Source organism: Jaculus jaculus, chromosome 5, assembly GCF_020740685.1.
Source record: "Jaculus jaculus isolate mJacJac1 chromosome 5, mJacJac1.mat.Y.cur, whole genome shotgun sequence".
Classification (NCBI taxonomy): Eukaryota; Metazoa; Chordata; class Mammalia; order Rodentia; family Dipodidae; genus Jaculus; species Jaculus jaculus.
This window is the reverse complement of record NC_059106.1, coordinates 86,038,708-86,327,065: the sequence shown is the minus strand read 5'-3', so window position 1 is coordinate 86,327,065 and position 288,358 is coordinate 86,038,708. Positions and strand designations below refer to the sequence as shown.

Sequence of the window (288,358 nt, the reverse complement as noted above, 5' to 3'; positions counted from 1 at the left end):
CATCCTGATAAGCACTCTGCCACCCGACTACCATGAGAAACAGTGGATCGAGAGGTTAGCTTTGGGCTGAGGACATAGACCACATTCTATTCTAGTGCTTGACCAACATGCCTGACTCCCTAGGGTCAATCGCTGACACTGCAAGAAACAGAGGTGGTGGTACACACTTGCAATCCTAGCACTATGGAGGTGGAGACAAAAGGATCAGGAGTTCAAGGTCATTCTCAGCTATATAGAAACTTCAAAGCTCAAATCCAACCTGGGCTATAAAAGACTCTGTCCAAAAATAAAAGGGAAGGAAAGAAGGAAAAGAGTAGAAAAGGGATGAAGAGGAAAAGCCTAATTTCCAGGAGGGCATGGTAGCACAAATTTCAACACTGCAAAGAAGGAAACAGGAGGAGCAGGTTCAAGTCCTCCTCTGCTGTACAGAGTATGGAGGCCAGCTTGAGATATATGAGCACCTGTCTCAAAACAAGCAAAAAAAGGGGCTGGAGAGATGGCTTAGCGGTTAAGCGCTTGCCTGTGAAGCCTAAGGACCCCGGTTCGAGGCTCGGTTCCCCAGGTCCCACGTTAGCCAGATGCACACGGGGGCGCACGCGTCTGGAGTTCGTTTGCAGAGGCTGGAAGCCCTGGCGCGCCCATTCTCTCTCTCTCCCCCTCCATCTGTCTTTCTCTCTATGTCTGTCGCTCTCAAATAAATAAATTAAAAAAATGAACAAAAAAATAAAAAAAAAACAAGCAAAAAAAGGAAGGGAAGGAAGGAAGGAAAAGAAAAGAAAAAAGAAGTTAGCTTCATAGAATAGCCAACCACTGCCTTGCACAAACGTGAAGCTGAGGGAGCGGCGAGAGCTCTCAGTCAGGTCATGTAGCTGAGGCCATAGGATGGGGTCTACAGCCTGGTCTCCTGCTAGTCACTAAGGGAATTTACAGGAGCTGCATGCCTGACCAAACGGGGGCGCAGTTTGAAGCTCACATTGCACAATCCTTTCAAAAAGTATACCCCACAGTTCAAGAAAGTCGTGGGGACTGGCTGGAAAGAAGACTTGGTAGTTATAGGAACTTGCTTGTAGAGCCTGCCTGCCTGAGTTCAATTTCCCAGCCACCACCTGAAGTTGAATGGGCATCTGTTCACTGCAGCAAGAGACCCTTGTATGTACACGCACACAGAGAAAGAGAGAGAGAAGAAAATAATTTAAAATAAAATCTTGGGGAGGCAGGGAGTGAGGAATGCTTTGAATCCAGTGCCAGTGTTGTACTAAACAAGGAGTGTCACCTCAGGCAAGTCCCTTAATCTTCCCTAGCCTTCCCCAGGTGGTGGACAGTATCTGTGAGCTGGTGATGGGAAAAATGCTTTTGAAAGCTTAAAAGCTCTCTTGCAAGTATTATTATTATTATTAATTATTATTATTACTATCATCCTCATCATCTTTTATGGTTATTAATGACCTGTTACTTGCTAGGAATCTGTCATCTAAGAATTTCCTTAAGCCCTTCCTGGACCTGTTTATATTCCTAATCAGCAGCACCTCCCTGGCTTTTGATCCCCAGTCCAGTCCAAGGAGAGGCAGTGCTCAGGGACCCCAATATGTGTTGGTAAGGCCTTTCTCAGTTTCTGTTGTGGGCACCATCACGGCCTGAGAACTCACTGCAATATAGCATGGATCACCTCCCTTTAGACCCTCAGGTCTGGACTAGGGAGGAAGGTAGAGACTTTCCATTCTCTATACATCACCTCCAAGCATAGAAGACCTAGCTAGTTAGGGGCATAGAACCCCCCTCTTAACCACCTGTATTAGAGCTCAGAACAGGGCCAACTGTCCCCCAAGTGCACCCACGGTACATGGCCCAATTTATTCAAGCCCAGTGTGTTCACATGAGAAGAAAAGGAGCAGGAGCCATTGCTCACATGTATGGCACACGCCAAAAGCATGAATAGAATGCAATCCACGCAGTCAACCTTGAGACCTGCTCTGATCTGTGCTCTGCAGATTCTAAGTCCTGTTAGCACAGTGGGATTCCTGCCTTCAAGTTCACTGTCAGGTAAGTTGAGGTCAGAGCATAAAGCATCCTGCAAGATAATATTAGCTAAAGACCTGAATATAGAATTTGTGAAAAGCAGAAATGTAAGAAAGGACATAATTATCCCTTCTCAGCATCTGAAAAGTAGGAGCATTTGAGTGGGTGCTAACAGGTAGAGAGGAGTTTGGTAGACAGATAAGGTGGGAACAAAGGGGTAGAATTTCTAGAGTGCACTGAACATGAACTAACTGGACAGCCACATAAATGTTCAGTGAATAAAGATGCACAGGACCAAGGATAGAGGAGAGACTGCTACCTAGGGCCCACCAGCAGGTGAGAATAGCTGGGTGCCTGGTTCTGCCCATCTCAGACACTGACACACATCCCTATTTCCTGCTCTTCAGGAAAGAGCCTGCTGACAACTGAAAGTTTGGAGGCTCGGGAGAACTCAGTGATTCTCTCAGGCAAGGCCTTGGATTTCTGCTATGTGAAGGGTGGAGCAGGGTCTGAACATGGGTCTTTCTACCCTCAGGCCAGCTTGGCTAGTCATCAACTTCTCAGAACACCCGGCTGAAAAGGGCTTCTAAAGGTAGCCCACTTCTCTCCTTCAATCCTCATTTCATTTCAGGTTGAAGTAACCAGAAGAGATCCTCACCAGTCAGGAGTGAACCCCAGAACCTGGACCCTTTCCCCCAACCCTACTCATACAACAGGGTAAAGCAGCCCACCCAGGCCAGCTGGAGGAGGGTGCTAGACAAATTCACGGTGATTGTGACAGTAGCATTTGCTTGCAAATTATACTCTGTGAGCTAATTAGGAAGGGATTGGGGCCCTCAGTCTTAATTAATATCTAGTCCCTAACAACTTAATCCTGGGTGAAATCATAGAGGGGATCTCACCCGAATACTGAAATTCTTTCCTCCAACAAATCACCTATATAAATACATATATTTTAATAGCAGCAATTATAAAGTTCTTTGCCAACTTCTGGGGCTGTTTAACATTCCTGGATTCAGGCCACAGTTTTTTCCTCAGTCTCCTCCCTCGCCACAACCCAAGGCCTAATGAATAGTCACTTGGGCAGCTCTGCATGCCATGTAACCAATATCTCCTACCCAACCGGTCTTCACGGGGAGTTAATAAGCAGTCTGGGAGGACAGCCTGAGGAGGTCCACAAACCTAATCGTTAACTGTGGGGCCTAATCATCTGCTTCCCACCCAAAGTCCCCCACAGCTACACAGCCTGCTCCCCCAATAATGGATGGAAAATCGGTGATTTCCTGACAGTTAGCAACCAATTTTCCACCAATTAGCTGAGAGATGGTGGTCTCTGGAGGGAAGGGGATGGCTCTACCACAAGGAGCTGGCCTAGAAGAGAGAGCACTCTAGCAGCGCCAAGACCCAAGCCTGGCAGGAGGTAGGAGGGCTGTCATGGGATCTCCCTTACTTGCTCTTCTCCCAGGTATCCTTGGCCTACATCCCTGAGGAGTTTCTGAGGGTGAGGACTATGATGACTATAAAGGAACCTCTTCCAGCCTTTTCTCAGTGGCCTCCTTAATGGCAAAGCTATCTATCTATCTATCTATCTATCATCTATCTAGCACCCATCTATGTATTATCTATCTATCTATCTATCTATCTATCTATCTATCTATCTATCTATCTATCTATCTCTGTCTTTTACAGGGCCAGCCTGACAAGGACTGTCTCTGCTGGCTCTCTCCAGTGCCAGGATGGTCATTAAACTTCTCCAAGGCCATTAGTGTGGTGATGTAATTAGACCATAAGCTCTAGAATTGGACTGTTGCACCTTAAAAAGTCCTGAATGTATCTCTTTGTAGCTGTGTGTGATATCTTGTAGACAGTACCTAATTTCTTTGGGCCTCAGTTTCCTCATTTGCAAAATGGGGATAGTAACACCTTCTAGAGTAAATGTAAGCAAAGCATTTCATCCCTCATGAAGTAATGCTCAATAAGTAAGCACCATTATTGTCACAATGAAGGACATGGACAATGGTCAGTACTAATAAGAAATGTGTCGAGGAAAGGCCTTGATTGACTCAGTGCCATTTCATTTGACAATCCTGTGGTTTGCATGGTTGGCATGGTCATCTTCCATCTGGCCTCACATTCCTCCAGCTCATCCCTCACGCCATTGCCTAGAAATACTTTTTAAAATGCAGACTGAACATGGCCCTGCAGTGAGCCCCCATGTGGTTTTTGTCCTCAAGAAGAGCACAGACTCCCGACCCATGGCTCAGAAGTCCTGAGCCACACATTCCCTCTTGCCTCCCTGGGCTCAGTGCTCCCCATTCTTGGCCCTGTTTCTTAAAATTCTTAAACAGAACTACTCCTTAATGGCCACAGTACTTTAGTCTAAGATCTGTCTTTGTGGATGAATGTGAGGACTCCATGGGAACAAAAGAAAAAGATGTGCACATATTTGTGCATGGGACATGGCTCCCTGCTTGTTCTCTCCTGATGCTGGGTCACAGTTCAGTAGCCCAAGGAAGTAACAAAGTGTTTGAGTTGTGAGAAAGAAGAGCCATCCTCAACATCATGTGGCATTTTTTGGACTTGATTGTACCCTAAACATTCTCACAACTGGCCATTCTCATCTGGTGTTTGTAACTGAAGGAAACACAGTTCCTTTCCTCAAGGATCTCAGTCTATGGGGGAAAGTTAACAATGTTTCTGACTAGATCTTCACCCTTATAGGCCTTTCAATGGGGTCTCTTAGCTTAGTCTGGGGGGGGGAGCTAACAATGATGAGTTTCCAATTAGCACTTATTCTATGCCAGCCACTCTGTTAAGAAACTTTACATGGATTATCTAAGGGAATCATGTAATTTGGTCTTCAGAAGAGCTTTACGAGTAAGGTGAATGTATAATTACACAAACTGAGACCCTCCTGAAATTAATGGGACACTATTAATGGCTATACAGAAATAATATGCATAAACCAGAATCATGCCAGGCAAGCCAAGATGGATAGAGCCTTATCTAAATGATAAGTGCCTTTATTTTAAAGGTAAAGGTGATGAGGTATCGGGAAGTAAAGAATTCCTCTTGAATTTTTTCCATTCCTAACAGCAGAGCTTCAAACCAGGCTCTCTGACTCCAATTATATGAGCGAAACTGTTGTAATATGCAAGGTGAAACTATGAAAACAGAGAGAGGACTTCAGGCTGGAAGTTAAGGCCAGAAGAGCATGGTGGGCAAAGGGCAAAGAAGGTTGGTCAGGGAAGAAACTTGAGCTGAGGGCAGCTAGGAAGTCTTAGGAGAGATAAGGAAAGGATGCTGGAGGGATACAGGTGCCAGGAGATCCTGAACCTCGTGCTGCAGGAAACTTGGAGGCTTTGGCCCCATCTTCTTATGAAGGACACATGCTCACCCCACAGTCCCAGGAGTTTTAGACACTTAACTTTGCAAGACAGTCCTTTCCCAAAGCAGACTGGAAACACCTGCATCACAGGAATGAGGGTGCTGTGGAGATCTAGGAGCCCTCTCTGGATTTGGCTTATGGTCTGGTCACAGATAGTTGGTGGATCTGGGCTTGATCAGTGGCATCTCCTTTATACTTTTATACTCCTCACCCCCTAGTGCCTACATCTGCCAGGCCCTACTGCCAGTTCTTCTACCTTCACTCTGTCTGAGGTACGACATCATCATCATCTCCTCCTTTCTAGAACCCAGTGGGTGGGATACTGCTGCCCTAAGGTACTTCTAGTGGAGTTGGGTCCAGATACATTATGCGACAACTCAGAGAGGTCCTGGACTCCAACCATCTGACCACAGGCTCAAACTCTGGGCAGGTGGCATTGTAGCTGGGCCCCACACAGAAGGGGCACTGTGCTGTCAAGGACCACACTTTCTGGAGGAAGCTCTTATCAAACATTCAAGAGCTCCCATCCCCAGTGAGAGAAACCATCCATCAGGAATCCTCACATATAGCCCATAGGCCTCCATGTCTAGCCCTAGCTACCTCCCCAGTATGACTTTTCTGCAGGTCTTTGCAACCATCTCTATATAGTCACTTATTCATCAAGGCAGGGAGTGGCCATCTCACCCTTGATCCTGTGTTTGGTGCCAAGGGCCACTGCCCATTCTTTAGCATTGCTGTGCAACCTCAGCTGTCCCTCAAGACTCTGCTGTCTGAGGCACTTCATGACCCAGAATCATGGAGCCTTGTGGAGTCCCCAGACTACCCTCCTTCCTCTCTCCATTACCTGCCTCCAGCTGGAGCTCCTCCAGAAACAGGGCGGAGTGTGAGAGCGTACTGTGCCTATCTCTTCTCTCTTTCTTGTGGATGCCTGAGGAGGGCAGCCTTACAGCAAAGGTACCATAATCACCATCCATCCTGGTTCTTATATCCTGGCCCTATATCTTCCCTATGGAATCATCCATTCCTCTGCCCTTACCTGCTGTTAGCCCCTAGGACGGCAATGTATGTTGGGGGAAACCCCTTCCCAGGTTTAGAGGCATCCCCAGGTTGTGTGTGAGGCTTGTGAGCAGCACTCTGACTAGATCTTGGCCTTTATAGGCCTCTCAACAGGCCCTCTTGGTGCAGGACACACCTAATGCAGTTCTGGACATCATGCCCAACCCTAGCCAGCTCTATTTGAGAACTTACCCTCAACTCAAAGTCACATTTGCACCAGAGGCTAGTAGTCCTGCCTCTTGAAAGATATTTTTTTATTCCTCAAATGTGAAGTGGTCTAGGAAAATGAAGAGACAGGAATGAGGAATCGTAGGTGTTCTTCAAACTCTGGGAGATGTGTGGAAGTGGTCTGGTCACCTGTCGCACAGCCCATCACCTTAGTAGCTGCCGTTCATGCCAAAGGCTGGCGTAGATCCCATTGGGAGCCTTTCACCCACATTCCTTCCTTCCTTCCTGTCTTTTTCCATCTTAGCGTTCTCAGCTTCTCAGGGCCAGCCAGGAACCTCCCTTTCCATCTCCGTACAGAGGTGCCTGTGTGCAGAAACCCTACCTGCACAGTGGCTGCTCCCTTAACTGCTCACTGCAGGGTCTCCAACAGTGAAGCTCTGCAGAAGCTCACCTTCCAGAGAGCACGATCCTGGCCGCTTCCCAGCTACGGAGAGTGACTGACACTCATCAGAGTCTTACTTTAGGTGAACAGCACTGGTGGCCCAAAGAAAAGTAGTACCAACAGGGGCTGATGAGAGCAGACAGATTTGGCCTTAGGGACTAAGCACTTTGCAGAGATATCCTCTGAGGCCCGAATATATGACTTTCATTTTGTTTTATAGCCCAAGATTCTTTGAATCTAAGATTCCATGTTGCTTATTGTTATCTGAGTTCATAGCTCCATGATCTTGGGACTATTTTAACTTAGAGATTCAAAAGTGCCAGTGTTTTATTATTCTCTAACTCAGGAACCTGAGACACTTAGAACTGTAAAATTCGCCAAGACATGATCATCCCTGTGCATTTCTCAGCTTTCACGTGTTTATATCATATCATGTACTTCTTAGTGTAACCTGCAAGCTATGTGTTGTGATTGTACCTGTTTTTGGATGAAGACACTGAGGCACAGAACAGAGAAGTGGCTTTTGTGAACTCACACAAGTAGTGTCAAGCAGTCCCGTAGCCAAAGTTTCCAAGAGGGTAGAGGCACCTGGGTGACCCAAGCTATGTTGTCTTTAAATCTTTCTGAGATTTTCACTTAATCAAACACCCTGCTCTTGATTGAGGAACCTTGACTTTTCTTTCCTCTTGCCACCTTTCCTGGTCTTGTGCCCTCAAGTCTCAGGTCTTGAATTTCCTGGGCAAAGCCAGCCACATTCTTTGGGCTGGAGTCCAAGTTTATTTAAGAAGAGGAAAATATTATTATGGCAATTACAATAGCTTCACAAAACAGAGTGGCACGGTATCCATGCAGGACCACAAGAATGTTCCTCAATTTCAGAACTTCCTATTGGGAGCCTTTCAAGTCATGCCTGCAGCTGGAAGGCAAAGGGCAGGAGGGCAGGCAGGAGCAAGGCCTAGTAACCAGGTGGCATTGCCTCTTCCTTGGTCACCTTGCCCTCAGAGCCCACAGAGGTGACCAAAGGGACCCTTTCCTGACTCCTCATACTTTGCAGTCCTAAATAAGACAGTTGGCTCAGTTTCCTTTGTCAAAATTGGGGCTGTGAGTGACTAGAACATTTATGCTTCTGTACACCAAATGTATTTATTCATGAGTGGCAGAGGTCTAGGATTCATTGTCCCCCATTAGCACCCTCACCTTTAGTCACCTAGGAAGAAGTGCATTATTCAGACTCTCCCCAGACCCATGGTAGAGGTCTAGATGTGGATGCCTGATTGGGAGAGAGCAGAAAGAGTAAAAGGACTGCTTTCTTTATCTCTTAAGGCTATAAAGGAGAAAGCCCTGGTCGTCTGTATTCTTTTTAAGGAAGAAGGAAAAAAAAAACATTAAAGTAAAATTCCTGGGGCCAGGAACAGCCAGGAGTCTGTCTCACATCTCCTGCTGGGTAATTATCTGGCATTTAGCACCCCTCTTCTGAGCACGTGTAATTAGCGGGAAATGAGGATGTTGTCATCCTGCCTCCCCTCTCCTCTCTGCTGCAGAGGCCAGGAAGAGGCTTAGAAAAGGAGGAGGACCGCCAGCGGAATGGAGACTAGACATCAGAAGTGACTGAGCCCTAGGCAACCAACAGCAGGAGAGCAACACACGGACCTCCAGGAGACTTTCCACACCCCACCCTGCCACTGCCACTGCCACTGCCACTCCTCCTTGAGTTCCTGGAGCCTACGCACTGAGGCTGTGCCCCTTCCCAGAGGGGGCTCTACTGTCTGCCTGCAGTTAATCCGCTGTGTTCTCGGGTCTCACTGCCTTCACCCACACCATTCCACATTCTTCTTTCGCACCTGCCTCTGCTGGGCCCTGAAGACAGAGACAAGGCAGAGCCACCTGGAACTGCATGGGCTCCCGGGGAAGTGACAAGAAATCTAAATGGGAAACTATATAGTAAAGAGTGACAAGAGAAGGCTGGGGAATATGGTGCAGTTTGTAAGCATGAGGACCTGAGTTTAATCTGAAGTTACCACATAAAATATGAGGTGTGGTGGCACTTGCCCATAATCCAAACACTGGAGAGGCAGAGACAAGAAGATCCAGGGGACTCCCCAACCAGTCAGCCTAGCCTAATTGGTGAGCTCCAAGCCAGTGAGAGACTCTGTCTCAAAGGAAGTGCACAGAGTTCCTGACAAGAGCAGCTAATGTCCTCTGGGCTCCACATGCATGCACACACAAACATACACATACACCTGCACAGGTATGTGCACCCACACACATAAACATGCACACACACACACACACACAAAAGGCGACAGGAGATGAATAAAACAAGACTAGCTACTTAGTTGGAAAGAGCCTACTGAAAGCAAAAACTGAAAGGTGTAACGTGATCTTGACAATTAAGGAAGACTTCGTAGAGGAAGCCGTATTTAAATTGATCTGCTTCAAGGAGTCAGTATTGTCTAATAGGACACTGTCTGATTATCTGGCCAGTTTTCTTATCCTTCCATAGCACCCAGTCTATGTCTTTTCGAGGAAAATTTCCCTACAATCCTCAGCTGGGCTGGACCCTCTGGGTTCTCAAAGGCAACTAACTCCCTACCTCCCCAGCCCTGTTCATGGTGTTACAAGGCTCTGGTCAGGACCCTGTCTCTTGCACTAGCTCATGTGGTCCCTGAGATCAGGGGTCTGTGTTTTCTTGTCAGCATGCTGTGCGTTCCAGAAGGCCTGGGCAAGGTGCTGGGCAGGTTGCTAGAATGAATGAGGTGACCCCCAGGAAGCACTGGGTTGGCTCTTCAAGGTTGGAAGGTGAAGATCAGATCAGAAGGTCTATCAATGACAGGCTAGGGGAAGAAGGAAGCTACTCTGTAGGAAGCTATAAGCTTTTTCAGATCAATTCTGCTGCTGCTGTGTGGAGAAAGGTGAGCCAGGGGGAGATATCAGGAAAGGCACAGGTAAGCCTGGCAGAAAGACAAAAAGGGTAACCATGATCCTGGAAGAAAGTTAGGGTGGTCTAGACCAGTCACCATGACAATGGAGACAGATGGAGAGTTGGATGAGAGCTTCAAGGCCCCAACCACCCTGGTGGCAACGATGCTGGGTCACTGACCAGCTATTCCAGTTATTCATAGAAATCAATTTCGCTTCACAGAGGCTCAGATAAAACTCATGTTGTCAGCCAACAGTAATGGACGAGAAGCTTAGAGTAAGGAGATAAGAAAGGGCCCAGTGAGTGGGGTGTTGGGGTGGGGCATTGCAGGCGGGGGAGGTGCAAGAAGAGGTTATCAAAACATCCCTCCAAATAGCAGAGGCTGAGCGCCAGTCTGCTCAGCTACAATCTGCAGCTGAGGCACAAGCAGCCGGTCCCCAGGCCTACACTGTGAGACCCAGATGGAGCAGCCCTTGGGTCTTACTCACAGCATCAGGGAGAACCGGATACTTGCTGTCCTGACACTATACTAAGGTCTTTGCTTTCTGCAGGAGGCGAAGACACAAAGGGCAAGTCCATGGAGCAGGCAAAGTGCCCTCTGGGGCCCTTTCCAGCTCTTTCTGTGACTCTGCATGCATGAATCACTAGAGAGAGAATTTTTTGTGTTGCCTCAGGAAAAGAATGATACACTTTCAGCCCCCTGAGCCAAAGTTGTGGGAAACAAAACAATGCATGCATGGTGTCACCTGAGCAGGGTCAAAAGGCTGGGCCCCCACCACACCTGCTGGGAGGGATCAGAGCAGCTCTTCCTCATAAGACATCAGAGAATAGGGATGTAGGAGACGGGGCATGTCCAGGAGAAGGGAACAGTGCAAGGCACAGGGGTTGCCAGAGCATGAGAGAGCAGGAGAAGGAGGCTGGGGATGCCAGATCAGCTATGAAATGGGGGATCAGAGATGAGGCCCAGTGGCAACTCATTGCCGCATGTCAGGGAACCACCATGCAGGATCCCACCTTAGGTGATTCACGTGGATTAACCAGTGTCCTCTTCACTACCCCTCTCACATTATACGCTTCCCAAAGTCACAGCCTGAGAAGACGTAGTCAGCACTTGGCCCCAGGCACTCCGAACTTCAGCAGATCACTGCAGTGAGAAGATACACTTTGCACAGGCTGGCTCTGCACTGGCATCTGGGCAAGCACCCACCAGAGTGCAGTATTGCTCAGACCTCAGGTGCTCTCTGTCCCATTGTGTAAAGGAGAAGCTGAGGCTCTTAGAAGTTGCTTGTCTACAATTATATATCAGACAAGTGGCAGGACTAGCTGGTGAACCCACACCTTCCAGGTCATTACAGGGTCCTCCTTACTTAAAATGTCCATGCTGCGGCAGCCACAGGGGAGCCAGAATGAAGGGCAGCCTCGCCTCAGCCCACCCAGCGCAGGCAGCTTTTCCTCACAAGTGTGGGTAGAGGCAGCCAGAGGTTGGCCTGAGAGGCCCCATCTGCAGACACTCAGGGCTGGGAGAAGATAGTGCTTTTTATCTCTGCAGAGAGTTCAAGAGTTTATTCCCACCCAGGGCAATGGAGAGGTTGGTGCCCATTCTTGGAGGGTGTCCAGCGACAACAGATGTGGGGCACTTCCTCCCTTTACTCTCCTGCACGTGGTCCTCTCCACACCCTACTGTCACCAAAGGCCGCAGGAAACATCTTGGATGGAGCCCTCCCACACAGGCACTGGGACTAGTGGAAAATAACCAGCTCGAGCTTAGAGGTCTGACCAGCAAAACAACTTAGCTGGCAGGAATAGCACCGCTGCCCCAGCTCCGTCCTCTCTCGCCGTGTGGCTTCAGATGTGGTGCGTCACTTCTTCAAACCTGTTTAAGCAGTGTTCTGGCTCCTGCTTTGGAGAGTAGCTGTCAGGATTAAAACAAGAAAGCTCAGGCACTCAGTCTCAGCCCTGGGTCTGGCCTCCAGCTGGGACATGAAATGACCCTTGTTTGTTTACATGTATCACATGAATTTGACTCCAGTGAATGAAACAAACTCCACTGAAGCCCCCCCCCCTCAATAGAGCAACTGAGCTCACCCCCCTACACACACACACCCAGTACTCCCTGGTGCTCCCTACTCCCTGAAAAAGCAGTGTCCAACATTTGCCTCTCAGGAAGCCAGCCCTGGCCACCAGGCCCCAGGTGACTCATTGCCCCTGAACAAAGCAGGCCCTATCTTCACCCTCAAGTGCATCCTTCAAGGCCCAGATTGTCTTCTGCCTCCTCCCCAAAACCGCCTCCAGATCCCTAAGGGAGAATGAGTCACTTGCTCCACTGTGCTCCCGCAGCTCTGAGCTCAACCTGCTTCATATGGGCACTGATTCGTGTATCTGCCTCCCCGGCAGACCTTGAACTCCTGCAGGGCAGTGAGGGGCATCCCTCTTCTTTTCAAATGCCTGGGACAAACGAAAGTGTTTATTAGTTAGTGAATGAAGTAATCTAACAAAATATCCATGAATGGGAGCATCATATTCTAATGCTCACCTAGAACAAATGTCTTCTTTTAAAAATGCAGGGATCTGGGGACCAGGGTAGTACTGGGGCAGGGTGTCAGATGGACAGGACCAAAGACAGGTCCATGACAAGACGATGAGCTGCAGAGGGGCCTCAGAACGTGGGTCTTTATTGCAAGATAAAACCAAGAATGGCAGTTTTTTGGTCCCTAATATTTGTGTGTGTGTGTGTGTGTGTGTGTGTGTGTGTGTGTGTGTGTTTAGCCCTGGAGCTCATGGTGATCCTTTTACCTCAGTGCTGAAACTGCTGGCAAAAATCACCATATCCAGCAAGGTTACTTCTGCTTTACAGTTGGACAGTCCACGATTCCCCCATGGCTCTCCACTGCCCCTGGATGAAGGTCCAGTGTAGTATCCTGGCCTCCTAGTCTCCTTGTAATGTAGTCCTCACCAGTCTGGTGTCTTAGTCTGCACTCAGATCACACTACGCCACTCCAGAATCTAGAACAGGTCATTCCTCTCTGCTTCCAAGCCCCATCGACTGTTTTCTTCCCAGAACACATTGCCCTTTCTTTCACCTGGAGAAATCCAGTGCTCCTCAGGTATGTTTCCACTGAAAATGCTCCTTTGTCTTCCTTGTTCCCTCTCTTTTGTCCTGATATCCCCATGTGATGGCTTCCATTAACCTATCTTGTGGCTGCCTCTCTCCAGTGAGACTGAGATTTTACCATATTAGAGACTATTTATTCATCCTGAATCTTCAATGCTCACCACAGGGTATTAGATGAACCTGGATGAACAGAGGATGAAGTAAAAAGTAAAAGAAAGAAGGAATGAATGAATGAAATCAGGACAGAAACTCCTGGACACAAGCAGAGTTAGTATTGATCCCAAACCAAATGTAGACTCTATGCCAAGAAAATAGGCCTGAGTTAAAAAGAAGGTGTTGCAATCAGGTTCACATTGCTATCAGAAATCACTGACGAAGAGCAGCTTGCAGGATAAAAGGTTTATTTTGGCTTACAGACTCGTGGGGAAGCTCCATGATGGCAGGGAACACAATGGCATGAGCAGAGAGTGGACATCACCCTCTGGCCAATATAAGGTGAACAACAGCAACAGGAGAGTGTGCCAAACACTGGCAAGGGGAAACTGGCTATAACACCCATAAGCCCATCCCCAGCAATACACCACCTCCAGAAGGCATTAATTTCCAAAACTCTATCACCTGGGAACTTAGTATTCAGAACACCTAAGTTTATGGGGGACACCTGAATCAAACCACCACATTCTGCCCCTGACCCCCATAAACTGATAACCATCCATGACATAAAATGCAATGCATTCAGTCCAACTTTAAATAATTTTTTTTTATTATTTATTTGAGAGTGACAGACACAGAGAGAAAGACAGATAGAGGGAGAGAGAGAGAGAATGGGCGCGCCAGGGCCTCCAGCCTCTGCAAACGAACTCCAGACGCGTGCGCCCCCTTGTGCATCTGGCTAACGTGGGACCTGGGGAACTGAGCCTTGAACCGGGGTCCTTAGGCTTCACAGGCAAGCGCTTAACCACTAAGCCATCTCTCCAGCCCCATTCAGTCCAACTTTAAAAGTCCGCATTTTTAAAAAATCAATCCTAATGATGTTCAAACATTCTCATAATCCAAGGTCTTTTAACTGAGCCATCATACCAAAAAATCCCCCCCAAAACTCATAATGACACAGAATAAACATTCATACTGCAAAAGATGGCATTGGGCATAGCAAATAAATATTCAACAAATACAAGATTTAAGCAAGACAAACATCAAACTCTGTAACTCCAAGTCCAACAACTCTAGTCAGTGACAAATCTCCAAGTTCAATAATTCTAACCAGCAGCAAGTCTCTAGAGTTCCAATTCTGCCCGTCCAGCTAGGCTACTCACAGACCTGGAAAACTTCATATGGGGCTGGCAGCAGCTTAGCAGCCATCTCATGGTCCTGGTATCTCTACTGGTCTCATCAGGTCTCCATGCAGGCTCCATCAGGTCTCCATGCAGGCAATCCTGCTTCACACTGCCCATGGCCATTTCCAAAACACAAGACTGTGTTGCAAATTCAATGACTCTCTCTTTCCTGCCATTTCTTATACTCCACAATACCAGGTAGGGTGCCAATTCATTAATCCAGGGGGGAATAAAGCAGACATTGAAGAACAGGACACTCCTTGAGCATTCAGGCCCCTTTAAAAGACTACAATCTTTCTGTTGTCCCAATGCAGTTCAGCTGACCCAATCTCAATGGCTGTAATCTCTCATACCATTGCAGCTGAACAAGCAGAAGTTTTGGCCCAAAGAATTCTTTTGGTGCCATGTCCCTCTGCTCATATCAGTCTTGTTTCTATGCAAAGCAACCCTGTCTGTTAACTCTGATGAGAATAGTCCATCAAGCTGTATTTATAGCACTGCAAATCATCTCTTAGGCCAAGGTTTCAAATTCTTCCACATTCTTCTTGAAAATCAGCTCCAAAAGGCCAAAGCCACACAGTCAGGTGTCTAGCAGCAATGCCACTCTCAGTACCAACTTTACTGTTGTAGTCAGGTTTTCATTGCTGGTAGAAAACATCCAACAAAGAGCAGCTTGTGGGGAAAAAAAAGGTTTATTTTGGCTTTCAGATTTGAGGGGAAGCTCCAAGATGGCAAGAGGGGAAAATGATGGCATGAGCAGAGGGTGAACATCACCCCCTGGCCAACATAAGGTAGACAACAGGAACAGGATAGTGTGCTAAACACTGGTAAGGGGAAACTGGCTATAATACCCTAAGCCCACCCCCAACAATTCACTGCCTTAGGAAGCATTAATTCCCAAATCTCCATTATCTGGGAACCTAGCATTCAGAACAAATAAGTTTATGGGGAACACCTGAATCAAACCACAACATAAGGGCATGCACTGGAGAGGTGGTTTAGTGGTTAAGGTACTTGTCTGAGAAGCCTAAGGACCCAGGTTAGATTCCCCAGAACCAACATAAGCCAGATGCACATCATGGTGTATGCATCTTGAGTTTGTTTGCAGTGACTGGACTCCTTGGCATGCCCATTTTCTTCTTTCTCTCTCTCTCTGTCTCTCATATAAATAAATAAAAATAAAATATATTTTAAAGGAAGGACACATATTAAGACAAACAGCAAGCTGGGCATGGTGGCACACACCTTTGATCCCAGCACTCAGGAGGCAGAGGTAGGTGGATTCCTATGAGTTCGAGGCCACCCTGAGACTCCATAGTGAATTCCAGGTCAGCCTGGGCTACAGTGAGACCCTACCTCGAAAAAAAAAAAAAGATAAACAGCAGAGCAGAGCTGAGAAAATGATGCCAGAATATCTAGGTGTTCCATAGGACCCACAGAAACAATGTCCAATTTACTTACCTGAGCCATCCTTCTTTTGGAGGGCCAATGATCTTTGTTCTTTCTGGCAAGACTTTGAATTATGGAGGAAGTAGCTGAAAGAAGAAAACCCTTAGAAACTCCAACCAGCCCTTCAAGTCAGTCCTTGCTGTCCCTGCATGATTCATTTCTGCCAGCCTCACGAGGGCTGCACTTCGAGTTGGGCTCAAAGGACAGTCTAGAGTTTGCCAAATGGATGGTGAAACTGCTCACGCAAAGAACTTAGAGGAAGGGTGGCTTGTGAGGTATCAGAAGAGTCTCAAAGATGTAGAGCGAAGGGCCCAAGGGTGGCAGGAGTATGGTGATGATAAAAGACATGGAAGTACCAAGTCAGACTGCCCTATACCCTACTCTTATCCGTGGTGCAAATAGGGCAACTGAGTCACATAGCTGGGTAGGAACTTGATCAGGCCCACACTGAGAGCCAAGCACAGAGTTGGAGCCATAGACCTAGCTCTCCCGCCTCTGACTACACACCTCTCCAAGCCCCAAACTGAGTGAATGCGAGTATCCACATCTGTATACCAGGGGCTTCTGCTCAGCCTCCCCTTGCTGGCATTCCTCCTTGGGTCAGGGAGCTCGGGGCAATCTGGATAGCTTTCAGTAATAGAAGGATTCTCTACCCTGGGCCTGAACCTGCCTTACCACCCTCTATGAACTTACTTGGGAATCCCAGGGCTGGAATTCTCCTGGAAAGATCAATGTGTAAGGAAGAAAAACATTGTGTTGGAATTTTCCGGGACTAAAGAAGGCAAACCATCAGTTTTCCTCCTACAAGAGCAGCCATGGGTTCCAATAAGGAGGGGAGGGACTGGTGGACAGTCAGTGGACTGGATTTTTCAGAAGGTCCCAGGAGCTTAGAGTCGGTAGTGGTGGTGGGGTCTTTCCATGGAGCCACCTATGAAGTTGGCAGGATTTGTGATTCCATCTCAGTGACACCATCTAATCTTCAATAAAGTAGCAAATCCAAGAAAAATTTCCCCATGCATTAGATTTTCAAGGAAAAATGAGAAAAGAAACGTTTTGTGTCTGAGTGTGGTGGTTTGACGTGGCAAGGCAGGGCCGCAGCCCTTGTGAGCAGGGGCAGGGACACATGGCCAGCAACTGTGGAGCAGCTGGGCCATCTGCAGCTCAGAACAGGTCTTCCCAAATCTCTTCGGGGTGGGGAAGTCACCAAAGACAGAAGGACACCACACCAAGATTCGCCAGTTATTCATGTCCGCAGTCCTCCATGGGACTGCAACTTGGTAAATAGCAACTGTGTACATTAGGCTCTGGGGTTAATTTTGTGAACGGACTGGACTTCACATCTTGGATAGTCTCCTGCATATTTTTAGCTAAAATATTTTCAGTGGGTATTCTGACTCTCCAGGGATCTTATAAGTTGCTTGGGGTGTAGCTTATTTCTGCTTTACTCCCACCATCCCCACAAACCTGCTTCCTTCTACTCCATGATAAAAATACACACGTCACACTGAGTCTCTAGTGATCTGTAGAGAAAGGTATAATGACTAACTTGTCAGCCATCTTCACAACTTGGCCATTTAATTTAATCAGCTTAGCACACCTATGGCCAATTCTAATGTACTTTCAATCCATGCAGCTAAATCAGGTAGACCCAAACTGTGTCAATAGGCCCAACCCCATGGGCTGGAGAGATGGCTTAGTGGTTAAGGCTTTTGCCTGCAAAGCCAAAGGACCTCAGTTTGACTTCCCAGGACCCATGTAAACAAGATAAACAAAGGAGCACATGTGTCTGGAGTTTGTTTGGAGTGACTGGAGGCCCTGGAGTACCAATTCTCCCTCTGTCTCTGTCTCTCTCTCTCAAATAAATAAAAAATATTTTTAAAAAATAGGCCCAACCCCAGTTCATCAAGTCTATCCTTTTGCCTCTAGAGTTGGCTGTGACATATCAGTATGAGGGGAATAGTACAGGGTAGAAAAAAAAATCTTTGAGTCATGAATTTTCCGTGTGAATAGACTCTGCCACCAGCACACCCTGTGGTGAGCACGGGTGTTAGATTCCACCAGCAGCCATTTGAAAGGTAATCAAGACTTGAAGAAGTCAAGCACATGTTCAAGGTAATAAGATGGTGTGGAGGGGGTTTGGGATTTTAGCCAAAGACTGTGGGAGCTGGGAGGCTCCTTCTCCTTCAGCGTTTGGGGATGCAGACAGACAGCACCAGAGGTGTGCTGATTCATGAACTGAGGGCCGGCCCCAGCCTCCATACTGTCCCTGCCTAATGGATCAACTGGCTCTTCCCCCCGCCCCCCCAGAACCGCTGGCCAGCCACCAAGGAGAGGACAAGAGAGCTGGATGGAGGGTGGGAGTGACAGGAAGAGAGGCAGAGCAGAGGCAGATGAGAACTGCTCGGCATCCATCACCAGGATCAAGTTGCCCCGGGTTCTCGCCAGTCTGATCTGCTATGGGCTAAGTTTCTAGCTGAAAGTCTGTCCCCAGACAATCTGTCAGGCACTCCCTAAGTGAGCTGCTTCACAGGCTGCTCCAGCGTCAGGGTCTGCTGAAACGGGTTAGCATATAGCCAGGCTCTGACAGGGGGAAGAAAGAAGCAGCCTAAGGACAGACAGACCCACACCAGCACAGGAGGAATTAGCCATATCTGTTCTGCTTTTCAAGCCCACTCCTAGGGCTCTGAACCCTCACCCTAATTTCCTGAAGCTTCTCTCAAAATCTTGCTGGTGCTACTACGTGTATGGGATGTGACTGCTGATGGCGTTTCTCCCACCTCTGCCTCATCCATACCTCAGGCTGAGTCACAAGTTTCTCCCCTCACCTGCTGGTTAGGCATTTTGTGGCTGGACACGTGTAGCCACTATACATCCTGCCCTCACATATCCTGTTGGCTGTTGGTCCCAGAACACTAGGACCTGGCAGAAAGAATGGAGACCAGCAAGGGTGGGGTTACACCATGAAGGTCAAATCCAGAAAGAAAGGTCCCTGCTGCTCCAGGCCCTCTCCCTACTTTCTCCCAGGGACCAGAGTGGGGACTGATAGTGGTGTTATCATCATACTTCCATTTCAGTACACATTTAGCGACACCCACTCAGATGAGGTCTCTGCTCAACCGCTGGCCACAAGAAAGAATGAGGTAAGGCCTCAGCTCCAGAAAGGATTCTAGACCATGGGGACAACAGCTCAGCAAACAAGCCATCAGGACACAGAATAAGAATTGCTCTCAAGCTGGGCGTGGTGTGCACGCCTTTAATCCCAGCACTTGGGAGGCAGAGGTAGGAGAATTGCTGTGAGTTTGAGGCCACCCTGAGAATACATAGTGAATTTCAGGTCAGCCTGGGCTACAGAGAGACCCTACATCAAAAAATAAAAATAAAAGAATTTTTCTTGGTCTGAAGAGATGGCTTAGCAGTTAAGGCACTTGCCTGCAAAGCCAAAAGACCCAGGTTTGATTCCCTAGAACTCATGTAAGCCAGATGCACAAGGTGGTGCATGTGTTTGGAGTTCATTTGCAGTGGCTGAAGACCCTGGCATGCCCATTCTCTCTCTCTCTCCCCGTCTTTCTCTCTCTTGAAATAAATAAATAAATAAATTTTAAAAATAATAATTTTTCTTGAGAGACTGAGGAAACCCAAGGAAGAAGGAAGGCTGAAGGAAGAAGAAAATTAGCTTGTAAAAAGGAGCTAGGATCTCAACCTAGAGCTAATTCAGGTCACATCCTTCCACAGCTAACTAGACCTACAAGTCATGGTGAAAATATCACTGTTCATACTGGTGAGAGGGTTGTGAGAGCAGGTGCAAAGGGGGTACCTGTGGTGTCCAGGGTTAGCTCCATGGAGGAGGCAGTGCAGCTAACATGGGTAGCAGGACAGACCTACAGGCAGCAGGAGGGCATTTGACCATGAGGACAATGAGATAAAAATGTCTCAGTTCCATCGAGGTAACAATGCTCCTGAGAAAGCTGTCCCTGTCCCCACTTTCCAAGTAGATTGTGATTGTCTCTCTTTGCCATTGAACCACGAGCTGCTCATGAGGCCGGGGCCCATCTCACTAGCCACAGCATCCACAATGCCTACCACCCATAGCACTCAGCCGATACGCACAGAAATAATTAAAACTGGAAAGGAATGGGAGAAATAGCATAGGAAGAGAGGAAACAGGAGGAAATTGACTGAGAGCCACACTGTGCCGGGCTGCCTACGTGTATGATCCGGTTATTTCTCTGCACAGGCTCCCGTGTGTGTTTACAGATGTGGAAACGAGGACTTACAGAGGATCTGGGGCTTGCCAGAGATCAGACAGCAGGAAGGTGACAGCCCTAACAGCCCTGTGAGTCTGTGATTCCACATCCCATTTGTGGATGTACAAGGCCCCTTTCATCCTTCTGGGCTCCTTCCAATTGGCCTAGGGATATTTGGCCTGAGCCTCGGGACCCAGAGGGCAGCCCCTCCCCACCCACTGGGCTATCCTCAGCCCAGCTGTGCAAACAGACTCCGGCTGGGCTGCTCCGAGGAGGGACGATGGGAGGATGTGGCAGGTCTGGCAGGTCAGAGTGAGCTGAGCTTTCCTGAGAATAGCTTCTACCCCAAGGTGGTCTAGAATACATCCTTCTGTAGACTCAGGACAGGGACTGGGTATTTGTGAGCTTAGCCAGCTCTAAAACTAACTCTCCACCCGTATCCCTGCTCCAAGAAGACAGGGACATGCCTGATCAGATCTGCACTGACCTGACAACACAAACCTAGGGTCTCTCCCAGCAAGCTTCAGGTGTGTGGGTGACATTGGAGCTTACATCCTTCCCCACTACAGCACTATGCCTGGGCACCAGTGGCAGGAAAGAATGCCTGGGGACCTCATTGGCCCAACCACACTCTCTCAGTCTCCTCTACTCCCAAGTCACCTCTCTACACCACAAACTCCATCGCACCCTTCTCTCCCTCAGGGCCAAGTGCAAGACGAGGACCTCTGCAGCGCTTAGGGGATGCCCGTGAAAAGACCACCCTGCAAAGAGCAGCTGCAGAAGCCCACTGCCCCTCTCCCATCGTCAGAACTTCCCAGCATGGGGTCCCTTAGTTGAGTGATTTTTCTCCCCCTGAAGGACCAGATAATCCCCATGTAGGAGCAAATGGTCACAAAGGCTGCTGTGTTCACACTAACACAAACACAGGCTGACTACCCACCCAGCCAGCACCATGAGGCACACGCGCTCCACATCCGCACTTGGCCCCCAGACAAGCTGACAGAGTTTGGTACATACCACCCAGGGAGTGGAGGATCCACCCTGCCCAAGGGCTAACACTAGCGTAAAGGGAAGAACAACCCTGTCAGGGGAAGGCTCCCCTCCCCAGAGGCTGTCTAAAATCTTTCCACTTGGAGATCAGGCCCTGTGAGTCAGGGAAGCAGTGCGTGTTGGCAGAAGGGGACTTCCCAGATCAGGAAAACCCACCCTATCCCTCTTATGGGTGGAGTACCCAGAGACAGCCAGTCCATCTAATACAGATCCTGGAATTCCCAAGGAGGCCATCAAACACTTCACAGATATTTAGTGCTCATCCACTGTGTGCAAGACCCCTGGGGATGAAGTGGCGAAGGAATCAGAAAGCCTTGGCCTTGGCACTTCATTCCCCATGTCTGGTAAAGATTGCACAAGCATTCCGTGCATACCAACTGTGTGTTGGACCTGGTTGTGTGAGCTATTTTTTTTTTTGTTGTTTTTATTTTTATTTTTTTTTTTTTTGAGGTAGGGTCTCACTCTGGTCCAGGCTGACCTGGAATTAACTCTGTAGTCTCAGGGTGGCCTTGAACTCATGGCGATCCTCCTACCTCTGCCTCCCAAGTGCTGGGATTAAAGGCATGCACCACCACGCCCAGCATGTGTGAGCTATTTTATCTAGTTCAATTCTCTAATTTATAGATGCAAACACTGAGACCCAGAGATTATGCCATTTGTCCAAAGTGCACAACTACTATCTCCACTTGCTTCTTCATAGCAATCACTAACCCTAGGGCTGCTGTGTAGATAAATGAGTTTGTGCCAAGTTACTAAAATAGTACCTACCACAAAATAAGTAATCAATAGATGCTAGCTCATCCTGGATGTTCTTGTTATAACATCTGTTTGTAGGAAGAGAGAATTATTCAAATAATTCATTTTTCCCCTTACAATACCAACCTTGTGCATTATGTTGGATTCAAACATGAACAACCAATAGCTACTCGTGTCAGCTCTGTATCAGAGGCACTGGGAAGGGGGAGCAGCTCTGGTTCTGCTGTTCAAAGCCCTATCTGTACAGGGGGCATTCCAGTTTCATCTTCCCCCGCTCCCTTAAACACTTTCTTAGTCACCACAAACAACTACTTCACTATGCCCACCCATGGCCCTGCTGCCTCGGGAGTTTTATTGAGGCTTTAGGCTTTTAATCTCTACTTCGGGGACTCTGGAATTCCAGCAGGAGTACCCAGGGGTTCCTCACAGAGACAGAGCTGGCAATCCCTGTGATATCATAGGGATCAAATGACTTTTAAGTCAGAGATCTGGCATCAAATCCAAGCTCTGCCACTCTGACTATGTGACTTTGAATGAGTTTAACTTCTTAAGCCTAAGTATGTATGATAACCCACAGATGCTGTTAAATGAAAGTTTGCACAGATTGTACTATCCCATCAAGCTTTTAATGAACACAAAGAGATTATGTTAATAGATACTATTTTTATAATTTTAAATTTTCTTCCATAAATTTTCATAAATTTTATGCCTACTATATATTACTCATACTAAAATCTAAAACCTAAGAAGCATTCACTAACACCAGCTAAGATATGTGTTCATTTTGAATAATCATCTCAACGTGGTCCATGAAATGTTCAGAACATCTCCAACTCCTGGGACTTAACCTCTCAACCTTCTTTAAGACTTCAATCTTGCCATCACTCTCTCCATCTTTTAAGGCTTGCCCCAAGTTAAATGACAACTGTAATATCCCTGTCTATTGACTGTGAGTCACTTGGGGGATAGAGTCTATCTGACTCACTGTGTAATCTAAAGAAGCATATGAGAGGTCTTTGAGTGGACTGCCATCCAGTCTAGTCCTCTATCCATCCAATTGCCCAACCATCCACTTACTACATGTGAATTAAGAACTCTGTCCTGCACAGAGATTTTACTCCAAAGGTGAGAGCCTCTGCCTGGTTAGCCTCTCCTGGTATCCTTTCTAGTCATCTTTCTTTCCCTCAATCATTTCCAATTTCCAAGCATTTTTCACTCCCACCAGTTCAGGTGAAAGTAAGGGGTTGACACCTGAGAAAGAATAATATCCTGTGGTCCATAGCTGGAGGCCTTTAAGGATATCTGGACAGGCTATCAGTCTGTCCCTGTCCCACCCCAACCCCCTCCCTGAGCCTTTACCTTTCAAATCCCAGGGTTCCAAATTTAAACCTGCCAGATGAGGAAGCTAGATTGTCATGTACACATTTGATGTGAGGGAGAAGGGAGGATAGAGAGATCAGGATCATACTTTGTCTAAAAAACCCTGCTCACCTACAAGTCTTTTGCAGTATGGAGGGGTAGTTTAGGTAGTTTAGGGTAACTGGGCCCTGAGTGTAAAAAGAAGAAATGCCTTTAAGTCTGCCCTTGAAATCTCCACTTTATTAGAGATCAGAGAAGGATCTTTCTTCTCCTTATCTCTTGTCTAAAGGAGTTCCCTAGATGTGCTTTTCCATGAACAACCTAAGCCCTTCCCTGGGAGGAAATTCCCCTTTCCTAGAATTTAAATCTGATCTTAACATTGTGGTTGGTTAAGCTCAGCCCCCAAACTTGGTATCACAGCTGGCCTCTTTTGAGCCAGTCCCTAGCCCAGACCAGTCAGCCCTCACTCTGGCTCACTTTGGCCTCAAGGTAAAGCCCACCACAGTAAGGTTATAAATAGCCCCTTCCAAGAGGCCAAGCTTCTCTTGGTTGACTGTCTGTCCTGAACTTCCGGGTCCTGGTAAGTAGCCCTGACTCCTACTCCCACATAGGTTCAGTGGGAACTTATTATGGATATTAGAGACTCGATGAGAGGTCATGCTGATTCCAAGAACTCGTGGTGGCTCAAGCTGGGTCTTGTAGGCTCAGCAGGGGTTCATGATGGATTTTAGAGACTCAATGAGAGGTCATGATGAATACTGGAGACTGTTGAGAGCTCATGATGATATTGAAAGAGGAGAGGGCCCTTGACAAGGAGCCCCCACAGTAAGGACAAAATCTTTTAAAATAATTATTTATTTATTTATTTGAAAGCAGAGAGAGATGGAGAGAGGAGAGACATAGAAAGAGAGAGAGAGAATGGGTATGCTACGGCTTCCAGATGCTGCAAGAGAAGCCCAGATACAAGTGCCATTGTGTATGTGGCTTTATGTGGGTACTGGGGAAAAGAAACTGGTGGTTAGGCTTTGCAGGCAAGCATCTTAACCACTGACCTATCTCTCCCTAGGCTAAGAGAAGAGATAAGGCCAATAAATACGAGGAATAGAAAACAGGAACAGCTTTCCAAACTCTCAGTCCTCTGCCCGCTCCCACTCCAAACACATGTCCCCTCCTTCCCTACTTCCATTTACTCCCAGGCAGCTGAAAGCCGGGCTCTGTCTTCCTTTGAGCTGCTGGAGGCAAGGGTGGCCCTTGGATCACTGGATCACTTCCCAGCTCTGCATTCTTTATGCCTTGCCCACAACCTAGATGCAGCCCAGGAATATGTTGATAAATCATTGTAAATAAGTCAGCAATTGGTAAGTAAGCACTGAATACATAGTCACATGTGAATTGTTTATGACACGTGTGCATGCTAGCTGGGGCTGTGCCTGAGCTGCACATCCGAGAAGTAGGAGACAGGGTACTGTAGCCAGGTGACCCGGGTCTTAGCCCTGCTCTGACATTGACTGAGTTCATTTCAGGGTGACTTTGAGCCAGTGTTTTTTCATCTCTGGGCTCCAGTTATTCCCTTTAGGAGAACCATGGAAGACAACTCTGAGGCCTATGAGCCATAAAATCTTGCATAATGGCCAAGGAGAGCCCTTCTACATGTATTTGGTGAAGCTAATGTCTCTGTAGGGAACACTAGAGCAGACCACAATCTTATTTCTCCCAGAGCACCTCCATAACCCTCCCTGCCCATCACAGGCTATTTCTGAGTCCTGGGAACCAAAGGAGGAATGTGTCCAACTGTGAACTTGGCCAAGTTATGCCAAGTCACCTTTGCTATTTAAAACCTCTCCCTGCAGAACAGTCTGTTGGGGCTGGGAGAAGTAAATCCCTACTTACTTGGGCGCCCACTTTGCAGCAGTTCTAAATCCCCCAGGATTAAGAGACCTCCAGTACCAGCTTCCCCTTTCCTCTAAGTTCTCCCCTGAGGCCACTTTGGGAAGATTTGGAATGTCTACTTTCCCCTTGGTGGCCTGGCTATGTAAAGCACCTTCAGTCAGGACACTCAGCTGACTGTTCTTTTCTCAGAACTAATCTGTGTTGACAGCCCCTGGTCTTGTCATTTGTGGAAATGCCTGAGCTCTGTAGGAAAGCAGGCCCACATCATCCAAGGTGGTGGGTTGTAATACAGAAGGAGCTAGGGATGAGAGCAGCCAAGGCTGGAGCTAACTGAGGATGGAGCATGTTGGTCAAGGTTTTATATTTTTGATTTTGATTTTATTTGAGAGGGAAGCAGACAGACAGAAAGAGTATGGGTGTACCACCTGCCACCGCAAAGGAACGCTAGATATGTTAGCCACTTTGTGACTCTGGATTTACATGGCATTGGGGAATCAAACCTCATGCATGAGGCTTTGCAAGCAAGCACCTTTAACCACTAAGCCATCTCCTAGTCTGGGTCAAATTTGCCAACCTGGAAGACACCATCAGTATTGCTTTGCCACAAACTCCAGCAGTAGAAATTGGAAAGCAAGGCTCAGAGAGGACAATAGAACTTTCTAAACATCACACAATTTTGGTGAGGTTAGGACTCAGAACCAGATTTCAGCTGTCTTGTTATGTGTTTTTTGTTTTATCACCTCCCAAGTTTTGAGACTGACCGATGGAATACAAAGATAAATTTGTATCTACTGAACAAACATGTAAGACTTACTATACACTAAGCACTTTGTCAAGATTGTTTCCTAAGATCTCTAAACTCAGTCAGTGATGCGTTTGCTGAGCAAGCGTGAGGACCTGAGTTTGGATCCCAGTGCCCAAGTTAAAAGCCAGGCACAACAGCATGCACCTGCTAATCCCAGCACTGGCGGGTAGACAGGAGGAGCTCTGGGGCTCACTGGACCACTGGTCTAGCTGAATCAGTGAGCTCCAGTTTCAGTAAGAGACTGCCTCAAAAAATAAGGTGGGAGGAGTGGGGCTAAATAGATGGCTTAGTGGTTAAGGCACTTGCCTGCAAAGCAAAAGGACCTAGGTTCAATTCCCCAGTACCCATTTAAGCCAGATATACAAGGTGACACATGCATCTGGAGTTTGTAGTGGCTGGAGGGACACTCATTCTCTCTCTCTCTCTCTCTCTCTCTCTCTCTCTCTCTTTCTCTCACATAAATAAATGAATAGAATATTTTTAAACAGTAAGGGGCTACAGAGATTGCTTAGCAGTTTAAAGCACTTGCCTGCAAAGCCAAAGGACCCATATTCAATTCCCCAGGACCCACATAAGCCAGATGCACAAGGTGACACATGTGTCTGGAGTTCGTTTGCAGTGGCTGGAGCTAGTGCACCTATTCCTCTCTCTCTCTCTCTTTCTGGCTCTTTCTCTCTCTCTTTCTCCATCCCTCTTTCTTTCTCAAATAAATGTAAAAAAATATTTAAAAAACAAAACAAAAACAAAAACAAGCAAGCCAGAGAGCAATAAGGAAGATACCTGATGTCAGTCTCTGGCCTCTACATACATAACACATCCATCCATCCATACCTGTACATACATGTAATCCCTTGAACATATGAACATGCATGAATGCACACCAGAGAAAGAGAGAGAGAGAGAGAAATTAAAAGGTAGATTCTACTATCCCTCCATTTATAAATGAGATTAAAACTCTGCAATATGAGAGAACTTTTCAGTGGCTTATCTAGGATTCATTCATCTAGTCTACATGGATCAACTGAACATGAGAGAAGTAAATTCAAGAAACTAATATAAACAGTGGGGGATTCAGGCCCTGAGGCTGAGAAGGCTCAGATAGACAATGGAGCTTGGAGAATATCAAGATCACACACCTTGGGGAAGTGGCCCCAAGGACAGGCCAGACACATTGCCTCACTCTGCCCCAGTTCAGCTCCAGGAAATGCCATCCACTGTGCTTTTTGTGTGAATTGTACCCCGTGGGACTGTGCACTGCAACAGTGCCCTAACCTCACCCACGCAAGCAACTGCCAGCCAGGTGTATGTCACAGCCACTTAGTGGGAGTTGTTGTGCTCAGGGAAGAGGACTCCTCAGCGCAGAATGGAGGCCTTGCCAGCCCCCGAGGTAATGCGCCCCAGCTGCAGCTTCAGCCCCTGCCAGTTCTGCACGAGATCACACCAAGGGCAGCCCGTGGGTCACATGTCTAGACAGTCAGACTGAGAATGGGGCTAGGCATCTTGGGAGACGTTTCCTGAATTCCTCCCACCTTCGGGAATGGAAATTGAGCTAACAGGGAATTTGTTCTAATTATAGGGAAATAAGGAGAATTGAACAAGAGTAGCTCAAGGCTGAGCTCTTCCAAAAGGCTTCTCTAGCATTTTCCTTTGGTTGTCTCCACAGCAAGAAATGAACATACCAGCAGCACCAGTTCCTTTTGGGCACTGGGCCTTACAGAGAGGGTAGGCTGGGGCTCTGCGCATGGGAGCTGCCTGCCTATGGGGCAGTAAATACACAAGCTCAGCCTAAAAAGCTATAGGTGCCAAAGGAACATGAGTCCTTTGAAGCTCAGCCTGGAAGTTAGCAAGGCTTCTGAAGTGAAGGCAGGGGAGTTCTTCTTTCCTCTCTCCACCAGGGAGGTCGTAGCCTAAATGCTATCTCCTCCAGAGTGCTACCTTCTAATGGCAGGCACAGAGATTGATTTCAGCATCCATTCGCTCAATACATTTCAAGTGAAGGCTGACAGTGAATGTGAGACAAGGGAGCCAGGCCTGGAGTGATGGCTGGGTCCTTCTCTAAGAAGCTTTTGCATACAGCCCAGCCATTGGGCCACCTCCGGGCAGTGTGTGGGTCTGTCTGTCTATCTGTGTCTATGTGCCTCTTGTTCTTTAGTATGGTTTATTTCTTTCAGAAAGTAGTCAGGTACAATGATAAAGAACATAGGTCTAGGAACTAGACACTTCTCATTCAAAGTGAGATCTTGAGCCTGTCTCTTTATAATCTTGAGCAAGTTTCCTACCTCAGTTTTATTCGTCAAAGTGATTTGATAGTTACACTAGAAGCTGTGTGGATTAAACAACAGGATCCCTGTCAATCACCGAACCTAGTGCTTGAACAGGGGTGGTCCCCACTGCCAGTCCCAGTGGCTGATAGGGGATATGACGCTCACTCAATAGGAACCTTGTAGATGCCTCATACTTGACAAATGATTTTTGGTGGGGATGAAGAGTATATGTATGCGACCTTTATGCTTTCATTGAAGTAAATTTGCATATCATAAAATAACTATGTTAACCACTTATAAATGTAAAATTCAGTGGCATTATGTATATTCAGAGTGTGATACAACCACCTTCATTACCCATCTCAAGAACTTTTCCATCATTCTAAGCAGAAACTTAACTCCTTAAACAGTGGCTCCATGTTTACCTACCTCCCACCCAGCCCTTGGTAAGCACAATTCTACTTTCTTCCTCAATAGTTTACTTACTATAGATAGCTCATATAAGTAGACTATAAATAGAATCTTTTTTTTTTTTGGTTTGTCGAGGTAGGGTCTCAATCTAGTCCAGGCTGACCTGGAATTCACTATGTAGTCTCAGGGTGGCCTCGAACTCATGGCGATCCTCCTTCCTCTGCCTCCTGAGTGCTGGGATTAAAGGAATGTGCCACCACACCCAGCTAGAATCAATTTAAAAAATCATTTTACATTTCACTTATTGTTTTCAAGTTCTAGCCATGTGTCAGAATTGTATTCCTTTTAAGGCTGAGTACCATTCCGCTGTAAGAATGTACAATGCTTTGCTTATCAATGGATCCACTCATGGCTGCTTAAATTCTTTCTCCCTTTCGGCCATTGTGAACAATGCTACCATAAGCACTGGTATACAAGATCCAAGGACCTACTTTCCATTCTGTGATGTGTATGCAGCAAAGTGGGATTGTTGGATCAATGTTTCATGTTGCAAGGATCCCTCCTCCTATTTCCACAGAACTTCAGTATATGATGCTCTCACCACTCCTAGGGCACATGCTCTTGAAGTAGGATTGGAAGGCTGTGCAATATGCTCTGAGGGCACTTGGCACCCTCCTGTGGAGACATTCCCCTAAGCAGTAGAGTCAGATAAAGTGGAACAAGCCAGGAGGAGGTGTTCAGAGTGGGGAGGGTTCTGTGAGCAACCTTGAGCAAGGGTGTGAGGGCCCTGGGGGGTGTGATGACCGCTTTGTGTGTCCCCCATGCAGAATGGGCAGCCTTGCAGTTAGAGGGAAGAAGAGGGAAGGAAATTCCTGAGAGAAGTGTGCCATCTCAGTATGAAGAAAGTAAGACTTTGGCTTTCTGACAGGCAGAGCCATCCAGAGACACCTCCCTGTCATTGGAGGTGTGCAAAGAGCAGCTTGCATCCTCTTGAATGGTAGCCAGCAAGGCACAGGAAGCTGGAGCACACCCAGCAAGTTTGGGCTTCAAAGACTCTGTGGCTGGATTCCATGTAAGCCCACTAAGGCAGAGATTCTATAACTCTCCCTACCCCAAGCAAATTCAATCCCAGCTTCTCTGTATTGGCAAAGACATTGCTCAGCCCTAGCAGGGGTGAACTTCATTTCCATTTGCTGGTGAGGATATTATGTGACTCTCTAAGTTCCTGTGGCTCCCTTCTCCCTTTTCAATTGAAAATAAAACCATGTGTACACAAAGGAAGGCTTCAGGGAATGAATTTGAACAGAGTGCCAAGGTGGGTTGGGGGAAGGCAGACTCTACTCTCTTGTCTCCAAGGCCTTCAAGATCCACTTGGTCCCCAGACCTGTGCTCCTCCTCCTCAGCCTCTTGCCCTGGTACAAAGCTAACCTTAGCTTTGTTTCTATTTAGCGGTCTCATTCTCTCTTCGGTATTCTTCTGTCTTTTACAAAAAAGCCAAACTACGGTCCTGGCCAGGCCTATTCCTGGATACCCTCTTAGATTCTCTCCACCTATATAAATCTTACCCACCTTCATAGGCTTATCCAGAAATACCAGAAAGATCTTCTCTTCTTCCTCCTCCTCTTCCTTCTCCTCCTCCTCTTCTCTTCTTCCTCCATAAGGAATAATCTGCTAGGATGCATAGTAACTCATTCATAGAGGCTTATCACTCAGCACCAGCACCATTCCAGTGAAGACAGGCAGCACCTTTGCCATCGTTGAGCTCATTTTATAGCCAGAGCCACAGAAAATAAACATAGAAGCAAGTCAGTTCATAAATTTATTTAATTTAGAGATGTTTGCCACAAAATAATCAAACAGGGGTTACTCATGGAATACACAGAGAGGAACTCTCCAAGTGTCTTTTGAGCCAAAACTTGAATTGTCACAATAGCCATCCATGAGAGGATCTAGGGGAATCTAGCTTCCCAGGCAAGTATGGAGACAAAAGTCCCCGAACGTGTTGGAATACTCAGGGAAGAAAGTGGCCCCTGTGGCTGGAACATGAAGAACAAGGCAGAGAATGCATGATGTGACAATAGAGACACGTGAGGTGCGGGGATGATGGATAATGAATAATAACTGAATAAGGACTCCAGTGGGAAGGGCAGAATACAGTCTACGCTGCACAACAAATCACCCTGGCTACTGTATAAGAAATAGCATGCAGTGGAAAAAGAAAGTAGATCTGTGAGGAACCTGCTACAATAGAACAGGCCAGAAGTGACAATGGTTCAAACCTGAAAGGTAACAATGTGCACAGGGGGTCTGGTTTGGGATACCTACTGGAGGCACCGCAGACTGGGTGGGGACAAGAAGAAGCCCAGCTGAGGATGTGTTACTCCTCGGAGTTGTTGGACTTTAGGGAAGGATAAAGAGTCTTCCCGAGAGAGACATACAGAAACCATTTGTGGTTTGTTGGTTGGTTTTGTTTTGTTAAGATTCTGAAGCAGGAAGGAAGACGAAGGAGTTTAGGGAATGATAGCTATGAATGGCACGTGCTGGTGAGTTTTCAGATCCAATTACTGAGAGGTGGCACAGATAAGTACGTAAGGGTCTTCAGCATTGTGGGACAACCTTATTATCCATTGCTTATAGTGATAAGAATCATTTGAAGAAACTCACATACAAGACATGCTTTGTACATGTTTGCCCAAAGAGCTTCAGCATGGAGGTACGGAAGATGCCTTTAAAGATATTTCACTGGGCTTTTGTAGAAGCTGCCTGATGTTTGGCTACTATAGATCTTCCTCTCCTGTACCAAAAGCAATGTGGGGTCTAACTTGAGCACTGTTCTCGGACATGTTCTGCCTATGAATTCTTTGAATATTCAGACACCCAGGTTCGGGGGGGCAGTCAGGTGAGTGGAGACTAGATGACAATCAGTCTTGATGGCCTTATCCACTTCTCCAAGCTATACCCAGCCTTATCCATACAGGGGACATGCACACTGGCTTGTGCCTTTGGCATTCCAAGTAGTCAATAGAAAGAAACACCTGTCCCTTAAGTTCTTTTAAGACCTTGCAGAACTAGTCGTGGCTCAGTTTATAGGAAGCTACTTGACTTCTTTCACTGGCCTCAGTTTCTCTGTCTCGAAGGGGAGAAGATCAGATACCCAAGGCATCTCCAGCTCTGCACTGTCTGGCTGTCTGGGGTGCTTTACCATGCTTGGTTTCTACTCAGAGCCCCATTGCACATCTGCTGCTCATGGAGGGAACAAAGGCACAGTGTCTGGATCAAACTGGTTCTACACTCAGCTTCAGTTCCATCGGCCAAGAGGCCCAGTCAGAAACCTCTGAGGGGAGAAGCAGAACCTTGTTAAGGTCGGCTCTGCCCTGAGTGTTCTGGAAAGCACTAGCCCACATTCCTAGCCCACACGCTGGAGCTAGCCGCTCTTCCTTTGAAACCTAAGAAAGTAGCAGGAACAGCCGTTTACCTGTCACATGGCTTTTATAATTTCCCTGGCACCTTTGCTAATCACTGAAGCAGGGTTGCGGCAGGCGGTGGGGCAAGCTCCAGGTCTAAGGAAACCGTGCTGGACTGCAGCTCCTTCAAAGGGAGAGAATTGGAGCCGAGATCTTACGGGGCTCCTCCTGTGTGTGTCCAGCCACAGGAGTCTGCACTTGAATATTTGAGGGCCCTGATGAAATCCAGGAAGTTAGCTAAGTCACAGGAGGCTAAGGTCCATGATGCCTGGGAAAGCTGAGTCAGCTGTGAGGCCAATCCTATGCCAGAAACCTAGGAAAGTAGAGGGCTGAGAAGATATTGACAAGGAGACAAGGTATAAATGTCTATGTGGTCTCAAAAATTAGAGTTATTGGGTTAGAGAGATGACTTAGTGGTTAAACGCTTTTGCCTGTGAATCCTAAGGAGCCCGGTTCAAGGCTCGATTCTCCAGGACCCACATTAGCTAGATGCACAAGGCGGCACATGTGTCTGGAACTCATTTGCAGCGGCTGGAGGCTCTGGCGTGCTCACTTTCTTCTTTCTGCCTCTTTCCCTCTCTGTCTGTCACTCTCAAATAAATAAATAAAAATAAACAAAAAAATCTTTAAATAATTAGAATTACTGGGGCTGGAGAGATGGCTCAATATTTAAATGTGCTTGTTTGCAAAGCCTGACAGCCTGGGTTCAGTTCCCTAGTACCCATATAAAACCAAATGTTCAGGGCTGGAGAGATGGCTTAGCAGTTAAGCACTTGCCTGTGAAGCCTAAGGACCCCGGTTCGAGGCTCGGTTCCCCAGGTCCCACGTTAGCCAGATGCACAAGGGGGCGCACGCGTCTGGAGTTCGTTTGCAGAGGCTGGAAGCCCTGGCACGCCCATTCTCTCTCTCTCCCTCTATCTGTCTTTCTCTCTGTGTCGCTCTCAAATAAATAAATAAATAAAAATTAAAAAAAAAAACCAAATGTTCAAAGTCGTGCATGTGTCTGGAGTTTGTTTGCAATGGCTGGAGGCCCTGACACACCCATACTCTCTCTCTCTCTCTCTCTCTCTCTCTCTCTCTCTCTCTCTCTCTCTGTGTGTGTGTGTGTGTGTGTGTGTGTGTGTGTGCCTCCTTCCCTCTGTTGCTATAAGATATAGAATTCTTTGTTCCTTTTCTCCATTGAGGTTAATGTGTGCAGTGGTAGGGACTCAATCTGGTGACTTTCTTCCCAGTAATCCAGGCTACAGGGAACTAGCTCAGCACTGTGGTTCCAGCTGTAGGAACTCTAGCAAAGAGGCAGCGGAAATGGTCTTGTGGGACAGTTTAGAGCTGCCGGCATGGTGGAAGAGCAAGGAAAGGCACACAGGGGACTTGATGGCCCCATTGCACCAGGAGAGAAAGCTGAGACTAAGGACACAGCAGGTGCAGATTCAAGTTGTCCCTGGGAGCCTGGGTGAGCCTTAATTTTCTCCTCAGTAGTTCCAGGGATGTGGTGGAGATGAGAAGCGTTAAGGACAGAGTGTGCTTGGTTTACAATGAGGTTTACTGAAAAGGTTGGTGGTGGTGATGTGTGGGGAGGGGTTGTACAGAATCTGGGAAAGAAAATATAAGGCACTGCCTGACCTCCCTCAGGCCAGAATTGGGGTAGGAAGAGCCCAGGCCAGTGCCCCACATTATTTTGGCCTTAGTGGACCTATTGGCCTTGTCTCCTGAGGGCATCAGTATGGCAGCCTTCCACCAGGCAGCCACAGAGGCTCAGCCCAGTGAATTTCCACAAGCCTGGAGGGCCCCACTCTGAGGCTCACACCTAGGGGAACTTGAGATGTTGGCCAAGTTCAGGCTGTTGGAGGGGAAGGCAAGTGCTGTGTCGGCTAGATTTGGTGGGGAAATGAGCCTCCAGGGTAGAAAAGGAAAATAAAGAGAAAGATTCTTGCTGTAGTTTGCACACAGAGAAACGCAGTACTCTAAGGCTCCCCTCCCCCAAACTTTGCTGGAGAACTGCACTCCAAAATCAGGCCCAGCTGAAACCTGCCTCCTCCAGGCAGCCTTCATGGATGCCTCTGACTCCTTAGGAGCCCTAATCATCAAACGTGTGTGCTTGAAACACAGCCTGCTGTGTGCATATGGGTTTTGATCCTTTGATTGTAAACTTTCACCAAGAAAGGCAAAAGCCCAGCGTGATGGTGCATGCCTTTAATCCCAGCACTCAGGAGGAGAGGTAGGAGAATCACCTTGTGTTCCAGGCCACCCTGAGACTACATAGTTAATTCTAGGAAAGCCGAAGCTAGAGTGAAACCCTACCTTGAAAACCCAAAAAAAGAAAAAAGAAACAAAAGGCAAAAGGGAAAGAGAAAATCCCCATTTAGTTAGCTCCTACTGTGTACCTCACCCACCTGTCTCTCTCAGAAGCCTTGCAGTAGCCCACCCCCAAGGTAAGAACCACCACCTCACTGTACAGACTGAGAGAATCCAGGAGGAAGAAGTTCCAGAACAAAACCCAAGCTTGCCACCCTAAGTTTATTTTTATTTATTTATTTATTTATTTATTTATTTATTTATTTATTTAAGAGAGAGAGAGAGGTGGAGGAGAGGGAGAGAATGGGCACATCAGGGCCTCTAGCCACTGCAAATGAACTCTGGATGCATGTGCCACTTTGTGCAGGTGGCTTTCATGGATACTGGGGAATCAAACCTGGGTCCTTAGGCTTCACAGCAAGCGCCTTAACCACTAAGCCATCTCTCCCCATTTTTTAAAACACCATCTGTTTTTCAAGTTCCAGGTCCTCTATCTCAAAGCAAGGTCCTCTGGGGCAGGGGATGCATCTTGTGATGAAATAAGCTTGGGGAATGCTATTTGTTAGGAAAGTCTCCTGTATCTCCCAGACAACAGTAGCATGTCCAATGCTCAGAAAGACCCTGCAGAGAAGGTCCATTTCCATAATACAGCATAACTGAGCTTCAGGTACATGATACCTTCTAACATTGCCCTTGAGCCCACAGGCACACACTTTGAGATAAGCTCTCTGTAACACGAACATAGTGAAAATGGCAGTCTTAAAGGGGAAGCTCTCTGAGATGCTTCAGATAGGTCATGGAGGCTGAATTTGATGTGGCTAAGAGGGAGAAAATAAGGGAATATGAAATGAGGTGATGGAGCAGAGCAGGGGAAGCGTCAAAGGTAAAGTGAGCATGATGAAGGCTCAGACAAGGAGACAACAACCTCGGCTGAACCCAACATGAGCTATTAACATCGTTTGTGACCACAAAACCTTGTCTTAAAGGCCAGAAGCGCAGAATGACTCTGAGTCATGTGTCTAGTTTTGCAGCAGGAGGCAGTAGCTGAAATGAGTATGAGGATGTGTCCAGACAGTGTAGTATGAGAGCCCTTAACCACAGGCATTCTCCAACCACCGACTCTTTGCCTGTGAAAATACCCTCTTTTGCATGTCTCCGGCTTCCCTAGCTCTGTTGTGTGGCTCATTTGTCAAGAAGACCTCAGAAAGACTCCATGGCTCCTGTTCTCTCCGCAGTCAGGATATCGTGGTCCATTTCCCCTCCCAAAAAAAAAGATGCTGGAGATTTAAGATAATGACACCAGGACTCGCTATCTTGTTACCAACATTACGTAATGTATTTGATCCTGCTGAGATCTCCCCAGAACTGCACACCCAGGGAGCATTGCAGATGCTGTCAGGCGTTACACAGGGACAGACACTGCTGTATCCAAGTGTTGACAGCCCAGACGGGAAGCTCCTGAAAACTAAACTATGAGATTTAGGTGAAGGAAAGAGCTGGAGATTGACAGATAGGGACAAGATCAACATCTTTGAATATCAGCTCTCATTCGCACAGCTCTTTATGGAGTTGGAAGCAGGCCTTCTCAGTGTGGTCCCTGAGCCATCAACAACTGTATCACCTGAGAACAAGGTAGAAACACAAATTCTGGCACTTTTCCCACCCAGAACCACTGAGTCAGAGGCTCGTGGTGGAGCCTAGCCAAGAATGTTAATAAGGCCTTGGGGTGATTATGAAGCATGTGGAAGTTGGAGAACCACTGGCTTATGTTTCTGTTATAATAATCACTCCATGGTGAGAAATGCTGTTATTGTCATGCTTGCTGGGGAAAATGGTTCAGAGAGGACATTTGCTCAGTCCAGGGACTCACAGCACAGCTGGACACCAACCCAGCTGGGATTACACATCCAGACCTTCTGTCCCCAAGTACATTCCATCTGGGCAGGAGGAGGAGTCTCCCAGCAGCAGGACTGAGCCTTGCGCCCAAGGTAGTAAGAGAGCTGACTGCCTTGGCCTAGAGACAGCCTTAATTGGCTCATTAATAGCTGTGATTAGGGAGAGAGGGGAAGCCTTTATCTTTGAAGTCCCTGGGCTATGCTAGAAGCGCATGCAGGGGGCTTGCTGTGGCTAATTAAAGCTGAGCCATGTTTCCTGTCAAGGGCCCAAAGTGTTAATAGCTTCAAGGGAGAAAAATTAAGCTTCAATTTCCATTCAGAGGTAATGGATAGAATCAGCAGAGTGAAGATGAGAAGGAGCTGTTTAAAGGGGCAGAGCCACTGGGCTAGAAGCAGAGCTGTGGGTCTTTTCTAAAAGTGGCCAAGGAGGTACTGCTGGCCTTGCAGTGTCATGTGATACCAGAAAGGCCAAGATTCCCACAAGGGCAGCCCCGAGGCTGACATTTGTATTCCCACTGTCATAATGACTCTGAGGGTTTCAGCTTCTGGCCTCTGATTACACCTGTTCAGGGGGTTGCGGAAGGGTGAATGGTAAATGGTGAGGGTATCTGGCAACAGTCCTGGTGGCAACAGATCCTAGACACAATGGAGGTTGTGACCTCCAAAGTCAGTACTGCTACTTTATCAATCACCTTCCCTCTGGAACGACCTAACAGTGAGATCCAAGGCTTAGCACAACGTTATCTTACACAACTCTCAGTAACATACAGAAAACGCACAAGGTACAGGTAGCTTAGCTAGTTGACATGTATCGGAGCAGAGAACTAAATGCAGCTACAGTTGATTCAGAATCCCTTGTTCTTAATCAGTCATGTGGTCAAGCCTCCTTGATCCTGACCCTCCTTTCATGGGACCCATATTATTTCAAGATGAGGCTACCAACTGCACCTACCATCCACCTGGTGAGAAGGGTCCTGGGACCTCTTATCCTTCTCCCTTATGAGTGAGGGGACTTTGGAGAGCATCTTTCCTAAGGGTGGGTGTCAAACAGGACCCATTATGTGAATACAAATAAAAAAGATATTTCTTAATCACAAAGCAGGATACCAGCTCTGAAGTTGCCGTCTTCCTATGTTAGTCACTTTCTTCTTCTGTGAAGTTTGATCAAAGCAATCAAATCTTAGGAAAGTTTTATTGAACACATATTGACTTTAGTGGGAATAATATCACATAAAATAAATGCAAAAGTCAACCAAAAGTTGGTATGTTAGATTACACAAGACTCTGAGCATTTGAAAACCCCCTGAAGACGCCCAGATGGCAGTAAAGGTGGCTCCCTGAGTGTCCTGCTTTATAGCTTTTTATTAGTGAAGCTCTTACTTTCTTCATGCCCAAGTCATATGCCCTTCTCCTGGAACTGTCCCACTGTCCCTAACCTTAATCTACTGTTCCCTGGAAGTGTCTTTAACATCACCGCTTTGACATTCTCTTTCTAATGACTTATTTCAGAATTGAATATGGGCCTGCCCATCCCCTATCATTACCAGTTCTGAGATTCTGAAAATAAATGAAGACGTCTGTGTCCTCTGGCTTCCCAAGGCACACAGGGGGCAGCAAGGCAAGTTAGTGCTGCAGAATGAACAAAAGCATGACCCACTGCATGGTCTCCCTGTGGCAGGGAGTGCTTCTTGGGATAAAGTTCATCTCTGTAGCTGTCTGGGCACTTCTCACGCCCTTCAGCCCAGCTGGTGACCATGGATCTCCACTTATGCCTCCTAGAGCTACTGAGCACCTCTAGAACAGAAACTAGGTCTACCAGCCTCTCTCTCCAATGTCAACCCAAGGGGAACAGTGCCAAGGAAGGGCTGACTGGGGCAACACATGACTGAGAACCTGTCTCTAAACTGATTGCCTTGGCAGAAATGTTAACCCTTATATGTGAACCTATTCCTACTTAATCCAGCCACTTTCCCAGCAACTCAATCAGATTAAAAGGCCTCCCAGAGATTGGTTGGTATGTTCTAGGCCAAACACAGCAAACAAGGTGAAGGATAAGGTTGAGGCAGTCAGGCTGAGAACACTGGCCAAATGAACACCGTTGCCACATGGATGAGGCCAGAAGAGCTTCTCCAGCTCCAGGACCAACTTAGCAGCTCACAGCTGAGCTCATAACATGTGAGGTTCCTTGTGTGTCCTTGGCCTGAGGTGAAGGTCAACATGAGGAAGAGGAAGAAGCAGACAAAGAAGGCCTGGCTCCCTCATGACTGTGCGGCCACCTCCACACAGTGAAGCAATGATAAAAACAATGCCATCTTCTGCATGGAGCCGACATACAGAGCACAATGGCCAGTGGAATGGGGCTCTGGGAATCTCCATGGGAGCTGTTGGTGGCGCTTTGCCATAATGACTTCCATAAAGTACAAAAGTGGTGTTGTATATGGAGGGTAAACAGGCCAGCCTGTACTCAGGGCGCTGTGAACTCACTTCCTGATCCTATTCTCTGTGCCAAGTCCTGGGCCAGTAGACACATGACCACACATTACTTCATAAATTTCCATAGCCAATATACAGAGTACAGATTAACCTCACAGAAACCATGGGGAAATTGAAACCAGAGAGACTCAAGGAGAGATTCAGTGCCTCCTCTGGTTTCAAATGTTAATGCTGAGCCAGACTCAGGACTCAGGACGCTCTGACCCCATCCTTACACTAGCTTACCCCACCCACAGACATTTTCTTGGGCTCTATATCAGCCATGCACTTGTTCTGTATCCTTGGGCAAGCCCTTCCTGTATGCTGGCTGACATCCTCAAATTGCTTCTCAGTTCATCAGTTCAATCCCATGCCAACCACACTAGACAACCACCTTGCGCTGCACCACCATTCCTGTTAACAGTTGGCACCAGGACAGTATCAGGCATTGCAGTGTGCCTCCTATGGGAAAAAATTGCAGAGACCCAGGTTTCTCCCTCGAGAAATTGGGACCCCTGAGGACACAGACCTAATACTTTCACCCCACACACCTGTATACACTCAGCTGCATCGCTCAGAATGAAAGACCCAGTTGTTAAAAGCCTGGAGCCTCCTGAATGCTGAGTGTGTGAGGATTATCAAGTGCATAAGTTAGCTGGATGTATGCTTAGCACAACCAGACGTTCTAAGCTTCATATCATTTTTCAAGTTAATTTTATCTTCTAGTTTCATTTGGCCAACATTCTAGCTCAAATTGGCTCTTAGAGTAGGATAGACCCCTGATAGGCTCTTTCCTACCCATCTGTCCATGAGTGACTGAACCAGCTAGGGATTCCTGCCCTCCTCAAAGACTTTATTCCCTGAAGGGAGTTCAAGCATTCTACCACAGAAGCTCTAGGCCTCAAAGCAGTTCTTGGTCTTAGGGAGGACTTACCCTTACCTCCACAAAGTCAGGAGACAGTGAGCCCATTGCATCATGGAGCACAGTGAGACCTTTCCTTGATGGTGCTCCAGCTGGATAGGCAAAGCAACATTACACATACACACACACACACAATCAGGAAAGCAATTGAGCAGTAGGCATGCTTAGAAGCAGCCTCTTTGCTCTTCAGATAGGCAAAGGGCTCTGCCTTACCCCATCTCTCAGCTTTTGCCTGCCCGAGAATGGCTGGACTTCCTCCTAACAAGAACTATGATTTATGTTGGCTGGGTCCAATTAGCGCCAAGCTTTCTCAGGCCGCCAAGTGCCCTGCCGGCCAGCAGCTGAGGCCTGTCTGGCAGAACATATTTGGATGATGAAGCCATGCTGCGTGCTAAACTCAGCCTAAGAAAGAGCAACTCAACTTAGATGCCCACTCTAGGCTGCCAGGCTTGGCTCCTGCCCATGAGTTGGGCAACAGAGCTGTTTGGCAGAGGAAGGGGCCATGCTTGCCTGGCAAGAGGGGGTAAGACTCGTCCAGAAAAGCACCACCCGAGGGCAGCATGCCCTCCCTGGGCTTGGCTGGGCCTGGCTGAGCCCAGCAAGTTCAGGCAGCAAGAAAGCCCTGAGCTGAGAGCCAAGAGATCTGGACTGAGACCAGATATACCCCCAACTCCTCCTGTGTGACCCCAATTCTCTGTTCCTCTTCTTCTTTACAGCTCAGCCTATACAGTGGGTAGGATTTTCTCTCCTACATCAGGAACCACTTATGAAACATATCAAAAGACCTCAGTTTCCTCATCCATAAAATGGGACAAGCTGGTGTGAGGAGTTTATGTGAAGATGAATATGCAATGTGTAGCATGGACTGAAAGCTAAATGAGCCCTCACCTTTTCCCTTTTGTGTGATTAGCATTCCATTAGGTGGCAAGATTCTTCCTTGACTCTTTGTTGTTGCTGCTTAAAATGCCTTCTTTGGGCTGGAGAGATGGCTTAGCGGTTAAGCGCTTGCCTGTGAAGCCTAAGGACCCCGGTTTGAGGCTCGGTTCCCCAGGTCCCACGTTAGCCAGATGCACAAGGGGGCGCACGCATCTGGAGTTCGTTTGCAGAGGCTGGAAGCCCTGGCGCGCCCATTCTCTCTCTCTCCCTCTATCTGTCTTTCTCTCTGTGTCTGTCGCTCTCAAATAAATAAATAAATAATTTAAAAAAAAATGCCTTCTTTGTGTGTATTGGTATAAAAACTAAGTTTGGGGACTGAGGCTTAGAAAGCTTGCTATATAATTTGGTATGAGTACATATTAGTAGATTTGAGTTATGAATTTTTATCTCTCTGAAGTCCATGTTTTATTTAAGACACTAGTATCCATACCCCTGGCTTTTAGGCTCGGTTCTCAGAGGTGAGTGCATAGCCTCGAGATGGCCTGGAGAGGCCAGACACACAGACGCAGCCCTCATTGCCACCTCAGATCTACCCTGCTACGCTGATATCAGCACTTGTGTAAAGCCCAATTTTCCATGGTAAGAGACCAAAACAGGATGGCTCCGAATCCCTGGGAGTCATATTCAGGCCCTGAAGAGAAGAGCACAGACTCCAGACTTCTCCCAGAAGTAGGCTGCACCCCGCCTGACCACACTCTCCTGTGAGTCTTCTCTAGATCCCACTTCCAGATGAGGCTCAGACTGGAAAGGATAAACAAGTCCTATTTCTAAATTCCAACAAGACCTTGTTAAGTGCTTTCAATTTCAGGAACCTGAATGTACCTTCTAGAAAATGGATGTGCCATGAAAGCCCATCAATATGGGTGCACTCAGCAGTATTTTGTCCTCCTATAAACTTGGGACACTGAGACAACTGTCTACTCTTGACTCTGTTTCTTCAACAATTCTTCTGTTTTTCTTAAGCGAACAACTTCCCCTTCATTTATTAATGTCTCAGGACACCCAGATGGGGGATAAAGAATGTAAGAAACATGGCCATGGAACCCAGTTAAATGTACAAGGCCCACACCAAGTCCTGTGAACTGAGAGCCTGCCACACCCCAAGGAAACAAGTAAGAGAGGAGCCAGTGGAAGTTAATAAGGTTGAAGGGACTTGCGAGGATTTTCGGATCTTTGTGACAGAATATTAATTCATTCTGTGGAAATGTGGGCTCCCAGATTCCTAATATAGACTAGCAAAATAAAGATCTACCCATGGAATGCTTTAAGTTCACCCTAAAGTTGGCACCACCCCTGCTACCCTCTTTACTCTGACTGCATTATCCACTCCTCCACCCTAGTGCTGAGCCCAGGTACTGAACAGGCCCCAAGGAAACTCTGTAAGGATGTGATCACCATGAGCCAGCCCTGCTCTGAGGAGGTGGTAGGTATCCACTGTGGCTAAATTCACATATGTTGCAACCCATGGATTCCAGAAAGAATGGTCAACTCAGATGTGACTCATCCCAGTCACTGAGCCCCTGGGTGTGACCTCAGATAAGTGAGCACGTGGTGGAATGTCTGAACATCCAGAGCAAGGACATCGAGAGACACCCTGATCCACTCAACTTATAAAGGAATCTATGTTTGTTTATTAATCAGCAGATGGTATCTTTCTGATCTCCCAACTGCTGGGTGTGTGGAATCCAGAGAAACTGGGACAGAAGGAAGAGATATGTGAGACTGCAATGAACACTGGCTTACAAAAATGTTAGTCACTTAGTGGGAAATAAAAAGGTCAAAGACACAAGACAACTTTAACCCTTGGTATTATCAAGAATCATAGTAGGATTTTCTATTTCTAGAGAAATTTCATACTTCACCCTCACAGGCATCATCACTGTGACCATTTAATAATTTTATAGATGGGTAAACAGAGGCAACTAAGTATACACATTGGTAGCTGGCTCCAATATTTTATTAATAAAAGTATTAAAATCAGTGCTACACCTTTGAAGTCGTAGCAGGTCATCAATTTGACCATTTTCTCCCATAGAAAGGATAATATAAAAAGAACCCCAAAAGATGTATTATGAGTCATTAATTAAACTTTCTTCCAAAATGACTTCATAGGAGATTAAAAACCATCTGCCTTATAACTCTGCACTTGTGGCAGTTTTCCTCTAAAAGACCTCTTTCCCTTCTCTCTACCTTAAATGGCTCACTCCCTTGGGTTCCATTCATAGTCCTCCTCTTTTGTTTTACACACTTACGAGTGATCTCATTCACAACATGACCTCAAGCAGGATCTCCATCTCACATCTCCAGCATGGACTCTTCTCCCACAGCTGTATTTTCTACTCTGTGTATTTGGGCTCAATCATCTAGGTAGACACAGCCGTTTTCCTCCCCAGAGAAAACTGTTCTTTCTTTCACACTCAATTATGTAGGAAGAGAATGAAGGAAAGATGGAGAAAGAAAACAAAAGAAGATAAATGGAGAGGGAGTAAAGGAATGAGATGATGGGAGAGAAGGAAAATACGTGGTGATGGAGAGCCCTAAAAGATTGTTTTGTCCAACCCTTCTTTTAAAAGATGAGCATGCTGACCTAACTGGAAGTCCTGTCTCCTAACATCTGGCAGGGATCTTTGTAAGATCAGTAACACAGAGCACTGAGGAGGAATGACACAGGGAAGGCAGATAGCCAAGATGGAAAGCTGGGTCTTTGCTTCAGAGCACTCCTCTGAATGTGTGACCATGGATTTGTCTGTTTGCATGCGTGAGGTCTTGTCTGTGAAGAGTCAGTTCTGTGAGACCAGGAGCCATGTCATTTTCACTTGACTATCCAGATCACTCAACACAGGGTCTGCACATGGAAGACACTCACTAGACATTTACGCCATTCATAGTAGCCACAACCTAGAGAGTACCTGGAAATTAATTTAACAAAGAATAGAATATAGCTGTCATGGTTGAATTGGGCATGAAGTGTCCCCCAAAAGCTCATGTGTTGAAGGCTTTGTCCTTACCTGCTGGATTTCAGCAATGACAGGTGATTGCATCATTCAAGCACCAAACTTCATCTGTGAGTTAATCTATTGATTACCACCTGTTGAAGGGACAATTGGGGGCTGGGACACACTTGAAGGAAGTAGGTCACTGGGGATATATCTTTGAAGGGTGTGTCTTGCCCTGGCCCATTCCTGTTTCTGCTCGCTGGCTGCCATGAAGTGACCCTCTTAACCCTACATGTTGTGCCACCATGATAATTGTCCTCTCCAGCTTAGGCCCGTAGAAACGCAGACAGTCAACTATGGACTGAAACCTCTGTAAATGTGACCTAAATAAATAAATAAATAAATAAATATTTCCTTTTTAAAATAGTTTGTCTCAGGCATTTATCACAGCAAACTAAAACAACTGACCTACATGTAGAAAAGGATAACATTCATAGGACATAGAGGGTAGTGTGAATAGGTAGCAAGACAGCCCCACTCACAAATGGACTGGCAACATTTAAAATAAAACCCTTCTCTAAAATCAATATAAATATTTCATATAAAGTCAATCAAAATTTTAGCTGAATTGCAGGGAACTCGATATACTTATTCTGAAATGTGCATGGAGGAAAATAAATGTAGTATCCTAAGAACTTCAAGTCTTAATTTTAAAAAAGAGGAAAGAACTCATAATACTATGGTAATAAATATATGGTTGTATTTATAAGTAAGGACCCAAGAACAGATAGCTAGAATTGTCACAAAACAGAGATGCAGAGATATATCTCCTCACACTAGCACATGGGTTGCACAGACATTCTCCACTTGCTCCTCCACATCCATTCTCCTCTCTCCTCTATCTAGCTCCCAGAGGCTGGCCTCCCTACACTGCAGTAACCATACACACTGGTACTGCTGTGTCTGGGTTGCATTTTCCAGCAAGAGTCACAGGAGGTTGGAGGAAAAGGGTATCAGAGGTAGTTATGCCCAACCTCTCTCCCTCCAGGTCCAGGCTGCTCCCTGTTATGAAGAGCACATCAGTTACAACTCTCTCTGGGATTTAAAGGTTACTCCCTCCCCTTGCCCGTTCAGGCTTGGTGTGTGGGTCCTGGAGGACCAAGGGTGAAAGGGTGCCTCTTGTGAACCTGTGCCCTGCCTTGTGTATCCTTGGTATCCTTAACCTACCCTTCATTAAGTTTTCCTCAGTTAGTCCATTTGGGCTTGTATTCTGTTTCTTCCTGGGATTCTTACAGACACATGTAAAAGAAGAACTTAGTGTGCAGTAAGCATAGCGTGGCAAATGAATTGAATGCTGACAGACTTAAGTATATTGTATTGGGGAAATCTAGCTCATAATGTGTATAAGTGTGAAACTGATGCCTTAATAACATATGTAAAGGTGGTGTTATATATATTAAGAACACACATGTGAAAGAAAAATAGTTAATGGAAGATAAGTAAAATTATTACTAAAATATGGCTTATGGAGATAATTCAGTGAATAAACCACTTGTTGCACAAGCATGAGGTCCTGGGTTTGAATCCCCAGAACCCACATAAATGCTGAGCATGATAAGGTGCACTTGTAAGCCCAGTGCCTGAGAATCCCTAGGATATGCTGGCTAGCTAGACTAGCCAGATTGATGATCTCTGGGTTCAATGAGAAATCCCGTCTCAATAAATAAGGTGCAGAGGAGTTGAGGACGACATCTACTGTCAAGCGCCAGCCTCCACGTGCACGAAGACACATGCACAGACACACCTGCATGCAAACATGCACACACACACACACACACACACACACACACACACACACACAAGCCCATGCATATGTACTATACATACATATACTCAGGTAAGAGAGAACAGAAAAATATAAAGGCAAAAGGACACATAAAAGAAGATCTTTATAACTTAAATATGTGGAATAATTTCTCATACATGATAATAAAGTCAACAGAACAAACTTGATTCTATCATGAAAAGATTTATGTTCATATATCACCTGAAAACCAGCAAAAAAGGAGAATTCTCATAAGAAAAATATATAGAAGATACACAATTTTAATACAAAGATGAAGAGCATAGGAAATGTTGTTTAAAAATTTTAGTAATCAAAAAATTCAAGTTTGATTACAGTGAGATATCACCTTATGTTATTTATGTAAAAAATGAAAAAAAACTGGATAATGACACAATCTGCAAGGAGACGGTGATATGGGGATTCCTAGCATGGCAGAATTATAGAGTGGCAGTTATTTTTTGAGGACATTCTTCACCACTTTGACAAACTAAGTGCACTCATATTCCATAATCCAGCTGTGAAGCTCCTGGCTGTGCATTCTACAGAAGTGCCACTCCTGGTTTGTAGGAGAGTACACACAAGGATGATCACTGAAGCATTATTTGTGGATGATGGAGTTCCAGGCTACCACTGAGTATTTGTGAAAGTCCTAAGAAACATAAATAATTATTTTTAAGAGTATACTCCTTAGTGAAAAAAATAACAAAACCACATACATTATATAAAATAACTTACATAATTAAAAATATATATACCAAACAATAAATATGCATCAGAACATACACAAATAAAAACCACACCAAAAAAACCCATAGTGTAATTATTGCCATCGTGTTGAAGAGAAGAATGGGGATGAGATTTAACACCTTAAAAAAAAAATAGGCTAGGCCTGGTGGTACAGATCTGTCATCCCAACTACTCAGGAGTCTAAGTCAGGAGGACCACAAGTTCAAGGCCTACCTGGTCTGTCAAGTGAGATTAGACCCAGCCTGTGAAAGAGATTTTGTTTTTACATAAAAAAGTAAAATGTGGAATGAGATGATGTTTCAGTTGTAGAGCACTTGCCTAGCATGAACAAGGCCCTAGGTTCAATCTCTAGTACTGGGTGGAGGGAATAAATAGGTGATACATAGACATATAGATGATAGACAGACAGACAGATAGATGATAGATGGATAGATAAAAAGAAAGAAAAACAGACTTCTACCACTAATCTACTTTTATACACTATAAATCATGAAGTAACAATTTACTTAAAAGAAAAGGGAGAAGAATAAAAGGAAGAATGGAGATCAAAAAGAAATAAAATGGAATTATTAAAAGTGACTTACCCCAGATGGGTGTGGTGGTGCATGCCTTTAATCCCAGCAATCTGGGAGGCAGAGGTAGGAGGATCGCCATGAGTTCAAGGCCACCCTGAGACTACATAGTGAATTCCAGGTCAGCCTGAGCTAGAGTGAGACCCTACCTCAAAAAAATCAAAACACCAGCTGGGCGTGGTGGCTCATGCCTTTAATCCCAGCACTTGGGAGGCAGAGGTAGGAGGATCGCCATGAGTTCGAGGTCACCCTGAGAATACATAGTGAGTTCCAGGTCAGCCTAGACTAGAGTGAGAACCCTACCTCAAAAAAACAAAACAAACAAACAAAAAAAAAAACCACAATAAAACAAAAAGAAAAAAAGTGACTTAATCCAAAAGGATATTAGAACAAATTGAATGAATAGAAACATAGAAAAATAGTAAACTTAAATCTGGCAAGATCTATCATCTCATTTAACATTAAAAAAAGAAAAAGTTAAATTGGAACAAAACAGATAATCCAGCTCTACAGTACCCACATGTTATCCATTTTAAAGGCTAGGGATATGACTCAATGGTTAAAGGTACTTACTTGCAATACCTGCCTGTGTGCAGTTCCCCAACACCCATGTAAAATCAGACACAAAAAGTGACACATGTGTCTGCATACATTTGCAGTGGCCAGAGATCAGGTCATGCCCATAAAGACACAAATACCTGTGAGCACACAAATGCATGCAACTAAAAAAAGATTTTAAAAAGAAAACCAGGTTAAATATAATTACAGAAATAAGTTATAAACATGACATAGTAAAAGACATGCCATGTTAACACTAAAGAAAGCAGGAGTGGATGTATTACTATGAAAGTAACCTTCAGAATAAGCAACATTACCATCCATAAGAAGATCTTTTCATAAGGATAAAGGGTTTAGTCACCTAAGAGGACATAAGTAAAATGTATAAGCAATATATAGAAAAGTCTCTAAGTACATGAAGCAAAAAACGACAGAAATGAAAGAAAGAGACAATTTTAAACTATGATTGAAGAATTCAACATTTCTTTCTTAAAAATTGATAAAATAGCCAAAAATTTAAAGATTAAGAGATGTGAAAACATCATAATCTACTTGATGTAACTGACATATAAGAAGCTTCTATCAAGCAACAATACCTGTTCTTCTCAAAGCCTGTAGAACACTGTTGAAGACCAATCTTATTCTCTGTCATAGACAAATTTTGGATATGTTGAAAAGATTGAAATTATGTGGAGAATGCTTTGTTCTCTGACCATGAGAAAATTACGTTAGGAATAATAATATAACGATATCAAGGAAAAACACCAGGTAATTGAAAATGAAGCAAATACTTCTAAATAAACTATGGTGGTTTGATTCAGGTGTCCTCCATAAATTTAGGTGTTCTGACTGCTAGGTTCCCAGCTGATGGAGATTTGGGAATTGGCGCCTCCTGGAGGCAGTGTATTGTTGGGGGCCAGTTTATGTGTATTATAGCCAGTGTCCCCTTGCCAGAGTTTGACACATTCTCCTGTTGCTATTGTCCACCTTATGTTGGCCAGGGGGTGATGTCCACCCTCTGCTCATGCCATCATTTCCCCCTGTCATCATGGAGCTTCCCCTCGAGTCTGTAAGCCAAAAGCTGCTCTTGGTTGGGTGATTTCTGCCAGCAATGTGGACCTATCTGCAACATACACTAATTAAAGACACCACAAAAGAAAAATTATAAATTATTTTTAATTGATTGAGAATGAAAATACAACATACCTAAAGTTGTAAAATGCAGAATAAATAAAAACATGTAGAATTAAATATTTATATTTGAAAAGGTTTAAAATCAAGGTTCACATCTTAAGAAACAAGAGAAAGGGTGCTAGGGATGCAATTCAGTGGTGTAGCCCATCCTTAGAATGTTCAACGCCCTGGGTTCAATTTATAACACACACACATGCAAAATGAGGACAAAGGAAAACTAAAACCAAAGAAGGAAAACACAAAATAAGTATGGAATAAAATAGAGAACAGAAAAATGATGAAAAAAGATCAATAAAATCTGAAGCTTGTTATTTGAGATCAATAAAAGTGATAAACCTTGGCCAGATACCGTGACACACACCTTTTATTCCAGCACTCAGGAGGCAGAGGGAGGATGATAGTTGTGAGTTTGAAGTCAGCCTGAGACTACATAGTGAGTTCTAGGTCAGCCTGGGCTAGAACAAGACCCTACCTCACAAAACAAAACAAAGAGGGGGGTGGGGGAAGAAACCTACATTCTGCTCAAAAAAACATTCAAGTTTCAAGAATGAGAGTTGATGCATCCCATTAAATGTAGAAAAAGGTTGTAGGAAATAAAAACAATTTAGGAAATTCAATTGTATCTTACATACTTTCAAAGAACAATCATACTGATAATTCCAAAAATGCTGTTTATTAGAACATCAAAAATATGAATTACTTCAAGTAGAGAGGAGGAAAGGGGAAGAAGAGGAAAAACCTGCTACTCTTGATTCATACTTCATAACCCATAAAAAATAACAAAAAAATGGCTGGGCATGGTGGTGCATGCCTTTAATCCCAGCACTTGGGAGGCAGAGGTAGGAGGATCACCATGAGTTCAAGGCCACCCTGAGAATACAGAGTGAATTCCAGGTCATCCTAGACTAGAGTAAAACCCTACCTGGAAAAAAAAAAAGGGGGTCACAGTCCATTATTAATTGAATATTAAATGTCCATGAGGGCTGGACATGGTGGCACATGCCTTTAATCCCAGCCTTTGGGAGGCAGATATAGGGGTATTACTGTGAGTTTGAGGCTAGCCTGAGCTAGAGTGAGACTCTGCTTTGAAAAAATAAAATTAAATGTCCATGAAAAGCTCATGTGTTGAGGGCCTGGTTCCCAGTACAGCAATGTTCAGAGGTGGGGGCCTTCAGGAAGTGCATGGAACCTGAAGGCGCTGACCTTTTATGGTTCCAGAGTTTAATGAGCTTCAGAAGAGCAATCTCTGCTTCCCAGAAACCTTGAAGTGAGCATTTCTTCTCTGCCACACATTCCCCCGGCACCCTGCCATGATGCTCTGCTTTGCCATACAACCATAGCAATGGGACCAAGTAACCATGGACTAACGTCTCTGAAAGCATAAGCCAAAATACCTTTGTTATCTCAGGCATTTCATCACAACTGACTAGCGTAATGCCCAGACATATACTAGAAAATCCCTTTTAAAATGAAACAAAAGAGACAATGTTAGATAGTAGGGATTGGGCTGAGATTTCTGAAATAGGACACAAAAAGTACAAATTTTGAAAAAAAATGATAAATTGGATTTGTACAGCACTAAGCCATGTACTCTGCAAAAGAATCTGTTTGGAACCTGCAAATAGAGACTAAGTGCTAGAAGGCTTAACTCGTACTTGAAGTAGTACTGGTTTATAAAAATACATTTGAGGGCTGGAGAAATGGCTTAGTTGTTAAGGTGCTTGCCTATGAAGCCTAAGGACCTGTGTTCGACTCTCCAGATCCCACATAAGCCAGACACACAAAGGTGAGGCAAGTGTAAGGTTGAACATGCCCACTTGATGGCACAAGTGTCTGGAGTTCAGTTACAGTGCCTGAGGCCCTGGCACACCAATTCTGTCTCTCCCCCCTCTCTCTCTTTCTCTTTAAAAAAATAATAATAAATGTTTTTTGAAAAAATGCGTTTGACAAAGTATTTGTGAACAGAATGAAGAATTATTACTGTAGAAGCTAGTCAGTTTCCTTGGCTAGGTGGATAGATAGGGGAAAAGGGTCCTCGGTAGATGATCATATTCTAAGCTAAGTATGATGGTTAAGGTGTTGTCAACTTGGTCTGTTTACTAATCCACAGACTCCATATTTCAGATGGGTCTCCGAAGTTGCTTCCAGGAAGGATTAACTGAAGGAGGAAGTCCTTCCCCCAAGGTGAGCCCTTCCCCCAGAGTGGGCAGCCCCTCTCAGAGGGAGACTTGATATAAGGAAGCTCTGGGGATGGCCCAGGACTTGGAAGGAGCACAATTGGAAAATTGGTGAGAAGGATATTTGGGGAAGATATATGTGGATAGAACTCTCTGAATGGGCAAAGGATATAAAGATATTGTGTCCCATATTAATGCTCATCAGAAGGTGACCTCATCAGAGGCTGACTTTGATAATCAAATAGATAAGATGACCTGTTCTGTGGATAGTGGTCAACCTCTTTCCTCAGCCATCCCTGTCATTGCCCAAGGGGCCCATGAACAAAGTGGCCATGGTGGCAGGGATGCAGGTTATGCATAGGCCCAGCAACATGGACTTACACTAACTAAGGCTGATCTAGCTATGGCTGCTGCTGAGTGCCAAATTTGCCAGCAGCAGAAACCAACTCTGAGCCCCTGATATGGTAGCATTCCTTGGGGTGACCAGCCAACAACTTGGTGGCAGATCCATTGGACCACTTCCATTATAAAAAGGCTAGCATTTTGTCCTTACTAGAATAGACACTTATTCTTGGTATGCATTTGCCTTTCCTGCACATAGGAAAACTACCATCTATGGGCTTACAGAATGCCTTATCCACTGTCATGGCATTCCACGCAGCATTGCTTCTGACCAAGGAACTCACTTCGTAGCCAAGGAAATACAGCAGTGGGCTCATGATCATGGAATTCACTGGTCTTACCATGTGCCCCACCACCCTGAAGCAGCTGGCTTGATGGAACAGTGGAATGATCTTTTAAAGAAACAGCTACAGCGCCAACTAGGTGGCAATAGCTTGGAGGGCTGGGGATGTGTCCTCTAGTGAACTGTATACGCTCTGAATCAGCGTCCTATATATGGTGCTATTTCTTCTATAGCCTGGATTCATGTGTCTAGGAATCAAGGGGTGGAAATGGTTCCACTTACCATCGCCCCAAGTGACCCATTAGCCAAATTTTTGCTTCCTGTTCCTGCAACCTTATCCTCTGCTGGCTAGAGGTCTTGGTGCCAGAGGAGAGAGTGCTTTTGCCGGGAGGCACAAAGAACATTCCATTGAGGTGGAAACTAAGACTTCTCCCTGGCTACTTTGGGCTCCTGATGCCCTCCCGGCAACAGGCTAAGAAAGGAGTTACAGTGTTAGCAGGGGTGGATGATCCAGTCTACCAGGGAGAAATTGGACTGCTCCTCCACAATGGAGGTAAGGAAGAGTATGTCTGGAGTGCAGGAGATCCTTTAGGGCATCTCTTGGTGTTACCATGCCCTTTTATCAAAGTCAATAGATGACTGAAACAACCCAATTGAGGTAGTGTGATAAATGGCTCAGATCCTTCATGAATGAAGGCATAGGTCACCCCTCCAGGTAAAGAACCAAGATCTGCTGAGGTGCTTGCTGAAGTTGGGGGGAATACAGAATGAGTAGTAGAAGTAGTAGCAGTTATAAATACCTGCTAAGGCCATGTGACCAGATACATAAATGAGGACTGTAACTGCCATGTTTCTGTCCTACCTTCATACAGAGTGCTTATACATATCTACACCAATATTAAGATCACATCACTAGCTAACTGTTGTTGAATTTATATTAGACCTATTTATTAGAGATTAAGCATTCCTCAAGGAACCTTGCTTTGTGTTGGGGGAAGATTTTACATTTCCAGCGGTATGTGGGATAGTTATATCATGTTAGATGGAATTATAAGCTTGTTACTATTTTCACTGGGAAATTAAGTATGATGTAAGGAGATATAGTTTGGTGCCAAGTTGAGAAGGGGTGGACTTGTGATGTTTAAGGTGTTGTCATCTTGGTCTGCTTAGTAATCAACAGAAATCCCTTTGGGGTGGGTCTCCGAGGTTGCTTCCAGGAAGGATTAGCTGAAGGAGGAAGTCCTTCCCCCAGAGTGAGCCCTTCCCCCAGAGTGGGTGGTCCTTCTCAGATGAGAACTTTATATAAAGAGCTACTTGCTGCCTTCCAGTGGGGACTGAAGACCAGTGTCAACTGAAGACCTGCATGGCTTGGAACCCAGCTACTCCTAAGGAAGCCTCCAGTGCTGGATTGGGACTGCTGAGGCAGCTGGCCATGTGGACTGAGCAGCTACTGGGTTCCTTGATTCTCAGGCCTGCAACTACTATTAGACTACCATAAGCTAATCTAATAAATTCTCTTTTTAATATAATTCATTCTAGCAGTTCTGTTCCTCTAGAGAACCCTGATTAATACACCAAGATAGCAAAAGAGATGATCTCCACTCCCTCCCTCTTCTTCTAAAACCAGAAAATGTCCAACAGCTCAGTCACTAACAAGTGTCTCCAAGCATCAAGCAATCCATTCAGTTTTAAGATCCCACAGACGAGACCTATTTGCTGAGCAGGTCACTGCCACATGGTCACTGCCTGTGTAGTCTGGCTGTGGCATCTCGCCACCCCAACCCCCAGCAGTTGTGCTAATCTAAGAGAGGGAGGGGAAATGAAGGAGACATCCCCCACTTTGGGGACTTTTATGGTTGACTTTGACCAGCTATGGTTGTCCGGCAGTGGTTGGGGCTCTCGGAGTCCACTGGGGCTGTGGGAGTCCAGCGAGAACAATGTAGCTGGGGAAGGTCAGTCGCAGCTGCTTCTCATGGTGCTCTGGGGCTAGTCTGCTGCTGGAGCTCACCTGCTGCTTCAGCCTTGAACAGAATTGTAGGTTACTGCTAAACTTTTAATGCACAACCAATCAGCTTAGGACATTCCATTACAGGTAGAGACAACCCCAACGTTCTTAAACCCCCCAAATCTAGCTTTTATTTGAGTTTCTCACTTGGGGGGGGGAGGGCTTCTGTTCAAGTCAGTGGATGCTTTCTTGCTTGTCTGATGTTTCTACTCTTACTATATCTCTGAATCCCATTTATAAAGCCTGTTACACACATTCCTCATACCAACCTGGTGGAGTGTCTTGTGGCTGAGGAGCAGCAATCCTTTGCTTCACCCTGGGTAAGAATCCATGGGAGCAGAGCTCACTTAGGAGAGAGCTGCTCTCCACCACTGTTTCACTATCATAACTCAGTAGTAAAATGCCAAGCAGCCCAGTGGGCAAAATATTTGAACAAAGGCTACATTAAAGAAGATACAAGAGTAGCAAGTAGGCACCTGAATATATTCAACACCATTAGTCATCAGAGCAGTGTACATTACAAGCACAAAGAGATCAATTCACACACAACAGAATGGCTGCAATTATAATGGCAATAACTGGCAAGGTCAAGGGTTTGTGTGAAGGTGAACAACTGGAGCTCTCATCCTTCATTAAGCTTCAGAAATATAATAAGTGTCCCACTATATTGTCCATTAGTCATTGCAGTGAGTTGTAACAATGATTATGAATATGGGAGATACACCTTACAAAATGAAGAACCCAGAAATGGCCTCTGCCCTCATGAAGGCCCCACTATTCTTCAAGCTCATTCTCCTAAGAACTCATGTCTCTGGCTTGAGGCTAACACTTTATGTTGTAGCTTGATGATTCTTAGAATTTTCAGCATGCTTGAAAAGTCTTGAGACAAGGGTCTACTCTAAGGAAATTATGGACCTTGCATAGATTAGACAGGAAGCCGCTGTTTTGTGAGGCATGGAGACGGGGATCTGCACACTGTGGAGACAAAGAAAAAGTTAAGGGGAAGAACTCAAAAATAAATAAAAGCACACACATCCCCAAAAAATAAATATTTTCATCAAAGTCAGTAAAAGCTTCTTCCACCAGCAGCTGTTTGAATTCCATGGCCCTAGTTTCCATATGCAAATGGGAGTGCAAATGTGTGTGAAACAGCTTGGATCTAGTCAGAGAAAAGCTTAAAAGCTGAAGACCCTGGGAGAATCACTTCTCTCCTAGTGTTGGATCCTTGAACATAGAGATATTGGTAAAGTAAAGAGTGAATAAAATCTGCAAAAAGTTTGAACCAGGTTCAGCTGTTGAGGCACTTGCCTGAAAGGCCTAAAAACCTGGGTTTGATTCTCCAATATTCATGGAAAGCCAGATGCACAAAGTGGTGTATGTGTCTGGAGTTCATTTGCAGCAGCTAAAGGCCCTGGTGCACCCATTCTCTCTATGTCTCTGTCTCTCTATCTCCAACTGCTTGCAAATAAATAAAAATATTTTTAAATGTTCACACCATTTCTAGACAAAAGGAGTTTTAAACAGGGCCACCAGGAAAGGAAAAGCAGCAAATCCTTTCCAGGGAGGAATGGAAGAGTGAACACTAAGGCCCAGAGTTATCTGGTTCCTGCATCTAAATCCATGCACACCTGTCATGAATAAAATGGACTTTGTTCCATGTGGTCACAAGGGTGGCAGCTAGGGACTAGTGGAAATAAGCTATATATTTGTGGTGAGGGCAAAATATGAAGCAGTTCCTTGTTGCAGTTAGGTTTGCATTGCTGGCAGAAAACACCCAACCAAGAGCAGCTTATGGGCGGGGGGGGGGGGGGAGGTTTTATTTTGGCTTATAGACTCAAGAGGAAGATCCATGATGTCAGGGGACAACAATGGCATAAGGAGAAGGTGGACGTCACCTCCTAGTCAACATCAGATGGACAACAGCAATAGGAGAGTGTGCCCAACACTGGCAAGAGGAAGCTGGCTATAACACCCATAAGCCCACCCCAACAATACACTGCCTCCAGAAGGAGTTAATTCCCAAATCACCATCAGCTAGGAACCTAGCATTCAGAACACCTAAATTTATGGGGGACAACTGAATCAAACCACCACATTCTTCCCTGGCCCCCTCAACTGGTAAGCATACATGATGTAAAATGCAATGCATTCCTCCAACTTTAAAATTCCTCATAGTTTTTATCAATCTCAGTGACGTTCAAACATCCCCATAGTCCAAGGTCTTTTAACTGAGCCATAATACCAGAAAAACAAACAAACAAAAAAAACTCCATATTGACACAGAATAAACATTCACACTACAAAGGATAGCAATGGGCATAGCAAAGAAATATTCATCCAATACAAGATTTAAACAGAGCAAACATCAAACTCTGTAGCTCCAAGTCCAACAACTCTAGTCAGTGACAAGTCTCCGAGTCCATTTAATCAGCAACAAGTCTCTGGAGTTCCTCCAGCTAGGCTACTTACAGTCCCAGAAAACCTCATCCAGTGCCAGGAACTCTCCTAGGCAGCCACCCCATAGTCCTGGCATCTCCAGTGGGTCTCTACTGCAATCCACGGTTCATTCTCCTGGCTCCATCGGACCCCCCCCCCCCAGGTAAACCAACAAGCTCATTTCACACTGTCCATGGCCATTTCCATAAAAACAAAACCATGTTACAAATTCAATGACCCTCTCTTTCCTGCATTTGTTATACTCCATAATACTAGGCATGCTGCCAATTTGTTAATCTGGCGGAGTGGGGGGGGGGGGAATAAAGCAGACTTAAGAACAGGACATTCCTGCAGCATTCAGGCACCTTATAAAGATTCTGCATTCTTCCTGTTGTCCCAATGCAGGTTAGCTGACCAATCTCAAAGGTTGGAATCTCTCTAACAATTGCAGGTGAACTGGTAGATGTTTCAGGCCAAAGATTTCATTTTTTCTGTGCCACATCCCTCTGTTTACACCAGTCAGTATCTATGCAATGCAACCCTGCACAAGTTCTCAGGGAAGGGGCATAACAGCAAGTCTCTCACACAAACTGCTTCTAGCCCAGTCTAGGCAAGTCTCTTTCTCACCATCATAAGCTAAACTTCATAGTCCTTATTTCTTACTGCATTCAGGTCTTTCAACTCTGACCAAAATGGTCCCTCAAGCTGTACTTACGGCACTACAAGTCATCTCTTAGGCCAAGGTTTCAAATCCTTCCACATTCCTCTTGAAAATCAGCTCCAAAAGGCCAAAAGCTACACAGTCAGGTTTCTAGAAGCAATATTACTACTTATTGGTACCAACTTTACTGTTGCAGTCAGTTTAACATTGCTGGCAGAAAACAGCTGACCAAGAAAATGGGGGGAAAAGGGTTTATTTTGGGTTACAGATTCAAGGGAAGCTCCATAATGGCAGGGGGAAATGATGGCATGAGCAGAGGGTAGACCTCTCTTCCTGGCAAATATCAGATGGACAATAGCAACAGGAGAGTGTGCCAAACACTGGCAAGAGGAAGCTAGCTCTAATACCTATAAGCCTGCCCCCAACAAGACACTGCCTCCAGGAAGCATTAATTCACAAATCACTGTCAGCTGGGAACCTAGCATTCAGAACACCTAAGTTTGTGGGGGACACCTGAATCAAACCACCACATTCCTCAAGCTTAGGAACTTCCTACAAGTGGAGCTGGATACCTCAGAAGTAGTGAGTTTCTCATCACCTTCTGTCTTCAGCAGTGTCCAGACAATGAGAAGATTAAGAATTTAAGAATCTAACCCAAAGTTTGAACTAAGAATAAAGAAGATATATATCTGGACATGATGAGTTTGATGGGTAAACAGGGCTTTCCAGAGCTGAGAGACCAGGCTGGAGATATAGAAGAGAAGGAGGCATGAAAATACCAAAGGCTGAAGATGGAGTCAACAGGTTTCTCATGACTGGGTTTGGCAAGGAAAAGCCAAGCAAACCTCAACAGCTATGTACCGTGGCAGAGGGTATCATCAGGGCCCCTGCCCGAGCCTCAGCATGGCAAGTGCAGTGCTGCGTGGACATTGTTGCCTACTCAGATCCTCAGAAAATCTCCTTTGGGCAAGGTACGTCTTGTCCAGATAGCTGCTCATTCAGTGGGCCTGGAGGATACTGCCATGCAGGCCCTCCACGAAAGCTCCCATGAAGGCAACCCTGCATGCACTCATCTACCTTTGTAGAACGTCAAAGTATTTCTCCTAGGACAACACTTCCAAGTCCTCCCTCTCTTCTTCCTCCTTCCTCTCTTTACAATCCATTTTTTTGAAATGCCAACTGTATGTAGAATGAAGCCAGTATAACATGCTTATTAATAATAATGAAAACATAGAACCCGTGAAAACCTCTGTACACCTGTAATAATACTCAAATGAGAAATGTATCACCTTGCAATGCCCACACAGACAAATGTAAGTTTGGAGGTACCTAAATACAAAATCTTCTTTCTTTAAAAGATTTTTTTTTTTTGAAAGAAAACAGGACATATAGCTGAAGAGTAAACAAGTTTTACAACATAATGGCTGTATAGGTTGTATAAAGTACTTGCACTGGATATGAATGATTTTAAGAAACAATTCTGAGCTTTGAGCATTAAAGGCACTTGACCTTTAGTACCACCACAACAGATGCACTGGTGTAGATCCCTCTCTCTGAAGTACAAATTCCATACGAACACAGCAAGTGGATTCTGGGAACCACAGACATCTCATCTAAGAGCAGGATTCCCTGGGACCTGCCCAGGTCACCAAGAATCACAGCCATGTGTAAGTACAGCTGGAAGCTTCCAGAGCTTATCTGATCTCAGGACCCATGTTAACACACAAACACAAGAAGGTACTTCGGGGACACATACTTACAAACAGTCTTTCTAGTATTAGTAATGATTGCAAAAGCGACATCACTGTCCTTTACTGTATACACAGTCATCATCTTGCTGGATCCCACAACAAGTCTGGGAGGCACACATGGCTACTGTTTGTACTTCACGGGTGAGGACATTGAAGTGTGGAAACAGTCAGCTAGGAGGTTGTGAAACAGTTTTACAGTGATAAACTCTTGACCACCCCATACATGTAATAATCTATTTGTGCAGTCCATGTTGGCCTTACAAATATCCATAGTAATGGGCAAATCATGAGAGCACCCCAAATTCCTATATGAAATGAGCCTTTCTAGACTCTGCCCAGTCCCACAGAGAATTCATTCATTTTGCTTTCTTGTCCTGACATCCAGCTTCAGTAGTTTTGTCCTGTCCTGCTACAGTGGGGCCTTTCCTCCTAATGAAATCCAACTTTTTGGAGTCCCCTGTGCTTGACTATCTTCTGTCATGATCCCCCCCAAAAAATTATTTCCTGTTACCAGACACTCTGACTGGCCTTGGGACCCCTTTTCCAAGACTCTCAAGCCAGCACCCAGCTGTGAGCCATGTGAGCACTGCTGAGATCACATTGCTTCAGTACTCTTCCCCACTGGGGAGACAGGGGATGCTGAGCCTTCCCTTGCTCACCTCAGTGTTTTGTGTCCTTAGGACAAAGGGAGGTAGCTGGATGGAACTAGGTTTAGTCTATGGCCAGAGCTCAGTCTGCAGCCAAGAGTAAGGCTGTCTATCTTGTCCGAACTGGGTTCAGTCAGGAATAGACACAGCTCCCTATCTGTCTGTCTGTCTATCTATCTATCTATTAATCACCTATCTGAGTCTCACTCATTCTGAGATTGTAGAATAGCTTATTGACCCATCTGAACTTCTGCATCATACTTAGGCTGGCCTCCTTCCTTCCTGTGGAAACAACAATTTCTTCCAAGGCTCAGCTCCATGCAGACTAACAACCCCTCCTTCTCCAGCAGATCTCAAGGATTCATTCAGTGAACACTCCTCCTTGAGATCAGAGGTTGTTCTCTCTGTGTTACATCCTTAAGTCCAAAGCACAAGATAGCTGACGTCTGTCTCCAGAGGTCCACATCCATCAGCGACTCCATTGCTCGACCCTTGTCCAGAGCTGCTCAGTGGCCACTTGCGCTTCCTCATCATTCTCACACTATTTCATAGTTCACTACAGAGTCTCCTGTGAGCCTTCCAAGGGTCACATCCAAGAGTCACCTCTCATTTTATTTTATTAGATGTCAACACCTCTCTCCTAGTTTTTCTCATCTTTATTTCCAAAAAAATCTTTTGAATTTTGAGACGGTCTTGCTATGTAGCCCAGGCTGGCTTAAAATTTTTTAATCTCTCTGTCTCAGCTTTCCAGGTGCTGAGATTACAGCCTCTCCACTCTTCAGTCTGTTTTGATGAGTGCTTCTCTTCCAAAGTTGACATGTGCAGGCTCCCTGGGCTTCAACAAGGACTTCTTCACATCTAGTATCTATCATTTCTAATAGTCCTTTACATTTTATTTCATCTCTGTGCAGCGGAACCTGCTTGTGCCTTTCTAACCCTGTCCACTCCCCTGAGCTGCAGGCTCATTTTTAGGCTTTTTCCCACCATCTCCATGCAGATGCCAGTGGGCAGCTAGTGCTTAGTGTGACCTCAGACTGCCTCCTTGGTATCTTTTCCCTACTCCCTCAGAACTGTTCCTTCCTCAGTCCTACTCTGCTCTGTTAAAAAACAAGCTGCTGGGCTGGAGAGATGGCTTAGCAGTTAAGCGCTTGCCTGTGAAGCCTAAGGACCCCGGTTCGAGGCTCATTCCCTAGGTCCCATGTTAGCCAGATGCACAAGGGGGCGCATGTGTCTGGAGTTCGTTTGCAGAGGCTGGAAGCCCTGGCGCGCCCATTCTCTCTCTCTTCCTCTATCTGTCTTTCTCTCTGTGTCTGTCGCTCTCAAATAAAAAAACAAACAAACAAACAACAAAAAAACAAGCTGCTGAAAACAAAACCCTTAGCCTCAGTCTTATTTCTTCTCTTCCTTCAACTCCACACTGTATCCATTACCAAATGCTAGCTATGGACTTGAACTCTGCATGGACCAAACCAGCTCTTTTCATGTTGCAATGCAGCCACCTGGGTGAAGGCCCGTAATCCCCACAGATGACACCAGTGTCCTGGCTGGCCTGTCAATGCCCTCCACTTGCCACCTCACCATCCTCCACACCAAAACCAGAATTGTCTTCCAAAAATGCAAATCAGGTTTTGATCCTCTCCTTTAAAGTCTACAAGCTTCTTAGTAAGGATAGAATTCAAACGCCTGGCCTTGACACAGTCTTAACTCACTTAGCCCCTTCTCTGTGTTGACCTGGAATTTTCTTCCTCATGACCTTGGTCTGACTCCTCTATTGTTTTTTTCCTGAACATACTTACTATGGTACCTCCCTACCAAAGGGCCTTTGCCTACACTGTTTCTTGTATAGATAATGCCCTTCCCTTAGATCTGTTGATGGCACACTCTTTCTCATCATTCACCAGACACTGTCTACCACTTATGCTGTCTTCATTGTTATTTACCTGCCTGTGTATTAGTCTTCATCAATTGGAAAGTAAGGTGAGTGTGAACAAGCGCCCTTCCGGTCTTGTTCACTAGTCTTCAGCACCAAGCACTGGCTAGTCTCCAGACGCATGTGTGCTGTGTGGATGAATGAACACACACGCCCACTGTCTCTAGAAAGCCACCTTTGCTGCCACGTGCCAGGCACTGAAGCCTGTTAGGCATGAGCTCCACTTCATGGGAAGGAGGCTCTGAGACATACTCCTTGTTCAATCTGTTCTGCTCCACTGCTTCCAGGTGTATGACTTTGGGCAAGTTTTCTCCCTGTGCCCCAATTTCCTCATCTGTAGAATGATAGCTTCCTCATAGACTTGCTATGGACACGTGTAAGCTAGTACATTCAAATGGTGAAGGAGGGAGTTGGTTCCTTGTGCAAAGTACTTGTAACGCCAACATGAGAATCTGAGTTCAGATCCCAGCACCCATGTAAAAGCCAGAAAAGCCAGACATGATAGCACAGGGGAGGTGGCGACAGGAGGATAGCTAAGGTTTTCCTGGCTAGCTAGTCTACCTGCATCCATGATCCTGCGCTGAGAGAGAAGGGGCCGGGGGAGAGAGAGATGCCCTGTCTCAAAAAATAAGGTGAAAAGCCGGGCATGGTGGCACACGCCTTTAATCCCAGCACTCAGAGGCAGAGGTAGGAGGATCGCTGTGAGTTCGAGGCCACCCTGAGACTACATAGAGAATTCCAGGTCAGCCTGAGCTAAAGTGAGACCCTACCTCATAAAACAACAACAAAAAAATAATGTGAAGGGCTGGAGAGATTTCTCAGTGGTTAAGGCACTTGCCTGCACAGCCTAACAACTGGAGATTGATTCCCTAGTACCCATGTAAAGCCAGATGTACAAAGTGGCTCATGCATCTGGAGTTCATTTACAGTGGCTAGAGACCCTGGTATGTCCATTCTCTCTCTGTGTCCCTAGCACGGTGGCACACTCCTTTAATCCTAGCACTTAGGAGGTTTAGGTAGGAGGATCGCTGTAACTTGAGGCCAGCCTGAAGCTACAGAATTCCAAGTCAGCCTGGGCTGACTTGGAGACCCTCCCTCAAAAAAAAAAAAAAAAACAACAGTAAATAAATAAGGTGAAGACCAATTGAAGCAGACACCTGACATCTGCCTTTGCCCTTTGCCCACACACATGTGCATGCATACCCACACACACACACTTCAGGTGAATCCTAATGAACACCTGCTCCCATATATAAGAACATACATACAAACATCACATACATACACACACTCGCAAAAAAAGGAATGCTAAAACAGTACCTAGCACACAGAAAATGATCAATTAAAGCTAAGAATTATTGCAGCATCGAATAGCAGTCCTATGTAGCAAGATTTCTCAATGTCAGTAGGTCTGGCATTTGAGATTAGATAACCATAGACAGCATTGCCCTGCACATTTGAGATACTGAGCAGCATCCAGGCCTCCAACCACTAGATGCCAGTAGCACCTTCCCAGTTATGACAAGTGTTCTTTCAAATCATCAAAGGTCCTTGAGGGCAGAGGGATGGGAAACATGCTGTTGTCAAGCAGTTTGGCATTGCCTGCTCACACAGACAAAAATACTATGAGTTTAGAGTTTAAATAACTTGCCCAAGGCCAAAGAGAATGAGTGGTAGAGCAGGGACTTGAACTCCAGTCTTTCCCACTTACTTCCTGTGCTTGCAGCCCAAGTCCCTCTGTCCATCCCCCCCACCCCCAGCCCCTGGCTGTCATTACAATTGTCACTACAATCACAGATCTGTGCTAATTACACAGCAATGTAAAGCTTTATATGTGGTTTGTTATTTTATATCCAGGAACATGGTCTGCAGCCTTCATTACATTGAGCAGCTGTGTGTACACTTGGGGGCTAAGTGCCATTTAGTGGTCAGCTCGATGGTGTATTTGGTTTCAAGCATCACGTTTCTTCTTTCCCTTTCTGTACATCAGTTGAATCCAGAGGGATGGAGCCTTGCAAAGTTTGGGCTAAAGTGAAAGACAAATCCTGACAATTAGCCCACTGTCCTAACTAGATTGGGAGGCACAGCTCAAAACTGCCATATGTGGTGGGGTCACATGCTTCCCAGTGACTGTGTGCATATGTGTCCATTCATAAGCCACCTCCATTCTGGCATCCATTGTGTGCACACCCTTCCCATTCACATCTGAAAGCTTTGGTGGAAAGGGCTCAGCAAGCATCCTTCTAGCCATCAGCTTCATGACATGAATGTCACTGCTCCCTTCAGAGATGTTTCCATGTCTTATCTTTAAAATAGTGAGTGGGGAGACAAAAGTATCTGCCTCACCGTGTCCCTGAGATACTTTAGGAAAGGTAATGGGTCTAGCATTGGATTGCTATGCATTAACCACATTTCTTCTTCTTCCTTCACTTGCCAAATCATTCCCAGCCCACTCTCGGTACCACCGCCTTCTCTCAGCCAGAATGTGCTTCTCACTCTGCCCTCCTCGGCTTCAGCACCTTCAACAACATGGAATGCAGACAGAAGGCTCTTTCTTCCATCGAACCCTGTTTGGCAGTCATAAACTGGTTCAAATCCTGCCTCCTTCAGGAAAGTCTTGAACTTTATGCTTTTGGCATGCTTAGATTTTTATGACATTGCACCACCCGGTCCTTACATAATTTTTTCTTTATTTAAAATCTATTTTTGTCATTTTGAAAAATGTAATTGACAGTTGTATATGTTTACAGTGTACAACATGATGGCTTAATAATATACATTCATTGTAATATGATTATCACAATCTAATTAATGAACATATTGAACACCACCCACCCTATACATATCTAGATTCCCAGGACTTGTTTATCTTATAGCTGAAAGTTTGTTCTTTTGGCCAATCCTTACACTTATTGGTAGGAATATTGGTACAGCCTTATGAAAAACAGCATGAAAAATCTTCAAAAAATTATAATATAGCAAATTTCATTGCTGAGCATTATAAAAAAAAAGAATCAGTATCTAAAAAAAGATATCTGCACCTTTGAGTTCATTGCAACACAGTTTACTTAAGTGTAATTTTAATGTGCCACCTACAAAAATTTCTTGACTTACTCAAAAGTTGCAAGTAGCTGGAGAAGGGAAGGTCTGTTACACAACAGTGCATATCATGACCCTATAAACATGTTCAAGTAGAGATGACACACTGCGTATCCCTGAAGCTCGCACAGCCAGGCATTGCCCATGTGGAACCTGATGAGTTAGCCTCCTCTGCTGGCATCACACTAACGCGACCTCTCCTAAAGGACAGGATACAAAACTTTCTAAGACCCTGCAGAGTCTTTCCTAGTGCTGTTTCTGACTCTCTCCAAGTCTAGTTCTCCTCTATCATTGTTCCCAGTTCCCTTAATGTATCAAGCATCCTGCTGCGCCTTGCACATGGTCCTACTTCCTCAAATGCCCTTCTTTTCTTCATTCTCCAACTCTTGCTTATTCTTTTGCTGTTGTTGTTTGGTTTTTGTCGCTGCTGTTGTTTTGGTTTGGTTTTTGAGACAGGGCTCACTATGTAGGCCAAGCTATCCTCAAATTCTCCATCCTCCTACCTCAGCTTCCCAAGTGCTGAGGTTACAGGTATGTGCCACCTCTCCAAGCTCCTGCTCAATCTTAAAGACCAACTCCTTCTTAAAGACCAGTCACCTTCTTGGCGAAGCCCTTTGTTGGTGACTTCTCTCCCAAGGCTGCCTGGTTGCTCCTCAGTCCCATCTGTTTGCAGCTAGTCCTTTCCACTGGATGGCAAATTCCCTGAGGACAAAACCTGGCTGGTTTCTCTACACCCAGCATGTCCCTGCTCAGCTAGTGCTGTTGCAGGTATCTCTCCTGATCCTCTCCTGTGCTCTGTGACATGCGCCTATTTCCAGCTTGTATGCAGGAATGCTCTTTGCTGGATCATCACAGTGTCCACATTTTCCCCTGGTACTTTTCCTTCACTCTAGTCTTCAGCTTCAGCCTCTGCTGGTTTTGTAGTCAGCCTCTCTTCTTACCCGCAGGCAATTCTGTCCTTCATTCAGCAAGGATTACCTTCCAGCCAAGGCCGGGGTGGAGAAGGCAGAGGGAGTAAGAGTCAGAACTGGAAGTGAATGTTGGTCAGAAAGTGCTAAAGCCCAGGCAGTGTCTGCCAAAAGGCCAGCACTCAGGCCTGGGGCAAAGCTCTTCCTGGGGCAGGCAGAGTCCTGCCAGCAGCAGCAAAGGCCCTCCTCACTCACCCAGCAGGGTTACCCTTCCGCAGTACAGGGCAGGGCTCCTAGACCTGCTCAAGAGAGTGACTTTGTTGGTTTAGTTATGCTACAAGGCTTTTGCTCCTGCTCCAGCAGTTACAGCCTACAGATTCCTAGTACCTATCTGATTGAACAACTTAATTAAGATGCAATAAAAGACGAGTGGGCCGGATGTGCCCCCAAGCAGAGCAGGCTGCAGTCTGTGCCCCCTCTTGAGCCCTGAGCTCTTTCCCACCCTTCCTACTGGACCTGATGGGCAATGGCAGTAAACACAGAGCTCTACCATTGGGTGTGGAGGTTTGTCTCTATCACACCCTCCAGGGTCCAGGGTCCATTGCAGAAAGATGGCAGAAAGAATGTCAGAGCCAAAGGAAGGAGAGGAGTGCTTACAATACTGTCTTACAAAGTGACCTAGATAGTGATGACCTCACAGTGGCTGATGCCACCTCCACAGAGCTGCATAATAGGAGAGGAAATGATGACATGAAGCGTGTGGAGTCGTTTCTGGTGTCCACTTCTTTTTTTGGTATTCCTTTTAGTGGTTTAGAGCCTGGGTTCCGCCTTCTGCCCCTCCAGGCATCTGGTCTTCCTCACCCAATCTTTCCCCATCCCTCCTTCTGGTTGCTCAGTGTGGTGCTCTGAGGCATGAGTGGGAGAAGTGGGGAGAGCATGAAGCTGCAGTCAGGAGATGTAGGCTCAGGCTCTGGTTCCCCACTATGGCCCAGCTCCCCACTGACCTCTCTGGCTACAGTTTGCCCCTTTCATCCATGAGTCCTGTAAGTGAAGCTGTTCCCTTCAAATCCTGTAAGGACTTCTCAGGCGGAACTGTGCATATACAACAATAGACCCCTGGCCTGGCAGCAAGGCACAGCTTCAGCTCCTGCCTCCTGCTCTCTACTCCATCCTCCTAACTGCTGGTAGTGACCTTGGGCACTGGCGCCCTCACACCTCTCCCCCTTGGCACCTACTGCTGCCTCTCCTTCTGAGCTACCTCCAACTAACCCTTCAAGACCACGTTCTAGGACTCATCCCTGTGACTCCAGCTGTGTTAGGAACATGTTTTCTGTGCCAGGCATTTCCCTGTGTTTCTGGCGGGATTGCCTATATTTTGCAAATCTGTCCTTGTCTGTCTGTCAACTGCAGTCTCCTGAAACCATGACCGAATTCATCCTTTAAGCTCTGACTCCAGGGCAGTGAACTCAACAACTCTCCTCAAACAGGTTAGACAGAGAGAGGTGTGACTTAGTTTCCCTAATTGTTGCTAATGGTCCAGAAAGTTGGGTCTCGTCTTTTAAACTTCTTTGAGCCTCCATCGTCTCCTGGGTACAGAAGCGAATTGGTTTTTACGGAATTTTAATTCCTGTACTTTAAGAAAGGAACGTGAATTCTTACCCTGCCCTACCCACACACAGAAATTCTGTGTAGACCCAGGAAAACAGATGGGAGACAACTGGCCAAATGGAAGGTCCAAGGGACTTTGACGACGATCGCTTTCTGTCCTTTAAAGATGTCTTGCTTCAACTCAGCGAGTGTTGGTAAAGCACCTAAGGTACATACCAGTGCTCAGCTGTACAGCATCACCGCGATGCCAAGTTCTAAATACCAGCTTCTCTGGATGTCCCTTGATTACTGGGTTCTCCGGTAGTCTAGCTGTGCCTGCCCAAAAGCCGGGCTGCACTCTCGCCGGGACTCGCGCGTGTGCTGGCCGAGGGCGGTCCACGTCCCACATTTGCCCTGCCTGCCACTCGGGCCCGGCGGCACCGCGGAGCCCACGGGCGTTGCGGAGCGCGTCCCCTGGCGGCGGCGCTCGGAAGCCGCGGCGCGGCGCGGCGCGGGCGCCGGGAGAGGGAGGGAGGGGAGGCGGAGGCGCGGGCAGGGGAGGAGAGGAAAAAGTTGCGCTGGGAAGTTTGGAAAGTTGGGAAGTGGCTGCCGCGAACTTCGCCTCCCTCCGCGCGCGTGAGAGGGAGTGAGCGAGGGAGCCAGCGGGGAGCCAGCGAGCGCCTGCCATGCCCATCAGACCCCGCCTCGCCGCGCCCGGGCGCCGAGCTCGCCCCGACTCCCTGCGGCCCGGCCCGGCCCCGCGCGGCCCCCGGCCCCCGCCCCCCGCGCGGGTCCTCCCCTCCCCCCGCCCGGCGGCCCCAGCCCCCCGCCCGGCCCGGCCCGGCTCCGCGCCGCGCTCCCGCCCTCCTCTCTGCCTCCCTCCCTGCCGGCCGCGGAGCAGCATGGCGGAGCCCGGGCAGCGGCCGCGCGGCCGCCCGCCGCCCCTCTGAGCCGGGCTCGGGGGCCCCGGGCTGCGCAGAGCCGACCCCCGGCCCGCCGCGCCCCGCGCCGCACTTGTCCCGCTGCGCGCCCCCTCGAGCGCCGCGCGCCCCTGGGACCCTGGCGTCCGCCCCCTCCCCGGGTGCCCCGCATAACCCCAGGTCCCCTCGTGACCCGGGACCCTCACGCCGCTCGCCCGGGACCCCTGCGCGCTCGCAGAATCCCGAGGCTCGGCCAACCGGGCTGACCGCCCTGGTGAGCGGCCCCGCCCCAGAGGATCCCCTTCTTCCAACAGCCGGAGCCCCGCCCCAGAGGGACCCCCAGGTTCGGCAGGGACATCCAGCCACGCCCCAGAGGGCTCCCAGCATCTCACGCCTGGAGCCCGGCGCTCCAGAAGATCCTCGGTGCCCAGCTGGGGGGCACCCCGCCCTGCTGAGGGGGCTCTGCCCAGGAGGGTCCCTCGTGTCCCGCGGGCTCCCGGCAGGATGCACGCCGCCCTGGCGGGGCCGCTGCTCGCCGCCCTCCTCGCCACCGCCCGCGCCCGCCCGAACCCCCTGGACGGAGGACAGTGCCGGCCGCCCGGATCGGTGAGCGAGCGCCTGCCCCGCCACTCTCCCGCCCACCCGGGCACCCCAGCCCGTGGGCGATGGTAGGGGACCTGCCTTTCTCGCCCACCTTACTCCACCCGCTCCACCTCCGCCCTTGGGGCACAGCCTGGGCGCTCCCCCCCACCCCCAGCATCTGCCTGCCGGGGCTCCTGCTCTGAGCCCAGCCCAGCCTAGCGGAGGAGGTGGAGCGCTTCCCCTTAGGTTCTTTCCCCACTAACTGGTACTGTCCTCTGGGTCTTGCTTGAACAGTTTCTTTTCTTGATACCCCTTTTCATTCTCTGGTGCCTTTCATTCTGTCTTTATCCTTTGGTGACTCTCTGTCTCTCCCCCTATCTATCCACATTCCTTGCCCTTCTCTTGTCTGGCTTCCTGCCCTTTTGCTCTCCTACACACACACACACACACACACACACACACACACGCACACACACGCACGCACGCACCCACCCACACACACACCCTCTTCACAACCCTATCCCCCTCTCTTGGCCCTCTGGTTCTGACCTAAGGGCAGACTATCTATCCTCTGGTGCTGACTCCCATTTCTCTCTCTGAAGCTCAGCACCTACTATTCCAAGTGCTCCTGTTTCCTGAAAAAGGGAAGAGTCCAGGCTCGGAACAGGAAATGCCACAATATGCTAGCCAATGTTTCCTTTGGGGATCAAGTAATTACCAGTTCTCCTGATTTTCCTTCCCAAGTCAGGAGTCCCTCAGTTTCCCTCAGGATTCTTCCCTTTAAGTATAGATAAGTGCAATAGCAAGAAGTCTGAATAGGGGCCTAGGGAACTGGCGGGGTCCGCCTGTGCTGCCCTGTTCGCTGGGGGTGGGCTGACCTCGGGCAAGGTGCACCTCTAGCAGCCTGCCTTGTGCAGAAGCAGGGAGCTCTTTAGCTGGCAGGCACTCGTGTATCTCAAGTGTGTTCAGATTTACAACTTCTAAAGTTCCTTAGTAAAGTATGGTACCGTTGCTTCCACCAACTCCCCAAAATATAGTCCCTTTGTCTCAGCATCAGGCAAAAAGCTTGTCATAAGTTGATGTGAAGTTTGCAAGTGGTCAGTGTACACTCCATGAGCTTTGCTGGATGGAAAATGTCTTTTCCTAAGAGAAATGATAGTCCCTTACTCATGCCCCTTACTCCGGTTCTAATCCAGATCCGGGAATTTAGCCCCATGATGTGTATAATACCCTGCTCACATGCATGCGCACACATACATACCTGCTGAAAGCTTAGGTCATAGCCAATGACAGCACTGCGCATAGAGACCAGGTACACATTTTTTTTTTTTTTTTTGGTGGAGACATCTGGAAATCACCCAGAACATGTACATTTCTTGGGATTAATGCTACGTTTAATGCTACGGGTCCTCTCCTTGCAAAGTTGAAATTGAGTGAGGTTTGACTTTGCAAGGGTTTAAAGCACTTTCTCATCTATAGCCTCAGTTGGTGGAGCAAAGTAGGTAACACCCCAGAGCTGCCCTCCAAAAAGAAAACCATATCCACTCTGAAGAATGGGAAGGAGCTGTCAAAATAGGTGTGCTGTTTTTAATAGGTGTTCTGCTTTCAAAGCGCGCTTGGCATGTGTCTTCTAATGGTTGTATTTAAAAGTTATATGACTTCCTCCCTTCTTGCCAGAGCAGGACTCTTGGTCCCCCTCTCCCCACCCTCTACATGAAACACCACTGGTGAAGGTTTAGCTTGGCCAAGCATGAACGTTCTCAGGTGGTGTGGCAGTCCTTGGCTCTCATAGTGCAAGTTAGTCATAAAGAGACCCTCCCTTCACTGCCCACTTCTTCTGTGTCTGGCACTGTTTGGAGGACTTCAGATACATGTGTGGTGTCTTTAATCCTACCCCCAAACTCAGCCCCACTTTACAGATGAGGAAACTGAGTCTGTGGGAAGTGAAATGATTAGCTCAAGATCACTCGTGTAAGACAGAGCAAAGCCAAGATTTGAGTGTGTGGCTTTCAGCTTGCAAAGCTATTGCAAGTGGGTTTCTGCCTTCCATCCCCAACCCCCCCCTGCCAGCCACTGTGCCCACCCTGGCTCTGCTCTGCCACCTACAACCTCATTGGTGTTCTCCTCTCCCCTTGCAGCAGAGGGACCTGAACTCCTTCTTGTGGACTATCCGGCGCCATCCCCCAGCCTACCTATTTGGTACCATCCATGTTCCCTACACCCGTGTCTGGGACTTCATCCCAGACAACTCCAAGGCAGCCTTCCAGGCCAGCGCCCGTGTCTACTTTGAGCTAGACTTGACGGACCCCTATACCATCTCAGCACTGGCCAGCTGCCAGCTGCTCCCTCATGGGGAGAACCTGCAGGATGTACTGCCACATGAGCTCTACTGGCGCCTGAAGCGCCATCTGGACTACGTGAAGCTGATGATGCCCTCGTGGATGACGCCAGCACAGCGCGGCAAAGGGCTCTATGCCGACTACCTATTCAATGCCATTGCTGGCAACTGGGAGCGCAAGAGGCCTGTGTGGGTCATGCTCATGGTGAACTCTCTCACGGAGACTGATGTGCGCTCCCGGGGTGTACCTGTGCTGGACCTCTACCTTGCCCAGCAGGCTGAGAAGATGAAGAAGAGCACTGGAGCTGTGGAGCGGGTGGAGGAGCAGTGCCACCCCCTCAATGGGCTCAACTTCTCCCAGGTAGGAACCCCCATGTCAGCTCAGGAAGCAATCTCTCTTGCCTTGGTCCTGGTTTCTGAGTGTTTTGTCTTCCTCCAGCAGGCTGCCACATCTAGGTTCTTTTATGTTTTTGCGGGGGGGGGGGTCTTTCTGGCCCTGGGGCAGTACTGGGCTGCCTTGGTGGGATGAGAGGAAGCTGGTGTGTGCCAGAGTGTAGTGCTTCCCTCCATTTCCGTGGTTCCCTGTTAGGGATATCCACTCTCCACCTGCTGTGCTTGCCTGAGCAGGAGGAATTTCCCTGGGAGCATCAGAATGATCCACAACAGAAAGAGGGAGTTGCCCATGTGCAGCTTCCCCAGACATCTTGAGAGTATGAGGCTGTTCTGAGGCCGTGCGTGGTGTGGACACACACTTGCTGCTGTGTCTGTATGGAGGTGGCAGCATGGGAGAGGACATGTGCCAGGGCTGGGCTGGCTGAGAAGGTGGTTGTGAACTTGCCTCTACCAGCTCCGGTTTGCTGTTTCAGGTGAAATCCTGCATAGTTCCCCGTGGCCTTTGCTGAACTCTGTGACTCTGGGGCTGCCTCTAAAACCAGGAGAAAGTCAGGGAGGAGACTTTGGGGGTTAATAATTTCAGAGAAATGTGTTTGCTTAAGGTTGACAGTTTTGATTTTTGAACCTAGGAATGGGTGCAGGGTGGCTAGGCGAAGGGAAGGGCTTAAGAGGTTTAAAGTCTCTGGCTGCCAGAGACCTGATCCAGCAAAATGTCATTAAAAGCCTGTCTCCATGGGTAGAGGTCATTCGCAACTCACTGGTCCCAAACTCAACTCTGAGGCCCTGGAAACAATGAGTTCACATCTGTGCCTAGAGAACAGGGCTGTCAATCCCAGGGTGGGGGCTCCCAGGCTGGTGGCTCCAACAAGGAGACCTGAATAAAGGATCCAGATAGATGCCTTAAGTGAGATGTGGCCCCAAGACATGACATGCATGTTCACCATGAAGGAAAGAAAGAGACTCATAAAATGACGGAACCCAAAACTATACCACTGGAGTCAGACCTGCTGACTGTTTCAGAGATGTTGCAAGCTCTTCACTAGGGAAACCACCACCGAAAATGATCCCCCTTCTCCGAGATCTCCAGCCTTTGTTTTTCTAGGGGAAATGCAATACTGTCCCTGGGGAGGTAAGAAGCCAGATTGATTTGCCGACCAAATGAAAGGATGGTTTGTCAGTTCTCCTGCTGGCTCTCCCATAATTGTGGAGTCCTTACCCAGAGGGCCCCAGTGGCAGGAATATTGGGGCAGTTAGTCACGCCCTGCAGGGTTCTGACTATGCCTGCCTCCTTCTCCACGGGGAAAATCCTGTGTATTCTCTGCCCCAGCGCGGTGCCCTCTGAACAGAGCGGCTCTCTCCCTCTGAAGTGACTTTCCCCCTGCCAGCCTCGTGAGCTGATACTATCTGTGGCAGTCCCCAGCACTCACCGCCCATCTCATTTTGGAGTCAGTGTTGTGGGAGGCCTTTCTGCTCAGATCCCTTATGGTTGTTCCCAGTGGATATCTTTTTTAGGTTTCGGGAGACTGGGATCCACCGTTGCGCTCAACATCCTCTTTGTACCAACTGCAGAGGAACCTCACAGAGCTGAAGGGCGCACTAGAGCTCTCTGGTTAAACAGCCCCTGTCTTTAATCTGTTTCTCTTAAAACAACAAAACTATCTTTCTTTGGGGGTCTGGAAACACTGCTGTTCAACCAAATGATGGCTCTGGTGGGTTGAAAACATTTGCTGCGAAGTGTGTGAGCTTATGTTTTAGGAAAGGTTCCTGAGAGCTGTTCATCGGCCAGCAAGGAGCCTGCTGACAATCTCCAAAGCCCATGTTTGAAGATCAAACAGACTCCAATTTCTGTTGCAAAAACACACCCACCCACCACCAGCCTGGGCCCGCTCTTCAAATTGTTCTTGGGTCCAGCTTTTTGAAAGGGCTGTAGAAAGCAAGTCCTGAGCAAAAGAAAACAGGAATCCTTTCCACTCCCTAATCTCCACACCCTTCACCACCTGCTGGAGAGTCTGGCTGTATCAATTTGTCCTGGTATCATTTTGGAGGGAGGTGATGAAACCTCTCCTTCATCCTCTTGGGCAGCTTTGGGCTAACTGGGAAGAATGGGATTATAGAACCTGGGCAGGTGGGATCATCAGAGATCCCCAACCCAAACTAAGAAACACAACTGCTTTCTCAGTGAAATTGCATGCATGCATTCACAGTTTGATAGGAACATCTGTGATGCATTATTGTACTGAAATATCTGTTAAGTGCATCAGATTTTTATTTTTTCTTTCCTCGAAGCATTACTATTGTTGCAAAATATTTGTGGAGGGGGCAGTGGGAGCAGAAGGTGAGAAAAAGAAAGCCTAAAAGACTGCTTTTCTGTTCAGGCCTGGGATTTTAATTTTGGTCTTTAATTTTTTTTATGTATCTTTCTGGGCAGAAATACCCACATGTTTGCTTATTAAGTGGAAAAAGAAAGTTTGGGACTCAGGGGGCTGATGGACCACTGCAGGTTTGGGAGCTTGCATGCTTGGAAGAGCAGGTCCAGGGACGGAGATTTTGACCTTTGATTTCAAAATAAACTGAAGGTGCTAGACCCAACACCACAATGATCTTGCCATGTGACCTTGGGCAAGTCAGTTTATCTCCATGAGTGCTGTTTGCTCTGTCTGTGAAATGAGGTCATCTTTCAAGCCCCCCTCCAGCCCTGACATTCCACAGGACTGGTCTAATCAATTCCACGTGCCAGGCACCCAGCAGGAAGCGCCACATGCATTTCTGTTTCACTGAGTTCTCACAACCCTATGGGTTTCTAAGGTGGGAACCCAGAAAGGTTGGATGACTTGCCCAAGGTCACATGGCTAATAAGGAACAGAGCCAGTCTGCTGGACATTTTTTCCCATGCTCTATCTGTATACTTCTTCCTGTCGAGGTATTCGGTAACCTCCTATAATTCTCCCTGTAGCTGACTTCTGTCTTCCCTCTAGGATATGAGGGCTTAAAAGTTTGTTTCTTGAGGAATTTGTACTTGTAGAGAGAGTATTTCCTCTGTCTCTGAATGGTGATGGGAAAGCAGGTCTTCTGAAGGTTTTGCTTTGCTGTACACTGCTCAGCCTGGTGGGCATATCATCGAGACGTGTATGTAATCTTGAGCAGGAGTTGATATCCCTATCTACTCAGTGAGACAGTGGTTAACCAGCCTTTTAAAGTCGAGCTGGTTTTGTGAGGATGGAAGAAGACACTCCCTGTTGCTAAGCAGGTAAAGATGTTGCCTGGGGCTTGACTAAGTCTAAGTGGACTCCAGGGCATAGAAAGAGGACAGCTACATGGAAAGCGGCCATGCCCTTCCTCCAGCAGTCACATCTACTGCCCTACCTTGGCTGAATAAAGTGAAAACTGGATTTTTGTTTTATTTTGTTTCTTTTAAGGTAGGGTCTCACTCTAGCCCAGGCTGACCTGGAATTCACTATGTGGTCTCAGGGTGACCTTGAACTCACGGTGATCCTCCTACCTCTGCCTCCTGAGTGCTGGGATTAAAGGTTTGTGCCACCACACCCAGCTGACAACTGGATATTTAAGAGGTTGTGGAGAACCAGGCCTTAGGGTACAGCTACTCAAAAGGGTGAACCAGGAGGATTGTAAATTCAAGCCCATGTGGGTTACAGTCAATTCACAAGCAGCCTGGGCAACTTTGTGAGACCGTGTTTCAGAATGCAAATGTTAAAAGAGGTCTGGGAATGTACTTCAGAGGTAGAGCACTTACTTAATATGTAGGGGATCCAGGGTTCAATCCCTAATACTGATTTTTTAAATGATGTGGTGGCAATAATAATAATGTGGGGGCCTAGGATGCCCAAGTCTTGATTCCAGATCTTATGACAGTCTTGGGATCTGCAGATCCTTATCAGCTATGCCCATTGCCTCCATGGACTGGTACTGGCTGCCACTACTACCTCTAGGGGTCCTTTGTACTCCCCTGTCCCACCCTGCCTCTGGGGTGGAGGTGCTGAATGGGAAGGTCTCTGAGTTAGGTGGTCCTCCCAGATGCCAGGAGCAAGGACCCTGCCATCCTGCTTTACTGTGCATCACCAGCACGCATGGCCACTGTCCACTGTCAAAGAGCCAGGACTCTGAAGCATGTCTGCTAAAGGTCTCTAAAAACGTTTGCAAACGTCTATAACCTCCTCACCAGAGTGTTAAAAACCACAAAATCATTTACAGTGCTTGCTGGATGCAGCATTGGACCTCACAAGTATATTATCTTTAGTCCTCAGGGAAGTGTTATTGAAAAGGTCTATTGTCATATCTATTTTAAAGGCAATAAATTTGGACTGGAAAAGGTTGTGTCATTGGCTATGATTAAATAGGCTGGCCAAGTATGGGCTCAGGGTTCAGACTCAGGAATGTCCACTGCTAAAGGCCATATTTTTGGGGGGAATCTGAAAGGTGAAGTTTTGTTTTGCCTAGTTGATATAGTTATTTGGTGAATGTGTGTGTTGTGGGGGAGAGGAAGAGAGGGAGAAGTGTGTTAAAGTGGGAAGATCTTCATTTCTTGATTTAAAAATACAAAATACAGAGCTAAAAAGAGAAGTAAAATGTACTAAAACTGTTCTCCCACATCCCTGGCTTATAAATTAGATCTTAAGGCAATTCTCAAATAGAAGTACTCAGACATTCTGGGTCCCAGCTGCCTCCCTGAAACTGAAGAATGCTGTTTTTACCACCTTTCCAAAGGACCACTGTGTAGATGTCCCCCACACCATGCATACTAAGCTTCAACAGTTGAACAAGAAAGTTCTCCTCAGTTTGTATATAATCAGAACTTTCATATCTGTATCCTGAGGTACCAGTAGGCATTAAGTCCATTGTAAATATTTAAGTAGTAGATGCATTACTGACCAGTGGTTAGCAACCATGACAGGACCATCCTGAATTGACTTTTATCACCCAGCATTGCTGAGTGAGTGAATATATGAGGAGGGATGATGTAAGCCATGGTGAGGAACTCTCTTGGTGAACTTGAATAGCCCCATGCTTTCCTATAAGAACCCAAAATAGTCAAATCATCAAATGGTTTGTTTTGTTCCATCTGAGATGTGATAGCAAAATACCTTAGATAATTTATAACCAGCATAAATTAATTGCTCACATTTCTGGAGACTAAGAAGTTTAAGACCAAAAGACTCACTAGTGAAAATAGGCCTTCTATGTATCCTCACATGGTGGAAGAGGTCAAGGGAGTAATGAGCCCCTCGGGCTCTTTATCAGGGTGCTAATCCGAGATGCTTTGCCCTTATGAATGGATCTTCTCCCAAAACTCCTCCACTCTTAATCTATCGCTTTATTGGTGAGGTATCAGCAGGCGCCCCATTTCTTCCTTGCCTGTGACTTTGAGCTAGTCCTTTTCCCACCCTAGGCTTAAGTTGTCCACTTTTGTTACATGACAGCCTTGAGCTAGGTGTTTCAGTGTCAGCCAGTTCTGCCTTCTGTGGATTCACATCTCAGGCCTGGTATCACGGAGGGCCTGAGCCAGCCCGCCCTGAGACTTTGAGCCTGGCTTATCCATCTCTGGCAGGCTTGTCCTCAGGAGACGGCTGCTGATACCTACCTACTTGTCAGGAAGCTTGTTGGTTCCGGTGAGTGATCCCACTGCCAGTCTGCGGAGCAGAGAAAGACTCAGCCTGTGGCGGCATAGTCTGCTGGACTCCTGCCCAGGCTTGATCCTCTCCTTCATTCAGGCTCCTCTCCTTCCTTTACTTCCTCCCTCATTCAGCTAGAGGTCTCACTGTGCCGTGTAGTACAGGATGTGGAAACAGAGGGCTAGGAAGCAGTGGCATGAACCTGTGAGAATGTGCATTGTTTTTATATCCTGACAGATTGGCGTAACTAAGTCCTCTTTTCCAGTATGGAAACTGAGCCCCAAAGTACCTGTCCTGTGTCATAGTTCTTCACCCTTCATATAGAGATCCCATTTTCCCTTTTGCTCCCTGTTGCACATTTCTCTCTTTCAGAACCAATCACTTAACTCCCCATCCTGCAAAACTGCCTATCCCAGGGGTTGTGACCCTCTCTGAGCTTCTGTGGCAGTAAGCCCTAGGCTCTATAGTGTCAGACCCTACCACAGGCCTCCTGTTAAACTTGAGTGCTTCCCTCAGAAAGGAGAGGAAAACATCTCCCCCAAGGCAGTGGTGTACCATGGGCATACCTGTGAGCCCTCTTCTCCTTGATTCTTCAACGTAGGCTACCTTAGAAGACATCTTGTGACTCGAGCCTGCAGTGGAAAACTGGCTTCCTCCAGCCCTACCTGTGTAACCACAGTCTACCACACCTTGTCTGCCTCCCACCCAAAGCTCAGTGAATGTTTGTCATATAGTCCTTCCGATATATAGGAATAAGGCCCTGCGCATGTCAGATTCTTTCCAAAGAACACCTGCTGAAATGACAGGCGCTGTCTGTCCTTGCTCTCTGACCTGGTTAATTCAGACCCAAACATCTATTGTCTTTCCTGAATGGTGGGTATAGGGGTCTATCACGGTGGCCAATACAGGATAGCTTAGGAACTTTTACCAAATAAGAGTGTGTCCCCAAACCTAGAGGTAACCATACTTGAAACAGAAAGACTTCCAAGCTCAGAGGATCTCTATGTATGAGCCCAAACTCTGAGGCTCAGGGAACCAAACGATGGTGAAATCTTAGAACCACGGGCTCTGAGACATTTTGGGACCGGAAGAATCTTCACATCATGAAATCCTAGCTTCTTAGCTTTGAAGCATTTTCAGCTCATCAACACAGACTTCTAAACTCTTGGAGTTGGAAGGGGCCCTTTCTCAGGAATTCCAAGAAGCCTCATCTGCAAATGCGTCTGATCTCCTTCCCCCCAACCAGCTCTCCACTCTGTGGCCAGAGAGAAAGCCTTCCTTACCACCAAAGCACTTTCTGATGGAGATAAAACTGGGAGCGTGCCTTTGTTAATAGTTCCCATTTGGACATCTCTCAAAGCCAGAAGAGGTCGCCTGGTAAAGCAGCCTTTCCTAGGGAGGAAACTGCAGAATGCTGGCAAGCGCTGCAGTCTGCCAGCCGGCCTGCTGACGTTCTTTCCCCCTTGAGTTTGCTTCTAAATATTCACTTCACTCGCTTTTATCTCCCATCATTGGCTCTCTGTCCACCCACTTAATCCACGGGCAGCCGGTGGCCCAGCCTTCAGCTCTGCTTCACGGCTGCCAAGCAGTCTCACTGGGCCACTCCTCCAGCATCCTCAGGTTTTTAACTGTGTGCTGTCTATCCGCTGAAACCCAAACTTGTTGCCTCCAGCTTGTAGATACAGTTGCTTCTGCCAGACCCACCCCTCTCCAGGAATTTCCTCCTATTCTCTACTGCTTCTGAATCTGGCAGTTTCTTAGGTCAAAGCTGTACCTCCTCTGCGATGTCTCCCTAGAATGCCCTCTGGTCTAAACTGCCTGGGAAGACTTGGCCCAATGCTCTCTTTTCATGACCCAGACACATGTAGTTTTTCCCTCCATGGAATTCTTTATGGAATTTTATGACATTCTCTCAGCACTTCTGTATTTGACTTTATTACTTAGTCTTTCTTTCCTGATGCTAACCTAACTCAAAATGTGCTCACAAGTGATTACAAGATTAAGTCACGCCTGCCCCGTTTTGAAGTTGAGCTCTGCAGTGTAGAAAGCATTAGGGGTGTCTGGCTGCTCTAAGGCTAAACTGCCAGGTCATCCGCTTCTTTCTACACCTGAAACATTGTCCATGCCCTTAGCACTGCCCAACGTCCATTTGATCAGGACCAAATTATAACATCCATGAGTTTCTGGTGGATTTCTCACTCTGTATTGTAGCATATTCTGTTGTTTTATTTGTCGTTTGTGAGCAATACCTCCCTTTTTCTCCTCTTTGCTTCTTGGAGCACAGGGGTATCCAGGCTCATCCCATCCCACCTATTACTTTTCATTGTAAAATGTCCAGTTTTATTTTTCTGTAGCCTTCTTGCTGCTGAGCTATACAGTCTTTTCCTCTCTCGTCTGCACATACAGCCCTTGGCCTGGCCTCTATGCATTAGCGCATGCTGTTCTTGCTACTGGAAGGCCCCTCCTAGTTTTTATCATCCATCTAACACATACTTATTGGAATGGGTAAGAGTTCCCACTGGCTTTCCTCATTAAAATCCTGGGCTTGTCAAGTGCTACTTTTTAATATTAAGATTTTTATCCATAGTCACCTAGTTAGATTATCCCTTGTGAGCTAATGCCACCTGATCACAACTCAGTAGTTTAGATGAACAGATGTGACTGGTCTTAAGCACTGTGCTTTGGAAGGGGTGATAGGGAAAGCTGTACTTTGTACCTGAAAGCTGGCTACTCTTGAAAGAAACCTACACACATCAGAAACCTGGGAGCACGCTGAGGGACAGTCTTGGCCTTGGGATCTGCACAGTCTGTACCAGTGACAGCAGCTGCACTCTCCTCTGACTTACAGGGTGGTTTGTGGGGAACCTGTGCACCTGACCACCTTGCCCTGTCCTGCAGGTACTGTGCGTCTATGTCTCCCAGGTCAGTGTCCACACCTCGTCCTCTTTTATTCCTGGGCTTCTCTCTCCTCCCATGGGATCAAGAAGGGCAAGAGGAAACATTGCAATTTCTTTTTTATTTGCCCTGATTGGTCAGCCTGTGTCCTTTGTAGAAGACTCCCTGACCACTCATCCTGGTCTGATTTTTGCCTTCAGACCAAGTCAACCCTTACTTAAACCCACACATGATGGTACCTATTCAGGTAAGAGCCCCTTCCATTGGGAAGCCTTCAGAGTACTTACTGCCCCTCATTTTCCTCATCTATCAATTTCTTGGGATGGCTGTGAGGATTGGTTAATGTAAATCATTTTGAAGTAAAGCATTCCAGATGCAAGTGTGTTCTGTAGATACTAGCTCCCAGCAGATTTAGTATTTAGAATTACCATCATTGTACAGTTGTTTTCAAGAAATGTTTCTAGGCAGATACAGATTATAGGCTGGAGGTGGACAAGTGAATGAGAACAAAGGTGCTGATACCTAAGATGCTTCCTTTCCAGGCAGGAAGGGGAGCTAGCAGAGAAGCCTCACCTTAATGAGAGAGGCAGGGCAGGTGGTGGCTGTGGGCGCTTACCCAGCCTTGGGATGCTCTGGCTTCTCTAGAGACTAGAGCTAGCCATGGTGGCAGCAGGAGTATGAGTGGTGCCTCCGCGGCCTAGTTTGGGGCCAGGCTACATGCAAGTGCCTGCGGCTGGCTCTGCCCTTTGGAAGATAGGCAGGCCTTGGAGGCCTGAGAGGTCATGTCTCTGCACCAGCTTCATTGAGCACTAGTGGGCCTTTGCTATGGGGTAGGGGGAGGTATGGGGGACTCCTCTTTCTCCTCTTCGCCCCCTGGCCAGACAGTGATATCTCAAGGAGACCCAAAGCCTGGTCCGGTTCCTGCAGGAGAGGTGGGAGGTGGAGCAGCCTCAGTGCCTAGGATCCCTCCCCCAATCCTTACCTCCTCTACTGGTTAAAAGACTTACCCCTTCCTTATTTAAAGTTTCCTGCTGCTGTCATCTCCATGGTCTTAATGTGCGTGAGGGCCTTAGTAATTTAAGCCACTGGTTCCATTTGAAGGAACATTTTAAAAAGACACAGCAGAGAGCCTTATTGTAAGCCTCTCTGGCTCACCTTCATATGTGTTCCCTTTCTTGGTCTTGAGATTGATACAAGACAAAGTATAATTGGCAAGGAGTAAGTAGTACAGTCATTTATACACACATTGCAATTTCCAGAGTTTTTCTCCTATCCTTATGAAGGGGCCTAGACTGGTTTCCTGGATCACCACCACCTCCTCCCACCTGTAGACCAATACACACACACACACCACCACCACCACCACCACCACCACCACCACCCTTACACTTGGTTTCTTCTGATGTGGTTACTAAGTTCAGAAACTGGACTGGACTGGATTTGGTTGCTCAGTGCCAAAGTATTAGAATTCCTAACGGCCTCCCAGACCTCGAACTGAGTGAGTAACATCACTGCATTATGGACATTATAAGGACTAAGCTGGGCGTCACAGCTCGAAGAACTGTGTAGGTCCTGGGTTGGAAAAGTGATGTACTTTGACACCTCCATGGTTACAACACTTGGTCACTGGGCTTGACCTTGACTGGGAAGTTTAGTTGATCCAGGACGACAGAATCTCTGTGCTGAGGCCTGCTGGTGGTCTTGCAGTCAATTCTTTGTTCCTTGCTGTCATCAGAATAGGTGTTCTGGGAGGGCTGTGAGAGAGGAAGGTTGGCTCATAGGTGGAGGTGGCTTTGAGCAAGGCTGTCTGTGGGTTAGGTCTTGGAGCTGAGGATGAAAAGGTCTATCCAGGAGGAAGGAGACTGTTATCAAAGGTGCCAGCATAAGACAATGAGCAGGCAGACATTAGAAACGCCATCCCACACCCCCTTTGCTTTATCTTTTGTCTTTTTCCTTTCCAGCTCCCAAGGCAGCCATTGTTACTTAGTCCCTATTATGTGCTAGGCCTCAAAGTTTATCACAGTAAATTCCTAAAACAATCCTGAAAGGTATTATTTCCCCCATCTTAAGGAAATCAAGGAAAAGTATTTTATGCAAGCAAAATGATAGAGCTGGATTTTGGCTTAGGTGTTTTGATAACTTTACAAAAAATAAGTCTAGAGGAGAAATTCCAGCTTCTAGCTTTGGCTGGATAACTGAGCTGTGTTTCCTCAACTAGAAACCATGGGGCTTACAATAGAACTTACTTCCTGAGGTTGTTGACAAGGGTATGCATGTGAGCCACATAGCTGAATTCTAGTACAGTAAATGCTAGTGAATGTTAACAGTGATGGTTTAAGTAGTGGTTATTTGAACTAGAAAATTCCTGGCCTGCTGATGAGGTTGTTCATGTGTTGTGGTGAAGCCCATCCCATACTAAAGATGGTTCTGTGTCCCTTGGCAATCACACTGAGCGTGATCCAGATCAGGGGAGGGGGGCTAGTTGGTCTGATGGGAACTGTGGTCTGACCATCCCAGAGCATGGTCATTTTGTCCTCACCAACTGTGGTATGCAATGTCTAACCAAATTCATTCTGGTCTGTCCTCTCCTTGGTCTACTCTTCCCTGGAGTGAGGACACAGGAATGCAGGGGTTGATGAGTTCATGATAAAGACCCTGAGTTGAGGTCCAGCAGCATCATTGTTTAGGTCTGGGACCAGAACTCCTTCTTGTCTGATGGTCCTTTATCTCACAGCTCAGACAAGTGGGTGTTAATAAACAGCAGCAACTCAGAGTTCCTGGGAGAATCTGTTGGGGTAAAGCCCGGCAGGATTAGATTAGCAAGAGCTCTTAGCAGTACTGAGCACAGAGAAGTTCTCTGGATATATTTAGCAGATGAGATTTGTTATTCATCAATGATTTGTCTGTTCGTTTGGATTCTCTAATTTGTTTGACAAGCCTGGATAGGAACTGCCCAGTGCAGGCCCAGTTCCAGGTTTTGGGGGGTCCAGGGATAAGTGTATGTCCAGTAGGGAGCAGAGGAGCTTGATGTTATAGAAGAGGTGTCAAGGGTGACTCAGTGTCCTTTATATGTTGCACCCCATCTCATCATCTCAGGGAGAGTCACCCTAACTTCACAGGTGAGGAAACTGAGGCATAAGGAGGTAACTCACTTGCCTGGAGTGAATGACTGAAAGATCTGGTGTTTATGCCAAGCAGACCTGGCTGCTGAGCCTATGCCCTCAACCTCTCTGCATCTAGTGAAAAGAGAAGATGTGTCCCGAGGAGGCAAGTAAAGAGCAGCTGCTCTGAAGTAGAGGTATAGCAAGTAAATGGTGACAGGGACAGGAAGTTGAAAGACTCCTGAGTTCCCTCCCTGCAAAAGGTTGCAGCTCTGGGAAGGGTAAAGTGAAGAAGTTCACTTGGAAGGCTCTTGGGCTCAGGCTCTGGAGGGCAGGGGCTGTGGACAGGGATGGGGACAGAGGATGACCTTGCGGGTGGAGTGATGGATGTGGGCTAAGGGCACAGCAGACATAGAGGCTACAAAGATACAGCAGCTCCCATATGAGCTTGGGAGGCTGGAGGATTGCTCTACATGTGCCATGGGGGTGGAGGGACAGGAAAGTGTGACAGAGCCATTCCTGGCTCCAAGGAATCTCCAAGAAATTTGACACAGTAGCTTCACAGAATACCACTTCCACATGTCTGTCCCCAGTGAGTACCAAGCCTTGGTGGCAGAGGCTTTGCCCGGCTCTGGTCAGATAAAGGAGACTGAGCTTGCATTCCTGCTATCAGGAGTTTACTGCTGTTGCAGATACCCCCACCTCTCTTGAATGCCTGGCTTGTCTCTAACATGTGGCCACTTTAGCTCAGTACTACAGGAGCAGGGGTACTCCGTGGGTTCAGGGGTGTGGCAGGCATAAGGTGGGTGTCAGGTGTGATACTGATCCAGGTTGAAGGACTGTCATTACTTATTGCAATAGAACACTGGTGGGAACCACAGGGAAACATGACCACTGATGTACATGTGGAGCTCCTGTAAACAAGCTAAGAAGGTTGAGCTTGATTCCAGGTACATGGGATGCAGGCACTGTCCCCACTGTCATGTTCTGCGGTTCAGAATTTCTTCTGGTTAATAATTAGCTTGGTTGCTCATTCATTCTTTGGCCAAACTGGAACACCTCATTCAGGTTTGCCTACATGTCTTAAAGACCCTGGGTTTGAGAAAGTGTCTGCCCTATGTGGGTCCCTTCCCTGGTCGATCAGATCTAGAATGTGCCCCCTCCTGGCCGGGGAGAGGGTTCCCAGATTCTGGAGAGAGAGAGAGAGAGAGAGAGAGAGAGAGAGAGAGAGAGAGAGAGAGAGAGAGAGTAAAAAGGAGAGGTGTTTTTAGAAGCTAAGTGGTGATGTGGGCTGGTGGCTGAATGAGTCTAGCCGAGCTTCTCTGTTCCAGTGCCTTTGGGAGGAAGCCTGAGATTCTGATCACCATTTCTAACATAGCTGCCTAGGGTCATATGTCCCTACATGCTTTCATGTGACCTATTCGATAGCAGGTTGGAGGGATGTCACCTGTTCAAAGTGGGGTTGGACTGGGATCCCCTGGTTCCTAAATGCTGCCTAAATAGAAGAGGGAGATGGGAGAGTCTGGCATCCACAGGGAGTAAGCACACTGGTTGATAGTCCAGCCATGTGCCTCAGGGAAGGTCTGTGCTTAGCCTCCTCTGTGGTATGAGATTGTCTGGTAAGCCAGAAACCACACTCCCGCTGCTGCAAAGCCACCTTCTAAGCTGGTTGTGACCTCACTAGAAGACTGCATTTTATATTTTATTGTCTGTTAGATGTTCATGGTCTGAATCTCCCACTGGACTAAAGTTTTGGGAGGACAGGAATCTCATCTAATGGCCCTGGATTCCCCCAGGGCCTGGCTGCAAGTGCACACTCCAGAGTTATAAGTGCAGCTGTATTATTAACAGCCATATCTTTATATCTGGTTGGAAAATAGAAAGTCTCGACCTTTCCTTTCCTCGCTGCCATTGTACCAGATTTCCAGGCGTTTGGCTCCAAGGAATCCAGATTTTCAGCTACCTCCTATGTGTTCTAGTATAGCTCCTAGGTGCTTTGGCCTCAGGTGGCTGCGACCCCTGAGAGTCTTCTCTCCCTGGCATGCTGACCATCTACTAATAAGGCCACAGGGACAGTGCTAACCCGCCGATCCCTTATTCCCACAGTGGCTCTAAGGCTTTGTGCAGGCTACCCTGTGCAAGGGAGCTGCTTCTCCTGGCATGGGAGTGACCTTTCCAGCCCGCGCCCACAAGCTGCTTTCCTCACACTTCAGTGTTTCTTTCCAGGGCACGGATCAGAGCTTCTGTTTGTTGGTCATTCCGTGATCCTCACACAATATAAATGAAATCTGCTAAAGCCAATAAATTCAAACCATGTGTGGGGCCCCGGGAGGAGCCGGGACGTCAGAGGGCTGCAGTGTGAAGTGGCGTCAGCTCTGACGGCACCCAAGCTGATTTGTATATGAGAAAAGTAAATATTCAAAGCTGTAAACAGCCCTGGGTCTCCCACTCTTTCTGGGATTCAAAGGCATTTAATAGGGACACACATTCTCTGTTTCTTATAAACAGAGCGAGAGCCTCTCTGTGTGCTGACCTCAATTCTGCATTTTCATCCCTCGGCAAGCCAACCAGTCATCCTAGTTGGAGACTGCAGACAGGCTGGGCTGTTTCTGGTTTCTGATGTTGACCTAGTACTTGTCCTTTGTAAGACTTACCTTTGCTTTACTTGTTGGCTTTGGTGTGACCTCCATGTTTGTTCTGCTATAACAAAATACCATGGGCTGAGTAGCTTAGAAACAACAGGATTTTATTTCTGACATTAAGATCAAGGCCCTAATAAATTTGGTGTCTGGTGAAGGAGCAGCTGTCTGGCTCATAGATGGCACCCTTTCACTATGTGCTGATGTGGTAGAAGGAGAGAACACTGGTGATTATAGTCACTTATAAGGGCATTGATCCATGAGCTTCTCCCATCCAGAAACTCAGTATCATTGTATTAGAAACTAGGTTTCAACATAGGAATCTGGAGAGGATATAGACATTCAGATGACAGCAGTGGTTGGGATTGGATGGCCCCTGCTTCACTTTCCTGTGTCACTGAGGAACATGAACCTTAAGGATGGAAATCAACGTGCCCAAGATCACACCTGAGATGAGGGCCAAAATGGACAGCGCCTTTCTCTCCTCTTTTAGACTCCTCCAATTTAACTTCCCTTTCCTTTCCTCTTTCCTTTTTCCTGTCCCTTCTCTTCCTTTTGGTAATACTTCTATTCCCCTGACTCAGAATCCAGGAAGTACTCTTTTGATATCCTACTTCATTTCCTCACCACTTGCTCTAGTGTCTCCTGGAGCCCATCCTTCCCCTTGGCCTCAGAATCCTCAGTTCATTTTATAGCCTGCTCGTTCTTGTCTTCAGGAAAGAGGCCCTGGAACAGGAAGTGTTAGGTTAGAGGGTCTAGTTTCTCTACTCACCAGTTGTGGGGGCTTCCAACGAGTTCCTTCTCTGGGCTTCCCATGTGAAGGCTGGGAATGAGCACAGCTGCCTTCTCAGGATGGTCACAGAGGTAAGTGGTACTCAGACATCTCGATGACTGGTGATTGGGTCACTCTGCTTTCCTCCCACCCTGGAGTCTTCAAGTGACCCCCTGGCTTGCACATATAAAGTAGCCCTTAAAATTGCATAGAACTGAATTAGCTGGCCATGCACATTCATATACATCATTAAGTTCATGTAACTCTGATTTAACCTGATCTACATCTTGAGTTCTATAAGTGTCTGTTTCCTGGTTTTGATATTGTATTATAGTGATTGTAAGATGTTAGCACTGGGGGAAACTGAATAAAGGACATTTTCTTTTTCTAACTGAATATGAACCTAGAATTATCTCAAAATTAAAAGCTTAAAAGAAATGAATTAGGGATTAGGATAGGAATGTAGCTCAGTGGTAGAGTACTTTCCAACATGCCCAAGGCCCTGGAGTTTGATTCTAAGCACTAGAAAAAAAATAATAATAATAATAAATAAATAAATTAACCTTCCCAGTACCCTTCTCATTCACCTGTTCTTTTCTACCTGCAGCGTACTAGGCTCTGTGTCAGTGAAGCAAACATACAGGTTCTTGGCACCACTGCCTACAGATGCCTAAAGGTGGTTTGCCTTGATTACTGTATTTCAGATGACAAGTCATTCCTTTGAACTGTCCCCGTCTTCTCTGAGCTTTCCTCTGTTGCACTGGCCACCAATTGACATTCTGTACATGTCACCTGCACACTTGCACCCCCACACTGGAACGCCAGCTCCACGTGAGCAGGGCTTTGTCCAGGCTGTCCACGTCCTTAGTGCCAAGCACCTTCCTGGCTCACAGCAAGTAATCGGTTCCTGTTTGCCGAATGATTGAGAGGTGACAGACAGGAAACAAGTACACAAATGATTAGTGCGAAACCTGGGAGGGCGAATGAAGGAAAACAGAGCAGGGGAGATAGTGGAGGAAATGTCATTTTGATTGTGGGTTTTTCTACAGGTCTAGTGAGCCTTCCTGGGGCTAAAGGGCAAAGTCCCAGCATCATAGATTAAAGTTGTCATTTATCCCTCTCCTCTCCATTCACCAGCAGTTTCTTAGGTCCATTGCTACATGCAGGCCCCTGTAGCACAAGCTGAGACGAGGTAGAGAGGATCTCACCCTGGAGGCGTACATGAGGGATAGAGCTGGGACAAGAATGCAGACAACATAGAGAAAGGAAAAATAATGCAGAAGCATTTGGGGGTCTGGAAAGCCCTTTCTGGTTTGGCCTGAACTCAGTTTACCGGCTGCTTCTTCCTCTGCCTGTCTAGGGGCCCCATGGATCTAATTAGACCACTCCCTGAAGTCTTGACTCTGGCTCTCCTGGAATGTTCCTTCTCCCCCTTCCTGTCTCTTCAATTCCTGTTTCCCAGTCTGGCCCTTCCTGCAGGAAGCCTTTCTTGACTGCCCCCAATCCCATGACGAATCTTCTCAGAACATACGTAGTCTGTATTCAGTAGAGTCGTGTTTCGTCCATCTAGGACAGAGGCTGGCTGAGAAGCGCAGCCCAGGCTCAGGTGCTCAGTAGCTTTGTGCTGGATCTTCTGGCTGGAGGGACTTGAGAGCAGTGGGAATCCACGACTCATCTTCAGAAAGGGCAGGCTTTGTTTGTTATTGCTGTCATTGACCCAAACTCTCCTCATTTAGAACTACTGACAGTTAAGTTAGGGGTGGGTTGGTGTCTGCCTTTTCAGTGTTTCAAGCATGTTGTTAATGAAGTAATGCTTCAGAGTTTGCCTAAGACAGTGCTCCACAGACTTTGGAACTGGACTGTTTGCTGACGTCATTGCTGATGCCTGTGCCCAGAAAATTCTTACAGAGAACAAGGAAAGTATCAGTGCAGTGTTTATTGCTGTGCATTGATTCACCAAACAAGTGTGTTTTGAAAATAAACCTCTGGCTCCAGAAGAGTTGTGATTTTCAGGATTAGAAGGGTAGTACCAAGTCCCACATTCACCTCCACCTATTATTACCATCTCATGTTAACACAGCACATTCGTCACAGTTCTACTAATGAACTGATATTGGTACATTGTGATTGACTAAATGCCACACTTAACTCAGATTTCCTTAATTTCCCCCTAATGTCCTTTTTCTGTTCCAGGAGCTCATTTTAAGTAATGCAATAGTCATCTTTCCTTAAACTCCTGTTGTCTATAACACTTTCTCTGGCTTTTCTTGATAGTATGAGATGTCATTGGTATTTTTGAATATTGGTCAGGTATTTATCCCTCAAAGAGAATTTGTCTGATATTTCTCTCATAATTAGTCTAAAGTTACATGGTTGGGGGAGAAACTCCATAGAGGTAAAATACTGTTCTAGGGGCTGGAGAGATGGCTTAGCGGTTAAGCACTTGCCTGTGAAGCCTGAGGACCCTGGTTCGAGGCTCGGTTCCCCAGGACCCACGTTAGCCAGATGCACAAGGGGGCGCACACATCTGGAGTTCATTGCAGTGGCTGGAAGCCCTGGCGCGCCCATTCTCTCTCTCTCCCTCTATCTGTCTTTCTCTCTATGTCTGTCGCTCTCAAATAAATAAATTTAAAAAAATGAACAAAAAAAATACTGTTCTAATCACAAAAGGGTGCAAAGTGGACATCGGCAGGACCTGTTACTGTTGATATGGCCTTGGTCTCCTGCCTGAGGTAGTTTGTCAGGCTTCTCCCCCATCTTCCCGTACTGTCATGATGAAGAGAAGCTGCTGAGAGAAGTTTATCCCTTTGGGGAGGGGGATTATGCTACCTTAGCAAATGTGCTTTGAACACTATGTTCCAGGCACTGTGGCACATGTTGTAGATAAAGTAGGGAGCAAAAGGAGAGTCTTTCCTCCATAGAACTTTCTGGTGAGGGCTTAACAGTGAATAAACAAACAAATAGTTTTAGGGTATGACTGGCACAAGCCAAGGTCTTAAGGCTTGTTTAAGAATTGGGAAGGGCATAAATGGAGCCATGTGTGTGCAGGATCATGTGAGGATGGGGAACAGAGAGGTTGTGGACTGGTCAAGGCCTCACTGGACCTTCAGAGCCTAAGAAAAGGTGGGGTTTTACTTGAGCTGTGGAAGACATTGGTTTGAAGCAGGGAAGATGTGATTAATATTTTTATATAAGACCCAAATGGAGTCTCCTGGGAGGATCAAAGTGGTGGATGTTGGAAGGCCAGAATGGATGTTATTGTCCAGGTAGGGGATGGTGGTGGCTTAAATCTGGGGAACAGTTCAGTGGATTTGCCTTTGTTTTGGCGATGGAGCCAAAAATGCACCTGATGGGAAACTTGTAGAAAGATTAAGAAACTGGTCGAGTACTTGCAGGTGCATGCTGGTACTGCTATCGTAAATTAAGGGAGGTGGGCAAGGGGCAAGGTTATAAGGTGGGATTTCTTAGAGAAGCTTAGCCAAACCCTGCTGTTGGCTACACCATTAGCAGTGCCTGTGAGGGAGTTACATCATGTAGCAGGGGGTGAGAAGACTTTTCTGTCTGTTGACTTGTATGGAAGCTTTCTTAGTAGTCCAAAATATTGAAACCTGAGGTGCACATATGAAATGTCCATGGAAGCTGAACCCCAGTGGCAGCCGAACCTCAATCAGGATAAACAGCATGCCAGTTACCAAACCTGGCTTCTGGAACTACCTTTACTGGACTCAGACCCTGTGTGTCAGATACTGAGCATGGCTCCTTCTAGCCACCACAGCAATTTATTTTTAGCAATCATATTGGTTTGTGTTGATGTGGTTCACAGTAAATTCCATCAGCAAATACTTGCTAGTCACATCTGTGCTGGGTAGTGCTTAGGTAGAACCTTGATCCCTCTCTAGAGGATTATGTAGGGTAACAAGGATATGAAGGTTCAGAAAGTGTGTATAGCATGTCCCGTTGAGTGCATAGACACAAAAGTGAAGTTAGCCTCAGGAAAGAAAGCAGATGTCCTCAGAAACTAGCTTCAGGTAGAGATGAGAAGAGAACTGACAACTTGAAGGACATTGAGGCGACTGAGCCAGGTGGCCTGGGTTTCTGTAGGGAACTGGAGCAAGGGGGCGTGCTAGGAATGTAAGAATGTGGCCTATCCAGCTGCATGGCAGCCAAAACAGGTGCTTGTGTTAGTGTGGGCTTGTATAACTAAGTATAATAGACTAGGTAGCTAACCATTTCTTATGGTCATGGAGACTGGAAATTGGGCTAAGGTGTCAGAATTATCTTCAGGTTGCAAACTGCTGGCTTCTTATATCATTCTGTGGCAAGAAAGCAGGGCTAGTTAGCTCTCCGGAGCCTCTTTCACAGGGCTCTAATCCATTCACAAGAGTGTCATCCTCATGACCTAACCACCCCCACCCAGAGGCCACCACACCTATTACTATCACATTGAATATATCATCACATGAATTTGAGCAGGACACATTCCATCCATAACAGTGTTAAAAACTTTGCTTAATGGGTGAGTGAGCAGAAGGTAGGTTTAAAAAATTTTATCTTTGCATGTGTTTGTGTATGTGAGTGTGGGCACACGCATCCCACGTTGCAGGTGTGGAGATCGGACAACAATCCGGAGTGTCAGTTCCCATCTTCCACCTTGTTTGACGCAGGGTCTGTCATTTGTCATTGTTTCGGCCAGGCTACCTAGCCCAGGGGCTGCCAGGATTCTCCTATCTCTGCCCCCCTTTTGCCAGAGATGGGCTGGGAATACAGTTGCTTGGAATATAGACATTGTGTCTGGCTTTACATGGATTCTGACAATCTGAACTAAGGTTTTCTGCTTTCACAGGAAACACTTTATCCCTGGGGGCATCACCACAGCCTGAAAAGTCGGTTTTTAATAGTGCCTGGAGGTCCTTCAATGCTAAGGTTGGGGTTCAGTGGCTCCCAAGGGCAATTGGGACCCACACTTGAATAACCAGTCGACAAAGAAACTAGAGAAACCAGATCCTGAAGAAAGACATTTGAATTTCTAGCCAATATTTAGCTTATAATAATAATAATAATGATTCTGCTAATAATAACAATAATTTTTATAACTACTTAATTAGTGTTATTATTATTTTTTGGCTTGGCTCCATCTGTATGTTATTAGAGGTTATTGACTTATCTTAAGATTTACCGTTTGCCTTCCTCATTGGTTCCTACTGATAGTCCATCTCAGTGCTGGCTCTTGAGCCTGCTTGTGCTCCATGAGATACCACAAAATCACAGTCGTTGACAAGGTAATATGCCAAATCCTTCTTATAACATTTAATCACTTTGAGAGGTGGGGGTGGGCAGGGTGGTGGGAATGAAGGAAAAGTCCAGATTGCTTTGATTAGCTGCATTTTTCTCTCTGGGAAGGCTTTGGTAGAAACCTCAGTGTTTGAGGCTATTTCCAGGAAAATGAGATGGCAGGGAAGGTTCTGGAGTCTCAGAACAGAACACCTACTGTGCTGTGGTACTGGGCTAGGAGCTCTCAGGGATGCCAGGAAGAATGCACCCGTCTCTGCCGCCTTCCTGAATGCAGTAGCTGTGAGACGGCAGCGTGTTTGGGTTGCGCAGGCCTGCATGGCATAGGAACACAGGCATTGGCTGGGCCTTGCACTGCATGGGGATTCGTGATTTTAAGGACTCAGGTTGGTGAGAGATCATTTCCAAGGTAATTGTTTAGGAGCTTATTTGGACCACAGGAGAAGAGGCACACACCAGCTGCTTAGTTCAGCCTGGCCCAGGGCCTCACATAATTGTCCTACACATAGTAGAGTCTTAGTACATGTGTACTGTGTTTTGGAAGTACAGTGTGCCAGGATCTCTTATCAGGTAGGCTATGTAGCCATGAGGCAAACCAACCTTTCTGTTTCCAAAATTGATGACTTCTTGTGTCATCACTACCCAGGGTTATTAGGCAGCAATGAGACTTTTGTGAGATGATATTATTGTTCTCAAATATTCACCCCAGCCTCCAAGGTTGCATGCTTTGTGACTTGCTCAGCACATGTTGGTTTCTTGCTCCTTGACTGTGGCTGCTGTCATACTGCTTTGGTTGAATGTTAGCAAAGCGAGCAGTGTCTCAAATGTGTAAATATGTGCATGCTTGGTGGGGCTCACACTCTGGTGCTTTTTCTGTCACCATGAGAAGAGTCCCCACGTGGCTGCTCTCTCTATCCTGGGTCCCAGAATATGAATCCAGTAGCTCTGGACTCAATCCATAGAGATAAGCCAAATCCAGTGGACACAGAGCTTTGAGCCCAGCCCAATCCCTTTCCATCTACAGATGTGCAATGAAGAGGAATGACCTTTCCTATCAGTCACAGAGTCTGGGCCTGATTTGTAACCATAGTTTCCTAGATCTCCGACAGGGTGAACCATACAATAGTTAAAGGAAAATGGGGAGTGAGGTGACGTGGAGCATATAGGATTCAGCTACATCTTAGAAGGTCTTCAGTGTTAGCATAGGGAGTGGGGACACATTTGTTTGTTTGTTTGTATGTTTTCAAGAAGGAAGAGAGAATAAGAGTATGAATGGGTGTGCTAGGGCCTCCAGCCACTGCAAACAAACTCCAGATGCAAGCACTACCTTGTACATCTGGCTTTACATGGGTACTGGGGAACTGAACTCAGGTCATTAAGCTTTGCAGACAAGAGCCTTAATCACTTAGAAATATTTCTAGCCAGAGTGGGGGCATTTTTCAGCAGGTACTGGGAAGCACTGAAAGTCACTGAGTGCAGGCAGGATGAGATCCAAACCTAGCTACATTGGGTAAGTTGGAAAATGCAGAATAGTTAGTGGTTAAATGGAGAGCACCTGTTGAGTAATGCTAGCATTTTCTCTTTGTTGGACTTTGTATGGTATTAAGAAACATTTGGTACTTGAATAAATGTGTGAGAGAATTGTTTAGGTGTTTGAAAATCAGGATTTAGTCCATAATTATCCAGTATTTCTCCTCTTTAGCCATTTATTCACTTCCCCCTTATTAGCCGACCATGTACACTTAATAAGTGTGTGCTTGACTCTGTGGCCTGGGTTAGAGAGCTACAGCATCTTCCCCACGCATATGGGAAAGGGCTGTAGGTGGCTGTAACATGCAAGTGAGTAGCAGTGGCTGAAGGGAAGTTAGGTACTGGGAAGGGGAGCCTACTGGTTGGGCAGGTTCCCGTCTCTTGGTTATGAGGACATGGTGGAAAGTGTCTTCCCTTTGAAACAAGGACAGTGCCACCTGTCATCCCACTGCAGGGACCAGTAGGTCTTTGAATGATTACATCTTACCTTTCCCTATAGTCCACATTCCTAACACCTAGCTGTCTGGTTTGTTCAGTCCATTTGTCCGTGCCTTCATTCCTGTAGCTGTTCTGGCCAGGACCTGGGCTGGGTGTGAGAAAATGTGGATGTCTGAAGCGGGGGGGGGGGGGGGTACTTGCCTGGAGAAGTTCACAGCCCTGTGGTTCCTAAATCCTGAAAAATGTGGTGTTCAGCAAAGTGTGGGCCTCTGCCAGCCTGTCTTCATCACTGAAATGCCACTGAAGGGTCTGGGTTCAAATCCTAGCTCTCTTCCTGTTGGCAGTGTAACTTTGAGCAAATTACTGCCAATGTATCCCTATGAAAGATAACACACTCCCACAGACACACACAGTTCTGTGAGGTGGGCATGTGAGAAAGAGGTGGAATGTGACCTTAGAGAATGTCAGCTTATTAGGCTGGGCTGGTGATGGCTTAGTGGTTAAGGCATTTGCCTGCAAAACCAAAGAACCCAGGTTCAATTCCCCAGGACCGACTTAAGCCAGTTGCACAAGGTGGTACATGCATCTGGAGTTCATTTACAGTGGCTGAAGGCCCTGATGCACCCTCCCCCACCCGAAATAAATAAAATAAATAAATAAATAAAATAACTTTAAGAAAAAAAGTACCAAGACTGGCTGAGATGAGGATAAAGGCCCATGTCTAGACCCTGCCTTGGAGAGGCAGCATCCCAGAGGCCCTGCTAGGTGACATACCTGTCAGAATTTCTTGCAGAAACCCCAGGCCAGGAGACATTGAATTCCTGCCTGTGGATCCACTTGAGAGGCCTGGGGAACAGCAACCAAACAAAGCCTTTGGGGTTGGGCCAAGAATGGTCAGTAGAGCTCATTTCCTGTGGTAACTGAAGCTAATACTAGTGGCTATCTATGAACTTGGGTTGAAAATGATTCTGAGGCTCCCCAGGACTTACTGGGACACAGGCTGCATTACTTAGGGATGGGCATAGGAGAAACTCCTGGTAGTACATGGGAAGGTGCTTTCTGGACTGATGATATTCTTTAGCCTATTTCTGAATGGTAATTGCAGTGAGTATTTGGGATCTAAATACAGTTATCACAGGGCAGGGATGTTGTTATGAACAACATGCTAATTTCACCAGTTCTTATCTCTATGAAAATAGGTAATGGTAGTGTCTCCAACGATGATCTTTCTTTCTTTCTAAATTGAGAATTTTAACACATAAACATACTGTAAATCCTCTCCTATTACCCTCTTCTGTCCCCCTCCATTACTCCTGTTCCACTGAACCTCATCTTTTCAAGTAGTCCTTCTTCTGTTTTGATATCTCATTCTTTTTTGGCCTTCTACACCAGTTACATCACAACATTGATGGGCTCAATATTGTGCAGGTCTTGTGGAGGTAATGACATCCACCATGAGGTGGAACCACTCCTCCTTCATCTGGGCCTCTTTCTAGCTTCCTGGCCTCTTGTACTCCCACCGCATACTGTCTAGTGCCTGTTATCCTGGGAATCAATCAACCAGGGTGGTACATGCCACGTGCCCCCTCACTGCACTCTGCAGTTCAGTCATCAGTATCATTTGTCTTTGAAGACCATGCTGTGTGACCAGTTAGGCAACATTAATGTAGAGAGAAGTCTTCCACCAAAAATAAAATACCTAGCTATAAGGTCATAATTCTTGCTTATTGTAATGGTAGTACATTAAGTGGAAAGACTTTAAAAGTGTGCAAGAGCCTGGTGTGTGCTGGCAAATGCCTTTAAACCTAGGATTCAGGGGGAGAGGGTGGTAGGAGGATCTTTGTGAGTGAAGGGCAGCCTGTGCTGCAGAGTGAATTCCAAGTCAGTATGGACTAGAGTGAGGCCCTGCTTCAGAAACAAGAGAACGTGGTATACAACAGCTTGCTGCTTGTCTCGGAGTCTTGGGGCCGTCTCCAGTTGCCCCGTACCTCACGGGATGAGTTTTAAGGGTTGCCCTTTCAATGGATCCTCTTAGGCAGCTGTTATTCTCTAGTTCCTGGAGGTGCTCCCCTATCAGTAACAGAATATTGTTGTCACTGGGTCCAATATCCTTTGAGACTTACTCATTGCTTTTTATCTTGTTTTTATCCTTTTGCTTTTAATCTTGTGTAATGTAGCAAACCAGAGAGCCAGTTTTGTTAGAAGCAAATCTAAAGTGAAACTGCATGATTTCTGATGTTATAGCTGTGGCCTTCTTCCAAGAGTCAAGTGCATGACTACAGCGTGCTGTTAGTTTTGTTGTTTGAGCATGTGTTCTGGTTATAAGAAGTTGCTAGGATATGGAACTTATTCCTCACGTATGTTTGCTTATATGTATATATTCATGTTTATCCCCATACAGTCATGACATATAGGGAGGGAGTCATGAATGCAGCTAACTCATTTTCTGAAGGGTTCTCTCCAGGCCCACAGAGATTCTCCATGGCTCTGCTTAGTGGATAAAAGCATCAAGTAAGCCCATTTGAGCTCACAAAAGGAAGGATTGGCTAAGTAAGAAATATAGTCTTAGAATAGCTACCCTGAGGACCTGAGTCCCTGTCACAGGAGCAGTGCCAGTGAAGGCCAGGTAACAGCCTGTGTGATCACATGATCAAGGTGATATGAATATTTCTTAAGTGATGACCTGGTTTTTAATTATGTGACAGTTTTCACTCTACTGGAGTAGAGTTCAAATAAAAATATACTAATGATTCTATTTGAATGGTCAAGCTAGTTGTTTATAAAATCCTTTTGTTTTGTTTTGACATTGGGCAAAGCTATGTCATCCAAAAAGACACCCCCCGCACACACACCATATGTACGTAGTTCATGTAAGTGATGCTCTTGATGGCAGATCCTTGTGGCTGAGGTCCGCTACTCCCCACACAGTCTGATGAGCGCCTGCGTTACTCATTCTTCTTGAAGGCTCACTGGGGAATTGTCCCTTTTCCCCTTAGCTCCATCTGCATACCTAGAAAAGCAACATTTGCCCTGGTGTTGGCTCATAGCTGGGCAAGTTAGGAGCCCATCTGTGAGGCCACAAACAGTGACCAGTAGTCCCGGGCCACCTTCCAGCAGGTTGTTAAAGGCTTTGGCTGCATGGGAGCTGGCAAAAGGGTTCCCATACCAGGCCAGGCCTCCTGCCTTCACCTACACTAGTGTGTTCAGGTATCAAAGCACTAAGTTCTGTCCCTGCCCTGGTGTGTTAAGATATCAATCCCATTCAGCTTATCACTTGACCTGGTACATGCAGATATCATAATGCTCAATTCTTTCACCTATCCTGGTACACACAGATACCAAAGCACCCAGATGTATCACCTGCCCTGGTGTGCACAAATATAGCACTTAGCTCTATCCCCTGTGAAGTGTGTATAGATAGCTACCTATTCAACTCTGTCACCTGCCCTGGTGCCTTCAGAGCTCGAAGCTCCATCATCTACCCTGGCATAAGCAGGTATCATAGTACTCAGCTCTATCACTGTTACACTCTTTGATCCTGAGTCACTACTTGGGATTCAGAATTTCAGCCCCTGTGCTGATGTTAAAAAGTTTATCACACTTCTTTGTAAACAGTCCTAAATAGTGCTTCATGTGACATGCATGATTTTGCATGGCTACAATTCTGGGTTCTTTTTCTTTTACCTCCTTTATAAGTAATCAGGAGTATTTTCTGCTGCAAAAATGAAATATATTTATACACACACACACATATATATATATATATACACTCATAGATAGACAGAGAGAGAAAGACCTTTATTTTCTTTTAGATGGGGAGCAAGGTAGAGAGAGAATTCTTCCCTGTTCCATTCTTCATGGCAAAAGCATTTTCTGAACACTCCATTCATTATGACCTCAAATCATTTGCAATTGGAAGTAGAAGTGTCTCATCATTGACTCAAGATAACCCCAGGTCATATCCTGTTGGGTGAGAAGATGTGGCCCCCTTTTGCTGTGCACTGAAGTGGGAAAAGAGGCGTGACAGAAATCACATTTAGATATAGGGAACTGTTCACACAGTCTGATCTGAATAAGATGTGCCACCTGTACGTCATGAGATCCTTATCAGGGATGCAGAGATGGATTCCTTGGGCCCATTGAGGGTGGGGATGTTAGATGGGCCAGGATCCATAGTAGCCATTCTCTGGGCAAGGGCAGGCAGCAGTCAGATGTTGCTGAGGCTGGCCAGGCCCTCCTTCTGCCCCTACTCCTTCCAGAGTTCCTAGAATCTGGCCCCATTGCAGAATGCATTATTGCAAGTTAAAGTCTGTGCCCTGGTCATGCATCTTCCAGACACCCCACTGCTTTGTAATACAGAGATGCAACCCCAGGTTCCAGAAAACTCAGCCTTCTGTAGGTGTTGAAATTCCTTCCACTGTCTCTGGTGACAGGATTGTGCCCTTTCCCCAGGGACTAGGTTAAAACCTCAACCTGGTCTTCAAGTTGGAGTTGAACTTACTTAATCAAATCTTGGATGAAAATGGCTATAGAGGAGGAGGCATGTACAAAGCTGAAAGCCCCTGAATGTGTCCCCATTTCAATCACAACAAAGCATTTTTGAATTGAATGTCATGTTTTGAAATATTTAAACAAACTACATGGCTGTCCCAAATGTTTTATCACGCTCATTTTGAAGACTGTATCAGATGGCTTAGGCCCTGCATGAGGAGAAATAGTGTGTGCTGGGAGTAGTGGCTACACCATCCCAGGCAGGCTTCGTGGGCTTGCTGGCTATGTAGTCATTAATGGGGCGTTATCTCCCTCCCTGGTCTTCCACTGCCTCGTCTGCCAACATCAGAGAAGCTGAAGTGACTGTGTCTAGCCTGTGCCCCTGAGCTCCCAAGCCACAAAAGAAGGTAGTAGTTACACATACACAGTCTCTCTCTCTCTCTCTCTCTCTCTCTCTCTCTCTCTCTCTCACACACACACACAAACACACACACACAAAAGGGTTAAAAGCAAAACTGAAACGATCACTCACATTTCAAGTTCTTATCCCTCTCCTCAGTTGTATTAATGTCCACAGGACAAGCTCTGTTATCTGTTTCCCTGATCTGAATCATGGACTGGAGTCTTGACAAAATCATTTGGGACAGGGATACGGTTTGTTTAAATATTTCAAAACACAACATTCAATAGACTAAAAGTGGAGAGGTCGTTTTTCGGGAAAACAGTTTGGAAAGCATATTTTCAGTATTTCAGAATTCTTAATGAGGATCATGCCCTGTCCTCAGTCTATGGGCTGGCTATCTTTACAGACTCTCCTGCATGTAAAATTGCAGGTTGGCCAAGGTTTAGGTGCAGAACGTGCTGGGCTCAGTTATGAGAAGCTCTCAAGAACTTCCTCGGCCCCCTGCGCTCTTCTCAGGTAGTGATTCCGTTTATAACGTGACCATGGGGCTCTCTTTTCATCTCCGTTAATTTCCAAATTGGCTCATTAAATCTGTACATTCCAGAGACTCGGTCCAACATTCCAGGGAACATTTCCATGGACAATCAGAGCAAGAGTTCTTTTCACCAGAGTAGAGTTTGTTTTAGGAAAGGGAATGTTGGAGGGGGAAAAAAACTCCCAGGAGCAAATTATCTTCCTTTTTGCAAAAGGGACCTCAGATTTCAGCCTCCCAGTCCTGAGGCCCATGTCCCTCTTCTGTTTTGTGAAACATTTCAGTCAGTCCAGTGCTTGGGCCTGACCCAAGTTCATTTCCTCACATGTTCTTTGAGTTCCTATTGCAGACAAGATATTGTTAACTTGCAATCCTGCCAGAGAGTCAGCGCAGCATACTCCATCCGGGGTGTTCTTTCTCTGTACCGTTCAAACCTGTGTGTTTGAAACATCAGCCAGCATTGTCGGGGGAGGTGTCAGTCTTGCTGCCAAATGGGTACAAAATGTACCACATGCGTGAGCAGGGCATGGGGGATTTACCTGGAATTAACAACTTCACAAGAACTAGAAGCAAATAAATCAATAACCCAAGCGTTCAAAGACCGAGTCTCAGCTCCATTGATCTCCACTGCTAGTTTTTTGTTTGTTTGTTTGTTTTGTTTTTCGAGGTAGGGTCTCACTCTAGCTCAGGCTGACCTAAAATTCACTATGTAGTCTCAGGGTGGTCTTGAACTCATGGTGATCCTCCTACCTCTGCCTCCCGAGTGCTGGGATTAAAGACATGTGCCACCACACCCGGCTCTGAATGCTACTTTTTTTCTTGACTTACCTTTTCCATTCCTCTGAACTTCAGAATTCTTCCCGCATGCAAGATCAGTTGAAGTTGCTCTCATGTTTCTTAGCTTCTCTTTGAAGGAGTGGCCTGCTATTTTTCTCTGAAGTGTTTGGTGCCTAAGAAGCACTTGCTGGCAGTGGGACTAAGATCTGGCCTGAGGGTTAGGAGGAATGGCTCTGCCTGCCTACCCCGTCTTCCTGTTCTCTGAGAACCACCTGTAACTGAGTGGGGGCAGGGTAGAGATTAGTAGATGATGCACAAGTCTTGTCCAAATGTCACCCACCACTTGCCACAGTCTTCAGCAGACATGCCATGGATACATAGTGAATGTGGATTGAAAGATACCTACTCATAGGGTAGTCCTTGCTCTTAGGAAACTGTTTATTCTGCTTAGAAGAAGACCATCAGATGAATGTGAATGCATATATGTGCGTAAATCAGTTTGTCCTTGCCACCCCAGGGAGACACGGTCAGCACTTAACAGTGGCAGGTACAGCCAGCATGTGACAGATGAATGAGCTTGAAAATGAGCTCTGCAGAGACATGGCCCTGGCCAAGAGGTCAGCCGGGCTGAGCCTGTGTCACAGCTGCGTAACAAACCCACCTGTGTGATCCTTTTATGTGCCATTCAAGGAGACACCCCTGCTTCCAGATGGGTACATTCCTAACCTGTCTCACTGTGGAGAAATCTAATAGCTAAGATCCCAAGGCTGCTCAATATTCAGATAAAACCAAAACCAAGAAACCTCCAACATCTGTTGGAATAGGACTGCAGTAGTAACTCTCAGAGGATGTATGGCTTGTCCTCGCAAGGACCATCAGCAGGGGTCACACTCACCAGTGTGCATGCCGGCCCCTATTGGATGATGGGACATGGAAACAGAGACATAAAGAACTCATATTCTGAGGCCTGACTACTGCTAATTCATGAGCCAGTTTCACTGCTTTGTATTAGCATGCTGATTTGTGAAATGGGCAGGTGATAAGATCCACTTCCAGGAGTGAAGTGTACAAGAGTTCAGTCCATATAGGTAAAATATTTAGAATCAATTCTGTGCATGATAGGGACTATGCATTAGCTTATTTTATGTTGTTATGGGTAAGGAGCAAGAAGAAGGTGCCAGGAAGTAAGGGGGCAGGGCAGACTACAGGATCTCTTGGACTCTAGATGGGTGAAAGAGTGGTAAATGCCTGATCAGGTGGGCTTTGGCAGTAGGACTTGGGTTCCTAAAGCTTTAGCTCTCTAAACTTACTGGTGGCTGAGCTTCTATGGTGAGAGAAGTCAACCACGAAACTGGATGGCCAGGAGCTGACCTCTGCTTTTGTTTCTGAAAAAACTGATACCCCCCAGCCCAATGAGACACACACACACACAGAGAGAGAGGGGGGGGGGAGGGAGACTTGCTTGTAGGAAGTTCAGCAAACAACATCCAGGAAACTGGCAAAATCAGGCAGGATGGTCTGTAGCTAATAAAGTAGGCCAGGCTCATGGATAAATCTCATTGCCTAGCAGAGAAACTGAGGCCTGGCAAATACAACTTTGCAGAGTTCCTGGCAGGTATAACTGGAACTAGATCTATCACTGCCAGACATGAGTCCAAGCTCCTGGAATTGCTGGTCAGTGGTCTCTTGGCCTCTCTGGCTTGGCCTAAAGACCATATGAACACAGGACACAGTGACTGAACCCTGAATGAGGATGGATGGCCCAACGCACCTGAAGACCCTGAATCAGGGTAAAAAGGGCTTTATGAAGACCTTAGAGTTGAATTTGGAGTGTTGGAGAATGGGCAGGATTCAGATGGCTAGAGCTGAGGGATTCTGAACAGAAGAGAATGGAGGGAAGAGCAAGTGGGTCAAAGCATGATGCAACCCCAAAATAAACTTAGTTATGTGCCTAGAACAGTGATGGCCTGTCTTATAGGGGAGAATATTGGATAAGGCTGAGGAGACAGGATCAGAGAAGGCAAATTTTAAAAGCTAAGCCTATGGTGAAAACCACTTCTGAGAAGTTTGTTATGGTCAGAGTTGGTTATCTGGTGGCCTCGAGTCCATTCTGGTCTGTGTCTGCACTGCATATACTTGGCTCATAATGGGGAGGTAAGGTCTCAGAGAGAAAAGCATTGGGGAGGACATGAGTAGAAGCAGCTGGGCAGGTTCTTTTTTTTTGGTTTTTCGAGGTAGGGTCTCACTCTGGTCCAGGCTGACCTGGAATTAACTCTGTCATCTCAGGGTGGCCTTGAACTCATGGCTATCCTCCTACCTCTGCCTCCCGAGAGCTGGGATTAAAGGCATGCGCCACCACGCCCGGCTGGGCAGGTTCTTAATTGTGCAGTCAGTAGCCTGAAAAGTGAAACGGTCCAGGCAGTGGGAACTATGAGGGAAGGAGAGATGGGAGAAATGTGTGGAGAAGGAAAAAACCTGAGGGCTCAATCTCTAAGGAGCTATAAAAGACACACATATATGGAGGCCTGGCCTTGGGAGAGGAAGCCACCTGCAGGACCCCAGGGGACTGCAAGGGGCCCCAGTGGACAGGCCATGTGCAGTGGTGCCCTAGGACATGGAGTCTGAGCTGGAGGCAAAGAGTCGAGAGGTGCCTGGGAAGGGCTGAAACCACATGAAGGTTGGAGGACGAGGGGACCAATGACAGAACTCTGGACAACACCCATCCTCAAGGGCTCAGAGGAGAGAACAGATACAGTGGCCAGAGACTAGCAAGCAAAAGTAGAGTAAAGCTTCTTATCGTATCCCGCTTCTGAGAGCTTCTGTCCCTTTGCACAGGCTGTTGTCTCTGCTGGAACCTGTGGCCCCTGCAACACACAAGTACACACATACTCATACCACAATTTTACTTGCCAGCTGCAGTATTGTCTCCCTTGGAAGTGCTCCACAGCCCCTTTGTGTCTCCCATGTGCCCAGAGCCTCTACCCACCCTCTCCTGCCCACAGTACTTCACATGGAATCATGCAAGTATGGGTCCTCTCTCCATGGTGACACATGTGGGTGGCTCTCATGCAGATGGCACCTCTAAGAGAGCATCAGCTGTTTCCAGGAGCCAACACAGAATGAAAGGCCCTTGGGTGTTCCGCTATAGCCTTCAAGACCCTGGCAGAGTGGTAGGTGGAGAGGAAGGGGCAACTGATTGGGAAAATAGAACCATAACTAGGAACCACCCACTTGTCTCGTAGGTGCTTGTCCCCTCCTGTCACCTACACCACCGTTTCAATCTGTTGTAACCCTCTTTGGCCTTCCTTTGTTACATGCTGTTTCTTACACTTTGAAGCTATCCCTTGAATTTACAGCTGGACACACAGTAGGCCCTTAGAAAATGTTTGTTTGAGTGGAATTGTATCCTTCCATAAGATGGGAACTGTTAAAAGGGGAACAGCTTATCATCATCCAGACAGAATGGAACTCGCATTGTCGTCCCCTTTGAAGTCACTTGAGCCCCACGAGTAAAGCTCAGCCATTGTCTGGAAGAATCGCTACCACAGAGCAGACCCAGCTCCACCTCCCAGGCCGGAAGCTCAACTTTTCTAATTAGCTTCTGAAGCCAAGTGTGAGCCTTGGCAGTTGTTTTACTTCATTACTTGACATAGCATCCTTGGGATGCTGACTCATGCACTAATTCCTGTGTTCAGTTTATTTAAGAATTCAAGGAAGGACTAGGGGAAGCTCTGGGCTACAGCATGTGCCCAATAGAAGTAAGGCCCCAGACTTACCCTGCAGGCACATGTACATACACACACATGCACATACACACATGCGTACACACACACACACACACACACACCAGAGAGATACTAAAAAGTCACAGTTCTGAGGCATAGAGTAGGTTTTGCATCTCAGTGAAACTGACTCTCATCCATCCCAAATTGCACTGAATATCTCATACTTGGCCATTCCTGCTGTCCCAGAAGCCTCTGAAAGCAGGAGAGCATTTGTCTGGGAGTGGGGCAACAGTGATCCATCAGGAAGGTTCAGGCTAGGAGAGCTTCCCATGTCAAATTGAGCCCCGTGGCCCGAGGAGCAAAGGATTGTGTGACTTGAGCACATAGTATTATTTAAGACCAGATTCGGTCTTGGATGCCTGGAAGTACTTGGCACGGTATCATGAAAAGCTATGAAAGTGTCTCTCCGCAGCTCCAAGAAAGGCTTACCACATATGCATGTGTGCAATTTCTGGCTGTCCTGATTTCTGTCCAAAAGCTGCTGGTTCTTCTGCCTCAGATCTGACTCAGACCTCTCTGCGCTGGAGCAGGTCTTGCATGCCTGGCCCTTCCTGCCTCATTTTTCCAGGCTGTCAGGGTGGCACTCCGTGGCATGTTTTATCACATACTGCCAAGTGCAAAGAAAATTAACACAAGGCCAACACTTCCTGAACCCCAAATGACAGCAAGGGATGGCTGAGTTGCTGTAGCTTGAGCTGGAACCTTGGACTGGAGGTCAGCCCAGTCACAATGAGGCTGTCAGGAGACAGGCAGGCCTCCTTATGGGATGAATGCTTGGGAGTATTCAGAGAGAAAGAGAATGGACTTGGCCTTGGGGAGGTCAGTGTCATCAAGAGACAGGTCCCTTGGGAGAAAAGTCCTATAAGAGGGAGATAATTGGTCTTACATGGTACTTAGCAAATGTGGAAGGAGTAAAAGAGGCACCAACCATAGGTACCCTGGGAGGGGCTGCCTTTTGCACAGTGCACCTAAGCCTTGAGGGGCTCATTGGAGAGTGAGAGACAGGCAAGCGCATGCATGCCAGGCATGTGCTCCATGGGTTATGGCTGCTGGATAGAGAGACATGTTCCAGGCCCATGTGTGTCAGGACAGTAGTCCTGAAGAGGAGAAGAGAAACCATCCTTGGCACAGAGGATGAAGCCAGTAGATGGGACCAGAGACTTGAAGCAGCCCAGCTTGCTGGGATTGGGCAGGGTAGGTTTGGCAGCCCAGGTGTTTTTAACCTAGGCCTCAGTGGAGCCCTGCTGTCAGGACGCAGCAGAGGCTGGGGATGGGAGTCCAGATTTGCAGGAGTAGGAGAGATCAAGGAAAGCTTCTCAGAGGAGGGGTTGGGCAGCCTTGGTAAAGGACATCTGGAGGGTTTGTACAAGTGGGAAGAAAAGCAGGATGTGAGCCCAACAGGAACAAGAAGCAGCACAACATGGTGGGGTTCTTCAGTGGTACATGGCACAATGGCTCACTCCTTGGTGGTGAAGGTGGAAGAGAACTTGAGTCAGGAGGGGCTCTTGCAGAAGGTAAGGCTGCTGGTCAGGGACCTGAGGATGCTGGAAGGCTCAGGCATCAGAAGACATAGCTCTTGGGCATCAGGCGGTGCCTTTTATCACTCTGTGCCTCAGTTGGACCATCTAGCAAGTGAGAAGGTAGGAGGAGACCCCTGCCATTCTGTGACCACCTCACCTTGTAGCCTGGAGCCACCGACTCCTAGGATGTCTCTATAGTGGAGAGAAGAGCATACTGCTGCATTGTCTCCTTCCTGGGAAGTAGGGAGCACTGTGCAGATGGTGCCATGGGGATGATTCCAGAGCAGGTCCTGGACAAGGTGACAGCCAGGAGACTCCGGCCATGATTCCCTGCTCAGCCAGCTCTCCCATAGCACACAGACCTCATCTGCTCTTCTGTGATGCTTCCATCCCACCGATCACTTGTTCCCTTGGGTTGGAGTACAAAATAGCTAGGAAAGTCCCACCCCACATCTGGAAGGTTATCCTAGTCCACCTAGATCTTCAGCCTCCCCCCCCCCCCGAAGACTTGCTCTGTTTCTGGCACAGAAAAGTAGGCAGGCCCACCTGGCACAGGAGTCTTGCTAGGCCAGGAAGACGGCATCCAGTCTGTTCTGGGCCCAGGGTCCTGGCGCTCAGAGCTCACCGAGGTTTATTTATTTATCATTTGTTTGGGGTGAAATAGGAGAGAATTGAAGCTGTTTTAGTAGCAGTGGTAGAAGAAAGGCATGTCTGTTTCTCCAGAAAGAATCCCCTGCACCGTGGTCCCTTGGTCGGGTTTCGGCAGACAATATCCTTCTTTCTCCGTGTGCCCGTGGCTGCCCCGCCGGACCACCCGCCTGACCGCCCTTGGTCCAGTGGGCCTGCTGCTGCCCTCTTGGCTTCACTGTGGGGATGGAAGGGAGATGAGAGGCCTGAGGCCTGACCCATTCAGTCCAGCTGGCCTTCCAGGCTTACAGGGCTTCTGAGACCACTACATCCCTGGGACCTTCAGACCACTTTGCTTATAAGTCCATTTGTCCGTAAGAATGCCAGGCACAGTGCCCAGAGACATGAAGTTCCCCTCCCTCCTGCAACAAGGAATGAGGCCTCGGGTCCCAGGTAAGCCCAGCACCCCTACATCCACCTTCCAACCCCATTGTTTTAGAAGGAAAATGGAGACATCAAGGAGTTGGAGGACTGGCCCAGTTCACACAGAGAAATGTTGGTGGGTGAGGTTTGGGTACATTTCTTTCCACTCCTCTGGAATGAGGCAAAAATGAGTGGATCAGGAACGGCCAAGGGGGCCTTCCGTGTTACTCTGCCTGCTTGTCAATAACCATTTCTCCCTCCCTTTATCACCTTGCAGTAGAGCCAAGAGTCACTTCCCTCTATGAGCTGCCCTCTGCTTCCCTTCCAGCAGCAGCATGTTCACTGCTCTAGGAAGTCTCTGGTATGTTGGAGACACACTCTGAAGAGTCATGGCCTAGAAGGCATGGTCATGGAGGAGGCTGGCGGGGCGAGGCTGGCAGAGTAGGGCAGGGCAGTAAGTGGGGTCGCTTCCCACTCAGAGTAGGGTTAGGCTTGAGTCAGACTGGCCTAAAGGGCCGTGGGCAGCTTACTGTGTGCTCTGGGCCTCACTTTCCTCATCTGTAGTGAGAGAGTAACAGCAGCTCTGCCATCAAGCTTTGCTTTGAGGAGTGAACATATGCAAAACACTTGGAATACTGGGTGTAATATTAGAATTATTTGCAATCATTCTTATTATTTGTAGTAGCATTTTTTTACTGGTAGTAGTCAATAAACTTATTATTCACACTGAGCTGTGACATTTATAACTCATGCATCCTTATGTTAGTAAAATAAATTCCCTGGGCCTCCTTGTCCTTGATGAGAGTCTTCTAGACTTCTAGGTCAAAATGTATGAGTGATTTGCATAGTTATGGGAGCCTAGGACCACTGCACAGAGGAGACAACACTGGATGGGAGAAAGGGGTGCCGAGTCTGACTTGAGGTGAACAGACCAGCCCAGATTTAGTGGTTAGGGAGTGAAAGCAACCTAAAGGAAGGGAGCCATCTTGGAACCCTGTGCAGAGATTAAGGAGAGAGAAAGGCCACCTTATTTTGTCACCGTGAGAGTCTGGAGTCCACAGTGGAGCAAGAATGTACTCTTCCTTACATGTCCTGCGTGAAGCAAAGCGTCTGGGTGAGGTCTGGAAGCTGGATTTCCTCCCTTCGCGCTCCAAAAATGAAAACATAGTCTTGTTTTTAAAACCCAGAGGGTGGAGACAGGCAGGGAGGTCCAGACAGTCGAGGTTTAAAAAGTAAGAAGGCTGTACTCTGCCCTTCACTGTTGTCTTGTGGCCCATTGGTCAGGGGCGTCAGGAGGAGAGAAGTTAATGGCTCGAGAGAGGCATATTTTCCACCAGGTACTCCAGGTACTGCGGGTCATCTGGGGAGACAGTTCTGGCCTGACTGGGAAGTTTAATGTTTGACTAGGCTCCTTTTACCTTTTGCAAAACCATTTGCTTTATTGGACATTCAGTAGTCTGTCTGCTCCCCTAAAGGACGTTCCTGGTGAGCTGTCACCCAGGAAATGCCTTTAGGATGACAACACTTTGCTCCACATGCTGGAAGCTTGGTCCCCACTGTCTGTCCCAGAGCCCACTGTCATTGTTTCACAGCCTCAGTCTCCCAAATGTTGTAGCCTGTGTCATCAGTGTTTCAGATCTTTCAGCCTCAAGATACCAAAGCTCAGCACCTTTCAGGGCGCTAATGTGAAAGGTGCTGGCTCATCTGCTCTGTGACTTACATGCACCTGGGGCCTCCGGTCCATTGAGTATAGTTGCCAGCTAGCTGGTGGGCCCCCTGTGGGAGTGGTTTTCCTGTAATTACAGGTAGCACAGGACCTCACCTAAAGGATGGTTGTGAGGATGGGGACGGTGCTGGGAAGGAAAGTGCTCTGTAGCCGTGAGTGGTTCCTGTTGCAGTGCCTGAAAGCCCTGCTCAGCCTCCGCGTGCTGATGCTGGAAAATCCAGCCATGTGCCCTGCTTGTTTTGGCTATCATTTGCCCTGTGAGCCACGTTCACCCCTGTGCTGTTTACCAGGAGTTTTCACTGAGGCGACTCTCTGACTCCTTCAGCTCTCAGCTCTGCGCTCCTTGCTCCCCTTGCCAGGTGAGCCCATCGCTGCTTTACCAATGCCTGTTGACCCTGAGACTGTGCTCTGCAGGAGTTCATGCATGTGTTAAATATGTCATTATGCTGCATCCATCATACATGGGCGGGGCCCCTTGGCCTTTCTGAATGTGCTTCCTGCCTACAAACAAGGGGAGTTGACACTCAACTCCTGAAGCTGCAGTGGTCAGCAGCAACGGGAAGTAAAGTACTGAAAGTAGCAGCACTTAGTAGGTGCTCCTCAGTAATGTGCCGGAGATGGTATAAGGTGGGAGGAGCAGAAGCTTTGACCCTTGCTCCAGCCCTCCCTCCCTGTGAGAGTCTGTGCTCATAGGTAGCTTTACCTTGATCCCCCCTGAAACTCTGACAACTGGCATATCAGGGTGGCAATAAAAGTTTGGTCTTAATTTTATAAAATACATGGCAAAGAGCAGGCACTCAATCAATGGTGTCAATTATTATTCTCTTTACTCCTTATAGAAATACATTTTTAGCTTTTTACATTCCCTGGTGTATAGCACAATTTAGTGTCTGACAGGAATTAAATGATCAATACTGTTAACCCACATGAAAAAGACTGGTGATATTGTTGGGGGCGGGCTTATGGGTGTTATAGCCAGTTTCCCCATGCCAGTGTGTGGCACACTCTCCTGTTGCTATGGTCTACCTTATGTTGGCCAGGGGGTGATTTGTACCCTCTGCTCATGTCATTGTTTTCCCTGCCATCATAGAGCTTCCCCTCAAGCCTGTAAGCCAAAATAAACCGCTTTTTCCCAGAAGCCACTCTTGTTTGGGTGATTTCTACCTGCAGTGTGAACCTGACTGCAACAGTAAAGGGGTACCAGGAGTGAGGTTGCTGCTAGACACCTAACTGTGTGGGTTTAGCCTTTTGGAGCTGATTTTCAAAAGGAATGTGGAAGGATTTGAAACCTTGGCCTAAGAGATGCCTTGCAGTGCTGTAAGTACAGCTTGATGGACTAATCTGGTCAGAGTTGAAAGGCCTAAATGCAGTAAGAACTATGGACTGTGAGGTTCGGCTTATGAGGGTGAGCAAGAACTTTGCTTGGACTGGGTTAGTAGTTTCTGTAAAAAGCTTGCTGTTATGCCTTGTGTCCTGAGAAGTTGTGTATAGAGTTGCTCTGCATACAAATGAACTGGTGTGTGCAGAGGGATATGGCAGAAAGAAAAATCTTTGGGTGAACTGTTGTCCATTCTGCTGCAATTGAGAGATTACAACCTTTGATACTGGGCTAGCTGACCTGCACTGGGGCAACAAGAAGAATGTAGACTCTTTTGGAGGGGCCTGAGTGCTCAAGGAGTGTCTTGTTCTTCAAAGTCTACTTTATTCCCCCCTGGATTAACATATTGGCACCCTACCTGGTATTATGGAGTATAAGAGATGCAGGAAATAGAGGGTTATTGAGTTTGCAACATGGTCTTGTGTTTTGGAAATGCCCATGGGCAGTGTGAAGCAGGTTTGCTGGTTGTTTGCATAGAGACCCCATGGGACCATGAGGATGAACCGCAGCTTGCAGTGGAGACCCAGTGGAGATGCTGGGACCATGAGATGGCTCCTAAGGAAAGCTGCTGGCCCTGATGAAGTTTTCCAGGACTGTGAGTAGCCTAGCTGGAGGGGCAGAATTGGAATGCTAGAGACTTGTTGCTGGTTAGAATTATCAGACTTGGACATTTGTCACTGGCTAGAGTTGTTGGACTTGAAGCTACAGAGTTTCATGTTTTCCCTGGCTGTTTTAAATCTTGTATTGGTTGAATATTATTTTGCTATGCCCAATGCCATCTTTTGTAGTGTGAGTATTTATTCTGTGCCATTATGAGTTTTTTGAAGTTGGTTTTTTTTTTTTATTTTGGTTATTATGGCTCAGTTGAAAGATCTTGAACTATGGGGATGTTTGAACATCATTGCAATTGATAAAAACTATGGGGACTTTAAAAGTTGGACTGAATGCATTGTGTTTTACATCCTGTATTGACAGCAGTTTATGGGGGCCAGGGGTGGAATATAATGGTTTGATTCAGGTATCCCCCATAAACTTAGGTGTTTTGAATGCTAGGTTTCCAGCTGATGGAGATTTGGGAATTAATGCCTCCTGGAGTCAGTGTATTGTTGGGGGTGGACTTATGGGCTTTATAGCCAGTTTCCCCTTTCTAATGTGTGGCACACCCTCCTGTTGCTATGGTCCCTCCTCTTCTCATGTTATTGTTTTCCCTGCCATCATGGAGCTTCCCCCTTGAGCCTGTAAGCCAAAATGAACCACTTTTTCCCAGAAGCCACTCATGGTTGGGTGATTTCTTCCAGCAATGCAAACCTGACTGCAACACACCTCCCAATTTTATGAGGCCAAATTGCCCTGAGCCCCAAACCAAAGACATTACAAGAAAACTTCATGCCTGTATCTCTTGCATTATGAACATGGTTGCAAAAGTTATTAGCAAAATATTAGCCAGTCAAATTCAGCAAGAGATAGAAGTATGGTGCGCCATGAACAAATAGACCAAGTGGAAACATGGGGCTAGTTTAATGTTGGAAAACAATGTAATTCAGTTTATCACTAGATTAAAGGAGATAGACCTGTGATCATCCTGATAGGTACAGAAAAAGCCAATGGGGAAAAAAGTCAACAGACAGACCTTCCAGTGAGTTGTTGGCCAGGGATGTCTCTGATACCCCCAAAATATTACAGGCCATTGCTGAGGCCCTTGGTTTCCTACCAGGAATAGATGGTCAGACCCTATTGCTGAAGACTCCAAGTACTTGGTCTAAAAGGTCACTGAGAAATCCTGCTGGAGCTGAGCTGAAAACCTCCCCCATATAGACCAGCTGACAGAAATCTGTAAAAAACTATACTGCATGCAGTTCAATGGGAGAGAGAGAAATCACCAGTGAAGATAACAGTGGACACTGCAAGCCTTAAATTTGGCCAAGCAGGCCAAATGAGCCAATGGGTATAATAGTGGCATGTCTGTTATGGGGAAAACCAACTGTTCTGTAATTGGACTAGAGGTCCACTCCATGGCAGAGAATACATCCCTGATACTGAAAACCTACAACAGGGATAGTCATGAGCCCTAGGGGAGTAACGTCTGCTGGTGTCTGGTTAAATGTATATACTATGTTTACAAACTGCTCAGTTAGCACTTCTCTTAATGTTCATACACATATATTAATGCTTCTCTCACTTTTGGTTAGAGAATCTTCTCTCTTCAGATGGCAGTGACCTTGGAATTACTCAAAAGGCACCATGGTACTGAAAAGAAGTGACAAAGAATGCTCAGCACTGAAATATCTCTATCACACCTTCCAAGGCTCAGGGTCCATTGTGGAAGTGGTGCTAGAAAGAATGTAAGAGCCAAAGGAAGGGTAGGACTCCTTACAACCTTACAATGTGCTCCTCCAGGCACAAAAATGGCCTGGATATCCATGACCTCACAGTGCCTGATACTACTTACACAAGACCATCATAATAGGAAGAAAAGATCATGACAGCAAAATAAAAATGACTCTGATTTATAGGGGTAGCGGATATGAAGAAGAGTGGAGTTTCAAAGGGGAAAGTGGGGGAAGGGAAGGAATTACTATGGGATATTATGTATAGTTATGGAAGTTGACAATAAAAAAATGAAAATTAACAGTATAAAATTTCACAGTAACCCAGGGCTCATGACTCAATAATGGAAATTCATAAAACACCCACAACTACCATTGTATATAATAGTAAAAATTGATTTTCCCTAAGGTTAGGAACAAGGCAAATTACATATATAATAATGAACTTATATTCATAATATGTAAAGCAAGCTTAAAACTAAATAATAAAAAAGCTAGATATAGTAGCTCATGCCTGTGTTTCCAACACTTGAGAGGTTTAGGCTCAAGAATCCCTAATCTAATGCCAACCTGGGCTATATAGTGGAACCCTCTCTGAAGAAAAAGAAGGAATAAAGTAAGAGAGAAAGGGTAAGATGGAGGGAAGGAGGTATAGTCAAAAACTGAGCAAAATCCCGGTATGGTAGTGCACACCTTTAATACAAGCACTCGGGAGGCAGAGGTAGGAGGATCATCATGAGTTCAAGGCCACCCTGAGACTACATGGTGAGTTCCAGGTCAGCCTGGGCTAGAGTGAGACTCTACCTCAAAACACAAAACAAAACAAAAGAGCAAAAGATGTGAACACTTACCAATAGTAAATAAATACAAGATAAAGTACAAGTAAAGATAATTAATATCTTTAGTTATTAATTAAAATTATAGTGGGGGGCTGGAGAGATGGCTTAGCGGTTAAGCGCTTGCCTGTGAAGCCTAAGGACCCCGGTTCGAGGCTCGGTTCCCCAGGTCCCACGTTAGCCAGATGCACAAGGGGGCGCACGCGTCTGGAGTTCGTTTGCAGAGGCTGGAAGCCCTGGCGTGCCCATTCTCTCTCTCTCCCTCTATCTGTCTCTCTCTCTGTGTCTATCGCTCTCAAATAAATAAATTTTGAAAAAAAAAATTATAGTGGGATACCACTATATGTACACTAAAACAGCTACAGTTAAAACTGACTATCCAAGCACTGACTATGGAGAAGCCACACATCTCATACATTGCTCCTGGGGACACAGTGTGATACAACTGCTCTGTAGTACACTTTTCTAAGGCCTAGTATTGTTAAACATATACTTGCTTCATAAGAAATTCTACTCCTATGTATTGCCCCGAACAAAATCAAATTTATATTGAAGTACATCATGTGCATGTAGAAAAATGTCACAATATTACCTATTATTGTACACAATTAATATATGCTAATAAAAGCTCCTGTGTTCATATGGAAGACTGAAAACACATGAAAGAAATCCAGATGACCCAAGCTGGGAAGAAACTCTGGACCACCTGTTTAATGGAGTGCTTTTCAGCAATGAAAAAGAAGTAATGCCTGATAGAGGGCATTATAGAGGTAACTCAGGGCATGATACTATGTAAAAGAAATCAAACCCAAAAGATGACATAGTACATTTCACTTACATGATATCCTGCGGGCAAGGCAAAACTATAGAGACAGAAAACATCAGTGCTTGCCAGGGGTGGGGATGAGGGTAAGGTTTCCTACAAAAAACATGAAGGAATTCTTTGGGGGTGTTGGAATTCTTTTATATCTCCATTTGGGTGGTTACATGACTATATGTTTTTGTTAAAACTCAGAACCATAGACTGAAAAGGGTGCATTTACTCTGTGTAAATTGTGTCTTTATAAAAGTGAAATGAATGGGGTTAGTAAAGATTTAAGGCAAAAGGAATGCAGTTGTGTGTTGGACCTGGTGAGATTGTAACCACAGATCTTTTACTCAGACTAGTTTCAGTACATCTAACCAAAGGTACACTCTAGATTCTCATGGTCACCCTGGAATGGGGCAGCTGTCTTCTTGCTCAACTGCCTCCCAGCCAATGCTTCCTGTGTTGCCAGGAGGGACTGCAAAGGAAATGTATGCAAGCCTCTCCTTCTGGAGTCTTCATTGTCCATGCTATGGATCCCGAACCTACCTTATAGCCATAGGTCTTCCATAACGTGCCCCACCCCACCCCTCTCTCTGCTTCCTACTTCTTAAGCTTCAGGGAACACAAGCCACTGGTCCTACATTGAGGCCTGTGATATTTTTATTGATCATCAACTTGACAGAATCATCTGCAAGGGATTATGTATTAGGTTAGTGTCTGTGCTCACCTGAGAAGGATTATCTTGATTAGGTTAATTAAGGTGGAAAGACCCCACTTAACCATGGACAGCAACAGGCTGCAGGCCTGGGCTGCATAGAAAGGACAGAGCTGGCAGAGCAGAGGCATTCATCCCTCTCTGCTTCCTCTCTGTGGACCAACTGAATGTGACAAGCTCTGCTTCAAGCTCCTGCTACCATAATGGAATATAATCTGGAACTGTAAGATGAAATAGACCTTTTTTTTTTTTTTTTAGAATACTTCTTTCTCTTTTATTCAAATAATTGCTAAACTTACCCTTCAAGTTTTTTGGTTAGGTGTTTTGACTAATCAAATGTGGGGGGGGGGGGCAGCTGTTCCCTATTTCACCAACTCCAGCCTCCTCCTGTAGTTGCAGAGTTTTTTCTTGGCCTCCAGGGCTTCGTTGAGATGCTTCCTCCAGAGAGCTCCTCATAGAACGGAGCTGAATACTTCCTCCTTTGCATTTCCATTTGCCTGCTGGTCTGATCTCTGGCAGTCATAGCCCTGTGCTGCTCATAGCTCCTAGGAGAATCTGCTGCTAGTCTTGTGGGCACTTAGGAACCTCTCAGCAAATAGCCAAGGATGGCCCTTGCAGGGCCTGGCCTCTGTCCAGCTCCTCCTTCTCTTTGGTCTTTACTTCTTCCAGTGGCTGTGAATGCATGCAGTTATTTTCCAGTTACAACTGTTTCTCAAGACCCATCACCCAGAGCCCCACAATCTTCACCTCCGTGCCACAGCTGCTGCCTTCCCATGGGATCCAGCTGGATCCAGCGTCTCTGCTGCTACCCTCCCTTACCACATGCACCTGAGAATCCCATGACCCGTGGATCCTTACTCCTGAGCTCCTGCTTCCCTGCATCCTACAATCCCATCCTTTATTCTCTAGGTAGCATCTCTCTTTAAGGCCTTTTGCCTATATCCAGTCCAGGGAACCTGTCATGATAGCACTTGGCCTCAATGCTTGTTCACAACAGTGCACAGCACTCATTAGGCTGCAGAAATTATTAATTATTTTGACGGCATCTCATGTATCTGCTGTTGGAATTGATTCAAAGAATGATGTGTATAAAGCAATAAGCAGAAGTACATGGTAAATGTTCAGTGTTGCTTCTCTCAATTGAAGCTAGTTTTCTTCTGTGGTATTCTGTGTTTTGTTTTCCTCACATGCGTACTTGGAAGAGACAGGGAAGTCTTTCATAATGGATGACTTGTTGGGTCAGAGATGCAGATGTGCATTTGATGAGTCAGCAACACACTGGGCTGGAGTCAGGAGACCAAAGTTGCAGTTGGAAAGTCTCTGATTATATCTTGCTATTATTCTCTGAGCCTCAGTTTCCCTATCTACAATAAAAATTCAATTCTGATTCTTAGCCCCTTTTCGAAGTAAGATCATGTAATATGGATGAGATTTATTACGTTGACTTTCACTAATAAAATGTAGAGGCTTGATATAAACTTTATAACTTGTCATTAGTTACATCTTACAATTTGCCTGTGGCAGAGCATAGGTATCTTTCAACCATGGATGCAAGTAAAACAGAGAAGAAAGCTAACATTTGTTGGAAAACAAATGGCTAGGAGAGACAAAAAGTTCCTGCAATGTTCAGAACAACCAAATGATTAGATTCTGAGCCCACTACTCCTGGTGTCAAAGCTGTAGGCTTAAAAAAAAAAAAAAACTAAGATAAAGTAAAAGCTCTGAAATTTCCTACATGAAAAGCCAACAAGTGCTATGACCTTGAAGAGATGGAGTGGAGCACGCGCCCTCTGATGGGCAGCTCTGTCAGTTTTCACCCATGGTCCTAACCTCTGTCTCCAGCTTTTAATTGTGAACGAGTATGGGGATGCACTTCCTGGCTTGTGAGAAACATCAAATACGTCACTATCCCAAGAGATTCAAGGACTGTACTGAGTATTGGCTATGGTTATTGTCAGTGCTGTTGTCCTTGTCATTGTCACCCTTTAAATCCTAGTCTGAGGTCGGGGAGCATCTTCTGTTATGCAAGCCATTAGATGGGTGGTGAAAGATGTCCCTCTGGGGAGCTTCGTCAGGCTACATCCCCAAACAGCCTGATTCCTGCAAACACCATGGTGTCCAAGCCCTGCCTGGCCTGGAAGACCATAGCTTACTGGAACAGCACTTGTATGTTTGAGAACACTGAACATGAACTAACGTCATAGCTGTGCCTGCTTGGTCCCTTGACCCCAGCCCATGCCTCCAAGCCCTGGGCCTGCTTTGCTCTTAAGTGCTTCAGTGCTCTAGACCAACGAGACCGGCACTGTCCTGGTGTCTCCACAGAGCACAGAGGCTTTTGCACATCCATAGGTGGGGATAGTATGCCTCAAAACCCTGAATGGGTTCTAGACATACTGGGTGAACTAGGATGTCTGAGACAAGATTGAAAAGAAGTCATTTCATACTGGTCCTCCAGGACCAGGCAGAAGTAAACAGGATAACATCACTGTCCTTCTCCAGTGTTTGCTCATTCATTACTGAATGCTGTGTTGCTCCAGACAAGTCAAATCTAGCACAGCTTTGACAATGGTATTCTGTTCACAAACAGTGTCTGGGCAGATGATATTCCAGGCATTGTCCTAATAACATCAGAACCATTTATTCATTTAATCCTCACACTAACACCCATGATTATTCCTACTTTACAAAGGAAACTGAGGCAGTGAGGTAGAGTTACTTGTCTAGGGTCACATGGATGATGTGTGGAGAGAAGGTTCAGGTGACTGAAGCAGCTGAGCTTCAGAGCTGCCAATTTATTATCCCCTGAGGAGGTGGAGGCTCTCAGCACAGCTCACCTATGCCCTCTCCTCTTTCAGCCTCAGAGTAGCCCCGGGAGGTAGGCGAGGATTGGTAGCCCAGTTTAGGTGGGACAACTCGAGCTCTGAAGGGGTTCAGGCAGCTAGTCAGTGGCCATAATGTAGTTCAGCTTTTCCTGTACCAGGCTACATTTGTATACACACATACATTTATACATGTATGTGCAAGTTTCCATCTGAGAACAAGTATTTGCATGGGCTTTGCATACACACGTGTCTCTTATCTGTCTTTGCATGTTCACATGTGTATTTATGTCTGTGTGTGTATGCACTTGTACACAGTAAGATGGGTTCTAGTGGGTTGAGAAGGCATCTTGACCTAAGCACCTATTCTTGTTCTCCCACTAATTTTGGAATTTCTAATAGGGTCCCTCTCCTGTCCTCAGTCTCTGATGCACTGGGGCTGGGACAAGGTAAGCTGCTTGGAGCGACCCTGCACTGTCCCCAGTGAATACGGAGCGGGGGGTCTATGCAGAGGAGGTGCACGGAACACATGGTGTTTGGGGCAGAGACAGCCAACTATGAGTGGGTGCATGTGGGCAGAGTGTCATTCACATGCCCTGCTGCTCTTCTGGGCTGGAGTCCAGGAATAGCTGTGGTGAGAACTACATTTTTAAAGTGGGTCTTAATGTTTTTCACTGCTGGAAAATATGCCATTATGGGCATCTTTCTCTCCAGATTCCTGGACTGTCATGCCCTATGTTCCCTCCCACATTGCTCACTTTATTTGCTCAGACTGAAGCCTGTCTGTTTTTATCTCTGCATCCTGCCTCTGTCCCTTGATGGCATACAGAAGAGCTAGGCTGTGGTCTCGCTGTCTGTGTTGGGCCTTGAGAGATGTGACTTGGGTCATGGCTGGGCAGCACGGGCCTGCTCAGGAAGCCAGCCTGACAGACAAGGGGAAAGCAATGCTGGAGCCGGGTCAGGAGGACACTTTTCTACTTGCTGAAGGAGACACACAGCCTCTGCCTGCCACACACACACTGTTCTGGGAGACAACAGTGACATCACAGACAGGCAAGTTCCAATCCCAGTTTGGTCATTGCCAAGTTGTACAAACTTGGGCAGTCTCCTTGGACTCTGTCTGTTTCCTCAGCAGACAGTGAGACAGTCCCTAACAGTATCTGTCCACAGTGCACCCCATCATCCTGCTTATTAACCACCCCACATGGCCCACAGTCTGATAGTGGAGACTGCTGAGCACCTGGCTCCCTGTGGCAAAAGGGGCCTGTGGCCCTGCAGCACCCCAAGCCCCCAAATGCCTGATGGGAGCTGTGCGAGGCAAGCACCGTCATCTCACCTGGGAGCCAACAGAAGTTCCAAGGCTTGTGTCTTAGAGTCAGAATTATAAGGCAGCATAGAAGTCAAAGGGCGTTTGAAACTAGAGGCCACAGTGTGAGAATTCCCTAGGGGAAGCTGCAAGGCAAATGGGGAGCATCAAGGGTGGTGCAGGACAAGAGACTGAAAGGTTAGGTGTGACAGGTTCTCAAGGACAATTTAAGCCCTGGTTCCTGGGTTTGTTTGGATCTGAAAATGACCACCCTGGGTGCAGTGTGGAAGAGTACCCAGAGGCAGGGATGTCAGTGAGGAGGCTATGGAAGAACCCAGCAGGAAGGATCGAAGCCTTGATCCAGGTCAAGGCCTGGTGTTTAGGAAGTCCAGAGTAAATGATTAGGTGAATGACAGGAAGAGACTGACATATGTGACCTGGAGAATTCATTTGTGCTGCTAGAGCTTCAGTTCTCTCTGTAACCATGACACAAGCCACTGATACCACAGCCCAACTTCTAACTGGTTGGGTGACTTTGGATGAGTAATTTAACCTGTCAGGACCACTGTGATTTCTCTCTCTATAGGAAACACAATAGCCCTCTTTCATAGCACTGTTGAGAATATTGAAAAAGAAAATACAGACTGAAGAACATGGAGAATCATGCCTGGTAAAGTTACTCTGTATGACTGTAAGTGCTCATTCAGGTTATTTATTATTACTATCTTTCTATGAGTGTTGTTACTGTCAATTAAAATCATCTTTTTCTGTGCAGAGCACAGTGACACACACATATAATCCCAGCACTCAGAAGACTGAGGCCAGAGGATTGTGGGTTCCAGCCCAACCTGGGCTATATAGCGAGACCCAGTTTCATAATGACAACAACAAAAATCTTTCCTTGTCATTCCTGAAAGTAAACACTTTAAATAGAGCTCCTCTAGGTTTAGTTGCCCTCTCCTTCCTTGAGCTGGCTGTCACAAGCATGCACCCAGTTGCTCAATGAATGTCTTTCTTCATTGTCATATTGGTTTGTGTTGGACTTTGACTTCAAAACCTTTAAAATTTTACTGTCTGCTTTTTCAATCTTATTTTCAGATGCTAAACCACGTCCAAAGTAGACTTGGTTAATTGATGGTAATTGAAGGGCCCTTTAAGATCCCAGATCTTTTCCCCAGGTCTCAATGGTCCGTGATCCTTCCCTCAACACTGTAACTCCACCTAAGCCTGGAAAGCTGTTTCCCACCCCCTTTCTTTACAACAGTACAGCTTCTTGTTCCTAACACCCTGTGTCTGTCCTTCTTTCTCCTTCACCTATCTCTCCCACCACATGAGACACTGGACCTATTCAAATCAACATTTTTTTTTAATTTTTTTGTTTATTCTTGCTTATTTATTTGAGAGCAACAGAGAAAGAGGCGGAGAGAAAGAGAGAATGGGCGCGCCAGGGCCTCCAGCTACAGCAAACGAACTCCAGATGCGTGCGCCCCCTTGTGCATCTGGCTAACGTGGGACCTGGGGAACCGAGCCTCGAACCGGGGTCCTTAGGCTTCACAGGCAAGCGCTTAACTGCTAAGCCATCTCCCGAGCCCCAAATCAACATTTTATTCCACTTCTCCAAAGTTACCTCAGATCCAGGATGTTCTCTTCAACTGTGTGCATGGCTTCTATACCACAGGTCTGAAATGCGGTGTGCTTTGTGCTTGAATTGAATGGCATCCAATCCAGTTCTCTCATTTTCCAAATAGGGATGTAGGATTCCAGTGAAAGGAGAGGAAGAACCCCTCTCCCCTCGGGTTCCTTCCAAACTTAATTCTAGAGAACTTCCCTGGGGAGCCATTTGCTCCTCACCACCAGCAGTTTCACCTAAAGTTACAGAATATGCATCATTTCTTGAAGCAAGAGATTTCTTTGCCCAGTGCCCATTAGTATGAAAACGGAAGACTGGCCGAGGTGTCTGCTCCCACCACTCTCGTGCCTCAGCGTTTTAGGTAGAAGGGACAGAGTTCTCAGATGAGCGCGTGAAAAGTTTCTTACCAGAGCATATTCCAGAGGGAAGCAGAGCTGGGATTACAACAACCGGAGGCTTTGTGACTCCTTCACTCTACCTTGCTTGGCCCTCTGCGCTTCTTTCTACCTGCCCTGTCCTCTCTATAGCCTCAGCCCTGTACCCCCGCTGTGCATACTGCACCCTAAAATGAGAAAAGATCTGGAGATGGACTTCACACAACTTCTAGTCTCTTTAGACCTGACTTCCCTTTAGCCTCCCCTAATTTCCTTCAAGTCTTAGTCTATGGGCCTGGGCCCAAGGTTTGGTGGCCACAGCATGTAATTTAGGTCCCATTTGCGGCTGGCAAAATATATAATGGTAGTAGAACTGGAGAATGATAATATTGTTGCAGACCGCTATGGGATTGGGTTGGAAAGATGGGATATTTTTTTCCTGTTTCCTCTTGAAAAAAGGAAGTCATGATGGATGTGTGCCCTCTCTAGCACTTCACTGGTCTGAGGACTTGGAGCCTTTCTCTGGATTTGGAATGGGTACCCACTGCAATCACCTGTAGACGAAGGACAGTTAAAACCACAGAGGTAGAAAGATTGGCTGTGAGAAAGATACCTTTGATCCTGTCTCAGTGACTTATCAGGGGTCTCTGGGCTCCTACTTATGCAAAATGACCTTGTCTGAGAAAGAGGAGACCATGGTTTCCTGAGCCTCTTGTAATAATTTGTCAGGTGTCATGCTGAATGTGTTTCCATATCTGTTCTCCTGTTTACCACTGTAAACATTACTGAATGGCAATGACTGTCAGCCCCACATTTATACTCGATGTTCAGAAAAGGGAAATAATGTGTCCAAGCCTACACAGTGAGCAGCAGTGATAGAATATGAGCAGTTATCTGCCTGTACTTAAAATCCATGTCCTTTTTATTCCCCTGTACCTTTATTCTGGAATCCCCAATTAAAGGACATGGTGAGACTTTGGAGCTATCTCCTCTGTCATAGTACATCATTTAAAAGATACAGTTTAGCTGGGCATGACAGCTTGCACCTTTAATCCCAGAAGTTGGGAGGCAGAGGTAGGAAGATTGCCATGAGTTGGAGACCACCCTGAGACTATATAGTGAATTCCAGGTCAGCCTTGTCTAAAGCAAGACCCTACCTTGAAAAACAAAATAAAAAACACACACACACACACAAAAAACCCATACAGTTTAAACATATAAACATTGGGATTTCTAGGCCACTCAAGGGACAGAAGGCTAATGAAGTGGGGTATTTAAAATTAGCAGTACCCCAGAAAATTCAGGTCTTTCAGTCCCTGTTGAAATACAGCCCTGGTTTCTGTAGTCAAATCTTGTTGCTCACTCAAGCCCTTACCCCATTCCCATTGCTGCTTTGAATCTACTCAAATAGTTTTCCAGAAATAAGGGACTGCCCTAATTTTATTACCTACTTTATGCAGTAAGACTTTCTCACATGAGGTTTACCCAGTGGCCATTTCCTGACCTTGTTGGGGTCAGACCTTTTCCCTGTCCCCGGAGCACTGTTCAAGCAAAGTGAGAAATGAAAGGCCTGTTCCAGTCCACTGACCATAGATGCAAATGGACAAGGGTGTGAACCTTGGGTTTTGAGTTGGAATATTCTCAGCTTAAATCTGGCCCCATTGTTTGATGGCTGTTCAGCCTTAGGCAAGTCACTTAACCTCTCTGAGCTTGCTTGTGTTCCTTCATCTATAAAATGTGAGTAAGGAATGGGGCTGGAGATATGAGGGAGCAATTAAATGTACTTGCATGCAAAGCCTGATGGTCCAGGTTTGATTCCTTACAGCCCATGTAAAGACAGATGCACAAAGTGGCACATGTATCTAAAGTTCATTTGCAGTAGCAAGAGGCCCTAATGCACCATTCTCTCTCTCTCTCTCCTTTTCAATAAATAAAAATATATATTTTTTAAATGTGAATAATGCTCATGCCTTCCCCACAGGGACAGGGTGAAAATGAGTTAAGGGTACATCATGCCTGGCAAATAGGAGACCCTCAGTCTGCATTATGAATAATTGTTATTACTTTGTATGGTGCTAGAAGAGATTTGCAGGGAGTGAGAACACTTTCCTATCTGTAGAGGCCTGGAGGCATCAGAGCAGGCTGCTTGCAGAAGGTGGCATACTCCCACCACTCCATGAGTGGAGATTTGCCAGGTGGATGAAGAGAAGGGCATGGCAGGGTAGAGTTGAATCCTCTGGTGGCCTCCTTCACTGTGTTTATATTATCCCTTGACTCAGACTGGAGTCTGCTTTGGCCTCAAGATAGGGGCAGGCTCATCCCAGAGCTATCTCTAGTGTTCTTCAGAACCCAGACTGTGCCTTGCTGGGATTTGTCCTGGGATTCCAGCACATCAGACTATTCCTCATACATCTCCACTCTGTGCTCTGTGTCTGGCCCTGGACCCTCCTCCCTTAGAAATGTGGCCGGTGATGAAACAGAGACACGAGTCCCGTTTGTGGCTCCATCCACTTTGGAAGCAGATCATGAGAATTCTCTGAATCTGGGCCCCTGGCCAGAGGCATTTATAATCAGACACGGAGCAATCATTAGAGCAGAAACAATAAATTACAACAGCGCTGAGAGAACTCCCCAGAGCTGTGCACGCGAGGGGGACCCACTGTGCAGAGCACCAGCAGGCTCCCAGCAGCCTCCCCTCCCTTAGTCAGCTAGGGGCCCTGCCCTACCACGCCTGGGCCCCAACCTCTGCTGTGAGTGGCTGTTGTAATGCTGCCTCCTGGTGATGTACTTTTCAATGTAGAGCAGGGGCTGTGGACCTGGTCCTGTGTACTGCAGGAACTGTGGAAGTGGGACAGGTTCTTGCCAGGCCATGGAGCACAGTGGTCAGTGAGCATGAGCAGTGAGGTGGGAAGAGGCAGACGCTGATAGCAGACCTTGTGTGCAATCTTCACTGCCTCTCTTCAAGACTTGGTTTCCATGTCTGTGAAGTGGGAACATTAGTATTGCCCAGCTCACATGTCATTGAATAGATGAATATGTCAAGCAGTCAGAAGCTTGGTACATGCTGAACCCTAAATAAATATACCAGAACTTTTCATCTCCTTCTTCCTTTCCTGCCTGTGCTATCCAATACAATAGTCAACAGCATCTGTGACTTTTTAAACTTTAAGCCAAGCTTAAAAAAATAACTTTCCAGGCATGGTGGCACATGTCTTTAATCCCAGCACTTGGGAGGCAGACATAGGAGGATTGCCATGAGTTTGAGGTCACACTGAGACTGCATAGAGAATTCCAGGTCAGCCTGGCTAGAGTGAGATCGTACCTTGAAAAAGCCAAAAAAAAAAGCCCATTTTTCTCCTGTTAAAGGAAAACATAGGTAAAACACTTCAAGATATAGGCATAGACAAGAACTTTCTAAACAGGGCAACAGAGCACAAAATAATCCCAAGAACTAACAAGTGAGGTTGCATGAAACTAGAAGCTTCTGCGCAGCAAAGGGAACAGAGTGGGGGATCTTTGCCCACTACACATCACCCAGGGGATTGCCGTCCAGGATGCATACAGAACTAAAGTTAAATGGGTTAATGGACTCTGCAGACAGCTCTCAAATGAAGACATACAAACAGCGAATAAATGCTTGAGAAAGTGTCCAACATTCTAGGCCACCCAGGAAATGCAAATCTAAACCATCTTACCCAAAGTGGAATGACTATCATTAAGAAAACAAGTAACAAATACTAGTGAGGAGCCCTTATTCTATGCAGGTCAACTCATGCAGCCACCATGGAGGTCAGTGTGGAGGTTACACAAAACAATGAAAACAAAACCATGTGACTGTGTGACCAACTTCCCACTCTTGGTGATATACCTGAAAGACACTGAGTCCACATACCAAAGAGGTGCTTGTAGATCTATGTTAATTGCTGCACAATTCACAGTAGCCAGGAAATTGAACCAGCTAGATGTCCATCAATATGAATGGATAAAGAAAATGTGGTGTGGGGGGCTGGAGAGATGGCTTAGCGATTAAGGCACTTGACTGCAAAGCCAGAGGATACAGGATCTACATATGGGACCTACATATGCCAGATGCATAAGATGATGCATGTGTCTGGGGTTTGTTTACAGCATCTGAAGGCCCTGGCTTGCCCATTTTCTCCCCCCCCCCCTTTCTCTGTCTCTGCCTCTTTCTCTATCTCTCCCTCATTCTGTCAAATAAATAAGAAAAAAAGAAAATTTGGTGTGTATCCACAATGGAAATTTATGCACCCATAAAGTAAAATGAAATCATGACATTTGCAGAAAATAAATGGAACTGGAAATCATAATGTTAAACAAGATAAGCCATACTCTGCAAGAGAAATGTTGCATGTTCTCTTTCATTTATAGTATCTAGATTTAAAGTTATATATGTAAGGTTTATTTACATATGTGTGTTTATAGGTTGTAAAACTACAAAGGAGATCACAAAAAGGAGGAAGGTATCTTACAGAAGGTGAGAAATAGGATGACAATGTATGTAATAGGAAAGCAGAAGAGGAACTAATAGGGAAGTAAGGAAACTGGAGGGTGGGATGGGGCACGGGAGGCTAATGTGGAAGGGGAATGAATTAGAATAAAGTACAATGACACATAGGCATGAAAAATGTTGTGATAAATCTCATTACTTTGTATGTTAACCTAAAAAATTAAGTTTGAAAATTAGAGAAAAATCTTTTTAAAATTAATTAAAATTTTAAAGAAAAATATTAGTTTCTTAATTGTACCTACACATTTCACACAGCAGGTATGTATCAAACAGTCACTGTATTGGATAGCTCAGGATAAGAACATCCCTGCCCTTGCAGAAATGTTCTAGTAGACAATGCTGCCGATTCATCTGCTACTTGGGAAAAGTTTAGTCCAGCCAACATCCACTGGGCTATTAGGCCCTGAGTTGTCAAGATAATTGAAACTCTTCTGCCCTCCATGAGTCACATGGTGGACCAGTAGAAAAGTGTATACAGGATTTTAGGCCCAAAGAAAAGGGCACCTATGTAAGAAAACAAGAGATCAGAGAGGGTTTCCTGGAATGACATTTTTAAATTCCAAGACCTCATATCTAAGGGATATAAGATGAAGAATGACATTGCAAGCTGAGTGGCAGGAATGATAGCATTTCCCAAGATACCAAGTTGGTGACAGTGTGTGTGTTTGCACACAGATGAGACCCCCGGTAGGTCATTACTGCCAAACCATAGAGTGCTAGGTGGAAGACTGCCAGGACTACCTCAAGGAGGCCCCCACGCTTGAGAGGTGGGAGATGGGGCTCCAGCTCCCTGGTCTGTTCATTTCCAGCTTTCCTCCATGCTTCCCTTACAGTGCAGCTCCTCGGGGGACTTGCCCATCCTTGCTCTCTCCCCTTCTCCCCTCCCATTCTCTTCCCAGCCCAGACCCATCACCGTTTCATCTTCACTGCTGCTCTGGAACCACTTTTCGTTAAATTCAGTCACGGTCATTTCCTGTTGGGCTTGATGGATCTTCTCTGTCTATACTCCAGATGCTCCTGCCTCACTCCAAGGCCTTGGACCCCATGCTGCCACTTCACTTGTATCATCCCTTTACATCAGAGAGGTCTAAGAACAGGGGCCAGGATTCACAAGAACGCAATAAATCTGAGCCAGCTAGCTATATGCTTATTATAGCTCAGTTTCTATCTCTAGCGTTGTGTTCTTTGTTGGGCTCCTTAAAATTTAGGATGATCATAAAAAATGTCTTGATTTCAGGTCACTCTCAAGCATCTCACAGCCTCCGTTACCCAGGCTTCATCTAAGTGAATGGCTCAGGCTCAAAGCCCAGGAGCTAGCTCTGAGCCTACTTTCTCTGTGCCCCATGAACGGACTGTCCAAACGTCATGGCAACTCACCTGCTCTCTGTTCTGCATCCTGCCTCTTGTCACTCTCTCCAGTGCCACCACTTCCTCCTAGCCACCTGTGTCCATGGCAGTGACCTCCCAGGGATTGCCGTCCATGTGATGCTGGTGTGCCATAATTATTCTTCTACAGAAGCCTCAAAAGTTCTTCGTGATCCAGGTCAGATGCTTCGCTGCTGAACTCTTCCTAAATTCATCCCTTCACAGCCCTAATTAAGCCCAAAACCTGCACTGGGGCCTCTGGCCTCCTGTGATGTGTGTCTGCTAGATCTCTCTGACCTCTCCACCTTCCTCCAACTCTCTCACTGCTCAGACTGGCTGCAACTCCAGGTCCTCACTCTGGAATGCTCTTCTCTGAATTTTTATTTTTATTTTAACCTCTTTGGTTGACAGTTTTCATCTACATAATGTATTTTGATCCTTGAATCATCTTATAGATAAGTTCTCACCTTCCTTAAAACCTCTGATCAATTATCACATTCTTAGAAACATCCTCAGAAAAGAGCTCATATGTGTTCCTTTACTCTGCATCATTTTCCCTCATGGAAAATGAATGGATGTTGTCACAACCTAATGATTGGAGTTGTCGTCTACTATGTAACAAACCATCCCAGTCCTATTGGCTTAATGGTCTTGCCTTGTGGGCCAGGGGTTAGAGCAGTGAGTAGTGGGGCCCTTCTGCTTCTGGGGTACCCTGTGAGATCCCTGGGACACGCAGCTATCAGCTGCACTACCATGGGGGACACAGGCTCAGGAGAGACACTGCCCTCTCTGTGTGGTCTCAGGTGCTCTTCACACTGTGTCTCCAAGATGCATGGCCTGGCTACTCATGTGGCAGCTCAGGTACCCAATAGGTAGAATTCCACCAGCATAAAAAAGTAGAAATGATCAGGGTTATTGAACCTAGAACCAAAACACTAGCACAATGTCATTTCTGTTGTTTTCTTTTCTTTTATTATTGACAACTTCCATAATTATAGACTTTAAACCATGATAATTCCCCCTGCCACTTTGCCCTTTATAACTCCATTCTCCATCATATCCTCTCCTCTTCTCAATTAGTCTCTGTTTTATTTTGATGTCATCATCTTTTCCTTCTGTTATACTGGTTTTGTATAGGTAGTGCCAGACATTGTGAGGTCATGGATATTCAGGCCATTTTGTGTCTGGAAGAGTGCATTGTAAGGAGTCTTATCCTTCCTTTGGCTCTTACATTCTTCCTGTCACCTCTTCCACATTAGACCCTAAGCCTTGGAAAGGGTGATAGAGCTGTTTTAGTGCTGAGCACTCCCCTGTTACTTCTCAGCACTATGGTGACTTTGGAGTCATCCCAAAAGTCACTGCCATCTGAAAAGAGAAGCTTATCTAATCAAAAGTGAGAGTAGGATTAATACATGGATAAGAAAAGTGCTCCCATAACAGACATGCCACTATTGCACCTGTTGGCTCATTTGGTCTGACAGGTTAAACTTAAGGCTTGCAGTGTCCACTGTTATTTATCACCACTGATGACTTCTCTCTCTTCCATGGAGCTGCATGCACTTTAGTTTTTTCCAGCTTTCTTTCAGCTGGTCTACATGTTTTCAGCTCAGCTCCCACAGAATTTCTCAGTGACCTTGCAGCCCAAGCATGTGGAGTCTTCAGCAGTAGGGTCTTACCTTCTATTCCTGGTGGTAAACAAAGAGCCTCAGCAATGGCCCATAATGTTTTAGGGGCATGAGGGACCTCCCTGGCCAACAAGTCACTGGAAGGCATCTCATTCCTAACACTGAAAATTTTCTACTATAAATCTATGGCTTCTAGATGTGCCATTGTCCAGAAAAGTAGGTTCCCATATGACTTATTTACTCCTCCTCCCACCCTGCCTTTACTCAAGCTACAGTGCCATTTCTGTCTCGTTTCTTAGCCAGGATAGATTAGGAATGTAGATCCCTCATTTATTGTTTCATTTATTTATTTATTTGAGAGAGGGAAAGAGACAAACAGAGAATGAGCATGCCTCTAGCCATTGCATATAAATTCCAGACACACATGCCACCTAGTACATCTGGCATTACATGGGTCCTGAGGAATAGAACTTGGATTCTTGGACTTTGCAGGCAAGTGCCTTAACCACTGAGCAATTTCTCCTGCCCAGCTGACTCTTCCTTTTTTTAAACTGAAAATTTAATTGTATGAACATCTTGCATATTGGTCAATTGCATATTGGGTTATACTCTTATGTTCCCTCTCCCCCACACCTATTCCACTGAGGGGCCCTCCTCAGTGGGATTATCCATATTCACTGTGGGGTCATGATTGCACTAGTCAGTCTCTGGGGGGTGACATTGTCTCAGAATACACCATTCTTTCCACCCCCTCTTCCACAGTGTTCTCTGAGCCTTGGGTTATAAGTCTCCTTAACTGTGGAGCTCTCAGCAGCCTCTGATTTTCTGCTTTGATGAGTTTTGAGTCTCTTCATTGTCTACCATCATCTCCAGGGAAGAAGTTTTAAGGCTATCAGTGACAGAAGCTCTCATATTTAATCTGTCACCTCTGTAATGTTTCCTGGGCCCTGGCAGATGTGATAGACATGATTTGTCTTATGTTAGGCAATTGGCTTTCTTTTTGTATTGATGGATGTTGGTTCTCCCTGGTATTTGCTGCCATCTGCAAAGAGCAGATTTTTCTAACCAAGGGCGAGAGCAGCATGGATCAAAGGGGATAAGTATAGACATTTAGAAGACCTTTTCATGGGTATATCCTCTCCTTTTAGCCAAAGAACATTGGAAGTTTCCCTCCAGAGATCCCAGATTTTGATGGGCTCAGTCGGAAAGACTAGACAAGACCACTTTCCAAGATAATTGTCTACTTTATATATCTCATGTTCACCAAAATGCAGGCTTTATGAGGGCTGCAGCTTGTTCTGACTACTCACTCCTTTTTCCCCCAGCATATAAATATTGCCTGACTTGTAGGTGGATTAGAAGAAAACAATGATTGCATGAATGAATGAATGTCAGGTAGAAAACAAGCCACTTTTCTTATTCAGGAGTTAGATAACTTAGAAAAAATTGAAACAATGGAAATGATTATTCTTATTTTACCTTACTTTGTGGAGCCCAAGAGCATTCCAGAGTAGGAAGAACACTGGAGAATCTCTCATTCAACTCCTATGAAGCTGTAGCTTGACCTCTGCTTTTCACTACCAATAGCACCTCACCTTAGATTTCCTCACATGGGTAGATGTGCTGAGAGAACACATAAGTATGAACTGTGGGAGTTCCAGAGTGAGCAGCTACAGACGTGGGGCTCTGGTCCCAGCCCTGCTTGTATGCTACTAGTAGAATCTTCATCTAGTCCTTTTCCCTCTCTGAGCCTCTGCCTCATCTATAAAAAGATAGACCTGACAGTATTCTCAAAGTCTAGGGCCCTACGGGAGAAGGATGCAAGTAGGGACAGAGGAGTCCTGTGACTGGGAGCTTTGACATGGACTTCTCCAGGACAAGGGCTGCTGAGAGGCTATTGAGAGATTAGACTGTGTCTCTATGTCACCAGCTCAGAAATCAAGCTGTCACAGAGCTGGTTCTAAATTCCCACCTGTCCTAGGAGGAGCTGTAGAGAGGAGGAAGGTGGGGGGAGAAGCTCTTGTCAACTGTCACTAACACGTACTCCTGCCTCATACTTTTAAGCCACCAGGGGACTTAGGCTATCTCAGGCTTCCACACTGGGCATTACTGACGCCTAAGCATGGATTTAAGGGACTCAAGATGCAGAGATGTGGAGATGTCCCCCACCCCCCGGAAGGAGCTGCTTTCTGCTCCCACCCATCCTGATCTTAGGCTGTGATTTTGTCTGAGCTAAGACTTCCCTCATAAATCACCAGCCGCAGGGCTTTCTATTTCTTGATGTCTACTGTCAGACACCTAAAAATGTTCTGAAAGTTGTATCCTATACCTTAGCTGATCATGGCTCAGGATCCACCTTGTCATTGGTGGAGGTTAGAGGACTTACGGTATGAGTTCCAGGAAACTGCCTAGGTGCTAGGGACTAAAAGATAAGGAAGAGTTGGGCCCACCGTGTGTTGCATTCTAACAGAGTAGGTATATGTCGGGAGGGAGGGATTGCCAAGGACACAGAGAAACATTATATGTATAAAATTTATATTTGAGATAGAAAGAGGCAGAGAGAGAGAGAAAGAAAGGACCTTCAACCACTGCAAATGAACTCCAGAAGCATGAGCCACCTTGTGCATCTGGCTTACATGGTCCTAGGGAATTGATCCTGGGTCCTTTAGCTTTGCTATAAAAAAAAAAATTAAGCCTTAATTGCTAAGCCATCTCTCCAGTCCTAGAGATCCTGTCCTAGAGATCCAGTCCTAGAGATCCTGTCCTAGAGATCCAGTCCTAGAGATCCAGTCCTAGAGATCCTGGGAAGGGCTGCATGATTCAGGACAGCCAAAGGAGAAGCAATGAGGCAAGTGCAGAGTGGCAGGAAGAAGATACAAGTAGAAGGAATTGCATGTACAAAAGCCCAGAGTCCAGATACAAGTGACAGAGGATGTTCCCTGGAAAACAAGGAATCTCAGAGAGAAGCATGGAGAACAACCATCCCAGACAAAGGGACTAATGTGGGTGAAAGGCACAGGTATGTGAGATCCCTCTGGGCAGGGGGAAATAAAACATGTCATGGGTTGGGAAGGAATAGGCTGGTGGTAAGGCAGATGATTGGGTAAGAGGCAGCAAAGTGTAGAGAGGTGGCAGAGGTGGGTGTATAGGGCTAAGAGTTCTCACTCCAAAATAGAAGTGCAATGCACGAGAAGAGTTCCAGTGCCAGGGACCTCTAGACAGCCATGTGCTTCTCTCAGGTACCCCTGGCTGGAACAGAACTGTGGTAGAAAGACTCAAGGAGAGAGGATGATAGTGGGTTGTCCACATGGATTCCAAATCATACAAGAGGCCAGGAGTTCCACCAGTGGCCTAACCATTGCATATATGTACAATAACCCACTGTCTGCCAGGCCTTGGGCTGTGCACTGGCCCCTGGGAAGCTCAGCTGCCCACCTGAAGGTAGCATTATGCAGTGAAAGCAGTGCTGGGCCCTTCAGTGGAACTGGTCACTTAAGGGAATCAGACATGGCAGCTGACAGGTGGTGATTAGATGTCTGCTTTTCCAGGCCCTGGGTGTGACAGGGAGCAAGACAGAAATGGTCTTTGCAATGGAAGGATAGATAACACAGGACTATCTGAGAGAGCAGAGACTCAGGTAGATGGGAGGCTGTGTGAGGCAAGGGGCACTTTTAGGATGCTGAAGTCTCCCTTCCTCTCTTCTTGCCTGTCTTCTCTCCTTCTTCCCACCCCCCTCCTTAATTATGTGCTGTTAGTTACCTCATCTTCTGTCTTCAGGAAAAATGTGTAAGTTAGCAAGAAGGCTAAGGTTTCGAGGCTGGGCCAGAGGTATTGAGGGAAGAATAATATAGACAAAGGGAATGGCAAGGACATAAACCTTGAGGCAAGAGGCACCTGTATTCACCGAGCTTCAGAAAGTCTGTTCAGAGGGTCAAAATGTGAGGCTGAGAGAATTCAGCCTTCTAAGTTCTGTTAGAGCCCTTAGGGGTTTACCTGGACAGGTTATTAGTAATGGGCTTATTGGAGGAGAAAAACTTTGACTTTGAGTTGGGCCTTAAAGGGGCCTCAGAGTTCAGACACATGGACATGAGGACTTGAGACTGCACAGATGCAGAGTGAGGGCCTGAGGCACCTCAGCCATGTGTTCAGCAGGCCTGCAAAGCATGGGTCTGCACCTGTGTGCAGGCACTGTGCGAAGCGATGACGACTGCAGACTGACTTTCTGTTTGCGGATGCCACTCAGAACTTTCCTGAAGGTAAAGGATAAGGTGGTGTAGACATTAAGAGCCTGACTGTTCTTTGTCTGGCCATTGTCCTCTTTCAGCAACAATGTATTATGGTCAGAGGCAGAAAAGCAGTTTTTCACAGGTTCGTGGACCCAGTCACAGGTATGAAACTCAGGCCATGACATGCATAAAGCAAACCCTGTGGTCAGAAAGTATGCAGGCATATTGTACCAGGCATGTGCTGTCGTACATCGTCGAACCCTCATCACGACACAGAAGGTAGCTGTTTCTCCATCACCCTCCATTTTATAGATGTAAACACCACAGCTCAGAAAAAATAGCCAGCATCTTCCCCAGACATACACAGTGAATTGGGGCTGCTGGGAGAGGGATTGAACTGAAGTTGCTCTGATTTCAGAGCCTGTGCCACTTGAACCCATGCTTACCTCTGCTAGCTGTGGGCTGCTCACAAGTACTCTAGTCCATGTGGGCCTCAGTTTCTCCACAGGCAAAATGAAGGGACTAGAGCTGCCAATAGACTAGAAGAATATTTCTTGAAATTGACTGGTCCCATGAATAGCTGGAGATCCAATTAAAAGGATGATTCCAGGTCACAGAGTGTAGGTTGGGGGCCTGAGACTCAGTATTCCTGACAAGTACCCAGGATGCTTCTGGTCCACGAAGAATATTTTGAGTACCAAGAGCTAGGCCCTTTTCAAGGGACCATCCATCCACAAAGACTGACTCTTTTTTAAAAAATATTTTATTTTTATTTATTTGACAGAGAAAGAGGGAAGGGGAAGAGAATGGGCATGCCAGGGCCTCCAGCCACTGCAAACGAACTCCAGATGTGTGCACCCCCTTGTGCGTCTGGCTTACGTGGGTTCTGGGGAACCAAGCCTGGGTCCTTTGGTTTTGCAGGCAAATGCCTTAACCACTAAGCAATCCCTCCAACCCCGCAAAGCCTGCTTGTTGGGCAGAGAACAGATGGCTTGCTCAGAACACAATCAGTTCCTTTTCTAGTCCATTCAGCTTCTGAGCAGAAGTCAGGTCAGGGGACAGTCTCTCCACTCGGCAGATGAGGAGTCAAGCTCCAAGAAGAGGACCTGCCAGGCCCCCCTGCTCCTCGCCCTGACACTGTCATCCTTTTCCCGGAACTCTTAGGAGTCAGCAACTTCAATAGACACCTTCAATCACCGATAACCCCCACTTTTCTCCTAATGGGGAGGCCCCTTCTGACACAGGCTAAGTGTCCTTGCGGCTTCAGGGTTCTTCTGCTTCAGGTGGCCACACTGGCATCTGTCTCCTCCTCACCCACAGCCTGAGGCTGAGAAGGACCTGGGTTTTCTGGGGGGTGGTGCCTGGAGCTGGAGCCAGCTTCTGCCAGAAAAGCCTGACCTGCTCCCTGCCCTGGCTCCACAGGGTTCTGCATGCCATGCTCATGCTCAGTGGGATGGCTTTTGGCTTATTGTCTTAGGAGGGAAAATGTACTGGAAGAGTGAATGTTTGTAGATGGATTTACAGGCCCCATGTTTACCATATTGTCTGGGAAACGGGCCTCCAGGACTGAGTCATCTGGAGCAGGGAGACTATACCTGGCACCTCTGGTGGTCTCATCCACCCAGCCCTAGGGGCCGCCATTCACACACGTCAGACCAACAGGCTGAGTGGACCTCTGTCCTGCAGCTTAGGCTGGATTCCCCTTCACAAATGCCCGTATCTTCTTACCGTCCTTCCTCTCAGTTCTGCTCAGAGAGAGCCGTCCAACCCTCTACACCAATCAGTCCTTGCTGTGAAATGGCATGTCATGTCATGTGATCCAGCACTTGCCTGCAATGTGCCTGCGAACATATGTATGTATGCTGCATGGAATTGTTTGTGCATAGATTTTGCCTATCCACTCAAACCTAGAGAACAGATTTTATACTGAGCCTGTACCCCTCAGCCAGTAACACAGACAGCACAGTTATGGCTGCCAAGATGAACCCCCTGGAGCAGGAAGGGGGAGGAGATGGGGAGCAGGCCTCAGGAAGTGGAGTTGGTGTCCTTTCTCTAGAGGCTATACCTCACTCCCCACCTCCCATCCTTGCCAACCCCGAATGCCATGACCACTGGGTTCTGATGACGGTTCCTCTCACAGGCACAGGGCAGCTGGCCTGAGTGCAATATCAGTGGATGGGCCATAGGAGGACAGACTTGGCCCAGGGCTGCTTAGACCATCATTCCTGCTAGGTACACACCTTGGCACAGCAGCTGGGTCACTCACAGTTCTTCATAAATGTCTCAGGCTGCTGCTCTTACAGACCTATGCACTGGAAGGCTAGTTCTTGAAACTCATGAATATTCTCAATATAAAACATAAAAGTTCTTTTTGCAGACCTTGGCTTGTTCCCCTCTTTCTTCAGATTAACTCCCTCATACTTATTTTAGTTGTTAATTTATGGTGGATAAAGGCTCTAAGCATGGCCTCCTGAGTGCTGTTTCTACAGGCAGGCAGGGCTCTGGAGCAGGCCAGGATTCCCTAGAACCCCTTTCTTCCTAGCCAAGGGTCACTTGGCTCTGGTGTCAGGGAGGCCACTCATATTTAATGGCAAAGCACAGTCATGACTGCTGTGTAGGCCCTAGCCTATGCAGCTGCCCCTCTGAGAGAAAGCTGGAGACCTGGGCCAGGAATGTTGCAGACAATGAGTGTAGGTTCCACTTGTGTAAGTTCGGGCTTTCTTGAGAAACAGAACTAATTGGGTATTGTGTATGTCTATGTATACATATGTGCGCAGATAGGTAGTTGGGTGGATAGATAGATAGGTGATAGATGATTGATAGATGACCGATTAGATAGACAGGTGATAAATGATAGATAGGTAGAAAGAAGAAAGATAGATAGATAGATCCTGATTAATTGATTTTAAGGAATTAGTTTATAAGACTGGAGAGGTGTAAATCCTAAATCTGCATGGTGGGCTGGCAGGCCAGAGACCAGCCAAAGTCTAGATAGTCTGCTGGCTAAATTCTGTCACCCTTCATGGAGGTCAATCTCTATCTTTCTTTTTTTATATTAAGACCTCCAATAGGTTGGATATAGCCTGGCCACATTAGGAGGGTAAGCTATTTATTTAAAGTCCCACTGAGTTAGTTTCATCTAAAGATACTCTACAGGAACATCTAAGACAATGTTTGACCTAAGTATCTGGCAATGTGGCCCAGCCAGGTAAACACATAAAATTCACTATCATGCTGTTTCATATTTGAATAGCCACTTATAGCCAAAAAACCCTTTCCTGGTCATCTTTTCCCATGATGTCTCAACAGTCTTGTGGCATATGTGGGAAGACCAGAATTCAGTGTATCTTATAAATGCCCTGCTGAACCCAGCCTTGCATCAGGCTCTGGGTTAGAACTTAAAGATACTGTGTCTGGGCTGGAGAGATGGCTTAGTGGTTAAGGCACTTGCCTGTGAAGCCTAAGGACTCAGGTTTGATTCTCCAGGTCCCATGTAAGTCAGATGCACATGGTGGCACATATGTCTGGCATTTGTTTGCAGTGGCTAGAGGCCCTGGCATGCCCATTCTCTCTCTCTCTTTGTCTCTAGTAAATAAAAATATTTTTAAAACTTTTAAAAAGATACTGAGTCCAAAAAGTCATCCCATTCTTTCCTTCTGGAGAACATGGTGATTAGACTCTTGAACAATTACTTGTTCAAGGTGTTATTTTTGTTTGTTTGCTTGGGTTCTACTTATTTTTATTTTGTTTTATTTTTTGTTTCTTTTGAGATAGGTCTTTTATAGCCCAGGGCAGCCTCATACCTGCTACTTGAATTCCTCATTCTTCTGCCTCTACCTCCCAAGTACTGGGATTATAGGGGAGTGTCACTGCATCCAGCTATTCAATGTGTGATTCCCCAAGCCATGAAGTGGTTATTGCATTACCAAAGTGGTGAGTCCACACAAGGGAAGTGGTACAGAGCATGTGTGGAAAATTGGCACAAAGCCTGGCTTACCAGGACTGGAGGGGCCTTCTCTGGAGAGCTCGTGCTCATGATGAGACCTGATGCTGAAGCTGGACAGGGGAAAGCAGTAGAGATGGAGCTCCAGGCCAACAAGCCATTCGTGTAAAGACCAGAGGCGGATGGAGCCTGGCATACAGCTGTTGGTTTATATGAGTTGTGTAGTCTGTAAGGAAGGGACATCCTTGTTGAAGTTGAAAGGCAGAGGCTAGACCCTGGCCTTAAAATAAATCCTAGGAGCCTTTGCTTGCCTAAGGCTTGAAAGTTTTAAACAAGCTTGTCCTGTGAACAGATTCACTGTTGGTGGACTGCAGGGAACCAGTGGGAGGGAGGTCATAGTAGCTGTGAGGGAATCTTGGAAGCGACAATAGATTGGTGAGGGAGATGAATTAACCCAAGGAAGTTGCATGGAGAAGGTCAGAAGAGAGCCACTTGGACTGAGGTCCGCCTAGGGGTATAATCAACAGGGGATCAAGACTAATTAGACTTGGGAAGTGAGGATCAGGGAGGGGCCAATGCTGAAATTATCCCATTTTATAGATGGAGAGTGAGTCAGTTGCAGTGACTTGTCTAAGCTTATACAATTCATGGTATGCAAAGCCAGATGGAACCACACCCCTTGGACTCCACCCCTGGACTCAGTCCAGAGCTTAGAAAGGCCCTGTTTTGTGATCTACTTGATCATTCTGAGTTCCTGACTACAGTTTCCAGCCCCTAACCTTGGGATTAAGCTCTGCCCTAGGCCAAGGACTGATTTTCACCTGCCCCATACCAGGCTTGCCCTGGTCAGCCCTCAGTCCTGCTCTTGGCCTCCGGTGGAACCCAACAAAGGCCTGTTGATTCTGTCATCCTCTAGTCAAACAGCAAATGTCCCTTCTGTCCCTAGCACAGGTTAAGTTCGCTGTCAGCTGAAGCCTGGGCCCTGACCCTCAGCACTTAGCCAGCTCACCCAGGGAACAAGGTTCACCATGGTGAGTCGCTGCACTGGCTAGAGGCCGGGGGCCACAGCAGCACAGGTGCAGGAAGAGCGTGTGCTTTGCAGACACACCGCCTGGTTCCGTGCCTCAGCTATACCCAGTGTTAGCTGTGTGGCTGTGAGCAGCTTACTTTGTCTGTCTGAAAGTAATGTGATCCCGTCGACGGTCACAGGACTATACTTTTCTAGCTGAAGCAAGTACTGGTGATGTTATCTGTGCAGACTGTATCACATATTCGTACTCAGTATATAGCATCAGCTCCCTTAATTTTCACTAGGCAACTGCTATGTCTATGTATGTGGGGCCCTTTCCTAGACTATCAAGTCACAAGGGTGACTGGTAGATTTTCTAGTACACTCCATTGCACATAGTAAGTGCTTTGCTGCATCTGACAGCATCAAGTTCTTGGGACCTTTACAACATGTGACAAAAATCTGAACAACTAGCTGTAACGCAGAGCTGAGTCCCGGCCATGTGGGTGAGTAGGACAGAGGCTGCATGTGCAAAGGAAGCTGTGACTTTGTGCCTACTCTTCATGGACTAGAGAAGCCCATGAGAACCTGAAAAGTGTTACAGGACTCCAAGAAGAGCGTTGGAAGATCTGTTCAGCTTACAACCCCATTTTGTTTACCCAAAGGGAACTTGCTGATTTTGTGTATTTGGAGATCAAAGTCATCATCTCCAGCCTGGAAATGCCTACACTACTGGAAATTCACAGGTCATCCTGATCCATCGGTCAGTGTACCCTGCTCTGTCCTACCTGATGGGTCTGAACATGGAGGGAGAGAAAGAAAGAGAGAGAGAGAGAGATTGGGAGAACGAGACCACCCAGAGGGTAGTCATGGCCAGGATTGATTTCAGCAAACCCCAAGCAAGGAGGAAATTCTGTGGTCTGCTTCAATAAACACTTAGTGAGTGTGTGCTGGGCCAAGTGTGGTACAGCACAGTGAGAAAGCAAACCTCAAAGAGTGATATAAGTTCCTTTAATAAAAGGAGTAGTCCAAGGGCTGAGCAGGGCCTGAGCACTGTGCCTGGAGTCCACCTGGGTGAATTGCGGGTCTGGCTGCGTTGCCATCCAAAGCTCCATCCCTTGCTGGGCCACCCATGAGGTAGGAGCAACTGATAGACTGTGGCCTGAGAGCTGCACCAAATCCCCTGTGGTCATTCATTTCTCAACTCACTCTGAAGCACCTGTTGCTGCAGTCCTGGGCTTGACCCTGCTGAAGCACAGGTGAGGAAGAAGGGGCCCTTGTCCTGTCCCGCGGGGAGTGCCAGCCCAGACCCGGGGGTGGGGATGGCCAGGGACCTCAAGCCTAGGCCACTTCTGAAAACCAGACCTAAAAGACCAGGGTTTTCCCTCTTCCAGCCATGTCAACCTCAGGTATGGCAGGCCCCTAAGATAACACAATGTTCAAATGGGAAACTCTGGATGAAGAAGCTGTGGCTCAGAGGTGCAGGGAGCAGATGTCTTCATCCTACAGCACCCTAGATCTCTGACTTGCTGGGAATTAGGCCAGATAGCAGAAATGTCAGGTTGGCTTGCTGTGTGGTCTTGGGCCCATCTTCTCCCTTCTTTGCCTGTATTGCATAGGAAGGGTGCCCTAGCAACTGCCTCAGTCACAAGCAGACACTGACCTTCTACTCTTGCATTACGTCAGCTGATTCCCAGGAAAACCTATGCTAGGCACTATGATGGCTACTTGTAAAAATGCCAGTCACACAACTGGAAAGTGGCACACAGCGTCTTTGGGCTACTTGAGCTTTCTGTGAAGAAGGTCTTGGTGAAGCTCAGCCCTGTCTGCTCCCAGCTCTGTCTTCATCCCTTCCTCTCACCTGATGCCAAGGAACTTCTGCCTAGGAAATTTGTCATTGATGGGCTCTGTGGCACACCAGAGCCCTCTCAGTGCTTTCTGTCTATCCACTCTCTGCCTTCCTGAAGAAACCCTTCAGATATCCCCTTTGAGCCCTGGACACACTCTTAGAATGTATGGCAGGACTGGTAATAGGAGGTGGTTAGAGGAACTAGATGGGGATGTGGATGAACTCTCTTCTCTTGGCCACTGACCTCCTGGAGCTGCTTTTGACTGTTGCATGTGTGTGGTGCAGTGGGCAGTGTGTGCTGCATGTGCATGTGTGTGCAGATGCACACACCCCATTGCATTGATGTATGGCACATTTCCTCCACATTGAAAGGCGTAAACAACTATTGCTGGTTTTATCAAAAGCAGCTGGGTATACTCATGAAAGAAGGCATGGGGAGGGTCATTAGCCCCCCCCCCACTAAGATTCAGGTGCCCCCCCCCACCAGCTATTTACAATAACACACAAGATCTTGTGACCTGAAGGGGGAGGATAGAGTATAGAGAGAGGAAAAGATCAAGGAACAATGATCTCCAGTACAGTGGTGTCTCTGGAGTCTCCATGCTCTGAAAGTAAGTCCTCACCCCCAGGCTGAGGGAGGAGCATCCATGGAGTAATCTCAGTATAGTGAGCCCCACTGTAGTGTTGCTTTGGGGTCTTATGCTCTATAAGTAAGCCCCCACACAAAGGCTGAGGGAGGAGCATCCTGAGTCCCACTAATGGGCTGCTCTGTGGTCTCATATTCCTGGACAGGGACAAGTAGCGTCTAGAAGAAGTGGCTACTGGGAAATTGCCATTGAGGGTGGAATGAAACTTCTCTGTGGTGTGGCTGTTCTGGGGTCCTGATGCTCTGTAAGTAAGCCCTTATCCTGAAGCTGAGGGAGGAGCATCCAAGGAGTAATTTTTTTAACTATTTATTTATTTATTTGTGAGCAACAGAGAGAAAGAGGCAGAGAGAGCGAGAGAGAGAATGGGTGCACCAGGGCCTCCGGCCACTGCAAACGAACACCAGATGCATGCGCCCCTTTATGCATCTGGCTAATATGGGTCCTGGGGAATCAAGCCTCAAACTGGGGTCCTTAGGCTTCATAGGCAAGTGCTTAACTGCTAAGCCATCTCTCCAGCCCCCAAGGAGTAATTTTGACACAGGAATCCCTAACAAAATGGCTGCTTTGGGGACCTCACATTCCTATAAGTAACCTCTTTTTTGTTCTGTAAGTGACCTCCCATAAACTCATTGCTTCACCAAACTGGAATTGGTACACTTGTACTTTGATCTGCCAAGTGAGCCCTATTTTGGGAGAAGACAAGTGTGTCTGCATCTCCCTATGACACCCATGTGTGTGCTTGTGGAAGCCAGAGGAACATGTCCAGTGTCCTTCTCTTACCACTCATCTATTTCCTTGAGATGGGGGTCTCTCTGTCAACTTGCAGCTGTGTCAACAAGCCCCAATGATTCGCTGGTTATAGGCAAGAGGAATTGGGTTACAGAGTGCATGGCCATACCCAACTTTTTATGTGAGTTCTGGGGAGTTGAACTCAGCAGTCTCCAGCCTGAGAAGTCCTCATGCTTAAGTGGCAAGCATTCTCATTAGCCTCTGAATCATATTCTTAGCTCTAGTCCTCCTGTTTTTCATGTGGAAAGACTGGGGTCATGAGGCAGGTAACAGTAGGACCCAACCAGCAGTCTAGCTGTCTTCCCCAGCTTCCTGGAGGGATATAAGGTAGGAATCGCCCTGCCTAGCCAAGCTGGGCCTGCAGCCCAGGTAGCCTTTAGGATGTATCTGACTACTCTGCATTTCTGAAGTTCTCTGTGGCTAAAAGTTGTGCAGTCTCCTTGGGTAGGTAGTTCTTTGTGGGGAGGGCCAGGAGCAGCTAATCCATGGCCCAACCAGCCGTTCTCTCCCCACACTCACTCCATTCACATAGTTTTTCACCATCCCATTCACCTATTATTTATTTACTTTCTTTTTCATTGGTTCATTCAGTTGCTTATCCATTCACTCGTACAATGACCCATTGGTTTGTTTACAGACTCATTCATGTCACAGCAGACACAGAGCACTATGCTGGTGCTAATTGGGCAGACCCATAATAAGCAAAGAACCACAGCACAAAGTGGCTGCATGCTAGGCTGCACTGGAGCCTCAGAGCTCCGCAGAGGGCATGGAGAACAGGCTGCAGGGAGATACGCAGGAGGAGTGGCCTCCAAGGACAGGCAAGAGTAAGCCAGGCAGAAGGGGGCTCAGCACCCCCTGGGGCTTTCTGGGATGTGGGCTTGGGCAGCTCCTTCTGCTCCCCTCCCCCCAGCCTGGACCAAGAGAACCACAGCCTAACCCGTAGCTCAGCTCAAGGTCATGGATTTTGTTTCTTTGAGCTCAGGCTCTGTGGCCTTGGTCACTGGCTTCTTCAGGCTGTAGGAAGGTGCAGGAGAGGACTGGCTGGGTGTAACAAGTTTTGTCTACTTTCTTTCTAGCCAATCTTGGCTCCTGGCCAGGCTTCCAGATTATTATTGGGATGCAAACTTCCACACGGCCATCCCTACCTCTGTTGCCTGCCTCACAGAAAAAGAACGGAAGGGGGGATGGAGGATTGGAAAGATCACCAAAAACCTCTTTATGTGGAGAACAGCAGTTAAGATCACCAAGTTTGGATTCAGACAGGCCTGGATTCAGATCCTGTATTTTTACTTACTAGCTCTGCAGCCTTGAGCCAACCCCTTAGGAGGCTGTTTGCTCCTGGCAAAGTACATCTAACATACAGGTTGATCATAGTCTTGTCCACATTGTGGACAGAATATTCTACAAATATGGTTGCTGTTGCAGTCAGGTTCACATTGCTGGTATAAATCACCCAAGAGCAGCTTATGGGGGGAAAAAAGGTTTATTTTTGCTTACAGGGGAAGCTTCATGATGGCAGGGGAAAACAATGGCATGAGCCATTGGACATCATAAGGTGGCCAACATAAGGTGGACAACAGGAACAGGAGAGTGTGCCAAACACTGGCAAGGGGACACTGGCTATAACACCATAAGCCAGCCCCCCAACAATGCACCGCCTCCAGGAGGCGTTAATTCCCAAATCTCTTTCAGCTGGGAACCTAGCAGTCAGACCACCTAAGTTTATGGAGGACACCTGAATCAAACCACCACAGCTGCTAATGTTCTTTTGTCCCCCTTGTTATGCCCCCAGTGAGCACTTGCTATGTGCATGAGTACCTGGAAGGTGCTAGGAGTCCAGGCAGGTGAGGCAGTCTCAGCCCAGCCAGAGACAGGTGAGCCTGCACTGTCCCTGCAGTGTGACACCCTGCCTGATAGTCCAGGAGGTTACAGGAGAGAGGGCAGGTGACATTCTGATGGATGCTCTTGAGACCTGAGTGTCTAGACATTTTTCCAGAGGTTCAGGGACATCTCTGGCTGGCCAGTTACTTTGTTCTGACTCTCGGTTTGGCCACCTGTCAGATGGGACTGGCATGCCTGTTGCAGGATTGAGATGACCTGGTACATGCAACATGCTTTGCAAAGGGAAAAAGCAACTCTTCACAAAGCAAACTGAACCAAACCCAGATGTCCCCACCGTGGCGCTCCCTGTGTGACACATGCATGTGGGCAGCATTTGTCACAGGTCATAGCAGAAATTCAAGATTTGATGCGAAGAGGTGAAAAGGAAGCAATCGCATCAGTTTCTAGCCCAGACTTGGGTGAGTGCATTCTCCAGCATGTCAGAGAAGCATCCTGTATGTAAGGCCTCCACGGTGGTGAGTGGCAGTGAATGTGGAAATATTCGATGAACGAAAGACAAGCAAGCAGAGGAATGACCGCGAGGGGAGACAGTGGGGCACAGTCTCTTCTTTCAATGGGCCATTTCCAAGCATTTTCCTCTTCCTCAGCGGGGCCTGTATGTTCTCCCAAAATCTGTTCTCAGTCCGCAGCCCCTCTGCTAGTGAAGAATTGGGAGTGGGTCCTGCCCTGAGGATGCCTGCCCAGCTCTGCTTTTCCTTCTGGCTGGCTGTACCTCAACAACCCCAGGTCCCTGCAGACCTGCAGGAACGGCATTCTTCTCTCACCCTGCATCCTCCCTCCAAAGCAAACACAGCCACTGCCAGAGAGCCACAGAGACCTGAAATGAAAAACAGGTGTCTCCCAGAGAGCTGTCAGCCACGGCAGCACAGCAGCTTAGGGCCACCTCCTGGGGGACAAAGGAGGGGTGGTGTGGCAGGGCTCACCTTTCAAACTTAGCTCCCAGCGTCTGGCCCCAGGGACAGCAGCCACTTCATGCCCTGTTGTCAGACACCCTACCCCACCATATGCACAAGGCAGAGCAGAGTGTGTGTGATCAGTGTGGGCAGATGGACATGGAGACCTGGCCATTTCTGCCGCACATTGCAGACTTGAACTCCAATTTAATGAGAGAATGTGTGTGTCTCCAGCTATGAGCATTGCCCTTTACAAACTGTGAGCTCTGCACCTAATGTTTCCTCCTGAAGCCTAAATGTACTCAGATACTGATTAGGGCCCTTGAACCTACCATGAGATGACAGTGATGACGTATAGTAAGTGAGTGGACTGGTCCAGGTACAGTATACACGTATTGAATGTGAGCTCCCTGCCTAGGCTCTAGGACCCATCATTTGCAGGCTGTGTGACCTTGGTCAAGGTATTTCCAGCTTTTGTGAGCTCTCTCCCCCTACTTTCTTGACTCCCTGAGACTAAACTTCTAGTCTCCTGACAGCTCACCAACACCTCTCCTTTGTTCTTTTCCTTTTTTTTTTTTTTTGTTAATTTGTTTTATTTTAGAGAGAGAGAATGAGAATTGGCATGCCAGGGCCTCAGCCACTGCAACCAGATTCCAGATGCTTATGCCACTTAGTGGGCATGTGTGACCTTGCACTTGCCTCAACTTTGTGAGTCTGGCTTATGCGGGATCTGAGGAATCAAACATGGATCCTTAGGCTTCTCAGGCAAGTACCTTAACCACTAAGCCATCTCTCCAGCCTTAATTTTTGCACATTATGTTCTGCACTGCCTCTACCCTGTGGTCTTACTCTTTGTAATACCAAGATATGTTTACTGAGCAGCTACTCACTGCTAGGCACTATTCTCAGTACCTGGACTATACCAGTGAGCTAGTCCTGCTTGATTTCTACTCCCACTGGCATCTCCATTGCCTGCTAGAAGCATCTGTCTTGTGTCCTTTGTCTCACTGTCCTGAGTACACTGTTTATGTGTCAGCATGGCCTGTGTCTGAGCTGCTGGAGGCAGGAGCCATGCCTGATCATACTCACACCCAGGGCTCTGGGCATAGAGTACTGCATCTGTGTGGTTTACCAGTGATGCTCCAGTATCTAGCCTAGAGCCTGATAAGGTCAAGGCCCAGCCAAAACTTGCTAGAGGAATAAATGAAGGGTTCTAGCAAGCCCTGTTCACTTGCCCTACAGGAAGGGTCCATCTGTATGTCTTACCATTTTGTTGGTTCAGACCTTCTAAAAGTGTGATGGACCAGTCTGTCTCTCTATAGAAGGACCAGGTTCAAACTCTCTGGAAGGTTTCCCTTTGTAAACTACTCAGGCCAGTGGATGCTGGAGCAGTCTTTTCTAGGTGTATTGGAGTGGGTTCCTTGCATCTCATATATCATTAAACCCTGGTTTCAGTTGTCCAAGTGCACATTGCTGCTAACACAGACCCCAGGCAAACAACATGGCTTTGGCCCTGCTTTCATTATTCCACCATTCCTTCCCCTTTCACCAGTTTCTGTTCATCCCAAGAGGCTCCTGCCTTCCTCCCCTAGCAGCCATAGCAGAATGTGTCCAGGATCCTGTAGGAAGAACTGAGGGTAAGGGAAGTCCCTAAGAGAAACATTGGGGTTTGTGAAAAGGTTCAGGTCAGTGACCCTCCTTCTGTCACCCTGCTGGGCCTGTGTCCCACCTTCTTGCCTGGCCTTGGCCTTCAGACTGATAGAGTGAGGCTCATCTTTCTAAGATGTCTTCAAAGGAGCGGGTCTGTGATCTTTGGCCTGGCCCTCAGGGACTTCAGGAGTTGGGACCAGGGCCTCCCCTGCCCAACTCCAGGATTTTTTTTTTTTCAGAGCTGTGTGATTCATCTAAACCATTAACTACGACCTGCCAGGAGTGTGTTTGAAATCCTGGAAGGTTACACAGACCTCAGAGACTGTGAAAGAACCATCAGTTCTACACTGTACGGTGGGCCAGCATGTGATGGAAGACAGGACATGGAGTCCATGGACTGGGGTCCAACCTGACTCTGTCACTTAACTCAGCTGCTGAACTTGAACATATTAATTGATCATACCTCAGTTTCCTCATCTATAAAGTGGTAGCAGCACTACCACTCACTAGAATTGACATTTTCCTGTGTAGACTTATAGAGGACTTGTCCCCACTCTTTTTTTTCTTAAGTTTTTTTTTAAAATTTTTTATTTATTTATTTGAGAGCGACAGACACAGAGAGAAAGACAGATAGAGGGAGAGAGAGAGAATGGGCGCGCCAGGGCTTCCAGCCTCTGCAAACGAACTCCAGACGCGTGCGCCCCCTTGTGCATCTGGCTAACGTGGGACCTGGGGAACCGAGCCTCGAACCGGGGTCCTTAGGCTTCACAGGCAAGCGCTTAACCACTAAGCCATCTCTCCAGCCCTGTCCCCACTCTTAAGTTCCTTTTTTTCTAGTTGATTCCTCATTTCTAGATTTTAAAAAATATTTCATAATTTTTATTTATTTATTTGAAAGAGAGAGGGAAAGAGGGGGGAGAGAGAGAGAGAATAGGCACCCCAGGGCCTCCAGCCACTACAAACGAACTCCAGATGCATGTGCCACCTTGTACATATGACAACGTGGGACCTGGAGAATTGAACCTGGGTCCTTAGGCTTTGCAGGCAAATGCCTTAACCACTAAGTCATCTCTTCAGTCCCTGGATGTTTGTTAATCAGAAGGGACACGCCTATTCTTTTATTCTTAGAGCCGTGTGATGGGCAGTGTGGCTAGGTGGGAAGGCAAGGAGGGGAGAGGTGGGAGCGCTGCTCTTTGCCTGGCAGCTCTGGTCGTTCGCATGGTGCTGACCATGCCATGCTGCATGTGCTCGATAAGCAGCCACTTAAAGTCGCATCTCCACAAGTCAGGGAGGAGAGGTAGCCGCCTGATCTAAGGACAGAGGGCAGGGCTGATGCTAGATGAACAGATGAGCATCTCTTTCCTATTAGAAATGGTATTGTTTTCATGGCTTCGAAGCACACTGAAGGCATTGCCAAGTGAGCCATGGCCTGCAGTACAACCACTGGAAGCCACGTTCCCGGTGCCAGGGCAAGCTGGAGAAAGGCTGAGTCTTCTGCAAAGCCGACTCATGCTCAGGAGAGAGAGGGCCCAAAGAGGTCAGGCAAGAGTGGAGCTAGGAGATGTAAGAACTTCAAGACCTCTCATAGAGAGAAGCATGGGCAAAACCACTGTCTCAAATATCTGCCAGGCTGTCCTAGAGCAGAGGGGAAACATAGGGTCACAGAAGATGGAGCTGGGCCTGCTGGGACAATAGTGAAGTGAGGAATTGGGTCCTCACTGTCTCCATCTGCACAGGCACTTGGTCGTGGTCAGCAGCTTGTGGTGGGAAGTTTGTGAGTGGGAGGTGATGGGAAGGTGATAGGGGTTCTGGGAGTGGGGATACCATGAATGTCCTGGGCTGCCTCCTAGTGTCATGGCCACAGCCAAGTTACTTCTTCTCTTAGGTCTGCCTTAGTCCTGTCCTGTGGGGGATGGAAGTGGCTACGGTGTGTGTGAGGTGCTTCCTTCTGGCCATACACTTGGGTCACCTTGGAGAGTGCCAGTCTACAGTGATTTTGACAAGTCTTGGGGTCACCCCAGCCTGCCCTAGAGCTGTCTTTTCCAAACACTTCCCATCAGATGGAACTTCACTGCTCCAGGAACTGTTACAAATTGTTTTCCCACCAGAGCACATGCTGGCTTTTCCATGCCACCTCCAGCATTTTCGGGACACCTCCAGCATTTTCGGGAAGTCCCAGGTGGAGAAGATAGATGTTGAGACCCTCCAGAAAGGCCAAAGCCTCAACAAACCAAAAGACGGCTGTGTTTTATGTAATCATAAGTGCATATACATCTCGACTTTTGAATGCTGGAAAGGAAAAAAAAATCTAGCAAACCAAAAAATACACACACATCACTATACTTTGGAGGGTAATTACTCTGAATTCAGTTAAACCAACTTGCTCTAGCTAACTAGATTAGTTTACATCTTGTGGTATAAAAAGAAATACAAATTACTTAGATTGCAATAAACCATGTTTTTCTAACTAAATAGATTAGTTTATATCTTGTGGCAAGAAACTAGAACGGCTGAGCAAGACCCGGTGCACACCCATGCCCACCCGCTCATTCAGAGAAGCTTGTTTTCTCAGTGACCTCTAGCCTCTGACCCTAGGCCTCTCTTGGCCTCCTTCTCATCCAAGATATGCTAAATATTGGGCCTGAGAAAAAATGGAAAAAAAAAAACTACACACACATGAACCCCAACTGTGTAGGGTGATGAAGCTGGGGCATTCAGCTATGTCTCCTCACAGGAAACAGTCACTCCCATGGACAGTTAACTCCAAGACTCCCGCTGTGTGTAGCTAGTATTTGAAAAATAGTTGTTTGCTCAGTGAGTCTAGCAGTTTTGTGACTTGGCAATTCTTGTATTTGGCTTGTATTTCTCCTAAGGAAAAAAGACGCTTGCTACCTCCTGTCTATGTCTTTCTGTCGTTTCTGTTATGTCTGACTCCTCTCATAGGAAAGACCTGGGAGAAAAGTTATAACTGGTAATCAGTTTCTTTAGAGACTGTTCTTGGAGGGTGGAGGGTTTCCTCTGAGCAGGTTGAAGAAGGCTTCTCCAAGGGTCACTCCAGCAAGATAATTTGTTTAGCCACCAGAATGCCACCCATGCATTATGCCTCACCAAAGCTTCCCTTTGCATGCATGGTCTTATCTAATTGTCACAAAGACCTTATGCATCTGTTTAAAAAGAATCTGGAATCAACTTGCAAGCAGAACACTTCTATGTGCTTTTATGCCAATGGCTTGTATTTCCTGTCATAAGGTACTTTCAGTAAGCTGGGAAGGGCTCAGGGTCCTGTCGTGGATTCTCCACCATTGCCAGGCACATTCTGCATTCCACAGTATTCCATTACTCCCAACAAAAGCTTTCTAGACCCTAGGGAAGATGAGCAAAGCATGATATTAGACCCATGAGTCTTCCTACTTCCCACTTCCTTCCACTCTCTCATGTGGTCACACTCAACTTTGAGATCACTTTTGGGTGTCAGTGTGCTTCACTAAACATGGATGGATTTACGAAAAAGAAAATGGATATACGGATGAAAGAACAATTTATATACTTGACTCAAGTTTATGTCTGAAAGACAGGCTCAGAGAAGGAAATGATTTGGTCTAAGCCACACAAGTCTGTGGTGTCCTAAGAACTACCCTGTCTCAGTGCTCAGACTTCTGCACTATGAGCAGAAGGCTGCAAGGTTCCCTGTATAACTACTTGTCATTAGCTTGTTTTGGTACTCTCTGGGTGACAGAATCACACTACTTCCAGGGCAGTGCCATCCTTGTGGGTGAATTATTATTGCTATTGCTACTTGGTGAATAGTGGTCAGGCGGGGAGGAGGTTCCTGGACTCAGGAAATCCTTCTAAGGAAGTCCTATTTTCAGGAGATCATTTGGGATTGGGTTGCCCCAGAATCATATGGATTAGGGTTATCTCCAAGACCCTGTTCTTGGGTAGGTCACTGAAGCTCTCACACCTGTTTCATTACTTGTAAAATTGAGGCAGCAGGAATTTCTTCTCACAGTTCAAATGAGGATGACAGCATGTGTGCTTTGGTGTTTTACAGATGTCCATCCTGACTGAGTACCAGTAGGAAGGAGGCAAAAGCCAGCATGTGTCCTTGAGGCAAGCCTCAACTGTGGAAAGTTAATGTATGTGGGAGATAAGCAATAGCTTGGAAAGATCTTCCTCATGTCCATCTCCCTCTCCTAGCATGGAGACACTTGGGACTCTAAGGGAGGCTGCTCCATCTTCTGGAAGCCAAGCTTCAGTTCAGACAGAGCTGTCCCAGAGATGACCACCTGGCAGAGCCAGGCGTGGGAACAACTTGCAAGAGGCATATGTACCAGATGCTGGAGCAGCCCTCTCCCTCAAACCATTTCCACAAGTGAACAAAGATCCTGGGGTTTCTACATGGTCTGCTGCTCCCCACTGGGACTTGTATGCCTGGGCACAGCTGGCTTCTTGGTCGTCATGGGTTGAAGACAAGTTCAAGGAGATGGCAGGACCAGGAGGGAGGGGACAGAGGGCATGGTAATGTGGGGATGAGGAAAGGACAGCAAAGGAGGCTGAGAGTAGGAGCTGGCCAGGCCCAGGAGCTCTGTGCCCTCAGGTTTCCCGTGTGGTCATGCCAAGCCTAGCACCAGCTTGGGTGGGGTTGGAGGCCCATATCATAAGTGGAGAAGCTCAGGGTCCAAGGGCTGCTGATTTGTCTAAGTTCACTCAGTCAGTAATCCAGTTGCAAGGATTTATCTTTTTCTCCATTTCCAAACCAAACTGTACTAGTATGTATTATTATAGAGTATGTAATCATTATAAAAGGCATAAACAAAAGATTATAAAATTCCACCATATGGTGGGATAACCACTGTTAACATTTGATGTATATACTTCTAGACATTTCCCCATGTGACTCTGTCTCCCTGTGTATATGCATATAGATGAATATGTGTTATACAGCTGGAATCATTATTGTACATGCTATTTGGAGACCTCCTATGTTCAGTTCACTGAATATCATGAGACTCCAGCACACACACCCATGGAATGATTCTGATGAGCACATGTAGATCATTCCCCACTTTCCACAGCTTCATGGGAGAGAACACTTTATCGGGATGCTTTTTAATGAGAAAGATAAACAAGTCCAGAGCATTTGGAAGAAGAGACAAGGTCAAACCTTTAATCCTTCAAGTCTCACCACCTCCCCCCACGCCTTGCAAGTGATCTGCCTTGCCAGGCAGAGATGAACACATCACATCCCCAGCGGCTCCTGCGGGTCTCTGACTGCGTTGCACAAAGACCCTGATAGATCACTTCCAGTCAGCCACTATCCAAAATGGAAGCAAGCCACACAAAACTCTCATGAGGTTTTTCTATGATCTCATGTGGTTTTCCTATGAACTTGGTTTCTAGAACAAGGACCTGTCCTCTGCCTTTCTCATGGACACCAAGGACCTGGATCCTCCTCCGTGAGGTGGGCAGAGAGTGAAAGCAAACTTGAGGCACCAGGCAGTGGATCTCTAAGCAGGAATCCCCAGACTCAGACGACCAAGTTCAATGCCAGGCCCCCTTCACGTTTCCAGGGCAGCCTTCAGCCCCGATGCACGTCTGAGTCTCAGATTCTCCCAACTATTAAATGGAAGGAAAACAGGGGACGTGAAGGGTGCCTGGTGGTGTATAACAGGGTGGGTTCTCAATAAATAACATTTGATACCACACTTTGAGCATTCCTAGTCTGAAATCTCAAATGCTCCAGAATCTGAAACTTTTTGATCACCAGCATGAGGTCCCTAAATGGAAAATTCCATGCCATGAAACTTTTTTTAATGCACAAAATTATTTAAAATAATGTATAAAATTGCCTTCAGGCTATGTATATAACAAGGTGTATATGAAACATAAAGGAATTTCACTTTTAGACTTAGGTTCCAACCCCAAGAGACCTCATTATGTGTGTATGTAAATATTCTAAGATTTGGAAAAAACAATTCTGAGAACGTCTGATTCCAAGCATCTCAGATGAGGGATCCTCTGCCTATGTAGTTCCTGTTCTTGGTTTACTAACCCTTCTGCTCAGTGAGAATCAGATCTGGTGGCCATAAGTCTCCCTTGTAAAAAGCCATGTTAGTAGCTCCTCCCAGCTAATGAACAAATCCCCGGCCATGAAAGAAAGTGTTTCTAATAAGCATGCAAGTGTATTTGCCAAGGCAGCCCAGCCCGCAGCCCCAGCTGCCGGAGGTTACAGCATCCTGCCCGAACAGCCTCACTTTTGTGCCTGGAACATGTGCGTTATTGGAGCCAGACGCCCACTCCTCCCACCTTGCCAGTGCCCAGCTAGTGCTCATGGGGGCTGCCCATTGTGAGCAGGCAGAGATGTCTAAACACCTATTCAGAGTATGGGCCACAACTGTCAGTGGAGAAGGCCGAAGCTGGGTAGCACTGTGTGCTCCTAGGTCACCTCATGCCTGGTGTGGTGGGTTGGGGGGTGGGGAAGGACAGCACGAGAGATTGGCATTGTCAGGTCCCCCCACTAGGTTCTGGCTCCCTTCATGAGCCAGACCAAGGGACTTGTGTTTTCTTTGCTGTACTATTAAGCTGTCTTTTGCTTTTAAGGTTCCTGGACCTGTCATAATACAGGCCATCCTAGCCAAGATCCTGGGCCTCTGTTCCTTTGAACTTCTGGGGCAGCTGTGGAGAAATGCCGCTTTTCCTGCGGTGTGGCTGACAGCCGGCTGACAGCTCCCAGCCAGGCTGCTACCAAGCAAGCTGCAGCATAGACTGCCGATGCTGGGGAACCAGTCCGTCCCCATGGGAGGTTTGACAGCTTTGTCACACTCAAACCCTAGCAGGAGACTCTAAAGATGAGAGGAATAGGCAAGCCCCTTGTTGGAATCAGAGTTCCTGGGTTCTCAGAAGACATTACCTTGGCATGGAATTTATGCTGGATGTCCTGAGTTAAGTCCAGCCCCAACATGGATTTGCTATTGATCTTCAGAAAGTTCTTTAACCTCAGTGAGCCTAAGTTTCCTCTTTGGTGACATAAGGGAAATGATTAGTCTCTATCTCATAGGGTAGTTACCAAGATCAAGTGGGTTAGGAATTTCTTTGATGTATTTCATGAAGTACTGAGTCCAGTGCTCACTACCTGGCATAGCTACTACTGTTTTCCTTTCACGGGGTCCTAGTCCTACCATGGGTGGGGCATGGAAGTGGGGAGCACCCCTCAGCCTCCATGGCGCTGAACCTTCTTTCAAACCTCAGGCAGGACAGGCCCAAAGAACTTTCACATGTCCAGTCGCCACCTTATCCCATCCTCCACCTCTCCCCTGCCAAGGCTGCTGCTCTGAAGTTGGTTCCAGTTGCTCCTCCCACCAGAGTATTCCCCAAGTCTTACGTCCTTTGAGAAAAATGAAAGAATGGAGTCTAATTTTAGCAAATGTTTCTGGAAAAGCTGCTGCCCTCCACACATGATCTGGACACATGCCCATCGCCTCATTGAAACTGATTGCTCTACTCCAGGCATCTGCATCCTGCAGTCATGCTTTCTCCCTCTTTCCCTTTTTTTTTTTTTTTTTTTTTTTTTTTTTTTTTTTGTTGGGTGGTTTCTGCCCTTTAGCTCTGAGGTCTTCAGGACAGGTTTTTTCTTTTCCTTTTATTTTTATTAATTGTGCACTTTATAAACAAATTGGGTGTTTGTCCCATTCCCTTGGTGTTATCCTCTTATATCCCCTCTTCCCCACCTCCATTCCACTGAGGTCCCTTCTCAGTGGAGTTGTTGGTGTTCACCATAGGGTTATGAATGCAAAAATCTCTGGGAGGGAGGAGGCTGTAATACCTCAGGTTGCTGTGGCTCTTTTCAGCTCCTCTTCTGCAGTGTTCCCTGAGCCTTAGCAGGACTGTTATAAGTCTACTTTAGTGTTGAGCCCCCTGTATCCTCTGGATTGTCTGCCATCTCTCCGGAGCAGGTTGTCAGATAGGCTGTGAGAGCAGCGCTCATGTTTAAATCACCACTTCCTCTATGATGTCTCCTGGCAGGGCAGTTTTTTGTGCCCTCCACATCCTAAGCTCATTGAATTCTGTTCAATTAGAATATGCTAAATTAAAAGTGGTTAATTTGAACATGGTGTACTGAATTTGTGTGGTTCCTAGAATTAGGCTAAGGCTATTTGGGGAGTGAGGAGATAGAATGAAGTGTGTAATGTATGGAGGGCAGTACTTAGTTAAGGGAAGAATGGCACTAAGGGAAGAATTCCTGGCATGCAGGTTTGACAGGGAAGGCATTTGAGGCAGATGACAGAGGGAAGGCAAGCATAAGCTGAGGATCAACACAGCTTCCCAGGGCTCCTGTCCCCTCCCATCACTATTTTTCTGTCTCTTCGTGGGGCTTCCCAGACCTGACCCTTCATTTCCCCCACTATAAACACTAGCTTCTGGTGCCCTATTATAGTTCACTTGGCAGGCCTTATGCTATGCATGCGTACAGTGATATTAAAGGATTGTGCTCCCTTCTTCCCCAGGACAGAGGAGCAGGAATGCATCAAATGCCTGATCAAGGGACATGCTCAATGGGCGCCGCCCAACCCCACTCTAGGAAGATGGCAGTGCCTCTGGAGCTCTGAGGGTTAAGTAGGGGTATATACGATCAATAAATGTTTACTGGGTGTTAAGTTTTTAGCCTAATGTAGGACTTAGCAGACCTTCTCGCTTATGGTAATGAGAGGCATGTGTCTGTGACCCTGGGGGAGTTGGGTCAGGAACTCTCCTTCACCTGTCTGTGAACTATTCAGAGCCCACCCTGCACCAGGCCCAACTGGTGTCCAGAATACTCCAGGAAAGGAAGCCTGGGCTTCCTGCTAATTATTCAAGTCCTGACTCTTCCCCCTGGCAGTTCCCAGTCTCTTCCTCCATCCTTCCCTTCCTTCCCACAGGCCCCTCAACCCCTCTCTGTGTTCAGGTCTGTGCTGGGAGCTAGGAACACAGACATGACAGGAAAAAGCATTTCCTCCACCCCAACCAAGGAGACCCTATCCTGAGAAACATTTCTTCTGCCACCAATTATAGCTGGGTCATTAAGACCCTGTGGCTGAGCGAAGGAGGAGGAGAGGCATGGCTGGATGTCTAGGGATGGCAAGACATAGGGAGTATATGGAACCACAAGTACAAGGTGTGCAGAAGCCTGCAGGTCATGGTGTGTGCCGAGGCCCTCAGGCATGAAGGTGTGTAGAGGATTGTCTACAGGTATCAGGGAGGAAGTACAGAATTCCCCCAGGTGAGGGTATGTAGAAGCACCCAGGTGATTTGATGCTCACCTTCTGAGGGTGTCCTTCTTGAAGTTGAGATGGACGAAAATAAGCAGGGAAGGGTCACACATAGTGGCTATTGTGACCAAAAGGAGCAGTGAGAGGCAGGAGGCTCCTATAGGGAAGTGAATCCCAAGCTGCAGTATGAAATGAAATGGAGAAGAGGAATGACATTTTAAGCCAAGGGAAGGAACTATATACCAAGGCTAGAGGCCGGGAGGAAAAATCTGGCAGTTTGGAGAAACCAAGATGAATTGCAAGTGGGCTTGTGCTATTTATCATGAGAGCCACTAGCCATGTATGGCTGCTTAAAAAACCTAAGCAGAGTGAGCACTGTGTTCTCGGTCTCACTAGCTACCTAGCAGGCACCCAACAGTTTCATGTGGGCTATGTTCTCTAGAACTTCCCTCATCACAAGAAGTGGAATCTTCTAGCCCTGGTCTTTGAGGAAAGCAGGCTGGGAATGTAGAAGACTGAATGATGTGCCATGGGCTGGGAGGCTAGAGGGAGGCTGTGTGTGTCCCCAGCCTTTTATTTGCCTGTGGGTCACCTGGGAACACAGCCTGTACTTTGTACTGCTTTGCTACCTCCACGCCCTTCTTTTCCCCTTCCCTCTCCTCCTCTCTTCTCCTTTTCTCCTGTGCTCCATAGCCCCGGCTTATAACAATGAGAGCCTGGCTTGTGAGGAAAATTAGAGACTTCTTCAGAAATCTCAGGGCTGTGAGATTCCATGTTCCTCAGAGAAAGCAGTAAGCTTTCTTGTGGTGTTTTGAATTAGGTATTCCCCCATAAAGTCATGTGTTCTGAATGCTGGGTTCCCGATGGTGGCAATTTGAGAATTGGAGACTTGCAGAGAAGGTGTGTTCTTGGGGATAGGCTTATGAGTATCAGAGCCAGCTTATTCCTACCAGTGTTCAGCTCACTGTCCTGCTATTATTTGTCCACATGATGTTGGCCAGGAGGTGATTGATGCCCATCTAGCCTCTGCTCATGCCCTCCTTTTCCCTGCCATCATAGAGCTTCTCCTCACATCAAAATAAACAACTTTTCTCCCATCAGCTGCTTTTAGTTAGATGCTTTATGCCAGCAACAAGAAGGTAAGCAGTCTGACACCTATGCCCCAGGGAAAGGCTGGCCCTTGGAGAAGGACCGGTATGGGATGCTGCTGTGTACGACTTGCTTGATGTCAGTCTAGAAACCACCACCACCGTGGCCACCAAGAGGCCCTGGCCAGGAGACAGCTGTGCTAGCTAGCTAGCAAAGGGGCAAAAGTGCAGGCCAACAGATCAGGAGGATGAAGCTCAGAGGTACCCTATACCTCCTTCCCCCAAGGAAGTTTCTCCATCCATGATTCATGCCAAGGACTACCTTCCTCTGAATGTTTCTCAGATCTTCTAAATGATCTCAACTGCCCCTCATCCTAGATTTCCCCACAAAACACATGTCTCAGAGGCTGCTGATGTCTGTCTTCCCAACTAGACCCTCAGTCATTTCTAAGTGCAAACCTGTCTGGTTAATTATTCATTGGATGGAACCTCTCTTCTCATTAATTGCACTCCCCAGCTGTCACCAATGTATGTCAGCATTGCCTGTTCATATCTCAGTTTCTGACATTAGACCATGAGCTCCCAGAGTGCAGAAGCCCAGTGAATGAGCAAAAGCAGGAAGATGGAGACTATTCTGTGGCAGCCATACCTGATGGCTAAGGTCTTGGGGCAGACAGAAAAAGGAGAGGCCTGTATGGGGCAATGGAGTGACAGGACACAGGCTAGATGGCCCTGCTTATCCTCCTAGCTGCAGGATTCTGCTGGTTGAATAAGATCTCCTCTTGTCCTACGAGAGCAAACTGGAGGAGAGACCCTGTCTGTTCCTTGTGGATTCCACACTTCTCTATAGGCCTGTGTCCCCTCTGACTGCTACAGAAAAGATAACAGCAGAACCCTTTATTTCTTGGACCAGCCTCCAATCAGAAGAACTTGTTCAAAGTGCCACTTGGTGACTCTTGTAAATTGGTCCTGACAGCCCTGCGGAAGGCTGGGCCATCTGCCTTGCCCCTTCTCAGACAGAGCGGAAGGGACTGGGAGGAGAGGTATTGGGTTTCCACTCCAGTCCACACTTTGATGTTCAAAGCTGTTTAATATTCATTAAACCAGCCCTTCAGTTGTAATTGCAGTCATTACCCTCCCTTTTATGATTGTCTGTAAATGTTATGGGACAGACGGCATAGCTATCCTAATGATGGGGGATTGATGATGGATAAAAGGTTGAATAGAAACCTTCAAGCTGTCTCCTGGCTCCTTGGCACTCACTCCCACCAATTTCTGCCTCCTTTCTCTCTGAAAAGGTAGTGTTTGGATTTACACAGTGAGATGACTGTACTGGGGTCATGGTTAGTTAATTTTACTGAGACAAATGTGTTGTCCTGTTGTTGTAGACTGAACTTGAACTCCCACAGGCACCTGGGCCTTGCTAAGGGTAGCCCAGAGGCCACCTCTGGGGACCAGCAGAGTTCTGACCTGACCTGGTGTGTGTCCTTAGATGGCTCCAAGCAGGGGAAAAGACAGATTTTAGAAATTCATTTAGAAAACACAAAGTTCCAATAGGTTAGGGCTTTTAGGGATCACACGCCTTTTGTTCTACAGAGAGCTAGGGACCACCTCAGGGAAATACAAAGCAAGGTATTTGGAATTAGACTTCCATCTTATCCCAGGCACCGGCACTTCTAGCTACAAAATCTGTACAATACTGTGGTCATCTTCTTCATCTAGGAAGCATAAGGAGGTGTAATGCCTCCAGGGAGAGTCATGAAGATCTAGCTAGATGGCTGGTACACAGTGCTTGGGAGAATGAATGCCTTGAGCTTAGTACATGCTGGGCTCTCATCACTCACAGCCTTTACTCCTTCCCTGAACTCCGGTGAGAGCTACTCTTCTGTGGTAAGAACTCCAAGGTTTCCTGGGAGAGGTGTCATCACAGACTGGCAGAACCTGTAACTTGGGCAGGGAGGCCTTTGTCTACTTCTCCAGCCCTAGCTTTCAGTATCCCTTGCGAGCCCTGGGTGAGCTCTCCTGAGGTCACAGGTGAGTTGCTGGGAAACACGTATGGTTCTGTGCATGTGCCTCTTAGGGCGGCCCTCAGGAGAGGAAGCAAACTAGACAAAGCAGAGGGAGGAGCCAAACTGAGACTCGGGTCTTCCCGGAGAAGGCCATTTGTACGCCTGCTTTGGAGTGTCACCAATGGTATAGCACCATTCCTCGATGAGACACGCATTGGAGTTGATCCACTCCTGGAAGGGAAGGGCCTTGGTGAGGCATCTCTAAGGCTGAGGAATTCCTGAAGGACTTGACAGCTAAGGCCACATTTCAGCTGCTCTACCCACAGCTAGAGCAACATGGCCTTCACCAACAAGGGATGAGGGCTGTGCCATCCTGTCTGACCACTTGACTGGTCACCTCTCTCTCCACGTGCATGCATATCACTTCCTCTGCTGCTTTTCACACAAGTACTCAGGTGTGTCAAAATTACTTTCCTCTTCAAAATGCTCCAATACTACCTCCTCTAGAAGGTCTTACCTAGTTTCTCTCTGCCCTCCCCCCATTATCACTAATTTCCATCTGTCAGGGCTCCCAAGACTCTTGGGTGGAGTGTCAGGAAGGCACATGTTCATTTCCTTGGTAGTAGTTTTCCACTGTTGGCATCATATGTAATGGAGTGGCAGGGCATTTGTGCCCTTCTGGTCTGTGACTCACCAAGTGCCACTCAGGTGACCTGCAGTTCCAAGTGTGCACCACTGGATATGCCTTCTCCATGTCTTTTGGGTCTCCTGAAGACACATGATTTGCCGAGATTCATATATGCATGCCCCCAGCTCCCAGGTCTCCTCAATCCTGGGACAGAAGTCAGGTGCAAACAGGACCATAGTCCAGAGAAGCAGCACAGTGCTGAGGGAGGTGCTTGGTGAGCCCAGCTGGGTTCAGTTCAGGGTCTCACATCCAACAACTCAATGGTCACTTCACCAGGAGTAAGTGGATGACCAGGCCCTTGCCTACTGCCAGACAGGACATGTAGATAATGCAGACAGGAAAGACTAGTGGTTGTGTGAGGGAATGAGTAAATGAACGAACAGTTTAAACAGATCCACAACTGAGTATATCCCCAATTCATTACCAGAAACTTCGAAACTTCATGTTAGAATTTGGAATTAGGGGAATGCTTAAGTACCAAATACAGGGCATATTTGTGTATCATTTAGTCTATGGGGGTCTGCAGCAGTATCTATAATCAATATTTATATTAATGCTTGTGGAGCCAAACATGACTATTCACAGTAAGTAGGTTACATTAAGTCTACATCGAATATCATGTAGGTTTAAGTTAAGCGATCACAGATGTATGGTTCTTCAAAGCTTTGAGGAAGAGCGCATGTTACCAGGAAGGTTTTCTCTGGCCTCAGCCCCCTTTCTGAGTGCCTTCGTCCCTCCCAACTGACTGACTGTCCACATCTCCTTAGCTTCCCTTCCACACTAAGCTGGGCCTTAGCTCCCAGGGTCTCTCCCTTTTCTTTCTCTGCCTCCAGAACAAGCCTTAGCCATCCTGAGGTCAGTGAAAGGGGAGTCTCACACCAGGTCTAATCACAACTCATTAGCACCCTATTGGTACCTAAGTGAGAGGGTGGTGACTTTTATCAGAGGGAGGGCCAGAGCAGACTGAGCTCAAAGAATGTTGGTGACCACCTGGGGAATGAGAGTTTGGCCTATTTTTTTCCTTTAGAACCATCCTTAGTACTCAGGCTGCAGCTGGGCAGCTTCTCCAGCTAACAGGTTGTCTGCCTTGCACGTTTTGTACCTGGCTTCCCTTTGCCTCCACTTGCTCACTTATCCCTCCACTCAGCAGGAATATTCTAGGCCTGTGCTCTGTGCCATTGTATGCTCTTTCTTGCTTTTTAAATCTTTACTTTTTTTATTTTTGACAGTTTAATATCTGTATATAATGTATTTGACCTTATTCTCCATAATTACCCTTTCCTAGTTGCCTCCCCTTCCCATCTTATTTTCATGTCTTTTTGTCAGCTATATTCAATAACTAGTTTTATAACTATTCATCATTTCTTAATTAAGGAATTCTACTTGTGTGGTTTCCTATACAAGGTAGAGCCTGCCATTTTTTCACCTTAGATGGTAGAGGGATCATAAGAGCCCATACCTCCCAGAGTAGCTAATGACAACTAGCGGTTGCGGGGAGATGGGATGAGTCATGCTCTTCAGTAGTGTAGCCACTGACTGGAAGAGTTGTCTGTTCCACAGTAAATAACTTTCCACCCACGATCATGCAACCAACTCATTAAACTCATGGGCCACGATGTGTTCTTGAAGTGATCATCCTGACAGGGTAGATACTGAGAGAAAACTCTTCTAATAAATATTAGCTGGTTTTTTTTTTTTTTCTGGTGTAGGATGGCATGGTTTGCAAGTGTTATTTACCAGCAACCAGCCCTCTAAAGAAGATATACTCACTCTCATCCTAAGAATTCAGAAGGAGAATAAGTTGGCCGTAGTACTTAATCTCCATTCACCTCTCTCTCTCCTCTCTCTCTCTCTCTCTCTTTCTTGTGTGTGTGTGTGTGTGTGTGTGTGTGTGTTGATGAAGGGAAGGGAGAAGACTGACTAAGCCCAAAAGAGACCTGGTGTGAGGCTTAGAGAAAAACACATGGGACTTGATCTACCTACCTTGCCTAAAAAGAAAGCAATTTTTAAAGAAGATATACTCACTCTCATCCTAAGAATTCAGAAGGAGAATAAGTTGGCTGTAGTACTCAATCTCCATTCACCTCTCTTTCTCCCTCCCTCTCCCTCTCTCTCTCTCTCTCTCTCTCTCTCTCTCTCTCTCTCTCTCTCGTGTGTGTGTGTGTGTGTGTGTGTGTGTGTGTGTGTGTGTGTGTGTGTGTTTTGATGAAGGGAAGGGAGAAGACTGACTAAGCCCAAAAGAGACCTACCTTGCCTAAAAAGAAAGCAATTTCTTCCTCATATACAGGCCTTTTCACAACTTACATCAAAAACATGCCACTTTGTAGCCACCCCCGTGGGGCCTATCTGAGGAAGATCTGATTTTCTGAACACAGCTTCTTAGCCTTCCTGCTCCTGGGCCCTGTGAGCTCTTCTTCACCCATCAGTGTTGCAAGTTGCGCCTTCCATGAAATAACTGCACAGGGGCTGTTGAGGCACAAAGTGAGCAGCTGCCCCCACCACTTTCTGTCTGATTAAACCCCACCCTAGCTGCAGCCTTGCTGGCTTCCTTGCCTGGCCTCACTGTGCTGGCACCATCTCCCTTAAGGCTTTTGCCCTAGCTACGCCCCATACCTTTACAGGACTTCCCTCAGAAGGTGGCCTAGCCAACACCCTTTGTTCAAATGACCCTTCTGAATGATTCCTCTTTGTAAAAATGATCAGTGATCCTGACTCCTGCATCCTCATAGCATTTCCCACTCTCAACATGCTGCACAAATGTACTCTGTGTATTGTCTCATCTATATTAACATATGGAATGCACAGCAAGATCCAAGAGCTAGGACTCTGGTCTAATGTATGCAGAATGTCTTGGAGCCAGGCCCTGCACATGGTAGCGGCTCAGTATATATTTGATCTGATGTCTCAAAACTGTACTTACAAGTACCGCCTTCCTCTATGTTTGCAGTGAAATATCTTTATTTTTTTTTTCCAATTTTTCTAATGAGACCAGAAGCTCTTGGAGTTGAGTTGAAAATCTCTACTTGTTTAGAAGTCTGGTAGATCATAAAGAAAGAAAACTGATGTTGGGCGTCTGCTTGTACAGGTACTCTTACTGAGATTATCTTGTTTAATCTTCACGGTAGAGCTTTTCATTGACTTGTTGGGTTTCAAACCAATGCCAAGAGCCATGACGTTTCTATCCAGAAGTGACAGGTCTTGGGTCAGACAGGCTGATCTGACTCCAGATGGTGTTTCCCAGGCTGAGAGGGGAAGGGTCCTCTGAGAGGCTGAACTCGGCAAGTAGGCAGAACAGACAGACTGGCAAGACCAGGCCTCGTATCGGTGGTCCCACAGACTGTACCTCTGTGTCCACTCTTGCATACTGGGGAAGCAGGTCCTAGCATCTGAGACCTCTCCTATCCCAAATTTCCTTCCCAGGCCTACTTCTGTTCTCAGTGGAGGTTTGGCCAGTGCAGGCCATGCCAATAGGGACCAGGTCACAGAAAGCCCTGTCCAGGTCAGACATGGAGACCTGCCTTTGTGTGGTCGTGTGGAGTAGGCCGCACAACTCCAGTTGAACCCAGAGTTTCTTTGTTAGCCCTCATTGCCACCTCCTTTAACCTACTCCCTGTCTGTAACCCCAGAGTCCTGGGCTCCCCATCCTCTCTTCCCTCTGGGCCTCAGGCCAAGCCTCCACTGGCTTCCCTCTGCCAGCCTGTGAATGTCTCTTTGTGCCTCAACCCTGACGTGAGGTCCTTCCTGGGGAGGTGTTATTTTAATATATGAGGGGCAGTCATTGCATTTCATAAAGATAGCTTGTTTGGAGGGGCCCAGGAGAGATCACACTTGACAGATACAGGGACAGCCTGTGGTTTGGGGGCTGGAAATCACAGTATGAGCTTGTGCAGTCTGATGTTGGGCACCGTGCCCCTGACAGCCATCACTGGAATGAGGCCTGCTGTCTGAGGCCAAAGCACATGGAGCCTGCCTCCTGCACTGGTGAGGTGGATCTTAATGGTGAGGATTGTGAGCAGACCTGGGTAAAAGGCAGAGACACTGGCATAGGAACCGGGCCAGGAAGTTTGCAGGGGCAGAGGGGATTTGTAACTAGTTCCATCCCTGCCCCCTCATCTCAACAAAAGGACCTGAAGAAATCTTTGCCTCATAGATTTTAGACAGCCCAGAGGATCCCCCCAGGGTTTCCTGGCACTGTCATTCTAAAAGACGTAATCCAGCCTCCCAGAGGGACATGTGGAAATAAATGAGGCGTGATCTCCATCTCCTGCCACCTCGGGCCCTATAGGCAAACCAGGGTAATGAACGGGGTGGCAGAGTTTGAGCAGTGCTAGTTGAGGAGAGCTCTGGTTTGCTGCCGAGCAGAACACCTGGCCCTTGGGGAAGCGAGACATGGAGGTGGCCTCGCCGGGTCATTCCCCACAAGGAGCCTTTCTGTAACTGCTGGAGGAGTGGCTACAAGGCAGGGCTGGCCGCTCCCAGGGCACCCACTGCCAGCCATCAAGGTTGTTGAACTTGGAGATGCATGTGCGTCCCTTTGCTCAGCAGAACAGCCCATAGCTCACCCAATGCCACAGAGGGACCAGGTACAGTAACTACTGGGAGACTGGGTTTCAAAGAAGGTTGGGAGGCAGATGGGCCAGACTGATCACCTCTCTCCTCGAGGTCATCCTCCACATCCCCTGTGCCCTCTGACCAGGAAGCTCATCTTACAGCCCTGTGGCTCTTTCCTGGGCAATCTCTTGTCAAATCTACATTCTTGGAATCAGAGAGGATCCACAGGAGCTGATGTCCATCCTGAGAGCTTTTTTTTTTTTTTTTTGGTTGAATGAGGTAGGATCTCACTGTGGTCCAGGCTTGACCTCGTATTAACTATGCAATCTCAGGGTGACCTCAAACTCGCAGTGATCTTCCTACCTCTGCCTCCCAGGTGCTGGGATTAAAGGCGTGTGCTACCGCAGCTTCTGAGAGCTTTTTGGAGATGCACTTTGAGGCACCTCATAATGTAGGAACCAGAGCTGGTTAAAATGGTGGGCGGGCAGGAGGCCAGCAGCCTTGTTCATACCCTGCAGTGGCTGAGCTGTCTCTCACGAGGTCTTCCTACCTGTCATCCTAGTGGTTTGTGGTCATGTCTGGCTGTTCCCTCAGGGCATGTGTGTCATCTGAACTATGTCTGTGACTTTAGCATACATTGTAGGGCATGCATCAGCAAGGTGCCCCAAATCACAGAACGAGTGACACATCCACCGCCACTGCCACGTGCTTTGTCCCCGACTCCTTCATCCTCCTGTTGAATCTGTTCCTCCACAATGCCGTTCATACTTGGAACTCTCACCCACTGCTGGTGGGGTGCAAAGGACGCTAGTGCTATGGAAAATGCAAGAGTGATCTGAAGCCAAGCAGTACAGCCTCCAGCCTGGGATTTCTACTCCAGATGTCAAGAAGCATTTACCAAAAAGAGCATACAAGAATATTTAACACTACTACTTATAATGACTAGCAATGGAAATTACCCAAGTACTCATCAATGGTAAAATGACTAAATAAGTTTCAACGTGTTTTCTCATGAGAAGATGGGACTAAACTATAGTTATATGCACCAGTATGAATGAATCACTGACGTAGTATTGGAAGTTTTTTAAATATGAAAAAAGACACATTGTACAATTCCATTCCTAGGAAGAACTAGCACGCCAGGGCCTCCACACTGCAGTCAAACTCCAGACACGTGTGCCGTCTTGTGCACATGTGTGACCTTTCATGCTTGTGTCACCTTGCGAATCTGGCTTCTATGGAACCTGGAGAGTTGAACATGGGTCCTTAGACTTCACAGGCAAATGCCTTAACTGCTCAGCAATCTCTCCAGCCCATCTGATGGCTTTTGATGTGGAATGCTCTCATGGGAGAGGGGCTGCTCCTAGTGTGCTGATAATGTCTGACTCTTGATCCGAGAGCTGCTTTAATGTCACCAGCTGTAACTTAAGACTCCTACATATTTCATATATATAGCAGACATCAATAAAATGTTTAAAGAGACAGGTTTGAGAGAGAAGTCACAAATAATAAAATAAATGGAGGCTGAGGTTGCCCTGATCCTGAAACGAAGCTGGGTTACCATGAGGCACTTGATTTTTATTGTCACTCTTCCAGGCTGGGTTTATTTCATCATGTTATATGGTTATAAATCCCATTCACTCCTTGAAGACATGGTTGGGGTATGCTGAAGTCCCTTCTCTTGGGCTTACCCTTTAACATGTTCTGGTTTAAAAGTCCAGTCACATTATTATTATTGCTTTGGAAGCTCTCTCTGTCTGCTAGAGATGGCCTTGCAGAATGCTGCTGTGGGCTGCCAGAGTCAGGAGACTTAAGACCCCAGGTGAATCCTCAAGCAGTGATGGCAGGAACCAGCAAGCCAGTGAGCTCCCCAGTTCTCCAGGCCCAGGGTGTAAAATAACTCCAAAGCTTGTTTGGGCTCCACATGTTCCTGGGGTGACCACACTCCTGATCAGCATTCACCTGTACATTAAGAGTGAGACCACACTCCTGCTTAATGTACTCTTATATGCTAGGAAGTACAGGTAACTTCTAAATAGCATGATTGGTTCTCTCCTTCCTACCTCAGATCTTAGTTCCTCCCACCTGAGTCATCATCTCAGGTCTCATCTCACTTGAAGCCAAACTAGACCTCCTAGCAGGTGCCACAAGCACTTGTTGACCAACAAGAAACATGTGCTACCTGTCTGTTTTCAGCATCCTGCCATCCTTTCTGGCAAAAGGCAGTCTGCAAGCCTCAGTACTTACTCCCTCTGCATGCACCTGATACTCCTTGTACACTGAGAGAAAGTGGTCACCTGTTTCGTCTAAAACCAACACAATATAGAGTCTTACCTGCTTTAATGTCAGTTACCTGAGCCTCCTTCCTAAGTAAGAGAATCTCCTGCATACTGTGCCCTGCTTGGTATAGTCATGGGACCCCAGCACCCCCTAAAAAGTGGGCTGCTTTCCTTTAACTTGGGTATTGTCAATTGTCACTGAGTGAAATGCTACTGTTGCAATCAATAGCTGTAGCCCCTCACTTGCATGTCAATCATCGTGGTTCACAGAGGAACCCTTCCCCACTCACTTCTTCACCAATCTTTATCAAGGCCATAAGAGCCCACATAGCAGATGTGACCTACACAAGGACACACAGCTAGCAGATGGCAGGACCTGATCTGGAGGGCTCTGGGGTCTTGAGTCTTTTATGCAGTAGCATGAATCTGGCTCACATGGCCTTTGAAGTTTGCAGAGGGTATCACAGTTAGGGTAGATGTGAGCAGACACTGTCCCTTTCATGATTATTGAAAAGCTTGCTCCTCCTTGAGGTAGGCTATGCAGAGATAATCATTGCAGCCTATTATATGATGGGTCTCTCTCTTCCGCTCTCTCTTACTTGCTCTCTCCCTCTCTCATTAAAAAAACTACCAAAAGGGCTGGAGGAATGGCTTAGTGGTTAAGATATTTGCTTGCAAAGCCAAAGGATGCAGGTTCAATTCCCCACACCCACGTTAGCTAGATGCACAAGGGGATACATACATCTGAAGTTAATTTGCAGTGGCTGGAGGCCCTGGTGCACCCATGCTCTCCCTCCCTCTCTCCCTCTTTCTCTGTCAAATAAATATTTTTTAACTATAAAAAAAGAGTGAATGAACAAATGAGTGAATGGGTGTTGGCTGAGAGGGTAAACAGAATCAAGAATGAGCATGAATAATTTGCAGAGGACAGATACATAAAGCAGGTTATTTCTAGAAGGTTGGGATTTGAGAGACCTGTTCTCAACTATGTGCTTCACACAATTGCCTTCTAGATCTGCCATTACTGCAGCCAGGTTCCTGAAGCACTTGGGAAATCCCAGAACCCAGGCAGTCTACACACATGCCTAAGCCCCAAATCTGGAGAGCTGTGTGTGGCGAATTTTCTCCGACCCTTTTCTCTTTTTGTCTGTAGAAGAAGCTAAGACGGCAGTGAGTGGACCATGATTCAGCTAAAGTGTCACTGGACAGCACGCGCACTGTCAAATCCAGCCCAGGGCTCTTCCCCTCAAGGGACTTGCAAGTCGCCCTCCAGCAAACTGTCCAGCATGGTGAAAACACCAAGCCCATCTGTGTAAGGGTGGAGATAAGTGGGCCTTTTCTTAAAAAGTTGCCACCCAGTTACCAGAAGCCAAACATGACCAAAACACTTGTCCAGTGTCACTCAGCTTATAAGTGATGGAGGAAGGCTTCATTCTGAGGACTGCAAAAGGATGCCCTTGCCACAGGCTATACCTACCAACTTCTCATTCTGCCTCCACCCTCCCCTGGAGAACAGTTCCTAACGAGCAAATTGGGTTTTATTAGTACTTGAATATCATATATTTGTATATGATATTATATGAAATATGAATGTGTATTGCATATATAGTCAACTGAATTGAAATGGGAACAGAAAACAATAAAGATGGCAGTAACTTTATCTGTTCCTTTGGTAAAACACATCCACCAGCTAATGAGCCATCTGGCCAGACAATGTTACATCTGGTGGTAGAAGTGTCCCACTGCTGATCCCACGATGGCTTCTGCAGGGTGCCCAGAATTCCAGGCTCTGTCTGTGAAATTGCGTAGTGTGTATAAATCAGTTCCCACCAGCTTGCTTCTTCCCTTTCCTATGCCTCTGGATGCCCTCGTAAAATTTTAAAAGCTTTGCATGTCAGACTGCACTTCCCAAGGCCCTAAAACTGGAGACTCCATTCATGCCTGCAGGTTTATTGCACTGGCCCCAGGAGCTGCAGATGACCACCCTTCCAAAGATGGCTTCCGTTTCCTCCAGGTTCAGGCTGCCTCCCACAACTGCTGTCACCCCTCAGCATTGGTTCACCCTGAGAGCCTGTGGTTATCTTCTGTCCTGTCTTTCTTGGGCAGCATAGCTTTTGTCTTATGACACTTCCCTCCTTTGTCTTCTGGAATGGCCATGTTCTGTGTCCCTCCTACCTCACTGGCCTCCTTTTATAGTGTCTTCTCCAGTTCCATTTCTCCTTGAGCACCACACTTTGGAGGGTCCTAGGCTCAGTCCTCAGCCTGTTCTTTGTGTTCTTCTCTAATCTCTCCATCAGGAACATCTACATCAACACAGTCAGCCTGCATTTTCCCTTTGTATGAACTCTCTGGACTCACTTCTCTAACTACAGTAGAATCTCCACCTGGCCGGGGGGGGGGGTGGGAAGCAAATCCCCATCTCATATGTAATAATTTCAAAACCAAAAGGATCATTCTCCCCCTCACTGCTCTCAGTTCCGACTCACCAGGAATTCTCTATTTGCCCAGTTGTTCAGGCGAGAAGTCTGAGAACCACCATAGAATGCTGCCTTCCATTCATGTCTTACACCCAAACCAACTGTCTCTGCATTCTAAACACATGTGAGATTCGACTGTTCTCACTGCCTCTCCCATCTGGACCGATGGTCCAAACCACGTCACTAGCTTCATGTAATAAATTGTCTCCTAACCATCTCCCTGTGTTGCTCTCTCCTGAGTCTCTATCTTCCAGGGTACCTGGAGTCATACTTCAAAGCATTACATCCCTATAAATTAATACTTCTTTGTTCAAAACTCTCCAAGGACTTCCAGTTTTACTTCTGTTAAAAAAAAAAAAAAGTCTTACTGTAGGACTGGAGAGATGGCTTAACATTTAAGGTGCTTGCCTGGGAAGCCTAAGGACCGGGTTCAATTCCCCATTACCCACATAAGCTGGATGTACTAGGTGGCACATACATCTAGGTGTCATTTTCACTGGCTGGAGGCCTTGGCATGCCCATTTTCTTTCTCTCTCTCTCTCTCTTTCAAAATAAGTAAGTAAATAAGTAAATACCTTACTGTAGCCTAAAAGCACATCTGTCCCCAACTTCCTCATGAACTTCACTCCCCTCCCCCACCCTCACTCCACCCCAGCCATAGTGGTTCCTCTCTTTTTCTGGAACACTCAAAGCATATTGCTATCTTTGTAGGGAACCCTTTTGACCAAGGTGGTCCTAGTTCATGCTTCACTTCACCCATGCCTATTCCACATACTTAGGGAAGACTCCATACTTGAATAATAGCTTTTCAGTATTCTTATCTCTGCTCCTTGATATATTGGTCACAGCCCATTTTCCTACCTGATGTATATTTATCATCTGTTCCCCTGCTAAAAAGAAAGCTCTGTAATGGGCTGAAGAGATGGCTTAGCAGTTAAGGTGCTTGCCTGTGAAGCCTAAGGACCCTGGTTGGAGTCTCCATTCCCCAGGACACACATTAGCCAGATGCACAATGGGGCGTGCACATCTGAGTTCGTTTTCAATGGCTGGAGGTCCTGGCACACCCATTCTCTCCCTCTCTCTCTCTCTCTCTCTCTCTCTCTCTCTCTCTGTGTGTGTGTGGGTGTGTGTGTGTGTGTATGTGTGTGTGTGTGTGTGTGTGTGTGTGTGTCAGCCTCTTTCTCTCTCTCTGTTGCTCTCAAATAAATAAATAAATAAACAAAAAAGAAAGAAAGCTCTGTAAGACCTGACATTTTGAAGGCCTATTACCGCGTGACTGATGACTAATGCAATGCCTGACATATTGGTTCAGCTAGCACTTCTATAGAATTGCTCTTCTAAACACATCACCTATAATAATACTCCATGGTGTTTTCATAAAAGCCTACAATGTAGGTAAAATGATTACCCTCATCATGCAGTTGAAAAAGCCAAGGCAGAGAGTAAGCACTTTGCCCAGAGTCCTAATGAGCCAGGATCAGGATTTGGTAGTGGCTCTTTACCACTGTCTCCTGTGCTTCCCCATCAGCAGCTCCAAAAAGATCTGTTGGATAAAAAAAATCCAGACACTGGTCTATGCTGGACCACACGAGGGTGAGACCAGCCCTGGAGCTGAGGGCAGCCATGTAAACACCCCCACCTACCCTCTTGTTATAAAGATGCACAAGTCTGGAGTGTTTTTGAAAGCAGGCATCATTTTGATCTCTGAGGCCTACAAAAGAATTACAATGAATAGTTACCACTAAGTTGAATGGGCATTCAAGGGCAGTGGAGGTAAGAATATCTACTTTGCTTAGGGAATTCTTGAAGGTTCTCAGAGACATTTGGTAGTGGATTGATTGGCAGACCAGATGACCTTTGGGCCACCTGTCAGTGCACTTTCCCCTGAATTCCTGGGATACTGGGATCTTGAGGGAATGGCTGCTCACTGGAGACTGGGCAAACTGGAAACTAGCGATGCTCATTGAGTGTTGCAGTAACATCAACATTGCCCAGGAGAGCTGGCTAAACGGGCTTGGTATCAGAAGTGGATGCAGTGTGGCTTGATTATAGTGACCACCCCCAACTTCTCTCTGCAACCAGCCTGTCACTTTTATTATAGTTGCCACTTCAGTGACCACACTGGCCACTACCACTGCCACATCTGAGGCAAGTTAGACACTGGCCATCCCCTCTACTACTATCTGCTGCTATTGCTACCTGACTTCTGAGCCTGAGCCCCAACTCGGCTACAATCCTATCCAGCCACAGCTACTACTATTATCATTACACCTACCTGTACTTGTAATTACTTTTTTATTATTTTTCCCCGGAGGTAGGGTCTCACTCTAGCCCAGGCTGACCTGGAATTCACTATGTAATCTCAGGGTGGTCTTGAACTCACGGCAATCCTACTACCTCTGCCTCCCAAGTGCTGGGATTAAAGGCATGCACCACCACGCCTGGCTTGTAGTTATAATTCTTAACAACTCATAAATGTGGCCTACTCACCAACTCACAGGCAGAGTGACATCCATTCTTGCTTTGACTGACAGCAGGTGAGTGAAGCAGGAAGGGCATTTTATTCAGATGGGGAAAGGAGGCTCAGTCATTGATGGTCAGCAATTTAATGCTACCTAGGTAATAAAACTCGCACAGAATAAAAGGCATTAATAGTTGAACATATGCACTCTTCCTCTAGATCAATCCATGCTATGCACATTCACAAATTTTATTCTATAGAAGCATTCAGGTAGAGGATATAGGTCATGCCATAGGTTTCCCAGATGGTAGCAGCAGATCCCATGTCCCAGGAGCAGGGATGATGTAGCCAGGAGAAATCTCCTCAGAATTCCAGAGGCCTAGAAGGTGGTCTTCCCACTGAGTCCTGTCACAGTCATCAAGTCTCTGCAATTATGGATCTTTGACTAGTAGCTAAACTTACTTCTATGAACTTTATTTTAATACATATTTTACTTATGCTATTATTTATTTGAGAGAGAGAGAGAATATGTGCATGCCAGGGCCTCTAGTCACCACAAACGAACTCTAGATGTATGCACCACCTCATGTATCTGGATTATGTGGGTACTGGGGAATCAAACCTGGGTCCTTAAGCTTCATAAGCAAGCACCTTAACCACTAAGCCATCTCTCCAACCCCTCTGTTTTTTTTAACCATCTTCTGTCAACATTGGTCTTGCCTCCTTTACAGTCTGTTTGGGGAGAATTCCTAATGGACTTTGTTACTATTAAAGTCCCATCTACTTCTGACCCACTTAGGTTCAGGTACTTGCTATTGGCATGCTGTGGGCACCACCAGCCATACGGGGTACTGTGCAGCTCCACAGGTTCTCTTGCCTTTACTTTCTCCCAAACTATGAAAGGTGAGAATATTCTCTGTCCAGATAACAAATAAGGACAAGTGAAGCAAAGACGGTCCCTGAAATGCCATAGGTACTTGGTTTCTATGTGGCACAAGTGAAACTAGAAGGGCTCCTGATTTCCTGTCTGGCAGTTGCATGTGGCTAAGAAGGGCCACTGTGACCAGCCAGTCTGACATCTCATAGCTATTCTGTGGTTTTTTTGTGCAGCTGTGTTAGGCCCACACCTTCGGTGAGCAAAGGGAGACCCAGACTCTGCTGCAGCAGGATAGTGTCTAGCGGGAGAGACAGGCCTTGCAGATTACTCCAGACAATATGGTACTATCAAAAGAGCTAAATGAAACCAGGAAGTACAGGGGCTAGAGAAGTGAATTTCACAGGAATCAAGCTTCAGGTATATATGGGTGACTTTGCTTCTGGCTGTGGCAAAATACTTGATGATAACAACTGTTACAGTCAGGTTCACATTGATGCCAGAAAACACCTGACCAAGAGCAAGCTTCTGGGAAAGAAAGGTTTATTTTGGCTTACATACTCAAGGGGAAGCTCCATGATGGCAGGGAAAACGATGGCATGAGCAGAGGGTGGACATCACCCCCTGGCCAACATAAGGTAGACAATAGCAACAGGAGAATATGCCAGACACTGGCAAGGGAAACTGGCTATAACATCCATAAACCCATCCCCAGCAGTACACCCCCTCCAGGAGGCATTAATTTCCAAATCGCTATCAGCTGGACACCTAAGTTTGTGGGGGGTACCTGAATCAAACCACGACAGCAACTTGAAGAGGGCTGTTTTGGCTAGCAGTTTGAGGAGTGTAGTCCACCATGGTGGAGGGACGTACCATCCGGGGCATGAAGCAGCTGGTAACAATCCAGCCACAGTCAGGAAGCAAAGAGAGGAGTGCCAGTGCACAACTCCCTTTCTCCTTTTCCTTCAGTCCACAACCCTAGCCCACATAGTGGTGCTGCTCATATTCTGGGTGGGTCTTCCCACTTCAATTAATCTCATCTAGAAACTCCCTCATAGTCATGTCCAGAGGTATGACTCCTAATTGACTCCAGGCCCCGTCAAGTTGACAACTAAGGTAAGCGATCACCGGGTGATATCAGCTGCCATGAATGCAGATGTCCATATCTCAGCAGCTTTAGACCCCCAGGATGGGTCTTCCCTGGCAGGGAAGGGAAAACTCAGGGGCCCACACCTAGGCACAGACACCCCGCCAACATCTACAAAGGAACAAGGATCATACTGTGGAGGGCTTCAGGAGCCAGGCCTGGAAGAGCCCTTTATTCCCTCAGCCAACAAGAGTCACATGGCCTTATTTACCTGCCAGAGAGGCTTGCTTGCCAGAGAGGAAGAGGATGTGGGTTTGGCAAACAGGTAGCAGTCAATGTCATGCACAGTTTGGATATGGTTAAGAGAAATTTCCCCAAAGAAGTGACATTTCAGGGGAGACAAGAAGAAGAGATAGGAGGGATAAATGACAAGTGGCTGGTGGACTTGGCTGAGGGCCACAGGCCCAGCTGCAATCCAGGTAGCACCAGCCCCACGTAGGGAAGATGGCTTGCGTCCACTCCCTGCCTCACAGCATTCCAAGATTGCTGCACCTGCAGATGAGAACTGTCTTGGGAGTCAGCAGAGTGGGGCTCCCCTATGAGCAGAGGCCCTGTTCCACTCTCAGTGTATGAAACCCTGCTGTCCCTCTGGAGAGGGCCCAGATGGTCCTGCTGAGGCAACCTTCTTCCCTGTGAGAAGCTGCCTTGCAGGCCTATCCAACTAAGACTTTAAACCTAAGGTTTAAAAGGACCAGAGATCAAAAGCAGATGCTCCTGGAAGACACTTCAGCCTTCTCAGCCGTCTGGGGACAGGAGTACGGAGGAGAAGCAATTCATCATGAACGCATGCAAGCCCCCGTTCAATAATAAACAGATGTATTATGGGAAAGAATGGGATGGGGCGTCAGCCCGATGATTCATTTGTCTCCCTTGCGAAGTCACCTTCATCCCTGGCTCCAGAGGGCAGGCGCGGGTGCTTTGATGCAGAGATGTCATGTCAGAGAAATGGAAACATTTCACGTTGTAAATCCTCAGGTTGTCAGAGAAGCCCTAATGAGAAAGGAGGCTGGTGGGGAGCACTTGGGACTGCTTGGAGTATAGGTGGCTGAAGACTGGGAGATTGGAACCTGGCCCAGCACTCCCCACACACACCTCTCTTCACTTCTCTTCAGCACCCATGGAAAGAAGGCAGCTTCCCCTGGGACCTGCTGGTGGTCATGTGTTTGGCAGTCTTTTGGGTTCAAATGCCTTAGTCAAATTGAGCCACCTGGGGCTTTTACACCCTTTGTGGTGAAGAATCTGAAAGTATTTTGACAAGTCTAACATTTAATTGTGATATACCTCCCCAGATGGGAAGTCTCTTAGTTGTGACTCCCAAGTCTCACCCTACTCGAAGCCACAAACAGTGCCAAGAGAGGGATTAGTCATGATATGCATACCCCCACTGACAGAAAGAGATAGTAGGATATTGAAGCTAAGATGGGGTTCTAAGGACAGTCTGTCCATTTGGTCCTGCATATGGAATTCCATTCTGTAGACACAAGGGTGGGACATTGGGCAAGCCATTTAACTTCTTGGATCCTCAGATTCTGTGTGGCAGAATGGGGATTATTGACATAGTAACTGCTAGTTGCATGTTGTTGGGAGGAATGAGCTAATACATGGAAGGCACTCAGCCTATGCCAAAACAGTTCTTGTTACTACCCCCAGATCTGCCTCCAAGGTAGAGCCACACTCACGGTTTGCCCATCCTACTGTGGAGACACTGAGGCTTTGAGAGAGCAATGCATGCCCACTTCTTGTGGTGCTCTGGGACCCAGCCCTTCCAGCCTCTGGGCCAGAGCACACTCTACCCTGCTCCTCTTCCACTCAAAATGGTCCACAAGAAATCATGATGATTTTGTGGTGGGGGGCAGGAGACCTGTTAGAGAAGAGGAGACCCTGCACCAAGGGTGTCACCTTCCCCATGAAAGCGAAAGTACAGGAGAAAAGCAGTTTGAACAACTATGTAGAAGGTAAAATCCCATTAGATATTTCAGGCTTGAGTAATTGTTGTCATTGTTGCATGAATAGAAGAAGGATGAATGATTGAATAAACATTTAAAAGAGATAGAGGGAGGACTCATGGATACTTCCATGTGCCTGGGATGGCATGATCACTGGGATAGGAACATAGAGACAAGAGAAGTAATTGGTACATAGTGGAACATAGACACAGATGCCAGTAACATTTGGACATCCTCCATGTGTAGGGTCCAGAGACTATAAATTCATTGCTTTCCACTAATACCAGCTAGGTGTCCAGTAACAGGAAGAGGTAGAGAGGAATAAGGAGCATGTTCCAACCCCAGGATATCCACAAGATTCCCAGGGGTGATGTTCGCCCCTGGTGAAGAGCAGTGCAAATGCTCTGTGTGGTGGCAGAGAGCAAGAATTTCTTGGAGGAAAGGCAACCCTGGCTGGGCAGACCCTTTGAAGGAGACAAGTTAGATAACGGATGAGATTTGAAACAAGGAGCTAGATGATGAATTGGGCAAAAGTCTGGACTTCATGATGGTTCTGGGTGTGAAGGAACTGATTTGTCTCCAGCCTGGCATCTCCAGCATCCGGCAGAGGCTTTGCCATTGAACAGGCGACAACACACTTCCGTTTCTTTATCTCTCTCTCCTTGGTCTTGTCCAGTAGCTACAAAACAGATGATCTCAGCCATATGCCTGAAGGTGGACGGCATTCCAGACCTATAAATATTATTTGCAAAACCAGCTGATGCATAAAACTAGACTATGATTAAATATTACAACCAGCATTTGGTAATGGAGCATGAGACTGTCATTTATCAGCAAGAAATGTAGGCATAATAATTCATTAAGCTCCTTTGAGCTCTACCTTGGCCAAGCACTCAGGACAGAGGGGCCTGGTGAGGTTATGTTTTGTTTCAACTGTTCATAAGACTCCTTGCCAAACTGCTCCTGAAACTATTAGCTCCCCAGGAGGTCCAGGCTGCTGCCCTCCATGTGTCCTGGCCACTGAGCCACTTGAAAGGCCTCTATTTATCACCACAGACTCCCTACTTTCCCCATCAAACAGAGATTTTAGGGAGGGCATGCATGAAAGCTGCCCTATTCCATTAAGCCACTGTCCCCTCCCACCATCAGAGAACCTATGCATGGAGGGACTCACTGTCCATTCATGCAGTATTCGGTATTGCTCCACAGTTACCACATGGGGATGTAGTGATGGCACTGGAGATCTCAGGGGACAAAGCAGACATAGTCCTCATTCTCAAGGGGTCCACAGTCCAAAAAAGGGCTGGCTGTACATTATCAGACACTACTTGGAGATACAAACTATGAGAGAGCAGGTGCCAGGAAGATACCTTGCCTGGCCTGGGAGTCAGAGAGAGCTTCCTGGTAGTAGTAGGATGTAGGTAGTGAAGGACGTGCAGGAGTTGGTTATGTGAGAAGGATGGGCAAGTATTTCAGGTATAGGGAATGGCATTCCTAAGTTCTGGAGGTGAAGGAAACATGGTATCATGGGATGGCTAAAATAATTTTGGTCTGGCTGGAGCTTAGAGGATGAAGCAAGAGCTGGCAAAAGCCCAGGCTGGAGAAATGAGCCTGCCAGGTCCATGAAGTTCTTGAATGTTATCTGTGTAGTCTTGAGTCATTGGGGGTAGTCTGTGATCAAGTCTGTGGCTAAAAATGTGTCCCTGGCTGCCATGTGACGATAGCAATGCACAGACTGAGGCTGGCCGTCATCAGAAGCACTGTGATGAGCCTGGTGCCTTTCACACTGTGCCTCTGGGGACCACCAGCAGGCGTGTGCACCGTAGTGGAGGGTGATCATCAGGAGAGCCAGGGAATTCTGCTGGAACAGGAAATCCTAAAGCTCTTAATAGCTTCAAACAACAAAGTTTTATTTCATACTTACATTGCATGAGTGTCACAAATGATCTGGAGACCTCAGAGCTGCCACTGTCCAGGACAGGGAAAGGGAAAGAAAAGTGATCGATTCAATACTGGCTCCTACAACTGTCACCCAGAAATGACAGGTACTGTTTCCATTCACATTTCACTGGCCAAAGCAAATCCCAGGCTCCTATTTTTGACAGCGAGTGGGGAAAAGCACATTACAGGAGCTTGGAAGATTGGAGAACCACACCATTCATGAATCACCCGATGATGAACACCATGAGACTGGCAGCTCTGCAGCTTGCCTGTTATATAATCATCCTAAATGTTGGTTCGGGGCATCCAGAACTTATGTCTGTGAACCTGTTCACCAATCACCTTTCTACCAGGCCTGAGGAACAAGCACAGTTGTGCCTTCCAAGTCACCAGGCTCAGCTTCCTGGAATCCCCATGGAATTCATAGCTCAGGAACTTCAGAGCCTCTGGGAAAGTTGAGCCCGTGTGGACCTCCCAAATGCTTGTGCATGGTTTTTGCTTTCACTAAAGCGAGCAACAAAACAACTTGCTAAATAAAGATTAAGCCAATGGCATTTACACATCTAAGTGAGACATCATGGAGACCAAGCAGCGGGGTTGCTATTTGCCGCCTCTCTGAGCGTCTGCCTCCCTGTAGCTGGAATGAGAGATTGTAAATGTGTTTTGACTTGGCTCAGATTCTGCATGGGCCCTGAGCATTTATTTATTCTGGGTCTGATTAGCCATCCAGATGGCTTAATGATGGGACACAGCCGAGGGCTTCAGACTCCTGGTCCCTTCAGGATCACAGACCAGCAGCCGCAATATTCAGCCTCTTCTCAGGCTTCCAGCTCTAAGGCCACACTTTCCTCCACCACAGTCTCCTCCAGTCCACCCCCAGCCAGCCTTTTTGACACCTAACTCCCTTGACATGTGTGTTTCAGTCTAATTAAAATTGTCAAGGTGACTAATAATGAACTTGACACCAAGCATAGAATGCCAGTATTTTGAGTTAGAGAGCTGAGACGAGAGCAGGGCCTGTGGGAGAAGACTGACTTGGGGTCCAACCATGATTCTGTGGTTCCAGCACGCTGTGGCCGTGGGCTAGGTGCGCCTGACTGTGCAGCTCTGCTTCCTGCACTCCTGCCTGGCTGTGTGGAGGTGCTGTAAAGTGTTCCAGTCCCCACAGCTGCATCTGAAGTACTGAAAGCTACTACAGTGATCATCATTTGTAAATTTGTTTTAAGACTGATTTATTTATTAGAGACAGAGAGAGTGAAGATAGAAAGAGAGAGAATGGGCATGCCAGGGCCTCTAGCCACTGCAAACGAACTCCAGATGCATGTGCCACTATGTACATCTGGCTTACACGGGACCTGGAGAATCGAACCTGGGTCTGTAGGCTTCCCAGGCAAGTACCTTAACCGCTAAGCCATCTTTCCAGCCCTGAGTTTTTGGGAAAAAAAATTCAACTTGGAAAAATCTTGCTGAGTTATTAAGTGACTTGCTCAAAGTCACACATTACTTAGCATGTGGTACAGTGGGACCCTGAGAATGTGTGTCTTCCTGGACTCCTTTCTCAAACCCCATGGTCACTGGCTCCCTCTAGGGACTATTACCTTTCTCATCTCATAGGCAACTTCTGCTCCCCCCGCCCCCACCGCAGCGTGCTAGCCCTTAGTCGTCTTCCTCTTTGCTCTAAAGAAAATATTTCCCATCCTTTCCCAACCTGCTTATGGCCATTTCCTGATGCCCGGATTTGAAGGTTTTAGGTAACCCCTGTTGCCCTTTATATTAGCATCTGTAGAGTTTGTCATTAGTGGGCCCTGCCTGGGAACCCAGAGCCTTGAAACTGTAATGATTGGAAGATGTTTTCTGCCATTCCCAGGTTATTTCTGCAAGAACAAACACCTCCAAGTGTGGCAAAGTCACAGACTGTCAAAAGTAGTTATGGGATAAGCCTGCATTTTGGAAGCTTCCCCTTCCCCTGTGAGAACAGAAGGCCAATGCAGGGAGCTGAGGACAGAGAATTTGCCTGTCTCCAGAGGCTTTTGGACTATCCAGGCTATTGCTGGTAAGGCCCAAAGCTGAGAGGTGCTGTGGAGTGGAGACAGGATGAAAAGAGCCTCTGCGAGCAAGTCCTGGGGGGGAGGACGAGAGCCTCGTGGCAGGCGGTCAGGCCCGCATGTGCTACCACAGTGCAGCCCCTATGCAGCGGCAGCTCAGGGAGCGGGGTGGGACATGCTTCTGCTTTTGGAGCCTTGTGTTTGCTGGTGTTTATATTGGGAGTGGAATTAATTAAAGGCCGCAGGGCCTCCTCAGTCGCTGAAAATAAACGGAGCCAGGCCCCCAGCAGTGCAGCCCGCCCGCCTGCTTGCCCAGGAGCAGGACTGCTGTGGCTTCAGAGGGCAGAGGCACACAGAGCTCTCATGGTGCGACCAGTGTGGCAGCCGCCTTCTCCCCACAGGCAATGTGTCAGAGCCAGATGTGGATTAGAGCCCTGCATGGCTCCCAACAGAGCTGTGCAGATGCCTAGCCACACAGACACACAGGCCATCCTGATTCAGGGAAGAAGCACAGACAGGCCACCCATATGCACACTTGCATACGCCTGCAAAGGCAGGTGCCATGAGCACACAGGAGCACGTGGTGAAACAGGGATCGCCTCGGCCTGTGAGAACAGGGTTACCCACACACATGGCAATGTACCCACAGGCTCACTAGGACACGCGTGGGCATACCTTTAGAATCAGAAAGCTGCAGTTTGCTCCTCAGCCAACCTTCTGCTAAAAGACCTTGAGTCTGTTTCATTGTGCCTCAGTTTCCTCAGCTGTACTTTGGGATATCAGCAGTACTATGTGATGAGGATATAAGTGAGAAAACCAACATAGTGTCCCTGGCAGAGTTGTAAGCGTATACTGAGCCCACTGCAGACAATAGCTGGTGTGATCCTCATACACCCTCAGTGATCTCATGGAAAACCAAGATGCTCCCACTTATTAAGAGACATATAAGGCAGGTGGACCAGAGCACTAAAGAGACAGATCCACAGCCACAGCCTCACAAGCTGGCCTCCACAGACCAGTTCCCTGTCAGCCTGGGCCTGTTCACACTCCCTGTCCCATAGCCACCACTGCTGCCACCAGCAGCCCAAGTTGTCGTGGGCATATGCCCAAACCATGCAGAGTTGAGGAAAACCAAAGGAATTCTTGGCCAAGGAGGCACATGCCATGTGGCATCATTGTTAGCCACTAAAGCACATGCTCTTCTGTGGCTCTCCGGGGCCTGTGGGCCAAAATCCAATGTCCCAAGTTAAATAAACCATGAGCGCCCATGTTGCATTTCTGTCTCCCAGCCTCCCTCCGCCTCGCAAGACTGCTCCCACTGTTCCCCAGGGGGGAGGGAAGGGCACAAACAGGGCCCCCACTGGTTGTAAATATTGAAAAATAAGAGGAAATAATGGCAAATGGGAACACAAATGTCATCCTTATCACTAACCAAGCCCAGATTATTATAAGAAGCAAGAGACCCACTAGGTAGATCCCAGAAGTAGATAGACATACTACCAAGGTTCAGGTCTCTTAGTGTGGGGGGCAAACGGGGGGCAGGGCAGGACATCCATACAGAGTACCTCACCTGGTAAGACCTTCTTGGTCTTCTATGTCCCAGGATGCTCTCTCCTTATAGCCCTCCTGAATATCCAAAGACTGTCTTCCTCTTTCTTTATTCTCTTAAAGCCCCTCCTCTGACTTTGTGCCCTGTATTGGTTACAGGATGACCACTAGTTTGATGACTTCAAACAACACCCCTTACCTCACAGGCTCTACGTAACAATTGTTTTCCATTGAAAACCAAGAAGGAATTACAGATTTACTGGCTAGGTGATCCATCCTCTGCTTTACCAACCTCTTTAATGAGCCTCCTCAGGCTCCTGAATCCTGAAGGTGACACTGTAGTTTAGATGTCCAGTGCCTCCCAGAATGGCTCTTTTGGGTGATGGACCCAGTATAAGGCCTTAGGTCCTTGGGGGCATGTCCTAGAAGAGACTGAGGGATGCTAATCGCTTCCTTGCCTGGCTCAGTGAATGCTTTACTCCAGCACTGCACTTCCGTCCTTCATGGTCTTCCAAGAGCAAGGAGTGGATGGCTTTTAACTTAGCTGTCTCTTCTCAAGCAATGTGCTATCCTAGTTGTAAAATGTAGCTTATTGTAGAAATAGAGAAACATAAAAAAAATCACTTAGGAGTAATTATGATCATTGCAGTGTGTTGTTCTTTAGACTTACTTCTGATGGGTGTATATTTATGCATTCTTCTATGCATGTGTGTTCATATGTGTGCAGGCACATGTGTGGGCAGGTATGTATGCACAGGTAAGCATGTGCATGTGGAAGCTAGAGGTCACTTTTGGGGATCTTCTTCAACTGCTCTATCTTTCGCTGAACCTAGAGCTCACCAGCTCACATAGACTAGCTGGCCAGTGAGTCACACAGATTCCCTGTCTCGCATCTCCTGCACTAGGATTACAAGGACTCACCACCCTACCTGGCATTTAAAAAAATATTTTACTTATTTATGAGAGAGAGAGAGGAAGAGGCAGATAGAGAGAAATAGAGAGAAAATGGGCACACCAGGACCTCTGGTCACAACAAACTCCAGATGCATGTACCATCTCATGGGCATCTGGCTTATGTGGGTCCTGGGGAATAAAACCTGGGTCCTTAGGCTTTGCAGACAAGAGCCTTAACCACTAAACCATCTCTCCAGCCCCATACCTGGCATTTTATATGGGTTCTAGGACTCCAAACCCATTTACCATGTATTCATTCTTTAATAAAATTGAGACCAAGTCACATATGATTGAATATCTCTATCATGATGTTTGCTGTGTGCCATGCTGCCATCACTAACTAGGCTATGGAGCACGTTAGTGTATACCTTTGCTGGCTTGTTGCTCTGCTGGGCCCTGAGCCAGTCCTAGATCAGGGTGTTTCTAGTGTGTTTGCAGGTACGCTTCTTGGAAACAGGATCGTGGCTTCCTTGCATGTACTTGTGGCTCCTTCTCCAAGAGCTCTGAGTACTAGGAACATTCAAGACCTCCCACTACATCCATGCACAGTGTCTGGCTCCCAGACAGCAGCCTCTTGCCCTTCGTCTTAATAATTCTGTCTTCTGAGTCTGGGACTGGCTGGTCCAGCAGGCTTCATGGCTGTAGTCCATAGTTACCCTTCCAGAACTGCCAGGTTCACACACTCCTCCCTGGATCCCTTTACTCTCTCCTGATTGGAGCAACAATGACATCACATTGTTCTCTGTTACAGTTTACATGGCTCTTTCCCATGAGTCATTTATTTGATTTTTCTCAGCAGCCCTGTGATCTGAGGGTTATCCCCCACGACTTCAGTTGACAGAACTGAGGCTTGAGGGACGACCCACTTCTTCAAAATCACACAGCTCCTCAGCGACAAAGCAGTCGTGTCTGACTGTAGACTCTATGATCGCAGTTGGAATTGCAGAGTGGGCCTCAGGGAAGCATGAACCCCACTGGCCAGGTGAAATACCATTTCCTTTTGGTTTCCTATAAGTCTTGGTTCTCAGTTGTGGAAAATCCTGTCTGTCTCTCGGATTTCTTGTGACATTATGCCCTCACGTGTTTATTCTATAAACGCACACTGAGTGGTGCTGTAGCATGAAGTCCAATGGAGAGCTCAGTAGGAATCGCAGGAAGTGGGATGTGAGTGGGCTCAGAGGCTGGGGCAGTTGCCACTAGTCTGCATCAGGGCTCAGGGTCAGAACACGCAGGGGACTTGCACTATTAAGAAAGAAGCATGCTGACTTCTCCAGGGACCCAGTGAGTCACCTTGTCCTCCTTAGCTAAAGAGTGATCTTACTGGCCTCTAAGCTCTAAGCTTTATGGGCAACATATCCAGAATCAATTTGTGTGTGTGTGTATGTGCACGCACACGACAGAGAGAGAGAGAGAGAAAGAGAGAGAGAGAGAGGGAATACTGATAACCTCTCACGGCCCACGCTGTGATAGGAATTTCCATCCTCCCTGGGACATAGAATGCTAACAGTCTTCTGTGATTCAGCAGATTTTTTTTCCCCCTCTCTGAGAGGCTGCTCTCCTTTTAACATCTCTGGCTTAGCCTGCCCTAAAGACATCCTAGACCTACCCGATTCTGCTTCAGACCTCAGAACCCTGAGGGAAGGGCCAAAGTCCTCGCTAGCCCTGCCAGGCCTTAGCAGCCATGATAGCAGACATAGGAGCAGTTCCCAGGTCAGAAGCAGGGAGTAAGGCTACAGAAGAGAACATAGAATGGTGCCCTCCTTTTATCATCATCTTCATTATTTACCATTAGTTTATTTTAATTAGCTTACAAAGTAGCAGGTTTCCTTATGGCATTTTCATACCTACATTGTTTTGGTTGATTGTATCTTCATGCCTCCCTGACCCCTTCTCCCACTGTACCCTTGCACCGTACCCCCAGCACAACCCCTCCCATTTAATATCTCATGTGCTTTATTGTCTCATTTGCAAGTCTCGGGCATCTCATCTCTAAAATGGGAAGACAACAAAAAGGATCTCTTGGGTCCCTCCCAGCTTTGTGTGCTCCCTGAGCAGTTACTGATGTCTCCCATTATTTCTTCATGTCTCTATCACTCTTTGTTATGTCTGTGAAAGGTCCTGTGAGTCCTTTCACCCATGAGGGAGTGAGGAGGACTAGGGCTGGAACTTCTTTTCCCATTTTGTAGTGAAAACTGACATTGGTACTACACTTGTACTCACAGCTCCTTGAATGGCACCTGGGAATAGTGCCAAGTTCCTGACCACCACTGCCCTCCATGCTGTGCCTGGTGCCCACATGAAACATCCAGATGGTAGGCACCTGCTGGGACACTTGGCAGTTTTGTCTCCACCCAGCAAGCATTAAGCCTGTGAGGACTTTCACCCAAGCACAAAATTGCCGCAAGTGCTGGCTTCCACCAGGGCCAAGCTTCCAGAAGAGAAGTCCGCCCAGCTCCTCAGCCTGCTTCCTCTTGCGTGGGCGTGCAGGCTCCCCGTGCTCCGGCTCTTCCCTGAAGATGTCACCACAGGGGCTCCTCTAGCCTCCTGTCCTGCTGCCGCCTGCTGGCGTCTCTCACCTTGTGCCTACTGGGAAACTCCTGCTATCTTGTTAGAAAGTTCGCTTCCCCTAAGCTGCCCTGGCTGAATGAGTATAGCCAGCTAGTTGCCTGTCCGCCACATTACTGTTGAAAACTCTGTCCCTCATTCCCTGCCCGTTACTTCAGAGTCTCTCTGCAAGTCCATAGGGCCAGGACAGCAAGGGAAATGAGGTGTCGGCGGTCATGGCGTCATGTTTCAGACGTTTCTACACATCAGACTTTCCCGTCTAGACCACACAATTGATTCTTACACCCAAGTGAAAAGGTGTAAGCGTGTTTCTAATACCGCGTAGTCCCCGTGGCCCCCTGGAACATGGGAGAGCACTATGTGGACAGTTGATGGCGGGCCAGGCCTTGGGGATTATATTTTACTAGTTCAGAACCCTAGCAGAGGGCTCCCCAAACATTCCAGTGCTCAGCACAGTGAGCTTTGTATCTAAAGATAGACCCACCACGTCTCACATGATAGCATGAGATGCTGATGCTAAGCAAAAGTGGAGTCAGCGAAGAGTTGAATGTCACATGCCTTAGAGCAGACTGTGGCCCAGCCTGTGACGTGTCGTAGAGAAAGAAGCCTGCCTCACAAGGTTCAGGGCTGAGTACAGATCTTGTAACTGAGACTTGCTGTCATTCAAGGAGCTGTGAGGACAAGTGCAGGACCGATGTCAGTTTTCACAGCTACAAAATGGGGAAAGAAGCTCTGTTCCTAGCCCTCGCAACTCCCACATGGTGCAGAGAGCTCGCAGGACCTCTCACAGACATGATGAGAGGAGATAAAAACATATCTGCAACATGTGTACTTCCTGACTGCTCAGAGAGTCGAGGACTCCCACCTCAGTTAACCTAATCAAGATAGCCCCTCACATATCCAGAGTTAACCTGAACGAGATAGCCCTTGTAGGTAAATCTAGGTCTTGTCAAGTTCACAGTGTAAACCCTTTTGTGATTCCACTTCCTGCTCAGCTGTTTCTAACTGATAATGAGAGCTAATGTTTCCACGTCACCACAGGCCAGTACCACACTGAACACTGTATAAAGATATAGACAGTGGAATCATTCTCAACTCACAGATGAAGGAATGGAGGCACTAAGGTAGATACCATGCTGGCCACCAGCTATTCAGTGAATCTGTGCTGTCTGGCTGCTAAGACACTTGACACGGTTACTAACCAGTCTGTGAGGCTTTGCAAAGGGACTGTTACAGTTCTTCTTTTTTGCTTCCCCCTTGGCCCTAGCCCTCCTTCTCTCCATGTCCCCTTCTCACTGTATCCACATCAACTCCTTTCCTGGATACTCAGCTGCCTCCTACAGTGCACAGGCATAGCAACAAGCAAGTAAGTGCAGGACCTCAGCTGGGTCAGGGCCTGTGTGCTATCTCCATTGCTGCCTGGCTGCTCATGGGGCATTGGGCCTAGCACTGAGCTGTTCATCTATTTATTCTTTACAGATCTCCGTAGGGTGGCAGCCAGTGGTGTCTTAAGATCAAAGGATACAGCAACCTGCCCTGGGGATACAAAATCTCAAAACAGCTGGAACAACCAGCCAGAGCCTTGACCCAGCAAGAGGTGGGAAGTCAGGTCTGAGGAAATGGCTCAATGAATAAAGCACTTGCTATGCAAGCATGAGTACCGAGACCCACATCAAGCTGGACACTTTGATGCAAGCATATGTGGTCTGTAGCGCCCATACCTATGGCAAGAAGGGATGCAGAGATAGGGAAATCTCCCAGAAGCTCACAGGCCAGCTAGCCTGGCAAATGTAGTGGTAAACAAAAGACTGCCTCAAGCAAGACAAAGACTGACACCCAAAATTGTCCTCTGAGTTCCACCTGTGTATGACCACATACACATGCCCACACAAACACACACACACACACACACACACACACACACCCAAAAAAAGGAAGGAAGGAAGGAATATAAGGGGAAGTGAAGAAAATAAATGAAATCATCCTGGGTGGCAGTTCACAGTCGAGGAAGACTGGAGCTTATAGACAGCACATAAACATGGGCCCCAAAGAGGCCAAAGGACTGCCATGACCCCTGTGGGCTGCTGCCCTCTGTGGGCTGTGGCCTTGGGTATATCCACACACTTGAGCCATCCTGAACATGGAGCCCTGCCTTCTTGGAGCCACAGTCTCGTGAGATCATAAGTAGATACTTGTTCCCATAGGATCAGATGTGAAAAGACTCAGTCACAGATATCCCTAGGAGCTGAGCAAGTACATGGTGACCCAAGCACCTGCTGGCTCTCTTGGCCCTTGCCTTCTCTTTGGAAATCCCCTGTACACTGAAGAGGCCACATGACTTGTTTGTACCAAGACCCACAATGGGCTGATGCAGAGAGCTAATGACTCCCATGGGGGCTGAAGGGAGTGGGTGACTGAGATAAGGAAAGAACATTAGAATGGAGACTTGAGGACCAGCTTCCTTGAGCAGGCCTGCCTCTCACCTGCTTGTAGGTCACGGGTAGTCACTGCCTCTTCCTCCAGGCCTTACCTTTCCCACCTGAGCTGACATCTCTCCTCTGGGTTATTGGGTAGCAAGCATAAGCCACGAAGGCAGCAGTATGCCCAAAGTGAACGAATCTCCCTCTGGCGGCTGCGAGTCAGTGCAGGTGTCCTGCTCAGCCACCATCCCAGAGAAAGGAGGCCTTTTCCTTTTACAGCACAAGAACATTATTTTCTTGGAAGAGAATGAATTCCTTTCTCTATATGAACCAACTACCTCTTATCGGATTTCAATCCCTAGTCCAGATCTGGTTCTGCTTAGTGTAATATGGATAGAGGGCTGGGTGGGACTATGAGGGGCCATGCTGGTCAGCAGCTATTCCTGCCCCTCTCTCCTGCACCTGCCTACCCCTTTACCTTCTGCCCTAGTAACTCACAACCCCTTTGTAATTACTGACCCTTTAGCAACAACTGTGGCTCGGCACTGTTCCTAATTGTAACATGGGAATAATGGTATCTTCTTCATATGCTTGTCTGTATTAAAAGCTTGCACACGTAAACCACTCAAAACACCATCTGACTTGGAGAACAGCACAAGACATCTAAGGCAGCTGTCATAATGATTGTGATGATTTTTATGCTATACATCTTAATCCAAAAGAAACCTCGCCTTAAAGCCCTAACATTATGAGAAATACATTGCATTCACATTTTTCAAAAGCTGTTCTCGCTGCCTACATAGTCTTGACTGGTAACTCCGATATATCCCCACATACCCTTCACGATTCAGCTCAGGCTGACCCCTCCCTGCCTGACTGTAAGCGGAAGAGCCCGCCAGACCCTCTCCCCGCCGCACATTCACACTGACCCGGCACTCTGTCCTGCAGTTTGCCTCCATGAGCCACTTTAGGGCAGGGACCTGCTTCTTCTGTCTGACACAGAACATGCCTGGGACATTCTATAAATTGGCTAAAGGACAAGAGGGGGACATGCATGATAACTTGTAATGCATAATGATGTGCCACAGTGGAGTTATGGACAGAGGTGGTATCCAGGAAAAGAGTCAAGTGAAGTTGGTGGAGGAGATGGGAGGTGGGGAAGAGAGGAAGGTGAGGTGAGGCTACGGGCTATCAGCTAGTGATGGAAGTTCTTTACAGGGGTAAATCACTCTGCAGAAACTGGTACGGAACTCCCATGGGTTTTCCTTGTGTTAAGACAAGAGCACCTTATGGTTAGCTACATGTTTCCTGACTAGTTTGGCAAAGATAACCAATATTTGAGGTGAGTAAATGCCGTCTTGGTCCAGTTCTTGGACACTAGTTATGCCAGTTATCACCTTCAACTTCTGTCTTCTGACTGGGCCCGACTGATACTTTGGGATACTCACGGTCTTATTGTTCTGTCTGTAAACAACCTGCCTCTCCATGTCCCTGGCCCCTAGCACTGCAATAGCATTGCTGTTGGGACCCTACGTCACGCGTCCTCCAAAGGTCCATTCAGTGGCCATGAGGTGCCTTGATTTCTCTTGATTTCTCCAACCATGAGTGACAGGGGGAGAGCACGTGCCATATGCTTCTGATTCAGCTCTCCTGTGCTGAATCCTGGGCAGTGTGATTCTAAATGATGCCAGTGGCCTTGGAGCATCACAAATATGCTTTTCAAGCCTTGATGAGATGAAGCAGCTCTGGTCATGCACTGGTCAACTCCATAATCCCAAGACTTGGCATAGCAGTTCTTGCCTCTTCTTGATGGCTCTCTGGGCCTAGGAGCAACAGACAGCCTGGATGGAAACCAGGGGCTCTTGGTGGTGTGTGCTACCACGGCATCACCATTCCTTGGAGTCCACATGGCACACATCTCCTCAGATGATCATTTCTCTTTTGGTGGCTAATTTGGATATGACTTTTCTTCTAGTGCATGATGTTTCTATTACTCAAAATAAGAAAACATTCTGATTTATTTTATACTCAACAAGTTTTGAGATGTTTCTTTTTCTTGGGCCCACTAATCACAGCAATAGCTGTACATTAGCCAAACTGTATTGAAAATTCCCAACACAATATGAATAGATGTGAATATGTGTAAGGAGGCTCCGAGCCTCAAGATGAGAGAAATGGAAACTTGAAGAGATAATTTCATGACGTGGGGTTCCAATGGGGAAGCATATGTATGGTGTAAGCATAAGTCATTTGAGGGAGAGGGAAGAATGAGGAAGTGGACCACCTAGGGTGTTCTCTGCAGGGGCATCAAACTTCCCTAACCACTCTGTGGTGCTCATGGGCAAGGTCGAGAGTGAAACTCCAGGGCTGGACAGAGAGCTCAGCAGTTAAAGGCATTTTCTTGCAAAGACTGATGGCCCGGGTTTTATTCCCCAGTACTCATGCAAAGCCAGATGTACCAAGTGGCACATACATCTGAATTTCATTTGCAATGGCAGGAAGCCCTGGTGTGCCTATCCACACTCTATTTCCTTCTCTCTCTCTCAAATTAAAAAAAAAAAAAAAAGGTGAGGCTCCAGGAAGAACAGCTGTCTGTGGTTAAAAAAACCTCCAGTTTACCAACAAATAAAGAACAATATCTTTAGTCTTACAAAAATTACTGAGGACATCTAACAAGCTAGAGAAGCCGAAGTCTCAAAGTTCAAAACTCCTGTCTAGTTCTCAGCTGATGGCATCTGACGAGAGCAACAACCCCCAGTCAGAATCATACTTTAGGGCTTACAGAGGCCACTCAGGATCTGTTGATCAGCCTTGCCTCTTACATCCCTCCCTTTCTCCTTTCTTCTTTCTTGCCTTCCCCTTCCTTCCCTTCCTCACTTCTTCCAGAAGTGCTCACTGAGCAGTAGCTATGGCCTGTCAGGTACTGTGGGAGGCTCTGTGAGCAGTGATTATGCGTGACGATCCATGTGAGCCTTGACTTCAGAATTTCAGGGTATTTTAAATTAGGGAACGACACCGTCCCCCTGGAAACCAAATACCAACAGTGCTTGGGGACTGCTGAGTTTCTCCACGTTGATGTTTTCTATAAAAGCATTTCCTTTTCTCCATTTCACTTTGGGAAGGAATTCAAGAGAAAAGAACCAGGAGATGGTATTTTCTCAGGAATCTGACTCACCTCCTGACCCTTCCAACAATAGCATCCCCTCGTCCTGCCCCTGAGGGACAAAGGTAAGTCCAACCCTATTCCAGGCTTCCAGAGCTGGAGGTCCCTGGCATTTTACCCCTGATAAAACGTCAGTGTGTGGTTCATCTCCAAAAGCTGTGTTATTGATTCCAGCCACGTTTTGCAACATTCTGTGGGTTGCTGGTGTTTAGAAGCAACACATTTCACGTTTGCCTTTCTGAGCCCATTTTTTGTTGTTTCCCACATATTTCCAGTGAATGAACAGATTAGTAAGTGCATCTTTTTTTTTTTCTAATAAAGGACAAAAGTTAAACATCCTGTTTGACTGCAGAGAAACTTTTAAGGTTTCTGGAATCCATTAAAACCTGAAATGTCACAGGAAAGTTATTTTGGAGCCTGCGAAAATACAATTTTACACTTCTGATGTCCATTGGACATGTTTGTCTGTCCTTGGAAGGGATCACCCCTTCTTTCTTTATTCCCTTTGTCCTTCTCTCCTTCCTTCCTTCCAGAGAAATGGAAGCAAGCCAAGTGTGTAATGCTAAGTACTACACAAACATTCTCTTGTTTAATCCTCCAACAGCCTTTTCTGAAGTTCAGACAGGCTGAATAACTTGACCTGGGTTGCCCAGCTAGGAAGCGGCACATGTGGCCTTCACCTTGCTGTGTCTCTCATTTTGTTCCCTTCCTGCCCCTGACAGCTCCTAGTGTCTCAACCCGAGGCCCTGCCAATTTCCCTCCGCTCTGTAGAGAAGTATAGACATAGATACCTGGAGGTTGATGTAGACCAGAAAAGGGAGCAATGTTCTTATCTTCCCTCTTGGCTCTCATTCATATGTGGAGGTGGTGCTGCCAACCTTACAACCAAGAATGGTTGCAAAGCATCTGGGTCCACCATCCAGTGTGCTCCTTAACTGCACTTGACACTGCATATTTCACTTCCTTGCAGGAGACAGGCAGGTGGTTCTGAAGTCAATGGTAAGGCTGAGTGTAGGAAAATCTCTCACCAGCTGGTGAGGGCTGGATTGGCTGTGACAGGGCTTGAGAATGAGGGACTAGCTGGCTGCAGCTTTGCAGTCAAATCCGGGCCTTTGAAATCCACTAATAGTCCACTCCTGGACATCATTGAGGCCCCAGAGGCCTTCCAGCCTGCCTTCATTTGGGCGCTTGTTAGAAAGTGAGGGAGTAACAGGCCTGGACGGGATGCTGGGGGAGAGAGGTCCAAGGGGGAACACAACCACTGAATTGCATCACATACATAGCCAAGTTCTAAAACACAAGAGGAACACAGCCAAGGAGCCTTCTCTGACTTAGCCCTCGTCTTCATTCTAGCATATGCATGGGGCTGTTTCCAGGCCCCTCCTCATCAGGGAGGGCTTGGGAGGTCTGTGCTTCTGATAGTGGAGTTGACAAACAAGGGGTTCTGGCTGTCTGGGCCAGTCACTGGCTCTGAAGCATCAAGGAAATGGCCCTCCCAGAACCTGAGCCTGATTCTGGGAAGCAGAAAGTATAGGCTTCCTCTGGCTTCATGGTGTCCCTAGCCCCACCCCCTCCCTGTCCCTTCCCTGTCCACCCACCCCTGCCAGAGGTCAGGATGTTGTAGAGAAAGGCTTAGATCATCCAAACAAAACATTTCTTCAGGATTCTCTGATCTCCTGGGAAAAGGCTACCTTGGGGACTACATGTTCTCCTCATTCTTGGCAATCTTAGCCAGCCCTGAGCTGTGGTAGTTGGTCTCCTTCTGCCTCCCCAGGACTGTCTCTTGTGACCTTCAGTGGCCAGAGCATCTCAGAGACTAACATTGAACTTGGGGCTGAACAGCACTGCTTGTTTCTGTTACTTGTTTCTGTGCCAAGAGCCCCTGTGAGCCTGGAAGCCACCAAACACGTGGACAAGGCTCAGCTTCCTGCTTGCACCCAGGGCAGAGGGCAGGTTCGTGCAAATGAAGTCTTTGACCAGCAGTAAGGATTAATAGTTGCCTTAACAATAGTTATCCATGCACTATGCTAGACTTTTCATGTTCAGACCCCATTCACAATTTTAAAAAACTGTAGTGTGTGCCTTTACTGTTATGCAACCACAGGAAAAAGAAGCCTGTGTGGGTAACAGTGAATGAGCAGAAAGTCAAGATGAGCCCTGCCTGGCCTGACTGAGACCAAACGGCTGTGTGTACAGCAATAGCCTTTCCCCTCCCCAAAGTATGGATTCTCTCACCAGGCTGTGTGTTTGACTCAAGGCAGTGGCCTGGATCAAATTATCACCACTATTCAAAAACCTGGAAGGCCATTAGAAACCAGATGGATCCAGCTGAGTATAGGGCTGTACATGTGGCCTCTGCATGCACTAAGGCACGGGGGGGATATTGAGTTCAAGGCCTGCCTGGGTTATATAGCAAGATGCAGGAAGGAGGGAGGGAGAGAGGGAGAGAGGGAGGACCTGACTCATTTAAATTTAACACATGAGAAAACGGTGCAGGTATCAGAGGCAGGCAAAGAACCATGTATTGACTATTTTCTGAGTTTCACAACCCTATTTCCTGGGCCCTCAGGAATAACTACTCATGCCATGCAATTTAATTATTTTGTGTAAAGGGAACTATCAGATGTTGAACAAAATTATATTAAGGCATTGAACTTTGTCAAGTGTTAGTTTAGTGGCCAGGTAAACCACAAGTGCACCAGCAGGCCCTGTGACCTAGTGTTTGTATGGAAGTTCAGGCCTATAAATCTGTAGCCGGGAGGAGGCCTCTGGTCAACTTGTAGAAAGAAGAGCCCACCAAGTCAAGACTACCAGGAGTGGGAATCAGCTGAAAGGAGGAGAATGGCCGCATCCCCCATCCTGGCCAGATGGTTCTAGCTTCATGTCAAGGAGGACAACTGGACAACCTTGAAGAGGCCAACTGGGCCCATCTGTGAAGCTGAGGGCAGAAATTAGTGGTAACTGACAGGGAGAGTGCTTCTCAAGGAATGGAGCAGATTTCAGTCCTGGTGGTTAGTTTTGGGGGATCTCTAGCAGGTACCTCTCCTACCCACTTAGCTCCCTTGAAAATCTTCTACCCCTTGAGCCTGAGATGAGCATAGGCTAAGACCAGGCCTCCAGCCTAAGTGGTCTGGCCAAGGCAGAGGGCAGTGGGGACTTGGTATATCCTGGACAGGATTCAGAAGTAGCTATTGGACAGGAAAGAAGAAACGTAGGGGCTGTGGGGTAACTGAGCCTCAGTCATCACCCACCCAGTCTGTAGAGATGACAAAAGAGGAGAGCCAGACAGGTAATATAAACATATAACCTTTGCAAAATTCACTTGGGACAAGTCCATAACATTTTAGCATATCTTCTTACTTTCTGAACCTCAGTTTCCTTATTTATGAAGTGGAAACAAAAATACCCACCTTCCAGTATAGCATAGTAAAACAACACAGGGCCCCTGGCTCAAAACAAGCACCGTTGCTAGCTGCCCATGCCACGGGGCCATGATGCCTGACCTGGGTGAGTGCCCTGGTGGCCTGAGTGGCTTCGGTAAGAGCCATTTTGATGTAAAAAGGCAACTGGACTTCTGATCACTAGAAAGGTTCCCAGCCGCTTCTATTCATGTAGTTTCCATGGGGATGGCCCCTTATATGACTATATAATGACACAAAAATCACACAAAGCTACCATTATGGCATCATCCAATAAGTAGAGTGCTTACACTTCCCTGAGGGTCACTTTATTCTACCTCTCCATCCTTTTTCCCCCATAATTTTGGTAACTATACAGATCTTTTACTGCCTCCATAGATTTTCCCTCTTCAAAACCTCATATAATAGGATGCATACAGCATGCAGTTTGTCCAGATTAACTTCATTTAGTAATGTGAACTTAATTTTCCTCTATGCCTGTTCATGACTTAGTAGCCCATTTTTAATATTTTATTTTATTTTTTAAGTACTTATTTAAGAGAGAGAAAGAGACAGATAGAGAGAATGGGCATGCTAGGGCCTCCAGCCACTGTAAACAAACTCAGACACATGTGCCACCTTGTGCATCTGGCTTTATGTGAGTACAGGGTAGGCAAACTTGGTCTTTAGGATTTACAGGTAAGTGCCTTAACCACTGAGAAATCTCTGCAGCCCATTGATAGCCCATTTCTTAGTACTGAATAATATTCCACTGCCCTTATCCATTCACCTGCTGAAGGACAACTTCATTGCTTCCAAATGCTTTCAGTTATGAATAAAGCTGCCATAAACATATGTTCATGTTTCTATGTGGTCATGCCTCCTCTGGGTAAGTATCAAAGGATGTGACTGGTCAAACATATATCACTTCATTTTTATTTCATTTTGCAAGCAACAACCAAACTGTCTTCCAAAGTGGCTGACATATTGTCCACTCCCACTAGCAATGAATGGGAGTTCCTATGGTTCCACATTCTTTCCAGCCTTCAGTGTTGTTAGGTGTTCTCAGCTTTGCTCCTTCCAGTAGCTATGTAACGGGTCCCTCATTGTCATTTCCCAGATAGCATATGAGAGCATCTTTTACATACTTATTTGCCATCTAGAGATTCTTTGCTGAGGTGTCTGTCAGTTCACATCTTTGACACACTTTTTAATTGTAGTTTTGTTTATTTATTTAGGGGCTTTAAAACTTCTTTGTGGGGCTAGGAAGATGGCTCAGCATGCAAGCACACTTGCCACACAAGCACGAGGGTCTGAGAGGGCCTCAGTTTGATCCCTAGTACCCACCTAGAAAGCCAAGCTTGGCCACACGTGCCTGTCACCTCCTGTCAGAGGCACAGATGACATATTCACTGGGGCTCATTGTCAGCCACTGTGACAAAAAAAAGTTCTGGCTCAGTGAGAGATTCCTCAAGGAAACAACACAGAAGAGTAAGAGAGGAGGACACCCTCTGGACGCTACAGGCGTGTGTATGGGACACATATATCTGCAAACACACACATGTTTACACTGTACACACACATACTACATCACACATACTACACAAATAGATACACACCCCCAAAAGGAGTTGTTTATATATATTTTAGGTAACTATCTTTTATCAGATGTCTTTGTAGAAACATTCTCCTAGTCTTTGATAATGTCTTTTACAGAACATAAATTTTTAATGAAGTCCATTTTTTCAGTTATTTTTTTTCACTGTGACTTTGGCATTTTACCTAAAAAGGCACCACCAAGCTAAAGTCATCTAGTTTTATTCCTGTGCTGTTTTCTATGTGTCTTTAGTTTGTTACACTACCCTGAGCTGTGTGGTAGTTTGAATGTGAAATGTCCCCCATAACCTCATGTGTTGGTGATTAAGCTGGTGGCAGTTTGGGAGGTGGAGCCTTGCTGCAGGAGGTGTGTCATTTGGAGCAGACCTGGGGGTGTTATGACCCAAGCCCCTTTTCCAGAACAAGCTTACTCTTGCTGCTGCCTTCCAGCTGATGTGGCAAAATATGATGCCCACCTTCTGTTCTGTCATGCATTTTCCTGTCATGATGAAACTTGTCCTTGAAACTGTAAGGTGTAACTTGTAACTGTCAGGTGTTTTGTCCTACCACCAAGAAGGTGACTGAAACAAGGTGCAGGACCCATTCTGAGTTACTACTTCTTGTAAGGGTAAATTCTTGTGTCTAGATTCTTTTTTTCATGTAGATATCCATTTGTTCTAGCACTACTTGTTTAAGAAGGCAGTTTGCTCTATTGTATTCCTTTGTCCAAGCACACGTGGAAAAGATTCACTTGCTTATGTGTGGTTAATTGGAGGCTCTCTATCCTATTCCATTGGATCTCCATTTTTTTCATCAGTACCACACTGTCTTAATCACTTTACTTTCATCACACCTCAAAGCTGAGTAGTGTCATTCCTCCAATGCTGTTCTTCTGAAACTTTGTGTTCACTAATCTAAATCATTTGCCTCTTTATATAAAATTTAGAGTCATTTGTCGGTGTTCACAAAATTAATTTCTGATATTTTTATTAGGAATTCATTGAAAACCTATAGATCAAAGTTGGAAAGAATGACATCTCGACAATATCAAATTTTCCTATTCATGGGGCTAGAGAGGTGGCTTAGCGGTTAAGCGCTTGCCTATGAAGCCTAAGGACCCTGGTTCAAGGCTCGATTCCCCAGGACCCATGTTAGCCAGATGCACAAGGGGGCTCACGCATCTGGAATTCGTCTGCAGTGGTTAGAAGCCCTGGTGCGCCCATTCCCTCTCTCTCTCTCTGCCTCTTTCTCTGTCATTGTCAAATAAATAAATAAAAATAAACAAAAAAATTTTCCTATTCATGAAAATGGGATAGCTCTTCATTTAATTTATTTCATAATTTCATAGTTTTTCTTTTCTTTTTGGTTTTTTGAGGTGGGGTCTCTCTCTGGCTCAGGCTGACCTGAAATTCACTATGTAGTCTCAGAGTGGCCTCGAACTCTCGGTGATCCTCCTACCTCTGCCTTCCAAGTGCTGGGATTAAAGGCATGCACCACCACGCCCGGCTCAATTTCATAGTTTTATATATGTATGTGTGTGTATATATATATATATGTCATATCTATCTTGCTAGATTTATACTTAAGTATTTCAATTTTTGGTGTTTTTGCTTTTATTTCAAATTCTACTTGTTGATTGCTGCTGTATAGGAAAGCAACTGATGTTTATATACTAATATTATAGCCTACAAAGTTGCTATTTGCTTATTGGTGCCAGAATTTTTGTCTTATTTTATGATCTTGTCTTCTGTTTGGCTTGCACTTGTCTATTTTGGAGGGGTGGAAGTGGCAGTTCTTTTAGTTTTTTTATATATATCCTCATGTCATCTGTGAACAGAGACAGTTTATCCCTTCCTTCCAATCAGCACATCTTCGATTTCCTTTCTTGTTTTGATCATATTAGCTTGGACTTCAGAATTACATTGCAAGTGATGAGAGGGTGCATCCTGGCGCCATTCCTGATTTTAGTTGGAAAGCATCTAGTTTCTTATCATTAAGTATGATGTAAGCTATATATTTTATAGATATTTTTATTAACTTGAAGATGTCCTCTCTATTCTTAGTTTACTGAAGTTTCTTATCAAAAATGGTATTTGATTTTTTTTTTAATTTTTTTGTTCATTATTTATTTATTTATTTGAGAGTGACAGACAGAGAGAAAGACAGATAGAAGGAGAGAGAGAGAATGAGCGAGCCAGGGCTTCCAGCCACTGCAAACGAACTCCAGACACATGCGCCCCCTTGTGCATCTGGCTAAGGTGGGACCTGGGGAACCGAGCCTCGAACCGGGGTCCTTAGGCTTCACAGGCAAGCGCTTAACCGCTAAGCCATCTCTCCAGCCCTGGTATTTGATTTTGTCATTTTTTTCTATCTCTGATTTTGAGATTCTTTTTCTTCTATACCACTGATATGGCAAATTATATTAATTGATTTTTGAGTGTAACCCATCCCCCCTCCACGTATAACAACAGCAAAAAATGCCTCTTAGACATTGCTGAGTATCCCCTGGGGATAAGGTGACAAAGCCAGGCCTGTAACCTTGAAATGAATCTCAGTTATAGTATGTAATTCTTATACATTGTTAGATCCAACTTGCTAATGGTTGGTTAAGGCTTCTTGAGGTTTCTGCATTTGTGTTCATGAGTGACTTATGGGTTCCATAGCCAAAATTCACACGTCAAAACAAAATAGTTTGTATACTAGGAAGTATATAAGCCTATTCGCAGACACAGTGATGAGGAGCAGTGCCAGTGGGTGAGGCGGGGTGGCAAACCGAGAGAGCTGTAGGCTGGGGCAGGATTGGGACTCCGCTGGGCCCATGGTAAGCCCCACATCCATTTCACAGCCATGGTATGGCTGGCCTTAGGTTCCCAGCACTGGCAGTAGGAAAGCAAGCTGGAAAGGACAGGCCAGATTACAGAGGTCAGGGAGATCTAAAAGGAATGAAAACTGGAGACACTTAGGGGCCAGTCCCACAAAGCTAGATCTTCTGAATCAAGCACCCTACCAATCTAAAGAGGGTCAGTTTTGTGCAGGCTGGGGTGGGGTGGGGAAGGTAAGCCTCCAGCAGGGGCCCCTTGGCTAGTTGCCTGTTGAGCAGAGTTGCAGCTTACTGGCTATAGAGACTGCCTCCCAGTAGACTAGAGCCAAGTGTATGTGTGTGGAGTGGGGAGCTGGGAGGTGGAATTTTGCTTAGAGGGAGAAATAGGGCTGCCATAGTCTGCATGCCCAGACTGAAGCTCCTTTCTAGATACCCCACCTGTCCTACCAGACTGCAAGTCCAGGGCCCTTCTCCAGGGTATCTGCAGGCTCAGCTGCTCAAGGAAGGCCTCAGTCTCTTTCTACCTGCCAGGCATCTAAATGAAGCAGGGACACTCCTGCCCATCACAACTCAGCAGGAAGTAGTTTGAGGCCCAGGACTTCAGGCTGAGAGATGCTGTTTGAACCCCTGCTCACCAGCTGAGTGAATTTTGGAAGCCATATCCCTTTGCTGTGTCTTACCCTCATCCCATCACCCAAAAGAATACCATAAAGCCCACTGGGCAGGGTAGTAAGAGCATCTAATGACATATGAAGTGTTGTGCAGTGCCCAAAGCACGGGAGATACAAGTGATAGTTACTGCTCAGTCAACACTTGCTGCAGTAACTGGTTCCAGGACTGCTCATTGCCTCACTCCCTCTTCATTCTGAAGACCTGCTCTGTGCTCAGCCTTGGAATACTCACAGGTGATCTCCCTCGAGACCACTCGAAGAGACTGTCAGGGGAACAGATAGACCTCACTGGAGAGCCAGGGTAGGTACCAGGTCCTAGGATCCAGAAAGGTTTCCCTGAATTGGGATCTGTGGCCTTGTGCCAAGCATGAGTAGGAGGCATTCAGGGCAGGGCTACAGCAGCAACTGTGGTATGGGCTTAGACCACTGTGCAGTCTGCAGACTAGGATAACAAGCACCTGGGCAGTAAGCTCTGGGAGTGACTTTGGGGAGGAGGGCTCAGATCTCCAGGACATGATTTGGGTTGCCTACCATGGGCTCCAGTCAGAGAGAGAGGGGAGGCTGTGTCAGGAAAATCTGTGAATGAAGGGATGCCCACTCTGATAAAAAGAAAAATTACCATCATCAAGTCCAAAGACACAGCCAAGGAGAGGCCACAGCTTGCCTGGCTGCAGTGGGCATGCAGCAGACCCAAGGAAGGTGGTGCTGTGACAGCCGCCTACAGGCTGAGGAACTTTCCTGAAACTGTCACAGACCTGACTGAGGTGGGGTCTCCCAGCCATGGCTTAACTGTGAGTGGTAGTCCCTCCCACATATCAGTGGCCAGAGCCCCTGGAACTGTCTGCTTCTTGTTCTCCCTGCCGGCCTCATGCCCACCCCTCTCCCTGCACATGAAGCTCAGCCTCATCATTTATCAAGATAAAATCCACCAGTCTCCGGGCAGGAGGAGGATGAAAAGAACTTATGGTAGTAATAAATCTCCTTTACCATAGGTGGTGAGCATGGAATTCAACCCAGACTGTGCTCTTGAAAAATGAGAGGCTGTGTGTGGACAGTGTGCAGCAGGGTGCGGGGGAAGGGGAAGGGGTAGGGTGCCGTGGGCCTAGAACCAGGCACTAGAACTCAACTTCTTCAGGTGGAGGGAAATGGTGTGCTAAGCTAAAACTTATTATGAACCCCAGAACTAAGTGCTTACATCCACCTGGTCCTTGCAGGACTCACACATTCTTTTCCCCTAGCTCTCCTATGTTCACTCACTAAGATTTCTTGAGGACCTACTGTGCTCTGAGCCTCATGGTCACAGCAGGACCACAGAGGCCACAGCAGGGGTTGGAGTAGGACTCATGCCGGAAGCCAACAAGGGCTCTACCCAGTGTCCTACTTCCCCCTGCTGAGTGAGTATGGTACAGCATGGCATAAAGGAGAAACTGAGGCATCTCTCAACTGTGTGTACAGGCTGAATGGCATGACAGGCCTCACCTTGAGTCCAGCCTAACACTTGGACAGAGGAAGGCCTATCATCCAGGGAAGAGTGGCTTCTCCCCCACTTCATAGTAGTGTAGTGCAGCAAACACAGGCAGGAGGAGCTGGGCACTGTCCACCTGGAGAGCAGTCTTCATCTGCTCTGGCTGCTATCACAGAAGGCTGGGTAACCTAAGCAACACAAGTTTATTTCTTCCAGTTCTGGAAGCTTGAAGTTCAAGATCAGAAAGCCAGCATGGTGAGGTTCCAGTGTGGGCCTGCTTTGTGGTCTGCAGGTGGCCACCTTCCTGCTGTGTGCACCCATGCAAGAGAGACAAAGCAAGGTCTCTGAGGTCTTCTTATTAACACCACTAATCTAAAATACCTAACTAATAATCTAAACTAATCTCAAATATCCCATCTCCAAATATCACCACTTTGAGATTCGAGTATCTACAGATGAATTATGGGGAGAGGGGACCCAAACATCCAGTCTGTATCAGTAGACAGATAAATCAGTCAGACTATAGTCACATAATGGGGCAGTAGACAGCAGTTAGAATAAATAACCTGTGATTTGCTTTATGGCTTTAGATATTGGTCCAGAAATGCAAATCTTAGGACAATATGTGTAATCTTCAACTTCTACAAATTTAAAGCCAGATAATATCCCACGTTGATTATAAACACATGCATGTAATAAAAGAACTAAAAATGTAGACAGAAAGGCTGAAGCCTGGCCTCACAAGTGATGACCTCCACAGAGAGAAAAAGTAGAAAATGGAGTTGAGGTAGCAGGGGACTTCTGAGTCTATACCTTTCATTTCTTTCAAGAAGCAACTGAAATGAAATAAATATACTTTAACATATGCTGTATGATAAAACTCCATGATAAATATGTATGTTAGATTTTTCTGTACTTTTTTTCTAATTGATATATTTTTTTCTCCCTTTTCCCCCTGGTGCTGGGTATTGAACTCAGAGCCTTATGCACACTAGGTAAGGATGGTACCTGGGAATATTTTGTTTTCAGCAAAACACAGGTAGTCTAACTCGGAAACCCACATCAGCCCTAGATGTATGCGTCTAAAGGTCCCGCATTGAGCAAGGGACTATATACCAAATATTTCTATGCTTAATCTTTTCATCATTCCAAGACTTATTACTCTCAGTTTAGAAGCAAATAAACAGGCTCAGAAGGGGCAGGCAACTTTCCCAGCATCCCACAGCTGTTCTGAACTTCAGACAGTGATATACATGGCTCCAAAGCCACTCTGTCTCCTGCTCTCTGTCTCCCTTAGCTGCTTCTCATAATAACCTATGAACTCAAACACCAAGCAAGATGCAAGTCAGCCCACAGGTGAGTCCTGCCTCTCTCCCAAGTTATCTATGACTTTGAGCAAGCCTCTTCAAGCTTCACTTGCCCTAACTGCAAAATGTAAATCAGAGAGTCACTTCCCCGAGCAAGCTGTCAGCATTGTTATTATTTGCTGAGTGGTTTGTGGAGCCCTACACTCACATTTGAGACCTCTGCCATCAAATTATAGAGGTCTATGACTTACTGCAGGCAGTTCACACAGTGCTTGAGTTTCAATGACTGGAGCTAAATCTTGATCCCAGTTGCATGGATAATATGGCCTCAAACAAAGGCTATTTTAGATCTGATGCCTAAAAAGTCATCTCCAGTTCTTTCCTTCCCTAGTCAAACGTTATTTCTAGAGCCAGAAATTAAAGGAAGGAAGAAAAGAGGGGGTAGGAAAGTCTTCTGAGAGACCAAGGGAGGGTAAGGCATACAGACACCTTTCAGTGGCTCCTCAGAGTTTTCTGGATTATTTTATGACTGTCCTCCAACTCTGTAGACAATAGGCATTGTGCTAAGAATATAGTATCTTTCATTCACAAGAGTCCACCCTCATCTTGTAGAGGCTTAGAAACTTGACTTGCCTGAAATAGCACAGGCAGTAAGTGGCAGGAATGTAAACCTATGTCTTTGGGACTCCAAAGCTCTGCTCATAGTTATCATAACCCATGAGTTGTACAGGAGAAGTCAGAATGAGGCCAGAGGGAGAAGGAAGCAGCCATGGAATCATGAAGTCAATCTGAGGCCTTTGCCAGCAATGAAATCCCTTGAAGGTTTAAGCAAGGAGAAACTTGATCAGATCGGTGATTCATAAAGTTCATTCTAGGGCTAGGGATGTAGTTCAGCTCCTGAATTGCTTGCCTAGCATCCTGAAAGCCCTGGGTTGGATCCTCAGTACCACATGAACTGAACATGGTAGTCTACACCAGTGATCCCAGCACTAGGAAGTGGAGGCAGGGAGATCAAGAGTTCAAGGTCATCTTTGACTACACGGCAAGTTTGAGGCCAGTCTGGGCTACATGAGACCATAGAGAGGCCCACTCTAGCTGAGCCTGGAGAGTAAGGCAAGAAGTAGGGAGCCCAGTTAGGAGGCTGTAACTGCTATCCAGGGAAAAGGAACTTGGGCTTGAGGAGAACGGGTCACAAAGAACAAGACAGGCTTATGGAGCTTTATAAAACTTCATAAATGAATGTTAGATGGATAGGCAGCTGAGTGGGTAGATTATGGGGGTTTAGAACCACAGAAGAGGAATCAGATGACTCCCAGGATAGATCATATTAACCAATATGGTCATCATGCAGGCCCAGAACTGGGCTCCAGGAGGAACATTTTGACTTTTCCTTTCTTGTGCAGGCTGGTTCTGAAATGTGTGTCAAAGTTCAAGGCCAGATACTATGAGAAATCTCATCTGAGTTGTCCCTAAGTGCATACTTCCCAGCCCAGTGACAGCTTGCCCTCTGGAGACCTGCTATACCCATCCTGCCCCTGGACAGAGACACTGAGCAGTGGGAGGCAGGCTGGCCAAACACAGATGCTGCTAGAGGTGAGACCTAATGTGTACCTGCAAATATTGATTTTGCCCCTTGGCCAGCTCAGGCCGCTGCTGGACAATGCTAGGGCCCATTAGTGGCTTTGGGTCCCCAGGCCCCAGGCTGAGGAATGTGAGCAGCCAGCGACCTGTGTTTGCTCGTCCCAAAGAGCTTGACATTCCCTGGTGTGACCACTTTCCAGCAAGTGGCCCTCCACCCTGGCCTTAGCCAAGCCTTGGTTCAGGATATTTGCACAGTGACCACTGTACTTCGCCAACATTCTTTAAAGGGGCTTTTCTCCTCTAGGCCTGTTTCAATTCCCCCTTTTGCTGCCCCACCAGCTCTGGCTGCCTTGGGAAGCTATGGAAGTGAAATTTAACATCAAAGAGAACATGAGACCCCAATAGAGCCTTCAAAGAAGTGTTAGCCTCCATCTTTCATTTTAAGGGTGACCAAGGAAAACATACTGGAATGCATAGCTTTGGGGGCAGGCATACATGGAAATCCTTTGAATTCAAGGAAGGTGCTGTAAAAATGAAGTCCAACAAATGACTGACCCACACCACCACTGCCACCCTTTGCAGGCTGGAAATAACAGTGGTACCTCTTCCTCCTAGATGAAGTAATTTGCAACCAGTACCAGGAGCAGAGCAGGAGTGGATGGCAGGGCACTGGGGCAAACACAGTGGCCACGTGAGCAGTCTGCTGGTACTGCCAAGAGAGCAGATATCCCAGAGCTCTGGCCAGACATGGCCAAGAAGTGTGGCCCTAATGGGCAGCAGGGAAGGCTCGGATTCTTGGCTTTGTTTGGTCATGTAGGACCTGTTTATAACTTTCTGAAATAGGATCACAACACTCAAAGGGAATCATAAAAATGAATCCCACAGTGGATAGGGAAGTGGGGGGGCCAAAACTCAACTCTATTTCTTCTTTAGATTACTTTGGCTTGGGATTTCTCATCTTCAACAACAACAAAGGCAGCCTAAGAATCATGGAGTACAATTCCTTGGGTTAAGAGTCCCTCAAGCCCCAAGCAGATTTGCCTGAAGCCCTCCCAGCCTCCTCTGTCTCAGGCCATAGTGTGTGCCCCCCTGGCACTTGTCCGTGGTCCCTCAGTGGTTTCTAGGAAGGCCAGCCCCCAGGGCACAGCTAAGGCTGGAGGGTGTTTGGGTTTGATGTTATCCTTGGGACAGTTTCTGTCTTGTTGTTTGGCTTCCCCAGCTAAGCCCTGAACACAGAGCTCTGATGTAACTTGATAATGTCTCTGCTCTGCCTCCTGGCTGCTCCCGTGTCATTTCTAAGATACTTGTCAGAGGCCCTTTGTATTAATTATCCTGACTGAGAGCACAAATTGAAGAACCAAATGGCATAGGTCTAGGTCCCACTTCTGACACAAAGTGTGCTGTTTTAGGTTCTTCCTTCAAATTCTCTAGCACCTGCTTCTTAGGGTTTCCAGCCCCTTGTAGATACCAAAATCATGGGGAGTTCAAATCCTTTATACAAAATGACACAGTATATTCATGTCATCTACATATATCTTACTAAATGTTTAAAATTTTCTCTCAATTACATATAATCCCAATAAATGTTATGTAAACAGGTGTTCAAACTGTGTAGTTGAAAGGACAATGACAAAGAAAAAAGTGTGTTCGTGTTCAACATGAATTTGGTTTGTGTCAAAAACTTTTAGTCCACATTGGGCCACTTACCACATTGACTGTCATGGTGGCTCTAGGAAGTTAGGAGTAGCACTTCCATTGTGGTTAGAGTCAATGACTGACACTTACCTAAGCAAGTGACAGAGAAGGACTTATGCAAAGGTCCTAACTCTAGAAAAACACCTGACGTTTCTTCAGCTCAAGTACAACTGCAGAGAAGACAAATTTCTTGCTGAGCTTAGTGTCAAAAATCTCTCCCCATCTTGGTCTCTGTCCCTTCCCCACCTCCCCAGCTTCCTGACTCTACCGCCCCCCCGCAGGCTGAAATCCAGTCTTGGGAGTCTCCTTAGACTTCAAGAGGCCTTGGTATTTAAGAGACCAATGTTCCCCCATGTTAATCACTGATCTGTTCGCTCTGTTTTAGGTGTTAACAAGCTGTTTAAGTTCTGGAAGACTGGGATGGGAATGGATCATGAGATGGAAGGAAAGGGTTTACAGAAGAGTCCATAGCAGCCTGCAACAGAGTTCTCAGGCCAGGAGGAACTGCCCCACGGTGGCAAAGGAAGCCTGGCTGAGACTTGGGTGGATGTGGGCCAGCAGCATACAAACTGAGACAGGAAAAGGAAATGGGCACTCCTGGGCCCCAGGAAGAGTGGGTGAGAAGAAGCTTACCCCTCCCCATGCTTTGGCTAGCAAGGAGACCACACTGGGCCTGCCTCTATCCTTTATCTTCTGCACTGGCCAGGCAGGTCCAGTATCCCCACAGTGATCTGAGCAGCTGCTTTCATCCATCAGAAAACATCCTTCCACTCTTAAAGCAGCCACAGAAAGAGTGTCTTCTGAGGAACTGGCTCTAGCCACATGCTCCCACCCCATGAATATAGGATATCTTCCTTGTACCTTAGATCATCCCCTCGGAAGAAGCAGAGCTGGCTCAAAGGACTTGAATATAGTTGTGGGGGGTGGATATGAGCCCATATAAGTAGGGTAGGAAGACGGAAAGGGGTTGTTACAAAGTTGGCTGAGAACTGGCTGGAAGACCTCAGTCTTCTGGGATGCTCAGGAAATGGCAGCAAGCACATGCCCCCAAATCGTCCATCCCAGGGCAGGGGAGTCAGGCTGTTCTTACTCTACTTCCTGTTTTTGGTAGTCCAGAGAGAAGTACAGGTTAGCCTCCCTAGCTTAGCCTCCTGGAAGTTGCTGGAGGCATTTTCGAATGAAGAGGTAGAAGCATGGCTTGATCAGCGTATCCCTGGCTGCTTCCATCTGTCATAGCACATGTGACCCGTGGGGCTGGACTTGTTTTGTTTTGTTTTGTTTTTCAAGGTAGGGTCTCCTTTTAGCCCAGGTTGAACTGGAATTCACTATGTAGTCTCAAGCTGGCCTCGAACTCACAGCAATTCTCCTGCCTGTGCCTCTCACAGGCTGGGATTAATAAAGGCATGCACCACCACACCTGGTGAGGCTGGACTTTCATATTCTCCTTCGCCTCTCTCAGCGGGGAACCATTTATCACATTATCATAAGCCTAATAGGTACTTAGTGACTGCATATTAACGTGTTGAATGTAGATCCATATATTTCTGGTCTTTCAAGGCTTCGGGTCACTTTGGTCAGCCTTCCATACGACGTCAGGGTTCTTTCTTCAGCTACCAACAGTAGTTTGCATACCATCCCTGCTGACAAGCCCAGCACCACCAGGGACAGCCTACTCCCTCCTGAGACAACCTTGGCCATGAGAAAGTCCTCTCCTCAGCTGTCATCTTGGTTGTGGACTCTGTGTCCAAGCCTTTGTCCCTGCCCTGGCCTAGGAGGGCTGGACCAGCTCCTTTGGGACTGCAGTATCCTCTGAGGACTTGCATACAATGGAAGGCTCCTCAGAAGCCACATCTTCTTTGCTTGTCCCAGTGACACAGTTGTCTGTGGTCCAGTCACCTCCCAACTGAGGGTGGGAAATGGATTTTTTATACATAAACAAGTAGCTCAAAGACCCAAGGCAGTGGAATTTGATCTAGAGTGAATGTCTCGAGTTTTGCAATTCTCCTGTGAGTCTGTAGGCCAGAGCTGGCCGGGTCTGCAGCTTCTTCTGGAAGGAACAGGCCTGAGAAACCCCGGGTTGAGCCAAATAGCTCATCAGGGGATTCTGCTTTTGGCTGAAAAGGGTGAAGCCTAAGTAAGAAAACAGTTGTGTAAGGCCGGGTGCTGACCACAGCTCTGACAGTGGCACTGGGGGCCAAGCTTCCTCCAAGGGCCAGCTTGGCATGCCTTCCTCTGCCCAAAAGCTACCCATTTTGCTCCTCACCTAGCAAATCAGCAAAGACCCACAGTGCCCACTGCCAAGTGGAGATCTGGAGTGTGTAGCTCCTGTCTTCTCAGAATGTACCATGCTGCCTGTCAGGGGCTTTGAGAGGCGCCCACTAGTTCATGGAAGTCAGAGCTAAAGGCAGAAGACAGACTCTGATCTCATGGGGCAACTTGTGTTCATTTGCTGGGACTGTGATACCAAGACATTACAGACTGGGTGACTTAATTAACAAGAACTTATTCTCATCGTTCTGGAGGTGGAGTCCAAGGTCAGGATGTCAGCGGGACTGGTTTCCTCTAAGGCCTCTCTCTCTGGATTTCTGCTTGCCATTTGCATACCACCCTACCAACAAGCACAATCAAAGGAAAGTGGCCTTTGTTTCTCTGCAAGGTCATCCTGTAGTGCATATTCCTGGATTCTGTGTGTACCCATCTTCTTTGATAATAACAAATGACAGTCTGATTGAATTAGGACCTGCCAAGAAGACTCCATATTGACTTAATTGTCATGAGAATATTCTATCTCAAATCATATGGGTTTCAACATATGAATTGAGGTTAAAAAAAAAAAAAGACCAATTCAACTGCCTTGATTCTTAATTTTTTTTGTCTGAACCTAGACTTCCATAGAACTCTTATTAGGCAACATACACATAACCTGTGATGCCATAGGTAGAAAGGACATCTGGTTGCAAACCCAGAGAGAAGAAGGTCATGGTGGCATTTCAAGAATGCATGTCCAGAGCTGGACAGATGGCTTAGTGGTGTTAAGACGCTTTGCCTATGAAGCCTAAGGACCCAGGTTCGATTCTGTAGTACCCATGTAAGCCAGATGCACAAGGTGATGCATATATCTGGAGTTCATTTGCAGTAGCTAGAGATGCTGGTGTGCCCATTCTCTCTCTAACTGCCCCCATCTCTCTAATAAATAAATAAACAAAATATTAAACATTTAAAAAATTATTCAAAGAGAAAATAAGGTGTGCCCATAGGGGAGATGTGTAGAGGCATGTGACTATCTGAGAACACAGTCAGACCCTCCCTCTTCTTTTCTGCGGGGGGCTCATGGTCAGTAAGAGCCAGGAGTTAGAGCCATGGAGGCAGGCCATGCAACCATGGTCCACCATCATTGCTTTGCCAGAGAGGAAGTGAGGACAGTGAGGAAGTTATGTTACACTGGGGCAAAGTGAGCTTGACATATGTTCTCTGCTATTCTAGGTCGATTCATGGAATGTTTGTGGGCCCACTGTTTCCTTGTTTGTACCATGGGCAAGGAGATAATTTAAACTAGAAGACTTCTAAACTGTGTAATCCTGGTTGCTGGCCATAGCTATAACAAAGGCTAAAAGCCGAGTTGTCTTCAGAGGTCAGGGACGGATTAACTGTTCTCTGTTATGACTGTGACTGTATAGTCTCAAATCCCCTTTTGGCTTGTGGCCAGGGTCCAGTTTTACTCAGTATAGCCTAACCCTAATTCTGGTCACAGACTTCTTCTAAGGGATATGGATAGACAATGCACCCCACTCAGTGATGGACATCACTCCTACAATTTAGGGCCCTACTTTGTGGACGCCCTTCTCCTCAGCCCTTCCTATTAAGCTTAATTGTTGAACGTAACAGTCTGGCCCTCATCAGAGAAAAGGTAGGCTCCTAAAGCCCTGCTATTCTATGTTTTGTGGTCTACAGGCCAGGAGCCGAGGCAGCGGACTGCCTTCTCCTCCTCCTTCTTTCCTGGGAGGTAGCAGAATCCAACAAGAGGCAGGGGCAGTGCAGCTATGAGAGAGATGTCTCTACAAAGTTTCTGTCCCAAGCTCCTGGCCCCAGGTAGCTGGAATTTATGACACCAGCCCCACCCCATGTCATTAATAAAGGAAAATTAGCCCTTTCTGGGTGAGGACATTTTTCACTGGAATCTGAGGGCTGTAATGAGGCGCTATCAAAGCCCCAACGTGCCGTATGAATTTTATATGCCCTGTTTCCTACAAGTTCTGAACAGCTTGGCCGATTTATAAGGTAATGATTTTTCCATCCATAATTTCTTTCGTATGATTTTGTAATGTGGACATTTCCCCTCCTGACTGGGCTGTGCATAGCCTAGTTGAGTGGATTAAGGCATTGGGGCAGTGGTGGGGGGCATGGGGCTTTCTTCCAAAGCACAGAGTAGTATGCAAGAACCGCAGTGTGTGTGTTGGACCTGAGCAAGCACTGCTCAGTCCCACAACTGGCACCACTTCCTGCACTGCCTTAGGCACATGACTTCATCCTGGGCCTCAGTTTCCTCGTTAGTCCAGTGAGAGGGTATTCCTTAGATAAAAGCATTCTATATAATAATGTCAGACACTCTTCATTTTTTTGCAGTCCTACTCCTTATCTTAGGTATATCTACCCATGCCAGGAAACATGAGGAAAGTCAGTGTGTCTCCATTTCCCCCAAGGGACAGGCTATGTTATAATTGGTGTATGAGAACACAGAAATGACCAGTGCTTGGGGGTGGGGATTGCAAAGAGAACCACAAAGGATTAATCCAGTTTGCCTAGGCAGGAATGACCCTTTCAGATTTTCTCAGTTGACCTGGTGTCTCCCCCAGCCCCTGATGGGGCCCTGGCAATGTGCTCAGCTGACTAAAGTGCAGGACAGCTCCAACATCACCCCCCAAAAAAAGAAAACACTCCTGAGGAGACAGTTCCAAGAAAAGCCTTTATTCTCAATCCCTTCCCCAGGCCAACCCCTGTGCAGATGTTCCAATAGGGAGGAGACAGAAGCAGACACCCCTGGAAAGAGCCCATGTACACCCATAAATCTGCCCTTCTCCCTTCTTTGATCTGGACACTCCCACCTCCGTAGGATCACTTGCTCAGAAGGCAGCTTGTGAGCTGAGGGTCAGGGGACACACAACCCTCACTTTTGAGAGAGAGAATGTACACACACACTGTAACTTAACCTGGCCTACATTAGGTTAAGCCAGAATGTCTTACAGGATGTGAATCACTCCCAGCTTGCATGGACATTAAAGGCTCCTATGGCCAGCTACCTGTTGTCCATGTACCTGCTCAACAGTTCTCAAACTGTGTGACTCCAGTAAGTCTCAAGATCAATAGGACCCAATGAGCCCTGCTGAGGCTTTCCTTTTGTTCCCCAGATTGGCATCCCTGAGACACAGCTGCCACATTCCATGAAACCCATTCACCACCACCCCCCATCTCCCAGGCATTCTGTCAGTCTCTTTAGCAGGGGAACAGTGGAGTGAGAGATGGATCCCAAGACAGTTACAGCCAGGAGAACTCCAGCCTTCTGCCTGCTAGGCTGTCTGTTCCTTCTGGCTGCTGAGCCCATTTCATGGGTGCTCTAGACAGGCAGTGGGGACCCTGTCAGCAGGCCTGAAGGAGAGATGGCCATGGGCAGCTCTTGGCACCCGTCCTTTTTACTTCTTAGAAGTTAGTGTGTTTTCTCTTGGAAAGAAAGGCCACTTCAACTTTCCTGTAATAAAGTTTTCTAATTAACTGGAGGGGAAGCATGCTGAATGCATTAACCACATCTTAGCTCTGAATCACCCACCCCCTTTAAGCTCCTGCATTGAAAAGCTTTAGGAGTCTTTGCACAGCAGCTGTTAAAGTACTGCCAGAAAGCCAGACACAGCCATGTACCCATCCCATTTAGGAAATGCATGGCTCCCCTCTGACCTGCCCAAAGTGCAGATCAGCTCTGGAGAGAAGAGGCCCACTATGTGAGTCTGGAAGGAAGCTAATTGATTCACTAAGCATTTACTGAGCACCTGTCATGTGCCAGGCATTGTTCTGGACATTTCGTTGAATAAAACATGTTCATTTCCCTTAAGAAGCTCACAGTTTAATGAGGACTGAACACATTAGGAGGTAATTACTCAGATTATAAAAATACACTCACTACTACACAGAAATAACAACTTTTCAGCCACACTGCCTCTGGCTATATGCTTTCAGACTTTATATACAAAGTCCCTAAAGACAAACTTTAAACACCCACTAATGAATTTGCTGCACACATGTCTGAGAAAGGACAACGCATTTATTATTGTCCTCATGGCAGCTCGGGAATCAGATCTCCATGGCCCATCTCCCAGCATCATAAGTTACTAGCTGGGTAAACATGGGCAAATTACCTTACTGCTCTCAATCTGAGCCTCCCAAGATGCAAGAGGAGAATAACGGTACCTTTGTCATAGCTTGTTCTGAAATTTGGCCATTGTGTCTATAAAGCTCGTTCCCTCGTGTCTGACAATTAGTAAGAGTAAAATAATTCTTACTACATGGTCATTATTATCCCAATATTAAAGAAGAGAAAATTATGAGGTAGAGGGTAAAATAATGGCAGGTAGAGTTAGACCTGGAACTGCCTGCTAATGATAGTTCTGAATCTCCACTGTGCTAATTACCCAGCATTTTCCCTGCCACCCCAGGTGAGAAGTTGAGCTTCACTTGTAGGTGGAAGAGGGTAGTGCAGAGTCCTTGGGATGCAATGAATGGGTAAGGTTAGTCACAGAACACACCTGGGAAGTGTCTGGAGATTGATGGATGGGACCAAAGATACTGTCTAAGTGCAATCCTAGCCTCTGTCCCCACCTATCTTGGAAAATAGCACCTGTTGGTGGGTACAGAGATCACCTGATCTTGGGGAGTTATTACTCAGGGGCACTTGTGTCTTGCACAAGGCCTCGGTCATTGAATTCTGAGATCCCATCACTTTATGATTCAAGTAACCTGAGAGACATAGGCTTTGAGTAACTGAGTCACAGGATCTGGGCTTCTATGAATATCAAAGAGAACATACCCAGCTCTACGTATTTGCTTATGCTATTAACCTAGAATTTTCTCACCTCAGTTTTGTCTGTTGAAATCTTACCCTTGTATACCTAACAGATGCTCCTAAATCTACCATCCCTCCCTCATTTCTCACAACATGTTATACATTTGCCTCTTGTGAAATAGTTGGTTCATTCTGCCTTGTTGTCACACTGTCTCTCCCCATTTCTTGTGTTAGTGTGGAAGGTGAGCCATGCCTGGACACACATGAGTTCTAAGCACTTAATTCAGAGTCTGACCCTCAGAGGTTGGTTAAAGTGGTGTGGCCTTGAAATGAGTGGATACTGTCAAGAGAGTAGACAAAAGATAGAAAAGATGGATCTCTCACACCTCCCAACTGAGCTGCCAGCCAGACCTGGACTGGTCCCAAGTCATATGGACCTTGTCTGAAAAGGAGGCCCACAAAAGCCACCTCCCTTCCCTGCTGCTGAGCAGACACGGACACACACAACTTTTGTGGTCTCCTGGAGAAAGAGACCTATTCAAAGAGTGGCCTATAAAAGTCTCTTGGCTTGCACTCACAGGCTTATATCACTCTTAAAAGTGTGGTCAGCATGGTGTTATTGCACTGGGGCTTCAGAGCATGGTGACATGATTTACTTGGATAATTAACTGGTTGCTGCACCCAAACTCTAAGTAAATATAGTGCACTTGGCTGAAATTACCTGCTTCCGAGTTCTAGCTTTTTCTTGTGGGGTTCAAAGACATTCTAGGGATCAGGACAAAAGTTGATTTCTACAAGAACTTTCCTCTCCAAGTTAGGGCACAAGGATGAGTACCCCTCTAGAGAGGTACAAGAGCTCGGATGTTCCTAGTTCCAAAGGGACCCATCCTGAGTGAACATTGAAGGAAAGTGGCAGTGGTACTAAGTGTGGTTCCCTCTTCTTCTGCATGCACCGATTCTTACTTCTAAGAGCATGTTTTCTTGCCAGTGGCTTTTTTCTGAGTTGTAAGTTCTAGCAGGGTTCTCCACTGTCCCTGTCCTCTAAGCCCTGAATGCCCAAGGTCTGCCTTCTCTCCACCATCTTTGTACATCTTCAAAGTCACCCCCCAAATTTGTGACTCCATCCTGGACATCTCTCCTGGATACCAGACTTACACACACAGTGGCCTCCACATGTTTGTCCAACAGGCACTTTGTTGCAGTCAGGTTCGCATTGCTGGCAGAAATCACCCAAACAAGAACAGCTTTTAGGAAAAAAGGTTTATTTTGGCTTACAGAATTGAGGGAAAGCTCTACGATGGCAGGGGAAAATGATGGCATGAGCAGAAGGTGGACACCACCCTCTGGCCCACATAAGGTGGACAACAGCAAAAGAAGAGTGTGCCAAACACTGGCATGGGGAAACTGGCTATATCACCCACAAGCCCACCCCCAACAATACATTGCCTCCAAGAGGCATTAATTCTCAAATCTCCATCAACTTGGAACCTAGCATTCAGAACACCTAAGTTAATGGGGAACACCTGAATCAAGCCAATCAGCTGGAGGTGGTCAGATGTTTAGAAACAGCCTAGAGTAAAGTTCGTGCCTTAGGCAGGGCCTCCCAATGAGCTCCTGAGCTTTCAGAGAGGTCAAGCAAAGTCTTGAGATACTAACAGCCTGCAGCCATGAGCAGCCTCTGCCTTTCAGCTCACTATGGCCAGCTGATATTCATTGTCCATTCTAGAATCCATGGGGGAAACACTTGGAAGGGGAACCTAGCATCATAGCTGCATTGTACTAGGTCTTTTCTATAGGATTTTTATTTGAATGTCCACAGCAGCCACTCTTTTTAATAGAGTAGAGGACAAGGTTGGCTAGTTACCTGTGAGATCTTTTTGGAAAGATGGGGCCCAGCTCATGGTCAGTGCAAGCTTCCTGTGTGTCCCACCACTTGCTTCTTAACCAGTTGGGTTCACTTTGCCTGGCATAGGTGTTTTCTGGCCCGATTGTCCATTCTTTCCCACTGGGAAATGGGTTTTTCTAGACAGGGCTTCCCTCAGCTGGAAGAACTCATCATCCTCTCATGCCGATGCTTCTTGCCTTGCCAACAGCCTGGGAGGTGCTAGGTGGTCACGACAATGAAAGGATGAATGCAGTGTGGAGTATGGAACAGGGTATCATTCTAGGACTCTGGCCTTGTCCAGAGTACTCCTGTAGGCTAAAGAGTAGACCAAGGCATTGCACCCAGGCAGTCAGGATATCTCATAGAATTCTTATGTTTAGGGCATGTATATTGGGTTAAAGAGGAGCTTGGCCTATCATGGAAGATAATCTGGGTCAGGCAAACTAGGTGTGCACTCTAGCAAGGAAGTCCAAAACCACTTGTTAAACCCAGTATGGGTCCTGGGAACACTTGCATCGTATAGAGCAGCATACAGAAGGCCCAGGCAGGCTTTCCGGAAGAAGGGGAATGGGACTGGGGAGCAGTCCACAGCCGAGCTTGAGTACCAACTCATTCTTACACTTCAGCAGTGAGTCTTCCTCTGCTTCCTAACCCTTGACAAATATCATCACACCAAGTCGATTTCTCCTCCCTGAGCCCCAATTCAGGCAGAAGCTTAGCGCTGCCAACAGTGAATTTGGAGTGCATAACTCCACTATGGGAAGGGCCTGGGGGGTCTGATTCCAATTAAAGACGTCAAATGTATTTATGAATTATGCAATCAACAGGTATGCAAGCAACCTCAATAGCCGACAGGGCCACCCTGAAGATATGCCTGTAATTAATTAATCCCGGTGGGTCTGCCAAATTCTGTTTCCAACATGAGTGGTGCTCTGATGATGGGGTACTAAGGACCAGGGCTGGAGCTGCTTCAGACCTGTCTTGGTTTAGGGAGGGACAAGGAGCTAGGTCTACAGAGTCGTCGGAGAAAAGAATGACAGGCGCAGGCTCAGGAGATCTGGATGTGAACCGTGGCTGTGCTACCTATCAGATTGACGAGTATGACCTTGAACAAGTTATGGAAAATCATAGGGCCTGAATCTCTATTTAGGATGGTACATACTTCCAGAGGCAATACATGTGGAAGGGCTTCACACCTGGCGGGTGCCTATAGATTGTTGAATGAATGCAAAGACAGTCCCCCAGTTGTCATTTTTCACCTTCTCACTCCCTACATGATGGCACCCATCTGTAAACATATAAAAACACTCAACCACCAGCAGCGTAGTGCTACTGTGGGAGGGAACACACACCCTCCATAAAACACCTCCGAACCTCACTTTCCTCACGGTGCAGAGGACTTGCCAGCACTACCGTTCCTCCTCCTCTGCTCCTTGAGCTCATGCGACCTGATAGAACCATAAACAGAAGCCTCGGATTGTTTGCTCAGCCATTTGTGCTGGAGCCAGGTCCTGAGCTATGCTCCCGGTCCCAGGACTGAATCTGAGCACACAGTCATTCTCAGGGACCTCTCAGTCTCCAGGGGACTTTCAGACAGGGTGATGACAGCCTTCACCCTGCTAGATGTGTATCCAGTGCTGCCCGTGTGCCAGCTTGCCATCCTCAGCTTCATTCTGACAGGTGGATGGAAGCTCTGCTTGATGGCTGCACAGGCCATCCAAGGGTGCTAAAGTTGTATGGCAGATATTGAGCACATGGCCCTAGGATGCCATCTCCGGTGACTGTGGTAACAGTGCAGGTGACAGAGTGTGGAGTTATTTCTCTCGTCTTTCCTTCCTGTCAGAAGCGTGATCTTCACGTCATGAAGTTCCCTCTGGCTACGGGCAGGCGATGACTGCTAGTCCAGGGAGGACTGTGAAGTACGAGGCAGCTAGTATCAGTATGAGAAAGAAAAGGCTTTAGTATCAGGGACGCTCAAGACACTGACCAAATGGGAAAGAGAGAGAGAGAGAGAAGAGAGAGGGAGAGAGAGAAAGAGAGAGAGAGAGAGTGTGTGGTGGGTGGGTGGGTGTGTGTACGTGGATATGTACATATGTACATGGTAAGTAAGGCATGAGGGGTGAGAAATGGACCCAAGCACCTACATTAAAAGCACAGTATAGAATAGGTCGCCTTCCTGACTCCACTGGGTCACTGTGTGTCAGGCAGAGCCTTTAGCCAGTGTTCCCTTTGAAAATGGACTGCAATGGGGTATGGATTCTCAGATGATACTTTCCCCTATGGAGCAGATTCTGGTATCAGACAGCTCTGTGGCTGATGGTCTCACTGAAGCCCACATGGCCTGTGAACTGGGTCCTCCCTTGTCCCATAAGGCTCAAAGCTGAGGACATAGCTCCTTCTAGGCTGGAGGTGAACCAGGACTATGCCTGCCTAATGCCTGCAGACCATAATATCAGTTATCTAAGAGTGATAAGAGCAGAAACCTACCTTATGGCAGCAGGCCAGCTAGGATTCCACCTGTTAGGTGTCTCTTCTGTATCCTACCAGGAGAACTAGGGGTTAGCCTTGACCATCTGTTAAAACTACTTGTTGCTCCATCTGCTCCTACCCTGGACAAAGTCTCAGAGGGCCAATTATGCCTTGGCTGTCAGTCTGTCCTGAGTCCTTCTGGGCCTTCATTTCCCCATCTATCAGTTGTAGAATTGTACCATTTTTACTCTAGCCCATTCTAGCACTGATAAATTTATGATTTTACACTATGTCACTTGCTTGGCATGGTGATGCATGCTTGTAATCCCAGTACTCAGGAGAATCTCAAGGTCAAGGTTATCTTTGGCAACATAGGAAGACCATGTCACATAAAATTAAACTAAATAAAAGCCAGCCACCAAAGAGTTTAATTTGTTCCACTGGATGACTTAGAGACCAGGGTCTAATACTCATATGTTTCTGACCAGGAAACAGAAGTTCAGCGAGCTTAACACAGTACCTGGGGATACCCAGCAAGCTGCAGGACATCAAGCCTCACAGAGCTAACAAGGTCCTCCCCAAAGACCTGATCCTCCTCTAGAGATGAAGATCCTCTTCCATTTCCTGGACATTGAATACCTCAGAAGCGTTGGCCTGCCTTGTTCCACTTCCCAAGCAGAACAACTAGCACTCACTTTCTTGCTAGGGTCCCTCTCGGTCTGTGGACCAGTGATTTATAGAAAGGTTGGCCTGGCTCAGGAACTGGCCAGTTATGTATCTGACCAGGGAAACCTGTGTCCTTGGAAATGAGCAGAGTGATAAGGGAGGACAATGGCAACATCTGATTATACCTTCTGTCCGCCTGCCTCCTCTTGGTGTTGGGTGAATGAGTCCTTAACTGGACAAACACTGGGCTCCACTGGCTTTTCTGGCCTGCCTGAGTCACGCCTTTCCTTGAACGGCTGCAATGATTGTAGCAATGCACATGGAATTTGCCCTAAGAAACCTTGAAGGCAGCTGTGGCCCCGCTCCTTATTCTGTGAACTTGAAAACATGGTTTAGCATTTCTGTGCCTCATGCTCCTCCCAGGATGAAGCGGGGTCATGATAACAACTGCCTTCTAGGGTCGCTGTGAGTATTTCAGAAGCAGAGCTGTGGGAAAGCCTTCCTACATTCAACACCATCACCCCTCCTTCCCTGTTCATTCACTCCATGCAAGCCTGGAGTGGTAGTCACCATCTGAGATGATACTTAGCCCCTCACTTCTAAGGGGCTCAGGAGACCTCACAAGATGGATTTCCAGAAGCTGCCGACCCTCTATGAGCTCTACAGAGACCTGACAGGACAGCTGGTCATGAGGGACACCCAAGGCTCTGGACTTGAATTCAGTTGCCAGACCCTCTTGGTTACCTTTATCAGGACAGAGAAAGGAGAGGGTATGGGCTGGAGTCAACATGTAGTGTGTATGCATCAGGTCGAAGAGACCAAGTAGAACCTGCCAACATCCACTATGGGAGGACGCAGACAGTACTTAGTCCAGAGAAGATGCAGTTGTCCCCTTTAAAAGATTTTCAACAAGCTTGTCCACCCTTGAATCCCAAATATCTCTCAGAGCCAAGATCCCATTCTTAGAAAAAATGTCTTAATGTGGGAAAAACACACATCTGCTCTCTCTGGGTGACAAGGTTATAACATTTCCTGCTGAGGATTCCATTGCATTATTGGGCCTGGCCCTGGACTCTCAGAGCACAGCAGGGGATAGAGATGGATCCCACAGCAACTCCTCTCTCCTAACCCCAGCTCTGGTCTCCTGAGTGCCAATGCTCTCTCCCATGCTGTGAACTTAACAGGCTCTTCGACCTCTGGTTAGATGATAAGAAATAATTTCAGTTCAGTTTAACAAACTCTACATCTGCTGGGGAGATACTCTATGCTATGCTTCAGGCTCCCAAAGATAATTTAGTGGACATCTTAGCAGGCCAGGCTGCTACAACAATACCATAGACTGGGGAGCCTATTAACAAAAGGTGTTTCTTACAGTTCTGCAAGGTGCACAGCTCTGGGCAGCCTCACAGCAGCCATGATGCTTTCTTGATTCCTAGAAATATGCCAGAATCTCTCACCTGCCCCCCCCCCCTTTATGGGCATCTCATTTCTCAGCTTTTCCTTTTAAGTTTTCTGCTTGTCCCAGCTATTACCTTGCCTCAGGCTTCTGTGATGTTAACCAGTCACTTCTAGTTGTTTTCAACAACCAACCAGGAGAAAAGGGTGTTCACTAAGCCAGCTTTGAGTCAGATCAAATACAGACATCCTTGAAACTGGAGTATTCCAGAGAGCCACCAGCCAGGGCAAATAGTGACAGTGCTTCAAAATAAGGCTTCAAAGGAGCTCTGCCCTCTTCTAAGGGTTATTTCCTGAGGCTACTGAAGCAGCCATGTGGAGAATAAAGCAAGTTGCTCCCTGGATTTTGCAAACCTTGAGTTTATTTCCCCAATTCTGAAGAAAAGATTGATTCTGACAATGTTGATGGGCATTCTTACTGTTTTTGCAAAGGAGAGAATTTTTGCAAGTCCTAGCCTACTCAGTGACTAACTGGTGTCCAATTTCTCCTTTTTACCTGGGGGCAGAGTATATGGGTATGTCAGGAAGTTGACTATAGATGGAGAACTCAAAGGCCAACCTCTTGAAGATCTAGTGTAAGACCAAAGATTGTGATGAGCATAGACAGAGTAGACTGAAATGCAGAGAGATGTTATTAGCAGAGATGAGACTGGATTGCTACAGCTGCCCCGAGGGAAGAATTGAGGGCTCTGCTCAGTTATCGCCTTTTGTCACGTCACAAGCTCTTCTGCCCACGGTCACACCCTGGCTAGCTCTTTGATCAGGGCCCTGCTTAACTCACCCAAAGGCCATGATTCCATATGCAGGGGTCATTTTTAGTTTTTAAACTTAGGTCTCCCTTCAAAACCTTTGAACCTTTCATGCAGGTAGCACCTATGATTTACCTTCAACCCAGTGCAACCTTATTCTCACCGGTGAGGTGTCCTTCCCAATCCTGATCTGATCTCAGGACCAGGTGAATAGGGACTGAGAACCCTCCACCATTATCCCCAGTGGCTGTAGTCCCACCATCAAAACAACGTCATTATCTTTTCCAAGCATCTGTACATAAATAGGTACAGATTTTCTGCAAGGCAAGTTCCAAAAGGTTCTTAGCCTAGAAGTCAAACCTGGTTGATTCTTCTACTTACCACAAGTATGCCCTTGGACAGGACTGACATGGTCCTTGTTTCTGTACATGTAATAAGCGAGAGTATCTTTATTAAATAAAATAAGGGCCCTCTGAGGCTAGGAGTGGGTGATTGTTACAGCTGAGTGTAGATCCCGTTCTCAGGGAATAACAAAGTCTTCCCACCTTTCTGAACAGCAGATGTTTCTCTGGCACCACACAAGCTTTAGAGCCTACCTCTTTCCTACTACCCCAAAGAGTTTGTGACAGTTTATCACTCCATGAAATAAGGAGGCCTGGAGAGATTGCTCAGTGGTTAAGAGCACTTCCTGTACAAACATGAAGGCCCGAGGAGGCCTGAGAAGACATCTCGAGCTTGATCCCCAGGACACACATAAACAGTTGGCCATGATGGTGTGTATGTGTAACCCCAGTCTTGCAGGGGACCAGAGACCCAAATAATCAGACTCTGGCCCAAGTAAAAAACAGGTGGGGTGGGGGCTGGAGAGATGGCTTACTGGTTAAGCACTTGCCTGAGAAGCCTAAGGACCCCAGTTCGGGGCTCGATTCCCCAGGACCCACGTTAGCCAAATGCACAAGGGGGCACACACGTCTGGAGTTTGCTTGTAATGGCTGGAGGCCCTGGTGTGCCCATTCTCTCTCTCAATCTCTATCTGCCTCTTTCTTTCTCTGTCTGTCATTGTCAAATAAATAAAAAGTTATAAAAAAAAAAAAAAGAACAGGTAGGGATGAGCAATGGAGCGGGATGTCCTACATTCTGCTCTGGCCACATGTGTGTGCATACACACACACACACAGGCAGCCATAGGTGCTCAAGTAATGTCAGGACCCACCATAGGATGCTTGAGACTTGCTTGGGTTTTCTGATAATCCCACTTCAGAATGAAGACTGTGCAGACGACTTTGTGAGGGAGAAAGGGAAGGAAGGTGATGGCCCTTTGATGTTCACAGATGTTGCCACGTCTCTGAGTCCTTCACAAGCACACACTTATGAAGCCTCTGTGAGTGGCATCCATACATTTATTCAGTCTCACCTCACAGAGGATCACTGCTACAGTCCCCACTGTGCAGCCTAGGAAACCAAAATCCTGAGAAGCTGTGTGCCTCTTCTCCCCACCTCATGTCGGTCTGACTGACCAGAGACCTAGGGTACCCAGTCTGTACCTCCTGTCTCCAGCCTCTTTGGGTCTGACCACTTGAACTCAGAACACCAATGTTCATGCAGCATAAACCCCAGAGGGCAGGGGATTTTAGCTATATCCCAGTGCCTAGCACACAGTAGGTGCAAATGCTTGTCTAATGAATAAATCTCCTGAAGTATGGGTAAAGGATGAGTGATGGCTGACTTTGGAACCAGAGACCTGGCATTAGGAGAAAACCAAAAACATACATGCACGAAATGTGCCATGCATGCTCAACACTCCACTCACTTTATCCCCACAGCTGTCCTGGGAGGTTGGGAATCTATGCATAGGACAAGGGGACATACCAACTGGTCTAAATCACACAGCCAATCAGGTGGCCTGCTGGGGATTTGCACCTGGGTATCTGCTTTGCCAGGGGCTACCTCTTCCCTTCCTTGGCCTGACTGCCCATGTTGGAATGGTCCTTGAAGCAGCTATTCCACGCCTCTGACTATAGAGGCGGGCAGAGAGTGAGTGACAGCTCTGCACAGCGGCTTAGCTGCCAAGTTGCCATTCTTGGCACTTAAAAGTTGTCCTGAGCACACACCCTGTGAGGCTGCAATCTCCAGCAAGCTCCTTCTGTGAGCTGACATAGTCCCAGAACCCAGAGCTGTGTACACACACCCATGAGCACACAAAGACAGTCATGCTGCGCCTGCCACAGCAAAGGAGCCCCAGGCTCCTTGGAGTGTATTTTAAATCCATTCCGACTCCCCAGAAAGTCTGGTTTTGTTATTCAGGCTGACCTTTTAAACTCCAAGCCGCTCAGTATTTTTCCCAAGGCCTAGGTAGGACCTGTTAATAATTCTGCTCTCCCACCGAGGTGCTGGGCTTGATGGCTTTCTTGCGTGCTTTCAAAGCCACCCCCCCTCCCAACTGCTGGTGAGTTTGTTCCTCTCTGCACTCTGTCCCTGGCCACGGGAGGAGGAGGCTGATGTGTGCCTCAAAGGTGAGGAGGACAGGTGATCCCGCAGTGACCAGGGACAGAATCAGGGCACAGGAGGGCTAGGGGCATGTGGCTGACTTGGGGCCCCCTGCTTTCAACTGCTTTCTGTTTTCTCTCTGAGCAAACATCTCTGCAAATAAATCTCCCTTTCTTCCTTTCTCTCTCTCTGCTGGGTCACTGCTTCAGTTTCATTAGAGACGCTGGAAACATTCTTTGGGCTCGGTTGAGATATATAATATGGAGAACAGAGATTTACTTCATAACTCACAAACTATTAAAAATATTAGTGTCCCCCAGAGAGTCTCTCTTAAAGATCCCTGCTCCTTCTGCCCCCCTCTCTCCCTGGCTCCCAGTGCCAACAATAATGCAGGCGGACTGGTTGGAGCCATTTCCTTGAAAGAAAATAAAGAAGAGATAACAGGCCTTGGAGAAACCCCTCTTTGTGCCTGAATCACATCCGTCATCCTGTATGTCTAGCACCAGCTTTGTGCTTGTCAAAGCCCCCTTTCACCAGCAATATCTTGTCTGATCCTCAAAGGCATGCAAAACAGGGTCGCGTCCCTTTTGTTAAGAAGAGAAACTGAGGTCCCAGATGAAGGAGGTGAGATGCCTTTGAGGCACAGGCAGGACTAGAACCCAGATCTTTCAGATTCCCAGCATGTAAGCTTTTCTTTCTTTAATTTACATTAATGTTCATTAAGCTTGATCCATTGTCATTATTATTTAGATAAATACTATTGCAAAATTGAAAATTATAAACTAATCACCACTTTTTAAAATGCTTTTATTTGAGGGCTGGGGAGATGGCTCAGTAGGCAAAGTGCTTGTTTTGCAAGCATGAGAACCTGAATTCAATTCCCAGAGCCCACATTAAAATAGCAGATGTGGTGGCATGCACCTCTAATCCCAGCCCTGGGGAGTTGGAGACAGGCAAATCCCTGGAGGTCCCTGGCCTAATTGGTAAGCTCCAGGCCAATGACAGACCCTGTCTCAGAGGTGGTAGATGGAGTTCCTAAGGTTGTTCTCTGGCCTCCACACATATGTGAACAAAAGTACACATGTACACACATGCAAAAAATACATATTTTAGTTGGCACATAGCAATTATACATAATTACATATTATAATATGATATTTCAATATATGGATTTGAGGTGTTAATAATTAGGTCAGTATAACTGGTGTATTCATTTCTTTGTGTTGGGAACATTCAAAACCCTGTCTCCTAGCTGTTTGAACTATCCACTTAATTGCCATAGTTGTCCTGCAGTGCTGGAGAACATCAGAAGTTATTTTTCCCATCCAACTGCCCCCAGTACTCACTGATCATTGTCTACTCTTTCTCCCCAACACTTGCCAGGCTCTGGTAATCGCTGCTGTGCTCTTTTTCTAGGAGATCAACTCTTCAGCTTTCACATTAGACGTGAGAACATGTGGGCTTTGTCTTTCTGTTTATTTCCTTAACAAAATGTCTACCAATTCTATCCATGTTACTATACATGACAGAAATCCTTTTTATGGCTAAATAATATCCATGGTGCATACATACTACATTTGCTCTATCCATTCATCCATCAGTAGACACCTAGGTTGATTCCTTATCTTGACTGTTATGAATACTGCCTCAATAAACACAGGAGTGCAGATGTCTCTCCAACATACTGATTTCATTTCCTTTGGACATATACCCAGTAGTGGGAGAGCTGGATCATGTGTTTCCAGTTTTTTTTGAGGAACTGCCATGCTATTTTCCATCATGGCTGCACTAACTTACATCCGCATATTCTCACCAACAATATAAGAGATTTTTTTGCTTTTCAACCTCAATAGCATTTTTCTTTTTTTAGTCTTTTTGATGATAGCCATCTAACTGAAGTGAAAGATATCTCATTATGGCTTTGACTTGCATTTCCTTGCTAATTAGTGGTGTTGAGCTTTTCTGAGGGTTTTCCCATGCAGATGGACTTACAAACTTCATTTCCTGACAGCACATGCATAGCACGTATATATGTAACTTCTGATTGCGTCTGTCCTGACCATCTGGCTGGTCTGTTATTATTACAGGTGACTTTTCTCATTTGTTCAACAAAGATATACTGAGGACATTCCCTAGGACAAGCTCACCTTTGGGACTGGGAGCAGGACCCAGAGGCTAATGAAAGTGACACGCTGCCACCTTCCATTCTGGGTCACAGTGGTATGACTTCAGAACACAAGAGGGCTCAGAAATGAGGCTCAGGTGTGATGCCCAAGGAAGGACAGCGTGACTTCCAGAAGTGAGGAATTGGAAGAGACTGGAGAGAGAGGTTCAAGGCCCAGAGACCAGTGACAGGGGCAATGGTACTGAGTTTCCTAGCAGACTTCTCTGACTGCCCTCTGCTTCCTTGGGAGGAAGCGAGGAGGCCATGACCTCACCACGAGGGCAGGCCAGGTGCATTATAACCTGGGGTGGGGAATGTTTCCTCTAGCTTCTGGAGCCTCCAGGGGAGTCCTTGGCCAGCTCCATCCCAAATGTTTCCCATGTCCTTGGAATCTAAGGAATCCCTCAAGGGCATAGAGACCAAGTGGCTTGCTACAGAGCTGTGTTGGAACCAAGTGATCCCATGGCAGACAGAGTCGGAGCAGATGCAGAATATGTGTGAATGCTGAGAACCTCCCTCACGGTGGGAGAAATCAAGACTCAAGTGCCTGAAGATTTCCTCAGTCCCTTTTACAATTCTAGGGCCTCAGGCTAGCCACCTATGGAACTTGCTGGTACCTTTTCTGCCAGAAATCTTGCCAGCAGGAAGATCCCCATGTTAGGGAGTCTGCTTGGATGGGTGGGGTGAGTGGGGACAGGGAGCACTGGTGGCATCTTGGACAGCCCCAAAGGTAATCCCTGGAGCATTGCCCCCAGCACCCTACACTCAAACAGCCTCTCCCCTGGCCTTGCAAGGAGTCTGGACCATTGACAGAGAGCAACTGGAGGACCCATGTTTTCCCCAGCTTTGTCCAAGGCCTCACAGCAAGCCAGATGTGGTGGTTCATGCTTTCAATACCAGCACTCAGGGGGCTGAGGTAGGAAGATTGCCATGAGTTCAAGGCCAGGCTGGACTAAGATAAAAGATCTCACAGCAAGTGAAGTTCATTTCAGAAACAGAACTCAGGACCTCTGCCCAAGTATTTTCTGGTGACTCCAGAGCATCATCTTCTCCAGGAGTGAATCACTAGAAGCATCTTCCACCCAGGACAGTGCTTATCAACTCTGGTGAACACTGGTTTCTAACTCAACAAAAACATCTAAGATGTTAATGTTTTGGGTATTCTAAATATATATTTTAAATAAGTAACATAAGTATAATTTATCATGAGTTAAGTACATTTTAAATAAATTATATGCCATAAGTTAAAAACCACAATCAAAGTCAAAGCAAAGTAATAAATGTCCTTTCATCTCCTCCAATCACAGAGAGGCCTGTTGTCAGCTCTCCAGCTCAGCCCTTCTTCCCTGTTCTTAGCATGATGGATGGAGCCTAGCCTTTTCAATGTAGAGTACTGCTTGACCTTTAAATTGCACCAGATCTTTCAATTAAGCCCCAACAAAAATCTGGGCCCTCACCCACCCTACTGAGAATTACTGCTGTTGAGTGACTAGATGTTTTTGGTCCACCATCTGTCAAGCACCAGGGTCCTACATTGGTCTCCATTCTGTTGGAGCCTGTGACCTCTCCCTAAAACCAAAACTAGTGAGGGATAGGTAAGGACTGCTTCAATGCCACCCTGCAAGTCAGTGATAGAGGCAGAGCCTGAACCTGTGTTCTTGATTCACAGTCCAAGGTCCTACCCATCATGCAGGGAGCTCACCATCTTCCTCCCAGCTTAGCCCACAGGCTGAGGATTCTTCCAGAAGTGTGAAGGATGTGAGTGAAGTGAGTCATTGTGGGCAGGCTGAGTGTTGGGAGTCGTGTATAGGACCTCCGTGTTCCTGAGCTTGTGGAGCTTAGCATCCAGTCCAAGAGGCTCTTAAACTCATGCAAATCCACAAAGAGAGGATGCCCAGCCCATGCCGATGTCAGCCAGATGGAGGGTGAGAAGAGGACCATCCAAGCAGGAGCCTTCACCTGGCAGGTGAAGTGTGAAAGAGCGAGAGGCCTTGGGGACTCATGAGTAGTGAATTGACTGTCAAGAACACTGGTATACGTGAGGGAAGGTGAGCGCCAAGGGGAGACAGTGGGTAGCCACCAGTGGGCTGTGAAGCAAGACAGTGTAAGCAGTTTTGGTGTGGGTCTCGTGACAGACTATGACTTTCTTGCTGTGAGCCTCACTGTCTGCATTTTTAAGCAGGTTTCTATGAGAATTAGTGACCCAGATGTGGAAGTACTTTGGAGTCTACCAATATACCAGCAGCCTTTACCCTGCTTATTCGTGCTATTCTAGACAACAAAGATATCCAGTTCCCTCTCTTCCCAGGGCCTGCTTGCTCTACGGCCTTAGAAAGCCACTCCTGGGGTAAAACTGGTCTGGCCCCTCAGCTTCCTACTGAGAAATATGATCAGGATGTAGAAAACAGTTTGTCAAGGCCTGAGCTGGCCAGGCAGGCCTTCTCCTGCGGGCAGCTATGTGTAAGTGCGGGTGCTAGGGGTCTGTCTGGCTCAGCAAGGGTGTGCGCTGGGCTCCCTGGGCCTTTTACACACTGTTTATGATGTGCCACTGTGGTAACTGCCCACGATTAGCTGCTCCGCAGGCTGCTCAGGGCCAGGAACAATGGAGCAAGCGGAAGGAAAAGAACTGTTAAAGGGTCAGGAGCCTCAAATGTCACCCTCAATAATTTATCCCACACCTGTGCCCAGCCTCTTTATTGTTGAGGGCCACTTTCCCACACAGTCCTTCTTTGCATGTGACAGGGAGTGTGAGCCGTGGAATCAGTCGGTCATAACGTTAGGGGTCAGGCAAACATGGGTTCGAGGGCTGCTTCTCCACCTGCCGGGTGAGCTGTGGGCACATCACTGCACTGCCCCAGGCCTCAAGTTCCTCATCTGTGAGGTGGGCATGGCTGCCCCATCCACCCACAGGATGTGTGATGGGTCCTGAGATCACCAGGTGAAGCACGCCTGTCAGAAAGTAGAAGTCCAATGGGAGACCAGTTGAGTATAACGTACAGAGCCTTGAGTGGGGGTTGGAACCCTTATAGCTAAAGGGATCCCCTTCAGCCCTGCCTGTGCAGAAGTGTCGGGAACTGGTTTATAGATATCTTGTGGCTGGAGAGACAGACGTGTCTGATGATACTGCTTCTCCAAAATGAAGTGGGGAGAGGGAAATGGAAACTATGGGCCACACAGGATCTGAGGCCACTTCTCTCTTAGTTATAGAAAGGCTTTGTGGGAGGCAACCTTTCACACCAATTCCTTGATCCCATACCTAACTTGCAGGGGTGCTTTGCCCAAGACCCTCTTGTGCCTAGACTGGTGCTAAGTGACTCACTGTGTGTCATGACTTTCACAGTGACCCTGGGAGGCTGGCTGAGCTACCAGGAGGAAATCTGGTCTCAGAAACAGTAAGGAAGGCCAGAGAGATGGATCAGTGGTTAAAAGGCTTTCTGCTCAAAATGACAACTAAGGTGTGGGTCCCCAGATGAACAGTGTGCCTGGGCCTCCTCATCTATAAGAGGCACATGGAAGCCCCATCCACCATAGGTTATGTGAGGGCAGTGATAAGCCCAGATGCCAGAAGCTCACACATCTGCAACCCCAGCGCACTGCAGCTGGGGGAGGCGGAGTCATGAGAATCCCAAACTCAAGGGCCAAGTAGTCTGGCCTTCACAAGGGCAGACGTGAGAGACCTGTCTCAGACAAGGTGAAAAGGTAAGGACGTACACTCCAAGGTTGTCCTCTGGCGCGCGCGTGTGCGCGCGCACACACACACACTTTAAAGGGGAAGGGAGTAACATTTGCCAGCCTGCCTCCCAGAGCCAGGGGCAAGGAACAGGCCTTCTAGACTAGAAGCAGGCCCATTCCCCAGGGTGACAAGAGAGCCACCAACATTTGCAGATCTGAAACCCACCGGAAAGAGGAAGAACATTATTCTGCCTCCGTCAGGCCTGAGTGGAGCCCTGATTCCTGGACTTCCCCAACTCTTACCCCTGAGGACTGCCCTGCAGGGGAGTTCTGAATGGGGAGTCTGCAGCCTTCACTGCCGGGCTGCGGTCCTGCCTCCTGAGGAGGATGAGCCTAGAAGAAGGACCCCTGCAGACTTAGTGCCAGTCCTCTGTGGCCATCACTGCTGTCCTGTACAGCCGGGTGAAGCCTCGCTCACAGGCCCCTTTCTTCATCTCTGGGAAGGCTGGCCCTCCCAGCACCCAGATCCACCAACTTCCTCTTCCCCAGCAAACACACACACTCAGGTTCCAGAACCAAGTGTGCCCACCAAGGAAGGGTCTTCTTGAAGCCCAGGCACTAGCAAGCTCCTCGTCGGCTGAGAATGTGAGCAAGGGCTGGTGCTCTGGGACAAGGAGACAGGGGGCCTGAGGGCAGGCGAGGCAGGAAGGCCTGCCTCAGCAAAGATAGGAAGGACATGGATGGCAAAGCTCTGAGGCCTCCCCAACCCCCAAAGCCTGCAGCCCCAGTCAAGTCAGTGAGCCCAGCATGCCCCTGCTGAGGCAGCGAGGCCCTCACTCTCACTCAGAAGTCAAGTCGCAGTCTTTGCAGTGCTTCGCTCCAAGAATGTGCTGACTGCAGCAGCATCGCCTGCACCCCGCCTTCCACCGCGCTTTCCCTGTGCAGCTTAGCACCACCTCTGCCTCTTCCGCCTGCACCAGGCTTCTAGACAACCACCAGAGGACACAGGCACGTCAAGTCCCCATCACCTTAGCAGCTCTGCTAGGCCAGAGCCTCTCTCTAGCTTCCCACAGGTCTTATTAACAAGATGTCCCTGTCATTCCATGGAAGAGGAATCCAGACAGCCCTGAGATGAGTCACTAAGGCCCATGACACCAGGAGGCTTATCTAAGGTAGTGGCCTAGGTGGCACTCTTTCTGTATAGCATGCTGTGCAGGGCCCTTCCAGCAAGGTCACCTGGGTGGATGCTGGTCCCCATGATGAACACACATGAATCATATCTTTTGTCACTGGTCTCCTGACCCTCTTCTGCTAGAAGCAAAATGAAAACATGTCTTGGGGTGAGGAGAATGCTGTGAAGGGAAATCACAGCCTTTTCTCACCATTTGTCTTCTGCTTTTCTATGGCCCATATTTAAAATGGAGTCATGGTGGCAGCTAGGTTAAAAGAGGGTTGGAGGGATGGCTTAGCAGTTAAGGCAATTGCTTAATGACCCAAGTTCAATTCTCCAGATCCCATGTAAGCCACATGCACAAGGTGGGACATGGATCTGGAGTTTGTTTGCAGTGGTTAGAGGACCTGGTGTGCCCATTCTCTCTCTGTCCTTCTCTTCCCCCCCCCTCTAATAAATAAAAAACTAAAAATATTTTTAAAAGGCTAAAAGATAGAAGCACAACATGTATGTTCTCTAGCTTTCACAGCCTTAATAAATATACTCTCATTGTGCAAAAAGGAAAATCCCCTCAGAGAGGCTCAGCGCCCAGGCCACAGCCACGGAATGAACCAGTGAGTGGAGAAACTAGGGCTGAACCCCACAGCCATCTCTAAGCTCAGAGCTCCTTTGAACACTTGGCACTCATAGCCCCTTTTCTTCTGAGAAATTTTTAAGCAAACTTGGGCATGTAAGTGTATACAATAAATATATACGTCAAACATATACTGATAAAAATTCCTAAGGGACCTTATTTTAAAGTGGATCTTTAATATGCATATAATTTTACCATCTATTATAGATCAATACAAATTTTCATACTTATGAAATGATTGTGCTTATTTATTCTTAAATAAACATTAACTCTTGACTTGATATTTGATATTGCAAGACATAGAGTCTTCAGTGTTTTTCAGAGTTGATCAATAATTTTATTTTATAATCTTCAGAGCTGAGAATGTCACTTCTCACTGGTAGAAAATGGAAGAAGCATGTTTAGGGGCATTTCAGAAATTGTTGGGCAGTCTATCTTAATCCCAAGCCAAAATTCATTTAATGATGTTTCTATAAAGCAAATTAGGCAGTAAATTTTAAAATCAGACATCCTAACACAATACACTCTAAAGATATGTATGCTAGCTTGATCCTTACATGCTGAAGAACGATGGTAGGAAAATACTAAAAGTTATTTTCTGTAATTTAGCCATTCTGTGTCTACAAGAGTAGAGAGCTTTCTACATATACTAAAACACTGCAGTCCCTGCATGCATACGGTAGTCCTGAATCTGAGCCAGGTGTTCCAGGCAGCACTCATTGGAGTTGTGACCGTGACTGCAGACACAGTGCAACATCCCATGTTGGGATTCAGAGTCAAGGCCGCAGTGAAGACGTCCAGTGCAACGCAGGCAAGCCCTGCCAGAAGCACCCTGGATTCATTGCATGTTTGAGTTTGAATTAAGTTTGGTCATTGCACATTCAGAGAACATTTATTGTAGCCAACTGTTTTGTGAGTCCCCACATTCGGTTATGTAACGCATATGAGGATTGTGAGCCACAGTTTAAGAAACTGATCCAAAGCTGGCCCTGCTCCTCACTGCCTTTGACAAGGAAGTTCAATAAGCTATATGGGGCCTATTGGAGTCCAAGATAGCTAGGTAGAGTGTGTACCTCACCAAAAAATCAAGCAGTGGCCAGCCTATGGGACTTATGGCTATCCAGAGCAGAGGTGGACAGCTCCCTTCCTAGAACCATCCCACAGAAGTGTGGGACAGGAAGACTACACAGGACAACATGAGTAGATAGGTCAGGCCTACAGATTGCGTGAATGTGTGTACAGTTATAAGTGTAAGAAAATGTGTGTGTGTGCTCATGCCTAGGGCCTGTGTGCATCTCTATGTGTTCCTGGGCAGGAGGCTCTGAAAGACCTCACAGAGAGTCTTGGGATCTCAATGTGACTAAGAGCCGATGTATGCGCTCGTGTGTGTGTTTAGTGTGTGTTTACGGGAGGGTATACACGTCATATTGTGCTCACTGGGCAGCGAGGTTAATTACATTTTCTGGTTGGCTGAGAATTACTCAGCAGTGCTTTGTCTTTCCAACCCTTGTTGAATGCTTGCCTCCTCCAATGTCTGCATCTGCTGCTTTGGAAGAGGGGTGATGACAACCTGAAGAGTGTGAGAGAGGTGACAAGGGGTGGGTGCCCGCAGAAGCACTAACATAGAACGGCTGCTGCCCCCAGGTCTCTCTGGCCTTTCCAGGAGCACAGGGTGCAGTTGAGTTCTAAAGAGCCATGGGCTGAACTGAGGCGAGAAAGTGGGCAAAAAGTGTTTTCTTAAAGTGCCACGGATATGAAGGGCTACTGTTGGGGTAAAGAACTGTGGCACAGCCCTGAGTGCCTTCCTGGCAGGGATATTGCTAGTTTAAGTCCGACTCTGGAGGTACAGGCATGTTCCTTCCAGCCCCCAACTCTGAAGCCTTTGATTCCTGATTCCATGGCCCAGTCCTGCAACTCTCACAGGCGCCACCATGTCCCAGGCAACCCCAAGCCATCTTCTGCCTGGTTTTCAGGTGAGCATTTTGAAGAGGTGAGCTGATATGCCACAACTGCCCAGGTGGATTCATGATTTTCCACTCACTTCCTGAGGCCCCATAGCACAATGCTCTCAGACCTCCAGAACAGTACTGGAGAGAGCCAGGACAGTGTCCCATAGAGAGCTGAGAGTCTGTGCACTCGTGGAGGGGCCTCCTTCAAGAGAAGAGCAATAGAGGAACAAACACCAGCCAGGGGCACCCTAACAGGACACACGCACAGAGGAGGTACAGACAGGAGTGCCCAAAGTCCCAGGAGGAGCAAATGAACTCTTCCAGATCAAAACTTCCTGCTACTGTGTGACCTTATTTAACCTCTTTGAGCCTTAGTTTTGTTACCTTGAAAACAAATGCTAATAATTGCTTTACAAGATGAAGTGAGACCTGAGAGAGGAGAAAGAGAGATATCTAAATACTTACTACATGGTGCCTGTGGACTGACTGTCTTCACTGCTGCCTGCTGAGGGGCTTGAGAACAGCGGGGCAGGATGTGTAGGCCTCTGGTCTATGTCACGGAGGGAACAGGGAGGAGCCGACGTTGGCTAGAGGAAGATGAGAAAGAACAACCCAGCAGATAGGAGCCCGGCCTGCCCACCATTTCTGGCCTCCTTAAGAGCTCCCAGTTCTTCTCTTGAGCACTCTTTTTTGGGACCCCACCCGACTTGGAGTGGGCTGAGCCCTCACAAAGATCCTCAACTATGCAGCCCCCAACTCCACTAGGGGCAACAGACCCTGCTGTGTTCATTGCAGAGCACTGTCCGCTGGGCCCAGAACCGCATCTGCTGCCAGATTCCAGGACTGAAAATAACGAGGCAAACTGTCCCTCAGCACTGATTAACTTTCAAGTTGCTCTGCTGCGCTGGGTGCAGTTGGGGTTTTCGCAAGTCTCCCGGGGACCCGAGTCGGCTTCAGTTTCAGCCTTAAAGAACTGCTAAGATCCAATCAAAATAAATAAAGTCAGATCCAGGAAAGCGATGTGTTTGTGACTGCAGACCAAACACTCGGGATATTCATGCAAAGCCCAGCACCCACTTTCTGCAGAGATTCCTTACCATGGACTGCCATGGGCCCATCCTCTCACCAGCACCTCCTTTCAAAAGCCTGGATCCTTGGGGAGACAGCTAGGGCCAAGCTCTGGCTTCAACAGAGATTTGAGGAAAGTCCCAGCCTGTGGGTGGCAACAGGGAGAATCCTGACCATGAGGCCAGGCCCTGCAACAGTATGAAGAATGGAAGATGCTGGCCCTGGGACATGATCTAACCATGGAACCAAAACCTAAATCAACAGCCCAGCTGGGTGTGGAGGTACATTCCTATAATCCCAGAACTTGGGTGACTAAGACAGAAGGATCATGAGTTTGAGGCCAGCCTAAGCAACATAATAAGACATAGAAAAGGAAGGAGGAGAAGGAGGTAACTAAAACAGCAGGTGCCAAACCACTGGCTTTTGTACCCAGCATCGTCACCAGGTATTAGAGCCCCAGCAGGTCAGGCCAGGATGTGAAATCCCAGCTCTTATAACAGGCTGGCCCACGAATGTCTCATGACATGTACACACAGGATGCTAGAGACCTCAGTGAAACAAAGGCCAGGACAAGGCTAAGGAGTAGGGTTCCTGTCTGGTTGACATCCTGTCCAGAGCCTCCTTTCAGCCTTGCTGCGCAAGCCTCCCCATGGCCTCTGTGGCCGTTTGGTATACCAGCTGACATTCTGTATCATCCATGGAAGGAAATGCAGAGACCCGTGGTGGAAATCACCTGCAATCCCAAGAAACACCTGCACACACGCCAGGTCCAGAGCAGACAGCAGGGATGCCCCCAAGGCCACTGTGCCCTCACACCCTGAGTGCAGGGGAGGCACCAGAGCTAGGGCGGGCAGCCCTGTGTTAGAGAGGAAAGCTCATCTTCCTTGAAGCTAGTCAGTGCCCTCTTTCCCTCGGCAGACTTTCCACAGTACCTCCTGCGTCTGTTCTGTGGTTGAAAGAGCCTTCCTCCTGCCGCCGGAGCCCCCCACACAGCCACTCAAAAGCCCCTTGTGCCTGCCAAACCCCATGGCCCCAGCACAGTGCTGGTCTCTTACCTCATAAATGGCTAATTTGTTACATATTTTCTGACGCTGTAAATGGGAGAACAAAGACCTTTTCTCTCTCATATTTTTGTTCAATTATGTTTGTGGGGGAACCTGATCTCCTTCAAAGGGGGAGGCCAGGGCGTTGGGGTGGAAGCCTCCCAGGCTTGCTGACTTGTTTCTAGGACCATAGTCCACAAGGGTGGCTGAGGGCTGCTGGGCCTTAGTGCCAAGGCCATAGATGGAGCCCAGCCAGAAAGGAGGCAGTGAGGGTAGGTCAAGGGGCAGCTGCCAGGCTCAGATGCAGGCTAGTGGAGGTGGCATCCTTTAGGGTAAGGGTCTTCTAAGGACCTCTCTAAGAACCCCAAAGGAAAGCCCTTTCTTGACCTGATGTCATTAGCAATGGGTGCCAGGCTTCTTGTCACTGCACTAACAGTGGCTGTGTGCAGCTAAGGTGATGTGCCAGGAGCCATGGTCAAGGAAGGAGTATGCACCTTGATGAGATGTCCCACCCTGGGAACCTCTGGATGGTACCATTCCTATGCCCCCCCCCCCCCATGTGGAGACCCATATCACATTTAGGCTTTTACAGAGCTGCCTTCCACCTCTGAACTGCCAATGTGCCCTTCCCCACCTCTTTTTACATTTACTATTTGTTGTTTTGTTTTACTTGGATATATCTAGTATGTGGGGTGTGTGTGTGTGTGTGTGTGTGATGAACATGCATGTACAGACATGTGTACAGGCACGGGTAAGCCAGAGGAGACCTTCCTCTGTGGGTGGGATCTCTCTCTGACTGTGGGGCCGTGGTTTTCACTAGGCCCCGCAGTCCTCTGGATGCCCCTCCACAGAGGACTGAGGTTACAGACATGCTCAGCTACATACAACTGTTTACGTGGGTGCTGGAAAACAGAACTCAGGCAGTCTCGGGCCCTCTCATGTCTTCACACTTGCAGCAAATGCTCCTACAGGCTGGGCTGTCTCCTAGACCACTCGTACTGGTTCTGAGCAGGGAGAGGCAGGGAGGACATGGCTGCTGAAGGCTACTTGTGCCTCCCCTTCCTTCCTGCCCATTCATCTCTTTCCTCCATCCCCTTCTTCCCTCAGCTGGGGGACTGCAAGTGGCAGGCCCTGTCCTAGGTACTGGGGACATGAAAATGAGTGAGGCAAACTGCATAGGAGGGAGGAACTGTTTGGCTAAAACTACTAGATTGTTTATTTGTTTACCATTTTCTGTATGACTTTGGGTTAGTCACTCAGCCACTCATTTTCACAAAGAAAATAAAACTGAGGACTAACTCATAGAGTTGCAGGAATCGTTGGAAGGCTTATGGCCCTTGCACAGTGCCTAGCATAGAACAAAGGGTCCCTCAGCCGTGGTAACATCATGATTACAATAAGCAGCCACTACACAGATCCGAACCACATGCTTGTATGTCGGTGCTCAGAAGAAAGTGTAGAGGCGGGAGTGCTTTGAAGAGGATTCCTGAGCTCATCCAGGAGACTGAGGGAAGGAAGGGGTTTTCCAGGGGTGCTGCTCGAGCCACCACTGAAATGTGAGTTAGATGCTAGTGAAGCAAAAATGGGGAGATGGTGGGGAGGGCACCTTAGGCCTGCCTAAAGTGGGAAAGAAGTATCAAATCCAAAGCAAACCAAAACCCTGTAAAACAGCAAATAAAGGCAGTAAAAACCCAGTGCTCCAATCAGAGGGAGACAGTGGGTGAACAGGGCAGAGACCCACAGTCAGCAGGGAAGGGTCCTAGGGCCTGGCCAGCCAGTCCAAACGCTGTGCAGTGGAGAGCTATGACAGAGCGGCCTCATCATGTTGAGAAGTGACCTGAGCAGTGTTACTCTGTCTCTCCAGAACTCCTGCACCACGCAGGCCAGAAGCACACATGGCGTGTTTGTGCAACTGTGGTAGGCATCTGCTTGACTAGCACACCACCAGGCTCGGTACTGAGTCTCTGTCTCTCTGTTACGCGTACATGTATTGGTACATGTACAGACACACACATTCTTAGGCATCACTCTGAGACCTCTTCATCTCAGAGGAGACAGAGCTCTGGCCTGCACCTGAGCCCAGAAAAGGGGACCAAGACTGTAGTTGGGGTGGGGAAGGCCTTCTGAGCAGGTAGGCTTTCTGGTGAGGTAGGAAGGATTTGTGGACAGTGAACAGGTTGGGACCAGCAAGGTCCCTGCCCTAACAGGGTCCCAGTGGGAGGTTCAGGCAGAACAGTGAATGGATGCCATGGTCCTGAGTCCCTGTGAGAAGATTCAAGCCAGAAGCAGAAAGTGTAGGACAGTCTTCCTCCTTCCCTGGGTCCCACAGTGCATATGGGTCCCTTCAAGGGGTGCTGCTCTCCTGCACTCTCAGCATGCCCTCCAAATCAGACCTGGGCAGCAAGAAAAGGTTTGGGCCAGCATGGAGTGGTACCATTTACTCTGTAAGCAGAGTTCTGCTCAACAAAAATGTGTCTGCTTTCTCTGTGTCCTTTTCCCAAGTCTAAGGCTCAGATTTCAGATTCACATTCTTCTGTCTTGGGTCTAAAAACATTTTTCCTTTCTGTGGTAGAGGGAAAGGGGATAAGCCACCGTAGCTCTGAACAGACCAGATGTGATAGACAGATAGCGCATTCCTGCCTTGGCCCGCCACCTCAGATGTGCTGTGTGGCCCTGGATGCCTTCCTGCCCTCTCTGGGCCTCGGTGTCATCTACACTGTGAGGAGGCCCAGAGTCACCTCTTTTGTTGGGGACGATCATTCTGTGACTTCAAACAGGCAGTAACCCAGAAGTTGGAGCTGTGTTGTCATCTGTGAGGCCAGGCTCTGCAGCTGTCTCCTTTGACGATTCCCTAGGAAGGTGGTTCCCTTCTTGGACTATCAGCACAGCGCCCCGTGCTGCCCCACAGTGCCTTCTGTCCTTCCTGCTGGCCTGGGCCTTCTCCACACCTGTCTATCTACTATCCTGCAGGGGAATGGAGGATTCTGAAAGCAGAGGATGAGAAGACAGGGTTCTTCCCCCAAACAGAGATGGTGCTGGGTCATAGGAGATCCTCAATCTCAAAGGAGAAGCCAGGAAAGGTTTGTGGTTCTCAGCTGCCCTTAACTTCCTCTGCATCCCAAGCCTGGCTCTAGGCAGGGTCTCCTCACTGTTCCTGGTCCAAGAACAGGCAGCCACAAAGACTAGTTTCTAAGTCCAAAAGCAGACTGGTCCACCCTTCTCAGTAACATCAGTGTCCTCCTACTGTCCACCAGGTAAGGCCTGAGCCCTGGGCCACACTGAGGCCATCCTTCACATGGTCATAAACCTGCAGGCTCTACCCAGCTCTTTCCTTTCCAGTGTCTCCTGTGGCTCTGTGCCCACTCTTCTCTGAGAGAAGGGGCAATGTGCCTCTGCATTCATCTGCAGCCCCTGTGCTCTCTTTTCTTTCTTTGCTACATGAAAATGTATGCGTTCACAGGGAACTGCCGTAGTGGCCACCTTTGGGGGTCCCATTTGTAGTCCCCATCCCATCTCCAGGGCTCCCTGTCTGCCTCATCACCCCAGCCCTCATGAGTGGTACATGATCTCACAAGAAGGCCTCCCCATGCCTCCTCCTCCTTTACTCCACCCCACAGCAGACTTTGAGTCCTCAAGGATAGAAAATAACCACCCTGGCAACCAGCACATCTTGACAATGAGGAGAGAAGAGGACCTCCATCCACACTGGTTCAGCTCTGTCTCTTCCTTGGAATGCCTACAGCAGAACCCTTGGGACCAACCCCAGTTCATGTGTGTGTGTGTGTGTGTGTGTATGTTTGTGTGTGTGTGTGTGTGTGTGTGTGTGTGTGTGTGTGTACATGTACACAGGTACCTAGGCACATGATGAGGAAAGGTAATCTGTACTCTTGAGAATTTTAGAATGAGAGTCTCAAGTAGGCAGGACAGATATTATTCTCCCCATTTGGTAGATGAGGAAGCTGAGGCCCAGAGAGGAGCAGGCCTGTCTCACCTTCTTACAGCAGATCAGGCCTGAAGCTGGTAGGAACCCTGCCACATCTGCTGCGATCTGTCTGAGAAGCACTTGGCGATGGTTATGCAGACAAGTGTGGAGGCCTGTCACCATTCCTGTCAGTGCTGAGTGCCCACAGCCAGGTCTGCCTACCCTGAGACCCCTGTAGATGTCCACACCAATCCGGTTCTCCCTGACTGTTGCTCAAAACCAAGGGGAACAGAGGTCCCCATGTGGCTGGAGAGCCTGTGAGGCCCCACTCCCTCCTCTGCAATTGGGTAATTGCTATGTGGTCAGACCAGAGGAATTAGACAGGCCCTGTAGGAATTCCATACTGATTTTGCAAATGAACATGGAGTCTTGCCTTTTGAAGTCCAGGTAGCTGTGTCAGCAGGGCAAGTCGGAGACCGCAGGAAAAGTACACAGGCATGCGTGGAGCCTGTGGAAGAAGCTGCGTAAAAGTTAGTGAAGTTGGTGGTGACCATGGCCACTGCAGCCAGCTGCCTCCCGTGGAGACTGGCTTCTCCCTGCCCCCACCCCCCACCCCCGCCCCCGTCTTGCTCACACAGCGTGCCTCCGGCTCCCCGTCCGTGTTGCCTCCACAGGGACGCGTGCGCTATCTGAAGATGGATAAAAGAGGGCCTAGGTGCCGGGTGCATAGAGCCCAGAGCTGGACCATGAGACTGAGGACTGCACACCCCGGCCCCTCCACGCCTACTCCTGCCACAGCTCTACGTGCCTGGAACCTCCAGCCCTTGGTCCTGAGCACTTTCCCCTCTCCGCTGCTATCAGCAATCATCCTTCTCAGTTCAGCTCAATGGTCATTCCCTTCACCCATGTCCACGTGGGGTCAGGAATCCCTCAAGCCCTCTGAATTCTGTTTCTTGCTGGCATCTCACTGGTACTAGAGCTACTTTGTTCTCTCCATCTTCTCTATGCTCTTGAACCTTCTCCCAGCTCTGTAATTGAAGAGAGCCTAATATAGATGGTTCTCTGGGACTTTCTTGTTCATTTTGTCTCCCTTTTCCCCTCGTGCATTGTGGTTTGGTAGGGTCACGGCAGTGGCTCCTGGGGACAGACATAGAGGTTGACAGTAGGAGCAACAGGGAAAATGTGATGGGTTGAGGGAGCAAAGCTATAGCACTCAAGTGGAACCCAGCCCTAGGGAATGTGGGGTGTCACCTCTTCCTTGAGCCTTGGATTCCCTGTCAATAAAGTCGGGGAAATACCACCCGCTCCACAAGGCCCTCATAAAGTATAAGTGAGCCTCGGTACATAAAGCCACAGGACCAGTAGACTCTTTAGGTCATGAGGGAATGACTACTGTGACCGCAGTTGTCAGGGTCCTGGAACTCAGAGCATTGGCCGTATCTTACCTCATGTCTCCAAAGGAGCCTGCAGCCCAGATAGGTCTCCCAGCAGGTCTGGGCCCAAGCCTGCAGCACCAGAATCAGATTCAGGATGCTCTTGGTCTGTCTGTGCTGAAAACTGAGAACGAAGGGGATTGTCCTCCCTTGTACAGGGCAGCACCCACGCAGATTCTTTTCCTGAAGATCCTGGCCCCAGCCGCTAGCCTTCCTCCCAGCGCAGTGCTGCTGGGCTCGCGTGGGCGGCTCTGAGTTTATGAGCATTTTCTGGCTCCACTTGAAGGACAGAGGAGGGACTCTGGGAACTCTAGGGTGGTCTTTGAGTGGAAAGCTCAAAGCTCACAGAGCAGAAATGAAGAGAACGCCCCTGTGGGCCACAGGAGGATGTGGCCGCCACTCTAGGTCCACATGGGCAGCGTCCATGCAGCCCAGGCATGTGTGTGTGAAGCCCAGTCTGTGGTTTTCTGCACAGAGGGGAAGAGGCAGGTAGAGCCACCTTGCTTTCAAGCTGCCCTCTTCTCTCACCCTCCTCTTCCATTCCATGGCTGGCACAGACACCCAGCGTACCTCTGCGTAGGAGCCCCCTACCACTGCCAGCCTCACTCTTGCCTCCTCTTCTCCCCTGCCGTGAGGCGATCCATGCCTGCGTCCTGATTTCTGTGTGAGATACTGGCAGAGGGCTGTGGGAGGGTGAGAAACTGGGGGTACTTCTTGCCTCCACCCATTCCTTTCCTTCTTCCCCGAAGGGAATTGTGATCCAGGCCTGGTTCAGGGTTGCTTTGCTCCCTCTCCAGAGCCTGTAGCCCAGGTGCCTAAAAGATTTGCAGCTGTCCACCATTGCTCCTTCTTTGTCCATACCTTTGAGTGGACCCATCACTCAAGGCGCTCCAATCACACTCAGTTTCCTGCTGAAGAGCAGAATGGCGTCAGGCCTGCTTCTGCCTTAAGCCTTTGCACTTGCTGACCTCACAAACCCCACCGCTGGCTTAGGGAAGTCTTCCTGAAGGAAGGTGCCTCCACAGCCTTGTCTCCTTTACACCTCTCCTTAAATGTCACTGCTCATGGTGACCTTACCTAGATATCTTTAGTAAAAAGAAATGTCAGCATAAATGCGTACCCTATACTTTTCTATGCCTTGTTTCTTCGTTAGCAGCTATCATTCCCTGACCTAGACAGTTTGCTTATTGTTCAGCCCATTGCCAATATTATCCTGATGGAACGAAAGCTCCACTCTACGCGCTATGCTTACTGTTGTGCCCTTGGAACATTATCTGGTGCATAAGTGCTTCATAAATCTTGGGTCAGTGAATGTTTATATTGGTCACTGTCACAGGAAGGTAAACCAAGGCCCAGCAAATGATCTGCCCGGGGCTTCCCAGTGACAAATCAAATGAGAGCTAGATCTTTCATCGGGACTCCCAGCCAAGAGCCAGGTCCCAACTCCAGGAAACCTTGTGTTTATTTGGGTGCCTGCTGCCCAGTAGCCTAATATGTGGAGTCAAGACTTTGTACTGGAAGCCTGGGAGACTCAGAATATAGAGCAGGATGGCAGAAAGTAGTCGGCACAACTCTGGTACCATCCATAGGGCAGGGAGAATAAGCAAATAAATTGCAGCACAGTCCATCTGTGGCCTGGAACATTTGTGTGAATGTCCCCCAAACCAGAGAAGCCTTCTGTGGTGAGGCAGGCCCCCTACTCCTGCCCCAAGATGCTTAAAGGTTCATCTGGCCCAGGGTCGGGCGGGGGGGAGGGGCTTGCAGGGAAGCAGCCCTGCTCAGCTAGGCACCACATCTATTTGAGTCCAGGTGGGGAGCTGCTCAGGGTGAGGGATGGGATGGGCAAGGCACCCAGCTTGTCACACATCCACTCATTCTAGAAGTATTTCTCAGGCATCTACTATGCATGTGACTGGCCCTGTGTTCTCTAAGAAGTAGCCAAGGCCAAAACAGTGTTTCATTCTAAAGCACCTGCTGCCCAGGGAGGATGGGTACTGAGCACTAATGAGGTGAGAGGGCCCTGGCCTAGGCCATGTCAGAGCTTTGAGGGCCTGACTCGTCTGTGGCTGGAGGAAGTCTTCTTGAAGGAAAGAGCCACCACACCTGGGTGCAAAGGACAATGGTGATAACTGAAGAGTGCAGAACTCCAAGCAGAGGGACACACAGATGAAGGTCCTGGGCTGGCAGGAGGCCGAGTCTACATAGGGCTATCCCAAGAAGGGTGACCTCTTCCCCCTGTTCATATTGAAATGTGCAAGCACCCACAGCCAATACACCCTGAGGCGCACACCCTTCCCAACTGCCCATCTGGGTCTGTTCTGTGACGGGTGAGTGCAGGCGGCTTGGGAGGTTGATTCGAGGGAGAGCAGAGGGAACCTAGGACCTTCCAGCTGGGCCTGGCTTTGAATTACAGTCCTAGCTCTCCAGTGAGAGGCCTAGAGCAAGTCACGTCACCATCCTCAGGTCCTCCCAGGGGAATAAGAATTCTCATGTGAAGGATTGTGATGGGAGGTAGTTTCCCAAAGTTGTCTGACATGCTGTCAACTCGACTACATCCCCTGTCACTTAACTTGTTTGCTAAGCTCAGCTACCCCGCACACTGTTTTTCCTCACATGCACACCTTTGTACCTTCTGGTTCCTCTTGCCTCAATACTCCATGCCTCCTCTCATGGTTGATTCTTCTGAATCTCCCATTAAATATGCTCTCTAGAGAATGATCCATAGAATGTGTGCGTGTAAACTACATATATGGCTATATGTATGGCCATGTGTCATGTAACAGGAGATGGGGTACTGAGAAGTGGGTCATTAAATGAGTTTATCATTCTGCATGTCACCTATACAGATCTAGGAACCTAGCCTCCTCCACACTTAGGCCATATGGTGCAGACTACTTTGATCCACAAGCCTGCACACCATGTACTGTACTGAATAGCGTACACAGTTGTAGCCCAATGCAAAGATTCATATATCTAAAAGCAGAAAAGGTATAATAAGAAATACTAAGTCAGTGCCGAAGACATGGCTTCTCAGTTAAAGGCATTTGCTTGCAAAGTATGATAGCCCAGGTTCAATTCCCCAGTACCCACATAAAGCCAGATGTACAAAGTAGCAAGTATCTAGAGTTGTTTGTATTGGCAGGAGGCTCTGGAGCACCCATCATCCCAACACACCCTCTTCTCTCTCTCACCAAAAATAAAATTTTAGAAAAATACTGAGCCAAATGATTTGTTTTACTCCATTATAATCTTATGAGGTTCACCCCTAACCAAAACATCATTATGTGATACATGAATATCTCCCTCCCACATTTCTCACCCTCTTGTGTGTATGTGAAGATAATGAGACAGAGAGACAGTGATCACAATTATTAGTTGCAAGAAATTGACTCATACATATGGAAGATGATAAATCCAAAATCTGCAAGGTGGGCTGCTAGACTGAAAAGCTAGGGAAAAGCATAAGAATACATACTACAGTTCAAGTTCAATGTCAGCCTTCTAGAATGTTCTCTTCTGCCAAAGGAGTCATACCTGTTCTCTTAAGACTATCAGCTGACCAGATGAGTTTCAACCACATTGTGGAGAGTAATCTATTTTCCTCAAGGTTTATTGATTTAATTTCAATCTCATCTAAGAGATAGCTTTATAGAAACATCTAGAAAAATATTTGATTGACTATCTGAGACTTGGCTCAGCCAAGTTAACACTCAAAATTAGTTATCTGAAGTCTGCCTCTTGTGGTATACCTTCATAAGCCATACCTCACTCTAAAATAGAGGCAACAATAAGATTATAGTTCTGTCTCACATGGAACAGTTATCAGGTGTGCAACCAAAAGTGCACTCGAGGATACTGGGCATTCGTTTGTTCCTTATTCTTCCCCTTGACAGCCTGTAACTTAAATAATGTGATAAACATTAGCAATACTTATCCACATGATAGAAAATCAACACAACTATGTTATATGGTAAGGAACAGAGCAAAGGCATTTGAGGTAGGTGCACATGGATACCCACACTTACCTTAAACACAAAAGTAAATGTATTCAGGGCTGGGGATGTAGCTTAGTTGGTAGAGTACTTGCCTAGCATGCTAGAATCCCTGGGCTCAATTCCCAGCCCTGCATAAACTGGGTATGAGTGGTACATACTCATAATCCCAGTACTTGGGAGGTACTTCTGATTCTCCTGGAAGATCAGTTCAAAGTTAGCTTGGCTACATATCAAATTTGAGGCCAGCCTGGGATATATGAGACCCTATCTCAAGCCAAGTCTCAGATAGTCAATCAAATATTTTTCTAGATGTTTCTATAAAGCTATCTCTTAGATGAGATTGAAATTAAATCAATAAACCTTGAGGAAAATAGATTAATCTCCACAATGTGGTTGAGACTCATCTGGTCAGCTGACAGTCTTAAGAGAACAGGTATCCCTAACAAAATAAGGAGAAATTTTCATGACCATTACAGTCTTGGTTTCTGTAACTCACCACACATGGTAGCTTGTGGTACTTTAATCTTCTCCTCTACCACTCTGTTTGCTTCAGGGAGAGCCTTAGCTGGCCAAGTTTTGGAGCCTTCCTGGGGACCTCAACATCCATTGCTGAGGAATTTTGAAAGATCTACTGGAATCTGGATGTTGTTGTTTTCTGCTGATTCTAGTCAAAGGCACTGAGACACCTAAAAGATCTCCTGTATTCTGCACAACTCTCCCTCACCACCAGTGCAAGGAAGCAGGCCAGTCCCCATTGGTGTTCAGGTCCCATTTCCCAGCTGCACTGTCATCCTCCTCTGTCTACGGATGCAGAGGGTGAGGTCCTAGCCTTACTAGGAGGCAGCTTCCCATCTAGGTCAGAGGATCAGCACTGTGTCTGGGCCATGATGTTTATTAATATGTTACTAACTGTGGATTTTTTTATCCTGTCTACCCCCAGCAATACACTCTGATAGGGAGCCTTTTGTCTGTATTGTCATACCTGATGCCCAAAGCATCATGAATATTCGTTGAGCATGGCCAGATGGCTTGAGGCATTGCTGTCATTCACCTTGGCTTGAGGATTGAATAGCAGTCCTCATTGGTCTACCCCAACCCCAGCCTATTCCAAGGATGCTGTGTCCAAATCTTCTTTTCAGGTGACTTGGTAAGTGGGCCACCAAGTGCGCACAGGCCTCAGGATGGTCCAGACTATCCAGGACTGTTTACTGGACTTCTCTGGGGCAATAAACCTGTCCCCAGCCTCCTGGCGCCTGTCTCTCTCCATCCTAACCCCACATTTAAAGACATATTTAGATTTTGGGCCTACACTTAGCAGACCTCTTTGGCCACTCTGTGCCTGACAGGCCCTGCTGAGAGGGGGAGGGCACCAGGAGTGTACAGGGGCTCCTGGTGGCCAGAGCTCTGGTGGTCAGGGCTCCACACAGCCATCAAGGGAGAGTGCCCTCCCCTGCCCTGGACAATGTTTGTTATTCCATGTCACAGCCTTATCGTAAACATTATCCTAGTGTGGGCCTCCGAGGCTCGGTGCAGGGAAGGTTTATTGTTCTAAGGTGGCCAGAAGTGGAACACTTCAAGGTCTGGAAGTCTACACAGCACAGTGCTGGGGAATTCTGGGAGGGCAAAAGGAAGGTAGAAGTCAGGGTAGTGGTTCATTCCAGTGTCTGTGCCTCTGTCACCCTGATCATAAAGTCCATGCCATGCCTGCCTCCTACATGTCTTCTTTGTCCCCTTGATGGGAAGCAGCTGAAAGTCAATGCTAGCTGAATGAATTAATGAATGAATGAACCTCCCACTTGTTTGTTGGAAGCACCAAGAATGTTCAGGAAGGAAGATATGTAGCTTAAAGTCCTGCTGTGGGAACCTTGTGAGACAGATGAAGTTGAAAACCCCCGATGTCTTTTGCCAGTAGTTTGGCCTCTTCCCCTGAGCTCCCTTGGCATCTTACAGAGTCAGCATCCCTGTTGGCTTCCTCCCACAGAGAGCTGGGGGTGCCCCCACTGGCGGTAGTTAACTGAGAGGACAGGCTCTGCAGCTGGCCCAGATGCCCAACTCACCCACTCCAGCTTTGTCACCTGGGGAAGGTCCTTAACATCTCTTAGCTGAAGGATTTTCTTTTTTAAAATATATTTTATTTGTTTATTTGTGTGAGAGAGAGACAGGCATACAGACAGACAAAAAGAAAGCATGGACATGCTGGGGCCTCTTCCACTGTAACCAAACAAAGTCCATGTACATGTGCCACTTTGTGCTCTGGCTTTACATGGGTACTGGGGAATAGAGCCCAGGCAAGCTTTGTAAGCAAGAACGTTTAACCACTGTGCCATCTCCCCCAGCCCAGTTATTTTTACTTTTTTTTATCTTACCTTAGGACATCTGTAAAGATAAAATTATGAATAATTTAGAAAGCTCCTGACACACAGTAGATGATCACAAAGCCAAGGATCCTGGTGCTGAATGAGTGATGACTCCTTTTCAATTCCAAAGGGTAGGTATAGATGGGAAGCATGCAGGAGAGCACACAGGAGTCAGGATCAACACCCTGCCTTTTGTAGTATTTCTTACATGTCTACTCTTCAAGATATTGGAGAGCAAGAGCACACTGTGAGGCCTAGAGCAAGGGCAGTTCCATGGGATATGTGCCTCTGAAGGGGTCTGTGCACAGTGCTTTGTGGGAAGCACCAGACCCCCAACAGGGCACAATTAGGGCCACAGGCTTCCATCCTAGCTGTAAGACTCTCAGATGGCCTGGCCTTAGCTTCTTGTCTATAATACTCAATAGCAAGTGCCCCTGGCTATTTCATAAAGAGTCAAGAGAGCCAGTGGATGTAGTGGTAGGTACAGATACTTTGGGCCGTTCCAGTGGACAGAACAGAGATCCTACCTCATCAGACTTGTGGCCAAGAGCTAGGAGGTAGGTAGAGCCTGCCCCATGCACTTTATTGTGTGACCCTAGGAAAGCCCCATTCTACCTGCTCAAGATGTGTCCCTCTCATTTTTTATATGATGAGGGTGCAGAATGAGATCAGTGGTTCTCAAACTGGCCTCCAGACCTCCAGGGAGACCCTGCTACAGGGGAGGTCATTGAACTGGCAGGAGTTCCGCTCCTGCCTCCCTTCCATCGACCAGCAATGGTTCCATTTTTATCTGCTCCACATTTGGAGCTCTGAGTAAGATTTCTTTAGAAAACAACAACAAAACAGTATTCCATGGCTAAAAAGAATTAAAAACCTGTGGGCCAGATGACCTCTAGGGACACTCCCAGATCCAAGCTGGGAAGGTTTGAGGTTATTTTCTTGTAAGTTTTATTTAACTAACACGTATTCAACACTCACTCCATGCCAGGACTGTTCTTAACACCCTGAAGACTGTAATACACTTAATCCGCGGGAACGCCTCCCAGCTGTGTGAGGGCCACATCATTGCAGACCTGACTCCATGAGCCAGACCAGGTCCAAGGAAGCCATTTACCTTCCCTCCAGCAGGTCTCCTGGCGCCCAGGCCAGTGACCTCACCCGAGTCAGATGGCACCTTGTCCCAGCTCATCTAAGAAGCAGTAGGGCAGGTGTATGTAGCAGCTAGGTGTGGTCACAGGAAGTCTGGGTGTCCCAGGCCTTTTGAGGAGGAGCACGGATCAGCTCGACACGGATACTTTCGTCTGAGGCATGCACCATGTGGGAGGAAGTGCCTGTTGCCTTAGCAATGTCCACAGCAACAGGGCCACTTGCCTCCTGTAATCCATCCCCAGTCACTACGCTGCCATCGACACCCTGAACCAGATGGCTGCAGATCCTATTTCAGTGGTGGCGGCCAGAGCTGAGGGGTCTGGAGAAAGCCCAGAGGTGGGGTGGAGGGTCTGACCTCACCTCCAGCTAGCTCATTATGGGGAACAGCCTAGGGTTGCTGTACCCCATACAATCCTAGCTCTTTTGCACTTAACAGACACAGAGGCAAGGTGGAAGGGAGCTCATAGGCACAAGTTGGGCCCATGTCGGACAGACCCTGTCACACCTACATCAGGAGCTTTTTGTTCAGATTATGTGTCTTGATGAGAACTCCTGCCACATGGTGGTGGCATGCCCCCAAATGCAGACAGAAAGCCAGAGTTCTAGAGGCTACTCCTAGTAGTTTATGACACACCCTTGAACTATGATAGGACCACAACAGGTTATCAAAGTTCTAAAGCCAAACAGAGACAGCACCAACCTCAATGCTGGACGCTACAGATCAAAGAACTAGCAAGATGCATTTTCTATCTACAAGAAACTTATAGTCAGAAAATTATTGAGTTCAAGGCAGGCAGGGCTACAGAGTGGGACCTGTCTATAGCAAGCCAACAAATTAAAATAAATAAAATTAAAAAGAAGCCAAAGTAGACAGTCTCCAGGGCCTGTAAACCAAGGCCCTGTGCTCTGTGGAATCATGATGTTCAAATGTTAGGCTACTCAAGAATGGCTTGAAGGACTATTAGAGGGCCTGATTCCAGAGAGGGCATGCGTCTTCTGAATAGCACTCCATGAGACTCTGATACCTGGCAGCTGTGTCCCCAGGGCCAGGCATGGTGGCCCAGAGCACAGAGGATACATCTGCTGAGTACAAGGAATGGTTGGCTCTCAACACCTTGCTGGTGGGGGTCTCTGAGCCTTGACGAAGAACTGTACCTTTTGTTTACTTTCATTTGTTGTTTGCTTTGTTTCAAGATGCTTTTGGTTATAAAAATGAATCTACCTGTTCTAGAACACTTCTAAGCTCAGGAACACAAAGTAATCATGACAATGCACCCAAAATCCCAAACATAACACTCACCTAGCACATGAAGGGACCTGTGTGGACAGAGGGCCAGAGAAGAGAGCAGACTAGCTATGTTCAGAGTGACAGGTCAGGAGCAGGGAATGTGGTGACATTCCCTAAGTCAGCTCATGCTGGCCTCCATCTACCTTCTGCTTCAGGCCTGCTGCTCCCAAGTCCCAGAGGCCAACTGGTTCCTGAGCGCAGCCCTGATGCCCCTCTCTTTCCTTGGCCAGGTGCTGTTTGCCCTGAACCAGACCCTGCTGCAGCATGAGAGTGTGCGGGCTGGGAGCCTGCAGGCACCCTACACCACAGAAGACCTCATCAAGCACTACAACTGCGGGGACCTCAACGCTGTCATCTTCAACCATGACACATCCCAGGTGAGGTGCCTCCTCCTCTTTGACTCAGACCATCAGCTGCAAAGATCTCAAGTCAGGCCCACATAAGCCCGCCTACTAGTTATTACATGCCTACTATGGACCAGGCATAGACCAACACCTCTCCAGATATGTAAGCAGAATTGTTGGTATCGCCTTTATAGAGGGGAAAGCTCAGATTCAGAAAAGACAAGAGACTTACTCAAGGCACATAGCTTATTAGTTGTTGAATGATCAAGAGCAGTAACTTAGGCTGGACTGATGGCTTAGCGGTTAAGACATTTGCCTGCAAAACCAAAGGACCCTGGTTCAAGTCCCCAGGACCCACATCAGCCACATTCACAAGGGGATGCACACATCTGGAGTTCATTTTCAGTGGCTAGAGACCCTGGCACACCCATTCTCTCTCTCTCTCTCTCCTTCCCTCCTTCCCTCCCTTCCCTCTTCCCTCCCTTTCTCTGCCAAATAAATAAATAGAAATAAAATATTTTTTAAAAAGAACAATAACCTGAGTCAACTGTACATGGCTCTGGGAACTATGACATTGAAATTTTAGCCTAGAAGAGGCCTCTGAGAGGTTTCATTCTGCATTTAGGGAAATGAAGGCCCATGGGAAGAAAAACCAGGTTACCCTGAGCTAGAACTTAAATCTGTCCCAACACATTCTGACTTGATTTGAATCCTAAAACAAAGATTGCCACTGCAACAGTGAGAACAGGACAGTCTGAAGGGGATCAGTATGGTTGGCCCTAATAAGACTCCACCCTGCCTCTCCATACATGTCTGGTAAAGTCTAAGACACTTCATCCAGCACTCACGACCCTGTGGGACCTACACTTTACTGGCCTTGTCACAGCCCAGGTCCTCTGTCCCACAGACTGTCTTCACTCTAGGAACCTGTGAAACGTGTAGCTCTTTAAAAATGCTGCTTGTCCTTGGTACCTCTGAGCCTTTGTCCAGACTCTTCTCCACCCCTGGATTTCTCCCACTTGGCCATGGCCAACTATCGCCTCCTCTGAGAAGCTCCCTGAGCCCCTGGATGGAGCCAGGTACCTATGGTGCCCCAAGTTTCTTGAGTCATAGTACCTGAATGCCATTCACTCAGGAAGTTTGGATTAGGAAGCCATGTCCCTGCCCCAGACATTTCCTGGACTCCCCATTTTCTCAGGATTAAAACAAGTCTCTGCAGTGGACTGTATACCTCTCTTATGCCTCTTCTCTCAACACCATCTCTGCCTTCACACTTGGCTGTTCCCTCTTCGCAGATACTTTTCTCAGGTTTCACCCCAGCTCACTCCTCCTCTATCTTCAACATCACCAGCTAAGTAAGGCACTTGCCACGTGAGCATCAAGACCTGAGTTCTGATCCCCAGTATCCATGTAAAAGCTAGGCATGGTGGTGTGTGCATATAATCCCAGTTCTGGGGAGATGGAGACAGGAAAATCTCCAGTGCTTGCTGGCTAGCTTGTCTACCTGACTTGGTGAGTCCCAGGTTTTAAGACCCTGTATAAAATAAAATAATAATAAGGTGAAGAGCAATTGAAGATGGCATCCAACATGGGCCTCTGACCATAAACGCGCACCCACACCTGCACCCACATGCATACAATACTCATGTGCACCATGCATATACACCAAACACAGCACACACATAAGCATCACCCAATGAGACTAGCTCTATCCACCCTGTCCAAACTACGGCCTGACTTTATAATGTGGAACCAAAGAGGGCAGCTGTGTGAGGCTTATCCTCTCATGGGAAACCCCAGAGACCCAGGAAGTCTTTGCCCCATAGTGTGAGCAGAAGAGGTGTGTCTGGAAGCTGAGACAGAAACCACTTGGTAGATGGGACTGTACCTGGGGCTAGAGAGAGACAGAGGAGGAAAGATCCTGCAAGGCGAGAGGCCATAGAAGAACGTCCACTGGCCCCAGATGGAAGAAGAATGTTCTGGCAGAGAGAGCCTTGTATGAGCAAGCCAAAGACTGAGGGTAGCAGGGAGGGGTGAGAGCTCCAGGTGACGGCGAGCCGTGCCAGGGCCACGACGTTCTGTCTGTGCTTGCCCTCCAGCCTCCAGACGTGGCCTCCCCAAGGGCAGGGATGTGCTACCCATCTCCACATTCTTGCTGTCCCGGGACCTCCAGGCGCCGGGCACAGAGCAGGTGCCAGTGAGTGACTCTTGTGCGAGCCACTGTGGGCACAGCCTGTGCTTAGTGCATCTGAGAGGATGAAAGAGGAAGGAGCCGCAGAGGCTCTGTGTCTGGGGGCTCTGACTGTGGGGTGAAGGGGATAGGAAGGAGAGGATCCGGACTCCATGAGGCTTGGGGACCAGGGACCTACTTTTGGTGAGCCTCACCCTGTGTTGTTCACTAGGGGCCAGGCTGGGGTAACTCATGGCAGAGAGCTCCTGGTCACAAGTCTGATGGCATGGGGGTCAGGAAGGGACAGGACAAAGCTGGAGCGAGACTGCGCCCATAAGGTGGAAGAAGGAAGCACAGGGTGACCTCAGAGAATGATGAGCTCAGATTTCCTTTGAACTTCTAATCAGAAACACAAAAGTGGAATAAAGCTGCTAGGTTAGTGTGCCCAAATTCACATTGTAGTCCAGGCTACGTGCAGAGTGCACAGGCAGAAGCTAGCACCTCGAGGAGAGACTAAACTGTCCCCAGACACGGCAACATCTAACACCGCCATGGCCATGCACATCGGCCTATGCTGGTGCTGCATCTGCAAGTGGAGGCCTTGAAGTCTCAGGGGCTGAGGACCCAGAGGCTGTAAGGCTTGTCACCGTTCTGTAGTCAAAGAATCTGGGCTGGAGAGATGGCTTAGCGGTTAAGCGCTTGCCTGTGAAGCCTAAGAACCCCGGTTCGAGGCTCGGTTCCCCAGGTCCCACGTTAGCCAGATGCACAAGGGGGCGCACGCGTCTGGAGTTCGTTTGCAGAGGCTGGAAGCCCTGGCGCGCCCATTCTCTCTCTCTCCCTCTCTATCTAGCTTTCTCTCTGTCTCTGTCGCTCTCAAATAAATAAATAAAATATAAAAAAAAAAAAGAATCTTCAGGAACAACGTAAAATGGGAACTAGGCTTGAGAGAGATTGGGGTAGAATCCTGGCTCTTCAAGCATGGTGTGCAGAGCAGATGTACAGGTAGTGGAGAACAGGAGCCCCAGAAAGTTCAATCCAGGTCAGAAAGATACATGTACCTTGCTGCCATGTAGAAGATGACAAAGTGGCCTTCAGAGACCGGGTCAGGATAGGTGTAGGGCCTGGGGCCAACCAAGTGCACCTCTGGCTTAAGTGCTTGCCCGCCTCCCTCCCTCACTGTCCCCACCTTCAGTAAGACTGTGCCGTGGCTCTGCAGTACCAGGTCACTAGCACTGTTATTGGTCTACTGGTGGCCAGGGTTGGGGGAGGTCTCCCAGGAGCTTTTCTTGGGATTCTTGAGAGGTACCAGTAGCTACATATCTGTCTTGTCCTGAACAAACAGGTATGTAGCAATCTCTTCCAGCCAGGTCTGTCCTGAACAATCCAGGCCACACCTGCCCTATAGTCCTGCCTCCCTCATTGCCCTCTCCTGACTCCCCACTGAGATATAAGTATCATGGGGGACAACAAACCAATCCTGAAAGTGCTTGGTGGCCCCTAGCCTGACACAGAGCAGGACCCATGGTGGTTCTCAGTGGGTGTCTGCTGGGTCGATAGTTACAGCAAAGCAGGTGGTTGAGATCACAGTAATCAGCAGACCTGGGCCCTTAACCATCCCAAGCCACAGGTCTCACATAGCCGTGCTGAAATCCTCCCCCAGGTCCTCACTCCAGTCCTATTCAGCCTTGTCACCCATCTCAAACTGATCTTTCTAGGGCCCCAGGGACAGTATATGTCCTCTTCAAAATGTTATACATCCTGCACTTAAACTTGTCATGGGAGATTTAAAGCCCTGAACAAGTCTAATGACATCATTAATTTGCTTTCCTCCCAGCCTTGGCCCAAACCCAGGCCCCATCCTTGGCTCAGGGCCAAGGCCCATCAGCCTGAGACATGCAGAGAATGTCGGCCAGCGGCTGGGCAGCCAAGGGAGCTTCAGTGTCCAGTTCAACTGCTTCATGGCTTTGAAATTTAACTCATTTTCTTGTCCTTGTAAATATTTTTAGCTCCCTAAGGAGTGACAGGAGACACATCTCTGCACAAGTGCTTTCTGTGGGCAGGAAGCCCAGGCAGAAGGCCACATGTCCACAAGTCCCATGGACCTGTGGGAGAGGGGAGGGAAACAACACTTCCCTGGAGTGCTCTGATGGTTCTGAAACCATGTGTTTGTCCTCTCTGTCTCCAGTTCCTGCACAAGGCTACCCTCCACTGTGACATCACCAGCTAGGTGTATAATTCCAGAGCCCTTAGTGCCACGCACTGCGCTGCTTCCTAAAGCTGAGTCACTGGACCCCTGTAGCAATGTATGGTACCAGGGCGGACCCTGCGTCTCCGAGAAGCCATGTAACCTAGTCAGCATCAGGCCTCCAAAGTAGTCCACAGCCAGAGAGGGGCAGTGGTCCAAGCATGCTGGCCATATCACTCCAGAGCCTTCTCTTCTTTCACTGTCACCAGCCCGTTCATTTTTCCACTTGTGCATTGATTGAACAACCATGTATTTGTGGAATAATATGTTCTCCCATTATTTTCTACACCACAAAAATGGAACAAAAGAGCCTTTGAGGGGCATGTTTCCAGAAATAACCCCTCTAGTTATAAGCTCTGTTCTTACCCACCACTTGCACATGCACACACACATTTAGAAGTCTTTGGCGTTTCCTACAGCCGTGTTGAGTGTGACCTGTTTTGTCATCCCTTCCATAGTCAGGGAGGGTAAGATCTCTGCTCCTGGATTTGTCTATTTGCCAAACAAACAGTCCTCAGACATCAACTCTGTGTGGGCCCTGATTGGACATAAGAGGGCTGCTGCATAAACTATGTCGGTTGTGCACTGATCAAGTTGAGAAGACAGAGCCCTGACTTTGCCTCCCCCCAGAGCAGTATTAGGCTCAACCCCTTAGCAGGTGTCCTACCTCCCACTCTTCTTCTGGGTCTTGGCCAACAGATATCAGAGGCCAATTTTCAGGATACCTTGAAGGCTCAAAGGGTTCACTCTCTGCTTGCTTTCCCATTTTCCATAGAACAGATGTTGACAACCCAGAGGTGGCTAGAAAAGCCATGTTGTTGGGCTGTCAGGAACTAAAACCACCAGGAAAATTGTATTCAGGTTAGACCTCCATCAGTCTCATGCCTGTCTTGGGCGTTGTGCCTGGGTTGGTGGTGGTGGACATGGAAGAGGTGAGCCCAGGTGGAAGGTATTCTGGGAGCAAGAGCTTTAAGGCTGTTATGACATGGATAGGCTGGGAGGGAGGAGGTAGACCTCAGTTTCCCCAATGGCACACACAGTTTGGAGGTCACCTGGATGACAGGAACACAAGCAAGGTGGCTGAGGTCAGAAAGGGGCAGTGCAACCTTGTTTAGATTTGAGGACCACGGACGGGGCAGCTTCCTTGTACCAGGCCCTGGCAACCTGAAATGACCAAGACGCCATCCTTGAATTCAGAGAGGCCTCTGCCTAGTTCAAGAACACTTCAGCAGTGCTGTGGCCAGGCCACATACTGGGTATGGACAGTGAAGGGCCCAGAACGGGGAAAGCTGGTTAAATCCTAGGCAGCTTGATACAGGCATCATTATGGAAGGAGCTACAGTGCTGGAGTGGAAGTTTTCCAGATGAAATAAAGGCATCTGGCTCATGTCCTGGGAAGTGTGGAGCCAGGTGGGCAGATGGTGGCTCAGACATGGGGTAAACTGAAGGTGATGACCCTGTCAAACAAGGAGGGCAGCCACAGCAGCATTCCTCATCTCATTTAGTCCCCATGGTGACGTCAGTCTCTCCCACAAACGCCCCTGGCTCAGCAAAGTGGAATAACTTGTCCAGTGCATACAGCACCAGAATTGGATCTGAAGCAGGGTCACACTAACCGCATGCCCTGTGGCCTCCTGCAACACCATGCCGCTAAGTTGACCTGGCACACTCTCTTGTTGCACTGAGTTCCAGGCCAGCTCTGGGCTGGGGGCTGAAGTGAGAGTAGTGTGGAGCAGGCACAGCCCCAGCCTCCTTGAGCCCTCAGTTTCTGCCAAAGACACCAGGCAGACCCAAGTGGAGGGGAAGCCACTGGGATACACAGCCTGGCTCTGCCTTTCACTAGCTATAGCTGCATTGGTCTCTGGATCTTTTCCTTTGTGCTTGCTTCTCCTATAAAACCAGAGCTACGCTCAGTTCAGAGGGTTTGGACAGCCTGCTCAGATCTTAGAAAAGTAAACTGCCAGACCCCCGCTGGGGCTGCGCATTTATCTGATGCACGCCTTGCTCCGTTAAGACCTGAGCGAGGCCTCTATCTTGTCGTTGCAGCTGCCCAACTTCATCAACACCACTCTCCCGCCACATGAGCAGGTGACAGCCCAGGAGATCGACAGCTACTTCCGCCAGGAGCTCATCTACAAGAGAAACGAGCGCATGGGGAGGCGGGTCATGTCCCTGCTTCAGGAAAACCAAGACAAGATCTGTTTCTTTGCCTTTGGAGCAGGTTTGTCCCCAACCTTTACTTGTCACTGGAAGATTTAAGGCCCAGAATGCAGCTGGAAATGATGCCCAGAAGCAGAGCTAAGACCCTGACTCTTCACCTGCTTCTGGTCAAGGGTTCTCTTATCACAATGCTCACAGACAAAGCAGGGGGTCCCCGCCTGATCCAGGTGACTTCCATGGCCCCTTCAAGCCCCAGGAGAACATATGAGAACCCAGAACCAATGCCCAGCCTTGACCTGCCCAGCAGAATCAGGACCAAGGCTGCGAGCTCTGTGGCTCAGGGGGAAAGGATGAACTCCAATAGCCCACCATCCTGGCTCCAGACCCAGCCCAGCCATATGCCACATCCCCTTAGCTGGTGTCTTCTCAAGGGTTTAGTCCCTTTTTCAGCAAATGGGAGTGGCAGCAATAAATATTAGATAGTTGTTGAGTTAAACATATCTATGTTGTAGAGAAGTTGTGAGGATTAGGAACACCTGAATAACCTGCCACGTAGTTGGAATTCAGAATGGCAGTTCTAGTCATCGCTGTTATCACCATGAACTCAAGCGTCACTGTGTGGTAGGCCCTGAGCTTCTGGGGATCTGCCTCTTTCTGCTTAGGGAGCCCAGAAGTCTGGACACGGCTCCTTCGTCCCTTCTCTCTTTCCCCCTTTCTCTATGGGTGTCTCTGCTAACGATAGCACAGAAATGGCTATACTGGGGCCAGGATCTTGTATTTGCCTTGTTTCATAGTCAGCTTTTTCTCAGCAATTTATGACAGCACACATTTACTTCTCGCCACTTGGGTGGACAGACTCCGCATCATGTCTTGTGAGAATTCGGGGGTGGCTTAAAGACATGTTCACCACGCCTTCTGCCAAGCTCACTGCTGCTGCCTGCCCTCCCTGCCCCCTTCCCTCCCCACACCCCCAGGGTCAAACACAAGGTCCTCACAAATGCTCTGACTATGTAATGGGGTTGTTCACTATTTAAGCTCTGCACCCCAGCCCTCCATTCAGCCCCAAGTATGTCAAGGACAAGAGTACCAGAATAAATCTCTCTGGTCTGCTCTTCCCTGCCCACCTTCTGTCATCCCTAGCACAGTGAGCCATATGGAAGGGGCTCAGACCCAGATGCAGGCCATCTGGGACAATGCATTAAGGTCATAGAAGGTGAACAAAAAGAGCTCTGGGCTCATGTTGGAGCTCTGTACACTGTAGCCTCCGGCAAGTCTCTTTCCCCCATGTAGCCTCTGTGTACTCTTTCAGACAGGAGAAGCCACGGCTGGCTTGGATGGTCTAGGATTCCAGGCTAAGCTTCTAATACAGGTGTAAGAGGGAAGGATCTCACAGGAGCTGGAGGAGCTTCATGGAGGAGCCAATGTGAGCAGGACCTTGAATAACCACATGTGAGCATCGTGCTGTATAAGACCACATCAGAGCCCTGCAGCACAAGGTCCTGACAGATCCCTAATGTCTGCTAGGATCAGGATTCCAGCAGTTCTCAGTATTCTCATTGTTTTCTCAGAACCATGACCCTGCCAAATTGCAGGTTCTTAAGACTCCTCCAGTATCAGCTAGGACGTACAGGTAGACACTGTGCTCAGCCTGTCTCCTGATTCTATCACTATACCCTCTGCTCAGAGACAATCTCATTCATGCGAACTACTCCAGGCTAGGGCCCACCAGCCTCAGAATTGTCAGTGCTGGGTATACATTGCACATAGGAAGCCAGAGAGCTTTAGCGTTATAATGAAGTGATGGTGGTGATTCTTCCTGATGGCAGACTCCCCAGAACACCGCCCAGCTGCTGAGGCCCTCTGTTCTGCTGAGACAACCTATTCCCTCTTCTGCTGGGATGCCATGGTTTCCTAAGATTTTTCCTCCCCTGTCTCTTCTCACACAGGGTATATTGTCATCTCTTAGTCCGAGCTTCCCTTCTCAGTTCTGAGAAGATGCTCATTTCCATGTGTGGAATGAATGGATGAGTGTGATGACACTAAGGTCTCAAGCAGAAATGCCCCATGTTCCTCTCTTACTCCATAACAAAGCATGATTTAGAACCTGTCTGCTGCCCCAAGAGGGGAGCCTAGGAGTTCTGGCAGCATTATAGGTGATTTTTGGAAACTAAGACTGGATTGGTCAAAAAAAAAAATATCTGGGAATCATCTAGAAAGAGAGACCCTGGTCCCATCAGTGAAACCACACAGGCAGAGGCTAGGAGTGGAGGGCCTCGTACTAAACAGGGTTTTCAAAGAGAAGAGGCAGCAAGATGTTCAGAAAGACGATGGATACAAATAGGGCAAGAGAAGAGTTAAGTCAAAGACAAGAAGGTGATCAAATGAAATATCCTGCTATTGTGAAAATGCCTTGCTTGCTGAAATGTTCCATGTGGTTTTCTCAGAGCCTTACTTAATCCATCTGTATGACAACATGAAGTCTATAGTCCCTCCCATCACTAGAGTTCTACAGTCCCATGCTCTCAGTGATTGGTCCTGAAGGAGGCAGGCTGAGTCAGAGAAATCTTCTTAGGAAGAAAGGAAAGAGCTGAAATGACCCTTATCCAGGGACAGTGTCCGTCCAGTGTTTCTCACCACCCCCATAGCCCTCAAGGCAAGACCCATCCCCACTTCTTCCCATACCCCACTTGATTCTGTACTAGTGACCTCGGAACTCAGAGCTCACGGATAATCTATAAAGGACAGCCATGGTCCACACAGGGCCTTTGGAATCTTAGAAACAAGAAGCCATCATGTGTCTCCTCCCCTCTCAGACAGCACCCAAGTTTGCTACACACTCCCCAAGCAGAAGCATGGGGCCATAGCCTGCAGATGTGCTGCAGAATTTCCAACAGAAGTATTAAAAGAGCTGTGTCACCCTCCTGCACATGTATCTGGCAGTAGGCACATCTGCTGTGAGCTGCCATCCTTGGCCATGTGCCACATTTGGCCTGGAGCATTCTACTGGGCAGAAGGACATCCTGTGCTGGTTTGTGCCTGGCTACCCCACTCTGGAAAGGGGAGAGTCAAGAAGAGCTGCAGGCCAGTGGCCAGTGTTACCAGCTGGAGCTCCAAGGTGGCACTGTGAGCACAGAAGGACTGGAGAATCCCGGCGTTCAGCCCCGCACTCTTGGTGGGCACTGCAGAGAAGGCACGAAGAGAAGGCCTACACGGTGGGCTGTGAAGCTGAGCTGCTGGGGCGAGAAACCTAGGCTTCTCCCTGAGAAGCAGCTCTGGGTGGATCAGTGTTCGCTTCTCCTAGCCTTCAGAGTTCTCTTTGGTTTTCTTTTTGTTTTGTTTTGTTTTTCGAGTCTCACTCTAGTCCAGGCTGACCTGGAATACACTATGTAGTCTTAGGCTGCCCTCAAACTCATAGCAATCCTCTTACCTCTGCCTTCCAAGTGCTGGGATTAAAGGTGGGCACCACCACATCCAGCTGGAGTTCTCTTTGCAACTGGCCAGAGAGTCAATGGGCAGTGGATAAACAGCTCAGTGCCTAGCGCGGCAGCATGGCTCTACCAGAGTGATGCTATGAATCCACTGCTACGTGAGGGTCCCTGGTCCCTTAGAGACTACAGCCCTTCAGGAAGAGGGCTCCTACCCAGAACAGTAAGCCACCTGGGCAAGACGGTGACACTGCAGAGAAATTCCAGGTACTGAGGTTATCACTAAGTGGCAGGCTGAGGAGGGTGTGGGCCTCTGCTCCTGCCCACATTGCAGAGCAGCAGGGAACCCTGGGGCCCTGAGGCAGTGCATTAGAGGGAAGTACTTCTGAGGGTTGTGAAGCATCACTGCTATGGCCAGGACGATGCCTGAGCTGGCCCCTGCCACCCACAGTTACAGAACCCGGCACAATCCCTGGCCTGGCCTGGCCTGGCTTGAGCTGGCCCTGCACTTATTGCCTGGGGCCAGAGTGTTGGGACTAGGAGGAAGTAGGTCACCTCTGATTCATCTCATCTACTTCATCTGCACACGCACGCGCGCACACACACACACACACACACACACGTGTCTGGTATTCATTTGACATGCAGTAGATATCTATAAAGGCTTTAGGAGAAAGTACTCCAGTCCTTCAGGGTGTTGCTGATCAACACCACCAGGGCTCCTGCCTCACCCTGGGTCACACTGAGATAGGCACTAGCATCAATTTTGAAAGCATCTGTTCTGAATGACTCCAAAGCTCCAGTTCTGAGGATTTTCTATCTCAGAGGAATGGCTTGGTGAGGGTAAGAGGTGCTAAGAGGAAGTTCACATTCATCAAGGTCCTGACAAGGACCCCCTTGCTGCACAGACAGTGTCAGAAGGCTCCAGAAGGATCCTCACCAAGGCCCAACCCTTTCCTGGACAATGACCTCTACAAGTTTCTTGATGTGGACATACCCATGCCATGCCTGGGTTCAGGACTAGTTTTGCCCTTTCTGCCTGCATGACACTTGCAAAGTTCTGTTAGCTTCAGCATGGCTGTTGGGAGGTCGAATGAGAAGCAAAGGCTGCTTAAAAAGGCAGGAGCTCGGGTTCCATCCAGGCAGCACCACTACCGTGCATCTCCATGTCCCCTATGCAAACTTGCCAGCCTTCATACCTCCAATACAGCTCAACAGTTGCCTGGGAGGGTCTTTTCTGGTCCTAGCTGAGATCTGCTCCCTACTCTGTCTCCCTGTCACTTTGTCCCGCCTAGTGAGAATTCTACAGCTCGTCCCTCCTGCTCCAACCCCCAAGGTACCCACCTCCCCTTGTCCTTTATATTCGCCTGCAGAGCCCCCGTTGAGGCAGCACACACCAGTGTCTTACCCCTTCGCCTGCATGCTCTCACACCACTTCCTCATGAGTACCCTGTCCCTTCTCTGTTCCTCTCTGCCCGCTTCCTCTACAGCCCCTAGACTCTGCACCCTGACCCTCCATTACCACATAGCCTCACTCTGCTGTGTTCCTGTTGCTGCTTCCTCAGGGGTAGAAATCACAGTGTGGCCTGAGGCTGGCTTCTCATCTCAGTCCCCAGTGAACTGAAAAGGCCCACCCCTGCCATAGGAGGCCACAGGACAGGGAGGGAGGCCTGGCCTTCAGTGCCCCTTCACCTAATCCTGGGGAGATGAGAAGCCTTGGTGCCCCCAATTGTCCATCCTTCCTGTCACACTTCCTTGAGAAAACAAACACCTCTGTAGCTTGATATCTGACTGGAGGCCCTGGCAGTGAGATTCACATTTGAAAGTTTCCCTTGCATTAATTTCAGACGGAACATAAATACAGATTGGGATGCCTCTTCCAGGAGGAGAAAAATGGAAACCCGCGTGCTCACTGGAGAGAAAACATGTGTGCTGGCTGAGGGGCGCTCGCATTGCTCTGGAGCCTTTGTGGGAACATCTGGTTCTCCCCTCCTCTGCCTCCCAGCCCCCACAGCAGCCTTAAAATTGCCCTGTTAATTGGTGCATTGTTCTTGCTGAGCACTTACACACTTTTCTCTCCAATCTGCTGAACGTTGGAAGGTACACATATTTCTGACAGTTTCATGCCCCTAAATATGAAGTTAGCATCTCTTCAGTTGCCAGTACTTTGGAGTGGGCGTGTAGGAGCTTGCCTTGAACTGAAACCGCTCTTGGGTACAGCCCAGAGCCTTGCCTCTTAACCAGCTGTCTGACCTTGTGCAGGTCCTGTCCCCTCGCAGAGCCTTGGTTTCCTCATCTGTGAAGTAGGGGCACCTGCAAAGACTGTTTCAAGGACACAGTGAAGCTGCAAAACCCATAGGCTCACTGACTGTATTCAGGTTACACCACAAAGTAGAATCATGTAGGTAGGAGGCCTTAGGAGGATGGACCCTGTGTAGAGAAGTTGACACAGAGGGAAAGGAGGGTGTCCAAGCCACACATTTAGTTGGTGAGCTGGGCTTTGTGTCCAGGCTCTGCCCTACCCTGCCCGCTCATGTCACATGGTCAGGTGGGGCTGTCAGACTATGCACTCTGCTCCATAAGTCTTGGGCCCTGGCCTTTTTCTTGGCTCTGAAACATCTCAGTGCTGTACCTTTTCCTGTTTGTATATAGATGTCCTGTAAGTGGGCCCCTGGTTTATCTCAAGGAGACAGTACCAGCCCCACCGTTTTGAAGGCATGCACTTCCCCGGGCACTCAATCCTCTTTGCCTCCAGCTGAACCCACTCGTCCTGGAGTCACCTTTCCACCAGGCTCTTCACTCTCACTTCTGGCTTCTGGCCTCTTTCTCCTCTTCCTCCCTCTCTCCTTCCATCTCTGCCTTGGTGTCTTTGCATCTCTTTGCCCTGCCCTTGTCTCTTTTTGGTCTCCTCTGGCTCTGCTTTCCCCTTTCTCCCTGCCATTGCTTCTGTGTCTCCAGTATTTCTCTCTCTGGGTTCTTCTCTCCAGATCCTGGGGCTCTCTTCTCTTCCTTCCACCCTATGACCAGCTCTCTACTTTTCCATCTCCCTCTCTTTGTCTCCATGGCTCCCTATGCCCCACCCTCTTTTTGCTCCTCCACTGTCCTCTCGGACTCAGCAGATGAAATGGAACGTGTCTTCCTGCACAGAGCTGGCCAGAGAACAGCTGGAAGCTAGTGCTGGAGGGAACTGCTGAGCAGTGGCCAGGAGCCCCGGGGAGGCTGGGCAAGCCAAGCAGACTGAGCCCCAACACCACAGGGCCCCTTTGGAAACCTTCCACCACCTTTCTGCAGGTTCCAAAATGGGGGTGGTGCCTTGCTCAGGATTTCCAACCTTGAAGACAAGCCTACGCCCTTTCTGTCAGCCCCTGGGGACAGTATGCACTGGACCCTGACTTGATCCTGTACAAGAGCCAAGCCCCTGGGACTGATGGGATCTGGAGGAGCATCACCAAGGGCCAGGGCTGGGCTACAAGAAGGGCGAAGCTGGGTCTCCTGGGGACAGGATGAGATCATGGAAAGGAGGTGGAGTAACAAGCTGTGTCACTCATTCATTCAGCAAACACTCATGGAGCCACTGTGGTGCGCCAGATCTGGGCTTAACTCTGGGGACAAAGATGAATCAGGCACAGTCCCACCCTCAAAGAGTCCCCCCTCAGGTGTTCCTTAGGGAACATATTCCAACAGAGTCAGCTCTGAGGTATGGCAGGTCCGTTTAACTGCAGTGAGGAGAGGGAACTAGAGAACAGGGTGATTTCTGCAGTCTGGCAGGAGATGGTGGTGGCGGTGCAGTCAGGTGTGCTTGAGAGGTGACATAAGGGGTCCCTGGGGACTGTAGGAGGATGAGGGTTGCCATGGCTTGGCTAGCAATGGCTAGTAGAGGCACAGTGCCTGTGTAGAGAGAAGGCAAGGCAAACTGGGTTAGTGGGCACGGAAGGGGGTTGGGAGAAGATGTCCATGGGCCATTTGGGCAGCTGGCTCTGGACTAGGTGTCACTTCAGTGTTGTCAGTGTTGTAGGGTCTTTGACCTCATAGAGAATGTTATCGATGCCTGGAGTTGGAGCAGACTAAAGAGGAAAAAAGTTATGGAGCAGAATCCACTCTGGAATGCTTGCAGCTACGGGAATGCAAGGGAGGGCTGAGCAGAGCCAGAGATGCCCTGGCACAGTGTCCAGGGCCCCATGGCATGTTTCAGGTCGGCCCGTGGGACCCGTGCAGGACTGTGCTGAGCCCACATCCCTCAGACCTCCCCAGACGGCCCCAGCCTCCAGATAGTCTGTGGAAATTCCCTGCTGACCCTGTGCCACCTAAGGCTTACTTGTCCTCCAGCTTTTGAGGTACTCTGGGTTGTCACAGGGACCACAGTTGGGCCATGACACCTTACATTTGAACCCAGATATCTGTAGAGATCAAAAAGAACTTGCCTCACTGCCAGGAGGAGAGGCCAGGAGCTGCTAGCAGAAAGCCCTGGCGCTTAGGCTCTGGGAGCTACCACGCACTGCTCTCTTCCAGCCCAGCAGAATCAGAACAAGTAAGAGGGGACAGGACAGCTCTAGCCCAGCCAAGAACTGTCTTTAGCGCCTCTTAGGATGGCATGCCAGCCTCTCCCTCCTCCTGCCTCACTGGGCCTTCAAGCTGTCCCAGGCACAGTCCAGAGATCTATGTACCCATCTGACTCGTGGGATTAAATAAAAAGACTGGCAGAAAAGCCACCCAACCAGGATCACAGGCTGAGGGGGACTCAGAGCTAGGTTCTGCTGTCCTCAACACGCCAGGTCAAGGTCAAAGCTCCGCAGCCCTGTTCATACCTGTACTGACCATCCTTTCCATAGGTAGTTTCCCACCAGGCCTTGCATCCTCTAGACATGCTGCTCCCCTACACAGAGGCTCTTTCCCCAGTGCTGTCCATTGCCGTCCTCGCCCAGCTAGCAACGTCGCCTCCAGAAAGTCGGCCTTGTCCCCACACTGGCCTGAATGCCCTCACATGCCTGCACGATCTCCTCTGTTCTGCATCCCAGACGTCTAAAGGCAGATTCTGAGACTAAAAGGGCCCCGAACAGGTCTATGCCTGTCACACACTGTCCAGTACAGGGTGTGCACCAGTCAGTATTGATTAAGTCCATGACATGAATAGATGGGGAGAAGGATGGAGGGAGGCAGGCAAAGAGAAATGAAAGGAGGGAGGAGGAAGAAAAGAGGTGACCATCTTTTCATGAGGGCCTTCAGTGAAACAAAACTATCTCCATGGACAGTTTTTCAAGCACCCCAATCTCTCTCACACATACAGAGGAAACTGAGGCACTGCAGAAACCAGCTATGCCAGAAGGCTCAGACTGTGTGTCAGATGTTGAACCGGAGTCCTCAGCATTCCCCGTGTAGTGATCTTTCCTGGGCTCCCCGGGTGGAACTTGGGGACTGTGACAGGCTAGCCAGAAGGACTGATATGTCCCAGGTTGGCAGGCCAGAGGGCTGAGGGCAGACCCTCTGCTCCAGCCCTGAGCAGTCCCTGGCTCCCTCTCTGTTGAGAGCCTGAATGTTTCTCTGCCAGCTTGTCTACTCGGTTCTCTACCTCCCTGGGGCTGGTAGCACCTGTCATCACTTGTCACTGGCAATCAGACTCATGGGGTAGGAATTTCCCTCGAAGTTCTGGGATGGATGGCGAACAAGGGGGCAGAATGCTGCCCAGGGGCATGGGGCCCTAGGACAGTCTTACTGTGGGGACAGCTTTGGGGCACTGGGTGAGCACTAGCCAACCCTGCTTACCCTTCTCACACTGCTGAGATAGAGGCAGAGGCCTGAAGGCAGGGGGACATCCCAGGACCTGAACTCAGCAACCCCTGAGTCCACAGTGGCTTGGCTGTCCCAGGATTCTCCCTAACTAGAGGCCAAAAAGAGAGAAAAGGCTCCCCTGGGTCCTCAGGCCTCCTGCACCATGCTGAAGGGAAGCCACTCCCTTCTCTTCTGAGTCCTGTCCTGAGTTATTCATCCCCTATTCAGTGTCTCACACAGAACTGGCCACAAAACAGACACTTTGTAAATGTCTCTTGAGAGAATGAGCAGTGGTAGAGGTTGGGAGATGGACACCAGCTCTTTCCCCCATATACTTCTGGAGGCCACCTCTAAAGGACCCTTCTGTGTTTATACCTCATATAGGTCACTGTCATTATCTTCTGGGCCCTTCCTTTCAGTAGGGTTTTGTAGCTGACCCAGGGCCTGGGCCACCATGTGTACTCCAGGTGTCTGATGCACAGACAGGAGCTGAGGTCACGTTAGTGGCATTCGGCACAGTAATGCAACAGGCAGCACTTGAGGTATTATTGCAGTCCAGCTGCTGTTGTCTGGAGTCCTCACAATCTGGAGAGTGGGGTGGTTATCATCACTCCCACTTTACAGATGAGGAAACTGAGGCATGAAGAGATACATCTTGTGAGCAGCAGCGCTAGGGTATAGACCTAAGCAGGGTGGCACCATGGTCATATTGTCCCCATTGGGCTATGTCACCTGGGTTTAATGAGCCCTGCTGCTGTAAACTGGGCATTCCATTGTCCCAGCAACCACCTGGGAGGCCACTGGGGTACCTCACTAGTTTGCCAGGGGATGTCCAAGGCTGTCCCCTCTGGATGATGTCTGGAAATGTGGCTGAGCCCATTTGGTATCTTATATTACAGGTCACTTTCTGGGGAACAACACAGTCATCGATGTCCTACGGCAGGCAGGGCTAGAGGTGGACCACACCCCAGCTGGACAGGACATCCACAGGTAAGCATCAGCCATTTGGAGATACCTTAGAATTGGCTGGCCATGCTGCCTGACCACAGGCTATGTGGCCACTGATCCTACTGGCCTACTCAAGCCTAAGGGTAGAGTTGTGAAGCAGCCTCTGATGAGATGGGGCCGCTTGGGAACAGGCTGAAGCAGGTGTCATGACTAGAGGGGCTGGAGAAGGGTAAGCAGGAAGAGAGCTGGGGCAGTCTTGATGGGAGGTCCTGCTATAAATGGCAGTGAACACAATAGCACTTGCAAAATTCTGGACATTCAGATACAAGTGGATTGGGTGGGAGGTAGAAGTAACCTTCTGGGGTGCTGTCTGGAGATTCAAAGGATGTCCAGGCCCTGAAAGAAGATGGTGCCATGGGAAGACCAGCAACAATCTGCCTTCTAGCTCCACTCCATGGCAGCTGCTGTCCCCCCCACTCCTGGTCATCCCCTTCCTGCCTATGGCCTCTGTTGCCTCCTCTGACTATGCCCTCACAGCCAGCTGTCCTGCCAGGGCATACCTATTCAGCTCATAGAGCCTCTGTCCCGTCCTCTCTCCCTGTGATGGTTCCTATCCTACCCCGTCCCGCCTATCCCCAGTGTGCACACCGCCCCAGAGCAGGGATCAGCTCAGCCTGCCTGTGGGTCCACAGCACTAGCTCCTGGCAAGTGCCAGGCTCTAGATCCCCAGAAGCCCCGAAGGTCAACGTCAGGATCCTCACACTCAGGTTTAACGGACCCATGCTCCAGCCTTTATGCAGGAAACTTCCTCACTAGCCTGCAAAGATGACCCGTTGTGACTTCAGCCCCTGACCCTGAGGATAAGACCCAGATATGAATGTGGCCTCACTGATCACAGCCAAGGATGAGGCTGTTCACAGTGCATGGGTCAGTCTCTAAGTGCTTCTAACTCATTTCTCCTCACAACAGCCTGCAAGGCGTGAGCTATGAGATCTTGCCTTATAAACAGGGCTTCTGAGCCTGCAGGTAAAGTCACTTTTAGGACTTGCGTGACAGTCTGGCTCTAGGAATTCCTTGAGCTCCTAACCACTCATTGTATCTACTCTAGGGGTCGGAGTCAAGAGTATGGATAAAGACTCAGAAATTACTGAGACCTTGGCCTTCAGAGATGAAGCTTGCTGGGGTCCCCAAAGCATGAGCTGCTGTAGACATAGCTCCAAGCCCATACTCCCCTGGTTCCCATGGCATTTCTATAAACCCCAGTGTTGGGACTCCATCCCTGCCTCCCACCACTTCCCATCTCCTGAAGTGACCTGAAAACAGCTCTTCCTGCCCCTGCCATTCAAACTCAGCACGAGGCAGTTTGGGTGGTGGCCAGGTGCAGGTGTGTTGGAGGGTGGGGTCACAAGGTGACCTAGGGTGCAGGCCTTCCTCAAGTTCCTTCCTCTCCCATCACCTCACTCCTCCCCCACGCCCTCAAGGATCTTCTCCTTGAAGCTCATTGTGTGTGGCCAGGCTCCTAGTTTCCTCTCAGAACCCAGGCTTTAGAGGAAGGGGTCTATGCTGTACCCCCACAGGCTCTGGGAGGGCTCTCAGCCTAGTCTCTTGCACAGGGGAAGGAAGGAGTTGGCAGGGCAGAGGAGGGGCGGAATGCTGAGGAGGCTCCAACAATAAAAGCCTTCCTGACCACAGGTGCTTCCTGGAGCTATCTTTTTGTCTGACTGTTTTGAATTATCTCCTCAACAGCTGCGGCATCTCCACAGCCTAGACCCTGGGGGTCTGGGGTTGCCATGGGGGCCAGGAGAGGATGGGCTGAGCTGAGCTGATGGCCTTTTTCCCTTCAAAGAAAGAGAAGCCCCTCACCCACCATGCAGTAGAAGAGCAGAGTGAGAGGACAGGCTGCTTGAGGTCCTGGTGCCACCTCCCTGGCAATCTGTCTGCTCCGACACAATTCCTAAAAGCATTCCCAACCCTCCTCGAGGGCCAGATGTCCCCAAAGGAATTCCATTGAGGCCACAGAGAAGGGAAAAAAAAAATCAAAGGGAGAGTACTCCCAGTCTGAGGCATTATGTACGTCCCCCAATATGGAACTTGAATTCCACATGTAAGTAAGCCTACAAGACACTTTAGTGTCTGGCCAGCCAGGCTCTTCTGGCCAGCATCAGAGAGAGGCTTCAGTGCCAGGCAGTGTGCGGAGCCATTGCCTCATTCACTCTCTTGAGAGCCCGACAAAGCAGGTAGCAGCATTTCCTCCATTAGTCCCGTAACCTGTGAGTTGTGGAATGGGGATACGGGCCGCATCCATGGGCCTTCGGCTTGGGTGCTAGTGACTTCGCGCTGTCCTGCCTCCACTGAGAAGGTGCAGGGCCGTTCACCTGGTCCTCTGCCTCGGAGACATTCCCCATCACGTGCTGACGTGCTGTTCCCCTTCCAGTCCTGCTGCTGGAAGCCCAGAGCCTCTTCCTGAGGAGACCTCGGCCAGTCTGGCCCCAGCAACTCCCGCTGCTGCAGTGTCTGCAGCACCCTCAGTGACACCCACCACCCCTCCTGAGGAGGAGGACCCAGTCCTGTCCCCGCACCTCCTGCTCCCCGACAGCCTCAGCCAACTGGAGGAGTTTGGACGTCAGAAGAAGTGGCACAAGAGACAGAACAAACGCCAGAGGCCACGACAGTTCAAAGACCTCTGGGTCCGCATTGAGGACAGGTGAGCAGGGGAGAGGCACCCTTCCGCTAGGTACAGCCCACCCCAGGGCCGACCGGGCACATTGCCACCTCAAGCCCTGCTCTAAGTGAGTGGGGTGGAGGTGTCAGAGTGGCAATTTCTGGGCTGACTTGTCCCCATTCACAAAAGACCCCCATGCCCATCACCTGTCAGGGTTCATAGAACCTGTTCACCTCTGACTTTGTCATTTTTTGTTATTGTTGTTGTTTTTCAATACACAGATAAGTAGAATTTCCTGAATCTCTTAGTAGTGAAGAGCTGGGCCTGGTGACATAGGCCCGTGAGGCTAAAGCAGGAAGAAAGCAAGTTCAAGAGAATTCATAGGCCAGCCTGGGCATTTAGTGCAACTCTGTCTCAAAGATTAAAAGGGGAGATCTGGGAAGATGGCTCAGCAGCTTAAGGGGCTTGCTTACCACGCCTGCTGGTCAGGGTTCAATTCCCTAGCCACTCACACAAATTGCAGACCAATAAAAGTGGCTGAATCATCTATGTCCATTTGCAGTGGCAAGAGACTCTGATGTGCCCATACGCCTGCACGCAATGTGCACTTGCGAAGGAGGAGCTGGCTAGAGGCACAGCTCAGTGATGGAGCATTCACATAGCATGCACAAGGCTCTGGGTTCAATGCTCAGCCCCACAATAAATTAAAGTGAAGAAACGGGAGCTTCTTGGGTGTGTCATGGACACAAGTCTGCCATGCCAGGTCAGAACCTTTTTGTCACATTTGATTTATTGTCCTGTAGACTGAGTATGAAATTAGGAGCAAACAGAACAGGCTAGCTCTGCCAAAAGTCATGAACTCCCTGTGCCTACAAAAGCTGTGCGGGGACATGGTGGCTGGGAGGCTCCACAAGGGCCCCTGCTGAGAGACGTGATATGCGTACCTTATGCCAGCTCCATCGCAGGAGTGCTGCGGTCACCTTTGCTATAAATGGGAAGGAGCAGAAAGTACCCTAATGTGCTGGGATTCCTCCTCCTCTCCTCCGTCCTGCACCATCCACCTCAGCCAGTTACCAAACTTCTTGCTCTCTCTGTCTGCCGTCTACGGGGCAGTCTTCCTAGATCCTACTCTCTGTGGCAAGAATCTCTGTCTGCAGTGAATAGTGTCACCAGGTTACTGGGAATATCTCAAAGAGGCTGTCAGTGAGGGGGCAGAGTGCTACCCACTTGAGTAACACAGCCCTGAACTTGATGTCTGGACAGTGGAGCCTTAGAATCCAAAGTCCCTGTCTGGACTCTAAAGATATTCCTCAGAATATTCCTAAGCAGCCTAGATAGAATCGCCTTGGGCACTTAAAATAAGCAGTTTCCACACAGACTTCACAGATGAGAATCTGCAGGGCAGGGGCCTGGTTAATCTTGCTTATGTGCCCCGTGGAGGTTCTGAGCAGCTCTGGGCCAACTCTGCTTTGGTGGATTGATGGAAGGCCCAAGCTGGAGGGCCCGTCCAGGGCAAGCAGGGAACCAGGGCCCCCTTGCACTTTCCACATCTTGATTCTTCTATAGCCAGGTGGCTGAGCTAGTGACAAAAGGTTGATGTACTCCAGGCCCAGTCACAAAGGGCATGACATACACTATCTTAAAAAGACTTTCAGCAAGTAAGATTCAAGGCCACTAAGGTTTTAGGCGCTGATGTCACAGCGCCTCCCGTGGGTTCCTGGAGAGCATACTTCTACAGAGCCCTCCTCAGCCCTGCCCGCTGACAGCAGAGCCATCACTGCAGCTATATTGGCTCTGACACATTTGGGTCAGTTACCCAGCACAGACTGCCCCTGGTGACCAGGAGCAAGAGCATAGGGTTTCAGAAAGCTGCTTCCTTCAGCAGCCATGTGGCAAGGCTCGAGCAGTTCATTAGAAGCTCCAAATAGGCTGGTGGCTCAGCGCCCTGATCAACTCCCCAAAGTGACCAGGAGAACCAGCCGGGCGGGGGGGGGGGATTCCAACCCGTGGGTGGCAGGAGGCTGAGGTGTCAGCTCCAGCCTTGGGTACCCATCCCCTGTGTCTGAAAAGTAAATGTGAGCCAATGACCCCAACCAACTTCCTTTTCACAACACGGGCACGTGAAACACAGAGGCTGGCTTCAAGAGAAAAAAAACAACTTTTCTTTGGCAAGAGATGGCTTTTCTCCACCCCGTCAGGTAAACTGGCGGGCTGACATTCTACCTCTGCTCAGACTAGAGAGAAAGTTTCCACAGATGGGCAGCCTGCTTATTAATCTTTTCTTGCTGCTGCATGGGGAAGACAAGGACTCACTGCACCCTCCTGGAGTCCTCAGGATCCCAGCTTTCTCAGAGGAAGCAGAGGACAACCTGGAGCCCATCTGTAGCCCTTCTAACAAGCCGTCTTTCTTCATCACTTGCTGTCATGTTCTTCCCCCAGCTGTCTGGAACTGACCCTCCTCTCCAGTCTCCTCACTCGGCGTTCGCCTCCTGGCCTCTAGGAGGGTCTCAGTGGGTCTCCTGGCTCTCATGCCTGACCGTACACATCTCCCTGCTTAACTGGAGATCCTGCAGTGCCCCCTCCAGCAGCAGAAAAACTCACCTACAGCAGGGGCATCCCTTTCTCTCATGCTTTCCTCCTTTGGGTCCTCACCAGGCCGTGTGCTGCCCACCACAGGCCATGCCCTGCCCCCATGCCATTACATTTGCTTCTCTGTGCTTGGAGTGGGTTGTACGTGGCCCTTGTTAAGTTCCTACTGTGTCAGGTGCTTGCATCCTCCACATCTCGGTCTTGTCAAGACAACAGACAGCAAGGAAACAGAGTCTGCAGATCAGGGAACTTGCAGAGCAATGGGGTGTTGGAACCCACATCTGGGTCTGACCCTATGGGTCCCATCCATCAGCCACAGTCTTAAGGGTGCCCTTTCCACCCTCACCTGGCTGACCTCTCCCTTCCTACCACAGCCACCTCTGGGAGCCCCTCTCCTGGCATCACTCCCCAAACTGAAGTTCCTCACCTGTATTTCTAGGCAGGGGACCCTGGCAACCAGATCTGGGAGTTGGACAGCTCTGGGGTACCTGAGGCCTCATTGGGGTCGGGGGAGGATTGTTGACTACAGACATGAGCATGAGGAAGAAGAAACCAAGGAGCATTGATGCCTTCCTAGGACGGCCGCCACCTGGGGCAGGCTGGCCTCCCCTCGCCCCTCATTACCCAAGATGTAAACACAGTGGAGGAAGTTTAGAGAAGCAGCCGCCCGTGGCAGGATGATTTATGGAGACCCATGGAAAGAGCTGAGCATGTGTCCACAGAGCATGGAGGCAGAGCTTCCTCAGGAACCCCCTGCCTCTGAGAACCTGATAGAGGGGCAGTAGGGAGGAGTGTGAACACAGCAAGTCAGGACAGAGGCCAGTCTCGCATGATGTGGGCCCTGTAGCAATCCTCTGTGACTCCTGCTCTGCTAGGGTCCTGACTGGTCTCTGGAAGTCACGCCAACTCTTGTTCTCCATGTCCATAAGTCTCCAAGCATACAGGTGTGGCATACAGGTGTGTATGCAGGGAGGGGTGGAGGGTTGCATAAATAAGGGCAAAGTGGCTGGCTCATTCAGATTGGGAGCACAGCGGTGCTGTACAATACAGGACAGAGTATACCTTCTGAGTGCTGGGCAAAGCCAAATCAAGGCCCAGACCTGAGCATCAGTATGTGATAGGTATGACCCCTTGCTTGGCAAGTGCCACCAGGCAGTGTAGGGCACACATGTGCTAAGGCCTTAGTTTCACCTGAAGTTTGATCAGACAAAGCCATCAAAGAGAGGAGGAAACACAATGTACCTCCCACTTGGAGGGCTCTGCATGTCTCCTGCCAGCTTCCCTTCTATCCTAGGTCTCCAGCTCTTGTTCCTCACAACCAGGAATGGTTTGAGGAAGATCTAGGGTAATCAGAGTGTCTGTGTGAGGTCAGAACTCCAACCTGCTGAGAGGTGGGGAAGACCCCCATTGAGGATGGGGAAGTGGGGTCATCCGATGAACAAAAGCACAAAACAAATTCAGGCAGAGTGGGGCTCCAATCCCAGCCCTCCCCATCCTCTCTTAGGAGCTGGGACACTGAGATGATGCCTGCAAAGTCAGCGTCACCCCAGTAGGGGCACTGAAGCAGCTGCCACTAACATTAATGCCTCCGATGTCCAGTCTCGGGTCTGGGATGTGCCACCCTCCCCCAGCAGGCTGCTGCTTAAAGCCTTTCACCAGAAATGAACCCCACCCCTAGTCTAGCAAGGACGTGTTGGACACATCGCTGTCACTCATTGCAACCCTGTGATTGGTGCTGGTGGGATGTTACCTCCCTAGAAGGCATCGCTGAAAGAGTCCCGAGGTCTCGGCTGCCGGGCGACCCTGGAAACTCCCATCTCCACTCTGGGCCAGTTGTCCATCCCAGGGGAACATACCTTTCCAGCTCTTGTCTCCTGTGAGCCTTTAGAAAATGCTAGGTAGCTTGTCTACAGTCTGCAATGTTGAAGAGAAAGTGAAGGCATTCCCAGGGCAGGAAACCATGGGGCAGACTGTGAAGGCTAGCGGGACCCAGGTATCCAGAGGCCGAGCTGTAGGCAAACCAGACAAGTTGCCTAATTGCTTACATCTGACTTGCTTGACCCAAAAAGGCCAAAACCAAGTTGAAAACAGCCACAGGCTCTCCTCCAGCTGATCACATCTAACCAGGCAGTGGCCTCTGTTGCCCAGGCCCTGAATGCTGCAAAGCATACTGCCCCTACGTCTTCATGAAGGTCTCTTAAGAGGAATCTGGAGGCCTGTCCTCCTCCCCAGTCCCCCATCAATTCCCCGGGACTCTTTCCAAGCAATAAAAACCCCACTCAGGCTCAAGGGGGAGTTTTCATCTTTGGTTTACAAAGCATGAAAACCAGTGCGTACCTGCCCTTTGAATTTCCAGAAAACCAAGCCAGTGATACCCTGTGCCTAGCTCTGGATGGCTCTTGGGGAACTCGAACATCAAAAACTGCCCCTGACCCAGGGAGCCTCCAGAGGGGAGCGGGAGGAGGTGGGACTGACAGCTGACATGGCGCCTGGCTGTGGCTGCTTGTCTGCTTCCCTGGGCTTCTGCTATGGCCTCACTTCTGGCTTTTACTGTCAGAAAAAAGGTCAAATCTCCCGGTTTGTTCAAGCCCCTCTATTGTAAAGATAGGGAAACTGAGGCCTGAAGGACCTCAAGCCAGGGGGACAGCCCAGGCCTGCCCAGAGCTTCTGCTTTCCAGCCAGCCAAAGGCGCTCTTCCCAATTCAGGGGCCTGTCAGCTTGGAGCAGACGAGGCCCCTTGGTGCCAGCCATCTGTGGAGCCTGGGAATGCTCAGTGTGTTTGGTTTGGCCTCAAGGCCGCTATGCCATGAGACAGTTTTCCCCAGCATGAGTTGAGAGGGGGTGGGGACCTGGACTGGGGACCAACTTTGTGAGCAGAATGGGCCAGGGAGGTGGGAGGGAGGGGCACTCGGAGGGGCTGTCCCCTTCCCCAATCCCACCTCATTTCCCTGGGACTCCTTCCAAGCAATAAAAGCTGCACTCAGGCTCCAAGGGGGAGTTTTCATTTTTAGTTTGCAAAGTGTGAAAGAAAATTCCTCTGGGCGCCTTGTGAGACAGTTTTCACAATCCCTTACTTGGGTTTGCCCTCTGACGACAGGGCAGCCTGGGCCCCCGCTTCTGTCACCTCAGAGAGCATCCAGCCTGCTGCCCTGAAGCCATTCCTTGGAGCTTGTCAACTACCAAGGCTGGGACCCAGAGCAGCAGCTAATCAAGGATTTTTATGAACTTCTTATGGGGTGTGTGTGGGTGTGTGTGTGTGTGTGTGCGCGCGCACGCATGTGTGTGCACACTATTTCAGTTTTGCTTTTCATTAGACAAGAAAGGAAGGGTAGGAGCTGAGGTAATGAGGTAACGATGAGGGGCTGAGGTTGGCCAGGCTCAGACATTAATCCTCTCTCGGGGCTGAGGCCAGTTAGACTTCAGTCTGACCCAGAAGCCTCCACTGGGACTGTGGAAGGTCTCAGCAGGAAGCAGTGTGCTTCCCTCATGCTTACTTTGGGCTCAGGCTGGGGAGATGGCTGGTCTGTCCATTTAGTTTCTTGCAAGAAGCCCTCATCTCCTGCAAGCTCAGATGCTAAAAAGGGCCAATCTCCTCACACTTCATGGGAGCCAGGCAACGTTCTAAGAGTTCTCAGACAGAAATCGATTCTGCCCGCGTATTAAATACACCCACCTGACAATGGCATCAGTGGTAAATGCTAGGTGGCACCAAGGGGTGCTGAACACATCAAAGGCCTCCAAGGAAGAGGTGGTGGGCAGGCCTGTGGAAGTGAGTGAGCAATGGCAGCCCGTGCGGGAGTGTGCTGAGAGGAGTGAGTGGTGGGCCAGTCAGCTCAATGCGGTGAGATCCCCGCATGGTCTGAAGGAGGCCTGGGCAGGAGGCAAAGCACACGGGATGTTGTGAACTAGAAGGGGCATCAGAAGCCTGGCTCACTCCTGGTCTACGTGGACACTGTTAGGAACATCACAATTGATTCCTCTAGGTGAAGCAAAGGTCTCCCCTCTCCTCATAGCTCCTCTGAGACTTCCCACACACAGGATCTAGGGTACACCTCACCTGCTTTCGCTCTCCAGGCTGGGAAGAACCTGTGTAAAATGTGGTGGGTTCCTGGGGTCAGAGCGTCAGCAGAGTGCGGTGGAGAGGGAGAGCGGCCACCAGTGCGGACCTCTCCTTTTCCCGAATTCCAGCAGGACTGGTTTTTTTTCTTTTTTCTTTTAATTTTTTATTATTGACAACTTCCATAATTATAGGGAATAAACCATGATAGTTCCCTCCCCTCTCCCACTTTCCCCTTCACAACTCCACTGTCCATCATATCCCCTCCCCTTCTCAATCAGTTTCTTATTATGATGGTCTTGTGTAGGCAGTGCCAGGCACTGTGAGGTCATGGATAGCCAGGCCATTTTTGTGTCTGGAGCACCTAATTATAAGAGTCCTGCCCTTCCTTTGGCTCTTACATCCTTTCCACTACCTCTTCTACAATGGACCTGAGCCTTGGAAGGTGTGATAGAGATGTTTCAGTGCTGAGCACTCCTCTGTCACCTCTCAGCACTATGGTGCCTTTTGAATTATCCCAGAGGTCACCACCATCTAAAGAGAAGCTTCTGTAACTAAAAATGAGAGTAGCACTTATATATGGGTAAGGACAATAAGAGAAATCCAGCAGGACATTTGAATGTCCACTCCTAAGCTGGGAGATCAGGGGTGTGCCCAGTGACCCTCTAGGCTCCCCTGCCCACCAGCCCATTGAAACTGAGCCTGTGCTGTGTAAGCTTCCACCCAGATGGCAGCAGAGGCTGGGCTGCGGTGGTGATTCTAGGACTCATTTGGGAGCTTGGAACCTCATGGCCCAGGCCAGCCCAGGGCATCATCAGATGAGCCAGGGAGTGGGCAGCCTGTGAGATGGGGCAAACAACAAGGTGCTGGCAGTGCCATGACTATCATCATCCCGTCTGTCCCCCAGTCTCCACCTTGCTATCTGTCTGTCTCTTTGCTCATCCATCTCTCATCTGACTCCTTCCTCGATCAGAGCCCTCTTGCCCCCACCCCAACTTCCCAAGGACCCTATAAGCATGGCTCAGTTCCTTCCCACCATATCTCTGATTTCTCTGTGTCATCCTCCATCCTTTTCTTGAGCTAAAGACCTCACCTATTACCTCTGACACTAGGTTCTGTTTTCTCACACTTCCCGTGCTGAGTTAAGGCAGAGCCCAGGGCACCGCCTCATGAGTATACCGCCCACTTGGCCCCATAATCTGCTCACCAAGTAGCTTCTCTGAGTGCGTTTTGGTTTTTTGCCTGCTGAAAGGGAGTTATGAGATCCATTTGGAAGGGTGTTGTGAGGACAGAAGTCCTGTTTCCATCGTGCCAGCCTTGGGCATGCTCCACACACACTGCTTTTGATGATGGCGGTGAACGTGGAGGTCTCCATGCTGTGTTCTGCAAAGGAGCAGTAAGGGGAAGAGCACTTGTGGACAGACGGAGGCTGAGTGTCCCTGGAGCCTCCAAGCTGTCTCCTCTCCACCCCACAGGCGTTTGTGCCTAGGACCCTCCTTCATAATGGGCCATAGATGGGTCTGGCAGGCTTAGAGCTCAACTGGGCTGGCTGTGGGCCCTCAGCTACTGCTCCTCTCAGTCCTGTTTCTTCTCCTTCTCCTGGGAAACAGTTCTGATAACAGACTGAGAGGCCTCTGCCTGGGATGAGGTTGTTAACAATTGCTCTGCCCTGTGCTTCCTCCCTTCCAGCACCACCATCTCACCACCTCCACTGCCCATCCAGCCTACCCCCAGCTCTGGGACTGCCAAGCCCCCATTCCAGCTCTCGGATCAACTCCAACAGCAGGATCTCCGGGAGGCTGCCAGCAGCTCAGCGCCTGCCCTGGGCCTCCTCCCTGCCATCGCTACCACCATTGCCACTCCCTTCCTCCTACACACTCTTGGGCCCTCCTGACCTCTGCCATCCCTGCAGAGAAAGCAGAGAACCCACACAAGAGGGTTCGTGGCCACGTCCATTGCCCCCCACCACCTTGGGGGTGCCGACTCCTCGAGGCGGTCTACACAGGACTTTAGAACGCTAGAGCTTTACTGTACCTGAGTTACGTCTTCTCTTTTGTAGAAGGTCTTAATTTCCCATAGTGCTATGGGGCTCTTTTGTAAAATATGTGTCCATATTAAAAGAGAAAAGTGTATTTATTCTACTGATAAAACCATCTTGACGTGGCCTATGTTATAATCCCCGCATTAGCCCCTACGCCAGCCCAGACTCCCAGGTGTCCATGGCCTCGTGCACTGTGTAGATGGAGCCTTTGCGTTGTCTTGCTCCTGAGTCACCCAAGCCTCCTGCACAAGCTTGCCTCCTCCTGCAGGGCAGGCAGGCGCGTAGGCTTAACATCAGAGATGCTGGTTTGAGAGTCAGGGCCATGGACACTGACCATCCGCCCCTTCCCTGGATGTGCCTAGGCCCAGGAAGACACTTTAGAGAATGCTGCTATTTTGAAACCCTGAGCATCTGCAGATTGGCCCTCCAGAGCTCTGGGTGAGTGTTTTGACCAAAGTGGGGAGACTGGTGCCAAAGGAGGCAGGCCCAGTCCTGGGGAAAGATGGCTATGCCGCATGTAAAGAGAACTGCCTCAGGTCACAAAGCAAGCGGGAGGGTGGGTGCGAGACTCCAGGCCTCTGTTCCAATGGCACTGGCCCAGCTTGGGTTCAAGAGGGTGTTGTGAAGTGAGCTGGGCAGAAGGACAGAAGTAAGCACACAGGCAGTTTTATGAACAGGGACTCTAGGGTCGTCTGTCATCATAGTAACAGTAGTTAAGAGAGCAGGCGGTTCAAAGTCTTTGATGTAGCAGACACTTTGCACAATCACTTCTCAAATCCTCACACAGTGCTGTGAGAGGTGATGATGCCTGTTTCAAGGATAAGGAAACTGAGCCCCCGGGAAAGAGACAGAGACTTGACTAAGGACACCAGCTCAGGGTCACTGTGATACTACAGTGACCTTGCCCCAGAGCCTGTGTTCTGCCGGGGGAACATGAGGGGAGGCATAGCTTACCAAAACTGAGGCCCACTCAGCAAAGTATTCAGTTGACCAGTCCCTCCTGTGTCCCAGGGCCTGTTGCAGGAAGACCAGCCTTGTGGGAAGGCAGGCAGCAGAGGACACAAACCGATATAAGCACTCAGCTGGGCTGGCGGCTCACTGACCAATCAGCACAACAGTGAGAATAATACTAAGACCCGGAGTGAGGAGAGCTCTCCAAGGCGGGGCAGCTGGCAGGCCCGCTGACCTGAGCCCAGTGCGCCCAGCCTCACTGCCCACGGGCTTTCCTGGCAGGCTTGATGATGCCCGGTTGGCTGCAGCACCATCATGCCCAGCTTGGCAGCCATCTCCCTTCTGAGACCACAGGATTTGGGGCAGCTCATTGGATGGTCATGGGTCCTGTGGGTATCCTGGCAGGCAGCAGAATTCTTTCCAGATCAGCCCCAGGATGGGTTTGTGCCTGAGACCTGGCAAAAGCCTAGAGCTCTGCTTCATGGGGTCCTGCCAGCCCCACAGGCACCAGCTCTAAACTGAACTTGACCTCCAAAGAGCTGGAGTCAGTTTATCCTTTGCAAAAAAAAAAAAAAAAAAAAGTGACTTCCTATTGCTGAGCGGGAAGGGGCTTAGCTGACTTTTAAAGCAGGCTCAGAAGTTGGACATCAAACGGATCGTGCAAAGCACTATTGGGATGAGATAAGTGTAAAGGAATTGGAAACACACAGGCCAGATTCCCCTCTGTTCGGGGCAGAGTATGGCATGAGATATATGGAGACCAAGCTTGAGGTTAATTAAAGATGAAGCATTTGGGGAAACAGTCCAGGCACCTGACTGTGTGCCCAGACCTGTGCCAGGCATGGGGCCAAAAAGGTGAATTAATACAGCATGTAATTACCGTGCATGCACACTGCCAGGCTTGCTGCACATGAGTTGATTGGAACCACCCTTCTGGGCCCAGAGGAGCTATCAAGACAGGACAAGCAGGTCTGTCCTAGGCTATGTTGTCCTGGCCCCAACTTGAGGCCAATTCAATCTTCATTTTCCCAGATCCCTTCTCAACCTAACCTTCAAATGTTTAAAGAAAAAACAAGTGTTCCAGGCTTAGTATTATAAAGCTGTAATTGCAACACTTGAAAAGCTGGGGCAAAAGAATCACAAATTTGAGGCTAGCCTGGGCTACATAGGTAGTTCCAAACCAGCTTGAACTACATATAAAGACCCTGTCTCAAAAAAACCAAAAGAAACAAGGGGAGCTGGAGGGATTGCTTAGTGGTTAAGCACTTGCCTGTGAAGCCTAAGAACCCTGGTTCAAGGCTCTATTCCCCAGAGTACCCATGTAAACCAGATGCACAAGGTGGCACATCCATCTGCAGTTTGTTTGCAGTGGCTGGAGGCCCTGGTGTGCCCATTCTCTCTCTCTCTCTCTCCCTCCCTCCCTCTCCCTCTTTCTTTCTCTGTCTGTGTGTCACTCTCAAATTAAAAAGAAAGAAGGGAGGGAAGGAAGGAAGGAAGAACAGATTAACAGATTAACAGATTAGGTATACATGGGCTGAGAGGAGAGACAGAGCCAGTGTGGGTCAGACATATGGGGCCAAAGTTTTCTGGTCCCTGGAGAGCTCTAGCCAGCCAGGATTTGACAGGAACTCTATTTTCTGACTTATGTCCCAGGGGACCTGTGGCATAAGAACAGTATTCTGCATGTCTGGGCCACTTGAACTTCTCATCCTACACCAGAGACCCACCATTCCACTGGCAGCCTCTCGGACCAGCATATTCTTTGTGCCTAGCCTAATAAAACACTAGGCCTTATTCCCTTGAGAGCTTCCTGGGTATTTCTTAGGACTTCTATTTCAATCTTGAGGCAGGCAGGAAACATGGAAAGCCTGAGGCCTAGGAGATTTAAGTAGGTAGCACGTTAGTATAGTAGCCAAAGGGCTTTTTCAGGACAGGTCACCTGGTCTTTCTCCAGTATCTGTCCTGATGCAGGGAGAGCCCCATCCTGCATGGTGTAGGGATAGGCTGCCAGGAAGGCACAGCTGTCAGGGGCCCCTCCAGTCCCAGGGGTCAAAGGTCCAGCACACTGGCCTCATGCTGAGCATATTCTCAGTGCCCCCTTCTGCTACCTCCTGGCCTCATCTAGACTTGGGCATGGCTGGGACCTCGGGGACCTTGCCCCACTTGCCCATCTCTAGCCCAGTGCTCATTGCCACAACAGATCCTAATTCTTCAATTACAGAAAAGTTGATTTAAATAAGAGATAAACTACTTATGAGTTGTAGCTTTGATGACATACTGGGTAACAGAAAGTAGAACTGGGGTGGTATCTTTCAGTGGTCATAAGAACCAGGTCCTCCACCTGTCATCATGGGCCCTCCATGAGCCAGCCTAGCTGACCTTACTGGCTACCTTTCATCTCTCCTACCCTGTGCCTGGCCACATACAATCATATTTATTTTTTCTAGAATAGACAAGTGTGTTACACATGCTGAGTCCTAGGGGCAAACTCCCTTCGCTCTAACAGTCCATCCTGGGCAGGGCACCTCAGGTGGGTGTCTGCTCTCGGGAGACCCTTGGAGGGGCCCTTGTGCTTTCCTGGCATCTGTTCACCACAGTCCAAGGCTGTAGCTGGCCAAGTGTGAACCAGGTCCTAGGTGGGAATGTGAGCAGCTCCAGGTCATGTGACTTGCCTTTTCCAACACAAAGGTGATGCTAAGTACATGAGTTGAGAGGGACAGAGAGAAAGAAGGAGGCTGGGCATGGTGGCACACGCCTTTAATCCCAGAACTCAGGATGTTGAGGTAAGAGGAGCACTGTGAGTTCAAGGCCACCCTGAGACTGCATAGAGAAAGAAAGAAACAGAAAAAGCCAGGAAGAGAGGGAGAAATAACCTTAGCTCTGCCTGGAACAGCCTCCATGCACTTGGCTAGTAAAGGACAATGGACCTTGCTAGGTAGAGGTGGAGGTGTCTGCAGGGCGCTGAGGCCCACTGGCTACAGCAATAGTAGCCAGCTGGAGTCTTGGCAAGGCATTGGTGTAGGTGACATGAAGGTGCCTCCTAGCTCTGTAAGGCTCAGGTTCTTTGAACATTGTTATTTTTCCAAAAATGTGTCTAGGCAGCCAAAAATATCACCCCAGCTGGCTGTCTCAAGCAGTAGGTTCTGGACTAAGTCCAGCCTACCCCCATCACTTCCCATTCTTCCATAGCCCAGCCAGGCTGGCCATGAACTGGCAGAGCTGCCTGATGCCCTGGGGCAGGGGACCTCTGGAAGGGGGCAAGGGCTGAACGAGAACCCTGCTCAAGGGCTCAGCTCAGAGCTCCTTCTCACTCTGCCCCAAGCCTGGACAGAGAAGACAAGGTTCATGAGAACAACGGACCCCCTTGCCAGGGAGTGTCAGCTGCCCCGCCCCCATTCTCCAAGGCAAGCTAGGCTGTTCCTCCCTGGGGATGCTCTATGTTTTGCTTCCCTTTGCTGGGTGGCCTTGAGCAAGTCCTTGACCTTCTCTGCCTCCATGTCCTCATAGGCCTGCAGGGACATTCCTGGGGCTGGAAGGGGATGCTTTGTGCAATCTCTGGGCTGGCTCCATGAAGGTGAAGTGACACCCTCCTCAGGCTCAGGACTGGGCTTTCTTCGCAGTGCCTACAGACTGCCAGCGGATAGGAGCTGTGGCAGGCAGGGAAGACAGCGTAACAGCATGCTTTGCTGACCACCTCTATCCCGAGAACGCCCACAGGTACCATCTTGGAGACCCTGGGAGTCCCCAGCGGCAGGAATCGTTGTGGCTCTTAGCTAAAGACCTGTAGCCCAGACGAGGGAAGCTGTTGGAGCCTCGCCCCTTCCTGAGCCTCACATCTGCAGAAGTCCCTCTGTGCCACGCTGTGCCATGCTAGCCTTGGCTCTCACTGCAGCAGAAGGTTCTCATGGTATCTTCTCACCACCTCTTCCCTCGCCGCTGTGAATTGTCATGAAGAGTTCTTTAAGAGTATAGTAAGACATAAAAGATACTATTTATGTTATTTTGCCAAGATATTTTTGTAGTATAATATATTAATAAAAGATGTTATGAATTTGACCCTTGGTGTGTTCTTGTGCCAACAGCTCTCCTCTTCTCCACTTCTTTGGAGAAGTAGCCTGTACTTCAAGGACCAGGGTTTTGATAAATGTTCCCATTTTTCATGTGCAGACCCTGGCGGGGGCCAGTATGATGAGGTGAGCAGGGGCCCAGTGGCTATAGAAGGCCGGCACCAATGGAGGTGCATAGTCCTTACCAGCCAGAGAGATGTCCGTGGAAAAGAAGCCATGAAGGTGTGTTACACGTGGCTAAGACCTGGTTTTACCTGTCAGGTCTCCCTTCCACCCACTCGCTATGGCTGTTCCTTATTGATTTTTCCAACCTCTGCCGTCCCTATGGCGCACTTTGGCTCCGGCCTACATGGGAACTGCTGCCACTCACACCTATGTCCTTCCAGCCCACTCTCTTTCCTGTAGTCAGGTGGGCTCTGCAAGCCTCAAAAGTGGCTATATCTCTCCCTGCTTTGAAAACTCTTCAGTGCCTCCCTGGAATAGTTGGCAAAGGTCGCCCGAGGCCCTCTAAGGTCTGGCCCCTGCTCCTATTCCCAGCAGGAAAGTCATCCTCTCTGACTCCTCTCCCGGGACCCGACACTCCAGTCATGGTTGGTGCCTTCTGGGGTCGTCCGTGCTGATCACCCTCCCTTGGCACACGCTGCTCCCAGTGCTGCCAGGTTTCCTGCATCTTGATGCCTCACTGATGGCTCCTCCAGCTTCTCTGGTCCCTGAACGTCCTGGATGACCCCAGCTCCAGCAGTACATGTTCCATGAAGCCTCCCCACTCCTCAAACCCAGCTTACCCCCCACAGCTCCCTGCCCCACTGATGGCTGGCATGAGAATGACCCGCCTGTTCTTGTGCTCCAGTGAAATGAAGCCCTCCCACCAGGCACAGCCTTTGAAAGACACTTAAGATCCAGACTGTGGCAAAAAGCAAGGACCAGGGACATTAGAGAGAGACTGGGGAAGGGAACAAACTCTCCAGCATGGTCATCTCCAGCGGGTCTTCGCTGTCAGTGAAGACTCCAGGTGGGAGCTATGGAAGGAAATGATCTGCATGTCCAGGTGGGCATGAGGAGGTTGAGGCAGAAAGCTGTGGGATAGGAAGAGCTCTGGGCAGAGTCGGGGTCCAAGATGACTTCAACAGTGACTGTGGAGTAGACATGGTGTGGCCACATCTGGGCTATGGGCAGACGGGACTAAAGTTTACACCTACTAGCCTAGTGTGGTAAAGGAGACAGGCGCTCCACGTAACTCTGAGCTGATCAAGAATAGCTCTCCGCTCTTCCCGTTCCCTTTCCCCAGGGCTGCCCCTGCAGGGCCGGGACAGAGATCAGGCAGAGCAGGCGAGCTCGGCATAGGATGTGACTTCAGCTGCCGCTCCCTGGCTGGCAAGCCAGGCAAATGGAGCCTTTGTGGCATCATAAAATAAAATTTTCAGAAATTTTTCATAAAATCCCTTTTTATGTTGGTTGGTCCTGGGCTTGCAAAACAGTTCCTGGGGTGTTTTTGTTTGCTTGTTTTCTTATTTTCCACTTTTTCTCCGTGATCAATCACAAATAAAACAGTCAAATTTCCATCTTGAAGACCAAGTTCCAGGCAAAGAAGGAGAGTCACGGGCTTCCTGACATCCCTTCCTGGTTTTCAGTCATCTCCTTGGGTCTCAGGGAGGTGAGCAGCAACCAAGATGATGACCAAAGATGAGGAGATCAGAAAAAGAAAAAGAAAGAAAAAGAAAAATGAATAGAGGAGGGAGGGAGGGAGAGAGGAAGAGAGAGAGAGAGAGAGAGAGAGAGAGAGGGGTGGGGGCAAGGACACAGGGAAATGAAAGGAGAGTAGGAAAGGCTGGGAAGAGAAAAGCGCTTAGAGCGAGGGTGGCAGCTGGCTGGAAGGCCAGTCAGTCAGAGTGCAGCAGGGTCTCCGTGGGGCGAAGAAGCTTTGCCTCAAATATAGCTCATTCAGCTCAGGTTGTAGCTGGATGAGAGGCCCATACCTGGGCTCAGAGATAGCACTTCCCAGCTAGAGGCCTTTCCTATCCAGAAAGATTTGAAACAAATCCTTTCCAGGGCCAGCCAGGCTTTCCAAATTTGATAGTGCAGCCCTTCCTCATATGCTAAGGTCCTCTGGACTAAGTCAAAGTCTTGAGCTAGTTGTCAGGAACCCTGGCCCTCAGCTCCTCGCCTCATTTTCCTTAACTCTGTGGCAGGGATGTCACAAGTTGCAGCGAGCTTTGAATGAGATGGTGACTATAAAAACCCCATGGAGACTGAGGTTGGCTATAAGAGTTGGCTGCTATTGTTGTCCCTGTGGCAAAGACCAGCAGCAGAGGGCAGGAAGCAGCCCATGCGGGAGACATGGAGTGCTCTTCATGCAGAGTACATGGCTGCCAGTGGCAGTCAAGGGGAAATGCTACAGCAGGCCTGGGTTATGAACCAGGGGTGCTAATCTGCAGACCGAGGCCCTGGGACACAGGCCTGTGGACTGTTAGGATTCACAGCAACTTTAGAACTGAGAACTAGCTTGATGCAGAGTGAATGTCCCATGGAGCCTCAGGTCTCATGCCATGCAATAGGAAAGGATAGTCAGGGACTAGAGTTACCCAGGACCCGGTCAAGTGTGTGTACATATGCTTCAGAGAAATGAAGATCGGAAGCCTCTCTTGCTGGTGGAGAAAGGGCCGGAGGATGGAGGAAGTAGTCACTGGGAACAGAATGGCCCGTGGAGTCACACGTTCCCAGGGGCTCTGCTGAGCAATGGAAGAGTGGGAGCAAGGCACAGTGACCACACCACTAAGAAGCTGCACGAGACAGGGACCATTCCAAGTCTCCTGTTCCATCTCGGAAGTGGTCCACATCAGCCAGCCTCAGGGCATAAATGCCACAAGGCCTCGGCCGATGTTTGGGCTTGGAAGGTGGCACTAGCTCCCCTGACGTCCAACAACTGTCACCAGGGGACAACACCACTTGGGCTGTGACCCTGGCTCTATGTAGTGACCTGAAGAAAGAAGCTGAAAAGTGGGAGCAGTGAGGGGCTGGTGGTAGTATAGCCCCCCATTGCACAGAAAAATATGCATGGCCTCTTGGCTCATTCAGGGCACAGGCAGAGTCTAGGCACCTGGAACCCCAGGTTCCTCTTCTGGCCTCTGCGCCCTGTGACTCACCTACATACAAAGCAGTGCGCCACAGTCCAGTTCCCCTCAGTTTCTTTCACAAGCCTTCTGCTTCTCCAAACCTGGGCCAGTGGAACACCTAGTCCTACGCTGAGAACTGGAGGCACAAAGATATGTCCAGAGGAACTATTCAAATGGCCTCACTTGCTACCCACTGGAGAAATACCCTGTGTAGTCCCAAAGCCCGCAGCTTGGTGGAGGAGCTGCAGCAGGAGCAACCTGGTTACCTCACGGGCAGGCCCTGCCCCGGGGACCAAAGTTAATATGGAACGTATACCTGTGCGCTCTGCCTTCCTTCTTACAGAATCACTTCCCAGGACGTCTACAGTTTGCCCAGCCAGTGTCTCCAGCCACATCTCCCCTCAGCTACCCACAAATCAGGGCCCAGCCACACAGAACTGCTCAGACTTCCAGTTGTCCAGCTCTATCTTCCAGTCCCTTCTGTCCCCTCCAGCTTGTGGCCTACTCTCCCTATTTCACCTGAACTTCTGCATCCTGCACTTCAATGCAAACTTGAACTAACACTCCATGTTAGGAAGAAGTCTGCCTGGCATCCCAGCCTCATGCTGGATACCTGTGGGGAAGCTGCAGACTCTGTGCATCCAGTCTCAGGCTATGCTCTCTGTGTGTCTTAGCATCCTTGAAATGTTTGCTTAAGGCAAAGCTTGTTGGTGTACATAAAGCACAGGTCTGACTCGTGTTTGCATTCTCTCAGTGACCAGAATCTTTAGAATAGAGGACATGTGGTAAACATTTATTTCATTCATTTTAAGCCTGAAGATGAAGTACCATCTAAGGAAAGTCTTAAATCAAAAACAAAATGGGCTGGGGGTGTAGCTCAGAGGTGAGTCACCTCTTTAACATGTGTAGGGCTCTGGGTCCATTCCCAGCATAAAATGAAAAGAAGAAGAAAAAACACACCCTCACAAGCAGAAAGCAGTGCAAACGCCTAGGTGCCCCACGGAGATGGGCCTCCTTTCATCAGATCCCTCCCCGGGGCGGTGGGGATTTGATGCTTTCACATGGTTGCTGAAGGGGGCGAGAGCTGGGGCTGCGGGTCAGGATGTTTGGTGACCTACAGACAGTCCCATAATTAGGATTGGGCCCCCATCTTGCACGGTTTTTGTACGTCTTGCCAAACATTCTTAGGATAGGAAAATCCGTTTGTAATTATTGGAGCCTAGAACCTAAATCCACTTTATATAAACGTGAAGTATTTGTTTGCAAAGCTTTAATGTGCACTGACTTGCACAAAAACGCACTTGCTATGCGTGTGGGAAGACGACCACACGTGGCTTCGGTCCAAACTTGACAAAAAGTGGTGCCCGTTTCTGAATGCCACCTCACTGCCAGTGCTGCTTTAGGGAGGCTATGGTGGCTAAGAGCTGCATGGCCTGTCCCCACTGCAGCCGCCTGTGTGTTACCTGTCACTTTCACAACGGCAGCAGACAGACACAAGCTTGGAACTACTACACATGTCTGCAAGTGGTGTCACCCGTAAGCATTAGCAAACCAAATTACACATCAGTTTATTTTAAGCTACTTTCCGTTCATTTATTTCTCCTTATAGTCAGGGCATTAAATTCAGTTTTAAAAGTCATTGGGTAGGTGAGTCATCCATAAATTTCATTTCCACTTACAAAGGAGCATTCTAAAATATTTGCGCCAAATAAAACAGAACGTAGGGTCTGGAAGGGTGGGGAACTGCTGCTCAGCATGTTTCAGTGTTGAGAAATGACCTCCTGAGTTATTGTCCCCCAGGCCTGGAACTAATGGGCATCTGACCTGTTTCTGCACACAGGGATCTTGCCGGTCTTCCAAAAGAAAGCAGCACTGTGCCCCCAAGGAAGGGGGCGCGGGGCACTGGAAAGGGCAGTGGGCCTGGGTCTCAAGACTTCTTGCTATGACTTCTTCCTGGCAGTTTTTCCTTCAGAATGTCACTGAACCTGAAGTCTGGGAAACCAGGAAAAAGGTGCTTGCCTTTCTGAAGTTGGATGATAATGAGCTCAGACAGCTGTCCTGAGAGGGGTACAGTTATGGTGACTAGTAAAAATGGCAGGTAAGTCTGCACTTGCTAGAAATCAAAGATGATCTTACTTCTTATCTCTTGCCTAGTGCCCCAGACCTGTTTTTCCACAAACAACCAGGACCCCTCCTGGGAGGGAGGTCTTTCACAGTATTTAAGCATTGAGGTTGATCAGGTTCAGCAGCACCCCCACACCTGACGTCAGGGTTAGCATCTTCCTGAGAGCCCTAGCCCTAACCAACCAGCTGTCCCTCTGGTTCACCTGACCACCACCACTATAAGGTTATAAATAAATACCTTTGCAGGGAAAGACAGGCTCTCTGACTTGGGAACTTCCAGCTGAGGGTAAGCTTTTCCCAGTCCAGGCCCAGGCCCAGCCTGGAGGGCCCCTAGCCCTTACTCTCCACATGGGCTCCTTTATCCCCCCCTCAAGCTCCCCCATGGCAGGAGCTCCTTGAACTCTCTGTTCCCTGTTTTCTTTCCACAGTTTTCCCAGGCCCTCCACATGGAATCTCTAGCCATGTGGGTGCCTTTCATTGCCTGTGGACTTCCCTCAATAAACATAATTTAATAATTATCCTTCTCAGTCTTTTTATTCAATTCTTTGATTAAAATTAGAAACTAACCTAGTGCTTGGGGGTTCAAGGACTTTCCTGGACCCCGAGCACCCCATTATAGTTCCAGAGTACTTCATATCTGAAAAAAACACCAGCAATGTATGTTACTGTGGTCCTTGAAACAGGCAAGAAAGAGTATGTGCCCTGAATCTCCAAATCTCCCCAAGCCTCGCTCAAGGTCATAAGGGTGTAAATGAAGGCCATAGCTAGGTCACATCCAGCAGGGTTCTGGTGCTGCTTTGTCGCCGCTTTGTAAATAACATTATGTAATATGACCATGACTCAGAGTCTGCCTTAGAAAAACGCAGGGATTGGAGCAGGCGTCTATAACATGCCTGCTGTCTTTGGTGTGCTTGGGGGCGGGGACAGCACACGTATGTTTGGTGCACGTAGAGACCAGAGTTTGGTATTATCTGTCCTTCTCAATGGCTCTCCAGTGTATCTTCTTTGAAAGAGTCTCTCTGTGAACCTGGAGCTCACCAATCTGGCTAGACTAGCTGAGCAGCAAGCCCGGGCTCCTTCTGCCTCTGCCTCTCCAGCACCGGGACCCAGGCCCGCACTGCTATGGGATACTGCGATCGCAACTCAGACCTGAGTTGCCTTGCCTCCTGGGCTGTCTCCCCAGCCCTGCCTTGTGGCTTGTAGTCCTAAGTGGCTTTCATTTCAAGAACTTTCTCCACCTTCCTGCCTCTCAATTCAACTCCCGGACTTTGAAGTCATATCCTCTTTTTCTAAAAAAGAAGTAAATAAGTAAGTAAGTAAGTTGCATCAAAAACTAAAGTCACCAACTTTAGCTGTCAGAGGCAGCTTCTCGCTCAGGGGTTCAATTTTTTTGTTTGTTAAGCCTCTCCAGGACACGCAGCAAGGTCCAAACACGCCTGGACTGAGGCGAGAGGCTTACCATTGCAGTGCAGAGGGCAGGCTGCAGGCATGGAGAACCGCAGGCAGGATAGGCAACCATGGAAGATGTAGACTGGACAGATGGGGGGAATTCCCCACGAGGACCTCAAGCAGGTGGGTCGCAGGCTGGTGACTGTGACAGGTGACATAAGTAACAGGATGGGTGGAGCTGAGCAATCTAGGGTATGGGCATTCAGTGCACTGGGTAGAGTTGCTGCGACAGGACCCAGAGGTCCAAACTAAGGATCTTGGAGTTGATCACTAACGACCATTTAATCCAAAGGCAGGAAAAGTCTTGTCTTTCTGGGACACTCATGCTCTTAAGGCAGACAGGGGTGGTGGCTGAGCCAGGGAATTCAGGAGGCACAGAGAGCTGAGCCAACTCTCCCAGCCAGCCCCAGCCTGTCTGCCGGAGCAGGATAGGAAACAAACAGGCAGGATGGGGCCAGATTGGGCCGAAGGATGCCTGATCCCCCCACACCCGCCACATACCTGGTGGGGTGCCCACTGGTGGCCATAGAAGTGATGGGCCCGACCCATCTAAAAGAAGCTCCTTCCCAGGCTAACCATCCAGTGGCACCCCATTTCACAGGGACTGGGGCCACAGGAAGCCTCTGCCTTGGATGGGTTTTGCTCAGTGAGGCACTCCCTCCTTCCCAGAGAAAGCTGTCCAGCCTGCTGCTCTGGCTCCAATATCACACTTCCCTTTCAGCTTTTGAATTTCAAAGCAAATCTCAGGCTGACTGCAAACAGATGGATGGGGGTCATAAAAAATCCCCAAGCAGGGAGCAAAGAGGCTTAGAGCTGTAAAGGAGAGGCTCCTTGGAAGAATGCTTGCGCCCATGCTGTGTGCCTGCCTCCTTGCCCCTGCGAGTGGGTTCTTTGCAGCAAACATACCTTCCCCTCTCCAAATTCTACTGGGCCTTCAGAGCTCAGCCCGAGCCCAGATTTCCCACAAAGCTTTTTGTGAGTTCCACTTTCAAAGCATAACCTTCCCCACTCAGCCTGCCCCGAACACTCTCCCTGGACCTGGTGTGCTCTGCTTCCATCACTATTCCCTATCTTTACCTCTCTAACTAGAGTCTAGGCTAAAAGAACAGAAAAGGCCTTTCCCTCTTGACTAACTCAGTGCTGGACACCAAGTATACACTGAATCAATGCTAAGTGCTTTGCCTGAAAAGTGCAAGTTCATTTCTATAGTAAGCGACAGTGGGTGGGGGGTGGATACAGTCCATGCTACTACTGCTAAGCCATTGAGGGACTTGTGTTGCAACACATTGGGAGGGTCATTCTGCTGGGCAGGGGGCAGGGGCTCTTCCATGGTGCTTGGGTGCTTCCAAGCAGGAAGTGACTTCATTCAAAGGGATCCCTCTTACGTTCACAGAGTGTGGCACACTTGCTCTCGGTAGAGCGATCAGAGACAGGACACAAGGCAGGCTGGCCAAGGAGGTAAAGGAGTGGAACATGCAGGCTTTGGTGCTGGACAAGCCTAGGCTCAAATCCTCACTCTGCTCTTTATGAGTCATTCGACCCTGTGCAACTGACTCTACCTCCTCAAATACCAATTTTATATCTGAAAATTGGAATGATGATAATATCTATTCTACAGGGTAGTCATGAGATGGAGAGAAGACGGTGACTGCCAAAATGTACTGAGTGCTACTATGACGAGAGCTCTGAGGCCAGGCCACTGGCATGAAGGAGCCTTGCCCAGACTAGCAAGCCTGGCACTCAGTCTGGAGAGGAGGAATGAGCACACCTCACCAGAACCTAAGTGAATGCACCCTGGCCAGGTGCCACTTTGGTACCCAAAGAGCAACCTCATCTTCCCAGCATCCTCAAGAATGAAGACCCTTGGTCCTGCTTTGCAGAGGACAGACATTTGTCCATGGTCACTTAGCAGACTCCAGAACTCAAGGGCTTAATTAACCCTCTTACATACTTAAGATAAAAATTAAACATTGGATGGGCTGGAGAGAGGGCTCAGCGGTTCAAGGTAGGTAGCAGTTGCTTGTAAAGCCTGATGGCCTGGGTTCACTTCCCCAATACATGCATAAAGCCAGTTATACAAAGTGGCACATACATCTGTAGTTCATTTGCAGTGTCAGGAGGCCCCGGTGCACTTATACTCATCTTCTCTTTTTTTAAATTTATTTATCTATTTATTATTTTTCTCAATTTTTATTAACATTTTCCATGATTATAAAAAATATCCCATGGTAATACCCTCCCTCCCCCCACTTTCCCCTTTGAAATTCCATTCTCCATCATATCCCCTCCCCATCTCAATCAGTCTCTCTTTTATTTTGATGTCATGATCTTTTCCTCCTCTTATGATGGTCTTGTGTAGGTAGTGTCAGGCACTGTGAGGTCATGGATATCCAGGCCATTTTATGTCTGGAGGGAGCACATTGTAAGGAGTCCTACCCTTCCTTTGGCTCTTACATTCCTTCCGCCACCTCTTCCGCATTAGACCCTGAGCCTTGGAAGGTGTGATCGAGATGTTACTCAGTACTCCAGTCACTTCTTTCCAGCACTATGATACCTTCTGAGTCGTCCCAAGGTCACTGCCATCTGAAAAGAGAAAATTCTATACTCAAAGTGAGAGTAACATTAATATAAGGGTATGAACATTAAGAGAAGTGCTTACTGGGCAGTTTGATAAGCATAGTATATACATTTATCCAGACATCAGCAAATGTTACACCCCTAGGGCTCATGACTACCCTTGTTTTAAGTTTTCAGTATCAGGGACGTATTTCCTCCCATGGAGCAAGCCTCCAGTCCAATTGGAGGGCAATTCGTTTCCATCATGACAGACATGCCACTATTGCACCTGTTGGCTCATTTGGCCTGGCTGGACAAATATAAGGCTTGCAGTATCCACTGTTGAGTATCTTCACTGGTGGTATCTCTTTCTCCCATTGAACTGCATGTAGAATGGCTTCTTCCAGCTTTCTGTCAGCTGGTCTACATGGAGGAGATTATCAGCTCAGTTCCAGCAGGATTTCTCAGTGGCCTTGCAGCCCAAGTATATGGAGTCTTCGGCAATAGGGTCTTACCATCGATTCCTGGTGGGAAACCAAGGGCCTCAGCAATGGCCTATAATGTTTTGGGGGCATCAAGGACCTCCCTGGCCAACAACTCACTGGAAGGTATCCCAAGCCTGGCACTGAAAATTTTCTAGCAATGATCTATGGCTGAGTGTTCCATTGTCCAAAACCAGAGGATTCCATATGATTTATTTATATCCTCTTAGATTTTGATTAGCCCTTCCTCTACCTTTCCTTTACTCAATCTCTTCCTCTGACCTCACTTTGGGCCTCTTCACCCCCATTAATCTATTCTTCTACTTACATATATACAATACCAACCTATTAAGTACCCTCCTCCCCTCCTTTCTCTTCCCTTCATATCTCCTTTTTAACTTACTGGCCTCTGATACTGAGTTTTTTCCTTCTCACACAGAAGCCCAATCATCTGTAGCTAGGATCTACATATGAGAGAGAACATGTAGTGTTTGGCTTTCTGGGCCTGGGTTACCTCACTTAGTATAATCCTTTCCAGATCCATCCATTTTCCTGCAAATTTTATAACTTCATTTTCTTTACTGCTGAGCATAACTCCATTGTATAAATGTACCATAGCTTCATTATCCACTCAACACTTGAGGGACATCTAGGCTGGTTCCATTTCCCAGCTATTATAAATTGAGCAGCAATAAACATGGTTGAGCAGGTACTTCTAAGGAAATGAGTCCTTAGAATATATGCCTAGGAGTACTATAGCTGAGTCATATGGTAGATCAATTTTTAGCTATTTTAGGAACTTCCACATCTTCTCTTTCTTTATGCCTCTTTCCTTGTCTCTCAAACAAAC

The 288,358-nt window shown here is 47.8% G+C and overlaps 1 protein-coding gene across 1 annotated transcript; it reads left to right on the top strand.

Annotated features, from left to right (window-relative positions):
* Positions 1-67,487: 67,487 nt before the first annotated feature.
* Positions 67,488-272,875, top strand: Trabd2b (TraB domain containing 2B). The gene is made up of 7 exons (XM_004663248.2): positions 67,488-67,916; positions 70,031-70,591; positions 244,590-244,736; positions 251,165-251,339; positions 261,369-261,459; positions 263,852-264,121; positions 272,415-272,875. Exons 1-7 carry the CDS (start codon positions 67,815-67,817, stop codon positions 272,617-272,619), a joined length of 1,551 nt encoding a protein of 516 aa, XP_004663305.1. The 5' UTR covers positions 67,488-67,814; the 3' UTR covers positions 272,620-272,875.
* Positions 272,876-288,358: the final 15,483 nt, after the last annotated feature.

Coding starts and splice junctions, on each gene's coding strand:
- Trabd2b (XM_004663248.2), top strand. CDS start 67,815: ATGCACGCCGCCCTGGCGGGGCCGCTGCTCGCCGCCCTCCTCGCCACC. Junction 67,917..70,030: donor AGTGCCGGCCGCCCGGATCG/GTGAGCGAGCGC, acceptor CTCCCCTTGCAG/CAGAGGGACCTGAACTCCTT. Junction 261,460..263,851: donor GCTGGACAGGACATCCACAG/GTAAGCATCAGC, acceptor TTCCCCTTCCAG/TCCTGCTGCTGGAAGCCCAG.